Source organism: Pinus tabuliformis, chromosome 4_1 (genome assembly GCF_031772625.1).
Source record: "Pinus tabuliformis cultivar Carrire ecotype Pingquan chromosome 4_1, CPIR1, whole genome shotgun sequence".
Taxonomy (NCBI): domain Eukaryota; kingdom Viridiplantae; phylum Streptophyta; class Pinopsida; order Pinales; family Pinaceae; genus Pinus; species Pinus tabuliformis.
This window is the reverse complement of record NC_142303.1, coordinates 776,450,098-776,738,455: the sequence shown is the minus strand read 5'-3', so window position 1 is coordinate 776,738,455 and position 288,358 is coordinate 776,450,098. Positions and strand designations below refer to the sequence as shown.

The 288,358-nt window shown below is 35.5% G+C and overlaps 1 pseudogene; it reads left to right on the top strand.

The window, feature by feature from the left end:
- Positions 1-136,869: 136,869 nt before the first annotated feature.
- LOC149178434 (protein DMR6-LIKE OXYGENASE 1 pseudogene) lies at positions 136,870-138,030 on the top strand (annotated as a pseudogene).
- The last annotated feature ends 150,328 nt before the right edge of the window (positions 138,031-288,358 follow it).

Genomic DNA, 288,358 nt, shown 5'->3' with positions numbered 1-288,358 from the left:
TTCTCAAAATATAGATCACATTTCCCTCATGATGGACTCACTAGGTTATTCCAAAACGTTGGTTTCTAAAAATTGATCACAGGTTTTTCCACAAATACGAAAATCTCTACCAACCTGTGTGGACTCTCTCTTTAACAACATGATGAGAGCCATACATAATTATCGTCATAGCTATTGTCATAAACATATATATAACCATATATAACCAGTATAGTACTCATAGAATGATGAGGGGAAATAAGCTCATATTGATGATGCAAAATCCAAACCCAGGATGGGACTTCCACGTTCCACCTGACCATAGCATGGCTGAGCCAAATCTCTCTTCAACCATTCACCCCCATGCAATATTCTAGGCATGAATGTGGGATCTCATAGAACACATCAATCAAAAACCATCTAGGGCTTCCAGAGGCCATCCACCACAACCCATTAAACAATGATTCCACCTCATGGTCAGATATCACAGAACCATCATTAGATTGGTCTCTATTCAAGCCTTCTAGGTCTTCCAGAGTATTTTTCCAGCCAAGGGTTCCAGGATTAGTAACTCAACCCACAACTTTTACTGGGCTTCCAAAGTGTTTGTCCAACCAGGGCTTCTAGAACTAGTAACTCAACCCACCAAGGGATTCCAGAGCATTTTTCCAACCAAGGCTTCTAGGACTAGTAAACGAACCTAAGTTGTTACAAGGCTTCCAAAGAATGTTTCCAACTAGGGCTTTCGGGACTAATAATTCAACCCAAGATAAGGGAACATGAGAACCAACCAAAACAAAACAAGGAAAATAAATAGACAATCACCATGCCTATCCAAGAAATGGAAAGGCTAGGAAATCCACTGCCAATCCTAGCAACCACAAACCACATCACCACCATGCCAATCCATGGCAATGATAGATCACAACCAACAAACCACATGCATACCCCATCCATGCTAAAACTAGAGAGGGAAACATACATGAAACTCAATAACTACAAGAAAAATATATTGTAGTTTTTGGTCCCCATGTCCTTCTACACTTTCCTGTTCTTCCTTTGCCTTCTTGCTCCAAAAATCCAAGTATGCCACACCCTCCAAGAGTGCTCCAATGAAACTCTTAGTATCCAAGAGTATGAGAGACAACAAATAAAGAGAGAGTTCCAAAAATGAACTAACAAAAGGCTCCCAACTGATCCTCAGAAACCTTTTTATGCATGAGGCATCTATTTTATTCATTTTCCATTATTTTCCTTCATTTTCCTACTCACATGCAACTTGTGACCTTTCACCTCCCTTTTCTCCTAATTACCATTATTTTCATAAATAAATGTGCCAACAATGCCATTTTTCCTTTCCAAAGCCTTAGTCATTTCCTTTTCCAATTTCCTTAGCCATTAATAACCAAATTAAGACCACACTAGGATGTGTTATCAAACATTCAACTTGGAGTAAGTGTCCCATGAACCACGGGTATTATTTTCTCCTTTTTAAAATTTTATTAAATGGAATTTTCACCAACGTTGTTACAGTCCTCTTGTACCATAGACCACACTCGGTTATGCCTCTGTGGTATCTAAAAACATGCTTTTCTTCCTTTTAATACAACTTGGTAGGCTTCACCATATCTTGAATCAACTAGTTAACTACATATCATATGTCGGGCCTTATGTTTAACATATACATCAAGGATTCCACAAGCTGTCTATAGATAGTAGCATCTACTGCCTCTCCTGAAGAAGCACTCTCCTTCCTCTAGTTTGTAGATAGAGTTATGTCCATAGGATTGCAGTTCTCCATGTGAAATCTTTGAAGTACTTCAGAGGTATACTTCCCTTGACTCACAAACAAATCACCATCGCCATGCCATACTTCCATCCCAAGGAAGTAATGCGTCAATCCCATCTATTTCATCTCAATTTCTCTTGTAAGGTCCTCCTCTTAAGAGTGGATAAATTGCTCATCCCCTGCAAGTATGAAGCCATCAAAATACAATAAGAAGATAAGAAACTTGCCATCTATGACAATGTGATAAAGATTGGCATATGCTTCAGTTTTGGTGAAGCCCAATCCATTGAGATATGTGTTAATTTGAGTGTACCATGCTTGGGGTCCTGTTTGAGACCATAACTAGCTCTCTTGAGAGTACACACGTGTCTCCCTATCATATGTCTCAAATGGCTTTGGATTTTCTATATAAGTTTCTTCGTCAACAAGACCATTAAGAAATGTGGTATTCACATCCATCTAGTGGATCTTCCACCCATCTACTCAACTAATGCTAGAATGGTTATGATGGAGGAATATATTCCCACTTGGGAAACTGTTTCCTCATAGTCCACTCCCTCTACATGAGAGAAGCCTTTGGCCACAAATTTTTCGTTGTACTTCTTAATGCTCCCATAAGGTTTATGCTTCACTTTGTAAATATATATAGAACCAACAATTTACTTGTTCTCTAGTTTCAACTCCACCTCCCATACATTGTTCTTCATGATGAGGTCGTACTCCTCTGACATGGCATCAACCCACACTAGTTGAGAAATTGATTCCTCAAATGAAGAAGGCTCTGTATCAATGATTTTTTTCATGAGAACCATATACATGGTCTAATTTTCTAGTGACCTCATCTTCATGTGTTGAGATGTAGGAGCTCCCACATCCTCCCGTCTATTCTGTACCAATCTCTGAGCTTCTCGAGTTCTCTTCCTCCCCTCTCTAGATGATTCAGGTTGAGTGGGTGCCTCCACTCAGCTTCTTGTCTACTCCTCTACATGTGGCTACTACATATCATTCTGAGGCTCTATCTAAGGCTCCTCCTTAGGAACTAAAAGCTCCTCATTTGGTGGGATACTCAACTCACACTATAGAGAGCATCTCATAACCTTCTCCTCAAAAAATATAACATCTCTCCTCACTATTGTCACCCTGAGTGAGGTAAAATGCACCATATAGTTATGTGGTGTCTCTATTTATCCTACAAATACTCTCATCTCAGCTGTAGGCTCAAGTTTCTTCCTGTAATCCTTGGAAATATGATAGTACACAGTAACTCCAAAAATTATGAAATGAGATACATCTCACTTCCTCCAAGAGAAATATTCTTCGGGTGTGATCATGCCAACTACTCTATGAGGGCTCTTGTTCTACAAATAAACAATGTTGTTGCATTATTTTTCCCATAGATGTAATGGCATCCCCTAAGCACACAACATGATTGTTACTTCCCCCACTATTCTTTTATTCTTCCTTACAACCACCCCATTTTGTTGTGGGTTATGGGGTTCTATCATTTCTCTTCTAATAGACTCTTTGGCACAAAAGTCCTTGAATTTGCTAGAAACATATTATCCTCCATTATCACTTCTCAAGGTTTCCAATTTATGACCAGTCTCCTTTTCAACCAATGCATTGAATTAAAAAAAATAGAGAAAACTTGATCTTTCTTCCCCATGAACAAGATCCAACATTTTATTGAAAATTCATGAAGAAAAATTACATAATACCTATGATTTGTTGTAGAGGTTGTATAAAATCATCCACATACATCAAAGTGAACTCACTCCAATATTGGTCAAGCTTTGTTATCTCAGCCCAAGAAGGTTGATTTGACATATTTCCCCAATGTGCATCCCTTGTAGACATCATTCTGGTCAAGGGTGCATTTCGAGAGACCAGTGATGATTTGTTGCATGATTTTTAAGCCTCCATGGTGTAAATGTCCCATGGGCATGTGCCAGAGTTCTCCAACATCCCGACTCTGCACTTCTCCTGCCTGGATACTTAGTGAAGTGAAATATTCTACCTCAGTTTTGTGAATATTCTTAACTCGAACTTCAATTAGTTTCACCTGCCCGATAGCTAAATTTCTCAGAAAGGATTTCCCCTGCTAAAAAAAACATCATAGCCATGATCCTCCAATATATCTACAGAGATCAAGTTCTTATTCAACCCAAGTACATACATGACATCTTTCAAATGAAGATGGGATCCTAACTCCCTCTTAAAGGTTATGGTACCAATTCCGTTGGTACTATACATACCGTCATCCCCAAGTTCTATGTGCATCTGGAGATCCTTACCCTCTAGGCTACTGAAGAATTATTTGCATCCTATCATATGAAATGAGGCCCCTCAATCTCGATACCACACACTCCCCATCACAATGTTGACCATGCATGCAACTAAGGTGAAATCTAATTCAAATTTTGAGGAAAATGCTTCACATACTACTCCCCATGAAGGATTCTTGTTAGATTTCTTGTGGGGACACTTTGTTGCATGCTTCCAAAATTCATGGTAGTGAAATCATTTTATCTTTATTAGGTTCATCTTCTTGCCATTGTTTTGGTTTCTCTCCAGTTTGATCTAGGTCTTCTTTTCTTTCCCTTGTTTCCCTTCCAAACCAAGGAAAAATTATCTTCCTCTTCAAATTTGGATGTTACTCCATCTCTAGTATTCCTCTATATTTATTCTTGCATGAGATCACACCACAATCTCTCCCTGTTTGGTAGTTTATCCCTTCCATTTAGAGAGCCTTGATAGTTATAAGAGGATTTTCGAAGCCCTAGGAGATCTACGCTCACTAGTTTTGAAGAGGGAATATTTTCTCCAACTCCTCTAACATCATCTTAACACTGAGTGAAAGTTGAGAGGTAATGTGAATGGTTTCTCCTTTTTGCATGGAGATGTTTCTAATCTTGTCCGTCAATGCCAATTTCCTAACATCACTACCATTTTCAAATAGTTTAGTGAGGGTATTCCACATAGCAAATGGAGTCTCCTTGCCATGTAAACTAGATATTATGTAAGCTCTCACACCCTCTAGGATGATCCTCTTGGGTTTTTCGGTATCCTTATTCCACTAGGCTATTTGTTGTGCATCTGATACTACTAGCTTTGGGTCAATTTTGGTGTACTCTACCACACCATTATCATCGAGAATTTCTTCCATCCTATCCTTCCAATATATGAAATTATATCTTACCTCAAGGGCATACTCCAATGCCAACCCGTTGAAAGACATTTTTTCGCATGGAAGAAAAATGCTTCACTTAATCTCTAAATCAAAATTTCTAAATGAGAAGATCTATTGACTTGTTTTTAGTTTAATTTCTACTCTAATACTATGTGGAAATTGCAAGAAATTTTCTGTTACTAATGAAAAATTAAAGAGATTACAAATTTCCTCTACTATTCTATGGAATGGAAATCACAATCTAGAAACACATGAAATGACATGCAACCACTAAAACACCACAAGTGTTGAAAATGAAACAAGATGATGGAGCTTAGTGGAAAGGAGTCGCCTTCACTAAGTGGCCTGTTGGGTCCCTATAATACTAGTGATTACCCAATTACTATTGTAGTTGTACCCCTTATTAATATTTTTGTGCCCCTATTATCCCCATATTGTTATTACCATGCCCCATAGAATCCCTCTATTGTTATTTTTGTGGCTTTATATTATTATTGTTAGGTCAGCTGGGTTATATTGTGATGCCTTAGACTCCTATATATAGAAAGGAGGTTTTGTCAATTGAATCATCCTAGAAATGGTCATTTATGTAATGTAAAGGAGGTTTCCCCCTTGAAGAGGCTGAATTCTAAGGTGTGGATCTCTCTTTTATATCTTTTTGTGAGTTGGTTTCATAACATTTGGTATCAGAGCTTTGGATTCTAGGGTTTCGCTACTCCAAACAAGTCATCATGGCATTTTCACTAGAACTTTTTTTCTATGATGTTTCAGAAGCTAAAAATAAACCCATTTGAGAAGACGTCATGCTGAATCTCAGGTCGAAGTTTCAAAGCTTTTTGTGCTATATTTGTGGAGATATGATCTGAGGAAGTTGGTCTTTTTGCAGACTCCTGAATTACATTCCAAACAGGTGACCTGGCGAAAATCTTCATAACCTTCTCTCTGAGCATCAGATTGAAATTTCGTAAAAAGCTACAGAAAGAGGACGGACTGTAGTTTCTTTTATATCTTTTTCAGAGCCAAAGGTCGAAATAGGGACACGTGGCACGTCGTACAAGATTGCTCTACTGAACTAGTCTATAATCATGTCACTGTGGGAGATTTGACATAACTCTTCCTTGGAGAATCCAATTGGGATCAGATTGGTGGCATTGGAAAGAGGACATGGAGGGATGCTACAAATCGTAATTTCAGAATTCGATGGTCCAAAATTACAAAGATATATCAGAGGCAATATCGAGCTCCTACAAAGTGAAAAAAGGTGTGCAGATTTTTTTAAAGTTTTGCTTAAGCTTGGTTTGAAAAATTATTTTGAAGGAATTCAAAGGGCATAGTAGAGCATTGTTATCGGTAAATGATGAATAGAGGAAAGAAAATGCAAACACCTAGTAAGCAACCTGAAAGCAGTAGCATGACTCATGAAGAAGAGGAATAAATGCTACATGATATATCAAAATTACAAGACCAAGTGCAACAAATGTCAGTCTGACAAAAGCTAACAGAACCTAAGATAAATGGCATGGAATCTAAGATAAAGGGTGTGGAAGCTAAGATGAAAGGCATGGAAGCTAATATGGATGATTGGAAGACAGAATTGAAGATAGACATGGAAGAATTGAAGATAAATATGAATAAGTTGCTACAAGAAATGGTCACTAATGGTGAATGGGTAGTAAAGGAAACTCATGATGAGAACAAAAGAAATGTTAATCATGATTACATAGACCCTAATGTTGAATCAAAGACCCACCATATTCCAAAAATCGATATGAGGAAGTTTGATGGCAAGGATCCTGCAACATGGATATTACAAATGGAGCAATTTTTCGATCTCAATAATGTGCAAAACACACAAAAGGTACATATTGAAACTTTACATTTGGAACCAAATCAGTTTGTATGGTATCAATGGCTTTGCTCTCATAAACAAATTATCACTTGGGTAATTTTTATGGAAGAATTGACAGCACATTATGAGGATACAAAAAGCAACACTTTTTTTAGCCAATTGATAAGTCTCAAACAAAAGGGTTCAATAATGGAGCACATTGAGGTGTTCCAAAAATTGAACATAAGGGTAAAAAATATTCCAGAGGAGCATAGGATTGATGTGTTCATAGGGACTTTAAAGGATAATATCCAACATGATGTTCGCCTTTGGGAACTTGATTCATTAGAGAAGGCATTCAGGTTAGCAAGAAAAATGGAAAGAAAAATTATGGCAACCAGGAAGCATACCACTCACAACTATAAAGATGGAAGTGTTGTTGCCCCTAGTCTTCCACAATCTATAAGGTTGACGCCACAACAATTGGAAGAAAAAAGAGAAAAAGGGCTTTGTTACAGTTGTGATAGAAAATACACTAAAGGTCATAAGTGTGCTGAGAAGAAATTATTCTACATAGATTGTGAAGAGGAAGAATAAAAGGAGCAAGAAAGGTCAAAAGAAGAGGATATACTCCAGGAACAAAGCCTAGATAAAGAAGAAATGAATCCGACCATATCTTGTAATGCATTGGCGGGAATTACCACTCCTCAAACCATCAAGATAGAAGGACAAATCAGGAAGAAAAAGGTAATAGTGTTGATTGATTCAGGAAGTACCCACAATTTTATTCATTGTAAGGTAGCAAAAGAATTGAATTGCTTCTTATATCTAGCACCAGAGTGTCAAGTGATGATTGCAAATGGAGGAACAATAAATTTCTCAGGAAAGTGCCATAATATCAAGCTATCCATGGGAGAATATGTATTGACTAGCCCAATGCTTTCCATTCCAATGGGAGGTGCTGATGTTGTACTAGGAGTCCAATGGCTACAATCTTTGGGTACAATAGCTTTTAATTTTCAAGAAATTTTCATGAAATTTTCTATGGAAGGAAAGGAAGTTGAATTAAGGGGTATTGCAGGGAAACCGGGAAAGATAATCAGCTCTAACAGTATGACAAAGCTTCTAAAAAGGGAAAAAAGAGGTGTAATTTCACAATTATGTTCGCTAGATGTTTCCAAATTGGAATCATATATTTCTCCATATCTCCAAAAAGTCTTGGACAATCATTCCAAGGTATTTGAGACTCCCAAAGGTCTCCCACCTATTCGTGATCATGATCATGCTATGCATCTGATTCCAGGAAGTGTTCCTCCAAACATCAGGCCGTACAGATATCCCTATGCCCAAAAGAGTGAAATTGAACGTATGGTTGCAGAAATGCTAGAGTCTGGTATAATTCAACCGATTCAAAGTTCTTTCTCTGCTCCAGTAGTATTGGTGCACAAGAAGGATGGATCATGGCACATGTGTCCAGATTATAGGGAGCTCAACAAGCTCACTATTAAAGATAAGTTTCCCATTCCTACCATTGATGAATTACTGGATGAATTGCATGGATCAATTTACTTCACCAAGTTGGATCTCCGTTAAGGATATCATCAGATCAGAATGAAGACTAAAGACATTCCGAAAACAACATTTAGAACTCATGAGGGTCATTATGAATTTTTGGTCATGCCTTTTGGCCTTACCAATGCACCTTCAACATTTCAAGGTTTGATGAATTCAATTTTCAAACCATTCCTTAGAAAATGTGTGTTAGTATTTTTTGATGATATACTAATCTACAGCAAGTCTTGGAAGGATCATGTTGAACATGTTGATAGGGTGCTACAACTATTGGAGGAGAAACAATTATATGCAAAAAGATCCAAATGTTTCTTTGGAGTACGAGAGGTGGAATATCTGGGTCATATTGTATCTCATGAAGGAGTTAAGGTAGACCCTAGCAAAATTAAAGCCATTAAGGAATGGAAAATTCCCACATCCATAAAGCATCTGCGAGGATTTCTTGCGTTGCAGGGTATTATCGCAAGTTTGTTAAGAATTATGGGAGAATAGCAGCACCTCTAACAACATTATTGAAGAAAGATGCATTTTCATGGACTCCAGAAGCAACAAAGGCATTTGAACATCTTAAAGAGGCAATGTGCCAAGCACCGGTCTTAGCTACACTGGACTTCACAAAAACCTTTATTGTGGAATGTAATGCTTCAGGAAATTGAATTGGTGTTGTTTTAATGCAAGATGAAAGACCCATTGCTCTCAAAAGACGTCCAATGAAGGGAAAGTTTTTACACAAAGCTATTTATGAGAAGGAAATGGTGGTAATACTCCATGCACTTAATAAATGGCGACCCTACCTAATGGGAAGACACTTCAAGGTAAAAACGGATCATGATAGCCTTAAATACTTTTTAGAACAAAGATTATCCTCTGAAGAGAAACAAAAGTGCGTCACAAAGATGTTGGGTTATGACTTTGAAATCATCTACAAAAAAGGGAAACAAAATGTAGTGGTAGATGCACTCTCAAGAAAGGATGAGGATGTGGAAGCATTGTTGTGCACCATTTCTATTATCCAACTAGATTGGATAAATGAAGCAAGGGAGGAATGGAAGAATGACGAAGAACTATGGGCACTTATTCGAAAGTTACAACAAGATTCTAGTATGTCTAATACATTTAGCTAGCAAAATGATTCGTTATGGTACAAAGATCGCTTATACCTCTGTAAGAATTCCCAGCTAAAACAAAATATTCTTATGGAATTGCACACTTCTCCCTTAGGAGGGCACTCAAGATTTTTAAAAACTTACCACATGGTTAAGAAGGAAATTTTTTGGGATGGCCTTAAATCAGATATTCAAAATTTTTTGGCAGAATGTTTGGTTTGCCAACAAAATAAAGTTGAAACAATTAAGACACCGAGTCTATTACAACCTTTATCCATTCCAAGCCAATGTTGGGAGGAGGTTTCAATGGATTTTATCACAGGTTTACCCAAGTCTAAGGGAAAGAGTGTCATCATGGTGGTAGTTGAAAGACTTACCAAGTATTCACACTTTTGTGCATTATCACATCCATTTAAAGCCAGTACAGTTTCTACTACATTTATGGAAACAATTCAAAAGCTACATGGAAACCCAAAGATTATTGTAAGTGACAGAGATCCCATTTTCACTGGAAATTTTTGGACAGAATTATTTTCTTGTCTTGGTACTCAGTTAGCTCATAGCTCATCTTGTCATCCTCAATCTGATGGGCAAACTGAGATAGTAAACAAATGTTTGGAAGGATATCTTCATTGCTTTGTATCTAATAGACAGACACAATGGGTCAAATGGTTGCCTTTGGCTGAATGGTGGTATAACACTTCCTTCCATACAACAACAAAAATGACCCCATTTATGGCACTTTATGGGTATCAGCCACCATCCATCACATCATATTTAAGAGAAAATTATAAGGTTCAAGCAGTGGAACATCACATCGAACATCAACAACAAGTCCTCCAACTCTTAAAGGATAACCTCCTGTTGGCACAGAATAGAATGAAACAATAGGCAGATCAACATCATAGCGAAAGAAGTTTTGATGTAGGTGATTGGGTATTCCTACGGCTACAACCATATAAGAAAATGTCCCTCAAGCAAGCTAAGAAGGATAATAAATTACCACCAAAGTATTATGGTCCATACAAGGTGTTGCAAAAGATTAGTACTATGGCATACAAATTGGAGCTTCCTGCAGCTTCTCGATTGCACCCAGTTTTCCATGTTTCATGTTTAAAGAAGGTTATAGGCGACAAGCTCCCAGTTCAAACAATATTGTCAGAACTTGATGAGGAAGGAGAAATTATATTGGAACCAGAAGCAGTCACAGAAACAAGAACGTGACAGCTACGAAATCGATCAATTTCGGAGTATCTTATCAAGTGGAAGAACTTATCCGCTGAAGATTCCACATGGGATGATGAGAATTTTATACAGAAGCATCTAGAACTTCTCAAGCGTTGAGGACAACACTTTTTTGAAGGAGAGGAGCATGTTGGGTCCCTATAATACTAGTGATTACCCCATTATTATTGTAGTTGTACCCCTTATTAATATTGTTGTGCCCCTATTATCCCCATATTGTTATTACTGTGCCCCATAGAATCCCTCTATTGTTATTTTTGTGGCTTTATATTATTATTGTTAGGTCGGCTGGGTTATATTGTGACCCCTTAGACTCCTATATATAGAAAGGAGGATTTGTCATTTGAATCATCCAAGAATTGCTCATTTATGTAATGTAAAGGAGGTTTCCCCCTCAAAGAGGCTGAATTCTAAGGCATGGATCTCTCTTTTCTATCTCTTTTTTATCTTTTTGATCTCTCACACCCTCTAGGATGATCCTCTTGGGTTTTTCGGTATCCTTATTGCACTAGGCTAATTGTTGTGCATCTGATACTACTAGCTTTGGGTCAATTTTGGTGTACTCTACCACACCATTATCATCGATAATTTCTTCCATCCTATCCTTCCAATCTATGAAATTATATCTTACCTCAAGGGCATACTCCAATGTCAACCCGTTGAAAGACATTTTTTCGCATGGAAGAAAAATGCTTCACTTAATCTCTAAATCAAAATTTCTAAAGGAGAAGATCTATTGACTTTTTTTTAGTTTAATTTCTACTCTAATACTATGTGGAAATTGCAAGAAATTTTCTATTACTGATGAAAAACTAAAGAGATTACAAATTTCCTCTACTATTCTACGGAATGGAAATCACAATTTAGAAACACATGAAATGACATGCAACCATTAAAACACCACAAGTGTTGAAAATGCAACAAGATGATGGATCTTAGTGGAAAGGAGTTGCCTTCACTAAGTGGGCCACATGCTATTTTTGGCGCAAAGTCTATTTTTAGACTATGTCTATTTTTAGACATATGGATCATGGTCTATGAGTTGCAGGATTCTTTTTATGGATGATTGGTCATGTTGGGAAAAATAGATGGAATTCTATTTTTGGTTCAGAATGGAGTGATCAAGTCTATTTTTAGACTGCCAGGCTAAAAATAGAAACAGTCAAATATTATTAGCCCTTACTAATATTTGGACTCTAAACATTATCTTATTCTCTTGGAGCACTTCAGTTTGAGCTACAGATGTGGCACATGCAACTGTCAGAAGGAAATATGCTTTCTTTGTGTGTTAGTTGAGCTATTGCATGGAGGACTTCAGTTAGAACTCATGCATGTGAGTTCTGTGGAGTTGGATGTGGAGTTGATGGAGTTGTATTCAGTTTGACTTAGTTGAACTAGTTGTATTTAGTCTAACTAAAGAACACACTAGTGATGAGTTGTGTGAATTGATTTTTAATTAATTCACTAATTATTAACTCATAAAGAAACTAAAGAATACCTCAGTTAACTCAGTGCATGGACAATTCAATAGAGGCAGGTGTTAGAGGTAAGTGAAAGGGTGAGTTGTGACTATCAGTTGTGCATGAGATTTTGCACATGCATGGATTGAGTTATGCCAATGAGGACTGCGCAGTGTGGGCCAATATCAAGGTAATTGTAGCTTGTGCTCACGTGATTTTCGCTTTGGATTGTGCACTGGAGGCAGGCAAAGAAGCGGAGGAGATTTGAACCTGTGACTTGTTCGAATCTGAGCTAGTTTTGTGTGTAACAGTTGGAGATAGTACTGAGTACTTGTGAGGAATATTGTACTATGTATTGTTACATGTTCTCAATCATTATAATATACAGATAGTGTGGGGTTTTCAGCTGTATTCTTTCCGCGGGTTACATACTGTGTTAATGTGCATATGCGATTGATGTTTCATTGTTTTTAATGCTGCTAAATTGATGATCAACGTAGAGGAGGTTATGTATTATGCATGTATTCCGCAATAGTGTATAATCAGGATAATCTCCGTGAATGAGTGTCTATTATTCAAAATTTCTACATGGTATTAGAGCTGGTTGATTTGTAGAAAAAGTTCTACAGGATATCAAAGCGGGATTGATCATCAAATCTATTATTCAGAAAGGGTTTACATTTTATTTCTTCAGGCAGAGTCTGTAATCGGGCCAGGTAGCCTCTAGATTCATCCTTATTTTGGAAGGTGAGATATCGGGTGAATGCCCATAAAGTCGATCTCTGTACGAGAAATACTTTGTTCTCACGAATTTTAGACTAGAAGCGGTTGAGTTTTGAGATGGTGGAATGGTGCTCAAGGATAAACTCACAAACATCTAAGTGTGAGAATGGAGATAGTATGCCCCAATATCTGACGAAGTTCACCTAATGCCTGGATGAGCTCGGAAGTGTGGGGGTGACTGTCGATGATGAGGACTTGGTGAGATTGGCTCTCCTTGGTCTTTTGAAGAGTTGGCATTCCTATCAGGACTCTGTCAATGGTTGGGAGAAATTGCCAAGATGGGAGAGACTTTGGTTGGATCTTGTGCAAGGAGGAGATCAAACGGAGCACCAGAGACAGTTCTTCATCTATGCATGATGAGGAGAACTGTGCCTTAGCGAGTAAGGTGAAGAAGGGGAAGGAGAAGGGTTCACTTTCTGAATCCAGTTCTTCCAATAATGGGAAGAAGGTTGACAAGTCAAAGGTGAGATGCTTTCGTTGTCATGAGTTGGGCCATTATGCTACTAATTTCCCAAAGAAGAAATCCAAGAAGGGATCTGGGGAAGGATCTGAAGGTGAGGCACTTGCTTCGTAGTTTGAGTTGGATTTCACACTCTTCGCATGCATGGTTTCATCCATGGTGGCAAGTGGTTGGTTTCCTGACGGTGGAGCTTCTTTCCACATGACTGGTGACAAGAGTTTGTTCAGTACTTTGGAGGAGAAAGATATCCAGATACACATAGAGATGGGAAATGATGAGAATTATAGTGTCTTAGGTGTAGGCACGATTATTTTTTAGAGGGAGCATGGAGCTCGCCTTACCTTGACCGATGTCAAGTATGTACCAGGACTGAAGAGAAACTTGGTGTCAATCGTGATGCTGGAAGACAGAGGCTATGATGTAGTCTTCAATAAGGGAAAGGTTTTCCTTGGACACATCATCACTAGACAGGTGAAGCAGATTGGGTCACAGGTCAAGAACCTGTATGCTCTTGAGGTTCAAGAAGCATGCAAAGCCTTGAGCAGTGAGGCAACTGATGGAGACTTGGTGGTTGAGAGGGAGGGTATATTACCTCTCAGCATGCAGAGCCAGAAGAAGTCTCAGACAATTGTGGAGGAGCCACGATTGGTGCAGCAGCTTCAAGAGGTTGTGGAGCAGCCACAACAAGGGAAGCTGAGAGGAGATCGAGTAGAGACATCTACTCATGCAGAGACCTCTAGTAGGGGGGAACTTCAAGCCAGGTGGGTTGAGGGATCACATGCTACCATACCTCCAGGTAGGAGGTGGGGTGATGTTGATTGATCGTCCCAAGGAGGAGGGGTAGGATCCTTGAGGTACCCAACCTCTTGGATGAGACCTTGCTACGGGAGCCCTGATGTGGAGTAGCAGGAACTAATTGATTGGGTAGAGACAGATGCGGATGGAGCAGCAGAGAGAGCGACAGTGTAGGGAATCCCAAGACATCGCATAGCTAGCAGGACAACAATGCGAGAGGCACAAGTGTTTTGCATGGTGCTAGGTAGCACAAAGAGGTGTGAAATGGTGTGAGATGCATGGAGATGTTGCAGTAGCGCAGATGTCAGAGAGGGAGCACTTGTCAGCAGCAGGTAGAGCTTCAGCATCAGAATATGTTCCTAGCCCAACAGAGTGGTCAGTTGGGAGTGTTTTTGTTCCAAGTGTTGTTGGAGCAAGTGGACCGGGCAAATGTGTGCATGCAGAATATTCCAGAGTTGTAGGATAGGGGTTGCAGATAATCCATATCTTGTTGAGAGGGAGTGTTGAAAATGCAACAAGATGATTTAGCTTAGTGGAAAGGAGTCGCCTTCACTAAGTGGGCCCACAGGCTATTTTTGGCGCAAAGTCTACTTTTAGACTATGTCTATTTTTAGACATATGGATCATGGTCTATGAGTTCAGGATGTTGTTTATGATGATTGGTCATGTTGGGAAAAAGTATATGGACTTCTATTTTTGGTTCACGGCGGAGTGATTAGAGTCTATTTTTAGACTGCCAGGCTAAAAATGGAAACAGTCAAATATTATTAGCCCTTACTAATATTTAGACTCTAAACATTATCTTATTCTCTTGGAGCACTTCAGTTTGAGCTACAGATGTGGCACATGCAGCTATCAGAAGGAAATATGCTTTCTTTATGTGTTAGTTGAGCTATTGCATAGAGGACTTCAGTTAGAACTCATGCACGAGAGTTCTATCGAGTTGGATGTGGAGTTGATGGCGTTGTGTTCAGTTTGACTTAGTTGAACTAGTTGTATTTAGTCTAACTAAAGAATACAATAGTGATGAGTTGTGTGAATTGATTGTTAATTAATTCACTAATTATTAACTCATAAAGCAACTAAAGAATACATCAGTTAACTCAGTGCATGGACAGTTCAACGGAGACAGGTGTTAGAGGTAAGTGAAAGGGTGAGTTGTGACTATCAGTTGTGCATGAGATTTTGCACATGCATGGATTGAGTTATGCCAATGAGGACTGCGCAGTGTGGGCCAATATCAAGGAAATTGTAGCATGTGCTCACGTGATTTTCACTTTGGATTTTGCAGTGGAGGCAGGCAAAGCAGTGGAAGAGATTTGAACCTGTGACTTGTTCGGATCTGAGGTAGTTTTGTGTGTAACAGGTGGAGATAGTACTGAGTACTTGTGAGGAGTATTGTACTATGTATTGTTACATGTTCTCAATCATTATAATATACAGATAGTGTGGGGTTTTCAGCTGTATGCTTTCCCTGGGTTACATACTGTGTTAATGTGCGCATGCGATTGATGTTTCACTGTTTTTAATGCTGCTAAATTGATGATCAACTTAGAGGAGGTTATGTATTATGCAAGTATTCTGCAATAGTGTATAATAGGGATAATCTCTGTGAATAAGTGTTTATTATTCAAAATTTCTACAACAATAACACAATGATTTGTAGGGAAAGCCAACTAGGAAAAACCCCTCCACTGATTTTCATTAATTAGATGAAAAAGAGAAACTATTACAATGTATTCCTTCAATCCTGAAGCACAACCCACACTGGAAACTTGTTGGAAAATACTGAGAGTGGGGGGGGGGGGGGTGAATTGGTATTCCTTAGCAATTAGCATTTTTAAATCTTTTCAGAGCATTAGTTAATCTTCAATTATCATTAACGTTTATGCAGTAACAATAGTGAATAAAATAACACAGGAGGCATTTCAAATCATTGATTAATCTTCAATTATCATTAATGTTTATGCAGTAACAATAGTGAATAAAGGAACACAGGAGGCACAAAAATTTTAGGTGGAAAACCACTTCCAAGTCAAAAACCACCGAACGCTTTTCTAATAATTCTTTAATATTAAAGTCGAATGAAAAGAAACCTCCAACTTCCTAGAATCTATAAAAGCATTCTTCTCCAGCTCACACTAGATGGACATGCCAAGGCCTGAGATTCTTCAGTAGTCAACTGAATGGATGCCCCAACATCCAATGAGCTACAATTCACCCTAGTACCACCCTACCACCCTAAAGCTTTCACAAGCTTGAACTTGTTGGTGAATTCATGCACCAGCCTAGCACCAACCTAGCACCCTATAGAAGAATAAAAGAAGAATGGAATCCCGTACTAGGGAAAATGGTCAACTTTACAATGATATAGAATGATGTAGAAGAAGAAGTCACACTAGACCATAACCCCAACTATGACAAAACCAACTAATGATGATCCTAGACCTCCCAACACTGCCTCTTCAACTCTTGGAAGATAGACACTTGTACAACATCTAAAATGATGCTTTTACAATGACTCTATACAATGATTGTATGTAGTGCTTCCCACTTGAAGACTTCATATGGTGAACTTCTTGCTGTTGTTCTACACCTTTACTGCTGCTCTTGTCATGCTACCCTTTCTCACTCTTCACAAAATTATATTATGCATTGAGTCTTCTCTTGATGAATATATAATACCTGAAAAAAGTCTTCAAGGAAATACCCATGACATGATAATAGCAAAACCTACCTCATCTTGTAGAGCATATGTCAGTGCTAAACAAAACCAACAAATTAGAATACAAAGAACCTAATGCAATTAATAAATGAGCATGCATATACACAAGATACTTGTAGCTTACATCCACTACATGATTTTGTTGCACCTCACTCTTTGCTGGCCTAGAAAGTCTGGTCCTTTCCACCCCTTGAGAACACTTGGTCTAGTTTTTCTTGCCTTCTTGGATCACGATATTTAATCTGATGTATCTCTGTGATTTATGATCCCCAATATGTGATATTTGGTCCTATGGTATCCTCTGAGTCTTCTTTCCAATTCCACAGGTCTGACCCGATTTGGACTCTTCAAGACAAAGTTATGCCCAATCTCTCGAAATGACCTAATTATGGACTAGTTCACTAGAGAAAACTTGTACGGTGTGCCATGTGTCACTTTTTCCTCCTTCAACTCTGAAATTGATATACCAAAAACTATATTCTGTTCACTATCTGCCACTTTTTACAGAATTCCAATGTTTTTCTCAGAGAGAGAGTTATGATGATTTTCGAAAGGTCACTTCTTTGAGATAAAATTCGGGAGCCTGCAAAAACCCTAACTTCCATAGATCATATCTCCGAAAATATAGCGAACCAAGATCTGAAATTAGGTCACAACATTCATCAGGATTATGAATCAAATGGGTTCTAATTTTAGAATCTAAGACTTCACAGAAATTAAGTTATAGCGAAAATGCCACAATCACTTGATTTGGAGGATATATGACATTTCTTTTTATAAAGTTGAGAGGCGCTTCTATAGAGAATTTTGGAGGGATTTTAGAAGCTTAAAAAAATTATTCATTAATGACTGTTCAATGAAAAAAACCAATTATGAGTGCCATGCCGCAACCCCATACGGTTTTAGCCCACTAAATGGGGTTACTAACTTCAAACATGAATATCTCTCAAACCATGAAGAATTACTTGGCGTGCCATATATCAACAGAAACATCTCGACAAGTAGAATCCATCTAGGAGATCCTTGACTCAAAATAAAGTAAATTTTCAAGTCAAAATTCCCTTGGAAGATCAGGGTAACCCCTAGTGCTCCTTGGGTTGACATCAATGACAACCTCAGATCATCCTTAGACCAACAATCTCCCCCTTTGGCAATGGCAACACAAGTACTCCCCCTGTGATCAAGGAACCTTTTCCTACTACCTTTTCTCACCCTTTGACATCAACGTCAAAGGGTAACTCCCCTTCACACACAACCATCCCGCGGACCTGTACACACTTCCACTAAACCTTTATTTTTTGAATAAGGAAAATCTAACGAGAACTTGGGAGAATCCCAAGCTTATGGCAAAGATATTCAAATGTTTCACGAGGTAAAGTTATAGTGAAGATATGAGCGATTTTTTTCTTTTGTACCAACATATTCAAGCTTGATAGTGTTTTTAGAAACCTGCTCTTTAACGAAATTATATTTAATTAGAATGTGCTTCATTTTGGAATGCATCATAGGGTTCTTGGAGGTACTGATGGCACTGGTGTTATCACAAAATATGGGAATAGGTTCATCAAACTTGACCTGAATATCTTGGAAATTTTTCTTCATCTAGAGAACTTGAGTACAACAAACTGTTGTCATGATATATTCTACTTCTAATATGGATAACGAGATTGAGGTTTGCTCTTTGTTCAACCATGATACGAGACAACCACCTAGATAGAATGCTACTCCACTGGTACTCTTACGATCATCAACACATCCTACCTAATCTACATCTGTAAAGGCTTGAATAATGAGATTATTTCCTTTGGGATACCAGAAGCCATATTTTTTTTGTGCCCTTTAGATATCGAAGAATTATTTTGACGACAATAAGATGTGATTCTTTTGGTGCTGCTTGGAATCTTTCTACTTGTCCAACTGCTTGCATAAAATCTGGCTAGGAGGTTGTTACATGTAGAAGATTACCAATCATAGATCTATACAACCTCTAATCCACATCCTTAGATGCATCGTCTATGCTTAATTTGTAACCTGTTACCATCGGAGTAAAGATGGGTTTGAAATCTTCCATTTTGAATTTCTTAAGCATTTCCTTGATGTACTTGGCTTGACATATAAATATTCCTTTCTCTTGCTAAGATATTTTAAGCTCTAAGAAGTATGTCAACTCACCAAGTAAGACATCTCGAACTCACTTGGCATCTTTGTAGCAAAGTTCTTACATAGTCGATGATCATTGCTACCAAATATTATATCATCCACATATACCTCAATGATTGTTAAATTATCTTTACCTATTTGTACGTAAAGATTTCTATCAACAGTACCTTTCTTGAACCCTTGTTGACGTAGATATCCATCAAGATGAGCATACCATGCTCTGGGAGCCTTCTTGAGACCATACATGGCCTTCTTTAACCTGCAAACATAGTATTTTTTTCTGATAGTAGAAAACCTTCAGGTTGTTCGATGTAAACTTCTTCTTCTAATTCTCCATTAAGAAATGATGACTTAAAATCCATTTGGTAGACTTTTATTTTTCTTGAACATGCATAGGCAAGAAACATCAGGATGGCTTCCATTTTGGCAACTGGTGCAAATGTTTCATTGAAATCAATTCCTTCCACTTGTGCATATCCTTTGGAGACTAATCTTGTCTTGTTCCTGGTAACCTGTAATCCTTCAATTGTTTTGCTCCCCCTAAACCTTTAATGAAACTACCATCTTGTTCCAACTACCTTCCTGTCAATCATATACTTGTGCCATATACTATTGCATAGACTCCTCTTGTACAAAAATTAAGGAGTTGACTAGCCCAATTGTTCAAAATAGTGAGTCACCTAATGGCCCATCTTGACTTGAGTCAGTATCTGAAGTAACTGATAATTCCTCATGACCATTTTCTTTTACAAATCCTGAAAGAATAACTACTAAAACCTTGTTATTTACTTTGTCTTCCTATACCTATTTCCTTTTCCAGACCTTCTTATTCCTGCAATCTCAAGCCATGTGCCCATATTTATGAAACTTGAAGCATTCAATGTTGTCCATAGGTGATTCCATCTGATATATGTAACCACGAGCGCCATGGCCATAGTTATGGCATTTGAAACATTCAATATTTGGCCCATCTAGCATGTATTCTCCTCTGACAAAATCATTGTGGAACCTGTCTCATGATCCTACAAACTTGCTTCTACAGTTTTGCAGATAATGATCATACCTGTTGAAGACTTCATAATCCCTAGCCATATGTCCATAGTTATCACATAAAAAGCAATAACCATTAAATAAATGAACATACCTGGAAAATTTTTCATTATTCTTTGGAGGCGATGTTGTAGTTTCTTGTGGTTCTTTGTTCTTGATTTATTTGGTCTTGTTCTTTAGAGTTGAAACATTCTTCTTTGGCTTTTCACTTTGATTGACTTCCTTCTTAGAATCATCCTGCGAAGTTGTGGAGCTTGTACCTTCATCAACTGGAACTTTACCATCTTTAATTGCCTTCATTTTCACTTCTTCATCTGTCTTATCCTGTAAGTATTCTTTTTGCGATCCCTTCAGTTTGTTGATTTCATCACGAGTTGCATCAAGTTCTTCTTTCTTTTGAGCAAGATCTTCCTGAAACCATCTTTTCAAGATATTCCTTCTTTTTTCTACCTCCTCAACCTGTAGCTCGAGAAGAGTGATCTTCTCTACTTCTCTATTGAGAACCTATATCTGTTCCTTTTGTTTCGCATTTTCAATCCTGTGCCTCTTTATTTCTATTGAAGATGTTTGTAATTCCTTTTTCTTTTGGTCAATGGCAGAGATGTATATTTGATCAGATTCATTCCTTTCAATTTCCACTTCCTGCATCTATTGAGTGATCATGCTAATCTATGTAAATGTTGTGTCAAGTTCTTGTTGCTTCTGTTGGACTTCTCTCTTGAGGTCTTGTGTCGTCGTATTATTGATTTCTTCCAAATTCTTTTGAAGTGACTCTTCAACACATCTATGTTCTTCAACTTCAATTTTGAGACCTTAAACTTGTTCTTCAAGAGTATTGGAACGGATCTTCTTAGCCTTGAGCTTTTTTATAAACTTGATTTCCTCCTTAGAAAATTATTCTATGGTCAACCATCCGAGTTTTCAATAACATCTTGATCTGATTTATTTGTTGAATAAAGATTATGAAGCTTTTCCAAAAGAGCTTTAGCTGTTGAACATTGACCAACTTTTGTTCTCATAGAATTTTGTAAAACATTCAAAATTACATTCATGGCCTTTGAATTGTATCTTTTAGCATCGTCGGTAGATGTGTCTCCAAAAAGAATTGATTCACATACTCCATGTGCCTACAAAGATACTTCCATCCTAGATTCCCATACCCAGTAATTATTTGCATCAAAATCAAGGGTTGGTACACAATACTCACTTTCTTGAGATTTTGTTGTACTTGTACCTTCCTTTGAAATCCTTGTAACATGATTCTTTGACTTTCCCATCTCTATTCTCTGAAAAATGACTTCCAGTAGTTAAGCTGTTACTGAAGGAACCAAGCTCTGATACCAATTGTTGGAAAATACTGAGAGGCGGGGGGGTGAATTAGTATTCCTTAGCAATTAGCACTTTTAAATATTTTCATAGCATAAGTGAATCTTCAATTATCATTAATGTTTATACAGTAACAACAGTGAATAAAAGAACACAGGAGGCACAAACATTTTAGGTGGAAAACCCCCTCTGGGTAAAAAACCACCAAACACTTTGCTAATAATTTTTTAATCTTCAACTCAATTGAAAAGAAAGCTAAAACTTCTTAGAATCTAGAAAAGCATTCTACTCCAATGACCAAGATTATTCAATAGTCAACTGAACAAATTCCCCAACACCCAATGAGCTACAACTCACCCTAGCACCATCCTACCGCCCTGAAGTTTTCATAGGCTTGAACCTATTGGTGACTTCATGCACCAGCCTAGCACCACCCTACCACCCTGTAGAAGAATAAAAGAAGAATGGACTCCCATACCAGGGAAAATGGTCCACTTTACAATGATATGGAATGATGTAGAATAAGAAGACACACTATGTAGAAATTTTCATTGTAGATCAGCAAATTATGCAATATACTAAAAAAAATACAAGTTCTACTTCTAAAAAAAACTTGCGAAAGCTTAATTGAATATGAGCAAGATCAAATAGAACATAAGAGAGAATGAGAAATCAATCACACATGAACATAGAAGAATAACCCGGGGAAAGCCTCAGCCTAATACCCCAATCTCTGTATTATCATACATGTAGAAATATGTTCAGATTTCAAAAAGAATCAGCTCATAAGCTATCCTTCTCTATCTACAATCCAACTGCTTCTCATAGACAGTCAAATGCTTCTTAGAAACCTTCTCCTCTGCCCTCCAAGCCTCATATTTCCTTGTGCAGTTTTCCTTGGGGCCTAGTGCTGCCACCCATGTGAATTGGCCTCTTCACAGACTCACTAACATCTAATCTAACTGCACAATCGTGAAGGAGATAATTCCTTCTACATGGATGAGTTTCCTATATAGGAAAAATCCTCCAACTAATAGTACACCATCCCTTCCTCTGATCTCAACTGGGTCTCTGACTGAACTGACATGCATGAGTTATTTGTGAGAGAACATTCAGTTATCTGAAGTGCAGCAGTTACATGCATGCAAGAATTAACTAACTGAACTCACAATTAATTCCACAAATTGTTGGAACTAATATAACTGGACTTAACTCAGATAACTAAGCTAACTAATTACAACTCAATATTACAACTCATCCTTATCTCTTTAACTAATGGATAAATTCCTCAATCAATGGAGAAGCTGTTGCATGTCCCCACATAGACTTCATGTTTGATTTTCTACAACTAATTAACTCAAGATGAATTAATTAATTATTTTACAAACAACTGTTAAGATCAAATTCAAATTTTAGTTCAGGGACTAACTAAAATTGGAATCTATCCCGAAATTATATTTATAGCAATGTTATTTTTAGCACTTCCATTTTTCATTCTTCATTGTTATGTCCAACACTAGTATCAGAACTGCTATTTATAGCAGTGCTATTTTTAGCACTTCTATTTTTAGCATTTCTTATTGTCATTTTCAACACTCCCTCTCAACAAGAAAGGCATTCAAATTGAACCCAATCCAAAACCTTTGGAATGTTCTGCATGCAACACTTCTTCCAAGTGTTGTTACTCCAGCAACTCTAGAAACAAAAAAATCTCCCAACTAACCTCTCTGTTGGGCTAGAAACATCCTCTGATGCTGAAGATCCATATGCCACTGACCAGTGCTCCCTCTATGACCTCTAATCTGCTACAACATTCCATGCATCTCGCACCATTACACACCTCTCTGTGCCATCCTACACTTGTGCAACACTCCTGTGCCTTTCACATTGTAGATCTCTTTGCCGCTCCATCCACATCCATCTCTACCCACTTAGCTAGTCTTGCTACTCCTCATTAGGGCTCCTGTAGCAAGGTCTAATCAAAGAGGGTGGGTACCTCAATGATCCTACCCCTATTCCAGCCTTCTTGGGACTATTACTCCACATCACCCCACCTCTGACCTAGAGGTATGGATGCATGTAATCCCTCTACCCAATTGGCTTGAAATTTCCCCCTACTAGAGGTATTTGCATGAGTGGATGTCTCTACTCGATCTCCTATCAGCTTCTCTAGTTGTGGCTGCTCCACAACCTCCTGAAGCTACTTCATCAATTGTGGCTCCTCCACAATTGTCTGAGACTTCTTTTGGCGCTGCATGTTGAGAGGTAATGTACTCTCCCTCTCAACAACCAAGTCTCCATCAGCTACCTTGCTCAAGCATTTGCATGCATCTTGAACCTCAAGAACATACAGGTTCTTGACTCGTGAACCAATCTACTTCACCTGTCTAGTGGTGACGTGTCTAAGGAAAACCTTTCCCTTACTAAAGACTACGTCATGGCCTTTCTCTTCCAACATTGCGATCGAAAACAAATTTTTCTTTAGTACTGGTACATACTTGACATCGGTCAAGGTAATGCGAGCTCCATGCTCCCTCTAAAAAATAACCGTCTCTACACCTGAGACACTATACTTTTCATCATTACCCATCGCTATGAGTATCTGGAAATATTCCTCCTCCAAGGTACTGAATAAACTCTTGTCGCCGGTCATGAGGAAAGAATCTCCACTGTCAAGAAACCAACCACATCCCACAATGGATGAAACCATGCATGTGAAGAGGGTGAAATCCAACTCAAACTGTGAGGCCAATGCCTTACCTCAGATCCTTCCTTAGATCCCATCTTGGATTTCTTCAGTGGACAATTTGTAGCAAAATGACCCATTTCATGACAATGAAAGCTTCACACTTTCGATTTGTCAAACTTCTTCCCACCATGGAAAGAACTGGATTTGGAATGGGATGCCTTCCCTTTCCCCTTCCTCACCTTACTCACTAAGGCTAGATTTTCCTCATCATCTTGCTTTGATGAGGATCCATATCTGGTGCTTCTTCTTATCTCCTCTTGCATCAGATCTGACCAAAGTTGTTCCCAATCTGGTAGTTTTTATCTTCCATTAACCAAACTGATCCGGATTTGAGCAGGAACGCAATAGATTACAGATATAACCATAAATACAGAGATGCGATAACCATAAAAACAGAGATGCAGTGGAAATAATACTTCATTTCATTAATGGAGAATACTAAAATATGCTTACAAATAGAAATAACCCAGCTAGGGCGATGGTAGCTTATCTCTGAGAAGAGATGTGTCGGCTACATGCCTCTGAACTATTTCCAACTGTGTTATAATGAGGCTCGAGGGCCTATTTATTATTGAGAAACAATGGAAAACCCTTCACATTCCAAAACCTAACCCTAGAAGATGAAACGCCAAATTGTGGGCCCCGTTTTTGGGTAAGTTGGTACATCAACTTCCCAGGGTCGCGAATTGGTCGTACTATCTCCGTTTGACGTGCATGATAGCCCGTTGGAAAGATCTCTCCGAGGACTATGACAGAAAAGACGATTTTTAGTTAGAAAAATCGCTGGCGGTGGATTTCCCAAAAAACGTCGTTTAGGGCCTCAAAACGGCTCCCAAAGTTTAGGACCCCAAAAACTGCTAAAAATAGTAAACTATGCTATAATTAAGGAAACAGAAAAACTGAAAAAGACAGTTGTGGGGGTCCAAATGGGATAGGTGGGTGGCCACCAACATCCACCTGGATTAAGGAAACAGAAAAACTGAAAGAGACAGTTGTGGGGGTCCAAATGGGATAGGTGGGTGGCCACCAACATCCACCTGGATCATTCCTCCCCCCTTAGGAAGCAATGGTCCCCATTGCGTTGAGTTCCTCCCTGAGATGAGGAAGCTTCTGCTGAGCTAGGTCTCTGGTGAGTTGTTGTGTGGTACCCCTCCAGGTAAGGAGAAGTTGTTCCTGTGTTCTGTCCAAATGGGATAGGTTGGTGGCCACCAACATCCACCTGGATCACAAGTCTTGGTAGCTATTCTAACTCTTAGGAAGACCGAGGAGTGCATGAATCACCATGTCATCATCAGCTGTCATGATCCCTACACTTCCAGGCTCATCCCTGCAAATGGTGAGCTTGTTCAGATATGTAGAGATCGTGTCATCCTTTTCACACTTGATTTTCCGAAGCTTGTCTTTCAGCACAAGCTTCCTTTGATCGTTGATGTTCTGATATAAATCTTTCAATGTTTTCCACATTGAAAACAATGTCTCCTTCGCATGGAGGCTCGGGACAATTTGGTCTCAAACTCCCCCTAAGAGGATTTTTCTTGCTCTAGCCACACATTTCTTCCATTCCACCAATTTTGTAGCATCAGTCAGCTTGGGATCTTCTTGATCAATGAAGTCCTTTAGACCATTATCCTCTAATACTACATCCATGTGATCCTTCCAGGCTATATAATTCGAGCTGTCATCAAGGGCATACTCGAGCCTTAAACCATTGAACGTCATTGGTGAAACTGAGATGTGATAAGAACTCGATTTCTATATTCAGGAACCTCAAACTTTGAACTTCTCCCTTTTTGTATATTGTTCTTTGCTTTAATACCATGTAGAAATTCTCACTGTAGATCAACAGATTATGCAATATACTAAAGCAAAATACAAGATCTACTTGTACAACAAACTTGCGGAAGCTTAATCGAATATGAGCAAGATCAAATAGAACACATAAAATAGAGAATGAGAAAGCAATCACACATGAACACAGAAGAATAATCCGGGGAAAGCCTGAGCCTAAAGCCCTAGTCTCTGTATTATGATACAAGTGGAAATATGTTTAGATTACAAAAAGAATTAGCTCACAAGCTATCCTACTCTCTCTGCAATCCAACCGCTGCTCATAGACAGTCAAAGGCTTCTCAGAAACCTTCTCCTCTACCCTCCAAGCCTCATATTTCCTTGCGCAGTTTTCCTTGGGGTCCAGTGCTGCCACCTATGTGAATTGGCCTCTTCACACACCCTCTAACCTCTAATCTAACTACGCCATCATGAAGGAGAAAATTCCTTCTGCATGGATGAGTTTCCTATATAAGAAAAATCCTTCAACTGATAATACATTATCCCTTCCTCTAATATCGACTGGGTCTCTGACTGAACTGACATGCATGAGTTATTTATGATAGAATATTTAGTTATCTAAAGTGCAACAGTTACATCCATGCAAGCATTAACTAACTGAACTCCCAATTAATTCCACAAACTGTTGGAACTAATGTAACTGGACTTAACTCAGATAACTGAGCTAACTAATTACAACTCAATATTTCAACTCCTCCTTATCTCTTTAATTGATGGATAAATTCCTCAATCAATGGAGAAATTGTTGCACGTCCCCACATAGACTTCATGTCTGATTTTCTACAACGAATTAACTCAAGATGAATTAATTAATTATTTTACAAATAGCTACTAAGATCAAATTCGAATTTTAGTTTAGGGACTAACTAAAATTTGAATCTATCTGGAAATGCTATTTTTAGCACTTCCATTTTTCATTCCTCGTTGCTATGTCCAACACTAGTATCTAAATTTCTATTTATAGTAGTGCCATTTTTAGCATTTCTATTTTTAGCATTTCTTGTTTCCATTTTCAACACACTAGACCATAACCCCAACTATGACACAACCACCTAATGATGATCCTAGACCTCCCAACATTGCCTTTTCAACTCTTGGCAGATATACAATTGTACAACATTTACAATGATGCTTTTACAATGACTCTATACAATGATACTTTTACAATGATTAATGCAGTGCTTCACACTTGAAGACTTCATATGGTGAACTTCTTGTTGTTGTTCTACACCTGGATTGCTGCTCTTATCGTGCTACCTTTTCTCACTCTTTAGCACATTAGATTATGCATTGTCTCTTCTCTTTATTAATATATAATACCTGCAAAAGTTCTTCAAGGAAATACCCATGACATGATAATAAAAAAACTTACCTCATCCTACAGAGCATATGTCAGTGCTAAAAAATAAATAAATTAGAATACAAAGAACCTAATGCAATTAAGAAATGAACATGCATATACAGAAGATAATTACCTATAGCTTACCTCTACTGCATCATTTTGTTGCACCTTTCTCTTTTCTACCCTAGAAAGTCTGGTCCTTTGCACCCCTTGACAACACTTAACCTAGTCTTTCTCACCTTCCAGGAGCATGATATTTAATATGATGTATCTCTATGATTTAAGATCCCCAATGTGTGATCTTCAGTCCTGTAGTATCCCTCTAAGTCTTCTTTCCAATGCCATAGGTCTGACCCAATTTGGACTCTTCAAGACAAAGTTATGCCCAATCTCTCACAATGACCTAATTATGGACTACTTCAGTAGATCGAAGATGTACGGCATGCCACGTGTCACTGTTTCCTCCTTTGGATCTGAAATTGATACACAAAAAACTAAATTCTGTGCACTATCTACCAAATGTTATAGAATTTCAATCCTCTTCTGAGAGAGAAAGTTATGACTATTTTCCAGAGGTCACTTCTTTGAGATGAAATTCGAGAGCCTGCAAAAACCGTAACTTCCACAGATCATATCTTCGAAAACATAGAAAAACAAGATCTGAAATTCGGTCACGACATTGATCAGGATTGTGAATAAAATGGATTTTCATTTCAAAATCTAATACTTTGCAGAAATAAAGTTATAGCAAAAATGCCACGATCACTTCATTTAGAGGATTTATGAGATTTATTTTTATATAGTTGAGAGGGCCTTCTATAGAGAATGTTGGAGGGATTTTAGGAGCTTAAAAAATTATTAATTAATGACTACAATGACCGAAACCTATTATGAGTGCCATGCCACAACCTAATAGGGTCCCATTAACTGGGGTTACTATCTTCAAACATGAATATCTCTCAAATCATGAATAATTACTTGGCATGTCATATATCAATAGAAACATCTCGATGAGTAGGATCCATCTAGAAGATCCCTAACTCAAAATAGAGTAATTTGTCAAGTAAAAATTCCCTTGCAAGACCAGGATAGCCCCTAGTGCTGCTTCGGTTGACATCAATGACAACCTCATATCATATTTAGATCAAAAAAACTTGTTCTCCTGCTGACTGTCTTGCTCTATGGAACACTTAGCCAATTCAAGGATCCATCTTCCTCCTATTTCCTTGTATAATATTGAAGGAAATTAGCTCCTAAAAGATAGGAATTTTCTCCTGATTTATTGTGCGAATTACAAAGGAATGATTCACCTGCTTAACTGCCAAGCCTATATACTCAAATAGTATACTAAGAAATTTGAATTCCATGCTTGCCTGGGTTATTTTTAGCTAGTTGACTAGTTTAACTGACATCATTGAGTTAACAACAATTCTACTAATCAACCAAACTTCAACTAACTCAAATAGTTACTTGAGCTCAGTTAACTGAGTCAAACTGAAAATAACTAAACTATATTGCTAAATTTTAACAATCACTACATGCAAAACTCTACTTCTAGCCTATCACTCGAATTTTCTATGTAAACTAGTATACAAAGACATGCCATGTAATTTAATTACAATCCAAGTCATCGTTCTGATGTGAAAAATCAAATTACTAAATTTGACTAAGGCACAACTCAAATTTATCCTTTATTTCTACAATTTTTAACATATTTAATGTTGATCACATAGAGGAAGCACAAAATTGTTTTCTTTGCTCAACTAAAATTAGAGTTTTGAGCCTTGACCTAGTGGGAAAGCCACATGGAGACCTTGAGCTCAAGGAGATCCTTGAGTAATTGTGTGTGGGATTTCAAAACCCTCACAAATTCACATTTAACCTATAAAGTATGTATAGGACTAGTGGACCTAGTGTCATTAGTTAAGCTAAAGGTAGGGATATACTCTATAGAAGTACACTACAGAGTTAAAAAACATGGCCATAATTTAGTGTTTCTTGCCAAAGTACCCTAATGTACTGCTCTAGATATCCATTTGTGGAAGGAAGTGATGTTTTTCAAACCTATATCGATGAGCGAGGCTTGTGTACATGTACATTACCTAGAAAATATAGGCTGTAAGAACGAGAAATCAAAAGGCCTAAAGAAAAATGAGGACTAGGATGCTTATAAGAAGGGGAAGAAGAAGTGAGAGGAAAAGATTAAAATATTGCAGAAACAACACATTAGTGCAAAGATCCATGAAACCACTACAATCAGCGTAGCATTGATAGTAATATAGAGGAGACTTCTTGGAAGTTACATCTGTTAGGGTCCTATAATTTATAGGATCAATGATCGTTGAGTTTTTTCTTTCAGTATTTTATATTGTAAATAATAAAGCTTTCTGCATATGATTTCCAAAATAAAAGATAGAAAATGAAAAAAATAAATGAAAAGAGGGTATAAATACAAAAGTAAAAGAAAAGAGAAGGAATAGAAATGATAAATGAACCCCATAAAAAATTGAATAAAACTAAAAGTGATGCTAGTTCAAGTGCCACTACTAGCCTTCTAGATTTGTAAAAGAATAAGTAGATGAAATTGTGTGCAACTTATTCAAAATTCCACAATCCCTTTTTGCTTGAGACATATAGTTTAATCATGATCAAGTTGTTTTCAATTTATGCCAATCAGGTTAGAGTGAATAACTTAACCAAGCAGTTTAATCTTGGTTAAGATTAGATAGGTAGAAGTAGGTGAATAAGGTTAATCCAACTATTTAATCTATATTAATTTAGCTAATTAGATTAGTCTAATTTTTGAAACAAATAAACTTTATCTCTTAGGATTAAAAATTGAAGTGGTTTTCAAGCTCAAATGCACCCACATTTTCTTTTAAAATAGCATTAGAATAGGGAAAGGAACATTTCTTTATGAAATATGTCTCAAGTAGTCCTTATATGAAGTTTTCACTTTCGGTTATGTATTATGCGCCAAAATATTTGGCCGGACCTCATGTGCTAAATCCGCTTGCAATTCACCAACACTCGATTACTCCTTGCCTACATCCGACAACCAACTACATTCTTTCGACCCCCCTGAACAACACATTTTAATGATGCAGGGGGTGCTTCCGAATAGTGATTTACTGCCTTCCAACGTGGCATCATCAGGTGTGATTGGACCCCCCCTCCATAAACGCGATACCACCATACCCCCCCCTCCATAAACTCGATATCATTGTGCCCCCCCTCTGAAAGAAATATTTCTTTCCTGCCTAACACACATTCCCACCAAGGGTAGCCTCCACATCCTATCACAGCCGACAATCCCATCGCACCACCTCTCCCTATGTCCCATCACTCCCACTAATGGTATCACTCCACATATCCACCAATCCCCATCTGCCACGTCTAAGACCATTTAAACCTCCATTAATCACCTATTTATTTTCATGTGTTATTACTGGGAGTTTAATGCCCCAAACAGGATGTTAATATAATGGTTAAGGCCAATCGCGACAGATAAATATGACATTCAACACCACAATTACACCTTTCTTTTCATAGTCATTCAATAGCTTTCCCGTCATCTGTGATGTTACCTTTCCGTAACATTACTACTTCCTATCATTCATCAATTGATAAAGGATTGCTACTCTAAATTCCTGTTATTATCTGACACATAGTGACTTCCCCTTGCTACAGTCTTCAATTTCCTAGACCGTGATCACCATGGCACCAACAAATACTGTTGTGATCAAGCAATGTTTAATCCCCCTATTGATTTATACCATATCCCACTTGGAGACAGATTATAAAATCATCGAAACACAGTGTGAATTCAACTTGTTTGAATTGCGTTGTTGGTTCCAAGATAAATTCCATGACCATTCTAATGAGATACATCTCTTGCAATCTCGAATCCGTCTATTTTCTATTCCCCAATCCTATCATTTTCATAAATGTTTCCTGAGATTGAAAGCCTCATACCTTCCAAGCAAGAGGGAAATTGTCTCCCAAAATGGTGAAATTATTTTCATCATCACTGCTAACAACATTAATCAAATGCTACAGGTTCCCCACTATGATTCCTTTCCCCTTTACCCATTGAAGCTCTCAGAGAAATCTACCAGAAGTTAACTTTCCCCATAGAGCAGCCATCCGTGAGATCCTCCTCCCTGAAGACTCCCAACTCCCTAAGAAAAACCACCCGTAGCCCTCTTTTATGTTCCCTCGAAGAACACAAAAAATTATTTATGTTTTGTCTACCATTATGGGTTACTACTCAGATGAGTGGGTAGATGATCCTATTATAGGATTTATATCCACCCTTTCCTCAGAATAAGGACCATCAGTCACCTTTGATTATGGTCACTTCTTATCAAATATAATTCATGAACAATTCCTTCAATTTGTAACTGAAGGAATGTTCAAATATTTATCCACTTTGATGTATATGTTTCTATTTTTTGAAGTAGATAAGTTTCCATTCTCAATGACGAAATTAGATCAACAAGGAAAGCCCAAATTAGTTTTTTGTATAGACTTCCTTAGTCAGAAAAAAATAACAGGAGTACATATTTTGAGAGTTTATAGATCAGTTTGTATATCCATTCACTTGTGTATTAAGTGGCCATCGGGTTCGAAGGATCAGTGAAGAAATTTAGAAGGTTATGCAGCTCAGTGAGCAGGTTAAAACAGGGGATTGGTATCTTTACCAATCACTTACAAAGATTACAATGTATGGTTTAGAGATGCCACCACAAACTTACCAAATATGTGCCAATGAGGATATTTTCCTTGGAATATATCAGACAGATAATTCATTCTCATAATATTCATTTTGTGGCAGCTAGAAAGAAATCCTAGTTGAGGATAAAGACACAAGTTGGACCTTTTATTTTTAATACTAGAGAATCAGGAGAGGAAGGAGATCTCCTGCTGAAACAAATGAACTTTCCTCTCAGCTTCACTTGGTCTTATGACCCCTTTGGGGTAATTTCAAAATTGAGAGTAAAACAAAAAACTACACCATATGTACACACACAGAGGCCTGAAACTGAAATGTATATGAACCAACACACTTGGGTGGAAAACACGTTGTAGGAGGCTGAGGAGTAACTGCTTTCAAGGATAGCTTTAGAGACTCCAATACCCAAATATAAGATAGATAAGAGAGCAAGAGAGGATGATTCTCCATTCACCGAATTCTCAGCCAAGGAACTTAAAATATATGCTAAGAGACTCAAATCAGGCTCTGCTTCTAAAATAAAATTTCCATCACTAAAGGATACATAAGGCACTATTGTGCTCTCAGTATTGAATAATTTCAAGCTAAGCAATGGAACTACAGAATCTCCATCATCTTCCTTAGATACAAAGGATATTCCAACTACTGTCCCTCAAGCACCAGAAACTTCTACAGAGCATAGATAGTTGGACATTTACAGAGATACATGGAAGTCAAGCAAAGGAATGCGGCCATTCATGAAAACATATCAGCTTAGTTCAGAAAGAAATCCTGCTCCATACAACATAGACTCATTTCAACATATGATATAGAGAAGGGAAGAATGCATATGGCATTCTTGCAGGCGCAGGTCCCTGAACAAAAGTCAACAAAAAACTTCAAACATGGCACTTTTGAATTTTAGTCAAAGGATTTCCATCCTTTGGATCAAATAGATATGCACAGGAAGGTAGGTGATATGGTATATTCAAAATTCACACAAACTCCTATCACTACCTCAAAACTACAACTCACTCTAAATAATGCGCAGTCTTAACTCAAATTGGAGAAAGTCTCCTCATTGGCCAAAGTTTCTAGAATCAAATACTTGGAGGAAATGGTAGCAAAAATTGTAGAAGAAATAATGAGAAATAAGAATGTTGATATTGTAGCATTAAAAAATAAATTCAAGCTTCCAGCAACAGAAGACCCCCAGTCTAAAGAAATTGGAGAGAGAGAGTTGCAAAAGGAAGAGATGCGAAATTTTCCTATGGAGCAATGTGCCCAGATTAAAATAATGGAAGCTGAAATGGAAAAGCTTATAAAGGAAAAGTAACAGAATGCACATCTTGCAATTGTTCCTCTTGATAAAATTATAATTGCATCTCTGCTACAAACAGGTGTCCCTACAACAACTACTACAACCGAAACATCATCCTCAATAGTGCTTCCCACTGCAATGGTGGATGACTCAGTTAAGTTTGCTCAATCTATGGAAAATATGACTATACAGGGAGAAGAGCTGAAGAAATTGAAGTAGGAGATAAAAAATTTGTAGGAGCAGAGTACAAGGTATGAAAATGCCTACTCGACAAAAACACAAAAAACTCATACCTTGTCCCAAACATCCAAATCATTTTTGAATAGAAGGAACTTTTTGAAAGGTCAACTGAAGCCATTGAGTAGGCTAGAAAGCAGGTAGGAGATAAACCAAATGAAGCCACTGAGATGATTAAATATCAAAATTCCAAGAATAGTCAAGAGTTAGAATAATTAGAGATTGAAGACATAACCGAAACCATTTTGGAAGTCAAAAAGTTGCTACCTAAATGGAACCTTATGAGATAGCTTGAAGAGAAAGGGAAAAACATGAACATAGGCATACAAAGATTCTTTGCCAAGCTGGAGCCTCTCTACAAGAAGGGATTTCGAAACCTATTAGTTATTATTGAAAAACTCAATACATGGCTATATTACAGTGCACAGATTATGAATAAGGCGAGAGACATATCAAAGGTTACATCTAGAAGACTCAGCGTGATAGGAAGGGTGTTTTTGGAAGCACTATTATTTGATATTAACATCCAACATGCAATTTCAATTTTTTCATCATCTGGCTAATGTTTTCCAAGCATGGCGAAGTTGATGAAGTGTACAAAAAATTAATGAAGATGAATATCCCAAGCGAACATTGCTAGGATAAACTTTGCGAATTTTCAGACTAAATGGTAAATTTAGAAGCACAACTCAACGTTATAACACATTCAATTTTTCAGCACCAGACAACCAGTTGTTCCTTTATTTCAGAGCAACCACTATAGACAGTTCAATTTTCCTCATTTTATTGTAATAAGTTAGCTTAATGAAGTCCTATGATTTTGTAGATACATCCTCATTATCTTGAAAAGATATTATTTGTAATTTAGTTCAAAATACTTCAATTGTTGAAGTAGTTCGGGTTGGCTTTTGTACGAAGAAACACTATTGTATACCTTTTGCTGAAACATTATTTGATTTTCCAAATTAATACAAAGGCCCTTTCACAGGATTCATGTGTCAAATTGGTGAGGAAGTACATCTATCTGTCATATGTGTTTATATCTCTCTATTTCTAGCACATGATTGTTTTCTAAAACTCTTAATTATTCAATAGATAAATAAAGGGAAAAATTTGTTTAAATATACACTCTGCAACCAACTACGAATAATTTCAATGTTTTCTTCTTATCTTTAAATATATAATTCAAGTAAAAATGCTCTATATTTTAAAGTGAACATTATTTTGTTCTTCTTCTCCATTTCATAGACTTTAAATAATCTTGTCGGTATGGTTAGCTGGCCTTGTGAGATCTATCTATAGATAATCTAGTTAATTAATACTTCATTTATTAGACTCCATTTCCCAATCGAAATCTAAGTTATCAACAAATCATTCAAATACAAACAAACCCTGAACTTCATATCTAACCTAACATTTTATCCAACAAATTTAAATCTTACATAGAGAGCCCTCTTTGAAGTTAGTAGGATAGATCCCAACTTCAAAATTTGGTTTGTGGTTACCTTGGTTATTTTCTTTTGCAACCTCATAAAATTGATGAGTGCTAACATTTTGGTGACAATACTGGGGAACTTAAAATAATCCTCTATTCTATCATAATAATATTGTTTCCCTAGTTTCTATATCCTTATTTTAATAAATTTAATGATTAACTCATTGGAAGTAAAGGATTAGAGGTTGTTTTACTCCTAAAAACAAAATAATAAAAAATTGGCTCCAAAAATAGTTCATACTCGAGCCAATCCTAATCCAGACCCACTTGAAATTCTAGACAATCTTGAAAGAATACTCAAAAGGAGAAGTTTGGTTGAAAGCCAGGGAAGCAATAGCCCCCTTTCAAGAGCCAATTCTCTTTTGGAGAACCTTGATACTATTCATGATATTCAGTTTGAACTACCTTTCGAGCATAATCTTTTGAGGACTAAGCCTGAATATTTTGTTGATTAGACAATGGTTGATGAAGCCATTCTTCAACCATAAAAACAAATAAGACCATATGTTGAACCTCATTCAGATCAACAATCCCTTTTGGAGTTTGACAAGATGAAATATCTTGCTTTAGCCCTTGATTAGGCTATACAACAAGCTTACATAAAATAGTTTGTTGAGCTCTCTGCCCTTACTATTGTTGCACCTACTTCATTTTCACAATCGGTTCATGCAACATCAGTTGGCCCTTCCTCTTCAATAATTTCAACTACTTATGGAGTAGTATCTCAAGTAGTCACCCAATTAATTCCCACAAATCCTATATCTGCCTCTCGCTTAATACCAAATATCATGGTTGCTTGTTATGCACCTCTGGTTCTACTTGCACAATTGTATAATATTCCCAAGGCTATCAGACTAGGATACCCCAGTTTGATGGTACTATGTATGTGACTGCACAATAACACATTGACAAGATGAATGACTTCTTTGATCTTCACAAAGTAGATGAGAATGATGTAAAACTGGGGATTTTTGCCCAGATCTTAGGTGGAGAAGTCAGAAAGTGGTTCAAAGACCTAGGAGCTCATAGTATAACTGACCTTGCTACTTTTCACAAATCTTTCCTAACTGGGTGGGAAATAAAAAACAGTCCTCTGTAGATCCTTAATGATTATAAAAACCTTAACGGAGGTCCTAATGAAACTGTAGAGGAGTACTGTGACAGATTCAATCAAGTTTATAATGCAATTCCCATTTCCATTAAACCACCCCCGGGCTTGGCCGTGATACATTTCCTAGGAGGGTACGATGTTAATATGGCCTATCAACTCAGAGAAACAGATCCCTCCACCTTAGAGGAGATGAAAGCAAAAAAAATTAAAGTAGAGGCTAATTTATTAGCCAAGAAATCTAAGTTAAAGGCTGAAAAAAGAGTAACGATAAAAGAGGAACCTTCATCTTCTGTTTCTGTTAATTATAAATTAGACAGTGTACTGAGAGTAGTAGAGAAAATGATGGACATAATCAATATAGCTGAGAGGAATCCTCAAAGATAAAATAAAACTAGGCAAATAAGGAATCCAAACTATTGAAGAAATAAACCCGTGAATAAATAAGGAGACCAAAACGGTCCAGACTAGAAGGTAACACCTCCTTTCTAGGAAAATTATACCTATGAGGAGGCTAAAGCAGCTCATGATACAAAGAATACTCAAATAAATCTATCAGGAGTAAAGGATAAAAACTATATTTTTCTTACTAAGGAAGGTCAAGACTTTTTCATGTTAGCACATAATGTAATAGAACCTAAAGAAACATAGGATTACAAGAAAGTCTTTGAGAATACTATTATGGAAGTTCAAAAATAATACAACCTCAGGACTTGAAAAGTACCTGATAATCCTCTTTAGAAACCAACTGAAACACCTACCAAAAAGAATGTTGAGATCCTTACTCGAAACAATCTTGATGTTATAATCATGAAAAGACCTGACACAGCCTCAAAAATAATTCAAACAAATGATCCCTCTACCAGCCAACCAAGAGATATAACCCAAAGGGATGTAGCTGATAAACTAGAAGTTTTCAATTCAAATAAAACACAAACATCATTTAATATAGAAAACGAATTGGAAAAACTCAATATCCATATTGCTTTGACATAATTGATGAGTAAAACTCCTTACAAATCCCAGGAAATGAAAGCATTGAGCATAGGTGAAGGCATTCATACAACTATTGTATTAGATGATCAACCCGTATTATTATTTGGCCCTGAAGTTGATGGAAAACTTCAAGAGGGATATGTTCCTCCCTTTTATGTTAGTCTAACTATTCATGACAAAATCTTACACAATGCTACGCTTGACTCAGGGGCTTCCCACAACCTTATGCTGAAATTAATTACGAAAAAGCTGGGGTTAGATATTACCAGAAGGTATAAAGACTTGTATTCATTTGATTTTAGTCAAGTTAAGTGCCTTGAACTTATAAAATTTTGTGTGTAAATTTAGTCCAAATCCCTACCAAAAGTGTACTTATGGATATAGTTGTTTCCCATATTCCACCCAAATATGGATTGTTGATTTCCCATTCATGGGGAGCCATACTCCAATGAAATTTATATATGGTAATGTCTTATGCAACAATCCCCTGTCTTTGGTCAGAACAGATGACTCTATAGAGAGAAACTCCTGAAATTGATGGTCACAACTCATGATAGGCCTAACAATCATCCTATATATTCTATTCATTCTGATTTGGACTCATTTATTATTTACAAAGATGTAAGCACACAGGAACAAATTCAAAGCCATAGTAATGATTTTTGTCTCAATGTTGATGGTCAAACATTAATCCCTGACCAAGATAATTAAGATGAAGTTTTGTGGAATTTTGGTTTTGATGGATCTAAGAGTAAATAAGGAGTTGGTGCTGGTGTATAAGTTTCTAATTCATATACTCATCACTCAGAAGGCCACTCTTACAAATTAAATTTTTTGTGTTCCAATAATGTTGTAGAGTACGAAACCTTTCTCTTAGTATTACAACTCTTGAAGAAACTTGGTGCTAAATGAATTTCCATTCATGGAGATTCTGAGTTAGTGATAAAACAAATCAAAGGAGAATACTATAAAAAACATTCTATGATGAGAGCCTGCAAAAACACTATGTTAGACTTTCTTGATTCTTTCATTGAATATAGTTTGTCTACAGTTTCAAGAGATCAAAATATACTGCCTCATGGTTTTTCTACTTTGGAAAGTACTTGTAAATTACAATTTCGTCCTACTCGTCCATATACAGTTGAAGTGAAAAATAGACCTACTCTACCTCATAACATTAGATACTGGCATGTTTTTGGAGACTATACTCAGATTGAAAAAAAATTGCAGTCTAAAGATGAATTTTAAGATACTAATATAGATGTAGAATTTGATATAGAAGATATTGTACATACTAGTGTAAATAAATTAGAATTACATGAAATAAATGAAGAACAACAAGAAATATATATTTTACAACTGAAAGACAACATCCTGCCTAGAGGGCTTGTTCCTTTAGAATATCTATTTTATTTCAATGATGTAGCTATGAAGCCCAAAATTGAACCCAGTGGAGTTGGGGTTGAGGAACATAACATTGGGACTAAACATCAACCCAAAATGATCAAACTCTCTAAATCCTTACCTCCCGCTGAAAAGTTGAACTACATTAAATTGTTTAAAGAATACATTGATGTTTTTTCTTGGAGTTATGAGGACTTGAAATCCTATGAGACCAGTATCATACAACATAGTATCCCATTGAAAGAGGATCATAAACACCTTAAAAAGTATTTAAGGAGGATTAATCCAATGCTTATGCCTCTAGTTGAAAAAGTGGTAAAGAGAATTATGATGCAAAAAGAGTAGTACCTTTGAGATATTCCAAATGGGTGTCCAATTTGGTTCCCACTCGGAAAAAGACTAGTGAAATTAGACTCTGCATTGATTTCCAGAATTTAAATAAAGCCTCTTTAAAAGACAACTATCCTCTTCCTAAGATGGACCACATCCTATAGAAGGTAGTTGGATCTAGCAGGACTTCTTTGTTGGATGGCTTTTCTGGGTATAACCATGTCTTAGTACACCTAGATGATCAAGAGAAAACAATATTTACTACACCTTGGGCACTTTCATGTATGTGAAAATGTCATTCGGTCTAATAAATGTTGCAACAACGTTTCAGAGAGACATTGATTTCACTTTTGTTGATGAAATGGGTCATTTCATAGTTATTTATGTGGATGACATCACTGTTTTTCGAAAACAGATGAGAAACACTTAATTCACCTGAGACGAGTTTTTGAAAAATGTAGAATATTTGGCATTTCCCTCAATCCTAAGAAAACAATATTCAGTTTGGAAGAAGGAAAACTATTGGGACACATTATTTCGAAAGAAAAGATCAAGATAGATCCCAATAGAATAGAAGCTATACTAAAAATTAATCCCCGTGGGAATTTAAAAGAAGTTCAACCTTTTATTTCACAGATAATTTTTTTAAGGAGATTCATTCTAAATTTAGTTGAACTCTTAAAGAATATTACCAATATGCTAAAAAGGGATAATGACATGAAATGGAACATGGATGCTAGAGAATAATTAATAGTGTAAAGAAAGATTTAACTCAGGCACCTGTGTTAATTAGTGCATATTTTACTAAAGATTTTCTATCTTTTCCATTTTCTTCAGAACACACCATTGTTGCATTTTTTGTATAAAAGAATGATGAGGGACATGAACAACCCATTCCTTTCTTCAACAAAGCTTTGAGAGATGCAACGTTGAAATATGACATTATGGTAAAGCAAGCTTTTGCCCTGGTAAATGCCATAAAATACTTTAGTGTACATATTCTCCATTCACACATCATTGCTTTTGTTCCAAGTGCAATAGTTAAAGATATGTTGACTCAAAATGATCCATATGGGAAAAGGGGTAAGTGGATTGTTGTTATACTAGAATATGATATTGAAATCCGACCCACTAAATTCATCAAAGGTCAAGGGTTAGCAAAATTAATGGCATAATATAACTTACATGTTTTAAATATATTTTTTCTGGAAATATTTAATGAACTAGATGAGTTGGTGACTCCAAGGGTAGCAAAAGCTTTTGCTACCTCTCCCTGGTATGCAGACACTATTTATGTGCTACATAATTTACAAGCTCCTCCTTTTTTAACTAAAACAAAGGCTATATTATTAAACTTAAAGTTTTTAAGTTTTACTAAATTGTTTATTGGAAAATGGAGCAGGTAAAGTCATGCAAGAGTTCCATGAAGGAGACTGTGGTGGACACCTATATTGGAAAACTACTACAAATAAGATTCTACGGGCAGGTTTTTACTGGTCGACCCTATTTTTTGATATCTAAAATAAGGTTACTTCATGCCACAAGTTTCAAATCTTCAAAGGAAAAAAGAAGTTGTTTCCTTTACCCTTGAGGCCTATATCTGTTGAAACTCCTTTCAAACAATGGGGTCTTGACTCTATAGGAGAAATCCACCGTCCCTCATGTGTCCAACATAAGTGGATTTTGACATCCACTGATTACATTACAAAATGGATAGAAGCCATACCTACCAGATAAGCTTTAGATGCAATCATAATAAAGTTCCTAGAAAACAATATCCTTGCTAGATTTGGTTTCAGTAGGAAGATTATTATTGCCAATGTTGCAGCTTTCAGGTCAAAAAAGATGATAGATTTCTGCAATAAATATCAGATAAAATTGGGACATTCTACAGCCTATTACCCTCATGGAAATGGACTGGCATAATCTTGCAATAAAATATTGGTTAACATCATCAAAAAGTTGTTGTAGGACAATAAAAAATCATGGCACATAAAGTTGGTTAATGCATTATGGTCAGACAAGCTTACTACCAAAAAATCAATATGCATGTCTCCATATCAGCTAGTGTATGGGATAGATGCTATTTTTTCAACCTCGTTAAGAATTCTTGTTTTAAAGATGATTCAATATTTGGAGCTGGAACCAAATTATTTACAGAGGAGAATAAACCAGACCATCCATTTGCATCAAACCAGACAAGTAATTCATAACATAAATTAGGTGGTCGAAGATAGCATCAAGAAAACATTTGACCGAAGGACAAAAGCTAATGATTTTCATATTGGTAATTATGTTCTAAAATGGGATTCCATAAGGGAAGAAAAATGAAAGCATGGTAAGTTTGAAAACTTGTGGATGGGACCTTACATTATTGATCCTTACTGAGGTAACAATGCCTTTTTTTCTGAAGAACACAAATTAGACAGAAATACCTAGAGGACTTGTCAATGGCAGGATGCTCAAACATTATGCTTGTTAGGACTAACAAAGTCTTTTATCAAAATAATTGTTGATACCATTTACTTTTGTAGTGTCATGAGTGGGTATCTTATATCTCAAATTTGAATCATGTGGAGAAGGCCCTAAGCTTTGAGACATTTTTCCACCATAACTACAGAAAATAGAAAAAATCAGATGCAGTAAATATTGAAGAGAAGGCCTCAAGGCTACTCGTCTACAGTGTTCTTGACACTTCACCATGAGGTTCCATCCCCAACTGGAGCCACTGTTAGGGTCCTATAATCTATAGGATCAATGATCATTGAGTTTTTGCTTTGAGTATTTTAGATTGTAGATAATATAGCTTTCTGCAAATGATTTATAAAAAAAATGATAGAAAGATGAGAATAAAAAATGAAAAGAGTGTATAAATACAAAAATAAAATTAAAGAAAAAGAAAAGAAATGATAAATGAACCCCATAAAAAATGAATAGTTCAAGTGCCACCACTAGCATTTTTTCTTTGTAAAAGAATAAATAGATGAAATTGTGTGCATCTTGTTCAAAATGCCACAATCCCTTTCTGCTTCAGACATACAATTTAATCATGTTCAAGATGCTTTCAATTTATGTCAATCAGGTTAGAGTGAATAACTTAACCAAACAGTTTAATCTTGGTTAAGATTGTATAAGTAGAAATACGTGAATAAGGTTAATCCAAGTGTTTAATATGGTTTAATTTAGCTGATTAGATTAGTACAGTGTTTGAAACAGACAACCTTTATCTCTTAGAATAAAAATTGAAGGGATTTGCAAGCTCAATGCACCCACATTTCCTTTCAAAATAGCATTAGAATAGGGAAAGGAACATTTTTTATGCAATATGTCTCAAGTAGTCCTTATCCAAAATTTTCACTTTGTGTTATGTATTATGTGCTGAAATATTTGGCAGGCCCTCGCGTCTTAAATCCCCCTACAATTCACCACCACCCAATTACTCCTCGACTACATCCAATGACCCACTACATTTTTCAGACCCCCCTGAAGCAACAAGGTTTAATGATGAGGGGTGTGGTCTGAAAAGCAGCGTACTGCCCCTCGACGTAGTGCCCTTAGGTGAGTTCAGACCCCCCCTCCATAAACCCTATACCACAGTACCCCCCCTCGAAAAATGGTATTTCCTTCCCACCTAACACGTATTCCCACCTAATGTGCATTCTCACCAATGGTAGCCTTCACATCCTATCACAACCGCCACTCCCATCACACCACCTCACCCTATATCCCATCACTCTCGCCAATGATCCCACTCAACATATCCGACAATCCCCAGCAACCACATCTAAGACTGTTTAAACCTCCATTAATCACCTATCTATTTTCCCACACTATTACAGGGAGTTTAATGCCCCAAACATACTGTTAATGTAACAGTTAAGGCCCAATCACAACAAATAAATAGGACATTCAACACCCCAATTACACCTTTCTTTCCCTATTCATTCAATATTTTTCCCGTCCTCTATGTTGTTACCTTTTTACGGCATTCCTACTGCCTATCATTGATTAATTGACAAAGGCCTGCTACTCTGAATTTCAGTTATTATCTGACACATAATGACTTCCCCTTACTACAGTCTTCAATTTCCCAGCTTGTGATCACCATGGCACCAAAAAATATTGTTGTGATCAATCCAATGCTTACTCGCCCTATTGATTTAGACCATATCCCACTTGTAGACGAAGATTATAAAAACACTTAAATAGAATACAAATTCGACTTGTTTAAATTGTGTTGTTGGCTCTGAGATAACTTCCATGACCGATTCGATGAGATACATCTATGGAAATCTAGACTCCCTCTATTTTCTGTTCCTCAATCCTATCATTTTCTTGAATTTTTCCTGAGATGCCAAGCCTCTTACCTTCCAAGAAAAAGAACAATTATCTCCCCAAATGGTGAAATTATTTTCATCATCACAACTGACAAAATTAATCAAATTCTGCAAGTTCCCCACTATTATTCCCTTTCCCCTTTCTCCATTAAAGCTCTTAGATAAATCTACCAGAAGTTAACTTTTCCCTAGAGAGCAACCATCTTTGAGATCTTCCTCCCTGAAGACTCTAAGCTCCATAAGAAAAACCCCTTGTATCATTCTCTTATTTTCCATCAAAGAATAAAACAAATTATTTATGTTTTGTCTTCCATTCTTGGTTACTACTCAGATGAATGGGTAGATGAGCCTATTCTAGGCTTTCTATCCACCCTTTCTTCAGAATAAGGACCATGAGTCACCTTTAACTATTGTCACTTCTATTTTTCCAAGCAGATAAGTTTCCATCCTCAGTACAAAAATTAGATCCATGAGGAGAGCTCCTGTTAGTTGTTTTCTAGACTTCCTTAGTCATAAAACAATCACAGGATTACATCTTTTCAAAGTTTATAGATCAGTTTGTATATCTAGCCACTTGTGTGTTAAGTGGCCAACAGGTTCCAAGGATCAATGAAGAAATTCAGAAGGTTTTGCAGCTCACTGAATAGGTTAAAATAGGGGATTGGTATCTTTTCCAATCATTTACAGAGGTTAGAGTGTATGGTTTAGTGATGCCACCATACAAACTGCCCAAACATGTGCCCATGAGGATATTTGTTTTGAATATATCAAACAGATAATTCATTCTAATAATATTCATTTTGTGGCAGCCAAAAGGAAATCCCAGTTCAGGATCAAGACACAAGTTTTACCTTTTATTTGTAATAGTAGAGCATCCGTAGAGGAAGAAAACCTCCTCCTGATACAAGTGAACTTTCCTCTCAGCTTTGCTTGGTCTTATGACCCCTTTGTGGTAGTTTCTATTTTGAGAGTAGAATAAGAAACTACACCAAATGTGCACACATAAAGGCTTCACATTGAAAAGTATATGAACCAACAAACTTGGGTGGAAAACACATTGTAGGAGGCCGAGGAGCAGATACTTTCAAGGAAAGCTTCAGAGACTCCAATACCCAAAGAGAAAATAGATAAGAGAGCAAGAGAGGATGATTCTCTAGTCACTAAAGTCTCAGCAAAGGAATTTAGAATATACGCTAAGAAGCTCAAAACAGGTTCCGGTTCTAAAATAGAATTTCCATCACTGGAGGATACATAAGGCACTATTGTGCTCTCAATATTGAACACTTTCTAGCTAGACAGTGGAACTAAAAAATCTCCATCATCTTCCTCAGTTACAAAGGATATTCTAGCTATTATCCCTCAAACACCTGAAACTTCTACAGAGCAAAGAGAGTTGCACATTTTTCAAAGACACAAGGAAATCAAGAAAAGGAATGAGGCCATTCATGACAAGATATTAGCTCAATTCAGAAAGAAATCCTTCTCCATCCAGCACCGACTCATTTCAACATATGATACAGAGAAGGGAAGAATGCATATGGAATTCTTGGAGGCCTAGGTCCCTCAACCAAATACAGCAACAAAATTCAAACATACCACTTTTGAATTTGAGTCAAAGGATGTGCATCCATTAGATCAAATAGATATGCACAGACAAGCAAGGGAGATGGTATATTCGAATTTCATGCAAACTGCTATCACTGCCTCAAAACTACAACTCACTCTAAACAATGTGTAGTCTCAACACAAATTGGAGAAAGTCTACTCATTGACCAAAGATACTAGAATCAAATACTTGGAGGATATGGTAGTCAAATCAGGCCTTGATCCAGAAAATGCAAAAGCTACGGAAGAAAAAATCAAAAATAAGAATGTTGATATTGTAGCATTAGAAAAGAAATTGAAGCTGCCAATGATAGAAGACCCCCAATCTAAATAACTTGGAGAGATAGAGTCACAAAAGGAATAAATGCTAAAGTTTCCTATGGAGCAAAGTGACCAAATCAAAATAAAGGAAGCTGAAATGGACAAGCATATAAAGGAAAAGGAACATAATGCACAGCGTATTGTTGTTCCTCTTGATGTAGTTCCATTTGCATCTCTATTATAGGCAGGCGTCCCTACAATAAATACTACAGCTAGATAATCATCCTCAATAGTGATTTCCACTTATGTGGTGGATGAATCAGTTAAATGGGCTCAATCTATGGAAAATATGACTATAATGGGAGAAGTGCTGAAGAAACTGAAGTAGGAGATAAAAGTTTTGCAGGAGAAGAGTACAAGGTATGAAAATTCCTACTTGATAGAAACATAGAAAACTCAGACCTTGTCCCAAAGATTGTAGAAAATGGAAGAAGGTTGTGCCATGGGAAAAACATTGGCACAGGTGAAAGAAAATATCTAGAAAAAAATTAATGAAGACATGGGAGAAATTTGGCCTTCCATCCAAATCATTTTTGAACAAAAGGAACCTTTTGGAAGGTTGACTGAAGCCATTGAGCAAGCTAGAAAGCAGCTAGGAGATAAACCAAATGAAGCCACTGAGATGATTAAATTTTTGAACTCTAAGAAAAATAAATAGTTAGAAGAATTAGATATTGAAGATAAAATTGAAACCATTTTGGAAGTTAGAAAGGTGTTGACTAAAAGGAACCTGATGAGACATCTTGAAGAGAAAGGGAAAAACATAAACATATGCATACAAAAATTATTTGCCAAGTTGGAGCCTCTCTAAAATAAGGGGCTTCTAAACCTACTAGTTATTAATGGAAAACTAAGTACATGGTCATATTACAATGCACAAATTATGAATAAGGTGAGAGACAACTTGAAAGTTACAACTGAAAGACTCAGCATGATAGGAAGAGAGTTTCTAGAAGCACTATCGTTTTATGTTGACATCCAGTATGCAATTCCAAATTTGTTCATCCCTCGGTCAACATTTTCCAGCTATGTATAAGTTGATGAAGTGTACAAACAAGTAATGAAGATGAATATCCCAAGTGAACAACGCTGGGATAAACTCTGTGAATTTTTAGACTAAATGGTAAATTCAGCAACACAGCTCAACATTACAACACATCCAATTTTTCAGCACCAAACAACCAGCTGTTCCTTTATTGCAGTGCCACCACTTTATACAATCCAATTTTCCTCATTTTATTGTAATAAGTTAGCTTAATGCAGTCGTATGATTTTGTAGATACATCCTCATCATCGTGAAAGGATATTTTTTGTAATTTACTTATAAATACTTCAATTGTTGAAGTAGTATGAGTTGGTTTTTGTACGAAGAAACACTATTGTATACCTTTTGCTGAAACATCAGCTGATTTTCCAAAGTAATACAAAGGCTCTTTCACAGGATTCATGTGTCAAATTTGTGGGGAAGTACATCTATCTATTATGTGTGTTTATATGTTTTTGTTTCTAGCATATTATTATTTTCTAAAAATCTAAATTATTCAATAGGTAAATAAAGGGCAAAATTTGTTTGAATCTACACTTTACACCCAGCTACGGATAACTTCAATGTTTTCTTCTGATCTTTAAATATATAATTCAGGTAACAATGCTCTATGTTTTAAAGTGAACCTTATTTTGTTCTTCTTCTCCATTTCGCAAAATTTAAAGGATCCAGTCGTTTTGGCTACCTTTCCTTGTGAGATCTATCTGTAGATACTCTAGTTAATCAGTATTTTATGTATCAAAATCCATTACCCAATGGAAATCTAAGTTATCAACCAACCATTCAAATACAAACAAACCCCGAACTTCATAGCTAGCCTAATATTCGATCCAACAAAGTTAAATCTTACAAAGAGAGCCCTCTCTGAAGCTGGCAAGGCTAGATCCCAGATTCCAAAGTTGGTTTGTGGTTACCTTGGTGATTTTTTTTCCAACCTTGGAAAATTGTTGACTGCTATCAACATCCAAAAATTATCTTGAAGAACAAAAGGAAAGATAATAAGAAGAACAATGTCATGGAAACTCATTTTAGCAACCAAGTTGAAAGTAGATTGAATATGGATGATAATATTATATGGAAATCAATGTAGAAAGTGGTGAATCTAAGTAGATTTCAATAATAGGAGGATAAAGAAATTAATTAACCCTTCCATCTAAAGATATAGGTCAAGCATATAAATATTGATGCTCTATTCACCTCACGATCACTCACGAATCTCATTGCATTAGAGAAAGTAAGAAAAATTCAATTAGAAGTTTGTTATCATATAAGCCCATATACATTAGGATGGGTAATTAAGGATGAAAATATAATGGTAACCAAATAGTGCAAAACTAGATTTGCCACGAGTGATGATTTTATTGATAAAGTAGAATTAGACGTTAGAGAAATTTTGAGGTAAAAAATGGACCTAAAAAAATTGTACAACAAAAATAAACTTTATAGAAACAAATAGGATTTAATATGATAATGTCAAACATAGGGGGTGATTCAACATTTCAGAGTAAAAAAAAAAAAAAAAAAAAACTACCTTTTGAACTTGTCTTTTCAACTTATCTCCCTACAATTTCACTCAAATTTCAAGTGGGAGCACTCACTGGATGAAAAATTTAATTTATCATCTGAGGAGTACCCATGTTGCATACTTTAGATGCACCCTACTACATGAAAAAGGTGAAATACACGAACGGGATTTCCATAACACATTTTCATGTATTTCACATTTTTCTTGTTGTAGGGTCCATCGAGAGTATCCAAGATGGGTATTACTTGGATGAAAATTTCAATTCCACATCCAATGAGTGTTCCCACTCAAAATTTTAGTAAAATCATAAGGAGATAAGTTGAAAATATGCGTTGAAAAAACATTTTTTCTTGTTTTCCCTTCAAAACTTGATGAGGTAATCTAATCATATTTTATTATTTCCACTGTTATTTTATCATATTCCTTATGAGAACTATTTTAGACCTCAAAATTTCTCTAATGTCTAGTTCCTTTTGATGTATGTGGATTCGTGATTGGAAGTCCCTACATGTACATATAAGACTCAATCTTCATTCAAATAGCCAACCAGTACTACCTCATTAAGGAAATCCTTCACCATCAATGTGCCAAAGTGCGAGTCTGAAATTTCGTTAGTAAGCTCCAACCAAGACAGCAGACCAATCAGTTCTAGAAATAAGTATTTTCTACTCCTTTTAAGAGAAAATTAATATATAAAAGATTTGATAAGAGCAAAGGAATCCTTGGAGGGGCGTACTAGGAAACAATTATATTAATTATAAGAGTTTCTTCTAGCATACATGGATGTTTTGTAGGAACCTAAAGGGATACCACCTAAGAGGTAAGTGGAGCATGAGATTCGACTATTGTCAGACTCCCCATTTCCAAACATTATGTCATATAGGAAATCTATTATAGAAGCGAGCTGAAGCAACTATTACTATAGCTACTAGACCATGGTGTCATTTGAAGGAGTACATCACCATGTGGGACACCCATTATCATTGTGCCAAAGAAGGATGGGAATTGGAATATGTGTATAGATTATAAGTTGTTACAAAAATTACTCAGAAGAAGAGGTCCCCCACCGCTAGGGTAGATGATCTGTTGGATACATTGCAACAAGAAAAATTCTTCACCAAGCTTGACACAAAGTCTAGATATCACTAGTATTGATTCTAAGAAGATGATACCTAGAAGACCACCTTTAAAATCATTGAAGGTTTGTATGAGTGGCGAATAATATTGTTTGTCCTATTCAATGCACTGACTATATTTATGACGCTAATGAATGATATAATAAATTATTTTATAGATACATTTGTTATTGTCTATTTAAATGATATACTGGTGTACACATCTACCTAGGAGGAGCACATATTACATTTTAAATATGTTTTATATACATTAGAGAAACACAAACTACTCGAAAATCTATCAAAAATGTTAAGTTTTGCATAGAATTAGTTGATGTATCTAGGATATGTGATAAGTGGAGGATAGCTTAAGATAGATCCTACCAAGATGTAGGCCATCATGAAGTGGGAATTTCCTACACTAGCTTCTAAGGTCGAGAGTTCTATTGGGGTAACACAATACATGAGGAAATTTATTTCATCATTTTAAATACAAGAACCACTCCACGCATTAAAAATGTGTTGCAAGAGTTTCTAGTGGGGAAAGGATCAGCTGAGGGTCTGTGAAGAGATAAAGAAAATGATTAGTTAAGAACCAATTTTTTCATTATTATACTTGTAACAAGCATTCGAAGTGGTGACATATGTGATTTGGTATGCTATGTGAGTTGTCTTGATGCAAGGAGGAACAATTGTGTTCTACCATTCTAAAGTATTTCATTTGGAGGTTCTTAACTACCCTACCTACAAAAAGAAATTATATCTCCTAGTGAAATATTTGAAGAAGAAGAAAAAAGTATATGATGGGAAAGGAGATAATAATCCACACAGATCACCAACCACTACAGTACCTATAGTCCCAATGTAAGTTATGGTAGACAAAGCATTACAGGCAGATGGGGTTTATATAGTATTTCCATTTAGTGATAAAATATAAGAAGGGTATCAAAAGAAAGTTACTCGATATGATTTCAAATCCACCCACATCATAGACCGTGACTTTGGGATATCTAAGGCACATGGAGCGATTCACCCATGATGCATATGGAGAAGCATATTTAAAGGATGAATAGTCCAAGGAGGTGTTTCAATAGTTACAAAGCCAAATTCATGTGCACGGTGATCAGAACATAGTTGACTTCCATCTCTAGGAAGGGGTACTCTATAGGCTAAATAAGTTATGTGTTCGTAAAGGTGAGCAACTACAACTAATTAAAGAGCTTGACAACTAAAGGGTCACATGGAACTTTGATGTAGAAAAGATAGTGGCCAACTTGGAATGGTATGTGTATTGGCTAAAGTTGTCAAAACATGTAGCTAGATTTACAGGTGGATGCATGCTTTATTGTTCTAGAAAGCCTAGTAATCGGAAATAGTATCTTTACCATACCTTACCTATATCAAATAATTCTTGGGAAATAACTTCCATGGAATTTGTGGGAGGATTACTAATAACTATAAAGGGACATTGCTAATTGTTTATTGTAGTCGGTATGTTCAATAAGATGTATGTTATGATGCTCTATAAAAATATTATTAGTGAGCACGATGTAACAAACTTATTATTTGTGCATGTTTGGTGCACTTTTGAATACCAAGAAGCATCTTTTCAGACATGGAAACTCTATTTCTCAATGCATTTTGGAATACTTTATGGGATATTATGGACACAAAGTTAAAGTTATATAAAGAATTCCATCCATAGATATATGTGAGAACACAGGTAGTCAATATGACATTGGTGCAACTTATGAGGGGTTATAATCAAAAGCACTCAAATACTTGCAATGAAAATATGGCTATATATGACACTCTTATAACAAATCAGTCCACAGTTATATTGGTATGTACCCATTATAAATATGCTTTGGTTATCTATTTAGGATATCACATATGGATAGCAAGGAGGACTGAGAGAGGATCTTATAGGTGATGCCTAAAACGAAATAAAAATTGTTGTGAAGATCAGGTAAATCTATATTTAGTTACATGAGAGCCTAAAGCAAACATGGGAAAATATCAGGCCAAGAATGATTAACATAGAATGAAGAATTCAGTCAAGGTGGAAGATGGAGTATGGTTACATTTGAACAATGAGAGGTCACATTGTCCTAGAATAAAAATAAATTCTCTACGATATTATGCTTTTGAGATGCTAAAAAAGGTGGGAGTTAACACCTATATACTAATTCTACCCCCATACATGCACATTTATGTAGTCGTGAATGTAGAGAATCTCAAACATTATGAGTCTTCCATGTTATACCAAGAAGAGGAACAAGTGCTCCCTTATTGAAAGGATTGGGCACCATATGCTGAGGCATAGTTGTCAAGGCATACAATTCTATGGAAGAGGTCCAAAAATACAAGAACGAGATAGCATGACATTTGTGAGAATGAGCTTGATGGATTGGTTCAAGAAAATTCTAAATGGTACACTCGAGAAAAGGTTCATAAAAAATATCCTAACCTTGTTTAGTAGAATATTTTTGGGACAAAAAGTCTCAAAAAATGGGGAGCTGTGATTTAGATATGATCATTATATACTTTTGATCCATCTCAATGCTTTTAGTCTGGAAAGAGTTGAGGAATCAACTCATAAGGCCATTTTTATTTGTGAGACGAAGTTTGGAAAACTCGGCTCTGAAACCTTCCAAGAGCCACTTGATGCAATACATGACATTTATTGGGGGTAAAACCTATTTTCTTAAGAAATGTACTCCTTTTTATTATTCTACATACAAAGATATTTTCAATAACCTAATAATCACTTCAATTAGAATCTGTATGCATAGGTTATGCCACTCAAAACTTCATCTTGTTGTTTTGACCACCATAATTCAAGAAGATGTCATGTAAACCATTATTATTCATGGAAAAGGGGATAGCCACATGATAATGATGAATAACAATATATAAATGTCCATATTGTAACTATAGTTAAGAATTCAAAGAGTCAAATCTAAGCACTAGCTGGCTATCAGGTTTTGTTATAATGAGGCCACTATGAGGAAAAGGTGTTTCATTCTATTTGAGTGCATGTTGTTCCAGAGATGACAAAAGTATTTGAGAGTTGATAAGGGGGGAGAAAGCATAAAGGATTTTTGCATTGTAGCAACTTGTGAGCCACAAGCCTCATTTATTTTTACTTGCATCCATTTTCCATTCAAAGGAAGAGAACAAAGCAACCTCATCTTCCAACTGATTTTTTCTCCCCAAAGGATTTTCTATGGTATATCTTATGTTCTTGTCTTGTTGGATGATTGTATTTTTTTCTATTTTCTATTTTCCACAATTTACATATTGCATGCATGAAATTGTAACTTAATCGATATAAAAGTATAAGTAAAAATAATCCACATAGTATATATTTTGGATTTTTAAGTATATTTGTATGAGATTTGTTGTGATGAACTATCTAGTAGAATATCCATGGAACTTTTCTTATCACTTTATAAACAAGATCAACTTCACCATTGTAGGGAAAAATGGTGGTAGAAATTGATTTGTTCTTCTCTTAAATGAGCTAGTTCACTTGTATGGGAGCTAGGCAATAGCATCCGGCCATCACCAACCTACTTTTCATCAAAAATAAGCCAATATCGAAAAATTAGAATATGATGAAAACAACATGATACTAGTCTGAGAGTATCCAAAGGAACAATCAAACTTAGGGAAAATTTCAAGAACCACCCTAGATTTATATGTATAATAAATGGGCTATTCCCCATGACACATAAGAAAAATTGGAGGTGATTTTATCAATAATATAATATGTATATATAATTTTTTTGGCGAATCTCTCACCAGATTATATTATATTGTACAATGATGGAGAATCTTTCACTGAATTATAAAATCTTGTAAGATCTTAGCAAATCTTTTACTGAATAATAAAACATTGTGAAGTCTTGGTGAATGTTTTGTTAAAGTATGAAACCATATATGATAATAAGAAAACATATTCATTAAACTGTAATATACTAACATACATGTTTGGAAAAAGAAACACAATTTTCTCTTCGTACAAACAATGTTTCATGTTTCAGTGGTCATGTTTTTCAAGGTTCTTACAATACACTCTCTCATATCCTTCTATTAGTTTTGATAATATTCCACAACAAAGTTCTTGTAGGTGTTGATATTGACAACGATTTCTGTCAAGGTAGGAGAGATTAATCTTTTCTCTACAACTTTTCTCAAGCTACCACTTTTTTCAAGTTATCGAATTTCTTTCTTATTCCATAGACTCCAACTGCAAGATAAAAAAACACATCAAATTTGTTCACCCCAACACACCAACAAGTAGCAAGCCCCAACTATATTATATAAGAAAGTATTAGGTATCCCAAGGGCTTGAAGGGATCTAATTGAAAGAAGTGACCATTGTGAGAATCCTTCCAATCAATATATGAATATATAAATGTAGATTTATTTTTATTTTAATTGGAAATCTTCAATTAAATAATAAAATTTAACTACGCCTCTCCCAATCTAAATTTATTATTAGCATAATTCACTACCCTCATAGGTCTCACATTTTTTAACAACGTTGTAACATGTAGATTAATTTCCTTTTTGGTGAACAATCTCCACCTTTTAGGAAAATATGGTTTAGTGGCTCCAACCCCTACAGATCATTTGGACAAACTAAGAATAACACAGAAGATGAAAGGTTATACAAACCAACTTATTTTTCAAACAAGTAATCCAACATCAGTACCTAAAATTTTTCATGAAGATATCATATTGAGAATGTTTGAAAAATGGTGAGAAATCTCCTGCAAGGGTGATGCGGAAAGAGTGATAAGGTTTCATTGTTTTGAATTTTTTTTTGTTAAATTTGTCCCTCTGAGCACTTTGTAGACCCAGAATTAAGATGGATCTAAGATGATAGAATTTCCCCCTTAAATATTCTATGCTCACATGAATAACATGGCATTACCATGGGTCAATACCATAGGTTATCATAAACCGGGAGCTTAAAAATTACTATTAGTAATTTATAAAAATTAATAAAATTAATAATTGATTTTTATTTTATTTTTTATTTTAACCAAGTTAAAATGTTTAACATACATTAAATTACAACATCCATTTTTACTCTTGATCCACCAAGCCCCGAGAGGGATGATATTTGATACCTCTCAGGGCTTAGTATATCCAAAGTAAAGATGGATCTATGCTAGTCTAATTCCCACATTTAAATAGGCTACATTCCAGGTGAATACCATGCATCAATACCATGTGCCATTTTTATTTTTATTAACACTAATATTAGGGTTAATAATTTTTTTTTCATGGTATCAATAATAATCTAGCCCATGGTATTTGGCCCATAGTATTTTGCCCATATGTTTCACCTAAATATAATGCATTTTTTGAGTGTTCGTAAATATAAGGTGACTTATCCCCAGATGCGGGTGGCACTACAGCTCTTAATGCTCACCATGCAGCATATTAAAGCCTGGTACTACCAGCTGCAGAGCAGTGTGGCTTCCCAAGACTTCACCTTGCGCGAGCGGGAGGGAGGTTTTAAGGCTGGATCTGGTAGGAGATTTACATTAATGGCTCTTGTTGTTCAATGCAACATTCTCTCTGTTATAATCATGTCGATCCTTGGTGTCTTCCTCACACCTTGCACTCAGTCTCATGGCAACGGAACCTGGTTAGCGGGGGTAGATGGTGACGGGCTGATTCTTGCTCACAGACGTGAGCTCCAGTCTAACTTTTTCAAGGGTAAGCTCTCCTCTGTTCTGGACTTAACCATTGGTTGTATCGTGCCTTCGTCTTGGGTGTTTTCTGTGCATTCAGTTTGGTATCTCTGTCGTTTCAACCAACCCTGTTTTGTAGTCTCTAGTTTCTATAATCTCTCTGCGCCCTACCCTTCGTCAGTCATAATGGTTCGTTCGTGTAAAAGACATCGCTCTGGGGGGCATCGTGACAGTGGCTTACATTCATCTGCTGGTCACTCTGTGAAACCTGAGCAAGCGCCCATCAATCCTCCCCCCACCCATGAGGTTGTGCCACCTTTGAGCTCTGGGTGCAAGCCAGTTCCGAACAGTGCTTTCCAAACCACGCACTTTAAATTTCAAAGCAATTTGAACATGCCTCTTATTACTGCTCACATCACCATTATCCTCTCGGAAGAGGAAAATCAAGTCTCCCCTCTGGATTGCATTTCTCCTGATCCTTCCCAAAGTAGTGAGCATTCCATGGATAAAGATAGCCCGGAGAATTGGAAAAGTGAGAAGTCTGGTCAGGAGGAATTTCTTAAAAGTATTGCGCCCCTTGAAGACATAGGCCCTACTATTGAGGAAGGGAATCATGGTGAAGCAAGTCACTCCATGGAAATCCCTGTCAGCGAAATGGATGGAAATGAGAGTCTGAGGAGCGGCAATGCGTGTCTGGTTGAAGAAAAGAATCATGGCAAGGTTAAGGAAGGGTAGCGCCACTTGGGACCGCTTTTTCCTTTCTGTTTTGGCTACTGCTCAGATAACCACCTACAGGCATCCTCGCTCACAGTCAGGATTCAGCACTCATGACCTATTGTTTTCGACTTCCCGCTGGGGAATTAGTGATACACTTACTGCTGGTTTGCACTGATTTCACGCTTCTGTTGCCAATGTCTCCTTCTCAGCTAAACATGTCACTCTCTATGTTCTATATCTGGTTTTTTGCTATATGTAACTGGTCTCCCCAACTTCTTTTTGTAAGGGGGCATTTCTACTGTGTTGAGTGTCCTCAAGCTATGATTTCTGAGGCCTCAACTCTATGTAAAATTATTCTTCTTTTCAATTAATAGAATTTAGTATTTGCAGAGAAAAAAATATATATAAGGTGACTTATGGAGTAAATATAAAAAAAAAAATTATTTGTTTACCATATCTGTCGTTTATTTATATTTCTATTAATTTACCATACCTCTTTTAAAAATATGGTATTTGGCCCATAGGATTCACTTAAATAAAACCTCTTTTTTAACCCTTCATAAATAGAAAGAGGGTTATGGACTAAATATAAAAAGAGGTTGTATTTATTTACCATACGTCTAGTTTATTTATATTTTTATTTATTTACCATACCTTTTGAGTAAGTATAAAAGGAGGTTTTATTTATTTACCATACCTCCACTTTATTTATATTTTTATTTGTTTACACCCTTTCATCATGGAAAATTTTAGGGGCGAATGTTTGCCCTTTGGCAAAATTAAGGGGTTTTAAATTTTTAGTGGTCGAATATTTTGTATCATAGTACATTTTTACAAATCACGTCAAATAGCCCACCTTATTTTAAGGGAGAGGGTAAAAAAGGTAAATTTAGCCCTTGAAATTAGGAGTTACAACCTTCCATTCACCCTAATTTTCAATAATAGGTTTTATTTAAGTGAATCCTATGGGCCAAATATCATATTTATAAAAGTGGTATGGTAAATTAATAAAAATATAAGTAAATGAAAGGTATGGTAAATAATAAAACATTTTTTTATATTTACTCCATAAGTCACCTTATATACATGCAAGCCTAGAGTTGTTGTCTCAAAAGAGAAATAATAAACTCCACAAAAATTTCATTTTATGAGTGTTTAAAACTTTATGAAGATATCAATTTGCATAAACTTCTATAATAATTTTCTTGTAAAAGTTAAGCTATTACCTTAGGACAACATCTAAACATGACCTCTCAAATTATGAACAAATTTCTAAGTTTTCTTTTTATGTAAACCATCCTTTTAATATGATACACAATAGCTCATTATCAAAATATTGACCGAAAATATTATAAAAAAAAAAAAAAACTTTCATCAAAACATGTAAACTACATATAAATACAGTTTCTTAATCATAAACAAGGGAAGCTACGAGGGAGCAAGTCCCTGCATTGAGTGGGGTAGTTATGGACTCGGAGCGAGCAGTTTAATGCCCAATGAGAGAGCAAGGTTGTGTTTGAGATAGATACCTGAAAACTAACCTACATGTTTTCAACAGATCCATGTAAAATTGAAAATTGAAATTGACTACAGGTGAATGTTTTAACGAATATGTTTGTTGTAAGTTGAATTGTTGATGTTTCCAACAGATCCATGTAAAACTGAAAATTGAAATTGACTACAGGTGAATGTTTCAGTGAATATGTTTGTTGTAAGTCGAATTATTGTTGGATACCAAGAAAAGAAGGAAAAGTTGGGTGGTACTTTAACTAATTGCTAATAAATTCCTCTTCAGTCCTTGATGAACTACCCTCCCTTGTCAAAATGGGAGGTTGAGATGAGTCGCATTGAGTTCTTGAGTTTGGATGACATGCCAATCATCACAATCCTGGTTGTACTGCTCCCCTGTTCCTACCGAAAGGGGTGATATGTCCGGCTGTAGAAAAGAATGTTGGTTGGGATGCAACTGTTGAGAATCAGGTGAGGGCCTTACTTGATCTGACTCCTTATTACATTTATTACACATCTTAATGACTTTATTACATGAGCCTTATTGCCCAGTTATCTGATCAATAAGTTAACAATGGTCATTACTATCTATTAGGACGAAATCCCATTGGAGATTCTTGGACACTCTAGTTGCAGTTTTGATAGTTTGTTTATGAGGACGATATCACAAATGAATTCTTAATATACAGCTGTGGATATTTACATTATCTTTTGTTGTCGTTGTTGCTTTGCAGAATGATTCGAAAGAGCAGAAGCGTTGTGCACAGGTCCATCCTTCACAAATCATTTTCATTTCCCACAAGAGTTCAAATAGCTCCAGTGGGGGAGTTTTGATGTAAGTTAACATCTTTTGATTACAATGAAAATATGTTTTGATATTCTTAACATGCTTCTCATCCCTTTGTTAGCTGGTTTCTGAACATACTCATGTTATAATTGCATGGCTTCCTTTGGATGAAGGCCTTTGGATCTATGTGATGATACCCCATCAAATTCAGAGATAGTTACCAATCCTTATCAGTTACATTCTCCACATGCTAGTGGCCTAGCAATGGCCAACATTCTAGGAGCATCTTCAGGGATACAGCCTATGTCAGTTGGACTTACTCTGTTGCAGTGGACGAACTGTGTGCAGTTGGGTTGTGGTTTGGTAGCTTCATCAGTAGGTTCTAACATTGAAGCCACTGCAAGGTAATGTATCATTATGTGCCTAATATGGCTAGATTTAATTGCTTTCATACATTCTGGATGCACACTTTTTTTTGCTTTGTTTTGTGGTAGGGATGTGTAGAGATTTGCTTCATGAATGTCCCTCTCTGTCTTCATTGATGAGCAACAACAACAGTTGCAACATTATAATTGACTAGTGGCAGGAAGAAGCCTACAGCCATCTGCTCTCACTGTTTCTGCTGGTTTTCCAATTATTCGGTTACCTAATTGAAATGATTGTGCAGTGCCAACCACAAGAAATGGCACTGGAATGATGTGTGGACTTGGTAGAGGAATGGCATTGCCAAGGCCAGGATTTATAACTACAATTTCTGGTGGGCGCAATGTTTTTACCATTTAGCAATAACTTAAGCAGATAATACCTTTAAGGCTAAAGTGGAATCTGTAAGTGCCGCTCTCTTTGATATCTCTAGAACTTGCCTTCCATTTATGTAGGTTGAAGTTTAATATTGTAGGCAGACTTGTGATAATTCACAATTGTTTTTGTGTATGCTTGGGTTTACGGACCAGTAAAGAGCAGCGGAAAATGCTTATGCAAGAGCTTCCACTTCAGGCCAGCCAGAATAATGGTCAGACAGCCTCTTCATTCAATGGCGTGAACACTGCCTACTCTAATCAGATGGTTTCTTCAACAAATCAGAGTTTTTCTGGTCAACATCATCTTCAGAAGCCTCAGCAGCAGCAAGGGCATAGTAACCAGCAGTATCCTCAACCTCAAAATCAAAACCAAAGTCAAACCTATGTGCATATAGTTCGCCAACTACATCAACAGCACCACCAATAGCATCAATAGCAACAACAGCAACAGAACAGGTATCTTCAATCACAACAGCAATTTCCTGCAAGCAGTTCTCAGTTATCTCCATTGACACAGTCACAGCCATATCCTCTTTCAACTATGTATAAAGCATTGCTCCTCGAATATTTATCATGTTACAGATTATAATTTATGCCCCATCTTGCATATGTGAAGCTATCTGAAATGCATTTCTATTTGTTGCATGTATATGAATGGATCCCATACCTAAAGTACTGCAATCGACTGTAGTGTAGGGAATAGGCCACAAAGCCAAAATCAATATCTATCTACTACTACATAAACAACCTCTTGTACTCCAGTCAATGTTTTGGCATTGACAACGAAGGCATGTACAAATTTATATAAACAAAGTCAAGGATTCACTGAATATCTTAGACATATTATAAGACTAGACCAAGGCACGAGATATATTTGCCAAAATTAATTCAGTGTGGAAGACAAGGATTCTATGGGTATTGATTAGCCGATAATAGAAGAGAAGCTAAATTAGACCAAATCTTGGCTGCTAGTAATTTCCAAACAACTCAAAAGAGAAATATTTGTTTGATACCATAGAACTGCAGGCTTGAGATTAAAAAAATTCAAAAATTTATGTGTTTGACACAAGTCAGGCTATGATTATGTGGTGAAACATAACTGATTTGACCCAACTTCTACAAAATTCAGTAGCCATATTTTATCAACGAGTTACTGAAATGCATAATTTCATCAATGGTCCAATCTTTGTATTTAATGGGAATTAGGTTCCTATGTGGGTGTTGAAAAAACACAGATGAAAATTATCTAAACTCTGACATCATTTTGAAAACCATTCCAATCAAAATGCAGAATGCTACAACTAGAAGTTACCCTTCTAAGTCCAACAAAAGTTGGCAAATGTTTTCTTGCAAACAAAATATTAAACTGCAATGTAAAGAGAAGTGTAAAGTTTAAACATTCTGCGATCCTTATTCAAAACCATTATTTTATTTTTGCGAATTCATTCCCAAAAGGAGATTCAATTTCAAACAAATCAACAAATTCTGAGATGGATCAAAAATTGGTAATTATAGTTCTAGCAAGAAACTCAAACAAGGTTTCTGTTTAGGCTGTGGCGTAGTGCCAAGTTGGAGTGTACCAAGGTTCAAAACTACATGTGCACATGTGCTAGCCATTTTCATAGAGAATAAAACAATATGATATTTGAACTAACACCAGATGCAAGTCCCACTACATCGACAGCCCATGGGTGCAGTGTAATCAATGGACAAAAACCATATAAATGTCATGGGTGATTTTGATAAATCAGATACCCATATCATCTATTTCATAAAAACATAAAGTCTAAAAGAAAGTATATTTATCTATCTAAATGTGAAGTTAATTTTCCTTTATTACCAAGACACAGTGTCATTACAATTTACAACAATAGATATTTACCCTTAAGCATGAAGAACAACCTAGCTTAGCCTGTATATAGCCAGCTGCAAGAACAGTGTTACTCAGTAGCATGCACAAGGACCTAGATTATCTTATATATGGCCAGCAGGAAGAATGTTGCTGTCATTATTGAGGATGGAGCTCTAGAATTGTGTTATGCAAATTCTCCACTTTATTAGACCACAAGCTCATGCCTCCATCTATCTACAAAAGAATACTAGTCTACGGAAATTCTCCACTTTATTAGAACACTAAAACATGTAAGAATATAAATTTTCACTTCAACAGTGTGGTGCTTCACTTGTAAATCCACCTTTGCAAAGTCCTCCACAGCAGCAACTAAACCTTGCTTAGGCACCTAGAAAAATTTTACAGGTTGCTGGCCAGTCAAAGTCATAGCCCCAAGGTCAGATACAAAAACAGCAACAGCAACAGGTCTGAAAGCTTGGGGAGGGATGGCATCCTATCACAGAACACATCTCCACAACCTGCTCAAGCTGATGGCCTTAGTTCAGTGCCTGGAAATGCTCTCCCGATACAACTGCAAGCACAACAGGTAATGCATCCTGTTTTTGGACCAAGGACATTGTCTGGGTCAAGTTTTCGTTAGTTGGGAAAGCAAATGCCACAATCGGCAGCAAAATAAGGTCAGTTGCACAGTAAGGGATTTTCATAGCAATCATTGTCAAAGTAGCAAACTTCTCAAGTGGTTCCTTAGCAACAAATACATTCTGTGTCAGGAACAAACCATCAAGTTCTAATATCTTCTACGTCCTCTCTCCAGCAGTAGCAGTTGCCAACATCTAAAGAGCAAACATCATCTGGGTCCACATTGTTAGCTTCATCATCACATCTACAACAGAGGTTAGTTCAACCTCAACAGACTGCTCAATGAAGACTACTGCAATGACAAACATGGTCTAATGTAGGATTACAGGTTTCCTCACACCTTGGTAAAGAATCTATGCAACAACAAAGTCTGGCACGACTATATGTATATTTGATTTCTACCTGAAATATCAATCTAGGTACCTCCATTACATAAAATTAAAAGAAAATACGTATATATAGTTTCACAAGTGAGTGGTGGTCTGTAATGTGCTTTAAAAAAATAAAAATAAAAAGACGTCCATGGACCATATGGGCCCTCCCATGAGCGCCACATGCAACACCCCCTCCATAACGTAGCATGCAGGGCTTAAACCATTCCCAAGGGAAAAATAAATATCACTTGGCACCCATGGCGACCATTTAGAGGACCCACGTGCACCCAACTACTATGGACCCACCTGCATGTACTACAAGCATTGATGTAACAATCAGAATGAAGAAGCCGGGCAAGTTGAGGAAGGGGCAGGAATTAAAATCATTACGCTCGGGGGGAAAAACAACAAGCCACCATGAATTTGTTGAACAAAGGAGCCACCATGAATAAGCCATTTTCGTGCACATTGATACGCTTTGTTAAAGTTGTGCGTGCGCTAAGGGTTTTGATAGTGTGCAGTTGGGTTCTGCTTTGGTAGCTTCATCGGTAGGTCTGAACGTTGGAGCCATTGCAAGGTAATGTATCATTATGTGCCTAATATGGCTAGATTCAATTGCTTTCATACATTCTGGATGCACACTTATTTTTTCTTTGTTTTGTGGCAAGGATGTGCAAAGATTTGCTTCAGTAAGGTCCCTCTCTGTCTCCATTGATGAGCAACAATAATGGTTGCAACATTATAATCGACTGGTGGCAAGAAGAAGCCTACAACCATCTGTCGTCACTATTTCTGCTGGTTTTCCAATTATTAGCTTACCTAATTTAAATGATTGTGCAGTGCCAACCGTAGCAAATGGCACTGGAATGATGTGTGGACTTGGCAGAGGAATGGCATTGCCAAGGCCAGGATTTCCAGGATTACGATCAACAGGAATTCCTGGGATGCTTTCTTCAGGAATTAGTAACATGATTTCTTCTAATGGTCTTGGGTTGCCTATCAGTGGTCCAGCTCCTTCTGGAACCATGCATGTTTCAGGAAGTATGATTCCGAGGCCAAGATATGTGCAGATGTTGTAGGTAACCTCCTATATTTCACCAGTCTTTCCTTGAAAAAAAAATCTCTATAATGTTTTCTCAGCCTTGTAACATATTGTTTGCCATCATGAGCATGCTGGAGGATAATGCTATTGTAATTTTAATGGAGACTGGGTACTTGAGTTCCTTGCATGTGGAGCTTTTCATTTGGATTGTTCCCGAGAAGGCAAACAAGTGCCCCACTATTCTTTTCATTCGGATTGTTCCCGAGAAGGCAAACAAGTGCCTCACTATTATTGACAGTAGAATAGGCATGACCAAAGCTGGTGAGTTCTCGAGTCATTCGATTCTCATGATTTGAATGAAATATACTCAATCTTACTAGATTTAAGGGCATGACATTTAGAGAGTTGTTCATCTCTTTTTGAATGTGGTTTGACAGTGAAATACTTTCTCGCCAGAGTGGCTTAACGAACAACCTATAAGGCAAGGAAGGCCAAGGATAAGCAGTTAGTATTGGTATAGTGTTTGATTCAGAGATTTCAATTATTAGTTCACAAAATAAAGTGCTCTACTGGTTTATTATTGCAGATGGTGTTTTTATTATTGCAGATGGTGTTTTCTCTGAGTACCTTGCATATCGGTTGAAGGCATAGCTATGCCTGCAGCAACTGCTCTACTCGCTTGGGGATTTAGGAATGGAAATAGCAATTTTGCAAGGTTGGAAGAGAAAGAACCTGAATTCTATCTTGCCTCTGCCACGCTTAAAGAACTGTCTACAGTTTCACATGCACATGGCCGATTTTTTGGTTCCTCTGGTTCCTCCTGCAAGTTGATTTTTTGATTTTTTTGGTTCCTCTGGCTCCTCCTGCAACAATTTGTCTAGTTCCTCTGGTTCCTCCTTGTTCCTCCTTTAAGTTGTATTGTTGTTCCAGTAAATTGTCCTTCAAATCTTGTTAATGCAGAGCATGGCATCTAGATCGCAAGCTGTGGTAGGCGTACAAGATAGAGCATTCAGCCTACGGACATGTAGAAAGCTATCGCCACCACACCAGTCCATGCATGCACAAAGCCATGTGGTGTGCCATGTGTACTGACGAAAGAGAAGTGTGCCATGAAGTGTGCCATGAAGTGTGCCATGTCTATTGACCATAGACAATGTTTTACGAAGCATAATACGAACCAAATATTATGGAAATATCATTTAATGTTTGTTAACTAATGCTAGCATTAACAGGATGTTTTAAACTGCTCTAACACATTTGCTCTAACACTGATTGGGAAAAAATAAATATAACCTATGTTTTTGCCTCCCGCCTCGGGAAGAGGCCAAATAACATAGTGATTTACTATGTACCAAAAAACTTTCAGTATACTCCCTCAACCGACACTAAGAAGCAAGTCACAAACAGGTCAACTAATGTTAACATCATGGTTTCAAGATGTTTTAAACTGCTATAACACATTTTCTCTAACACTGATTGGGAAAAAATAAATATAACCTATGTTTTTGCCTCCCGCCTCCAGAAGAGGCCAAATAACATAGTGATTTACTATGTACCAAAAAACTTTTGGTATACTTCCTCAACCGGCACTAAGAAGCAGGTCACAAACAGATCAACTAATGTTAACATCGGGGTTTCCAATTACTATAGTCCATGGCCATTGCGAGATAGCACGGACTAATAAGGCTTTAATTGATGTAGACCTTTAAATACAATACATACACATTGGGAAATTCACAAACATAAGAATACCACACATGAAATCTGCATGTTAGAATGACACCATAAATGATCCCTTTTCATTACCAAGAACTTACTATAGGCTAATAACCTAGTCACCTACCGAATAGAATGACAAAGGGAAGACATAAAAACAAAAGCGAATCCCACTGTCACCCTGTAAAGTTTTCACTAAGAATGGATTCAACGCACCAACCCTAAGCCATCCACCCTCAAAATCGATCCCTAGCTTTATGGCGAGGAGACGATAATGCTTCTGCGAGCGAGGGTCCACAGGATATCTCTCTTCCAAAAGCGTTGAGCAGGCCACTCTGTCTCACCCTTTTAAAATAGCTAGGAAAAGCAAGTTAGATACGGAGGGAAAGGACATGAGCACCTCGAAATCTCGAATATCCAACGATTCGCCTTTATGATGCAGGAGAACATTATATAAAAGTTCGAAAAAGGTGATTTGCAATTACTTGACCTATCATTCCAAGATTTATAAGAAAGTTATACCATTCTAGGATAGACAGGAGCGAATATAAGATCGATAAGATTCAGTGCTGTGGTTTTCAGTGTGCTGACACAGTTTTAGAATATGATTTGATGAATGTCGGCAATGTCAAATTAATTGTCCTCCCTTATTACTTCTTTATTCCATGAACCGTCGTAATCCCAAAAGTCAAATGTATTGTTCTTAATTCATGCTAATCTGTTCATGAGTGCGTAGACTCTCTATATAAATCTTGAGACCTTCTCTAACGACTGTGTATCGAAAGAAGCTTTGTCTTCTTTGCTGGTATTAGAATATGATTTGATGAATGTCGGCAATGTCAAATTAGTTGTCATCCCTTATTACATCTTTATTCCATGAACCGTCGTAATCCCAAAAGTCAAATGTATTGTTCTTAATTCATCCTAATCTGTTCATGAGTGCGTAGACTCTCTATATAAATCTTGAGACCACCTCTAACGACTGTGTCGAAAGAAGCTTTTGTCTTCTTTGTTGGTATTAGCGTCGGCGGGGATCATGACAGGACGATATATTTGGCAAAACCCTACAAGGGATGATAAAGAGTTGGATTCTTTGTCAGAGACAAACAAAGTTGTATTGTTTATTATTATATATAACCTTGTCTTCTCATGCGCTATTTTGTTAAAATTTTCTTTCGCAGGGAGCAGGTTGCAAAATTATTTTTCATTGCCTTACAATGTTATAGCATAGTATTGCCAGACTAACTCTGTTGGTATATGATTCTTTACTGCTTTTTCTTGTGTTGCGCCCATAGATGTTTTGGCTCCTAATTGTTATAGTCTCTTATGGTATTTGGCTTCTCATGTTGAAGTTGCGTTCTGTTTCTCAGTATAGAAAGGAGGAGGTTACGGGGAGCTTTCTTCATTCCAACTGAAGGCCGTGTGGGGATGATTCAACTGCTGGTTCATGGAGTCTTTTATCTTGTAATTTTTGAGGGTGTATCCGTGGCAAGATAATGGTGTGCATGACACGGGAGTCGTATTGCCCCTACGCTGTCTTTACTTGGAAAGAAGAGAGCTCTCAGAAGGCCTACTGCCTCTTTACAGTTCATGAAATTATATTTCGTTATAGCGTATATTGAATTATTCAAGGTAGTTTTTATCTGGAAACAGATTTAGTCATCTCATTTCACATATCTTCTCTGAATACTTATAAAGCGTTATGTTTGGCAACTGCCAATAACACTATAAAACAATTGTATCCATCCATCCCGAAGCATTGTAAGATTTTTGTTTTCTCGTAAGATTTATTACACTACGTTATACTAACGACTTTGCAGGTGAAGCTAGCAAGTTCGCGCCGGTGTCTCAAGAAGCCAAGTGATTCCACGAAATTGCTTAAATTTTACACACCATTCCAAGACATTGATGCTTTGAATATACCAGAATGGATATGATCATGAATGGCCAGTCATCGACGCCAATTAGAGTTAAGACAAATTAAGGACGTACTGCTTTGGTCTGATTTGAAACGAGGCAAATTGTTTCATGGGTACAGCATTAACGAGGCAAATTGTATGATGGGTCCAATGCTATGGAACAAAAGTTGTCTATCAAACGCAATATAGCTTGTTCTATATTGCAACAGCTTGCGCATGTAAATTATTTTTATAAATTTAACTGTGGCTTGTAAATTCAGTTTTTGGTTGAAGGATTTCGTTCCTCTCCCAGTCACAACTGGTGATTTCAATTTTGGATTTTTGGATTTCTTAATTTTTGCAGAAAATGGAGTTAACTCTTAGTTCAATTAATTTAAAAATAATTTTCAAAAGAATCTGTTCAGCTATGCATATGCTGTTTTTTTACTAAAGAGTTTTTTTTCAATGTTAAGCTAAACTTATTCGAGTTCAATCTCAATGTTAATGGAAAAACGATCTTCATACCATTAAAATGCTATCAACAAAGCTATCACCAAAATTATATGAAACTTAATAAACTAAAAATTATAGAACGGTCAATCTCAATGTTATGGAAAAACGATCTCCCTACCATTAAAATGCTATCACCAAAGCTATCACCAAAATTATATGAATCTTAATAAAGTAAAAATTATAAAACTTCCAGACCCGCAACCAAGGTATAAGATAAAACACGATCTTCAAGGCGGGGGGGTCTTATCGCTTCTTTGTGCCCGATCGAATGCTCTTCGTTTGGTGACCTGGATATCGTACAGGATCTGTGCCCCTCTTTAGCCGTCCATTTCCACTTCGCAGTTGACGACTACTACAGCATCGGTGATGCCCTTCTCCGTGAACACACGAGAAACACGGACTCAGGCACCATGAAATCTTCTAGCTGGAAGCTGCGCCTCTCGCAACCCTCCGCCTGCTTGTAAGGGGAATCATGTAGTGTTTCTTTCCCTCTGGAAATACGACCCCTTCGAACGTCGTCTCACATGACCCTTGGCATGCTGCCCTTTACATTGAAAACCACAAATTCATTCCCCTCAAAAGCCACATAAACAAGGCCATCGTTCAAGTATGCGGTATTAAAGGCAGTCCAGCGGCTGTTAACATTCATCGACTCACTGACCCCATCATACTAGTGATAGAATATGCCATGGAACAATCAAACTTAGAAGAGCACATTTACAGATTTAATGGCTTCATGCCTTCCTTCCCTTTAATTTTTTTTTTTATGGTTTTCAGCAGGGTGACCAAGTTTGAATTAAAATTAGAATGGAAAACAAATTGGACTATATTTCTAAAATATTTAATATTTTACATTTTAGAAATTTTTTAATAAAAGATAATTATATTTAAAAGTATATATTTTTATTGTTGGTATTATTTTTTTTTTTATAAAAAATTAGTATCACATATACATATATAGTCCAGTCATATAGCAATTATTAACTATTTTTATATAAAATTAAATCAATGCAGAACATTACCATATAAGCATGGGTATATTATATTAGTGATAGAACATGCAATGAAATAATAAAAAAGATCGTAAGTTTACATATTTGATGGCCTTACTTTTTCTTTTTCCTTATATTTTCATAGTTTTGAGTATAGGGATTATGTTTGAATGAAAATTAAAATTGAAATTTTACTAATTATAGTCTTTTTTTTTAATATATCTTTTACTCATACTGTATTTTATAAAATGTAAGATTTTTTAATAAAATTAATTATAAAATTTAATATTTTCTTTTAATGAAATAAATTTTAAAGTTATATCCTTTAATAATTTTTATTAAATTTTTCTATAATACTCTGTTATATATGTTAATTAATTTTTAAAAAATGAGTGGCATATGTATTCTTTTGTACATGGTGTGTGTGTTTTTTTTAAGTTTTAAAAATGAAGATAGAGATTGATTTATTATTTTTTTAAGAGACACTATATATATAGACAAAGCGAGATTATTTTTAAGAATATATATATATATATATACACATAAAGAGAGATTATTTTTAGAGGAGCCAGGTAAATAGGAGGCAAGTAAATAGACATGCAATTATCACTAATCTACTTTGAATCAACAATAAGACAATCTAAATTAACTAAATTATGATTAGAGCTAGACCATATAATAATAAAATATGCAATGGAGCAATTCAACTCTTTTAAAAGAAATGCACATCTACATTTTTTATTTTTATTTTTATGGCTACATGCCTACCCCTTCTGTTTTTACGGTTTTGAGCATAATTCAAAATCAAATTCCATTAGATATAAGGAAAAAAATATAAAGTATGCCTATTAAATATACTAAAAATATGTACTTCTAAAATTTTAAATTTTCTATGCAGGTAATTGTATCTAAACTTATATGATTTAATTTTATTAAATTTTCTTAATAATTTCTATTATGTTACATATTTTGATTTAATTTCAAAAATGGAGTTAGTGAATATACATTTATTTATAGGCTAAATTCATTTATCATTACTATTTGAGAGGAGGGTAAAATTTGGTTTATTCTTCTCTTAATAAGGCCAATCAATATATAAAGATAGAGTACTTGTATGGGAGTTGGGCTTGTTCACATGCATCCATCACCAACTTATTTTTGGTTAAAAATATCCAAAGCAAATCAACTAGAATATGATTAAATTTACATGATAATAAGGATAAAATATGCCAAAGAAAAATACATATTTACACATTTCATGGCTTCATGCCTTCCTTTCCATTCAATTTGTATGGTTTTATACATAATTACCAAGTTTAAATTAGAATTCAAATTCAAATTCCTTTACATATGCAAGAAAAATTGAAATATGTCACTTGTCCATATTAAAATATGTATTTTTTTGTTTGTTTGTTTTTAAAATATATTTTATGGTAGTTAATTGTATATTCTAACAATTTTAATAAATTTTGATATATTTTCCATAATGTTATGTATACTTATTTAATTTAAAAAAATAATGAAGATAGTAAACGAAATCAATTATAAAAGAACACATGGAGAGCTGATATGGGTAGGTGGAGATGCAACCATCACCAATGTTTTTTGCGTTAAAAATAAGGTTTAATGTGTTTCATCTATTACATTGATCTTTGACATCAAAATTATATTTGAAATGTTTTTTCATGCAATAAATTGAAAGAGAATGTGGGATTCACGTAGAAATATTTTTGATAGCATAAAAATTCCTTTGTGTTCATGTCTTACTTAGACAATCAATATTCCCTCACTACTACCATCTAATTAATGGATCCTTGAATATAATTTATTAAAGTCGAAATAACTTCAATTACTATCTTCCCTCAATTTCCAAAAGTTCCAAAAACCATGGTTGGGAGACATGCATGCTTATTACTTTGTTGGCTTGGTAGGGTAATAACAACTTCTCAACCCCACCCAATTTGGAACAAGGGATAAATAAAGTGGCTAAGCTTTGGGTAGGTTAAATAAGTTGAGAGATCTAAATAGTAAAACTCAATAATGTTACAAATATTTATACATCAAACTATGTCTCATGATACGAAAACGATCTTTGAATTATAGGAAAATAATCTTGGACTTGTAGGCAATTGGTTGAAGGAATATATCAACTATACTCCAATCTATGAGGATAACAAGTTGGATAGAATCTATCATCAATCTAGGCCTCAAAATCCTCTAAATTAATAGGAACAAAGTCCTTCTATGATTAATGAGGACACCAAAAATAAGTAGGAGTTGTATTCTCTAGCACTCTCCCTTAACGGCTAGTTGTCTTAATCTCAATAGGAACAATCTATATATGGTTCAGCCTACTATTTAGAACCATTATTAAAAGATGTTGATGGGCATATAAAGGAACAACCATACAGAGGAATACATATGTATGTAACTCCTATAGTACTTGGTTCAACAACATGTCATTCATGTACATGGTTCATTCAAGCATCATATTTGTAGCCTTGTAGCTTCAATTATCCCTGCATCATCATCATCTTGAGTTTCCTTGAATAGCCTGTAACCATGTCATGTTTTTTGTCGACTTACCCTCAACTATGCTCTAGATTTTTCAAGTTAACCCTTAACCATGCTTTGGGCTTTTTCATTCACCCTCAACCATGTTATGATAATCCCTCTCCACTTCCCTCTCACAAATGGTTTTTCTCTTAACACAATCCCACACAACGAAGTGTTTTTTGGCTTTCAAAAAACTTGCATTTACAAGGTAGTTTAAAGATTACCACAAACTTTATGGGGGTACGCATGCCTTATTAGGTTTATATCACAAATAAATCATGTACATACTATTAAAATAATTTAAAGGACTACCACAACACATCGTACACTTGTTTACAAATACAATGTGTGACACACACTACAATCTGATCATGGGTATGTTATTATTCAACACGAAACACACTCGTTTCGACCATCTCCACTGCTATCATCATTCTCGCCACATGAATTATTTTCTTTAAGTATTTTTCATGACTTTATAATATCATGTAGTCAAACTTGTCTATCATTGGAATGGCCAGTTTCAACACAGACTCAAATTCATGACAATATTTTGCTTGATTAAATATCACTAGATTATTTAAATCAAATTTACATCAATAATTGTATGTAGAATAGACTATGATAGGATGTATTGTTAAGGTACTTTGTGATGTAAATGTCACTAGTTTGAAACTCCACAGAAAGAAAATCGAGCCATGTTGAGGGCTGGTGTGGCACAGGCTAGGTGTGATGCCCATGTGATTTTGACAGATTAGATGCCCCTTGGTTGTGGTTATTGAATCCGAAGGTTAAGTGTGCAGTCATATCAGGATTCAAACACTTAGCAAACAAAGAAGAATACATAAATGACATGACAATTTTTAAAGGCTTCAATCTAATTGGAAATTTGAAGACACACTTATGTGCATTGAGATCAAATATTATTATTCTCATTGGTGTCAATTTTTCCCTCTCAGAAATCATTCTAACAGGCTCTTTGTACTCTTCATCATCTTCCCTGATCTAAGTTACCCATGATATCCCTCTTTGTGTTTCTAAAGAGAAAACAATATTTCACATTTAATGGGGTTTGAAGTGGATTTGATACTATCCAAAATAAAATTAAATAAATATATCTACATTTTATTTTAATGGCACTAACCTTTCCTCTCCATTCCAAAAATGTATCAAGTCCACTAAAAAAGAGCATGTATTCATAGCTGATGAGATCTGGAAATATGCAAGTGACTTGTAACCTTGCTAGTGTGCTGTTGGTATGTTGATTCAATGAGGCTTGATTAGATTTCCTGTGGAACAAGACCATATAACAGTAGAGGTCAATTTCTCCTTTCCCATCTAATTTTATAGAAGGAACGTGTAATGTGGCACCTAATATAGACAAAATATCTTTGGCTAGCTATTTCCAGCTTGCTCAAAATCGAGTGTTTCTACCAAACGAGTTGAAAAATAAATATGTTTGTATCCACGATGATTCTTTTATTTCTTTTCATTGCTTGGTTGACCTCCATTGGTATACAATTCTCCTTCTTTGACATTATTATTCTCCACAAGTCCCACAATAGAAAATATGGAAAATTCTCAGCCACAATTTTTCTTCCTAGTTCACTTTCTAGTTCTTAACACAATGGGAGTCCATCCATTCCTAGAATCTACAAATATTGATAAGTCTTATACATGTTGATAATGTAAAATGGATATTTTGTCCCTTCTTACAATAGTAAACAAAACAACTTCTCACATTAACTATCAGATGAACCTTCAAGGGAAGCGTTTCCATCAGCTGTGATCTTCCTCTAGCAACTGACCACTCATGTTGAGTGGATGCACCACACTGCTTCTCATAGCAATGAAAATCATGATCTTTACAAAATAATAACCGATAGCTCTTTTCATAGCAAAAACATGTTTCCTATAGTTTTGATGGCTAAACAAACTCACAACAAAAAAACACACTACACTACTCTCCTAGACATTGGACCCTCCTTTGAGGGACTAAACCCAAAGATGCTCTCATACCAAAATAAGTTGAGTGTACTCTACATTATCATCGATAATGTTACAAATATCAACACATCAAACTATGTCTTAAGATCGGAAAACTCTCCTAGACATGCAATTAATAGCTTGAGGAAATATCTCTACCAAACTCCAATCTGGAAGGCTAGCTAGTTGTAGAGAATATTTCAACCAATATGCCTCAACAAATTCAGAATTAATATGAGCAAGCTCCTTCTAGAATTAAAGCGAGCACCAAAAAAAAGTAGGTGTTTTATTCTCTAAAAAGTTTATGATAGTTAATCTTCACTAGAGGTAGTCTCATAGAGATATATAATATCTTCTTTCATGATATCCAATTAAAATTACATGGATTGAATTTTACAAATTGTATTTGCCAAGATATTTGGTCAAATCCAACTTATCATTGAATTTCAAAATTTTGTTTACGAAAATGACCAAACTTATTAACTATGGTTTGGCATTGTTATATGGAAAATGAAATAAAGAGATCCATAGAAATTTCATCTCATAAGTGTTCAAAAAATTACAAAGATAAAAATTCACTTATATCTGAATCTATAGATACATATACTTGACCAAACATTTTCAAGTAAAAATAAAAATTATTAACTAAAAACTACATCTAAATGTAGTCTCACAATTATAAATAAGTTTCTAAAATATATTTTCATATAAATCAAACTTTTAACATGACAAATAATAACTCATTATATATATAAACATAAACTCTTATATATATATATATATATATAAACAAACTCTCTTAATTATAAATTAAAAATAAGTTTTTGATTAATATAAACCTAATCCTAAATACAACACATAAACATTATGTTGGGAAATTCCAAAACATCATAATAGCACAAAGGGAACCCACATGCTAGAATGATGCAATAAAGGATTCCCTTTTGATTACCGAGAACCTACCATAAATTAATAAACTAGTCAAAATGCAAAGTAGAGAACTGCAAGGCCCCAGCAGTCACACTACCCATATGATAATGGAAACAATGTAGGAGAAAAAAATAAAAAAACGGTTATTCCTATAAAGTTCTCACTAAGAACGGATTCAACACACCAACCCTAAATCATCGACACTCAAAATCGATAACCAGCTTTAGGCGAAAAGAAGAGACAATAATGCCTTCTGGAGCTAGTGTCCAAAGGAGGCCTCTCTTCCAATAGTCTTAAGCAGACCATTCTCTCTTGGCGCGGAAACGAAACGTGGATACGGAGAGAAAGGACAAGAGCTCGTGGAAATCTCTAAAATCCAACCATCCCCCTTTACTTTGGAGGAGAACATTATACGAATGTTCGAAAAAGGTGATTTAAAAGAAAATTAAAATATAGAATTGATACACTTATGTAGAATGAGTAAAATTGAAGAGAATCGGATGTAAAAGTTCAAAAAGGTGAGTTGTAATTACTGGTCAGATTATTCTATAATCTATAAGAAAGTAATAATTGATAGACACTGGTAAAGTGATGTGTGGTTTAATGGTAAGACTATTTGTGTGAAGCTCAAGAGACCGAAGTTCAAATCTCATTGAGTACATGACGTGTTGTGGTGGTAGCTAAAGGAGCAGATTCCCCAATCCTGTCTGGGCAGCACGTGAGTCTAGCTCTAAAATCATATCCCGTCTCCCCAATCTCGTTTGGGCAGCACGTGAGTCTAGCTCCCCAATCCCGTCTGGGCACCGTCTGGGCAGCACGTGAGTCTAGCTCTAAAATCATATCCGTCTGGGCAGCACGTGAGTCTAGCTCTAAAATCATATCCCGTCTCCCCAATCCCGTCTGGGCAGCACGTGAGTCTAGCCTAAAATCATATCCCGTCTCCCCAATCCCGTCTGGGCAGCATGTGAGTGTAGCTCCCCAATCCCGTCTGGGCAGCACGTGAGTCTAGCTCAAAAATCATATCCCGTCTGGGCAGCACATGAGTCTAGCTCTAAAATCATAGGATATTAGTATATCCTACTAATACTCCTAGTGTAGCTCTAAAATCATAGGATATACTCCTGGTGTAGCTCTAAAGTCATAGGATATTAGTATATCCTGCTTGCAGGTAATTGGATGTACTCCTGGTGTTATAGAGACATTGGATGTATAATTCTTAGACTTCTCGAGAATGAGTAAAGTGTGAGTTGTAATTATTTGCCATATCAAATATAAGTTTAAGGAAAAAAATTATTGATTTATATTGTTTTTTAGTACGTTAAATTTTAGATTATTTTTTTAATTAAAAAGGTAAAGAAAAGAAATTATTAATTTGTGTTGTTTTTGTGTAGGTTAAATTTAAGATTTTTTTATTAAAGATAATATAAATATGTTTATGATTAAATTAAATATGAAATAAAATAAAATGCAGATTTATTGATATTTATTTAACACCACATTTATTTAAGTCATTTCAAAAAGGTTGGAGTGGAATTTATTTAAGTGTTTTCAAACAGTTTGGAGTATGTCACAAGTTTATAGTATCATTCTTTATAGCTTTTATTGTTTAGAAGTTAATGTTTATGTATGCATTTTGCTAATGTTGATGACATTTGTTTTGTAGGAATTTTTTCTATCCTAATTTTATTGTAGCAGAAAATATCTCATGAATAAGTGAACCCTCACACTTATTTGACATAGATCAATGATATATAGAAGACTAAATTATAACATATTCTCCACTAGATGTAATTTGTAAGTTCGATATATGCTAATAAGTGAGAAGAATAGGTCTTAACTTTAACCAATAATTTTTCTATTGTATCCAAGTTGATGCAAATACTATATTCGCTCTAAGATCCTAAAGCAAGCCACCTACATACACATCAACATATATCATTCTCAAATATACCTAGCATAAAATAACTCTAATCTATAAAAGATCTAATATACTTTCCTCATGCTAAATATAATCTTCTAATGCATAAAATAAAAGAGTATAGATCACACACATTAGAGGGGTAAAATACCATAGATTTATAGATTAAAAGAAAATAAAGTAAAAATTAGATTTTATCTTGAGACCATGTAGTAGCTTCCTAGATCCTAAATCCATAGTCTCCTCATTGGCCCTCTCTCACTTGTTGAAAATAATAATATTTACATCCACATCACAACGAAGACATGATGATCTATATTACTTGGAAATATACTCTCACACAAGAAAGCCATAAGGCTCTCACTCTATTTCACAATCATGGGGATTCTCAAACTCTACGTATTCCTTAACTCCTATTTGGCCCCTTCTTATAGGAATTTATAAGAGTTTGTGGATAGGATTCATGACACGTGAATTCATAGGATGTCAATGATAGATATGCTTAATGCATGTGAAAAAAAGAAATGACAAGTAATAGATAGGTTTCATGGCATTTGAAATCAGAAATTACAAGCCATAGACAAGTTCCATGCACACTCATGAGCGTTTTCCAACTTAGTATGAGCTTTCGTCTCAATTAAGTGTTTTTTTTATAAATTATGAAATCATTCTTATTTCATAATTAATTGTGAAAGATAATTATTTCCCTGTGACATAAATACGATATTTTAACTTAATAATATAACTGAAGCTTGGACATATAATAATAGACTTGCAATTCCTATGGTGGAAAATATGATTATAACATCAATAATTATAGATAAGAGCATGCAATTAACTACTATGCACTTATCTGGCAATTTTTTTGTTTTTTTGTTTATGTGAGGAGGATCCATCTCGCCTCATGGTTGTTATGACTTTTGTGAGTATGAGGGATACAATTTTACTCCAACTTGGGGACATTTATTTGCTAGACAGGAGTGTAAGAGAACCCCATAATCCTCGATGCCCCTATGCGAATGTACTCAAGAAAAGATCAAGAGTACAACTATATTGTGCGATGAATCCAAATATCATCCATACACTCCAATCTATATGTTTGCTCAACTTCTCTAACACCTTTCTATGTGGTAATCTTCATTATAGGAGAATATAGTCATGATGATGGTAGGGATCCCTGAAAATTATATGAAGTCAAGTTTTCATATGTTCTTTCACAAAATAGATAATATTTAACCATTATAAACAATATAAGCATTGGGACTATCATTTATTACACAAAATGTAATAAAAAATTATATCATACATTGCTTCTCATTTACCACATCTATTAGTTCACCAAATAACATTAAAATGTGACATAATCCTTCTTTTTCTCCCTCTAACAGAGAATTACAAGTTACTAACATTATCAAGACACGTTTGTGGTCAATAAGGACAACCATACTATATCATATTTTTAAACTATCACTTTTAAAATATTGTTGTATAATACATTATTAAAGTGAGTAATATTATCAATCTCAACAAAAACCTTTAACGTATAAGTGTAGTGTTAGAATTATGATTATACTAAGATGGCGAGAGGGGGGCCGACAATCAATATAATGGATAACTTAATGATTTAAAATGAATTTGTCTAGATAAACATTAGTTACAGAAGCACCACATAAAAACACCAAATGTGATGGTAATGTTAGAAATATGTTGTCATTGATAAGAAATACAAGATGATTGCAAAGGAACGGTTTATTGCAAACAAGATTAGCTTGAGTATGGAAAGGGAAATGATGGGTGCAGTGATATTGAAGCCATTTTCCATTTTAGAGGTAATCTCAAGTGTACATGGGACCCACTCAGATGGCTAGAGGTTGGAAGGAGATTTCCAACAATATATTGAAGTTTAAAAAAACCTCCTCAATTTAATGTTGTTGAAAGTCAAAGTTATGGTGTTAGAAAATCAAAGTTAGAAGCTCCACAACACTATTAGTGCACATATGAAAGTCACGTAGGCACGTGCATGACCCCATGGACCAATAAAATCTGAGGAGGAAAAGTGTTGGGAGGACATTTATAGTTAGAAAAGGAAGCGATTAGCGGAAGCGATTAGCGGAAGCTCAATAGTAGTGGACCCCAAGGGACAGCTCATCTTGGAAGGGAAGGACCTGTAACACCACACCCCGCATTTACGCGCCTTTACAATATCACCAGAGTAAGCATGACACGAGAGTTACTATGAATGACCCAACAACCAAGGTCTAGTTGTGGAACTGGGGTCTACCATTCTAAAACTTACTATAACCTCCAAGGGATACTTGATCACCTAGATATAAAACAACATCCACTCATGATCTTTCCTTAATAGGGAACTATCATTTTCCCAGGCATACAACACAATCACATGGATGGCAACTGGTCCATTCAGCCAGAAGGCTCTAGCCGCATGCACAAGCCTTCCTCCATGTGGCTATAGTAAAAATCCCCAGCTTTGTGCCTGCGACCATAGATTCATTGCCCCAATTTTAGCACTAGCCTACATGCCACTACCCAAAACATTCCAGAACCAATACTAAGATAATCACAAGAATGGATAACCTATACATCTTGCCCAAACATGCCCAATGCATGATAAATATTTATATAAACATATGGTAAACATAGTAGCTACAGAGCTTGAATGTGTATTTTTTCACTACCTCATTAATTTCATCATAGAATGATCAAGAAGGCTCATTACCCTATCAATCTCGTTGTAACAACACTTGTTAGCTCATACATTCATAAAAATTTCAATAACTTTTCAAATCATGAAAAATATCCATAAGAATAGCACATCATTTAATCATGCCTATAACCAACATTTAACTAGAATGAAGCCATGACAAACCATTCATAAAATCAACACAATAACCAATACATGTGCCCATTAATATGAATAATAAAAAATAAAATGTGCATAAAGCCAACCAAGTTAGGGTCTTCCACGTAGCAGCCAACCATAGGTTGGGTTGGAAAAAATGTTCCTTTCAGACAAACATCCACATTCCATATTCAAAGTATGAAATTGGGATCACATGGGATAAACCGAAGAAAAAAAAACCAAGTCTTCTAGAGGCTAAACTACCACAACCCTAAACCACAATTATTTCACCTAAATCAACACATAAAACACCAAAACTAAATAAGCTTGGATGCCTCATAGTTTCTTCACCATAATCAGAGGAATTTTCTTGTGTCCACCCACCTGTCAAGAGTTCTATGAGAAAACCATCTCTACCCTCAACCCATGGGAATTTTCTCGAGACCACATCAACCAATATCATAAATCTATTGGCGATCCAAAGCTTCACCAAAATAGGGAACCCACCACATCATTGCTATCCAGGAACTAGAAAAGGCAAGGTTGTACACCAATGTCATTCCAAGAAAATCCCATGATAATGACATCAAACATAAATAATAAACCAATGCATAGATCATGCATCAAATCACAACATGAAAAATCCCACATGTGTATTTTTACCTACAAATCCACATCTGCTATCTACCCTTGCTTGTTGTTGTCCAAACTTCTCTTATGTTATCTCACTTATTCCTTGGTTGCTTTCTTGTGTCCCTATTGTGTCCAAGTGCTTGTTCTCTCTATCATTCTCTTCTCTTCACTAAGTGAATGTTAGAATGTCCGAGAGTGTGTGTGAATGTTCTATTTTTTTTTAGCTTTAATTTTCTTTTATTTTCCATTGCATGCATATGTGTATCCCTTCATTTGCCTTTTCTCTTATTTTCCATTATTTCTTTTATTATATTTCCATTTATTCCCTTTTTCCTTTTCCAATGCCAAAGCCAATTTCCATAACAAATAATAAACCATAATTGATTTTTCAATGTAATATTTTTCCCTCGTTTCATCTTGGAATACATGCCCCATGACCTTGGTCTTATTGTTTTTACATACAGACTTAAGTCAGGGTTGTTAGAAACCTCTCCCTCTTAGGGAAACATAGTACTCAATGTTCTATGACAATTATGGCCAACAAACTACTGAAAGCAAAACATACCTCTTATTGGAGATTTATAACACAACTCATTGTAATATTTACAATGAAGAACTATTGAAACATGACAAAAATATATATATATACAAAAAGCTCATTTACTTCAACTATCGAAAAAAGAAGGATATAATTCCTGCATCTAAACAACCATCTCCTATGTAACTTCATCAGGCCCAAAGTTCTCCCACTACACTTTAACTTGTTGTATTGCTCAGTTCCATAACATGAGTTGTTTCTACTACAATATGAATTATGGATGTGGCTGGAACTCCCCCTCTAGTTCTACCTCTAATATAAACAACTCAATCATATGATTAGCATCCTGCACATATCTCTTAAGAAATGCGACAAGAAAAGCATCAAGGAATTTCACTAATGAAATTAAAGAAAGTCTATAGGCCGCTTGTCCAAACATATCGAGGATCCTCAAAGGCCCATAATACCAAGGTGCTAGTTTGGAAAATGACCCAATTCTCAAGGATCTCTTCTTTCCCTTGATACACAACTAAACATGCTCCCCAACATGAATGTCCTTAATGGTCTATGTTGAGTTGCATAACCCTTCTGCATGTCCTGCACTAGCTTATAATTCTTTATTATAACCTACATCTTCTAGTCCATCTTAGCCAATATATCTAGTCCAATCAAAACCCTATTCATTTGATCACTCTAGTTGATAGGAATATTACAACTCCTCCTGTAGAGACCCTCAAACAAATTCATCTCCAAGGATCCTTGATACCCATTATTATAAGCAAACTCTAACATTGGAGGATACTCCCCTTAATTCCTTTGTTGATGCATGATGTTCATTGTCAACATGTCCTCAAGAATCCTATTAGTGCTCTCTATTTTTTCATATATCTATGGATGATAAGTTGTACTAAAGGATAACTATGCCACTAAGCCTGTGAACAACTCCTTCCAAAACCTAGAACTAAGGTTGGAATATTTATCTGATATAATCCTCTTGGGAACTACATGCAACCTCATTATCTCCTTAATGAATACTTGAGCCACTTCAATAGCTGAATTAGTAGACTTCACTACAATAAAGTGTGCTACCTTGCTCAACCTACCAACCACAATCTTGATGGAGTCATGCTAACTTTATGCCATATGAAAACCTGTAATAAAATCCATGGAAATGACTTCCAATTTCCATTTTGAAATTAGAATAGGCTACAACAAACTAGCTAGATGCTTGAACTCAACTTTCACATACTGGAAATCCAATAACCTTGCAATGAGCTCAACCATCTCTTTCTTCAAATCCGACCAATAGTAGAACTTCTTAATAGTTGTCAAAGTCTTTTGGTATCCTCGGTGGCCTAAATAAAACTTGAAATGAAACTCCCTCAAGATAATATTCTTCAATTCACCACTATTAAACACATAGATTATGCTCTTAAATATAACTAGGTCATCTCCCATGAAGTGATACTCCTCATCCCTATCACCTTCAACTTGATGCTATAAAATCTACTGCAGTTGTTGGTACTTCTCATCATGCTTTCCTACATGTAATATATGCTCACGTAAATATGTCCCATAAGAACTTGCAACCGAAATATTATTCACGTGCACTCTCCTATTAAGAGCATCCACAACCCGGTTCTCTTTGCCTTTGATGTAGCTAATCTCAAAATCAAAGTCACTCATAGTAGCCAACCATCTAGCTTGCTTTGCATTCAAATTAGGCTCCTCAAGAAAGTACCTTAGTCCAATATGATCACTCATCAAAATGAACCTCCTTCCAAGGAGATAATGTCTCCACATTTAAGTGCATGAAAGACAACTGCGAACTCAATATCATGATTTGCATAATTGTGCTCATTGATCATTCAACTTTCATGATTCAAATCAGACCATCTTCCCTTCCTACATCAAGACTCCACCAAGTCCTTCCTTACAAGAATATATACAAACGACAAACTCCTTATCTAGATTTCCAATCTTCAAAACCAACAAATTGTTAAGAAAATGCTTCAACTGATCAAAACTAGCTACACACTCAACAATCCATTCGAACTTCTTCCCTTTCTAGTGATGTGTAAGATAGCCAATATGAGATAATTTCTTGATCAACCTTCTATAATAACCTTCTAGTCCCATGAATTATCTAACCTCATCCACATTCATTGAAGATGGTAAACCCATGGCAACCTTAATCTTTCCAGGTTCACTATTATCCCCTCCTCGGAAACAACATGTCCCAAGGAATGAATCTGACTCTGAAAGAACATACATTTGCATACAACTTATTCTCTCTCAACAATCCCAATATAACTACTAGGTACTATACATGCTCCTTCTCATTCTTTGAATATACCAGTTGTTGACAATACTAGAAAGCGACATCAAGCATAGGATGTTTCCCTAATATGAAGTCCTAATTAGATGCCACACCATTTTGAGTAGGAGCGCCAGCCAAAATATGTTTGGTTTCCAAGGTGGTGGTGTCAAAGATATGCCTTAGTTGTGATAAGCACAAAAGGTGATATATTCATAGCTTTGGTAATATCAAGTGTATGAACTTTGTGAGATATCAAGTTGAATGCATGAAAGGTTCCATGACATCAAAGGTAAATAAGTGAGCCCCTTAGAAGAAAGTAATAGTACTATCCTAGAAGAGCCACACAAGTAGTACAAAATAATCAATAGCTAACCTACAAAATAGTTCACAAGATAACAAAGATCGTGACAACATAAACCACATGCATTCAACAAGATACCTACTCAAGAAAAAAATTAGTTCATTATGATTAATCTAAATGAAACAACATACACCATAAATATATAAATAAAAGTCTTACTTCACCCACAACATATGTATGAAGGCATGCCAACACTGAAATATTCTTATTATAGAGTGAAAGTTCCAAAACATACAATTACAGTGATAAGGCACTAGCCCAAATAATGGAGAGAGAGAGATAGAGAACTATGGGGGAGTGAGGAAAGTAAGCATGAAACAATCCCCAATGTGCTTTGGGTAAAAAATAAGTCAATATTACATCAACTAAATGATGATTAGAGCCACATCAATAAAACACAGACACACACACACACACATTTATTTACTTATCACCCCACCCAAAACATGGGAGAAAAGGAAAGAAACTTGACTATCCAATGGGTCTACAAGAGGAATCACACAAGTCCTCCAACAACATTAGCTCAACTCTGCTAAGATACACTCAAGGTCTCATATTTTCATAGAATGTTAGAAAGATTATTGCTGGAAAGTTCTTTAGTTTCGATGAGGTTCATGCATTATGTTAATTCTTTACCCACAACATAAATTTGAAATGATTTTGCATGCAATATAATTGGAAGAGAAAGCATCATTGGCTTAAACTATTATATGGATAACATAAAAAGTCCTTCATGTAAAGGTTATACATGGTTTACCTATGTGATATGAATGTGTTGTGTTTCATCAACTTGAAGTATATAATTCATTGCAAATTATAACTACTTCATATATATAGAAACAATTATGGTTAAGAACATCAATCTTCCCTGATCACTACCACCAAGTCAATGGCTCCTCGAATAAAGTTCTTAAAGACAAAAAAACTTTAGTTACTGTCTTCCCTCCTTTCTTTGAAGTTATAAAAACCATATTTGAGAGGCATGCTTGCTTATTTCCTTGGTTAAGTACGGTAATAACAACTTATGATAGTGACTCCTCATTCGAGGTAGTCTCAAAGAGATACAAAATATCTTATTTCCTCATATCTAATTCAAATTACAATGATTGAATTTCATGGATTGAATTTGGCTAGAATTTTTTCTAAATCCAATCAACCATTAAACTTCTAAATTTTGTTTACCTATAATTATGGCTCAGAGTTGAGGTATAAAAAAGGAAATAAGCTCCACAAAAATTTCATTTCATGGGTGTTCAAAACATTATGAAATTATCAATTTGCATAAATTCGATAACAATTTTCTAATAAAAAACATATAGTGACATATAATAAAAGGCAAGCTATTAGCTAAAGACATCATCTAAACACAACCTCTCAAATTATGAAAAAGTTTCTAGATTTTCCTTTTATGTAAAACCAATTTTGTAATACGGTAGACAATAGCTCATTAAGAAACTATTTACCTAACATTAACAAAAACCATGAAGAAATCACTAAAACTCCATTTAAATACAAATTCTTAATTATAAATAAGGTTTTCATTGACGTAAGCCTTTGTATAGAAAATACTAAAACTACATTTAAATACAAATTCTTAATTATAGATAACGTTTTCATTGATGTAGACCTTTAAATATAATACATACATTTTATTGCATTGGGAAATTCCCAAACACAATAATACCACACACGAAATCTGCATCTTAGAATGAGACAATAAATGGCCCCCTTTTTGATTACCAAGAACTTACTAGAGACTAATAAGCTAGTCACCTACCCACTAAGACAATAGAATGACGATGGGAAGAGATGTAAACAAAAGAGTATCCCATTGTCACCCTGTACAGTTCTCACTAAGAATGGATTCAACGCACCAACCGTAAGCCATCCACCTTCAAAATCGATCACTACCTTTATGCCAAAAGACGAGACGATAATGCTTCCTCGAGCGAGGGTGCACAGGATGTCTCTCTTCCAATAGCATTAAGCAGACCTCTCTCTCACCCTTTCAAAATAGTTGGCGATAGCAAGTTATATACGGAGGGAAAGGACATGAGCTCCGCGAAATTTCGAAAATCCAGGATTGACCTTTATGATGCAGGAGAACATCATATAAAAGTTCCAAAAATGTGATTTGCAATTACAAAGTAATACCATTCTATGATCGACATGAGCGAACATAAGATCGATAAGATTCAGTGCCGTGGTTTTCATTGTGCTGACAAAGCTTTAGAATATGATTTTATGAATGTCGGCAACGTCAAATTAGTTGTCACCCCTTATTACAGCTTTATTCCATGAACCTTCTCATGTTGAAGTTATGTTCTGTTTCTCAGTATAGAAGGGAGGAGGTTACGGGGAGCTTCTTCATTCCAACGGAAGGCCGGGTTGGGATGATTCAAGTGCTGGTTCATGGACTCTTTTATCTTGTAATTTTCGAGGGTGTATTCGTTGCAAGATAATGGTGTGCATGACACGGGAGTGGTATTGGCCCTACGCTGTTTTTACTTGGAATGAAGAGCTCGCAGAAGGTCTACTGCCTCTTTACAGTTCATGAAATTATATTTGGTTATAGCGTATAGCGTTATATTTGGTTATAGCGTATAGCGTGTATACAGATTTAGTCATGTCATTTCACATATCTTCTCCGAATAGTTATAAATCGTTATGTTTGGCAACTGCGAATAACACAATAAAAGAATTGTATCGATCCATCCCGAAGCTTTCTAAGATTTTTGTTTTCTCCATACTAACCACTTTGCAGGTAAAGCTAGCAAGTTCGCGCCGGTCGCTCAAGAAGCCATGTGATTCCACAAAATTGCTTAAATTTTACACAACACTCAAACACATTGATGCTTTGAATATACCAGAATGGATATGATCATGAATGGCCAGTCATCATCGCCAATTAGAGTTAAGCCAAGTTAAGGACGTACTGCTTTGGTGTGATTTGAAACGAGGCAAATTGTATGATGGGTCCAATGCTATGGAACAAAAGTTGTCTATTAAACGCAATATAGCCTGTTCTATATTGCAACAGCTTACGCGTGTAAATTATTTTTATAAATTTAACTGTGGCTTTTAAATTCATTTTTTTGTTTAAGGATTTTCTTTCTCTCTGGGTCGCAACTAGTGATTTAAATCTTCGATTTCTGAATTTTGCAGATAATGGAGCTAAGTCTTATTTTAATCTGTTGGTATTATTAATTGAATTTTTTTAGAAAGAATTTGTTCAACTATACATATATATGATGTTTCTTCACTAAATTTTTTGTTTTTAATGTTAGGCTAAGCCTATACGACATCAATCTTAACGTTGAATAAAAAACCAATCTTCTCACCATTTAAATGCTATCACCACAATTTATCGGTGATGCCCTCCTCCGTGAAGACGCGTGTTACACGGACTCAGGCACAATGAAATCTTCTTTCCCTCTGGAAACACGACACCTTCGAACGTCGTCTCACACGACCCTTGGCATGCTGCCTTTGCATGAAAAACCACAAATTCATTGCCCTCAAAAGCCACATAAACAAGGCCATCGCTCAAGCATGCGGTATTAAGTGCAGTACAGCGGCTGTTAACATTGATTGGCTCCTCATACTAGTGATAGAATAGTAAACATTTACAGATTTGATGGCTTCATGCCTTCCTTCCCTTTTAATTTTTTTATGGTTTTGAGCAGGGTGATCAAGTTTGAATTAAAATTTGAATGGAAAACAATTGGACTATATTTCTAAACTATTTAATCTTCTAAACTTTACATTTTTTAAAATAAAAATAATTATATTTAAAATTATATATTTTTATTAATGGTTTTAATTTTTTAAATAAAAGTTTGTATTTTATATATATTTATAGTCTAGTCATGTAGCAATTATTAACTATTTTTATATAAAAATTAAGTCAATGCATATTATTACAATATAACAGGGCTATATTATATTATATTAGTGATAGAATTTGCCATGCAACAATAAAAAGGATTGTAAGTTTACATATTCTATAGCCTTATTTTTTCTTTTTCTTTATATTTTCATAGTTTTGAGTATAGTGATTATGATTGAATTAAAATTAAAATTAAAATTTTATTAATTATAAAAAAAAATTAGTGATGGAATATGTAACGAAATAATAAAAAAGATTGTAAATTTACATATTCGATGAACCTCTTTTTCTTATATTTTCATGGTTTTGAGCACAGGGATTATGTTTTCTTATATTTTCATGGTCTTGAGCATAGGGATTATGTTTGAATTAAAATTAAAATTAAAAAAACATTATTTTTTTTTCCCAATAAAAAATCTATGTATTTTATAAAATTAAGATTTTTTTAATAAAATTAATTATAAAATTTAAGATTTTTCTTTAATGAAATAAATTTTAAAATTTTAATTTTTTAATAAGTTTATTAAATTTTTCTATGATTTTTACTATGTTAGTTAATTTTAAAAAATGTTAGATGGTATAGGTATTTTTAAGTGGATTCTTTGTTTCATTAAAATTTCAAAAATGATGATAAAAATTGATTTATTATTTTCTTTAGAAAGAGTATATATATATATATAAAGAAAGATCATCTTTAGAGGAATCAGGAAGTAAACATGCAATTATCACCCATCTAATTTGAGTGAACAATAAACCAATCTAAATCAACTAAATTATGAATAGAGCTAGATCATATAATAATAAAATATCCAATGGAAAATCAAACTCCTTTAAAAGAAATGCACATCTACATTTGTTTTTATCGTTACTTGCCATCCCTTTCTATTTTTATTGTTTTGAGCATAATTCAAAATCAAATTCCATTTGATATAAGGAAAAATATAAAGCATGCCTATCAAACATACTAAAATATGTATTTTTTAAAATTTTAAATTTTTGGCAAGGTAATTGTATCTCAACTTATATGCTTTAATTATATTAAATTTTTTTAATAATTTCCATTATGTTACATATTTTGATTTAATATCAGAAAAAAGTTAGTGAATATACATTTATTTATAGGGTAAATTCATTTCTCATTACGATTTCAGAAAATATGGTATACATTTATTTATAGGGTAAATTCATTTCTCATTACGATTTCAGAAAATATGGTAGAAATTGGTTTGTTCTTCTCTTAATGAGGTCAATCAATATATAAAGAGAGAGTACTTGTATGAGAGTTCGGGCTTCTTCAGAGGCATCCATCACCAACCTATTTTTGGCTAAAAATTATCCAAATCAAATCACCTAGAATATGATTATAGTCACATCATAATAAGGATAAAATATGCAAAAGAAAAATACATATTTACACATTTCATGGCTTCATGCCTTCCATTCTACTCAATGTTTATGGTTTTCACCATAATTAACAAGTTTATAATAAGTTTCAAATTCAAATTTCTTTACATATGTAACAAAATTTTAAATATACCTCTTGCGCATATAAAAATACGTATTTTTTATTTTTTTAAATATATTTTATGGTAATTAATTATATATTTTAACAATTTTAGTAACTTTTGGTATATTTTGCATAATGTTATGGATACTTATTTAATTTAAAAAGACAATTAGGATAGTAAACAAATTCCATTATAAGAGAACACATAGAGAGTGGATATGGGTAGGTGGAGATGCAACCATCACCAATGTGTTTTGAGTCAAAAGTAAGGTTTCATATTTTCCAAATAGGTTAAAAGGATTCTCCATGTAAAACTATTCACTTTTACTGTGTTTGATCTATTACATTGATGTTTGACATCAAAATTATATTTGAAATATTTTTGCATGCAATAAAATTGAAAGAGAATGTGGTATTAATTTAGCCTTTTTTTCATAGAATAAAAAGTCCTATGTGTTTAGGTCCTACTTAGAAAATCAATATTCCCTGGCTACTACCATCTAACTAATGGACCCTTGAATAAAATTTATTAAATTTATCATCCCTCAATATCCAAAAGTTACAAAAACCATAGTTGGGAGGCATGTATGCTTATTACTTTCTTGGCTAGCTAGGGTAATAACAACTTCTCAATCCTGCCCAATTTGGAACAAGAGATTAATATAGTGACTAATATTTGGGTAGGTTAAATAAGTTTAAAGAACTAAATATTAAAATTCAATAATGTTAAAAATATTTATACATCAAACTATGAATCATGAGAGGAAAACAATCTTGGACTTATAGGAAAATAATGTTGGACTTGTAGACAATTGATTGAGGGAATATCTCAACTATACTCCAATCTATGAGGCTAACTAGTCAAATAGAATCTCTCAACAAACTACTCCTCAAAATCCTCTTAACTAATAGGAACAAAGTCCTTCTAGAATTAATGAGGGCACCAAATACAAGTAGGAATTATATTCTCTAGCACTCTCCCTTAATGACTAGTTGTCTTAATCTCAATAGGAAAAGTATATATATGGTTCAACCTACTATTTACAATGATTATTAATATATGTTGATGTCCATATAAAGGAACAACCATACAAAGGAATGCATATGTATGTAACTCCTAGAGTAGTTGGTTCAACAACTTGTCATTCATGTACATGGTTCGTTAAAGAACCATATATGCATCCTTGTATCTTCAATTATCCCTACACCATCATCATCTTGAGTTTCCTTGAATAACCTGTAACAATGTCATGCTTTTTGTCGACTTACCCTCAACTATGCTATCGCTTTTTCAGGTTAACCCTCAACCATGCTCTGAGTTTTTTCATTTGACCCTCAACCATGTTATGATAATCCCTTTCCACTTCCCTCTCACAAATGGCTTTTGTCTTAACACAATCCTACATAACAAAGTGCTTTTTGGCTTTCAAAAAACTTGGACTTACAAGGTGGTTGAAATATTACCACAAACCTTATGAGGCTACATATGCCTTATTAGGTTTATATCACAACTAACTCAGGCACATACTATTAAAATACTTTAAAGGACTACCACAATACATCGTACACATGCTTAGAAACACAATGTGTGACACACACTACAATCTAATCATAAGTATGTTATTATTCAACACACTACACACTCTTTTCCACCATCTCTATTGCTATCATAATTCTTGCCACATGAATTATTTTCTTTAAGTCTTTTTCATGCCTTTATATATCAGGTATTCAAACTTGTCTATCGTTAGAATGGCCAGTTTCAACACAGACTCAAACTCATCACAATATTTTACTCGATTAAATATCACTAGATTAATTAAACCAAATTTACATCAATAATTGTATGTGGAGTAGATGGTGATGGGATGTACTGTTAAGGAACTTCATGATGTAAATGTCACTAGTTTGAAACTCCACAAAAAAAATCCATCCATGTTAAGGGTCAGTATGGAAAAGGCTAGGTGTGATCCCCGTGTGATTTTGACAAATTAGATGCCCTTGGGTTGTGGGTTCTGAATCCAAAGGTTAAATGTGCAGTCATCTCACGATTCACACACTTAGAAAACAAAACAATTACATAGATGACATGACGATTTTTAAAGGCTTCAATCTAATTGGAAATTTGAAGACACACTTATTTTCATTCACATCAAACATTATTATTCTCATTGGTGTCAATTTTTCCCTCATAGACATCATTCTAACAAGATCTTTGTACTCATCATCATCCTCCCTGCTCTAAGTTACAAATGATTTCCCTCTTTGTGTTTCTAAAGCAAAAAGAATATTTGACATTCTACATGGTTTGAAGTGGATTTGATACTATCCAGAATAAAATGAAATAAATATATCTAAATTTTATTTTTAATGGCACTAACCTTTCTTCTCCATTCCAAAAATGTATCGAGTCCACTAAAAAAGAGTATGTATTGATAGATGATGAGATCTGGAAATATGCAAGTGACCTGCAACCTTGCTAGTGTGTTGTTGATATGTTGATTTAGTGAGGCTTGATTAGATTGCCTATGGAACGAGACCACATAAAATAAGGGTTTCATTTGTCCTTTCCCATCTAAACTTATAAAAGTGACATGCAATGTAGAACCTCATACATACAAAATATCCTTGGCTAGCTATTTCCACTCTCATCAAAATCTAGCATTTCTACCAAATGTGTTTAAAAAATAAATAGGTTTGAATCCAAGATGGTTTTTTTTTTTATAGCCTGGTTGACCTCCATTGGTATCCAATTCTCCTTATTTGACATTATTATTCTCCACAAGTCCCACAATATAAATTATAGGAAATTCTCAACCATAATCTTTCATCCTAGTTCACTTTCTAGTTTTCAACACAATGGGAGTTCATCCATGCCTGGAATCTGAAAATGTTGATAAGTCCTACACATGTTGATAATGTACAATGGATAGCTCGTCCATTCTTACAACAGTAAAAAAAAAAAACTTCTCACACTAATTATTAGATAAACCTTCAAGGGCAGTGGCTCCATCAATTGTCATCTTCCTCTAGCAACTGACCCTTCATGTTGAGTGGATGCACCGCATTGCTTCACATAGCAATGAAAATCATGACCTTTACAAAAGAATAATCGAAAATTGCTTTCATAGAAACAACATTTTCCTATAGATTTGATGACTAAACAAACTCACAATAAGAAAACACACTACACTACGCTCCTTGACCTTGGACCCTCCTTTGAGGGAGTAGGCCCAAAGCAGCTCTCATACCAAAAAAAAATTGACTGTACTCTACATTAACATCGATAATGTTACAAATATTAACATATCAAAATATGTCTTGAGATCAAAAATCTCTCCTAGACATGCAATTAACTGCTTGAGGAAATATCTCTACCAAACTCCAATCTAGAAGGCTAGCTAGTTGGAGAGAATATCTCAACCAAATATGCCTCAACAAATTCTTAATTAATATGAACAAGCTCCTTCTAGAATTAATGAGTGCATCAAAGAAAAGTAGGATTTATATTCTCTAACAAGGTTATGATAGTTAATCTTCTCTAGAACTAGTTTAATAGAGATATATAATATCTTCCTTCATGATATCCAATTAAAATTACATGGATTGAATTTCACAAATTTTATTTGCCAAGGTATTTGGTCAAATCCAACATATCATTGAATTTTGGAATTTTGTTTACCTATATGACCAAGCTTATTAACTATGGTTTGGAGTTGTTGTGGAAAAGGAAATAAAGAGCTCCCTAGAAATTTCATTCAATGGGTGTTCAAAACATTATAAAGATAGATATTTACTTATATCTGAATTTTTTAAATTTTGTTTACGTATATGACCAAACTTATTAACAATGATTTGGAGTTGTTGTATAGAAAAGGAAATAAAGAGCTCCATAGAAATTTCATTTCATGGGTGTTAAAAACATTATAAAGATAGAAATTTACTTATATCTGAATCTATAGATGCATGAACTTGAACAACAATTTTTAAATAGAAATAAAAATTGTTAACTAAAAATTACATCTAAATGCAGTCTAATTATTAACAAGTTTTTAAAATATTTTTCATGTAAATCAAACGTTTCACATGATAAATAATAATTCATTATAAATATAATAACATACATATATATATGAAACAAAAGTAACTTATATCCAAAAACAAACTCTCTTAATTATGAATTAGGAATAAGTTTTTCATTAATATAAACCTAATTTTAAATACAAAACAGAACCATTATGTTGGGAAATTCCAAAACATCACAATAACACAAAGGGAACCCACATGTTAGAATGAGGCCATAAAGGATTCCCCTTTGATTACCAAGAACCTACCATAAATTAATAAACTAGTCACAATGCAAAGAACAGAACTGCAAGGCCCCACCACTCACATTACCCAGTAAGATAATGGAAGCAATGTGGAGAAAAAATAAACCATGGTTATTCCTATAAAGTTCTCGCTCAAAACGGATTCAACGCACCAACCCTAAATCATCGACGCTCAAAATAGATAACTAGCTTTAGGCCAAAAGAAGAGACAATAGTGCCTTCTCGAGCGAGGGTCCAAACGGTGACTTCCAATAGTCTTTATGAGACCATTCTCTCTTAGCCCGGAAAAGAAGCGTGGATACGGAGAGAAAGGACAAGGCCTCGTGGAAATATCTAAAATCCAGCCATCCCCACTCTAAAATCCAACAATCCCCTTGACGATGAAGGAGAACATTATATGAAAGTTCGAAAAAGGTGATTTGGAATTACCTGTCATATCATTCCAAGAAGGTAATATCATTCTAAGATCGATAAGGGTGAATACAACGTAAAAGAAAAATAAAAATAAAGAATTGATATACTTCTGTAGAATGAGTAAAATGGAAGAGAATCAGATGTAAAAGTTCAGAAAGGTGAGTTGCAATTATTTGTCCGATCATTCGACAATCTATAAGAAACTAATAATGGAAAGACTTCTCTCGAAGGAGTAAAATGGATTGGAGTTGTAATTATTTGGCATATTATTCCATATGTATAATAAGGTAATAAATAATTTATAGAATTCGCTGGAATGAGTGGAATGAGTAAAATGGAGGAGAATAAAGTGTTAGGAAAAAATAATAAATAATTGATAAAATTCAGTATAACGGAAGAGAATAAGTTGTTGAAAAAAATAAAAAAAAGTGTTGTATTTATTTGATAAATAATAAAAATGTAAATTTGCCCTAATATCAATTAAAAAAGGAATATTAGTGAAATAATATAGAAATATAAGTTTAAGAAAATAAATTATTGATTTATATTGTTTTTAGGTATGTTAAATTTTATTTTATTTTTTATTAAAAAGGAATATGAGTGAAATAATAGAGAAATATAAGTTAAACAAAGAAATTATTGTTTTATATTGTTTTTGGGTACGTTAAATTTTAGAATTTTATTAAAGATAGTATAAATATGTTTATGATTAAATTAAAAATAAAATAAAATAAAATGTAGATTTATTGATATTTATTTAATATTAGATTTATTTAAGTGGTTTCAAAAAGGTTGGGGTGGAATGTATTTAAGTGTTTCCAAAATGTTTAGAGTATATCATAAGATTTATAGTATCATTTCTTATAGCTCTTATTGTTTATAATTTAATGTTGATGTATGCATTTTGCTAATGTTGATGACATTTGTTTTGTAGGAAATTTTTCTATCCTAGTTTTATTGTAGAGGAAAATATCTCATGAATAAGTGAACCCTCACACTTATTTGACATATATTAATGATATATTGAAGACTAAACTACAACATATTCTCCACTAGATGTAATTTGCAAGTTCGAGCTATGCTAATAAGCGAGGAGGATAAGTCTTACTTTTAACCAATAATTTTTCTATTGTATCAAAGTTGATGTAAATACTATATTCACTCTAAAATCCTAAAACAAGTCAACTACACACATCAACATATATCATTCTCAAATATACCTAGCATATAATAACTCTACTCTATAAAATATCTGATCTAGTTTCCTTATTCTAAATATAGTCTTCTAACACATAAAATAAAACCATAAATTTGTAGATTAAAAAAAATAAAGTAAAAAAAAAATATTTTGAGACTATGTAGCAGCTTCCTAGATCTACATCCATAGTCTCATCATTAGCCCTCCCTCACTTGTTGAAAATAATAATATTTACATTCACATCACGAAGACATGATGACCTATATTACTTGGAAATATACTCTCACGCAAGATAGAAGGAGAACATTATATGAAAGTTCGAAAAAGGTGATTTGGAATTACCTGTCATATCATTCCGAGAAGGTAATATGATTCTAAGATCGATAAGGGCGAATACAACGTAAAAGAAAAATAAAAATAAACAATTGATATACCTCTGTAGAATGAGTAAAATCGAAGAGAATCGGATGTAAAAGTTCAAAAAGGTGAGTTGTAATTATTTGTCAGATCATTCTACAATCTATAAGAAACTAATAATTTATAGACTTCTCTCGAATGAGTAAAATGGAGGGAATTGTACTAATTTGGCCTATCATTTTATATGTATTACAAGGTAATAAATAATTTATAGAATTTACTTCAATGAGTAAAATGGAGGAGAATAAGGTGTTGGAAAAAAGTACTAAATAATTGATAGAATTCGCAAGAATGAGTATAAGGGAGGAGAATAAGGTGTTGAAAAAAAAAAAAAAGTTGTTGTATTTATTTGAAAAATAATAAAAATGTAATGTCCTTGTAATATCAATTAAAAAAGAAGTAAGTATCACTGAAATAATATAGAAATATAAGTCTAAGAAAATAAATTATTGATTTATATTGTTTTTGAGGTCGTTAAATTTTAGAATTTTTATTAAAAATAATATAAATATGTTTATGATTAAATTAAACATAAAATAAAATTTAGATTTATTGATATTTATTTAATATTAGATTTATTTAAGTGGTTTCAAAAAGGTTGGAATGGAATTTATTTTAGTGTTTCCAAGAAGTTTAGAGTATATCATAAGGTTTATAGTATCATTTTTTATAACTATTATTGTTTAGAATTTAATGTTTATGTATGTTTTTTACTAATGTTGATGACATTTGATTTGTAGGAAATTTTTCTATCCTAGTTTTATTGTAGAGGAAAATATCTCATGAATAAGTGAACCCTCACACTTATTTGACATAGACTAATGATATATTGAAGACTAAACTACAACATATTCTCCACTAATGTAATTTGTAATAGGTCTTAGGTTTAACCAATCATTTTTCTATGGTATCCAAGTTAATGCAAATACTATATTCAGTCTAAGATCCTAAAGCAAACTAACTACACACATCAACATATATCATTCTCAAATATACCTACCATATAATAAATCTAATCTATAAAATATCGAATCCAATTTTCTCATTTTAAATATAATCTTTTAATACATGAAATAAAAGAATATACAAAATCTTTTAATGTATAAAATAAAAGAATATACATCACACACATTAAGGAGGTAAAATACTATAAACGTGTAGATTAAAAATAAATAAAGTAAAAAAAAAAATTACATTAAAACCATGTAGTAACTTCCTAGATCCTACATCCATAGTCTCCTCAGTGACCCTCCACTTGTTGAAAATAATAATATTTACATGCACATCGCAACGAAGACATGATGACGTATATTGCTTGGAAATATGCTCTCACGCATGATACAAGGAGAACATTATATGAAAGTTCGAAAAAGGTGATTGGTAATTACCTGTCATATCATTCCAAGAAGGTAATATCATTCTAAGATCGATAAGGGCGAATACAAAGTAAGAGAAAAATAAAAATATTGAATTGATATACTTCTATAGAATGAGTAGAATGGAAGAGAATAGGATGTAAAAGTTCAAAAAGGTGAGTAGTGATTATTTGTTAGATCATTCTACAACGCATAAGAAACTGATAATTGATAAACCTCTCTCGAAAGAGTAGAATGGAGGGGAGTTGCAATTATTTGGCATATCATTCTATATGTATAAGAAGGTAATAAATATTTTAGAGAATTTTCTGGAATGAGTAAAATGGAGGAGAATAAGGTGTTGGAAAAAAAGTAATAAATAACGGATAGAATTTGTAAGAACAAGTATAATGGAGGAAAATAAGGTGTTGAAAAAAAAAAGAGTTGTATTTATTTGACAAATAATAAAAATGTAATGTCTTTGTAATATTAATTAAAAAGGGAATATTAGTGAAAGAATACAGAAATATAAGTTTAAGAAAACAAAGTATTGATTTTTATTGTTTATGAATATGTTAAATTTTAGAATTTTTTTATTAAACAGGAATATAAGTGAAATAATAGAGAAATATAAGTTAAACAAAAGAAATTATTGATTTATATTGTTTTTGGGTACATTAAATTTTAGAATTTTTATTAAAGATAGTATAAATATGTTTATAATTAAATTAAACATAAAATAAAATAAAATATAGATTTATTGATATTTAATTAATATTAGATTTATTTAAGTGGTTTCAAAAAGGTTGGAGTGGAATTTATTTAAGTGTTTCCAAAAAGTTTAGAGTATATCATAGGGTTTATAGTATCATTTTTTATAGCTTTTATTGTTTAGAATTTAATGTTTATGTATGCATTTTTGCTAATGTTTATGACATTTATTTCATAGGAAATATTTCTATCCTATTTTTATTGTAGAGGAAAATATCTCATGAATAAGTGAACCCTCACACTTATTTGACATAGATTAATGATATATTGAAGACTAAACTACAACATATTCTCCACTAGCTGTAATTTGTAAGTTCGAGCTATGCTAATAACGGAGGAAAATAGGTCTTAACTTTAACCAATAATTTTTCTATTGTATCCAAGTTGATGCAAATACTATATTCATTCTAAGATCCTAAAGCAAGCTAACTACAAACACATCAACATATATCATTCTCAAATATACCTAGCATATGATAACTCTAATCTATAAAATATCTAATATAGTTTCTTCATTCTAAATATAATCTTCTAATGCATAAAATAAAAGAGTATAGATCACACACATTAGAGGGGTAAAATACAATATATTTGTAGATTAAAAGTAAATAAAGTAAAAAATAAATATTTTACCTTGAGACCATGTAGTAGCTTCGTAGATCCTACACCGATAGTCTCCTCATTGGCCCTCTCTCACTTGTTGAAAATAATAATATTTACATGCAGATCACAACAAAGACATGATGACCTATATTACTTGGAAATATACTCTCAGGCAAGATAGCAATAAGGCTCTCACTCTATTTCACAGTCATGAGGATTCTCAAACTCTAGGTATTCCCTAACTTCTATTTGGCCCCTTCTTGTAGGAATTTATAAGAGTTTGTAGATAGGATTCATGACACCTGAATTTAGTGGATGTCAATGATAGGTATGCTTAAGGCATGCAAAAAAAGATATGACAAGTAATAGATATGTTTCTTGGCATTTGAAATCAGAAATTACAAGCCATAGACAAGTTCCATGCATGCTTATGAGCTTTTTCTAGCTTAATATAAACTTTCTTCTCAATTAAGAGTTTTTTTCTAAATTATGAAATCATTCTTATTTCATAATTAATTGTGAAATCGTGAAAAATAATTATTTCCTTGTGATATAAATATAATATTTGAACTTAATAATATAACTTAAGCTTTAGCCATATAATAACCGTCTTGCAATTCCTATGGTGGAAAACATGAGTATAACATCAATAATTATAGATAAGAGCATGCAATTAACTACTATGCACTTCTCTTGCAATTTTTAATTTTTTTGTTTATGAGAGGAGGATCCATCTCCCCTCATGTTTGTTATGACTTTTATGGGTATGATAGATACAATTTTACTCCAACTTGGGGACATGTATTCATGGGGTAGGAGTGTAAGAGAACCTCATAATACTTAATGCACCTATGAGAATGTACTCAAGAAAAGATCAAGAGTACAACTATATCGTGCGATGTATCCAAATATCATTCATAAATTCCAATCTATATGTTTGTTCAACTTCTCTATCATCTTTCTATCTAGAAATTTTTATTATAGGAGAATATAGTCATGACGATGGTAGAGACCCCTCAAAATTATATGAAGTCATGTTTCCATATGTGATTTCGTAAAATAGATAATATTTAACCATTATAAACCATATAATTAAGCATTGTGACTATCATTTATTACACAAAATGCAATAAAAAACTATATCATCCATTGCTTTTCATTTATCACATCTGTTAGTTCACTAAATAACAATAAAATGGGACATAATCCTTCTTTTCCTCCCTCTAAAAGAGAATTACTAGTTACTAATGTTATGAAGACACATTTGTGCTCAATAAGGACTATCATACTATATCATATTTTTAAACTATCACTTCTCAAATATTTTTGTATAATACATTATTAGAGTTAGTACTATTATCAATCTCAACTAAAAACTTTAACGTATAACTGTAGTGTTAGAATTATGATTATACTAAGATGGCGAGGGCTGGGGGGAGTCAATATAATGGATAACTTAATGATTTAAAATGATTTTTTCTAGATAAACATCAATTACAGAAGCACCACATAAAACACCAAATGTGCATGGTAATGTTAGAAATATGTTGTCATTGATGGCAAATAGAAGATTATAGCAAAGGAACAAGCTCTTGCAAACAAGATTAGATCAAGTATGGAAAGGGAGATGATGGGTGAAGTGATATTGAAGCCATTTTCCATTTTTGAGATAAGCTCAAGTGTACTTGGGACCCACTCAGATTTATAGAGTTTGGAAAGAGATTTCCATCAATATATTGAAGTTCAAGAAAAAAAACCTCCTTGATTAAAATTTGTTGTAAGCCAAAGTTACGATGTTAAAGGATCAAAGTTATAGGCTCCACAACACTATTAGTGCAGATATGGAACTCAAGTAGGCACGACTGTGGACTATGTGGACCAACAAAATCTCGGGAGTGAACATGTCGGGAGGACATTAGCAAGTAGAAAAGGAAACAATTAGTGGAATCTCTACAGTAGCAGACCCCAAGGGACAACTCACCTTGGAAGGTAAGGACCTGTAACACCCCACCCCACATTTACGTGCCTTTACAAGATCACCAGAGTAAACATGACATGATAGTTACTATCAATGACACAAAAACTAAGTTATAGTTATGGAACTGGGGTCTACCATTCTAAAACTTACTAAAACCTCCCAGTGATACTTGATCACCTAGATATAAAACAACATCCACTCATGATCTTTATTTAAGCTGGAACTATCCTTTTCCCAAGCTTACAACCTAGTCAAACGGATGCCAAGTGATCCATTCAGCTAAAAGGCTCTAGCCGCATGCACAAGCCTTCCTCCATGTGGCTATAGTAAAAAAAATCCCCAGTTCTGTGCCTACAACCATAGATTCTTGCCACAATTTTAGCGCTAGCCTACGTGCCACTACCTAAAACCTTCTAGAATAAATTCGAAGATAATCACAAGTATGCATAACCTATTAATAGGCTTATATATTTCCCAAACATGTCAAATTCATGATAAATATTTATAAAAACACATGGTAGACATAGTAGCTACATGAATTAAATGTGTATATGTTTGCTATCTCATTAATTTCATGAGAGAATCATCAAGAAGGCTCACTACCCTATCAAGCTAGTTGCAACAACACTTGTTAGCTCATACATTCATATAAGCTTGCAATAACTTATCAAATCATGAAAAATATCCATAAGAATAGCACATCATTTATCAATTCCTATAACCACTATTTAAATAGAATGAAGCCATGACAAACCATTCGTAAAATCAACACAATAACCAATACACGTGCCATTAATCTGAATAAGAATAAAAAATATTAAAATATGCATAATGTCAACCAGGTTAGGGTCTTCTACGTACCACCCAACCATAGATTAGGTTGGACCACGGGGGCTTTACTGGTGGAGCAATACCATACCACGTGGGTTCATATTGGGGGATATATAATAAGGAAAATTTGACATAATATATTGGGGGATATATAGTGGGTAACGGGTTTTTATATTAGCAAGTATAAAAAAATGGAGCTCAAAGTTAATGAAAAAATATAGAGTATAAAAAATGTTAATTAAAAAATGGATACCTACAATATCTAGTGAAAGTAGGGGTTCTTTAAATTGGGGAGGTGTATTGGGTTCATATTGGTAGGGGGTTAAATAATGTGATTTTTATAGGTATTTTCCAATATGTAGTCCAATTAGGGGTATTGTTTAGTATGCCATGAACACACACGATATGCTAGAGGTTCATTGACTGAAGGCCTAGTGGGTTGGACAAAATATCTCTTTCTTACAATCACCCACATGTCATATTCCAAGTATGAAACTGGGATGACATGGGATAAACCAAAACAAAACCAACCAAGGATTCTAGAGGACAAACTACATCAACCCTAAACCACAGTTATTTCACCTAAATCTATATAGAAAATACCTAAACCAAATAATCTTGGATGCGTCATAATTTCTTCACCATAACCAAATGAATTTTCCTATCTCCACCCACCTGTCAAGAGTTTTATGAGAAAACCATCTCCACCCTGAAACCATGGGAATTTTCCCGAGACCACCTCAACCAATATCATAAATCTGTTGGTGATCCAAAGCTTAATCAAAATAAGGAACCCACTACACCATTGATATCCAGGAACTAGCAAAGGCAAGGTTGTACACTAGTGTCATTCCAAGCGAATGCCATGATAATTACATCAAACGTAAGCAATAAACCTATGTATAGATCATGCATCAAATCCCAACATGACAAATCACACATGCATATTATTACCTGCAAATCTACATCTATTAACTACCCTTGCTTGTTGTTTTCCAAACATCTCTTATGTTATCTTGCTTATTCATTGCTTGCTTTCTTGTGTCCCTATTGTGTCCAAGTGCTTGTTCTCCCTATCTTTCTCTTCTCTTATCTAAGTGAATGCTAGAATGTCCAAGAGTGTGTGCGAATCTTCTATTTTCTTTTTCTTTTCTTTTTCCTTTTCTTTTCTTTTATTTTGCATTGCATACATATGTGTATCCCTTCATCTTCTTTTTCTCTTATTTTCCTTTATTTCTTTTATTAGATTGCCATTTATTGCCTTTTTCCTTTTCCAATGCCAAAGCCAATTTCCATAACAAATAATAAACCAATTGATTCCCAATGTAATATTTTTCCCTCCTTTCATCTTGGAATACATTCCCTGTGACCTTGGTCTTATTGTTTTCACATAGAGACTTAACCCAGGGATATTAGAAACCTCTCCCTCTTAGGGAAACATAGTACTCAATGTTCTATGACAATTATGACAAAAAAACTACTGAGAACAAAACATACCTCTTATTGGACAATTATACACAACTCATTATAATATTTACAATGAAAAACTAGTGAAACATGACAAACACACACACACACACACATATATATATATATATATATATATATATATATATATATATATATATATATATGTATATATATATATATGTATATATATATATATATATATATATATATATATATATATATATATATATATATATATATATATATATATATATATATATATATATATATATATATATACCAAAAACTCATTTTCTTCAACTATCGAAAAAATAAGGATATAATTCTTGCATCTAAACAACCATCTCCTATGTAACTTCATGAGGCCCAAAGTTCTCACACTACACACTAACTTGCGCTATTGCTCAGTTCCATAACATAAGTTGTTTCTACTACAGTATGAATTATGGATGTAGCTAGAACCCTCCCTCTAGTTCTACCTATAATATAGACCAATCAATAACATGAAAGCATCAATGACTTTGGCTAATGGCAGAAAAGAAAGTCTATAGGCCACTTGTCCAAATCTCTCGAGGATCCTCAAAGGCCCATAATACTAAGTTTCGAGCTTGGCAGATGACCAAATTATCAAGGAACTCTTCCTACACTTGATACATAGGTAAACATGCTTCCGAACCCGAAAGAACTTGATGCTCTATGTTGATCTACATAACCCTTCTGCATGTCCTGCGCTACCTTAGAATTCTTTATGATAGCCTGCATCTTCTAGTCCATCTCAGCCAACATATCTAGTCCAGTGAAAACACTATTCAGTTCATCACTCTAGTTGATAGGAGTATTACAACTCCTCTCATAGAGAGCGTCAAACAAACTCACCTCCAAGGATTCTTGATACCTGTTATTATAAGAAAAATCTAACATTGGAGCATACTCCCCCTACTTCCTTTGTTGATGCATGATATTCATCCTCAAGATGTCCTCAAGAATCCTATTAGCCCTCTATGTTCTTCGATATATCTATGGATGATAAATTGTACTAAAGAATAATTATGCCCCCAAGCCCGCGAACAACCCCTTCCAAAACCTAGAACTGAGGTTGAAATATTTATCCGATATAATCCTCTTGGGAACTCCATGCAACCTAATGAATAGTTGAGCCACTTCACCAGCTAAATTAATATACTTCACTACAATGAAGTGTGCTACCTAGCTCAACCTACCAACCACAACCATGATGGAGTCATGCTGACTTTATGTCCTACAAAAACTTGTAATAAAACCCATGGAAATGACTTCCAATTTCCATTCTCAAATTAGAATAGCATGCAACAAACTAGCTAGATGCGTGAACTCGGCTTTCACCCACTGGAAATCCTGTCACCTTGCAATGAGCTCAACCCTCTCTTTCTTCAGATATGGAAAATAGTAGAACTTCTTAATAGTTTTCAAAGTATTTTGGTGTCCTTGGTGGCATAAATACGACTTGAAATGAAACTCCCTCAAGATAAGATTCTTCAATTCACCACTATTAAGCACATAGATTATGTTCTTAAATATAACTAGGTCATCTCCCATGAAGTGATACTCCTCATCCCTATCACCTTCGGGTTGATGCTACAAAATCTACTTCAGTTGTTGGTACTTCTCATCATGTTTTCCTACATGTAGTATATGCTCATGTAAATATGTCCTACTCAGAGCATCCACAACCCGGTTCTCTTTTCCTTTCATGTACCTAATATTAAAATCAAAGTCATTAAGAGTAGCCAACCATCTAACTTGCTTTGCATTCAAATTAGGTTTATAAAAAAAGTACCTTAGTCCAATGAGATAATGTCTCCACATCTTCACTGATGAAAGACAACTGCCAGCTCAATATCATGATTTGCATAATTATGCTCATTATCATTCAACTTTTGTGATTAAAAGAAAACCACCTTCCCTTCCAACCTGAAGACTCCACCAAGTCCTTCCAAACAAGAATCTATACAAACCACAAAATCCTTATCAAGATTTGCAATCTTCAAAACCAACACATTGGTAAGAAACTGCTTCAACTGATCAAAGTTAGCTACACACTCAACAATCCATTCAAACATCTTCCCTTTCATGTGATGTGTAAGAAATACAATATGAGATAATTTCTTGATTAACCTTCTATAATAACCTTTTAGTTCCGTGAATTATCTGACCTCATCCACATTTGTTGAAGATGGTCAAACCATGACAACCTTAATCTTTTCCAGGTCCACTGTTATCCCATCCTGAGAAACAAAATGCCCCTAGGAATGAATCTGACTCTAAAAGAAGCTACATTTGCATAAACTTATTCTCTCTCAACAATCCTAATAACATTACTAGGTACTGTACATGCTCCTTCTCATTCTTTGATTATACCAGTTGTTAATAGTACTGGATGGTAACAACAAGCATAGGAGGTTTCACCGATGTGAAGTCCCAATTATACCTTGCACCAATTGGAGTAGCATTGCCAACCGGAATATGGTTGGTTTTCAAAGTGGTGGTCTCAAAGATATGCCTTAGCTGTGATAAGCACATAAATGATATATTCATAGCTTTGGTAATATCAAGTGTATGAACTTCGTGAGATATCAAATTTAATGCATGAAAGGTTCCATCACATTAAAGGTAAATAAGTGAGCTGCTTAGAAGAAACTAATAATACTATCTTAGAAGAGCCACAGGAGCAGTACAAAATAATCAATAGTTAACCTGCAAAATAGTTCACAAGATAACAACGATCGTGACAACATAAACAACATGCATTCAACAAGATACCTAATAAAGAAAACAAATTAGTTCATTATCATTAATGTAAATCAAACAACATACATCACAAAGATATAAATAATAGTCTTACTTCACCCACAACATATGTATGAAGGCATGCCAACTTTGAAATATTCTTATTATAGAGTGAAATTTCCAAACATAGAATTACATTGTTAAGGAACTAGCCCCAATAATGGGGAGAGAGAGATAGAGAACAATGAGGGAGCGAGGAAGGTAAACATGAAACCATCCCCAATGTGCTTTGGGTCAAAAATAAGTCAATATCACATCAACTAAATAATTATTAGAACCACATCAATAAAACACGCACACACATTTATTTACTTATCACCCCACCCAAAACAATGTGAGGGAAAAGGAAAGAGACTTGACTATCCACATGGTCTACAAGAGGAATCACACAAGTCCTTCAACAAGATTAGCTCAACTATGCTAAGCTAGACTCAAGGTCTCATATTTTCATAAAATGTTAAAAATACTCTTGATGGAAAGTTCTTTAGTTTCTATGTGGTTCATGCATTACGTTTATTCTTTACCTGGAACATAAATTTGAAATGATTTTGCATACAATATGATTGGAAGAGAAAGTGTCATTGGTTTAAACTATTATATGGATAACATAAAAATTCCTTCATGTAAAGGTTATACATGCTTTACCTATGTGATATGAATGTGTTGTGTTTCATCAACTTGAACTATATAATTCATTGCAAATTATAACTACTTTATATATATAGAAAGAATGATGTATAAGAACATCAATCTTCCCTGATCAATACCATCGACTCAATGCCTCGTCGAATAAAAGTTCTTAAAGACAAAAGAACTTTAGTTACTATCTTCCGTACATTCTTTGAAGTTATAAAAACCATAGTTGAGATGCATGCTTGCTTATTTCATTGGTTAGGTAGGGTAATAAAAACTTATGATAGTGAGTCCTCATTAGAGGTAGTCTCAAAGAGATATATAATCTCTTATTTCCTCATATCTAATTGAAATTATAATGATTGAATTTCATCAATTGAATTTGGCAAGAATTTTTTCTAAATCCAATCAATCATTAAACTTCTAAATTTTCTTTACCTATAACTATGGCTCAGAGTTATGTATCAAAAAGGAAATAATAAGCTCCACAAAAATTTCATTTCATGTGTGTTCAAAACAATATGAAGATATCAATTTGCATGAACTTCAATAACAATTTTCTAGTAGAAGACATATAGTGAAAGACAAGCTATAAAACATCATATAAACACAACCTCTCGAATTATGAACAAGTTTCTAGATTTTCCTTCTATGTAAACCAATAAAAATGCTAAAACTACATTTAAATAGCAATTCTTAAAAACTACATTTAAATACAAATTCTTAATTATAAATAAGGTTTTCATTCATGTAAACCTTTGTATAGAAATTACTAAAACTACATTTAAATACAAATCCTTAATTATAAATAACGTTTTCATTGATGTAGAACTTTAAATATAATACATACATTTTATTGCATTGGGAAATTCCCGAACACAAGAATACCACACACGAAATCTGCATGTTAGGATGAGACAATAAAGGACACCCTTTTGATTACCAAGAACGTTCTATAGACAAATAAGCTAAGTCACCTACCCACTAAGACAATAGAATGACGATGGGAAGAGATATAAACAAAAGACAATCCCATTGTCACCTTGTACAGTTTTCACCGGGCCAAGCCCACTACCTTTTGTGCAGTGATGTGTGGTTTAACGGTAAGTCAAACGGGCGAAGCTCGGGAGACCAAAGTTCAAATCTCATGGAGTACAGTGACCTGCTGTGGTGGCGGCTAGAGGGGCGGACCCCCCCTGACCGCTGGGTCTGCTCTTGCTAAAATCATAGGATCTTAGCATACCCGACTTGCAGGTGGTTGGTTATGCTCTTGGTGTTATAGTGGCAGCAATGAGGTTTGATCCTGGGTCTCCCGTGGATTAAACTTGATAGTTACCGATTCACCATGTGGTTAAAAAAAAAAAAAAAAAATGGATTCAACGCACCAACCCTAACCACCAACCCTAAACCATCCACCGTACAAATCCATCACTACCTTTATGCCAAAAGAGGAGACGATAATGCTTCCTCGAGCGAGGGTCCACAGGATGTTTATCTTCCAATAGAATTAAGCAGACCACTCTCTCTCACCCTTTCAAAATCGCTGGGGAAAGCAAGTTAGATACGGAGCGAAAGGACATGAGCTCCTGGAAATCTCGAAAATCCAGGATTGCCCTTTATGATGCAGGAGAACATCATATAAAAGTTCCAAAAAGGTGATTTGCAATTACTTGACATATCATTCCAAGAGTTTTAAGAAAGTAATACCATTCTATTATCGACAGGAGCGAATACAAGATCGATAAGATTCAGTGCTGTGGTTTTCATTGTGCTGACAAAGCTTTAGAATATGATTTTATGAATGTCCGCAATGTCAAATTAGTTGTCATCCCTTATTACAGCTTCATTCCATGAAGCGTCGTAATCCCAAAAGTCAAATGTATTATTCTTAATTCATGCGAATCTGTTCATGAGTGCGTAGACTCTCTCTATATAAATCTCGAGAACTTCTCTAACGACTGTGTATCGAAAGAAGCTTTGTCTTCTTTGCTGGTATTAGCGTCGGCGGGGATCATGACAGACGATATATTTGGCAAAACCCTAGAAGAGATGATAAAGAGTTGAATTATTCGTCAGAAACAAACAAAGTTGTATTGTTTATTATTATATATACTCTTGTCTTCTCATGCGCTAGTTTGTTAAAATTTTCTTTTGCAGGGAACAGGTTGCAAAATTATTTTTCATTGCCTTACAATGTTATAGCATAGTATTCTCATGTAGGTTCTCTGTCGCTATATGTTTTTGCTTCAGGTTTTTGTACCGTCCAGAGTAACTCTGTTGGTATATGATTCTTTACTGCTTTTTCTCGTGTTGCCCCCATAGATGTTTTGGCTCTTAATTGTTATAGTCTCGTATGGTATTTGGCTTCTCATGTTGAAGTTACGTTCTGTTTCTCAGTATATAAGGGAGGACCTTACGGGGAGCTCTCTTGATTCCAACGAAAGGCCGTGTGGGGATGATTCAACTGCTGGTTCATGGACTCTTATGTTGTAATTTTCGAGGGTATATCCATGGCAAGGTAATGGTGTGCATGACACGGGAGTCGTATTGCCCCTACGCTGTTTTTACTTGGAAAGAAGAGAGCTCTCAGAAGGTCTACTGCCTCTTTACCGTTCATGAAATTATATTTCGTTAGAGCGTATATTGAATTATTCAAGGTAGTTTTCATCTGGAAACAGATTTACTCATGTCATTTCACATATCTTCACTTAATAGTTATAGATCCTTATGTTTGGCAACTGCCAATAACATTATAAAAGAATTGTATCGATCCATCGCGAAGCTTTGTAATGTTTTTGTTTTCTCGTATGATTTATTACACTACGTTATACTAACGACTTTGCAGGTAAAGCTAGCAAGTTCGGCCCGATCGCTCAAGAAGCCAAGTGATTCCACGAAATTGCTTAAATTTTACACACCATTCCAACACATTGATGCTTTGAATATACCAGTGGATATTATCATCAATGGCCAGTCATCGACGCCAATTAGAGTTAAGACTTCTTACTTTAATCCATTAATATGGTTAATTTTTTTACGGTTAATTAAAAAAAAAAAAATTACTAAAGATTAATGTTAGGCTAGGCCTATTCTAAGTTAGCTTTAATGTTAAATAGAAAAACTATCTTTCCATTATTAAAATGCTATAACCAAAATTATATGAAACTTCATAAAAGAAAAATTATAAAACTTCGAGAACCGCATTAGGGAACTTTTAGACCTTTTTTAAACACAAAAGAAATCTTTTGTTCCAAAAACTAAGTTTTTATTCTAGTTATTTTACATTAAAATTAATATCAATTGATTTGTCTTAAATATAAACTTTAAGACAAAAATAAGTTGAGATAAAAATATTTTAAGATAAATATAGTTTAACACAAAAATATTTTAAGACAAAAGTAGTTTGAGACAAAAATATTTTAAGACAAAACTTTATATTTAAGACAAAATAATCTAAGATGAAAATATTTTGAGACAAAATTTATATTTAAGACAAAAGTAGTTTGAGACAAAAATTTAAAGACAAAACTTTATATTTAAGACAAAAAGAGTTTAAAACAAAATTATTTTAAGACAAAAACAATTTAAGAAAAAATTATTTTAAGACAAAACTTTATATTTAAGACAAGCATTTTGAGACAAAAATATTTTAAAACAAAACTTTATATTTAATACAATGACCACTTTAGATCAAACCTATGTTTAATATGATATCTCACTTCGAATGAAAACGGAGGGTAGCGCTGAGTTTCAGGGTGATCTGTGCCCGCGTTCTGAACTGGAGCTCCCATGTCCTTGCTTCCTCAGCTCCTGTGGCCCTCCACAGGCCCCCTGCCTAGCAGCCCCTGCTGCTGGGCTCTCAATCCTTCCCGACATCCCCGCAATTGGGCTCTGCCTCCCTCCTGTGGCTAGTGTTGCTGCTGGCACAGCATCTGCCTCTGGGTTTTGCGATCGCAGAGGAGCGTAGCGTCCGCCATGAGTGAGCTTGGGGGTGGGGAGCCTTCTCCCACCGCACCAATCTCTTCAGAAGAAGCATTCAAAAGATTTCTCTCGCAAAAAGGAAAGAAACGTTTGATTCCAGAAGTCCTGAAGTTCATCAAAAAGCTGGAGGAAATTCTTGAGATCGCCCTGCGAGAAGACCAACCGATAAAAATCGCCCTAGCCCTGGCTAACAAAGGGTTGGTAGGACAATTTATGGGACACTGGCTCTCTACAAAAGCAATAGATGACTGGATCCAACGCAACTGGAGGCCCCAACTGGAAAACAATGTGATTTGCTATGTTGTCGGAAGAGGCTATTTCATTTTCCAGTTCACCTCCAAAGAAGATCGAGATTTGGTTTTCAAAAATGGTCCGTATTTTATGGGAAATCAAGGTCTGTATCTTAATAAGTGGACCCCCGACTTCGATCCCTCAATCGATACCCCTAAAGAGGTCTCAGTCTGGGTCTAGCTTCCCAATCTTCTAATCCATTGCTGGAGCTATCACACCTTGCAGAAGATTGGAAATGGCCTAGGCCGTTTCATTGACAAAGCTGATAACAAGGGCCAATATACATGTGTAAGAATCTGTGTGGAAGTCAATCTAGAAGCTGGACTGCTCGAAGCGGTAAAAATTACAGTTGGAGAATGGCATCACTATCAAAATATGGATTACGAGCAACTGCCTTTCAAATACAGAACCTGTCATGAACATGGACACTTCCAACGAAATTTCCCAAAAGCTCCAACCAGGGACAAAGTGGACGAAGAAGGATGGAAAGAAATCAAAAAGGTTAAGGTAGTCCCAAAACCAACTGAGAAGAAAAATTCAAGGCCATTGGTGAAGCCTTGGCCCAAACCAAAAGCCAAAGAAGTTCCAAAAGAGGGTTCTTCCTCTGGGGTAAAGACATATGCCATTGGAACCCAAGAGGAACCAGAAGACCCGTCGAAGAAAGTGAAAGAAGCAGAGGCAAAGTCAACTCTTCCTCCATCAGAGGATGAACAAAGGGAAAAACAAGAAAACGAGGAGCGCATCAGTCTTGGCTCCGATTTTGAGGGAGATTCAGAAGATGGAGTCTCAGATTCAGACAGCTCGAAAGTCACTCCTATCAAGTCGGTCAGGGGCGAAAGTCTAAGAAGAAACAGAGAGAGGAACAAACTTATCTGGATGTTCTCCAAGGGTCTCAGAAAACTCTCAAAGGAATGATGAATACCAGATTTAGGCACAAGCATGGTCATGCTCTAAAAGGAGCCACAAGCTTCCAAGCCAGTAAATAATGAAATACATCTCCTGGAATTACAGAGGGTTAGGCAACAGGTTGAAAGAAGAAGCTCTGAAAACATTGTAAGGATGTACTTGCCTAAAATCCTTCTCATCCAAGAGACAAAATTGGAGGACCTTCTACTCCTCCAAGCAAGAAAAGCATTCTGGCATAAAGACCAAGGGAGAGCAGTCAGTGCCAAAGGCACCTTTGGAGGGATTGCCTCCTTTTGGGACAGCTCCAAATATGACCTGATTCACGAAGAATGTTGCCCCCATTGGCTTCTCACTAAGCTCCTCCATAAAGAATCTGGCCACCAAGTAAGTGTGTTCAATCTTTATGCTCCGGTCTTACCATTTGAGAAAAAAATTTGTTGGGACTCACTCTAGTCCTATCTTTTCTTGCACAACCCAGAAAATATTATTATTGCAGGTGATCAGAATGTTATGCTAGCTGTAGAAGAGAAAAAGGGGGGCTTGCTGGTAAGGGACCCAGGTAGAGAATGGGTTCAAGACCTCATTTTAGATTGGGAATTGGAGGATATCAAGTCCACATCTGGGAAATTCACCTAGTCAAACAAAAGGATAGGCCCCAGCCACGTTGTTGCTCATTTGGACAGATTTCTAGTCCAATCCTCCTTCTTAACATGTGGTCTAATGGCCACCTCTAAAATTCTGCCGAACTACACCTCTAACCATAAACCCATTATGCTTGAGCTTTCCTTGGATGGAAATCTTGGCCCCATTCCCTTTAGATTCAGTTCTCTATGGATTCATCAAGAAATACTCTAGGAGGTGGTCTCCGAGGCCTGTAACCAGCAAGTTCAAGGATCCCCTTTCTTTGTGTGGGAAGAAAAAATGTGGAGAGTTAAAAAGGAGCTCAAGGAGTGGGCTAAAAGGTTGAAAATGCCCACTGCCAAAAGAAAGGAGATGCATGATAGTTTAACAGGCCATCAATTAACAATGGATAATTTCAATGTAACTCAAATATTTCTTCAGAAAGAAGTAGAGCTGCAAAAATATCTCCATAGAGAAATTATGGATGAAGAAGAGTTTCGAAGACAGAAGTCCAGAAATCTTTGGTTACAGGCCGAAGACAAAAATACAAGCTACTTCCATAAGCAAGTTGAAGCACGCAAGCACTTCAAAATAGTAAATGAAATTCACTATCAAACACTGTGGTTAAAGATTCTGAAGGCATAAAGTGAGCAGCCCATTCTTTCAAAGATCTTTAATCTACCCCAGAAGACCCTCCTATCGATTCTCAAGCCTATCCAATTGATCTTATTCCTCACTGTGTTCAAGATTCTGATAATATTATGCTGACTGCTCGGATCAGCATGAATGAGATTAAAGAAGCTTTGGATTGCATGGATCCAGATAAAGCCCCAGGCCTTGATGGGTTCACTGCAAGGTTCTACCTGACTAGCTGGCCTACAATTAAAAAGGACCTTCTAAGAATGATCCATAAATCTTAGACCTGCACCAAGATTGAAGGTAGTACCAACTCAGCCTTCCTTGCCTTAATTCCAAAAGACAAAGGTGCCACTGATTTTAGCAGATTCAGGCCCATCTCTTTGTGTAATACACGTTATAAGCTGATTACAAAAATAATAGCCAACCGTATTAAGAAAATTCTGCCGATCATCATTCCTGAAAACCAAGGAGGATTCATAAAAGGGAGAAAGATTCTTGACAATATTGTGCTGGTGCAAGAAGCAATTCATTCAAGATGTCATCGAAAAGAGAAAGGCATGGTGATTAAGCTAGATTTAACAAATGCCTTTGACAGGGTGAGACATGATTTCCTATTTTCTGTGATAAAGAAATTTGGCTTCTCAAAAGTTCTCATAACTTGGGTGAAAACCTGCATTTCCTCCCCTTGGATAACGCCTCTGGTTAATGGTCGTTCAATGGAATTTTTCTAGGCCTCGAGGGGGCTAAGACAAGGTTTCCCTTTGTCCCCTCTTCTTTATGCCATTCAAGCTTCGGTGCTCAACTTCCAGCTAGACTACTCTCAACAGATCCAAACTCTGCCAGGCCTGAGAATGACTCACAATGTTAAAGACATAAATCATGCCCAGTTTGCTGATGATACATTATCGCTTGGAGGAGCTAGCATAAATTCTGCTAGAACCTTGAAGAAGGAGCTGGACATTTATAGGGAGGTTTCGAGTGGCAAGATTAACTATCTAAAAAGCACAATCTATGGCTGGAATTGCTCGATCAAAGATTTGATAGACATAGAAAGGCTATTAGAAATGGAAAGAACCCTGACCTGGGATTCATTTAAGTATCTTGGGATCCTAATCTTCAAATCAAATCCTAAGGTAGCTCACTCGATGCCCCTACTAGACAAGCTAAAAATTAGAATACAAGCTTTGGGAGCCTCATGGTTGAATAATGCTGGGAAGGTAATCCTTATGAAATCTATTCTCATAAGTCTCCCAGTTTATTAGAACTCCATTCTACGAGCCCCTAAAACATTTATTAGTAAAGTGGATGGTCTCCTAAGAATATTTTTGTGGGAGGGAGAGAAAATAAATGAAAGAAGGCTCCATTTAGTTAATTGGAACACTATTAAGAAGCCATTCTTGGAAGGAGGTCTCCAAATGTGCGATTTGGCAGCCCAAAATCTTGCTCTGGGCTCCAAGCTCCTTTGGAACATTGTTTCTGGGAATCCTAGTTGGTGCAAGAGAGTTTTGTGGAAAAAATATTTTCATGGGTAGCGTTTGAGGTGCTTGGTCCAGCCTCCTAGAATTTCCAAAGGATCACCAGTTTTTAAACTTTGTCTCACAGCTTTGAAATTTTTTAGTCATAAGCTTTATTGGATCCCAGGTAATGGGAAAAAAATAAAAATTTGGGAAGATTCGATTCTTGGAGATCAGCCCTTGAATTAGATGGTAGAACTAGAAAATATCAGAGCTTGGCTTCAGGCCAGCAATCTGGAAACCCTTTGGGACATCTTCAGTTGGAAAAATGATGCAAAAAGTGTATGGGATGGTTGGAATTTGGGTTAGGTCCCTCATTGGATGGATGGTGAAGCCAATTTATTGTTGGATTTGCTCCAAGGAAAATCTCCCTTGAAGGCCTCTTCTAAGGACAAAATAGGGTGGGGTTCTCTTTCAGGTTCTTACTCAGCAACAGAAGGTTACAAAAGTATGATGGTTGTCCCTAGCATCCCCCCAGAGCCAACTCAATGGAAATTTATTTGGTCTTTTCCTGCTCTCCCCAAAATTGACTTCTTTTGCTAGACTCTGGCACATAAATGTATCCTCACTAGAGATAACTTGAGGAAGCGTGGAATGGAAGGTCCCTCCAGGTGCCCTCTTTGTGCATCGGATGAAGAAACGACTAACCACCTATTCTTATTGTTCCCCTTTACTCAAGAAGTTTGGAAGGGTGTCCGATGTCAAGACCTGACAAAATAGAGCTTCCAGGAAATATTCAGGACCTACTAAGAAACTGGGCCAAGTTATCCCCCTTCTGTCTCTCAAAAAAAATCCTTCTCAAGATTGGCTAGATGTGGATCCCCAAATCCACATGCTCGAAACTATGGTTGGAGAGGAACAACAAAATATTTAGGGAGGAGAGTTGTAACCTGGTCAGAATTATCACTAAGATCAAAGCTCTATTGGGGGAGGCCTTTGAAACCAAACCCACCATAGGAAATGGCATGATTCTGGAAGGCGAGGAAGATCAATGGTTAAAATAGCTTGTTCCAAATCATCAGAATAGATCCATTCCTCGTGCTAAGGCCCCTTCTCATTGGGAAATTCATCTGGAAGAACAAGAATTCATCAAATGGCGATCTGCTTTGGATGATCACTGCCTATTCTTCGATGGGGCCTCTAAAGGTAACCCAGGAAAGTCAGGTGGCAGGGGAGTTATCTTAAGCCCAAGTGGCTCAACTGAGTTGCGCTTTGCCTCGGGTCTGGGGCATGAAACAAACAACAAGGAAGAGGCTCTTACTCTGTGGCAGGGTCTAAATCTAGCTATCAAGAGGAATCTCCTCTCCATCTCAGTCTTTGGAGACTCCAGACTAATTATACAGGCTATGAACTCTCAAAAGATCCCTTCTCAGGTGCAGTTAGCCCCCATCCTCAAAAAAATCAGACTACTATTGCCCAAGTTCCACAAAATCTCCTTCTATCATGTTCTAAGGAAGTTAAACTCACAGGCGGACTTGGCAGCCAACCTAGGCTCTCTCAGGAGCAGGAGATATCTGTTAGTAAATGATGTTGAATCGGACTGCAACATTCCTTAATTTTGGAGTTGTCTGGGCCTCTGTTCCTTTGAGCATTTCACTGATTCAGATTCTCCAGACTTCAGGACCGAACCATTTTGAGCTGGTTGCTGTTAGGAAATGCAGACTCATCCAGAAGGGAAAATTCAGAACGCAACCATGGCATTTTCGATCTCTGTTCGTCGTTGGAACTCACTGCTGCATCTCGGTAGGTGCTGGAGAGTTCACGAGGGCCTCTTCAACACCAATTTACAGCTCTTGGCATTCTTGAACACTATATAACACTGCGCCAGACATTTCAAAAAGAAAACATAGTGATTCCTGGGATGATACGGCACTCTAGCACATTGGATCTCCTCTCTGCAAGCTAGGAAGCAAAGCTATGTCACGGAAAGCAAAAGAAGCAGAATTTCAAGGCACGATTCTGAAACCAAATCATGTTCTTTTTCAAGCCTCTATCTGCATTCATAGTGTAACTCATTCAGCGGACTATTCTAAAGCAAAATCTTCTTTCCCCGCTGACTGTAACAAGGAAATATAGGGTTTCAGTGTTAAAGTCCTTGGTAGCTGATTTGCTGAATTTTAAATAAAAGCTAACCGTTTATGTCAAAAAAAAGAAAATGGAGAGTCGAGCACTTAGGGTTTGACGCTGCTCTGCAACTGGTAGATCTTCACAGACTGCGCCGTTCTACCATTAACCTTAAGCCATAAGGAAACTAAATCACAATAAGGAACAACTATCACGCAATGGAATCACCTCTGGGGGAGGACATGATGCCTCCCCTGTTGATATGGAAAACGGCTTGCGACAGAATGAAAATGTCATGATGGACCATCCAGAAGATACAATAATAGAGAATGAAAATACGCCAATGAATAACAACACAAATGAAGAACCACGAGTGACGTCAAACACCTGCAAGCTGGTAGCAGTTGACAGACCCAAAATTGAGATCCCAAGTCAGCGCATCAACACTCAGATCCAGTTTATGAGGGATCATGCTTTAATAGGAAAGTTCATAGGCCTTTGGCCAATGGAGAAAGCTTTGCACGGTTGGATCGCAGCCAAATGGAAGCCAAAAAGGGCACATAACACTACAGTTAGGGCCTAAGGGCTTCTTTACTGCCATTTTCAATTGTCTGGAGGGCCGAAACAGGGTATTGGATGGAGGATAATATTTCTTCAACACAACAGGGCTATACCTAAGAGGATGGATCGAGCTTTTTAACCCAGACAAAGAAGATCTGAGCTGGGCCCTGGTGTGGTTGCGCCTTTATTCTCTCCCTCTAGAGTATTGGGATGAAGACTCTTTGTGAGACATTGGGAATGGTTTAGGTGAATTCATCAAAGTGGCAAAGGCGACAAAGCTGAAGCGATACACCTCCTATGTGCAGATCTGTGTATACATGCACCTCAACAAAGCTCTCCCGGACATGGTAAGCATCTACCATGATGATTATGAATGGTTGAAAACAATAGATTACGAGCATGTACCATTCCGCTATTGAAAATGCCACGCCCTGGGCCATTTATTTCGATACTGTCCCTCCAATATGAAATCCACGACCACCCCTTCAATGGACAAATCCGACTCGGATGGGTTCACAAAAGTTCCCAATCGCAAAAAGACCCATAAAATCCCTCTACCTTAGTAAAAAAACCTGTCACCAACACCTCCTTGCCTTCAACAAGCGACAACATTGAAATCCTGCTCCAGCCATAGGTTCATATTTTAGATAATCATAAACAACCTAAAGCCATTCCTAAGACTTCCGCCCTTTCTGCTCCATCAAGCTCAAAGAAAGCCCTCACTTCTAAGAAACCCGCGAACACCAAAATGCCCTCTCCCAGTAACATGCAGAAAAGGACTGCTCAAGGTATGGAGGTAGATAGCACTCAGATGCAGCTCACGATTGTAGATGATACAGAGACAGAGCAGGAAACAGTAGAGAACATGGAAGAGGATTCGGAGAGCTCCGACATCGGAGATCTAGATATACTGGGACTTGAATAGGCTTGTAAGAAAAAGGAATATGATAAAATTCCTCAGCGACAGCTAGAGAACTTAGAAGTAATTCTCTCAAGAGCACATAAGCAAAGATCATTAGGCGTCCAAACTGGTAGTCAGTGGGATGGAAGAAATATCTTCAAAGACAACAAGAAACGAGGATGGAAAACAAATCTTTAGAGAACCATCCGCATAGGGGAGATGCTGGTGGAATCTGGAAGATACTCCAAGCTCACCAAATACTATAATCCCCTTCCCAATCGTGAATCATGAAGCTCATCTCATGGAACATCAGAGGGCTCAACAGCCCGGGGAAGGGACAATTAATAAAGAACATGCTACAATAGGAAAAGCCTTAAATTCTCTTCTTGCAGGAGACCAAGTGTAATTCCACAACGTTGGATTAGATCCTTCCCAAAGCGTGGCCAGGAATCAAAGAAGTGGTAGTGGAAGCCATGGGAGCCTCAGGAGGGCTAGTCATCGTTTGGGATGATAGAGCTATAACACTTAGCAACATACATGCCAGTAAGCACTTTATTCATGCCAAGTTTCATTTAACAGGGACTAATGTTCATGGACACTTAACTAATGTCTACTTCCTGCAGGAGGCAACAAACAAACTAGACACATTGAACACCCTAACTCAAATAAACTCAGAAATGTCCCACCCACTTTGGATCACAGGAGGGGACTTCAACATGATTACAAGATCGGAGGAAAAAAGAGGAGGACGGATCAAGCTAGACTGTGAAAGCGCACACATCAAAAACTACATTCATAACAATAGGCTTATAAATATGGAATTCAACAATGGCATTTATACTTGGAACAACAAGCGTGCATATGCCCACCAAATTGTATCTTGGTTAGATAGATTCCTAATCTCTGATAATGCAATACATCTTGGCGGGGATGTCTAGAAGATGAAGAGTATTACCACTTGTTTATTTAAGCTACTGAGGTTATGACCAACATGATCTTACGACTAACCAAGCATGATGCAAGGAATCCTAACTGGGATGAAAGATGTTTGATGATATGTATGTAGTTAGTACACTCCTCTGCATTACTCCTTTGCATTAATCCTTGCTTTATATCTTGCATGTACCCTCACCGCTTGTCAGATTTGGCTACCTGTTGTCAATAGTCTCTTAGCTCTTTCCTGACAAAGCAGGTGAAGGAATTTCCTTCAACCTAATTTCTTCAAGGTTCTTCATAGAAACTATAGAGCTAAGAGAAGGAGATGTGGAATCTCACTATCAAACTCTTGAAAATACTTTGCATGTTCGAATATATCCAAACAATTAAGCTACCACTCAACAACATTGTCAATCTTGGAAGACTCAATAATGATCACATCTCTAGATATTATAAATTTCTTATTCACTTCATCATAGAGATGGTATGCTTTGGAGGTATGAGTACCCAAAGAAGATACATTTGTGACTCGTTGCACTGAGTTTTTTTATCTGTTCCTTAGGTATGAAGGCATAATATGAGGAACCAAAAACCCTGAGATGCCTCACCGAAGGAATGTGGCCATACCACATTTCATAGGGAGTCTTGTTTCTAATAGCAAGAGTTGGACACCTATTATTTATATACACAACACATAGAACGACATCAGCCCAAAACCTTATGAAGTTAACATGTGAACTATGCCAAGTTCATAGTGAAAGTAATACATTCTAATGAACTATGTGTTGAAAAATGCAACAAGAAATTCTCAATTTGATTTTTCCTTGATTAAATTGAAAAAATTCAAATTTCCACATCAACAGACAACTTGGATGATGTTAAGTTGTGTGACATGGCTTGTGTCACCTAGTTTACTCAATAAATTTGAGGTTGAGGAGTTATAGTTCAATTTTTCATATGTGATTGCTAACTTGTGGCAATAAAGGTCAATTATCTTAGGTTGTTGTCAGTTAAACTACTTCTAACTTTTGGAGGAACTAGTGGAAGGTCATTTAAGCAGTGGGACTACAGTCAAACTCAGTGATCATCTAGTTAAATGATCAATCAACCCAAAATAGTTGGGGCATGAAGAGAAGTCAAGTCCCCTAAAGTTGGTGGAGATTCGAAGGTAGTTTTAATTTCTTGTAGCTCACACAGTTACAAGAACTTGCTATAACCATAGTGCAGGAGGTAGCTTGATTAGCAGCTTCTTGTGAAATTATAGAGTGAATGATTGTTGGTAGTATTAATAGCCTACCAACAATTTGTTTTGCACCACACTTCAATGTTTTGGGCATGGTTTTTGAGGGTGGATATTTTTCTTTTAATGCTTTTTGGTCATGCATGTCCTCACTAAGTATCTTGGGAGGTCTGTAATAGTTCCTTGCATGCACATCCTCACTAAATATCTTTTGCGATGTTTGTACTAGGTCCTTGTAAATTTCTATTTGCCAAGGCTTAACTACTTATGATCTTAGGTGCTCACAACAATTCAATAGTTTATGGCACTTTCCAAATCACCATTTCTGAAAGGATCCAACAAAACGACTTCAGAGGAAGATCAGAAGGGAAAACTCTTATTGGAACTAGCCTAGAACTAGTGGAATTGATTGGTCCCAATGGTTTTAGAGTTGTACTAGTCTAGTTTGGTGGTTCAGATTGGCTAAGGTCGGTCTTGTATTGAACTGACCTTAAAACACCAAATTCACTAGTTCTCTAATAAACTGACCAATTCTGAAGAATGTAGTGCAACATAGCTAATGACCACCAAATAATATTTTTTTAATAAAAAATATTGAAAAGGAAAAAAAAAATTATTAACTCAAGGGCCCTATAAAACCTAACCCTAGTAATTAATGGTAATATTTAATTTTTAAAGTTAAAGTAAAATTTGACATTCTCCTTACCTTCCCTTTTTGAAAAGGAAAGATAAGGATATTGTCAGCTTTTACTTAAATTTTTAATATTAACATTAATTGTTTCGAGTTGTTTTAGAGTGGTTCCAACTTCATTCAATTTTGAGAAATTCAAATTTTAGATCCCATTCAAAACTTAGTGGTTATTGTTTGAACCGCTTCTTTGTAATCAGTCCTAGACTTTGACTTCCAATTCTTTAGGTGCAATTATTCCATAATCATATTCCTCGTGAGACTTTGCAGTGGAAGTTGATCTTTAATCCATTGCAAGCACTTGACCTAGCATAAGGAACCATCAGCTACCCCTCCCAAGTTGCACCTCAACATTGAAATTTTCATTTTCAGTAGACATTCATTTTATCCATTAGATCATTTCTTCCACTGTGACAGTCCAACAACACCCCTGCCAGCATATGCTTGACAATCCATCTCATCTTTACTGCAACCTTATAAACACTCTTAAATCTTGTGTCTCCAATATAAAAGAGGAAGAACCAGAAAGGGCCTTCTTGGCCCTATTCACAACCCACAATATGTTTAGCTTCTCTCTTGTGCTTACACTCTAGTCTTCTCACAGCTTCAGAATGGTGAATCTTAAACACAATCTCATGATGTCCATTCAGGGAAGCATAATTCACCCTTTGTTTGAATCAAATTACCCCCCTAGCATTCCCGTTACCTTTAAATGCAGGCATATATTTTCATTCTGGATGATTGTTAAGCTTCCCATCTCTATTTCGCCTCCCTCTCCTACCCTCATGAACCTGATAAGTTGAATTTAACCAATCTCAATGTATCTGAGATAAACAATCCATCCAACTAGGTAGATTGAGTTGAGACCCTTTTAGAAACTAAATCCATCCCTCCACAATGATATATCCCTCCCCAACAACATCATCATGCTCTGTTCAAGCTCTATCATTCCCATGATCACTATAAATTTCTGAGTCCTTCACTTACATATTTGGTAACATCATCATTCAAATCACGTATACTTTGTTGTGTTGTTTCTTGTGTTATGATTTCCTTTAATGGAAATATCTCCCTAGTAGGCACGATTAACTAAATTCAAGTTCTTATTGAACTCTTGCGTTAACATAATTTTCATTTTGACCTATTCGGTTTCAAATTCTTGTGTGGTTGGTTTACTGGTTGACAATTAGCATTCACCAAGTGGTTATTGATGATCATAGTTAGTCTAGAGTGAACATTGGACTTTGCCTTGAAAACCAAGCCCCAAGAATAAGCACTTATCATGGAACATTTCAGAGCCCATACTAGTGGAAGGGCAATCTTGCAGTGGGACTTTAGTCAAACTCAGTGATCATCCAATTAATTGATCAATCAACCCAAAATGTCTAGTGCATGGAGAATTCGAGTTACCCAAATATGTTGGAGATCCAAGGCAATGTAACATCAATTGTATACTAGCCTTGAGTGTACGTGTGTTAGATACTTTCCCCATTTTCTTGCTTATTCATTCATTGCCAAACACTATACCACTAGTTCTAAGAATCTTGTGGATACTATCACCACAATAAATGTATATTTTATTTTATACGAGAGAAGAATTGTATATTTACCTTTGGGACACTCCAAAAATATTTTGATGCACCTTTGTGACCTTTATGACTTTATGACCTTAATTCCCATTCCATGTTCATCCATGTGGACGCACTTTATGATGTTCTACGAGAACCTAATGTCGTTGTCAACTTCCTCTCATCTTCCTTGTCATGTTTTCAAGACTTGTGTATCTAACAAGAAATTTTGGAGATGAATGCCATCAAGGTAGAAAATCAAGGGGGTTTCAAGTCATTTATTTCAGGTTCCCACTAGCATAGTCCCACCATATGATCCACCCAATCCCTAAATTGGGGTCTACTGCTATTTCAATTAATTATTAGATGATCATGGTGGGCCATAATTCCAAGTTAAATATTATGACTCTTCATATGATATTATTGGAGATACTTGAGGAGACATCTTTTTGGCTAAAGGGTTAAGGGAGGATTTTGACTTCAATATCGACCCATCAACCATATCGTCAATATATCTAACCAACAATCAAGAAGACAACTGGGGTGAAGCATGGGCATCCTCTCTCGCCCACGTTGTTTAGCATATATACCAATCTATGAATGCCTCTACACTCCACCAACTGTGCATCAATAAAATTTTGGGTTTCCCCGCTGTCCTCCAAGATGGATACATGTTGTCCCTGCATTGTGCCTTTGATTGCAGAGTGGATAATAATCATAGTTTATTGTGGATGATTGTGATCGTACGTAACATCCATGGTCCAATTCATTTGTTTGGTGCCCAATGTTGGTGAATCATTGTATTGCATCATGGTAGCATATATTGCCTTTTTTAAAGCAAAAATATATTGAAAATAAATTAAGTTATGTCTCATGCAAATGTTCAATAGTATTATGTTGTGAGAGCTTTTCATATTATATGTATCATATATCTATAATCACTTATTTCAAGCCTACTTTAAGAAATAAAGGAAGAGGTGCAAGCTGTTGCCATAAGGACTCCCACCAACTCCTCTTCTTGTAGAAAATTTTCAAACGTTAGCCCATAAATCAAACACATGCCCTTGTTTCTCTAGTTTGGAAACCCTTGGATGTTTTTGACAATGAACTCCTCCCAACCACTACCTTAACCATCTATTGAATTCCTTTGATTGTTGTGTGTAAATTATTTTGATTGATTCCAGAACTGGTGTGAAATCTAATTTTGCATGACATGATACAAACACCAAATTTAACCCATGGTAGCCAAAATTTTAGCCTTACAACTCTCTCATTCAATATTAGATACTTCACTAATTATTCAATGGGTAATCTACTTAACAATATATTAAATATTAGAAGCATTCATATTAATATGAAAAATAAGAATAGTATTTAATATTAAGTTATAATGCAGGTAACTGCCAAGTTGACATCTTCTCTGCCTTGGAAAGTGAATAGTCAGCTTGACTTAATGTTCAATCTTAGTTTTAAAACAATTAAGATAAAATTGTTTAAGAGAACTCACATAGATATATAACTGTTGAGATGATAAATATGATGCAAAAATTTACTCAAAAGTTCATATTGTAAAAGAGCTTTTCACTTATAGTAATATGACCCCATTCCTCCCTTGATAGATCCAAGGTTAGTATATTTGTCCCAATATAATAAATGTGTTTCTCTTTTATATTATTAAATTAGGTTGCTTCAATAATCATGTCCTTATTGTTAAGGGGAGATTGTCTTAAAGTAAGTGTTGTCATAAGTAGTGTGATAGAAGTAACAATGGGAAACTATATCTATATATTTTTTTATACATGTGAAAAAGTAATCCCTAATTTACTTATGTCCATGTTAGTGAAAATCTATTTTTTATAGTGGTAGCTCCATTATTTGTCATGTCAGTATTAGTAGTGGTACCTTATGGTCATTGTATTATGTTTAGTAGATATAGTAATAAATAGTGTAATTTAAAATTTTTAATTTAGACTACATTTACATCACAGTGTGATACTCTATAGTTGTATCAAAACTTAGCAATGAGGACATGACAAGTAACTAGATGTAATCAACAAAATTTTAATGCTTATCATTGTGTCTTTGAATAATACTTATAGTGCTAGCTAAATTGGGTAGTATTGACTTACTTTTACGATTCACATAGATATCATCATAACTCGTTGGTTTTGATACTTGATTATTTGAGAATAAATGCTAGTTAAATTAGGTAGTATTGACTTAGATTTCCACTGCTAGTTAAATTATTAACTCGGCTAATGCTATCTTAGAGAACATGTGTACATAGCCAAATTGTAGGATTTTAGTGGCTCGCAGCAATGGATAAATTTGTTTGAGTGAAAATGGAAGTTGAAGCACAACATGAGAACTCTGCTGCTCTGTGCGAGGCCTTATGCCTTGAACCATCTCTCAGCGTGTGGCTTTGAATGTGGAATATCTCTCTGCATTTGATTTATAGCTACGAGCCATGTCTTTGTGTGTGGCATTCCCTATATCCAGCTATTCTACGCGTGTCTTTTGTTTTTCAGGTAAGATGTCTTCATGATTCATAACATCATTTTGGTCTTATTCTACCATTAATGTTTCCTGTCTAGACGAGTGGATCTCAGTTTTTATCCTTGTAGCTGCACGTGGCCATCTTTAGTCTAGCGTATGGCCTTTCCTTTTATAGTTTTCCTGGTGCGTGGTATGATTCTAAATTGGTTAGATCTTTTTTGGCGCCTCACATACTAGTTATGGCCTGACAATTGTAGGAACATAGAGGGTTTCAAGGAACATAGAGGGTTTCTGCAAGGAAGAGAGGAACGAAAAAGATAGAGGGTTTTAAGGAACAGAGAGGGTTTCTGCAAGTAACAAAGGAGCGAAAAAGATAGAGGGTTTCAAGGAACATAGAGGGTTTTTGCAAGAAATGGAGAGGGTTTCTGCAAGGAATAGAGGAACAAAAAATCACTTTGTTTCTATTATGCTAAGAGATGGCTGGAGAATCACCTCGATTTGTTCCAAAGCAATTCTCCAGACAGCACGAGAAATTGGGCTTTAGGGAGGAATTGATGGAACGGAATCCAGCGGTGGGCCTGGCGGAACTACTCCATTCCCTGCCTGATTCCTGCCATGACTTTCCATTATGAATCCACTGGAAAATGGTGCTGCATTTTCATCAACCAAACCTTCCTCCACACTGCAATGAACCAAAACCATTTCTTCTACAACCAAACCTTCCTCCTCGTCATCAACCAAACCTTCCTCCTTGTTTTCCCCATTGCAATGGAGGGTTTGTCGAGAAAATGGAGAGACAAACAAACACCAATGTTTGAGAGCCACGAGACTAGGGTTTTTGTGATGTGCATGAAAGGCATGAGGCCCAATGACAATAGAGTACATACTCATTTATTCGTGGGTGCCAGGAGATAGATATTAAGACCTTCATTCTTATGAAAAGTGGGATACATGGGCGGGAATCAGTAGGAAACAGCGGGCCAGGCCATCTTAAAATGGAAACAAGACATTTGAAACCACTGAAACTTTTTTGGTGTAGAGGCCGAAAACCTTTTTGGTGCTAAATTGTTTTAGTTTTTATATGCTGGGGCTTTCACTATTATTTTGCAAAGGAACTCGAACCTGAGCTAGAAGTTTCAAGGAAGACAACAAAGGGTTTATGTTCCACAGGTATTTTCCTTTTAATTTGATGTATTTCCCTTGCAAAGATGTTGGCATTGGTATTATTTTCCTTGCGTAGTTGTATTCATTGGTATAGCTGTATGAATTGGGATTATTTTCATGGTATAGATGTAGGCATTGGGGATTATTATCAACAATTTCCTAAGCCGTGCCTGGTTCGGTTTCTTTATAATTACATGAACAACTTAATTTCTGCTTTGAAGTATTGCTCTCTATTTGTGTGTAGACATGAATCCAATCAACCTTCTAATGAGATGACTCACCTGCATGCTGGGAAACACTAGGCATTGGCTCATACATACTAGAGACACTGTCCACTTTCGAACCATACAATTCATCAAGGCCATAAAACTATTTGTCATTGTCTGGACTCTGAATATTGAAATTTGTCTTCATGAACTTCATCCTCAATAGCTGAGTTATGAGGTTGCAGACCAACATCTAAAACTCAAATATTCTCATATGCTTATTGAGGTTCATCATATAATGAATGAATCAGTTGATGATCTACAAATTTCAAAGAAACTACATTAGACAACATAGGACAACCATCATTTTGGCTACTGTTATAGTTCTTATGTGATTTTCGTTCTTCATCATCGTGAGTTTCACTTTTGTAAACCTGTTTAATTTGCTCTTCATTTTCAACTACATGATCTTGATATCTTTCAATTGCATATGAATTCTTAAGCCCATACTCGTGAGTTTCATTATTAACAAGTGAGATGGGATTTTCCTGAATAGAAGTAGCTGAAATGTACTGTATCGTGCATTCTTCACCATCTCGAACTTCATTGGATGATGCCTCCTTTCTAAATAACAATTCTTTCTTGTCAATGAAAATCTGTCTCCTTTCTAATTAAGACAAGGAAAGGAATTTTCTTTATGTATACCATGGAGTATAACCTTTTATATGCAATTGTGTCTTATAACATGATAGTGTTGCACCCTAACCCAACATACAACATTGTAACAATCCTAGTTCCTTTGTGTGTGTTTTGAGAAATGAGGTCATCCTTTTATGAAAATGCATGCCCCATTGGTTCATTGTTATATATTTCAACTTCTGTGTAATAAATGGCCACATTGAGTCACTTGATATTCACCATTCTAGGAGATGCACTGGGATGATATTTTCTTGGATATGTGATCATGTATTTGGCACTAGACTCTAATTCGTTAGCATGAAATAAGTTCTAGAGGGGTGTAATGGAAATATGATTGATTCTCCTCTGAACATCTCAAATCTCCACAAATCTGTGCATAGGTATAATACCAAGCCATGATATTTGTAGCTTGGGTCTTTGAGAAGTATGAGGCATGAAATTGGCATTATTTAGTTTAATCCCACACCAACATTTACTCATGAATTGATGAAACTAGAGCTCATGGGCATTCACTGCATTGCCATTCATTTGAATTCACTTATTCCATGTGTGGTTAAATATATTGGACGGTTAAACATAATTCTGAGTTTTTATACCCTCTTTGCCACCAGTGTTCTACATTATTTTATTTCTTTTCATTTTCCAAGCATATTTCAAGGTTCTTTATTGCATATTGGTGCTCTTCTGAGGCAGCACACCATATTGCTTCATCTACCATAATACTTCTTTAGACTCCGATTAGTAGTTTCCATGCATGCTTAATATGCTTCATATGCATTGCTTTTCAAATGTTGATTTCACAGTTTAATATAAACTGGTGATAATTTATTTAAATATTTTATATACAAAATGATGCTCATTTGTTAGGAACATTGTTTATTTTTTTAGCACCACATATTGAACCTTGTTCGTTTCAATCCATAATTGCAGAGAGTCAACCAACCAGACTTTCATTTAATTTTCTAAAATCTCTCACTTTAATCCAACTTCTGAATGTTGTTATATAAATGATCGAATAGACACTAACCGTGGCAGCAAACTATCTTGAGGAATTATCTGGGCAACAAATCATCCCTAAGGCATTATCTGAGGCATTGGCCTATCTCTAAGGCATTATCTATAGTAGCACATTAAATTTGAGGCTTCACTGTGGCAGAAATATGTCTATGAAGAAATTCTGAGATAGAAAGATACATCTAAGGCACTGTTGATGACAACAGATCATCCCTAATGTATCAATTGTGGCAACAAACCACCTATAAGGGATTGTTTGTGTCAACGACTCACCCCTAAGGTTTTTATGTGGCGGCAAATCATCTTGAGGTATGGTTTGGGGTTTTGAGGCAAGCAAGGTCTGGTTTGGAGTTGATTGTGGCTGCAATGAGATAGTGAAGTAATGTTTATAGGCAGCAAGGAGATATTCTATAGGGATTACTTTGCATTATGTGACAAATATTTAAGACAATGCATTACCCTTTGTAATATAATCCAGAGAACTCCTCAATGAAATTAGTCTTACATGCATAGAAGTTTAAACCAACATATATTAGAGTAATTTTATGGTTTTACACGTTGTCATATATTTCAACATTTATTTATGTAATGATCCTAAATAGTGTCCACACAATTTTCTTCGTAGATTTCTACTACATTATTCTATACAAAATGGCAGACCAAGTATTTCTGTTGCTTTTGGTATTTGTATTATTTATGTTGTTGATTTAGTTAGAGGTTGGATTTGTTTTTAGAAATAACTTTAAAATGATACTTCAAAGGTTTGTTTGTGACTAGTTAAATGCTTCTTGGAACACTCTGATAAGCTTGCCTCAAAGTCTTGGACAGATCTTCAATGCTCACTCAACACATATTTGGTGTTACCGATTCTATTTTCTTATCGGTTTTTTGATCAAGGTTTTCTTATTTTTCTGTTATTATGTGTTTTTTTAAGAATGTACCCATGGGTGTTACCAATGCTACTATGGGGGATTCAATGATATTCACTACTTTTATGGAAATGTTAACAAATGCATGAGGGCAAGGCGCTGCTATAATGATGCATGAGGTAAGATTGAATATTGTCTTTTATATGTTCAATTATCTTATATTCCTTATTATATTATGCTAATTTGTGTTGTGGAATGCAGGAAATCGCTAAAGTCATTCCAACCCCTATAACACCTTATAAAACATTTAAGGTAATGACAGTGGTAAAACTTGATCAATATTTTTGTGCATTTAGTTAACTTGTTTCACTATATATATTTATTAATATTTGTGTTTTTACTAAGCGTGCATTTTGTTGGCAAGCAGGATTCATTTATGCCCCTCAATACAACCAATGTTGGCATGCAGGGATCATTAATGGCCCCATATACATCTAATGTTATGAAAGATGTAAGATTCAACCATTTATTTATGTGAGTTTGATTATGTTAATTGTTGAGAAATCTAGGGCATATATTTAATAAAGTTTTTTCACAATGACTCCATGATTTATGAGGTGTTATGAAGAGCTACATCATGCCTTCAAATGGATCACCCCATCCATTTTTTTTCTTCTTGTACATACAATACTATTTTAACAAGTAACCCAAGCAATATATTATTCCAAAACATGATGTCAAGCTACCTTTTTAGGGTTTTTAAGTAATCAAGAGGCTTTTTTAGGGTTTCTTAAATTCAAACTTTAGATCATACTCTTTTCCCTTTATGTCATTCTAAAGTTTATCCCATGCCCTAGAAATCAAACCATAGGGAACAAATACCTTAAGATTAAGCTTTCTAAATACTAGGGTCTTTCTTAAAATATAAACCCATAAATTCAACCCTACTACATCTTATGATGGACCCTTTAAAAGAAAATTATTATACATACCTCATGGACACCTATCTGTACTGATTAGTATTTTGGTTTCCATGATTATTTGCAACTTTACTATACATTTCATTGATCATTTGCCACCTTCATGACCTTCTTTTAATGAGTCTCCTGAGATATTGTCATTCTATAATGGGACTTGCTTCTTCATGTGTTCATGAAACCATGCCTCAGTCATAACAAAAATAATCTTCCTTTTCCTTTTTTTACATAAATTACATAGAATTGTGATTATATATGTCATTATGAAGACCGAACCTAGTTACATATTTCACATTATTCATCTGTTATTCCATCTTATTATTTATATTTGTGCCTTGCAGGATGTTTCTAGGGTGACTCCAACAAGTATACAATCTGTTGGTATAGAGGGTCATGTTATGCCATCTACACCTAGACCAGAACCCCATAACATGCCCTCTACATCAAATGTGGGTCTAGTCAACATTCTCCCACCAGGACTAGAACAATTTTCTTTGAGGAGTCTTATAGACTCACAAACAAGAATGTTAAGGCTCCTACTAGATATTCCTACAAATGTTCAAATCAGACAAGAAATAATTGAACAAATTTAGTTATGGGAAATGTCATTATTGGAGAGTGTAGCTCCTGTAAGAGATCAACAGGTAAAATTATTTTATTTTTTTTTATAATTTCATTTGTTATGTGTAGGATCATTATTTTAGAAATGAAAAATAGTTTCATATTTTGGTTGGGTTCTTAATAGTTCCGCAATTTCATTGTAAATGCAGGAAGTAAGTGACACAGTGCCTAATGTATCTATAAGGGAACCTTCCTCAATCCCCAAGGCTACAACAATATCATCGGTGACCACAAAAGGAATGCAAGAAGTTACAATCTTGCTCACTTCAGAAGGAAATGTCTTGAAGGATGAAACAGGGCTGAGATTTTATCACTTTATTTTTCGTTGTGCGGAACAATTATTTGGAAATACCATCCAAATGGATTGGAAGAAACAAGCCAATGCCAAAAAAGAGGAACTATTTGAAGATGTAGTGATAGCATTTGCTAATCTTGGATTTGATAAGGAACTTATTTTACAGATTGCAAGTAAATACATGCACTCAAAGAGGTCCAATTTAAGCACAAAGTTGACAAAAAATCTTGATGTATCCATGTCCAGCTTGGATCGCAAACCAAGTGACATGGGATGAACTTATGAAAGATGCCAAGTTGAAGAGGAAAGTCCTCAGAAATTCAAACTACATGTCATTTGCACAAGGAGGAGCTAAGAGACACCTACGAGATACAAGAAAAGCAACCCAAGCTAGGGTGTCAAAAATTGGATCTCACAAATTAGGCTCGGGTGGATATTTCCATCTATTATATTTTCTATTTTAGGCAAAGTAACCATGGTCACGTTAAGTTAATTGTATCTTATTAGTGATTTTACCTTATAGATATGATTATCTTTGTTAATGTAGGTTCACCAGTTTCAAAGGGAAGCTTCAGAGGAAGACCTAAAATATGCTTTATTACATGGTTCCCAAGGTCTTCGCCAACACATAATAAATCAAGGGGAAAAATTAATTACTAGTTATGGATTCAAGGTTAGTTGTTTATAATATTATATGAATAATGCAATAAATCAATTGGGGTTTTTAATGTTCTTATAACAAGTTAAATTGTGTTATGTATAGGAATCAGGTGAAACATCTGGGAGTGAGCATGGGGAGGAGATACAGGCACATGATGACTTGCTTGTTTCACAAAATCATCCAATAGTCATTCTTGAACCTTGGAAGGAAACAATTGTTGAATTTCAGCGAATGGGAGACAAAAATAATGAAGAGGGTGTTCAATGTGAGAGCATTCCACACCCACAATTAATGTAGCGCCTCCCAAAAGGAGGACAAAAAGGATTGATATGTGTTTTATTTTAATAACTTGAACGTGCATCGCTCTAGCTTCTAAGGAGCGCAGTAGGTTGTGAGGGTCCAAACATAAACTAATTATGTGTGCAGCAAAACAAACTTTGAAGATAATTTGTTTTTTTGATGAGTACTTACATATTATGGGCATCACTAAGACTATTGCAGGTCCTAACTTGTATTATTTGTTTGATTATTATCAATTTGATATGCTTATATTTGTGTTGTACGTAGATGACCTAGTCCTAAAAGTTAGTTAACAAAACTCTATCCCATGGTGCAAGAAGAAACTGGCAAGTGAAGTTAACATGAAGGACATACACCTCATGTGTTATTTCTTGGTCTTGGAGGTTTGACAGAGTTGAGGTGACGTGGTCCTCGAATAGGGGTAAGTGAGCAATTGAGATTCTGAAGAAGTTTCAAATAATGGACAATAAACCACAGGCTACTTTTATGATACATATTTTGAAGTTATCAGTAGATTAAGATTCAAATTTTGTTGATTCGTCAGCATACAAAAAGTATATAGGTTCCCTAACATATCTGGTAGAATTTAGCAGTCAAATTGTTGTTTGCATGAGATCCCTTGTCTCACAAACAAGGGTGGCTCAGACACCAATTTAGTGTCCAGCTTGGCTGCTAATATATGGTTGAGCTGAGGTTTCTGCAAATATGCTCCATGGTCTGAGGTATGCGAGGTACTTAAAGGGCACACTGGCACAGTGCTTTGAGCTACTGCATGCTTTAGTGGATTTTGATAGGGCCAAAGATGTAGGTGACAACAAGAGTGATTCATGGTTTTGTTTCAGCTAGGGTTAAAATATAATATCTTTGTTAGGATGGGATACACATGTGTGCAAGTTGAAGAAGTCCCTTTCTGGGCTAAAGTAGCCTCCTGTGCTTGGTACTCATGGATTTATGAGTACTTACAGATTATGGGCATCACTAAGGCCACTGCAGGTCCTAAATTTTATTATTTGTTTTATTATGATAAATTTTATATGCTTATATTTGTGTTGTATGTAGATTACCTGGTCCTAACAATTAGTTTAAAAAATTCTATCCCATGGTGCAATAAGAAACTGGCACCTCTGGTTTCATAGAATGAATATTTACATATAAATTTGTTATGGATCTTCTATGAATGCATGCATTTACATTTGATTAGGTAATGACAGACCCAGATGCTCCTAGTCCAAGCGAACCCAACATGCAGGAATGGGTTCACTGGTATAATAAATTCCTTCCCTTCTCCTTTCTTCAATTTATACAAACATGCAGGAATGGCTTCACTGGTATAACAAATTCCTACCCTTCTGCTCTCTTCAATTTATACAGACAATACACTAAAAAAACAATACATTGCAAAAAATTGAAAGAGAGACACTCTAATGGTAATAATATTTGGCTAATATTACTAGGTCTAATATGCACATCGAGGTTGCAGAGTTCATATCTCCAGTTTTAGTATCCTAATATGCATGCTTGAGCTTCACAGCCTCTGCAATATTATCAATGTTTCTAGTGGATATTAGACTAGATAGGTCTAATTTTATTTGGTAGTGCTGACATTCAATTATAACTTGATGGTGTCTAAACAATGGCTCCGGTTTAGATCGTGTTGTGCCATTGTCCATATTCAATGAACTCACTTCCTTTGTCCATATTCAATGTACTCAGTGCTGCCACAAAATGGCACATACATAGAAGCCGAGTCATTCCCATCCTCACATAGAGTTGCCAACACTTCCTCTTCCTCCTTTTAAATTTGTACTATCACCACTTCATTGTATATTTGCCACACCATACTATTTAGTATTTTTATATGGGCCAATACACTGTCGTAGTCATCCTAGGTGTATAATGCACAATTGTACCGTCGTAGTACTAACATAGGCACCAGAAGCTACGCTACTAGAAATTATTAAAAGTAAAGTAGGATGTTATGACCTTAATGTCTTTGCATGTCAAACACTATGTAATAAATATTCAGGTTTGCGCATGGAGTTCATAGGTTCAAGGGTAAAACATTGAGATCTGTGGCCAGCCCTAATAGATTCAAGGTTGTTTGCGTCTGGACTGTAACACTATCTAAGAAACATTTTGTTTGCTCATTGAGTCTGTTGATTCAAAGTTAAAATCAATATTATCTAATAAAGAGTTTCTTTTTAGCAAGAGCTAATAGATTCAAGGTTAAAACATTAAGGTCTGCAACTAGAGTTAATAACTTAATAGATCCATCTTCAAGGTTAAGACATCTTTTTTTTTGGCCTGGGAAACACTATCTAATAAATATTCAGTTCAAAATAATAGTATTTGGACAATCAAGTATTATTTAATAAATATTTTGATTATTTTCAAAAACCTAGCGATCATATATTCACTTTTAAAACATTAAAATAATAGTTTTTGTCTTGTCAAAATACCATATAATTGGTACTAGAGAATAATAGATTCAAATTTTTGAATATGAGGTTCGCACACAGTTATTATTTTATTCTGGTTAACCAAAATAGATCTAGTGAAAATGGATCTATTATTTATGGTAGTTCTATAAATTTGGTATCTCAATGAACTTTGCACCCAGCTTAAAAATATATTGATAAAGATGCATATAACGTTGGTTGGTATTGGTAATGGGAGTTTATTCATAGTTTTTCTTATAATTTGGTATCTCTTTGAGGTTTGTAGCTGGTTGATGGATAGATCGTAGTTCACTTGGATCTACTCTAATTTTCATCTGGTTCTAATACATCATGGATGGCTTTAATACATCATGGATTTTTGTGGACTTTAATGGTTAAGAAAATTCTATCATAGTGTATTAGGTTAAGATGGTTTATTTATTTATTTTCTCTTGTCTTTTGCTTAAGTTGATATATTCTTTGCGATTAAGATGCTTTTTTAATAGTTTTGATGAAGATTAATGTATTCTAGTTTACTACGTTAATATTTTTTTGTTTTAGTAATTTTTTTGTTCTCATCATCTTAAAGATAACATGAAGTTAAGATGAATCATTTTAGGTCTAAACTTTTTTGGTTTTATGTTTAGTTAAGATTAGTCTCTTCTAGCTTGTGAGGTTAATTTGTTTTGTTTTACTTTTTTACTTTTTTTAATTGTTTTACTTTTTTAGTTGTTTTTACCTAAGGTTATAAACTCTTGAACCGAGATTTTTCTGTTAGTTTTTTTAAATACTGACTTTTAAGCATTGAGGTGTGATATTTTCGAGGTTGAGATAGATTTATACTATCTTTAGGTTAGATTAAATGGAACTGATATTCTTACGGATTGGATAGATTTGTACATTCTTATGTTAGATTAAATGGAACTATGTTGGATTCTACTAGGTTATTTACAGTTGTTTTAAGATAATGGTCAATAAGTTGAATAAATAATAAATTTTGTTTTTGTATTGGTGATCTCAATCAGGATAGTGACTAATATTGCTAGAGCCACAGATGCAGCTCAAGGCTAGCTAGCCTTTTCACTTGGTGGACTGTGTGGATTACATAGTACTTGGCCTTCGCTCCTTCTATTTTTAACAGTTCAAAATGTTGTTTAATTTCATTATTTTATCTGAGTGGTTGAGTTTACAAGTTTTTGCAGGGCATGAAATAGATATGCTGTGATTTGTGACATGATGTACTTTCCCATTAACTATTTTGGTCATCTTTTTTTTCGCATGCTTTGTAATACTAAGTACTTTTCTTGTCTATCAACGGAAATCATGAAGTTCGATGCATGCAAAGGAGTATGCTTCTGGATACCCTTGCAAAAGAATTGGATCCAGGAACGATCAGATTCAATGCTAAAGTTGTTTCCATTCAACAGTATACAGATTCTTCTTTAACTATAGTAAAAATGGGAGATGGAATGCTTATCAAAGCTAAGGTACCATCTTAAATCCAAACTTCTGACTCCCATTTGAAGTAGTAAAACATGGGCGTAATTCTGACCAATTACCTGGCAGTTACGCTACAATAAGCCTTCTGAAGCTGAAGCAGAATAATTACATATCCTTGGAATGTAACAATGTAATAGAGTGCTGAGCCCCTCTAGAGACATCTTTCTATAGACTTTGATTCTCAAATGATATTTGAGGCATACCTGTTCTCCTATGTTTTTTACCTGTTTTCTATGGAATGGGGATGAGAATAGGAATGCCACAAATATCATTTGATGCATCTCCATTTTTGTGGGAACGGCTCATTGGATGTCGCTAGGACATCCCCTACATGAAGGGACCATTCTTAGGATATTCCCACAAAGAAAGGCACTAGTCTACCATTCCTTAAATTTGGTTCTATGTTGGAGCCATTGGCGAAATTCATTTGCTTGCCAATTCTTGCTGGAAGATAGAGTCATTAACCTTTGGCCCATTACAATGTCAACCTCCAAAGACAATTAAAGCATTGGACAAAGATGCACCCTTTATACTACAACAAACCTTTCATAGGTTGTTTGAGACAAATAAAATGCAATCTGAGTTGAGTTCACTGTTATATATCCATAAATAGAAGTTCCTCTTCAACTGTACATTGTATATTATAACCATTGAAATAATGATGGCATGATCTGGTGAGAAGCCTTCATTAACTGACTTACATTCTGTTATATGGAATTTTCTTGATTTACTATCGTGTACTCACATGTTTTTTTAAGGTTAAAAAAATAGTAAACTGCATTCAAATGCATGCTAGTCACATTATTTTCTGCTGGACAATTATGTTGCAGATAAGTAGGCATTGTGCTGCTAGACAATTGTTCAACTTATGAATAATTACAGGTAACCATAAAATTTGGTTTCTCTGGTAGAGAACTATTTAGTATAAAATGAAAATAGATTGCTAGTCTTTGCTTTCAGCTAGGACTAATATCCTTTGGGTTTTCTTCGATGTACAAGAAAAAATATTTCCACTGTTAAAACTTAAATAGATATAAGGTAGAGGGTAGGCAATATTTAGCTGGCCAGAGGCCAAGACTACTTTATGTAACCCAAAGTATAATTGTGAACAACTATAGCTTGTATTGAAACATTTGCATATAGGCAATGAAGCACATAAAGTTCCATTGTAAGTTGCACATGTACATAATCAAAATGTTTGCTATTAAATAATTTAAGAATCAATACACATTTTAGGCTAGGAGACCATGACCATATAAAACGATGACAATAGAAAAATTATTTCCCAACTTAATATTCAACCTCAGTTTGATTTTCTTGTTTATAATCCAGGAAACCATGGTAAGAAGGCCTGTAGATCCGAAGGAGGAGCTCAGAATGATGGCTCAAGAAATCTATGGTTAAGTGGAAGCTGTTCTGAATAGTCTTGCTGCAAATGTTCCCAAAGTAAGACATTTATGTGGATGAGCACACAATACAACCATATAGAATCTCAGTGTTTATTTAGTCCATGATACTTGAATTGATGATTTGATGATTTGCAGGTTGTGGTGCTTTGTCAAGTTGAGAAAGCTAAGGATGAAATTCTGACCCAACTTGATAGCTTAGTTAGGTAAGGTTTAAAGACAAAATGTGGTTAAGGTACGTCAATAATTAGTTTGATTATTTTCCCATTTCTGTATTTTGCCAGACTGATTTTGATTTTCACTTGAAATCAGGTCTCTTGGGACTTTACGAAAGTAGTGTTTTTTGTCATCCTCTGCAGGTGTAGTACACAACTGTTGATTGGAGCACTGTACATTTGAGCTTTTGGGGTGCCTTTTCAACTTTTTGTTTAAAAACGTCCTACATGGATTTAAACTTGGATCGATCCCAAGAGAACTTTTACTTATCAATTCTATTTTCCCGTGTTGATATGTATGTAGTGTGGGCCAGTAGCAACACCTTTTAACCTCAATATTAATGACAATGGAGCAACTATGAGCCCTTTTTTGGTTGCTTTTTATCAACACTCTATTTTACTCGTTTATGTCTCTTTATTTTGAATTTTAATTTAATTTAATTTTGAATTAATAGACAGACTGTGTTATTAGTTGTTTTGATCAATACGGGTTAGCTTTTACTGCTTTTGTTGTCATTTTCCTCATTGAATTAGCGAGGGTTCTAAGTTTTTCCACTTATATTTATTTGAATTTTATTTTTTTTTAATTTTGAATTTATAGACAGACTCTGTTATCGGTTGTTTTGATCAACACTGGTTTGCTTTTCCTATTTCTGTTGGCATTTTCTTGATTGAATTGGCGAGGGTTCCATGTTTTTCCACTTCTATTTATTTATTTCCTTCTTATTTACTAATTGGGATTTTTTTTGTTGCAGTATTCATGGGCAATGTGAAGTTATCATGTTTGATGTTATTGCACGATTGACTTACAAGAATGTCCCAACGTGGCACAAAGATCTTTGCAGGTATCCATTTTGTAGAGGGGTTAGATCTCTAGGTAGAAATGAAGGTTCCTTAATTGTGTGGTGGCACAACTGCCTGAGCAGATTAGCTAAATATCTTTGTGAATTTCAAGGTGTGTGAGAACATTCCTATTGTTCTTTGTGGAAACAAGGTTGATGTGAATAATAGGCAAGTGAAAGATAAGCAAGCTACTTTTCATAGCAGAAGAATCTTTAGTACTATGAGATATCTGCAAAAAGTAACTACAACTTTGAGAAGCCATTCCTGTACTTGGCACGGAAGCTCTCAGGGTGAGCCTTTAATCTAGTTTCTCATGCTCCCTAATATGAATGTTATATTAAAAAATTTGCATTGATTCTATAATGGGTTATTTTTATAGGGATCCAAACCTTCATTTTGTGGAGTCACCTACTCTTGCTCCTCCTGAGGTTCAGATAGACCTTGTAACCCAACAGCAGTAAGTAGAATGTTATTTTCTTATTATTTTTTGTTAAATTTTATTGAAATAATTTGTTCCATTTCTAAAAGATTGAAACTTTGGCTTACAATATTTTATGTTGTCGGGTACGAGGAAGAACTTTTAGCAGCTGTGGCCCAACCCCTTCCAGATGATGATGATGATGCTTTTGAATAGCTTTGTTAAGATTCTTTTTCATATTTAGGGATTGGTGGATTCAATTAGTTTTGTATCATTGGAGTTTGCTCTTGAGTTGCGACATTTAATTCTGATTTGTATTTGGGGCTTAGAATAGCATTATCACATCTCCCTATATGTGATTTAGGTACTGTGTAGATGTTTTCAGCGGTGGAGTTGGCTAAGCTATCTTAGTTCAAATCCATTACAGAGCTATTTTTATATGCTAAGACAATTTTTTCCATTATACACTCTTGCACATTTTGCATAGAACTTTTTGTACTCTTCAAATATTTCAAGAATGCTCAAGTTCCTTTCGTTGTGTACTGTTGGGGGAAATGCTAGTTGCGATGATTGTTGCTTGTAATATATTATGGCTTGTTAAAACTTTCTCTGAAAATTCTATCTATGTCTAAGGATTTATTTTAACTCTGAAATTGGTTTACATAAAGCTTGTACAATGAAAAATTTACCTGCTAGACTATCAGAATAAATGATATTATAAAGTAAGTATTTACACCTTGTATACGGGCCAAATCCCCCCTTTGCAATATTGTTTTCATCCGGGACACTTTCTGTTGCAACTGTCAATGTTTCCATGGTAAAAACTATTGGTTGACCCTATGTATAGCCTCTGTTTCCATTCGGGGCTCTATAGATTGCAATTTCTACAATGCGAACTTGCAATTTCTAACTTCGATTAGAAGTCGTGCAACATCCGTATCGAAAAAAGATTGAATTCTCAATAGCAACAAGAGGAAAGAAGGATGCATGTCCTCTAGAATGGATCTTCACACTGAGACCAATGCAAATGGTGTTGAGAAACTACTGCGCAATGGAATAAACAATGTTAAGGTGCAGAACAAATATATTTTGCCTCCTCAAGAGCAACCCAACATATGTCAGGTATCTTTCTGCGAGAACATTCCAGTGGTGGATCTGAAACACCTAGGTGGCGCTAGCAGAACCACTGTCATAGAACAAATCCAACGTGCATGTCAGGAGGATGGCTTTTTCCAGGTACAACCTTCAATCTCCAATGTCCCAAGTTATGATTTTTTTTGCGGAAGGGATTGGATTCATGAGGCTTTGAATTTTGAATCTCATGATATTGTGATATAAACTATTTTGAAGATTTGAATTTTGAATTTTAAGATTTGAATTTTGAATCTCATAATATCTCTCAATAAACTTCCAAACTCTCAATTATGAACATTAATTCTTAAAAAGATTTATGTTCAAATTTAGTATTAATATGGTTGAAGCTGCATGATATGATCAGATAGTGAACCATGGGGTACCAGAGAGGGTGATGAAAAACATGATGGGAATCGCCAAATAATTCTTCGAAATGCTGATGGAAGATGGTGCATGCCTCTATTCATAGGATCCAAAGCAACTGGCTCAGCTTGCTACAAGCTTCAATATTCACAAAGATGAAGTCCTTAACTAGAGGGACTATCTGAGACACCCTTGTTTTCCATTACACGAAGTCATCGACTCTTGGCCTAAAAAACCTGCAGCCTATAGGTAGCCATTAAACCTTATGTCAACCATTAAAGCAGCAATCATAACTCGTTTGGCTTAATATAATATTGAAGCTTTTGTTAGAGGGAAATTGTAGGCAAGTACGCTGTGGAGGTGAGGGCACTGTGTTTAAGGCTGTTGGCTGCAATTTCTGAAGCTCTAGGACTCCATTCTGATTACTTGAATAATATTTTTGGGGAACACAGACAACTGTTACTTGTAAATTACTATCCACCATGCCCAAACCCAGATGTTACCCTTGCTTTAAGAAGCCATTCAGATGCAGGTGGCATCATTGTTCTAATGCAAGGCGATGTCAGCGGTTTGCAAGTACTTAGAAAAGGGAAGTGGGTTGTTGTAGAACCCATTGCTAATGCCTTTGTTATCAAATGTAATAAGCGAGTCTTCCTCGACTAAAATCAAAATAATTCACGAGCTACATAAGAAACCTCACAAGCTTTTGATAAGTGATCAGTTAAAGAATATTTGTGATGAGTCTGTTCAGAGTATTAATTTTCAACAATGATCAAAAATATTTTGAAAAAGAAGTTAAAATAACTGGGCAGGCATAGAAATGTTCCATTACAGACCGTTCAAGAAAAAGAATACTCACTCTATGATATTGTGTAATCCAGTTCTAGATATCATACTCACTCTATAATACTGCGTAATCCAGTTGAGCGATGAAGCTATATTTTTGATAACATGATTGAAGGATAAAACTAACCCATAACTGCCACCAACGAAATTCCTACAATCTTGTACAATTGATAACTGTGGCTATCAAGCCTGCCTGGGTATTCTTGTGGGTATGTTGTCTGTCGAGCACATAAAGGTATTGCCATTTCAATAATTGGGCTCTCGATTGATTTCCGCATAAAGATTGGCATTGTCTAAATCTAAAGTCGTTTCCATTCAATAGTCTACATATTCTTCTTTAACTATAGTAAAACTGGGAGATGGAACGCTTATCAAAGCTAAGGTAGCATCTTAAATCCAAACTTCTGACTCCCATTTGAAGTAGTAAAACTTGGGCATAAATTTAGTCATGAGTTGAATCCCCTCTTCCTAAGAAAAGGTAATATTAATAACCCATATATGCTGGTTTCTATCAGACAGGAATTTCTGTGGTGGTTTCTCTCATACACGAGTACTATTTGTGAACTTTGAATGTGAAACTACTTTGAAAGAACATTCAAAATGATTTTATTTATTTATTTTTAAATAATTTTTTATATTGTCTGTAGAGAGACAATAGTTTGAATTATGGACATATAGTCTCTATAGAGACAATATGTTTTTAATCTCAGTTATTGTCTCTAGAAAGACAAAAATGTAATTGTCTCTAAAGAGACACAAATGAAGTTGTCTCTAAAAAGACAAATGAAATTCTCTCTAGAGAGACAAATCAAATTGTCTCCTAATAGACAATAATTCTTGTCTTTATAGAGACAATAGAGACAATAATAATATATGTTCTATATTGTCTTTATAGAGACAAATTTTTGAGACATTATATTTTGAGACACCCGCTTAGAGACAATATTTAAGACAATACACAAGTTTCTTTTTGTCTTAAGTTAACACAATTGACTCAAATATTGTCTTAAAACCCCCCTACATGTAGTAGTTCCGCAACCAAGGTATACAGTAAAACACGATCTGCAAGGGCACAGCTTTATTGCTTCTTTGTACCCAATCGAATGCTCTTCGTTTGGTGACCCTCTTTAGCCGTCCATTTCCACTTCGAAGTTGACAACGACTACAACATCGGTGATGCCCTCCATGAACACACGAGAAACAGGGACTCAGGCACAATGAAATCTGTGCCTCTCGCAACCATCCGCCTGATTGTAAGGGGAATCATGTAGTGTTTCTATATTTTTGGAAATACGACTCATTGGATTGTCGACTCACATGACTCTAGGTGTCACAGTCTTATTTTGGTGGCAGTCCTTCAACCACTCATAGGCAAGCGTCCACCACCACCCAATTTATTTTCAACAATACTTTCAAGTGTAGACTACGCCTAACATTCCATAGTTTATTTTTCACATTCTAAGTATTAACATTCACAACACAATGGAAACATTCAATATTTAAACTTCTTTCATCATCATCATTTTACACATATGCACAGTAGATACAATATTTAAAGGGAGGGGCAACTCCATTAATATGAGTCTATCTGACAATATACACAACTTCAACCTGTACCGTGCAGCCTACCAGAACCTCCGTTCAGGAGCGCCCACCCTTACCTGGTCGGATTTCCTAACTCACCAAGCAGAGGTGCCCACCCCCCCAGTCCACCCTCTGCACTACTCGTCATGCTAATTGGTCCAACCACTTATCATTCAACAAACTTGCATGTTCGTTCTGACCTGCCCATAGCATGTCGCCCGCCTGGTGCTCACCCGCAGCTCACCCAACATTTAGCACTTCACTTGCACTTCGTGTGCCTTCACCCAGATGTAGCTCATATTCATGCAACTCTAACTATAGACCACCCATCTCTACCGTAGCACTCACCTGCACCGTCATGTGCCTACCTGAGTGCAGATTGCCGTCCCGTAGCTCTAACTGCAGACTGCCCATTGGCCTGTCACAACCGCACTGCAGACCCTCCTCATTCAACCCAACTCATCAGCTTGCAGCATGCCCTCCGCGAGTTACCCACCCTTTGCCCTACTCGCTGGTTCGCCCATCATGCAGTGCGCCCTTTGCAAGCCGCCTGTCCGACCTGCAACTCGCTGAAACCTGAACTCTGTGTTTTTGTCACCCGACTTGGTGCTTCGGTCATAGTGTCGCCTGCACCTCGCCTTGCCTTATGTGCCCAACTCTTAGCTTGCCCTTCACCCTTGAGCTCGCACTTGTTGAACTTATGATGATCGAACCTGATACCTTCTCCCATCCAAGCATCTGCCTATATATATGATCCACCATGGATAGTTCATGGCTTGGCCTGCCCAAACTGACCTATCAATTTGACGAACTCGCCCACATATCGTGTTGGCTAGCCCACCCTTCACATCAGTTCGCCCACACCGTCGCCCCACCAGGCCCACATGTTCAACTTCGCATGATATAAGTCCACCTCCACAAAGTTGCGATACTTAGCCAAATTCTTGACTTTCAGTTTTTCAACTCCTCCACTGGCTTGTCGTGCTTGTGTCCCAAGTCCTTTTAACTGACCGCCCTAGCTCGTTCCTCTCCTCCAACTCATCCCATCGTCGCAACGAAATGTCGCAACCAACGTGCCCACTTGCTGACTCGTCACTCACTCGGCTCGTTGCTTGACACTTGTCATGTTGTCCTTTGAATGAAAAACCCCGAATTCATTGCCCTCAAAAGCTACATAAACAAGGCCATCATTCAAGCATGCGGTATTAAAGGCAGTTCAACGGCTATTAACATTCATTGACTCACTAACCCCATGATACTAATGATAGACTATGCCATGGAACAGTCAAACTTAGAAGTGCACATTTACAAATTTGATGGCTTCATGACTTCCTTCCCTTTTAATTTTTTTATGGTTTTGAGGGTAACCAAGTTTGAATTAAAATTAAAATGGAAAACAAATTGGACTATATTTCTAAAATATTAAATCTTTTTAATTTTAGAATTTTTTTAATAGAAAGTAATTATATTTAAAACTATATATTTCTATTAATGGTCTTAATTTTTCAAACAAAGATCGTAATCTTTCATTAATATTTGAAAAATTACATATAGTAGATGCTAGTAGCATATGCAGTATTGGCTTGTAGCCATGTTTGTGTAATAAATACATCCTTTTGTCACCATGACTATACAAAAAATGGTGCTAAGTGTTGGTCTCATACCACGCAGGGTAGTAGCATAATATAGTCTATATAAAAACATAACTGAAATAATTACAATGACATTCACCACGCAGGGCGATAGCAAAATAAAAGTCTGTAGATAGTAGCTGCAATGATATATACAATGGAAAAGATCAAAAAACTGTATGAACAAAAACCAAAAAGACTAGGGCATGTCTGCCCTATAATATGCCTGATCTATGTACGGTCGGTGATAATACTGGTACTATTCAGCTCCATTCTGCTCCTGTATCAACCACTGTCCTCTGGGTAGTAGCGAGGCCTCCTTGGAAAGCCTATCAGTGCTTTGGTTATATTCCCTATAAATGTGATGACATGAGATTCTGTTAAATTGAGATTTGAGTAAAATCACTTCACCTAGTATATGTCTAAGAGTGTGTGCATGGCAGGCGGAGACATTATTAAACCAGTTTATAATGATTTTCGAGTCGCCAAATATCTGCAGATTGATGCAATCATGTCCCAGGGAAAAATGCAATAGATGACGAAGGGTGATAAGTTCAGCAAAATTGTTAGTTCCACCTCCAAGTCCCAACTTGACATTGTAATAATGTTGGTCATTTAGGTGCAGAATAAAACCACCCCCACAGTCATGCTCTTGTGCAGCCCCATCAAAAAAATCCCAAGGGATGGTTTTGTCAATAGGAGTGGGGGCAAGAGGTCGGCGAGGTGTGGGAGATTTGATATCAGGTAATTCATGATAGGCTGATAATATCTTGGCAGCCATGACAGGCCCAATTGCAGCCCCTTCATCAAAAATAATTTTGTTCCTCGTCAGCCAAATGGACCAGCAAAAGAGCAGGGGGAGGCTGAGCAGTTTGGAGCCATGATGAACAATACACCAATTTTTCTAGGCGCTATTAACATTGTCCGCGTCCCATCTACCAGATTGTAATGAATTTGAGATGGATTCCCAGAGACTTTTGGAGAAATCACATTTTAAAAAGAGGTGATCTGTGGATTCAGAGGCCTATTTACAGAGGACACACTAGCTTGGGCTGTGGAAAGCATGATGAGATAATTGGTCCCCAGTAGGAACTTTGTAACTGAGCACACACCAGAAAAAAAAGTCTGGTCCTCGGGGGAGCATTTAATTTCCAAATCATTCGCCACCAAGCAAGTGTGATTGCTGGCTGCCTGTGAACGCTGATAGCAAGGTAACCAGCTTTTGGCGAATAAATACCATTATCAGCAATGCACCAGATAAGTTCATCAGGACCCTCCATGATTCTGATATGGGATTCTGTCAGAGCATCTATGTAATCTTGCCAGGTATGGTGCCATTGTGGGGGAATATCAAGAGAGTGTGCAGACTTCCATCCTTGGGAGAAGATGGATGTGTTATCATGATCAGCAATGTGTGTAATGACAGATATGTCCCTCTGATTTAAATGATGAATAAGTTCTCTCAGAAGAATATAGTGGGCTCCCCCTCCTGACCAGGGATCCATTCCAATGCGAGCTTTTGATCCATCATTTATCCGCCAGGCCAGATGATTGCGAATGATAGGTAGGGAATGTAGCAGTGCTTTCCAAACAGAGGAGATGCCTGATTTGTTCCATTGAGGTAGACGCACCCAATCCATGATCTGCATAGGCCAGATGTATTTGTGGTAAGAGACAGTGGTCCAGAGATTCTGTCTCGTGAGGAGAGTCCACCCCATTTTGGCAGCCAAGGCCTGGGAAAAATGGCTAAGGTCTTTTAAACCCCAACCACCCCATTTTTTTGGCAATGCGATCTTTTTCCAGCTCACCCATGCAAATATCTTCTTATCTTGATGCCCATTCCATAGGTATCTGCTGCAGATTTGTTGAAGACAGGCAAGTATGTTCCTGGGAATCCAAGCCAGAGACATCCAGATATAGGCATGGCCTCCAGCACAGATTTGATGAGGACCAATCTACCTACTCGAGATAAAAAATGGTGGCTCCAATGAGTCAACCTTTTCTCCAGCTTGATGACCAACCAAATCCAATCAGCTATTTTTTGACTCAACGGTTTGATCCAGAAACCCAGGTATTTGAAGCCCTGATCAAGTGGAAGGATGTTATAAGGAAAGTGATGTTGGGCAAAATGAGACTCTTGAATGGAAGTTAAAGCTAGGGTGATAGTGGATTTCCCCTGATTAGCCAACATACCCATAGCCCTAGAGAAAAGAGAGAGAGCATTTGCAAAAGATGTTGAGTCTCTGATGCTACCATCGAGGAAAATGAGGACATCATCCACAAATAGAAGATGAGTGAGGTAACAATGATCATTTACTTTTAGCCCAAAAAGTCTACCATTCCTTTTCTCCTAGATAAGGAGTCTACTGAGACCTTCCATGACGATAAGGAAGAGGAGGGGAGATAGAGGACATCCTTGTCTAAGACCCCTCTCTGCATGGAAAAAATGTGATGTTGATCCATTAATAAGAACACTGAAAGAAGCCGATGTGATGCAGGACATGATCCAGATGATAAAACTGTGAGGGAAACCCAGATGCATAAGAAGCATTTTGATGTATAACCAGCTGACACGATCAAATGCTTTGGCCAAATCAATCTTTAATATGATGCCCTTAAGCTTTCTCGACCGAATTGAGTGAATAGCTTCCTGGGCCGTGCCAATGGCTTCATGGATCTGACGATTCTCCAGGAAAGAAAATTTCTCAGGGGAAATATGCTGAGAGAGGATGGGTCAGATCCTATTAGCGATAATTTTTGCAATGATCTTGTATAGACAGTTGCAGAGAGAGATGGGCCGAAAATCGTTAAAGGATGAGGGAGTATCCATCTTAGGGATAAGAGCAATGAAAGTAGAGTTTATGGCATCATATAATTTTCCAGTAGTTCTGCATTCCTCAATCACTTGAAGTAGGTCATTTCCCAATAATTCATAAAATGCTAGATAAAATTCAACCGTCCATCCGTCCGGCCCAGGGCTTTTGTCCTTCTTGAACCACTTCAGGGTCCCCTCTAGTTCAACAGACGAAATAGGTGAGGTGAGCTCAGCCTCCATATCTTCATCCACAAAACGTGGAAAATGGCCGACAACTTGGATAATATCAGCTAAGTTAGTCCCAGGAGGGGATTTATAAAGGTTTTGAAAGTGAGAGGTGCCCAGCTGAGATAATTTGCTGTAAGAATCTGCCACACCTCCATCAGGTAAGGGAAGGTTCCAAATAGTATTTGAGACCTTTCTGCCCTTGGCATAGTTCTGAAATAACTTTGTGTTGTCATCCCCAGCACGTAGCCACAGGGCTCTGCTCTTTAGTCTCCAGGTTTCCTCTCTCTCCTTTAGAATCTTTTCCTTCGATTTCTCAAGCTCAATGAGGTGCAGTTTGTCATGCAAAGATGTAAAACCCCTGTTACTATCATCCAATAGACATTTCAATTCAGATTCAATCTGAGAGAGAATATGATCCTCCCTCTGTGATTTTTCTTTGGCCCAAACAATAGTTAACCTCTTCAGCTGGGAGAGATTGTGGCAGAAACCCTTGGCCAAGGATCGATGGCCCGAAATAGGATTAGCTTTCCAGAAATCAGTGACAAGCTTGATGAAACCAGGGTCTTGAAGCCAAATGTGATTGAATTTAAAGGGAGGTTTTGGCTTTGGATGGGGACCAAGTATCTCCATATATATAGGAGAGTGATCTGAGATGCCCCCAACACCCACCCATTGTCTATATCTGTGCAGGATCTACAACAAGGGAATCTTGATCATGAAACGGTCAAGCCTCCTGGCCAATGCTGCCTCCCCAATCCTTCTGTTCCTCCATGTGGGTAGGGGTTTGTTCATAGGAATGTCAGATAGGTTGTGAAGTTCCAATAAGTTCATCATGAAATCTGACAGAGGATCCACTTGTGCTTGTGAGCCCCACGATTCTCCAAACCCCAGAGAGAAATTGAGATCCCCCCCAATAATAATATGATTGGCAGAAACAATGGCAAGGTTAAGGAACCTAAGCCAAAAATCCTCTCGTCTATGGCAAGGCCCATAAATGTTAATAATGCGGAGCTCCAAACCCAATTCTGCAGAAAAAATGTCCAGCCCAATAAACCCAAGACCACCCCAGGCTGAGAGAGCTTTGATGGTTCGGGGATTATACCCAATGGCAAGACCACCAGATCGTCCTGAGGCATCGAGAGAATGAAAATGCCAGCCAGGTTTAAGGGATACCAGGGAACTGGAAATGATATTGGCCTCCCCTAGGGTTTCTTGTAGCATGATGATGTCGACAGGCTCAGACTCGAAGAGTCTCCTAAGGGCTAGTTTTTTGGAGGCACTAGCCATACCCCTGCAGTTAAAAGAAAGACACTTCATGTGGGGAACTGTCCCTGGGTATTCAAAGCTCTAAGTACCTGATCAATGGAGGATTGTCTTCCTGATACTACTTCAGCCTCAGCCTTTTGGATGGCTTTGGAGAGATAAGATTTACGACCACAAGAAGATTTGGTGAAAGGACCAGGTAAAGAGAGACCTAGCCTAGATATGGATAGAGATGAGTCGTCCTGGAGAGAGCACGAGCGAAGATTGTATGAGTGTGAGGGTTCAGACCCATCCTTAGAGGATGTGGAGGGGTGGGGGAGAGGCAGATGGGAATGATGGAGTGGTTGTAGAGAAAAAAGGCGGAGGGAATGAGAGGGAACATGGAATGGAGGGGATGAAATGCAGAGGAGATGATGAAACATGTGAAGCAATACTTGAAACAAAAACAGAGGAGATAGGGTAAGAGGAGGTACCCACTTTCCTCGCGGTCTCAGCAGCTACCCTGGATCGCGTCATGGGAGGTGACAGTGTTCTACGCGAGCATGTTGCAGCCTAAGGGGAGACCGCACGAACAGAAGCCCTGGTAGTCGGAATGGGAGGACATTCCGAGTGAGGAGCAGATTGTCCCTTAGTGCCTTCAGCTACGATTGGAGATTCCAGAGACTTTTTGACCAGAGGGCATTCCTTGAAAATGTGACCAACCTTGTGACACCTCCTACAGCGGAACGAGACTCCCTCATAGTCCAGGATCTGTACCCGAGTGACATTTCTCCACTGCAGTGTAATTTTCTCCTCCAAACCCTCCTGAGTGTCCAAATGGACAAGAATGCGAGCAAGGGTTCGATTCTTTGTCTGGATGTAAGATCTATCATAGTCGAGATAGGTACCAAGCATGTTCCTGATCTGCACGAAGACATCCTCCGACCAGTACTGTAGAGGGAGCCCCGACAGACAAACCGAGAGAATTCCAGCACGTAACTGTTCCCGTTCTGGATCAAACATCAGGCTCCAACGCTTGAGAAGGATTGGGGCCATCTCAATATGCCAGTAGCGGGCGAGTACCAAATTTGTGAATTCTTCCTTTGTAAAATGCAATGCAAACCATCCACAGGGAAGGATTTTCACCTTTGACAGCACTTTCGAAGTGCTTCCATATATTTCTTAGACCTGGAGAGTTAAATGCACCATCGAGTAAGCCCTTCCCTAGACATGACTGACCAGGACAGTGCCCGACTTATCCGCAATCTCTCCCATTGATAAACCCTTGCCAAAATTAATCGTGAAATCCTTTGATGTGGCTTTAATGCACTTTACCTTTCTTTTGCAGGTCCGTGGCGCAGTGGGATGATCCTGCAAGGGGTCCAAGGTAGAAATCCCTTCCTGTTGGGTCTGAGCGACCGACTTAACCCTGATCATTGGGGTTTCAAAACAACCAAACAATGAATTGGTAGCCGAAGAGGACGGGATGAAACCTTGAAGAGAAGGCCCCACAGTAGGGTTTTCAGTAGCCCTAGATGTAGCTTGTTCCCGGAGCGGAGGGGAGGTATGTCGTTGATAAGTGTCATCCCGAGGGTCTAGCTCGAAGGATGGGAGGGCAAAGAGACTACAAAGAGTAGATGGAGGGTTCCTGGAGAAAGCGGTGGCCAATCTAATGTAGGGGAATCAATGGAAAGGGTGCCAAAGTGAAGGGAGGAAGCAAAGAGACTTGGGAGAGTGACCACCGGTGCGGAGCAGGATGGAGCGGATACGGAAGGCACAGGAGTGACTGAAAATGACTGGCTAGGGTTAGGGCTACCAAATATGGGTTGGCCAGGAAACGGATCCGGCGAGTAGTCCACTGCCTTGAGATCCATGTCAACATCCATCCCAAAACAGAAATGAAACGACACTGAAAGACAACCGGGGACACAAGGCAACTGCAATGGAGGCTGAAGCGGATGGATAGACAGTCAGAAGACTGTAGGGTAAAAACAGTGGAGACTGCAGTAAAACTACAAAAATTACCCTAACCCTAAATGGTGCGGCACGAATGGGAGCTCCATCTACAACCCTCGTTTGAGCAACCCTCTACTATCCCTGTTATATATATAGTCCAATCATGTAGCAATTATTACCTATTTTTTGTATAGAAAATAATAAGTCAATGTAGATCATTGCAATATAATTATGGCTATGTTATATTAGTGATAGAATATGCAATCAAATAATAATAATAAAATTATAAGTTTACATATTTGATGACTTTATTCTTTCTTTTTCCTTCTATTTCTTTTTTTAGTATAGAGATTATGTTTGAATTATAATTAAAATTTATTAGTTATAGATTTTTTTATTGATAAAATATGCAATGAAATAATAAAACAAATTGTATGTTTACATATTTGATGGGCGTATTTTTTCTTTTTCCTTATATTTTCTAAGTTTTGAGTATACAGATTAGGTTTGAATTAAAATTTTATTAATTACAGGTTTCTTTTAATATATTTTTTTCTTATACTATCTATTTTATAAAATGTAAGATTTTTTTAATAAAATTAATTATAAAATTTAAGAATTTTTTTTAATGAAATAAATTCTAAAATTATAGCTTTTAATAATTTAATTAATTTTTTCTATAATTTTCACTATGTTATGTATGTTAATTAATTTCAAAAAAATGTTAAAGTGGTATATGCATTTTTTTGGTAAGTGGGATTTTCTTTTTTATTAAAATTTTAAAAATGATTAATGTAATTGATTTATTATTTCATTAAGAGACATAATATATATACAAAAAATAGACATGCAATTATCACCAATATACTTTGAGTGAACAATAAACCAATTGAAATCAATTAAATTATGAATAGAACTATATCATATAATAATAAAATATGCAATGGAACAATCAAACTGTTTTAAAAGAAATACACATCATTTTGAAATGCACATCTACATTTTTTGTTTTTGTTTTTTTTTTTGATATGGCTACTTAACTTCCAATCTATTTCTATGGTTTTGAGCATAATTCAAAATCAAATTCTATTAGATATAAGGAAAAAAATAAAGCATGCCTATCAACATATTAAAATATGTATTTTTTAAAATTTTAAATTTTTGTTGGAGGTAATTGTATCTGAACTTATATGGTTTATTTTTATTAATTTTTCTTAATAATCTCCATTAAGTTACATATTTTGATTTAATTTCATAAAAGAATTTAGTGAATATACATTTATTTATAGGGTAAATTCATTTCTCATTACTATCTCAGAACAAATGGTAGAAATTGGCTTGTTCTTCTCTTAATGAGGCCAATCAATATATAAAGAGAGAGTACTTGCATGAGAGTGGGGCTTGTTCACACGAATCCATCACCATCCTATTTTTGGTTAAAAATTATCCAAACCAAATCAACTAAAATATCATTAAAGTAACATCATAATAAGGATAAAATATGCAAAAGAAAAATACATATTTACACATTTCATGGCTTCGTGCCTTTCTTTCTATTCAATTTTTATGGTTTTCAACATAATTACCAAGCTTAAATTAGGATTCAAATTCAAATTCCTTTACATATGCAACAAAATTTGAAATACACCTCTTGCCGGTATTAAAATATGTATTTTGTATTTGCTTTTAAAATATATTTTATAGTAATTAATTGTATATTTTAACAATCTTAGTAACTTTTGATATATTTTCCAGAATGTTATGCATACTTATTTAATTTAAAAAAACAATTAGGATAGTAAACAAATTCCATTATAAGAGAACACATAGAGAGAGGATATGGGTAGGTGGATATACAGTCATCACTAATGTGTTTTTGGTCAAAAATAAGGTTTCATATTTTCCAAATAGGTTAAAAGGATTCCCCACCTAAAATTATTCACTTTTAATGTGTTTCATCTATTACATCGATGTTTGACATCAAAATTATATTTGAAATGTTTTTGCATGCAATAAAATGGAAGGAGAATGTGGGATTAAATTAGGCTATTTTTTATAGCATAAAAAGTCCTTCGTGTTTAGGTCCTACTTAGACAATCACTATTCCCTCACTAATACCATCTAATTAATGGATCCTTGAATATAATTTATTGTAGTCAAAATAACTACAGTTAATATCTTCCCTCAATATCCAAAAGTTACAACAACCATAGTTGGGAGACATGCATTTTGATTAATTTGTTGGCTAGCTACGGTAATAACAACTTCTCAATCCCACCCAATTTGGAACAAGGGATAAATAAAGGGACTAGTCTTTGGATATGTTAAATAAGTTGAGAAAACTAAATATTAAAATTCAATATTGTTGCAAATATTTATATATCAAACTATGTCTCGTGATAGGAAAACAATCTTGGACTTATATGAAAATAATATTGGACTTGTAGATGATTGGTTGAGGGAATATCTCATCTATACTCCAATCTATGAGGCTAATTAGTGAGGTAGAATCTCTCAACAAACTATTCCTCAAAATCCTCTTAACTTATAGGAACAATGTCCTTCTAGGATTAGTGAGGACACCAAATACAAGTAGGAGTTATATTCTCTAGCATTCTCCCTTAACAACTAGTTGTCTTAATCTCAATAGAAAGAGCCTATATATGGTTCAACCTACTGTTTACAACCATTATTAAAAGATGTTGATTTCCATATAAAGGAACAACCATACAGAGGAATGCATATGTATGTAACTCCTAGAGTAGTTGTTTCAACAAATTGTCATTCATGTGCATGGTTCACTCAAGAATCATATATGAATCATTGTATCTTCAATTACCCCTGCACCATCATCATATTGAGTTTCTTTGAATAACCTATAACCATGTCATAATTTTTTCAGCTTACCGTCAACTATGCTCTAGGTTTTCTAGGTAAACCCTTAGCCATGCGTTTTTTCATTTGACCCTCAACCATGTTATGGTAATCCCACTCCACTTCCCTCTCACAAATTTTTTTTGCCTTAACACAAACCTAGACAACAAAATGCTTTTTGGCTTTCGAAAAACATGGACATACAAGGTGATTTAAAGATTACCACAAACCTTATAAGGATAAAAATGCCTTATTAAGTTTATATCACAACTAACTCAAGTATATACTTTTAAAATACTTTAAATGTCTACGACAAGACATTGTACACTTGCTTACAAATACAATGTGTGACACACACTACAAGATGATCATGGGCATGCTATTATTCAACACACCGCACACTCTTTTCCACCATCTCCACTTCTATCATCATTCTCACCACATGAATTATTTTATTTAAGTCTTTTTCATGCCTTTATAATATCAAGTAGTCAAACTTGGCTATCGTTAGAATGGCTAGTTTCAACACAGACTTAAACTCATGACAATATTTTACTCGATTAAATATCACTAGATTATTTAAACCAAATTTACATCAATAATTGTATGTAGAATAGATGGTGATGGGATGTACTATTAAGGCACTCTGTGATGTAAGTTTCACTAGTTCGAAACTAAATGGGAAAAAATCCATCCATGTTAAGGGCTGGTGTGGAACAAGTTAGGTGTGATCCCCATGTGATTTTGGTAGATTATATTCCCCTCGGTTGTGGTTTTTGAAGCCAAAGGTTAAGTGTGTAGCCATCTCAACATTCACACACTTAGCAAAAAAAAAAAACAATTACATAAATGTCATGACAATTTTTAAAGGCTTAAATCTAATTGGAAATTTGAAGACACACTTATTTACATTCACATCAAAGATTATTCTTCTCATTGGTGTCAAATTTTCCCTCTTAGAACTCTTTGTACTCATCATCATCCTCCCTTCTCTAAGTTACCCATGATTTCCCTCTTTGTGTTTCTAAAGAAAAATTAATATTTTACATACTACAAGGTTCGAAATGTATTTGGTACTATCCAAAATAAATTAAATAAATATATCTACATTTTTTTTTAATGGCACTAACATTTCTTCTCCATTCTGAAAATGTACCGAGTCCACTAAAAAAGAGCATGTATTCATAGCTAATAAGATCTGGAAATATGCAAGTCACCTGCAACCTTTCTAGTGTGTTGTTGGTATGTTGATTTAGTGAGACTTGATTTTATTTCCTATGGAACAAGACCACATAAAAATAGTGTTTGATTTGTCCTTTTCCATCTAAATTTATAGAAGGAACATGCAATTTGGCACCTAATACACACAAAAGATCCTTGGCTAGCTATTTCCACCTTGCTCAAAATTGAGTGTTTCTACCAAACGAGTTAAAAAAAATAAATACGTTTTAATGCACGATGGTTCCTTTCTTTGTTTACATAGCTTGTTTGACCTACATTGGTATCTAATTCTCCTTCTTTGACATTATTATTCTCCACAACTCCCACAATAGAAACTATAGCAAATTCTCAGCCACAATTTTTCTTCCTAGTTTGCTTTCTAGTTCTCAACACAGTGGGAGTCCATCCATTCATGGAATCTGCAAATATTGATAAGTCCTATACATGTTGATAATGTACTATGGATAGTTTGTCCCTTCTTACAATAGTAAAAAAAAAAAATCTTGTCACACTAACTATTAGAGAAACCTTCAATGGCAGTGGATCCATCAATTGAGATCTTCCTCTAGTAACTAAGCCTTCATGTTGAGTGGATGCACCACACTACTTCTCACAGCAATGAAAATCATGACCTTTACAAAAGAATAATCGAAAATTATTTTCATAGCAAAACCATGTTTCTTATATATTTGATGGCTAAACAAACTCACAATAAAAAAACACACTACAGTACTCTCAATGACCTTGGACCCTCCGTTGAGGGAGTAGGCCCAAAGCAGCTCTCATACCAAAATAAGTTGAGTGTACTCTACATTAACATGAATAGTGTTACAAATATTAACACATCAAACTATGTCTCAAGATAGGAAAACTCTCCTCGACATGCAATTAATTGGTTGAAGAAATATCTCTAACAAACTCCAATCTAGAATGCTAGCTAGTTGGAGAGAATCTGTCAATCAAATATGCTTCAACAAATTCCTAATTGATATGAACAAACTCCTTCTAGAATTAATGAATGCACCAAAGAAAAGTAGGAGTCATATTCTCTAACAAGGTTATGATAGATAGAGATATAGATTATCTTCTTTCATGATATCCAATTAAAATTACATCGATTGAATTTCACAAATTTTATTTGGCAAGATATTTTTCCAAGTCCAACATATCATTGAATTTCGAAATTTTGTTTACCTATATGACCATACTTATTAACTATGGTTTGGAGTCATTGTATGTAAAAGGAAATAAAGAGATCCATAGAAATCTCATTTCATGGGTGTTCAAGACATTATAAAGATAGAAATTTACTTATATTTGAATCTATACATACATGAAATTGAACAATAATTTCCAAATACAATTAAAAGTTGTTAGCTAAAAACTACATCTAAATGCAGCAATTATGAACAAGTTTCTGCTTTTTTTAATGTAAATCAAACTTTTAACATGATACATAACAACTCATTATAAAAATATTAACATAGGTATATATATATGAAATGGAAAAAAAAAAAAAAAACTACATCTAAATACAAACTCTTAATTATAAATTAAAAATATTTTTTCAATAAAATAAACCTAATTTTAAATACAACACGTAACCGTTATGTTTGGAAATTCCAAAACATCACAATAGCACAAGGGAACCCCATATGTTAGAATGAGGCAATGAAGGATTCCGTGTTGATTACCAACAACCTACGATAAATTAATAAACTAGTCACAATGCAAAGATGAGAACTGCAAGGCCCCACCACTCACATTACCCACTAAGATAATGGAAACAATGTAGAGAAAAAAAAACATGGTTATTCCTATAAAGTTCTCACTAAGAACGTATTAACGCACCAACCCTAAATCATCCACCCTCAAAATCGATAACTAGCTTTAGGCCAAAAGAAGAGACAATAATGCCTTCTCGAGCTAGGGTCCAAACGATGCCTCTCTTCCAATAGTCTTAATCAGACCATTCTCACTTATCCCGGAAAAGAAGCATGGATACGGAGAGAAAGGACAAGAGTTCGTGGAAATCTCTAAAATCCAACAGTTTACGATGGAGGAGAACATTATATGAAAGTTCGAAAAAGGTGATTTGGAATTACCTGTCATATCATTCCAAGACATATAAGAAGGTAATATCATTCTAATATCGATAAGGGCGAATACAAGGTAAAATAAAATAAAAAATAAAAATAAAGAATTGATACATTTCTCTAGAATGAGTAAAATGGAAGAGAATCATATGTAAATTTCAAAAAGGTGAGCTGTAATTATTTGTCAGATCATTCCACAATCTATAAGAAGGTAATAATTTACAGAGAAGTAATAATGGTTAGAATTCTCTAGAACAAGTAAAATGGAGGTGAGTTGTAATTATTTGGCATATCATTTTACATCTACTGGAAAGTAATAAATCATGGATTAAATTAGCTAGAATAAGTAAAAGGGAGGAGAATATGGTGTTTAAGAAAGTAATAAATAATGGATAGAATTCACAAGAATGAATATAATGGAAGAGAATGAGGTCCTGAAAAAAAAATATAAAAACATGTTTATTTATTTATTAAAAATGAATATAAGTGAAAGAAAATAGAAATATAAGTTTAAGAAAACAAATTATTGATCTATATGGTTTTTTATTACATTAAATTTTAGATTATTTTTATTAAAACGGAATATAAGTGAAATAATAGAGAAATATAAGTTAACGAAAAGAAATTATTGATTTATATTGTTTTTTAGTATATTAAAGTTTATATTTTGATTAAAATTAATATAAATATGTTTATGATTAAAATAAACATAAAATAAAATGAAAATTTATTGATATTTATTTAATATTAGATTAATTTAAGTGCTTTTAAAAGGGTATGAGTAGAATTTATTTAAGCGTTTTCAAAAAGTTGAGAGTATATCACAAGGTTTATAGTATCATTTTTTATCGTTTAGAATTTATTGTTTATGTATGTATTTTGTTATTGTTCATGACATTTGTTTGATAGGAAATTTCTCTATCCTAGTTTTATTGTACAGGAAAATATCGCATGAATAAGTGAACTCTCATACTTATTTGACATAGATCAATAATATACTGAAGACTAACCTACAACATATTCTCCACTAGATGTAATTTGTAAGTTCGATCTATGCTAATAAGTGACGAGAATACATCTTACCTTTAACCAATAATTTTTCTATTGTATCCAAGTTGATGCAAATAATATATGCACTCTAAGATCCTAAAGAAAACCACCTACACACACATCAACATATATCATTCTCAAACATACCTAGCATAAAATAACTCTAATCTATAAAAGATCTACTCTAGTTTCTTCATGCTAAATATAATCTTATAATGCACAAAATAAAAGAGTATAGATCACACACATTAGAGGGGTAAAATACCATAGATTTATACATTAAAAGTAAATAAGGTAAAAAAAAAAAAAAATTACCTATAGACCATGTAGTAGCTTCCTAGATCCTACATCCATAGTCTCATATTTGGCCCTCTCTGACTTGTTGAAAATAATAATATTTACATCCACATAACGATGAATACATGATGACCTATATTACTTGGAAATATACTATCACGCAAGATAGAAATAAGGCTCTCGCTCTATTTCACAATCAATAGGATTATCAAACTCTAGGTATTCCTTAACTCCTATTTGGCCCCTTCTTATAGGAAGTTATAAGAGTTTGTAGATAGGATTCATTACATGTGAATTCAGTGGATGTCAATGATAGATATGATTAAGGCATGTGAAAAATGAAATGACAAGTAATAGATAGGTTTCATGGCATTTGAAATCAGAAATTACAAGACATAGACAAGTTCCATGCACGCTTATGAGATTTTTCCAACCTAGTATGAACTTTCTTCTCAATTAAGTGTTTTTTTTCTAAATTATGAAATCATTCTTATTTCATAATTAATTGTGAAATATAATTATTACCTTCTAACATAAATATAATATTTTAACTTAATAATATAACTGAATCTTTTGACATATAATAACAACGTTGCAATTCCTATGGTGGAAAATATGAGTATAACATCAATAATTATATACAAGATCATGCAAGTAACTACTATGCACTTCTCTTTTTTTATTTTTTTTATGTGAGGAGGATCCATCTCCCCTCATGGTTGTTATGACTTTTGTGAGTATGAGGGATACAATTTTACTCCAACTTGGGGACATGTATTCGCAGGATAGGACTGTAAGAGAACACCATAATCCTTAGTGCCCCTATGAGAATGTACTCAAGAAAAGATCAGGAGTGCAACTATATCGTGCGATGTATCCAAATATCATCCATAAAATCCAATCTTTATGTTTCTTCAACTTCTCTAACACCTTTCTATGTGGTAATCTTTATTATAGGAGAATATAGTCATGACGATGGTAAAGACCCCTCAAAATTATATGAAGTCAAGTTTGCATATGTGCTTTCACAAAATAGATAATATTTAACCATTACAAAACATATAATTAAGCATTAGGACTATCATTTATTACACAAAATGCAGTTAAAAATTATATCATCCATTACTTCTCATTTACCACATCTGTTAGTTCACCAAATAACATTAAAATGTGACATAATCCTTATTTTTCTCCCTCTAAAAGAGAATTACTAGTTACTAATGTTATCAAGACATGTTTGTGCTCAATAAGGACAACCATACTATATCATCTTTTTAAACTATCACTTTTGAAATATTGTTGTATAATACATTATTAAAGTCAGTAATACTATCAATCTCAATAAACAACTTTAACCTATAAGTTTAGTGTTAGAATTATGATTATACTAAGATGGTGGGGCAGAGGCGGGGGGCAATCAATATAATGAATAACTTAACCATTTAAAATGTTTTTTTCTAGATAAACATCAGTTACATTAGCACCACATAAAAAAACAATTGTGCATGGTAATGTTAGATATATGTTTTCATTTATGGAAAATACAAGATTATTGCAGAGGAACGCATTCTTGCAAACAAGATTAGCTCAAGTATGGAAAGGGAAATGATGGGTGCAGTGATATTGAAGCCATTTTCCATTTTGGAGATAAGTTCAAGTGTACTTGGTACCCACTCAGATGGGTAGAGGTTGGAAAGAGATTTCCAACAATATATTGAAGTTCGAAAAAAATCTCCTCGATTGAATGTTGTTGAAAGTCAAAGTTATGATGTTAAAAAGTCAAAGCTCGAGGCTCCACAACACTATTAGTTCATATATGGAAGTCATGTAGGCATGTGTGTGGACTCTGTGGAACACTAAAATCTCAGGAGGGAAAGTTTCAGGGGGACATTAGAAGGTAGAAAAGGAAGCGATTAACAGAAGCTCTGTAGTAGCGGACCCTAAGCGATAACTCACCTTGGAAGGTAAGGACCTGTAACACTGCACCCCATATTTACGTGCCTTTACAAGATCACTAGAATAAACATTACACGAGAGTTACTATGAATGACCCAACAACCAAGTTCTAGTTATGGAACTGGGGTCTACCATTCTAAAACTTACTACAACCTCCCAAGGATACTTGATCACCTAGATATAAAACACATCCACCCATGATCTTTCCTTAAGATGGAACCCAAGCTTACAAGCCAATTGCATGGATGCCAAGTGGTCCATTTGACAATAAGGCTCTATCCGCATGCATTGGCCTTTCTCCATGTGGAAATAGTAAAAAATCCCCAGTTTTGTGCCTGCGACAATAAATTCATTGCCACAATTTTAGCGCTAGCGTACATGCCACTACCCAAAACTTTCGAGAACCAATTCTAAGATATTCACAAGTATGGATAACCTATACATATGCTTAGATCTCGCCCAAACTTTCCAAGTCAGTAATAAATATTTATATAAACATATGGTAAAAATAGTAGCTACAAGAATTAACCTTGCCTATAACCAACATTTAACTCTAAGAAGGAAGCCATAACAAACCATTCATAAAATCAACACAATAACCAATACATGTGCCAATTAATCTGAATAAGAATAACAAATAATAAAATAGGCATAAATCCAACCAAGTTATGGTCTTCCATGTATCACCCAACCATAGATTGTGTTGGACAAAACATCCCTTTCGGACAATCACCCACATGCCATATTCCAAGTATGAAGCTGGGATCACATGGGATGAACAAAAACAAAACTGACCAAGGCTTCTAAAGACCAAACTACCTCAACCCTAATCCATAGTGATTTCACCTAAATTAGCATAGAAAACACAAAAAACAAATAAGATTTGATGCCTCATACTTGCTTCACTATAACGAGAGGAATTTTCCTGTCTACACCGGTCTGTCAAGAGTTCTATGAGAAAACTATCTCCACCCTCAACCCTTGGGAATTTTCCCGAGACCACCTCAATCAATATCATAAATCTATTGGCGATCCAAAGCTTAACCATAATATGGAACCCACTACATCATTGCTATGTAGCAACTAGAAAAGTCAAGGTTGTACACCAGTGTCATTCCAAGAAAATCCCATGATAATGACATCAAATGTAAACAATAACCAAATGCATAGACCATGCATCAAATCTCAAGATGACAAATCACACATGTGTATTGTGACCTGCAAATCCACATCTATTAACTACCCTTCCTTGCTATTGTCCAAAATTATCTTATGTTATCTGGCTTACTCCTTGCTTGCTTTCTTGTGTTCCTATTGTGTCCAAGTGTTTTTTCTCTGTATTTGTCTCTTCTCTTCTCTAAGTGAATGATAGAATGTCCAAGGGTGTGTGTTAGTGTTCTATTTTATTTTTCTTTTATTTTTCCTTTACTTTTCTTTTATTTTCCATTGCATGCATATGTTTATCCCTTCGTCTTCCATTTCTCTAATTTTCCTTTATTTCTTTTATTATATTTCCATTTATTTCCTTTTTCCTTTTCCAATGACAATGCCAATTTCCATAACAAATAATAAATGATATTTGATTCCCAATGAAATATTTTTCCCTCCTTTCATCTTGGAATATGTGCCCGATGACCTTGGTATTATTTTCTTTACATAGAAACTTAACCCAAGGTTGTCAGAAACCTCTCCCCCTTAGGGAAACATAGTACTCAATGTTCTATGACAATTATGACCAACAAACTGCTGAAAACAAAACATACCTCTTATTGGAGATTTATAATACATCTCATTGTAATATTCACAATAAAAAGCTATTGAAATATGACAAGCAGATATATATATATATATATATATATATATATATATATATATATATATATATATATATATATATATATATATATATATATATATATATATATATATATATAGATAGATGTAGATAGATAGATAGATAGATATAGATATATACCAAAAACTGACTTTCTTCATCTATCGAAAAAATAAGGATATAATTCCTACGTCTAAACAACCATTTCTTATGTAACTTCATCACGCCCAAAGTTCTCCCACTACACTTTCACTTTCTCTATTTCTCAGTTCCATAACATGAGTTGTTTCTACTGTAGTATGAATTATGGATGTGGCTGGAACTCTCCCTCTGGTTCTACTTGTAATATAGACCAATCAATCACATGATTAACATCCTACACATATCTCTTAAGAAATGGGACACGGAAAGCATCAAGAACTTTCATTGATGGCAGAAAAGAAAGTCTGTAGGCCACTTGGCCAAACCTTTTGAGGATCCTCAAGGGCCCATAATACCAAGGCACCAGCTTGGCAGATGACCCAATCCTCAAGGAGATCTTCTTGCCCTTGATACACAAGTAAACATGCTCCTTAACCTAAAAGATATTGATGCTCTATGTTGATCTGCATAACCCTTCTGCATGTCGTACGCTACCTTAGAATTTTTTATGATAACCTGCATCTTCTAGTCCATCTCAACCAACATATCTAGTCCAATCAAAACCATATTCAGTTGATCACACTATTTGATAAGAGTATTACAACTCCTCCCATAGAGAGCCTCAAACAAACTCATCTCCAAGGATTCTTGATAACCATTATTCTCAGAAAACTCTAACATTGGAGGATATGCCCCCTACTTCCTTTGTTCATGCATGATATTCAAGAATCCTATTAGCCTTCTCTATTTTTCCATATATCTATGGATGATAAGTTGTACTAAAGGATAACTATGCCCCCAAGCCTACAGACAACTCCTTCCAAAACCTAGAATTGAGGTTGGAATATTTATCTGATATAGTCCTCTTGGGAACTCAATGCAACCTCATTATCTCCTTAATGAATACTTGAGCCACTTGACTAGATGAATTAGTAGACTTCACTACGATGAAGTGTGCTACCTTTCTCATCCTACCAACCACAACCATGATTGAGTCATGCTAACTTTATTTCCTATGTAAACCTACAATAAAATCCATGGAAATGACTTCCAATTTACATTCTGAGATTATAATAGGTTGCAACAAAATAGCTAGATGCTTGAACACAACTTTCACCTACTCGAAATCCAATAACCTTGCAATGAGCTCAACTATCTCTTTCATCAAATTCGTCCAATAGTATAACTTCTTAATAGTTCTCAAAGTCTTTTGGTATCTTGGGTGGCCTAAATATGACTTGACATGAAACTCCCTCAAGATAAGATTATTCAATTCACCACCTTTAAGCACATAGATTATGCTCTTAAATATAACTAGGCAATCTCCCATGAAGTGATACTCCTCATCCTAACACCTACAGCTTGATGCTACAACTTCTACTTCAGTTGTTGGTACTTCTCATCATGTTTTCCTACATGTAGTACATGCTCATGTAAATATCTCCCATAAGGACATGCACCTGAAATATTATTCACCTGCACTCTCCTACTAAGAGCATCCACAACCTGGTTGTCCTTTCCTTTGATGTACCTAATCTCAAAATCAAAGTCACTGAGAGTAACTAACCATCTAGCTTGTTTTGCATTCAAATTAGGTCCATCAACAAAGTACCTTAGTCCAATATGATCACTCATCGAAATGAACCTCCTTCTAAGGAGATAATGTCTCCACATCTTCAGTGCATGAAAGACAGTTGCCAACTCAATATCATGATTTGCATAATTATGCTCATGATCATTCAGCTTTCATGATTCAAAGCAAACCACCTTCCCTTCCTACCTCAAGACTCCACCAAGTCCTTTCTTACAAGAATATATACAAACCACAAACTCCTTATCTAGATTTGCAATCCTTAAAACCAACACATTGGTAAGAAACTGCTTCAACTAATCAAAACTAGCTACACACTCAACAATCCATTCAAACTTCTTCCATTTCATGTGATCTGTAAGATATCCAATATGCGATAATTTCTTTATTAACCTTCTATAATAACATTCTAGTCAGATGAATTATCTAACCTCATCCACATTCGTTGAAGATGGTCAACCCATGACAACCTTAATCTTTTCCAAGTCAACTGTTATCCCCTCCTTGGAAGAAATATGTCCTAAGGAATGAATCTGACTCTGAAAGAAGCTACATTTGCTTACAACTTATTTTGTCTCAACAATCCCAATAACACTACTAGGTACTATACATGCTCCTTCTCATTCTTTGAATATACTAGTTGTTGATAGTATTGGGAGACAACAACAAGCATAGGAGGTTTCCCCAATGTGAAGTCCAAATTAGACCCCATACCATTTGGAGTAGGAGTGCCAACCAGAATGAGGTTGGTTTCCAATTTGTGGTCTCAAAGATATGCCTTAGTTGTGATAAGCACATAAGGTGATATATTCATAGCTTTGTTAATATCAAGTGTATGAACTTTGTGAGATATCAAATCTAATGCATGAAAGGTTCCATCACATCAAAGGTAGATAAGTCAGCCCCTTCGAAGAAATTAATAGTATTATCTTAGAACAACCACACGAGCAGTACAAAATAATTGATAGTTAAAGTGCAAAATAGTTCACATAACAACGATCGTGACAACATAAACAAAATGCATTCAACAATATACCTACTCAAGAAAACAAATTAGTTCATTATCAATAATGTAAATGAAACAACTTACATCACAAATATATAAAGAATAGTCTTACCTCACCCACAACATATGTATGAAGGCGTGCCGACTCTGAAATATTCTTATTGTAGAGTGAAAGTTCCAAACATACAATTACATTGATCAGGCACTAGCCCCAATAATGGAGAGAGAAAGAGATAGAGAACTATGGGGGAGCGAGGAAGGTAAGCATGAAACCATCCCCAATGTGCTTTGGGTAAAGAATAAGTCAATTTTACATCAACTAAACGATGATTAGAGCCACATCAATAAAACAAACACACACATTTATTTTCCTATCAACCCACCCAAAACAATGTGAGAGAAAAGGACAGAGACTTGACCATCCGCATCGTCTACAAGAGGAATGACACAAGTCCTTCAACAACATTAGCTCAACTCGACTAAGCTAGACTCAAGGTCTCATATTTTTGTAGAATGTTAAAAACGTTCTTCGTAGAAAGTTCTTTAGTTTTGATGTGGTTCATGCATTACTTTGATTGTTTACCTACAACATAAATTTGAAATTATTTTTCATGCAATATGATTGGATGAGAAAGCATCATTAGATCAAACTATTATATTGATAACATAACAAGCCCTTCGTGTAAAGGTTATACATGCTTTACCTATGTGATATGAATGCGTTGTGTTTCATCAACTTGAAGTATATACTTCATTGCAAATTATGACTACTTTATATATATAGAAAGAATGATGGATAAGAACATCAATCTTCCTTGATCACTACCACCGAGTCAATGGCTCCTTGAATAAAAGTTCTTAAAGACAAAAGAACTTTAGTTATTGTCTTCCTTCCTTTCTTTTAAGTTATAAAAACCATCGTTGAGAGGCATACTTGCTTATTTCCTTAGTTAGGTAGGGTAATAACAACTTATGATAGTGTGTCCTCAGTAGAGGTAGTCTCAAGGAGATATAGAATCTCTTATTTCCTCATATCTAATTAAAATTACAATGATTGAATTTCATGAATTGAATTTGGCTAAATTTTTTCTAAATCCAAACAATAATTAAACTTCCAAATTTTGTTTACTTATAACTATGGCTTGGAGTTGATGTATCAAAAAGGAAATAATAAGCTCCACAAAAATTTCATTTCATGTGTGTTCAAAACGTTATGAAGATAACAATTTGCATGAACTTCAGTAACAATTTTCGAGTAGAAGACATATAATAAGACATCATCTAAACACAAACTCTCCAATTATGAACAAGTTTCTAAATTTTCCTTTTATGTAAACCAAACATCATCTAAAGACAACCTCTACAATTATGAACAAGTTCCTAGAATTTTCTTTTTATGTAAACCAAATTTTTAATGCGGAAGAGAATAACTCATTAAGAAAATATTGACCTAACATTAAAAAAGACCATGAAGAAAACGCGCAAACTACATTTAAATACAAATTCTTAAAAACTAAATTTAAATACAAATTCTTAATTATAAATAAGCTTTCCATTGATTTTAACCTTTGTATAGAAAATACTAAAACTACATTTAAATACAAATCCTTAATTATAAATAACGTTTTCATTGATGTATAACTTTAAATATAATACTTACATTTTATTGCATTGGGAAATTCCCGAACACAAGAAGACCACACACGAAATCTGCATGTTAGAATGAGACAATAAAGGACACCCTTTTGATTACCAAGAACGTACTATAGACTAATAAGCTAGTCACCTACCCACTAAGACAATAGAACGACGATGGGAAGAGATATAAACAAAAGACAATCCCATTGTCACCCTGTACAGTTTTCACTAAGAATGGATTCAACGCACCAACCCTAAGACATCCACCGTCAAAATCGATCACTATGATGTTTCTCTTCCAATAGCATTGAGCAGACCACTCTCTTTCACCCTTTGAAAATAGCTGGGGAAAGCAAGTTAGATACGGAGGGAAAGGACATGAGCTCCTGGAAATCTCGAAAATCCAGGATTGACCTTTATGATGGAGGAGAACGTCATATAAAAGTTCCAAAAAGGTGATTTGCAATTACTTGACATATCATTCCAAGATTTTTAAGAAAGTAATACCCTTCTATGATCGACAGGAGTGAATATAAGATCGATAAGATTCAGTGCTGTGGTTTTCATTGTGCTGACAAAGCTTTAGAATATGATTTTATGAATGTCGGCAATGTCAAATTAGTTGTCATCCCTTATTACAGCTTTATTCCATGAAGCGTCGTAATCCCAAAAGTCAAATGTATTGTTCTTAATTCATGCGAATCCGTTCATGAGTGCGTAGACTCTCTATATAAATCTCGAGACCTTCTTTAACGACTGTGTATCGAAAGAAGCTTTTGTCTTCTTTGCTTGTATTAGCGCAGGCGAGGATCATGACAGGACGATATATTTGGCAAAACCCTACCAGAGATGATAAAGAGTTGGATTCTTTGTCAGAAACAAAGAAAGTTGTATTGTTTATTATTATATATAATCTCTCTTCTCATGCGCTATTTTGTTAAAATTTTCTTTTGCAGGGAACAGGTTGCAAAATTATTTTTCATTGCCTTACAATGTTATAGCATAGTATTGTCATGTAGCTTCTCTGCCGCTATATGTTTTTGCTTCAGGTTTTTGTACCGTCCAGACTAACACTGTTGGTATATGATTCTTTAATGCTTTTTCTTGTGTTGCCCCCATAGATGTTTTGGCTCCTAATTGTTATAGTCTCTTATGGTATTTGTCTTCTCATGTTGAAGTTACGTTCTGTTTCTCAGTATAGAAGGGAGGAGGTTACCGGCAGCTTTCTTCATTCCAACTGAAAGCCGTGTGGGGATGATTCTTTTATCTTGTAATTTTCCAGGGTGTATCCATGGCAAGATAATGGTGTGCATGCCACGGGAGTCGTATTGCCCCTACGCTGTCTTTACTTGGAAAGAAGAGAGCTCTCAGAAGGTCTACTGCCTCTTTACAGTTCATGAAATTATATTCCGTTATAGCGTATATTGAATTATTCAAGGTAGTTTTTATCTGGAAACAGATTTATTCATGTCATTTCACATATCTTCTCTGAATAGTTATAAATCGTTACGTTACGCAACTGCCAATAACACAATAAAAGAATTGTATCGATCCATCCCGAAGCTTTCTAAGATTTTTGTTTTCTCGTAAGATTTCTTACACTACGTTATAATAACGACTTTGCAGGTAAAGCTAGCAAGTGCGCGCCGGTGTCTCAAGAAGCCGAGTGATTCCACGAAATTTCTTAAATTTTACACACTATTCCAAGACATTGATGCGTTGAATATACGAGAATGGATATGATGATGAATGGCCAGTCATCGACGCCAATTAGAGTTAAGACAAATTAAGGACGTACTGCTTTGGTGTGATTTGAAACGAGGCAAATTGTACCATGGGTACATCATTAACGCTGCAAATTGTCTATTAAACGCAATATAGCTTGTTCTATATTGCAACAGCTTACGCATGTAAATTATTTTTATAAATTTAACTGTGGCTTCTAAATTCATATTTTGGTTTAAGGATTTTCTTCTGGTTGATTAGAATTGAATTTTGGATAGAAAAATGATCTTTCCACTGTTAAAATACTATCACCAAAATCATATGAAACTTAATAAACGAAAAATTATAAAACTTCGAGACCCGCAACAAAGGTATATATGGAACTTAATAAACGAAAAATTATAAAACTGCAAGACCCGCAACAAAGGTATACGGTAAAACACGATCTGCAAGGGCGCAGCGTTATCGCTTCTTTGTGCCCGATCGAATGTTCTTCCTGTGGGGACCTACCTTACAGGATCTGTGCAATAGTGGTTTTCTTGGTTTTTTAGGATGTCAAAATTATATTGTTAATATAAATATAAAATCTTAAATCAGACTAAATAATTAGTTTGTTTAGTTTTCAAAAACCAAAATTTAATCCAAGAGACATTAATCACCACCATCATCATATATATAATAAATGTAATCCAAACATGTAACCGTTATTAATTATATTTATATAATTTTAAATCGATGTAGATCATTATTTATATATATCTATATATAAATATATACAGTTCACGCAGTAATCACTATTAATTATTTTTATGTAAAAATTAAGTCAATGTAAATCATTACTATCATATTAGTGATAGAATATGCAATGAAATAATAATAAAAGATTGTAAGTTTACATATTTCACGGCCTTATTCTTTCTTTTTCCTTATATTTTCGTACTTTTGAATATAGGTTTTATATTTGAATTAAAATTAAAATTAAAATTTTATTAATTAATGCTTTTTTAATATATTTTTAGTTTTATTATTTATTTGATAAAATATTTTTTTTAATAAAATTAATTATAAATTTAAATTTTTTTCAATGATATAAAATTTAAAATTATATCTTTTACTACTTTTATTAAATTTCTACCTACTATATATATGTTAATTTAATATAAAAAATATTAATTTAATTTAAAAAATGTTAAAGTGGTATAGGCATTATGCTAATTTAATTTAAATAAATGTTAAAGTGGCACAACGATTACTTTTGTAGGTGGAATGCTCTTTTCTATTAAAGTCTTAAAAACCAAAATAGAAATTGATTTATTATTTCTTTTAAGAGAGACCGTATACATAGACAAAGAGATCATTTTTAGGGGCGCCACGTAAATCGATATGCAATTATCACCAACTTATTTTGAGTGAAGAATAAACCGATCTCATATAAATTAGGATTACAACTAGATTATATAATAATAAAATATGCAATCGAACAACCAATTTTTTTTTAAAAGAGATGCACATCATTTTAAAATGCACATCTACATTTTTTATGGCTCCTTGCATACCCTTCTGTTTTTTTGAGTATAATTCAAAATTAGGATTACAACTAGATTATATAATAATAAAATATGCAATCGAACAACCAATTTTTTTTAAAAGAGATGCACATCATTTTAAAATGCACATCTACATTTTTTATGGCTCCTTGCATACCCTTCTGTTTTTTTGAGTATAATTCAAAATAAAATTCCATTAGATATAGGAAAAGTATACCTCTTAAACATATGTATTTTTTAAAAATTTTATGGAGTTAATTGTGTCTCAATTTATATATTTCAATTTTGTTAAATTTTAGGAAATAAGTTAGTGAATATATATTTATTTATAGGCCAAACTCATTTCTCGTTACAATTTCAGAAATATGATAGAAATTGGTTTAATCTTCTCTTAATGAAGCATATATATATATATAAACTCGTATAAAAGTTTTGTGGGGTAAGATGCAATCATTACCAATTTACTTTTGGTTAAAAATGATATAAACCAAATCATTTAGAATATGATCAAATTCATATAATAAAGATAAAATATGCAAAATAAAAATACATATTTACACATTTCATGGCTTAGTTTTCAGCATAATTACTAAATTTAACTTAGAATTCAAATTCCTTTACATATGGAGGAAAATTTGAAATATACCTCTTTTCCATATTAAAATATGTATTTTTATTTATTTTTAAATATATTTTATGATAATGAATTATATGTTTTAACAATTTTAGTAACTTTTTCCTATATTTTCCATAATGTTATGTGCAACCATCACCAATGTGATTTGGGTCCAAAATAGGGTTTCATATTTTCCAAATAGGTTAAAAGGATTCCCCATGTAAAATTCTTCACTTTTAGTGTGTTTCATCTATTACATTGATGCTTTACATCAAAATTATATTTGAAATGTTTTTCATGTAATAAAATTGGAAGAGAATGTGGGATTAGCTTAGCCTATTGTTTTGATAGCATAAAAAGTTCTTCTTCTTGGGGTTTTACTTAGACAATCAATATTTCCTCACTACTACCATCTAATTAATGGATTCTTGAATATAATTTATTAAATCCAAAATAACTTCAGTTACTATCTTCCCTGAATTTCGAAAAGTTACAAAAACCATAGTTGGGAGACATGCATGCTTATTATTTGGTTAGCTAGCTAGGGTAATAACAACTTCTTAAGCCTGTGCAATTTGGAACAAGGGATAAATAAAGTGACCGAGCTCTGGGTAGGTTAAATAAGTTGAGAAAACTAAACATTAAATTTCAATAATGTTACAAATATTTATACATGAAACTATGTATCATGATAGGAAAACAATCTTGGAGTTGGAGACGACTGGATGAGGGAATATCTCAACCATAGTCCAATATATGAGGCTAAGTAGTTGGATATAATCTTTGAACAAACTAGGCCTCAAAATCCTCTTAACTAATCGGAACAAATTCCTTCTAGGGTTAATGAGGAAACCAAAGACTAGTAGGAGCTATATTCTCTAACACTTCCCCTTAACAATTAGTTGTCTTAATATGAATAGGAAAATTCTATCAATGGTTCAACCCACTATTTACAACCATTATTAAAAGATGTCGATGTCAATATAAAGGAAAAACCATCCAGATGAATGCATGGGTATGTAACTCCTACAATAGTTGGTCTAATAGCATGTCACTCATGTACATGGTTCATTCAAGCATCATATCTGCATCCCTATATCTTCAATTGCCCCTACACCTTCATCGTCTCGGGTTCCCTCGAATAACCTCTAACCATCTCGTGTTTTTTCATCTTACCATCAACTATGCTATAGATTTTTGAGGTTAACCCTCAACCATGATTTGGGTTCATTCATTTGACCCTCAACCATGTTATGATAATCCCTCTCCACTTCGCTCTCACAAATGGTTTTTGTCTTAACACAATCCTACACTATGAAGTTGTTTGTTGCTTACAAAAAACTTGCACTTAAAAGGTGGTTTAAATATTACCACAAACTTTATGATAGTACACATTCCTTATTAAGCCTACACTGCAACTAACTCAAGTACATACTATTAAAAAATTTAAAGGACTACTACGAGATATCATACACTTACTTACAAATATGATGTTTGACTCACACCTCAATTTGATCATGGGTATGTTATTATTTAACACACCACACACTCTTTTCCACCATATCTACTTCTATCATCATTCTCGCCACATGAATTACTTTCTTTAAGTATTTTTCATGCCTTTATATTATTTGGTAGTCAATAATTCCTACAAATAAAACTTGTCCATCGTTGGAATGACTAGATTCAACATAGAATCGAACACATGACAATACTTCTCCTGATTAACTGTCACTGTATTATTTAAACCAAATTTCCATCAATAATGGGGTGTAGAATAGATGGCGATGGGATGTAATGTTAAGGCACATTGTGATGTAAATGTCACCAGTTTGTAACTCCACGGGAAAAATCCAGCCATTTTAAGGGCTGGTGTGGCACAGGCTAGGTGTGATCCCCATGTGATTTAGATAGATTAGATGCCCTTGGGTTGTAGTTTTTGAAGCCAAAGGTTAAGTGTGTAGTTATCTCAGGATTCACACACTTAGCAAACAATTTTTTTTACATAAATAACATAACAATTTCCGAATGCTTGAATCTAATTGACAATTTGAAGACACACTTAATTTCATTCACATAGAATATTAGTATTCTCATTAGTGTCAGTTGTTCCCTCTCAGACATCAATCTGACAAATTCTATGTACTCACCATCATCCTCCTTGCTCTAAGTTTCCCATGATTTCCCTCTGTGTTTCTAAAGAAAAATAATATTTTACATTTATAGGGTTTGAAGTGGATTTGATGCTATGGAAAATACAATTAAATAAATATTTCTACATTTTATTTTAATGACATTAACCTTTCCTCTCCAATCCAAAAATTTATGAAGTCCACCAGAAAGGAGCATGTATTCATAGCAGATGAGATCTAACATATGCAAGTGACCTACAACCTTGCTAGTGTGTTTTTGATATGTTCATTTAGTGAGGCTTGATTGGATTGCAAATGGAAAAAAAGACATAAAAATAGCATTCAATTTGTCCTTGTCCATCTAAATTTCTAGAAGGAAAATCCAATGTGGCACTTGATACTCACATAAGATCCTTGGCTAGCTATTTCCACCCTGCTCACAATTGATTGTTTCTACAAAATGAGCTAAGAAAACAAATAGGTTTAAATCCACAATGGTTCTTTTATTTGTTTTCATAGGTTGTTCGACCTCCATTGATATCCAATTCTCTTTCTTTGACATTATTATTCTCCACAAGTCCCACAATAGAAACTCTACCAAATTCTCAGCAACAATTTTTCTTCCTAGTTCACTTTCTAGTTCTCAACACGATGGGAGTCCACCCATTCCTAGAATATTTAATTCTTACTAGGTCCTATGCATGTTGATAATGTAAAATGTATAGTTCATCTCTTCCTACAATAGTAAACGAAAAAACTTCTTGCACTAACTATCAGATAAACATTCAAGGACAGTGACTCCATCAATTGTGATCTTCCTATAGCAACTTGTTGAGCCCTGAAACTACATCTCTCCTACACATTTTCCTAGACTTTTTCCCCTCACTAGTACCTCATAAGCTATCAAATATCATTGCATATTGATTCTAAAAGAGCATTTAAGTGGTTTTCTAACTATGTTTTTGTGTTTTCTATTTGAATTAGATTTTGATAATTAGCTAGAATACAACCACTTTTCGCAGCTGATTCGACTTTCCACAGTTTTTTTTGTTGATCTCTATATTACAGGTGTCATCAAACAAAACGAGGCACGTGGGATGTTCAGGAATGATTTGGACATGGATCAGGTCCTATTGGTTCAACCAAATTTGCAAAGGAATACCTTGATCAAACGGTGGTCAAATGAAGAGTTCTACGGCAAACACGTCTTTGTTTTCAAACACGTGAAGGGTCCGAGACCATTCCTAGATCAATGGGTTCATTTTGACAGTTGTAGACTGCCTCCACAATGCAAATACAACAACCATCTTTTAGTAGATTGAATGATCTTGGCAACCACCATGCTAAGCTCGCGGATGCTGTCTTTTACTTGTCTTCTACTAAAGTAGTTTCATAAGAAAACAATTATGTAATTTCCCTTATAAATAATTCATTTGCAAAATCATGTAGAGTTAGTTTTTGATGTCATTTTGTTGTTAGTCATTGTACTGTGCCATGAACTGGTCGTGCTATTGTAACGAGAGGAGTCTCCCTTTGTTTTGCAATACAATAAAACTTTGTTTTATATGATTGTGTGAGCATAATTCCAGACTGATAGCATGTTTACCAAGGCCATGTAGAGGGCCCTTGCTGGCTGAGGTTTTGTTTTCTTTATTTCTATAAAGGTTTTACATGTTGTTTCCTTATTTCCATCGCACATATTTCATAATTTGTTCACCTGTGTATATTTCATAAGTTAGTTCTGATGTTAATGTTACATTCTTGTACATGATTTTTCAAGCATTATATATTGTTGCTAACACTGATCAGTGTGCGTTTCAAGATAGGCTAGGCCCAGGCATTTTCATACAATTTTTATAATAACTAGTGACATGAGATTAGTCTCTCTGCTGACTTTGCTTTTCTTAGCTTTGTAATTGCAGTTATTCTTTGATTCCAGTTTTATTCATTTTCTTTGTTAGTTAGTTTAGACATCAAATTCATCATATCATTGACGTTATCTCTAGAGCCATAGCTTAACCCCGAAAAGACTACTTGGTGAGTTATCGGACTATGAATGATGTGATTTGATTTTAGCTTTATTTTTCTGCAATTAGATATCAAATTCCTCATATCATTGACATTATCTCCAGAGCCATAGCTTAACCCTGAAAAGACTACTTGGCGAGCTATCGGACTATGAATGATGTGATTTGATTTTAGTTTTATTTTTTTGGAATTAGATATCAATTCCTCATATTATTGGCGTTATCTCCAGAGCCATAGCTTAACCCCAAAAAGACTACTTGGCAAGCTATCGGACTATGAATGATGTGATGTGATTTTAGTTTTATTTTTCTGCAATTAGATATCAATTCCTCATATTATTAACGTTATCTATAGAGCCATAGCTTAACCCCGAAAAGACTACTTGGTGAGCTATCGGACTATAAATGAAGTGAATTGATTTTACTTTTATTAGTTTGCAATTTTTTATTTGTTTGAGTGCAATAGCTTAACTTTTATTTCTGTATTTAGATGAGCAGCAGAGATAGAGACTTCATGATCAGTAATTCATCATTTGCTTGATTCAAGTGGCTGCACATTTACATTCTTGTTTAGCTACACGTTTACATTCTTGTTTAGCTGCACATTTACATTCCTGGTCAAGTATTAATTTCATCACTAGATTGTTTTGAGATCCTTTGAAGTGTTAAGCTCTGGAAGTCATCATAAAGGGCATAATTGCCTTAAAATCTATACCCAAACTTACCTTCTAAAGTATTCTTAAAACTTAGGAATAGGATTTCCACTTGCATTAGGAGACAAACCAAGATAAAACCCCCGAAAACAAGATAAAATTGAAAATAATAAAAACTAAGAAAGAGGTTGCCTTGCACATATAGTGTGCCACACTTCATTAGTTTACGACTCCCGGATTGATAATTAATGTAGCAATTTATGACATACTAAATTGACTAAACACAACTGACCCTTCACATTGAGTGGTTGCACCACACTGTTGCTCACAGAAATGAAAATCATGACCTTTACAAAAGAATAATCAACAACTCTTTTCATAACAACAACATGTTTCCTATAGATTTGATCGCTAAACAAACTCATAATAAAAAAAGCACTACACTACTCTCCTTGATCTTGGACCCTCCTTTGAGGCAGTAGGCCCAAACCAAGTCTCATGACAAAATAAGTTAAGTGTAATCTACATTAACATGAATAATGTTACAAATATTAACACATCGAACTATGTCTCAAGATAGGAAAACACTCCTAGACATGCAATTAATTGGTTGAGGAAATATGTCTACCAAACTCCAATCTAAAAGGCTAGCTAGTTGGAGAGAATCTATCAACCAAATATGTCTCAACAAATTCCTAATTGATATGAGAAAACTCCTTGTAGAATTAATGAATTCTTGAAACAAAAGTAGGAGTCATACTCTCTAACAAGGTTATGATAGTTAATCTTCACTTGAGGTAGACTCGTAGAGATATAGAATATATTCTTTCATGATATCCAATCAAAATTACGGATTGAACTTCGCAATTTTATTTGGTAAGATATTTGGCCAAATCCAACATATCATTGAATTTCGAAATTTTGTTTACCTATATGACCAAACTTATTAACTATGGACTGGAGTCGTTGTATGGAAACGAAATAAAGAGCTCGATAGAAATTTCATTTCATGGGTTTTCAAGAAATTATAAAGATAGAAATTTACATATATCTGAATCTATGGATACATGAAATTGAACAATAATTTTCAAATAGAAATAAAAGTTGTTAACTAAAGACTACATCTAAATACAATAATTATGAACGAGTTTCTAATTTTTGTTTTGATGTAAATCAAACTTTTAATATGATGCATAATAACCCATTATAAAAATATTAAGATGTATCTATATATATATATATATGAAAGGAAAAAAACCCTACATCTAAATGCAAACTCTTAATTATGAATTAAAAATAAAATATATATATATATATATATATATATATATATATATATATAATGAAATGGAAAAAAACTACATCTAAATACAAACTCTTAATTATAAATTAAAATTAATTTTTTCAATAAGTAAACATCATTTTTACTTATTTTAAATGAACACGTAGCCATTATGTTGGGAAATTCCAAAGCATCACAATAGCACAAAGGGAACCCACATGTTAGAATTAGGCAATAAAGGATTCCCTTTTGATTACCAAGAACCTAACCTAAATTAATAAACTAGTCACAATCAAAAGAAGGGAACTACAAGGCCCCACTACTCACATTAACCACTAAGATAATGGAAATAATGTGGAGAAAAAAAACAATAGTTTTTTTTTAATCTAGGATAATTGGTAACTGGTGAGAGTTATCCTGAACAAACCGAGGATCAAATCCAACTGGATGCCACTATAAACCTGGGCTAGGTGCAACAGCCTGCAAGCCGCACAATAGTTATTAACTTATGCCTCAACAAGAGCTGAGACATCTGCTCTGGGGTCGCCTACTCTTCTAGCCAAGACACAACAAGTCATATATATACTCAATGAGATTTGAACCTTCATCTCGAGGGTTTCACCCTGCGAAACTTACCACTAAACCCCATTACTCCTATAAAGTTCTTACTAAGAACGGATTCAACACCCCAACCCTAAATCATCCACCCTCAAAATTAATAACTAGATTTAGGCCAAAAGAAGGGACAATAATGCCTTCTTGAATGAGGGTCCAAAGGATGCCTCTCTTCCAATAGTCTTAAGCAGAACATTCTCTCTTAGCCCGGAAAAGAAACGTGGATACAGAGAGAAAGGACAAGAGTTCGTGGAAATCTCTAAAATCCAACCATCACCCTTTACGATGGAGGAGAACATTATATGAAAGTTCGAAAAGCATGATTTGGAATTACCTGTCATATCATGGCAAGACATATATGAAGCTAATATCATTCTAAGATCGATAAGAACGAATTGATACACTTCTATAGAATGAGTAAAATGGAATATAATCGGATGTAAAAGTTCAAAAAGGTGAGTTGTAATTATTTGTCCAATCATTGTACAATCTATAAGAAAGTAATAATTGATAGATAAGTAATAATTCGTAGACTTCTCTAGAATGAGTAAAATGGAGGTAAAATGGAGGTGAGTTGTAACCATTTGGTATATCATTCTATATTTATAGGAAAGTAATAAATTATTGATGGAATTCCCTAGAATGAGTAAAATGGAGGAGAATAAGGTGTTGAAAAAAGTAATACATAATTGATAGAATTCGCAGGAATGAGTATAATTGAGGAGAATAAGGTGTTGGAAAAAAGAAAAATAAAAATATGTTGTATTTATTTGACAAATAATCAAAATGTAATTTCATTGTAATATCAATTAAAAAAGGAATATTAGTGAAAAAATGCATAAATATAAGTTTAAGAAAAGAAATTTGTGTAGATAAACATAAATTATAGAAGCACCACATAAAAACACCAAATGTGCATGGTAATTGTTGATTTGAGGCTTCTGCGATTTGTATTTTGTGTGGTATCATCTTCTATAGTCATCACATTCTTAGTTTCTGAGTCGATGTTTCGAACCATCCTCTATGGTTCATCATCATGGACCGATCCTAATGATGAACCACAAAGGATGGTTTGAAACGTCGACTCCAAAAATAAGAGTGCATGGTAATGTTAGAAATATGTTGTCATTGATGGAAAATACAAGATGATTCCAAAGGAACAGGTTACTGCAAATAAGATTAGCTCAAATATGGAAAGGAAAATGATGGGTGAAGTGATACTGAAGCCATTTTCCATTTTTTGTGATAAGCTCAAGTGTACTTGGGATTCACTTAGATGGATAGAGGTTGGAAAGAGATTTCAAACAATATATTTGAGTTAAAAAAAAACCTCCTCGATTGAAAGTTCTTGAAAGTCAAAGCTATGATGTTAAAAAGTCAAAGTTAGAGACTCCACAACACTATTAGTGCACAGATGGAAGTCACGTAGGCACGTGCGTGGACCCCATGGACTAATAAAATCTCAGGAGCGAAAGTGTGGGAGGACATTAGCAGGTAGAATAGAAAGAGATTAGTGGAAGCTCCGTGGTAGTAGACCCCAAGGTGTAACTCAACTTGGAAGGTAAGGACCTTTAACACCCCACCCCACATTTACGTGCCTTTACAACACACCAGAGTAAACATGACACGATAGTTACTATGAATGATCCAAAAAACACATTCTAGTTAATGAACTGGGGTGTACCATTCTAAAACTTACTACAACCTTTGAGGGATACTTCATCACCTAGATATAAAACAACATCCACTCATGATCTTTCCTTAAGCTAGAATTATAATTTTCCTAAGCTTACAACCTAGTCGCACGGATGCCATGTAGTCAATTCGACCAGAAGGCTCTAGCCACATGCACAATCCTTCCGCCATATGGCTACAGTAAAAAACCACAGTTTTGTGCTTGCGATCATAGATTCATTGCCGCAATTTTAGCGTTAGCCTACATGCCACTACCTGAAAATTCTAGAATCAATTATAAGATAATCACAAGTATGTGTGACCTATGCTTAGGCTTAGATATTGCCCAAACATGCCAAATGCATGATAAATGTCTATATAAACATATGGTAAACATAGTAGCTACAGGACTTGAATGTGTATTTGTTCACTATCTCGTTAATTTCATCAGAGAATCATCAAGAAGGGTCACTGCCATATCAAGCTAGCTGCACAAATACTTGTTAGCTCATACATTAATATAACCTTTCAATAACTTATCAAATTATGAAAAATATCCATAAGAATAGCACATCATTTAACCATGCCTATAACCAACATTTAACTAGAATGAAGCCATGACAAACAATTCATAAAATCAACACAATAACCAATACATGTGCCCATTAATCTGAATACGAATAACAAAAAATAAAATATGTAGAAATCCAACCAAGTTATGGTCTTCCACATACCACCCAACCATAGATTGGGTTGGGCAAAATATCCCTTTCATAAAATCACCCACATGCCATATTCCAAGTATGAAACTCAGATCACATGGGATAAACCAAAACAAAACCAACCAAGGCTTCTAGAGGCCAAACAACTTCAACCCTAAACCACAGTGATTTCACCTAAATCAGTAGTGAAAACACCAAAACCAAATAAGCTTGGATTCCTCAAACTTTCTTCACCATAACCAGAGGAATTTTCCTGTCTCCACGCACCTGTCAAGAGTTCTATGAGAAAACCATCTCAACCCTCAACCCCTGGGAATTTTCCCCAGACCACTTCGACCAATATCATAAATCTATTGGTGATCCAAAGCTTAATAAAAATAGGGAACCCACAACATCATTGCCATCTAGGAACTAGCATATGCAAGGTTGTACACCAGTGTCATTCCAAGCAAATCGCATGATAAGGACATCAAACGTAAACAATAAACCAATGCATATATAATGAATAAAATCTCAACATGACAAATCATACATGCTTATTTTTACCTTCAAATCCACATTTACTATCTACCCTTGCTTGCTGTTGTCGAAACTTCTCTTATGTTATCTTACTTATTCCTTGCTTTCTTTCTTGTGTCCCTATTGTGTCCAAATGCTTGTTCTCTCTCTCTTTCTCTTCTCTTCTCTAAGTGAATGCTCGAATGTCCAAGAGTGTGTGTAAATGTTCTATTGTCTTTTTCTTTTATTTTTCTTTTACTTTTCTTTTGTTTTCCATTGCATGCATATGTGTATCCCTTCATCTTATTTTTCTCCTAGTTTCCTTTATTTCTTTTATTATATTTTCCTTTATTTCCTTTTTCCTTTTATAATTCCAATGCCAATTTCCATAACAAATAATAAACCATAATTGATTCTCAATGTAATATTTTTCCCTCCTTTCGTCTTGGAATAAGTGCCCCATGACCCTGGTCTTATTGTTTTTACATAGAGACTTAACCCATGGTTGTTAGAAACCTCCCCCTCTTAGGGAATCATAATACTCAATGTTCTATGACAATTATGACCAACAAACTACTAAAAACAAAGCATACCTCTTATTGGAGATTTATAACACAACCCATTGTAATTTTTACAATGAAAAATTATTGAAACGTGACAAACATATATATATATACCCAAAACTCATTTTCTTCAACTATCGAAAAAAGGAGGATATAATTCCTGCATCTAAACAACCAATTCCTACGTAACTTCATCAGGTCCAAAGTTCTCCCGCTGCACTTTAACTTTCTCTATTGTTGAGTTCCATAACATGAGTTGTTTCTACTACAGGATAAATTATGGATGTGGATGGAACTATCCCTCTGGTTCTACATGTAATATATACCAATCAATCACATAATTAGCATCCTGCAAATATCTCTTAAGAAATGAGACACGGAAAGCGTCCAGGACTTTGGCCACTTGTCCAAATCTCTCAAGGATCCTCAAAGGCCCATAATATCAAGGTGCTAGCTTGGCAGATGACCCAATTCTCAAGGAGCTCTTCTTGCACTTGATACGCAAGTAAGCATGCTCCCCAACCTTAAAGTCCTTGATGTTCTATGTCGACCTACATAGTGCTTCTGCATGTCCTACGCTATGTTAGAATTATTTATGATAACCACCATCTTCTAGTCCATCTCAGCCAACATATCTAGTCCAATAAAAACCCTATTTAGTTGATCACTCTAGTTGATAGGAGTATTACAACTCCCATAGAGGGCCTCAAACAAACTCATCTCCAAGGATTCTTGATACCTATTATTATAAGCAAACTCTAACATTGGAGGGTACTCCCCCTACTTCCTTTGTTGATGCATGATATTCATCCTCAACATGTCCTCGGGAATCCTATTATCCCTCTCTGTTTTTCCATATATCTATGGATGATAAGTTGTACTAAAGGATAATTATGTCCTCAAGCCTGCGAAAAACTCTTTCCAAAACCTCGAACTAAGGTTGGAATATTTATTTGATATAATCCGCTTGGGATCTCCATGAAACCTCATATTCTCCTTATTGAATACTTGAGCCACTTCACTAGCTAAATTAGTATACTTCACTACAATGAAATGTGCTACCTTTCTCAACCTACCAACCACAACCATGATGGATTCATGCTGATTTTATGTCCTATGAAAACTATAATCAAATCCATGGAAATGACTTCCAATTTCCATTCTGAAATTAGAATAGGTTGCAAAAAACTAGCTAGATGCTTGAACTTAGCTTTCAACTAGTAGAAATCCAATCACCCATCAATGAGCTCAACCATCTCTTTCTTCAATTCCAGCCAATAGTAGAACTTCTTACTAGTCGTCAAAGTCTTTTGGTATCCTAGGTGGCCTAAATACGACTTGACATGAAACTCCCTCAAGATAAGATTCTTCAATTCACCACTATTAAGCACATAGATTATGCTGTTAAATATAACTAGGTCATCTCCCATGAAGTGGTACTCCTCATCCCTATCAGCTTCAGCTTGATGCTACAAAATCTACTTTAGTTGTTGGTACTTCTCATCATGTTTTCCTACATGTAATACATGGTCATGTAAATATGTCCCATAAGAACTTGAAACTAAAATATTATTCACCTGCACTCTCCTACTGAGAGCATCCACCACCCTGTTCTCTTTGCCTTTGATGTACCTAATATCAAAATCAAAGTCACTGAGAGTAGCCAACCATCTAGCTTGCTTTGCATTGAAATTAAGTTCATCAAAAAATTTCCTTAGTCCAATATGATCACTCATCAAAATGAACCTCCTTCCAAGGATATAATGTCTCCACATCTTCAGTGCATGAGAGACATCTACCAACTCAATATCATGATTTGCATAATTATGCTCATGATCATTCAACTTTCGTGATTCAAAGCAAACCACCTTCCCTTCCTACATCAAGACTCCACCAAGTGCTTCCATACAAGAATCTATACAAACCAAAAACTCCTTATCAAGATTTTCAATCTTCCAAATCAACACATTGGTAAGCAACTGCTTCAACTCAACAAAACTAGCTACACACTCAAGAGTCCATTCGAACTTCTTCCCTTTCCTCTGATTTGTAAGATAGCCAATATGAGATAATTTCTTGATTAACCTTCTATAATAACCTTATAGCCCCATGAACTATCTGACCTCATCCACATTCATTGAGGATGGCCAACCCATGACAACCTTAATCTTTTCTAGGTCCACTCTTATCCCCTCCTTGGAAACAACATGTCCCTAGGGATTAATCTGACTCTTGAAAGAAGCTACATTTGCATAAAACTTATTCTCTCTCAGTAATCCCAATAACACTACTATGTACTATACATGTTCTTGTTCATTCTTTGAATATACCAGTTGTTGACAGTATTGGATGGCGACAACAAGCATAAGAGGTTTCCCCAATGTTAAGTCCTAATTAGACCCCACATCATTTGGAGTAGGAGTGCCAACTAGGATATGGTTGGTTTCCAAAGTGGTGGTCTCAAAGATATGCCTTAGCTGTGATAAGCACATAAGATGATATATTCATAGCTTTGGTAATATCAAGTGTATGAACTTTGTGAGATATCAATTTTAATGCATGAAAGGCTCCATCACATTAAAGGTAAATAAATTAACCCCTTAGAAGAAAGTAATAGTACTATCTTTGAAGAGCCACACAAGCAGTAAAAAATAATCAATAGTTAACCTGAAGAATAGTTCACAAGATAATAGCGATCATGACAATATAAACAACGTGCATTCAACAAGATACCTACTAAAGGAAACAAATTAGTTCATTATCATTAATGTAAATGAAACAACATACATCACAAATATATAAAGAATAGTCTTACTTCACCCACAACATATGTATGAAAGTGTGCCAACTCTGAAATATTCTTATTATAGAGTGAAAGTTCGAAACATACAATTACATTGATAAGGCACTAGCCCCAATAATGGAGAAAAAGAGAGATAGAGAACAATGAGGGAGCGAGGAAGGTAATCATGAAACCATCCCCAATGTGCTTTGGGTAAAAAATAATTTAATATTACATCAACTAAACGATGATTAGAACCACATCAATAAAACAAACACACACACACATTTATTTACTTATCACCCTAGCAAAAACAACGTGAGAGAAAAAGAACGAACTTGACTATCCACAGGGTTACAAGAGGAATCACACAAGTCCTTCATAAACATTACCTCAATTCTGCTACACTAGACTCAAGGTCTGATATTTTGGTAAAATGTTAAAAAGATTCTTGATGGAAAGGTCTTTGGTTTCGATGTGGTACATGCATTAGGTTGATTCTTTACCCGCAACATAAATTTGAAATGAATTTGCATGTAATATGATTGAAAGAGAAGGCATCATTGGCTTAAACTATTATATGGATAACATAAAAATTCCTTCATGTAAAGGTCGTACATGCTTTACCTATGTGATATGAACATGTTGTGTTTCATCAACTTGAAGTATATACTTCATTGCAAATTATAACTACTTTATATATATAGAAAGAATGATGGATAAGAAAATCAATCTTCCCTGATCACTACCATCGAGTCAATGGCTCCTCGAATAAAAGTTCTTAAAGACAAAATAACTTTAGTCACTGTCTTCCCTCCTTTCTCTGAGGTTATAAAAACCATATTTGAGAGGAATGATTTCTTATTTCCTTGGTTAGGTAGGGTAATAGAAACTTATGATAGTGAGTCCTCATTAGACGTAATCTCAAAGAGACATAGGATCTCTTATTTCCTCATATCTAATTGAAATTACAATGAATGAATTTCATCAATTGAATTTGGCTAGAAATATTTCTAAATCCATTCACTCATTGAACTTCCAAATTTTGTTTACCTATAAGTATGGCTCATAGTTGATGTATCGAAAAGGAAATAATAAGCTCTACAAAAATTTCATTTCATGCGTGATGAAGATATCAATTTGCATGAACTTCGATAATAATTTTCTAATAGAATACATATAGTGACATATAGTAGAAGACAATCTATTAGCTGAAGACATCATCTAAACACAACCTCTCAAATTATGAACAAGTTTCTAGATTTTCCTTTCATGGAAACCAAATTTTTAATACACTAGACAATAGCTCATTAAGAAAATATTAACCTAACATTAAAAAAAACCATCCAAAAAACACTAAAACTACATTTAAATACAAATTCTTAAAAACTACAATTAAATACAAATTCTTAATTATAAATAAGGTTTTCATTGAGGTAAACCTTCATATAGAAAATACTAAAACTACAATTAAATAAAAATTCTTAATTATAAACAACGTTTTCAATGATGTAGAACTTTAAATATAATACATACATTTTATTGCAGTGGGAAATTCACAAACACAACAATACCACAGACGAAATCTGCATGTTAGAATGAGACAATAAAAGACTCCCTTTTGATTACCAAGAACCTAATATAGACTAATAAGCTAGTCTCCTACCCACTAAGACAATAGAATGACGAAGGGAAGAGATATATACAAAACAGAATCCTATTGTCACCCTGTAGAGTTTTCACTAAGAATGGATTGAACACACCAACCCTAAGGCATCCACCGTCAAAATCGATCACTAGCCTTGTGCCAAAAAGGAGACGATAATGCTTCCTTGAGCGAGGGTCCATAGGATGTCTCTCTTCCAATTGCATTAAGCAGACCACTCCCTCTCACACTTTCAAAATAGCTGGGGAAAGAAAGTTCGATACCGAGGGAAAGAACATGAGCTCCTGGAAATCTCGAAAATCCAGGATTGACCTTTATGATGCAGGAGAACATCATATAAAAGTTCCATAAAGGTGATTTGCAATTACTTGACATATCACTCCAAGATTTATAAGAAAGTAATGCCATTACAGGACCAAATATAAGATCGATAAGATTCAGTGCTATGGTTTTCATTGCCCTGACACAGTTTTAGAATAGATTTTATGAATGTCGGCAAAGTCAAATTAGTTGTCATCCCTTATTACAGCTTTATTCCATGAACCGTCTTAATCCCAAAAGTCAAATGTATTGTTCTTAATTCATGCGAATCTGTTCATGAGTGCGTAGACTCTCTATATAAATGTCGAGACCTTCTCTAACGACTGTGTATCGAAATAAGCTTTTGTCTTCTTTGCTGGTATTAGCGTCGGCGCGGATGATAAAGATGATAAAGATTTGATTCTTCATCAGAAACAAACAAAGTTGTATTGTTTATTATTATATATAGTCGTGTCTTCTCATGCAGTAGTTTCTCAAAATTTTCTTTTACAGGGAACAGGCTGCAAAATTATTTTTCGTTGACTTACAATGTTATAGCATAGTATTCTCATATAGCTTCTCCACCGCTATATTTTTTTGCTTCAGGTTTTTGTACCGTCGAGACTAACTCTGTTGGTATATCATTCTTTACTGCTTTCTCTTGTGTTGCCCCCATAGATGCTTTGTCTCCTAATTGTTTTAGTCTCTTATGGTATCTGGCTTCTCATGTTGAAGTTACATTCTGTTTCTCAGTATAGAAGGGAGGAGATTACGAGGAGCTTTCTTCATTCCAACAGAAGGCCGTGTGGGGATGATTCAACTGCTGGTTCATGGACTCTTTTATATTGTAATTTTCGAGGGTGTATCCATGGCAAGATAGTGGTGTGCATGACACGGGAGTCGTATTGCTCCTATGCTGTTTTTACTTGGAAAGAAGAGAGCTCTAAGAAGATTTACTGCCTCTTTACAGTTCATGAAATTATATTTTGTTATAGGGTATATTGAATTATTCAAGGTAGTTTTTATCTGGAAACATATTTAGTCATGTCATTCACATATCTTTTCTGAATAGCTATAAATCGTTATGTTTGGAAACTGTGTTAAAAATATTTAAGAAATTTAATTTTTCACGGAGAGGCATACATCTTTTACTTTCACGAAGCTACTTTGAGGAAGCTTGCTTACCACACCATGGAGCTGATTTCGTGCAGCTATCTTCGCGCACTGCAGAGCTGATTTCACGTAGCTATCTTCGCTACTATTTCACAAATTTGGATTGACTTGGATTTCCCCCACTGCAAAGTTATTTCAGAGACTTATGAATAATGTTCACTCATGGCAAAAGTCACAAAGTAGGTTTAGAGAAACACACTAGAACTTAGTATTAAATTCTAAAACATGAAAATACATTCACATGAGGCTGTGGCTCATTCACTAATTAAAAACTAAAATTCCGCCTGGAATAACACAGAGTAAAATACTGTAACTGTTCTTTTCACGGCCCCACCAAAATTTTCTCCACCATTTTCTCCCCACAGACTTGGGCTCTCTTTTTCTCTAACCTCTTACTCTCTAACCTATCAAAATGACTTTTACATTCATATATAACTCAACATACAATTTTACATTTAATTCATGACAGACCGAAACTAATATCATGTTGTTGTTGAGTGTGATCAGAATCACACAAGTGTTTGTGGAGTGTGGTCAATGGTTGCTAAATGAATTCTTGCCCATATCTATTTACCAAAGTACATTATATGTTTTAAATTCCTTGCTATGTTTCAGGATAGTTCATGTCTAGCTTGAGTCCTTCCATCTTCAAACAAAAACGCAACCTGCAAAAATACATCTGACAAGTATGGCTGTTGGTTATTGTGGTGGTTGGAATTATAATTTCCAACACCCCCCTAATCACAATTGCCGCCACTGACAATTCCCAAATAGTTTCTGAGATAAAAAAAAAACTTTCACATGCCAATGGCTTTGTGAAAATGTCAGCAAATTATTCCTGTGACGTGTAGTGTTGCAACACAATTTCATCATTGTTAATCAACTCTCTAATAAAGTGATATTTAGAATCAATATGCTTGTTCCCCTTATGGAAGACAGAAGTCTTTGACAATGCAATTGCTGAGGTGTTGTTGCAAAAAATAGTTGTCACTCCCTCTTGGTCATGATGAAGATCCCTCAGCGTCCTTCTCATCCAAACTACCTCACACACTACTATTGTTGCTGCGACATATTCAACTTTTGTTATTGACAGTAACAAGATTAGTTGTTTTTTGGAGGCCCATGAAATGGCTCTAGAACCCAAATGAAAAACATATCCTAACGTGCTCTTTCTGTCATCAACACTCCTTGCCCATTCACTGTTAGTGTAACCAACCAGCCTGAAATCACTTGTTGCTGTGTACAAAATGCCATACTATTTTATCCCATTGACATACCTCATAATCCTTTTTGATTCTTCCCAATGTGTCTCCTTGGGTGTCTCCATGAACTTTCACACCAAACGTACTGCATACATTATATCTGAGCTAGTGGCGGTTAAATACATCACGCTACCTATCATGCTTTTATATAATGTCTGATTGACATTGCTGTTGCAATCTTCTTTGCTCAACTTCAACCCTATGACAATTGGAGTTGGTGCAGACCTGTTGTTCTGCATCTTAAACCTCTCCAAAATTTCTGCCACATACTTTGCTTGAGAGATAAAAGTGCCATTTTCTATTTTCTTCACTTCTATGCCCAAAAAATATCTTAACAATCTCAAGTCAGTCATTTCATATTCCCTCTTCATGACCTGTTTGAACTTAGCGATGAGGAAATCATCACTGCCGATAAAAATCAAATCATCTACATATAAAATGACAAAGAAAATCTTACCTTTGCTCTCTTTGATGTAGAGAGTAGGCTCACAGTCACATTTGTCGAAACCATTGTCCAACAACTAAGCATCTATCCTGTTGTACCATGCATACGGTGCTTGCTTCAACACATAAAAGAGCTCTCTTCAACCGATATAATTTGTCTTCTTGGCCTTCAATCTCATAACCAAGTGGTTGCGCGACATACACTTCCTCTTTCAGCACTCCATTCAAGAACGCTGATTTTACATCCATTTGATGCACTCTCCATCTGTGCTGCACGACAATCACCACAACTATGCTTACTGTCTCTATCCACGTGACTGGCGCGAACGTCTCCGCATAATCTCTTCCATGCTGCTGTCTGTATCTTTTTATAGCTAGACTTGCTTTGTCTCTTTCAATATTTCCCTCAATGTTGCTTTTGGTCCTATAGACCCACTTAACTCTAATAACATGTTTTCCTTTCGGAAGGCTCACTAACTCCCATCTGTCATTCCTTTCTATCACTTTTATTTCTTTCTCCATTTCCGCAACTCATTTTTCTTCTTTGATTTCATCTTCAAAGTGGATTGGGTCATCTACATGACAAAATAATACAAATAAAGAATTCAGACCTGTGCCACTATCAACTTCATCTTGCTCATAAATTTCATTTAAATTTCCGAACTTTGGTCTTCTTGTGCTTGCTGAAGATGGGCTTGACATGTCACTTGGTGTCGCACTTCACAGTGTGCTTGGAGAAGCACTTACTTGGCTACGCGAAACTGTCCTATTATTTGTTGATGGGATTTCTTATTGCCTACTTTGCTACGCTTGAATATGAGTAGAGGGAGTCACAACTCAGGAATTACTTGCTGCTGTTAATTATTCTTTGTCCTCATGTGGTATTCATGCTTTGACATTGAATTTCTTTTCTAAACTTCTATCCCATGCTTCCTCTTCTATGAACAGCACATCTCTGCTCATTATGACCTTCTTGGTTAATGGATTGTAGAGCTTGTATGCCTTGAATTCATCACTATATCCAAAAAATATACATTTCTCCCCCTTTCTGTCCACCTTTTTCTTTAACTCATCAGGGGCATGTGCAAACACGACACATCCAAAAACTCTCATGTGAGTGACATTTTGTTTTCCTCCACTCCATGCCTCTTCAGGAACAATGTTTTGGACGCTTTTGGTTGAACATCTATTCAAGATATACGTTTCACAAGTGACAGCTTCAGCACAATAATCATTTGGCAAATGATTTGCCTTCAACATACTCCTTGCCATTTCCATAATGGTCATATTCTTTCTTTCTGCCACACCATTTTGTTGCAGTGTATATCTTGTTGTAAATTTCTTGTGAATTCCATGCTTCCCGCAAAATCGAAGGAAGTCATTTGAGATGTATTCTCCACCTTTGTTAGTTCTAAGATCTTTGATGTAATGTCCACTTTGCGTCTCAACAAGAGCCTTGTATTGTAGAAAGCGTTCAAGCACTTCACTTTTCTATTTTAGGAGAAACACCCATGTCTTCCTTGTGTAGTCATCTATGAAGGTCAATACATAGTGGCTACCACCAATTGATGGTGTATGCATTGGTCCTCATTAATCTGAGTGGAAAATCTCCAAAGGTTCCTTTGCCCTTACTGACTTTCCTACTAGAAATGTCTCCCTATGTTGCTTGCCCAAGATGCATCCTTCACATAGGTTGTCCGGTTTTTCTATGAGTGGTAATCCCTTCACCATGCCTTTCCTATGCAACAAATTCAAACCTCCAAAGTTGAGATGTCCAAATCTCAAACGCCATAACCAGGTTTCATCTTTGACCTCTGCTTGATAGTTCAACTGTGTGACAACTACCTCTTTTCTTCCATCCTCTTATGAGTTCATAGATAGTTGTGCTTGTGCACCTTCTTTTTGCAAGTCTGATATTATTTTTAGGGGAAACATTCTATTGTTTGTTATCTTAACCTTTTCAATCAGCGGTCTGCTTGGAGGCCTATCCATAATTGTGCACACGTCATTTTTGAAGAAGACATTGTAGCCTTTCTGCATGAGTTGTCCAATGCTCATGAGATTATGTTTTAGACCGAGGGAAAAGTAAACATCTGAGATGTATTTCTTCTCCCCCTTCTTTGTTAGGATATTAACTCTTTCTTTTCGCATGACAGAGACTCTACTGTTAGTCCTTAATGTCACTTTAGATTTCACACTTTCATCTAGACCAAAAAACATTTCAATGTTTCGTGACATGTGCTTGCTACACCTTGAATCTAGATACCATACATCACTCTGTTTTTCTTGTGCTACATTACAAGCTAAAAACATGCTATCATGGTTCTGATTTTCTCTTGTAAAATTTACACTTGGTTTGTTACTAATGTTGAATATTGCTTCTTTCTACATTCATTTGCATAATGACCATACTACTTACAGTAATGACATTGAACTTGAGATTTATCATACCTCTGACCTTGTGCTTGATTTTGGCTTGGGCCTTGACTTGGATTTTGATTTCCGCCTCTTCCATTTGAGCACGAAGAGCTGCTTCTTCCACCTCTATGTGGGCTTCTTCCTTGCCCTCTCACATATGATCTTCCCCTACCTCGACCTTGACCAAATGATACTTGTGTCTTGAATGCATGCTCCAATGAGGAGCTTGTTTCTCTATTCTGTCTATGTTCATGAGAAATCAGTGATGCATTAAGCTCATCTACTGAGAACTATGAGAGATCCTTTGTCTCTTCTATGGCCACAACAATGGCCTCAAACATTTCTGGCAAACTTCTCAAAAAAATTTCAACTATTCTTATTTTCTCAAGTGTCTCGCCCATTGACATGTGTAAAAAATAAGTTTATATTCTCATACTCTTTCATACAAATTGTTTCAAAATCTCTCCTCAACATTTGAAGCTTTGTTCTTTTGACTTTTTTCATGACTTGGTAGGCTGTCTGTAGGGTGTCCAATGCTTTCTTGGACTTCGTTGCTACTACAACCCTTGGGAAAATACTTTTATGAAGTGCTTGCAAAATATAAAACAAGGCTTTTGAATCCTTTTTCCTGTTGTCCCTTAGCAAATATTTTTCTTTTTGAGATAAGGCATTGTATGCTGCTGCATCTGCTGTTTCTTGAAAACCATTCTCCACCAAATCCCAAATGTCTTGAGAATAAAAAGAGCCTTCATTGTAATAGCCCAATAATCATAATTTTTGTCATTACACTGATGTATTTGAGGATTATTCAAGCTTGTGCTTGATGTTGCCGTTTTTGAGCATAAAAAAAAAATTCTACTTGCTGGTAAATATGCTAAAAAACACTCTGCACTCAAAACAATTTTCAGTGTTAGTAAAAACACTTGTTCTTACACTAACAAAGTTTAACCCGCTCCGATACCATGTTAGAAATATTGAAGAAATTTATTTTTTAGGGGAGGGGCAAAGGTCTTTGACTTTAGTGAAGCTAATTTTGCGTAGCTAGTTTCGGACGCTGCCCAGCGGATTTTGCGCAGCTACCTTCGCACACCGCGGAGCTAATTTCGCATAACTACCTTCGTGCACCCAAAGCTATTTCACAAACTTGGATTTCGCACACCCTAGAGCTAGTTTAGAAACTTATGAATAATATTCACTCACCGCAAAAATGACATGGTAGGTTTGGAGCAACAAAATAAAACTTAGTATTAAATTCTAAAACATGAAAATACAATCACATGAGGTTGCAGCTCATTCACTAAGTAAAAACCAAAATTTGACGTGCAATAACACACAATAAAATACTATAACTGTTGTTTTCAGGCACCCACCAAAATTTGCTCCACCATTTTCTCCCCAGAGACTTCGCTATCTTTTTCTCTAACTTCTTACTCTATAACCTATCAAAATGACTTTTACATTCATATATAACTCAACATACAATTTTACATTTAATTCATGACACAACGAAAATAATATGATGTTGGTGTTAAGTGTGATGAGAATCTCGCAAGTGTTTGTGGAGTGTGGGCAATGGTTGTTGAATAAATTTTTGCCCATATCTATTTACCAAAGTATATTAGATGCTTAAAATTCCTTCCTGCATTTCAGAATGGACATCTGGCTTCAGTCCTTCCATCTTTAAACAGAGATGCAATCTGCAAAAATACATCTGACAAATATGGTCAGGCTATTTATTGTGGTGGTTTATTTCCAACCAACTACGCATAACACAATAAAAGAATTGTATCAATCCATCCCGAAGCTTTCTAAGATCTTTTTTTCCTCGTAAGATTTATTACACTACGTTATACTTACGACTTTGCAAGTAAAGCTAGCAAGTTCGCGCCGGTCGCTCAAGCAGCCAAGCGATTCCACGAAATTGCTTAAATTTTACACACCATTCCAACACATTGATGCTTTGAATAGAAATGGTCTATAACGCGACTTTTTGAAAGCCTTTCCGGCGGATTTTTCCGGTCGAAATCCGGCACAAATTTATTGGAATCGCAAGTTTGATAGCTAGTTTCTGCATAATGAAAGCGTCCCAGGGGTTTTTCAGGGTGCTGAATCCAAATATGCAGTTAAAAAACCATTTTAACTGCAAGGAATCAAGATTTGACCTCAATTTCTTCCGCCGGATTCCGTCACCGGAATCTTCAAAAAGTCGCATTATAGACAACTCCCTTTGAATATACAAGAATGGAAATGACCATGAATGGCCAGTCATCGACACCAATTAGAGTTTAGACAAATTAAGGACCTACCGCTTTGCTGTGATTTGCAACGAGGCAAATTGTATTATGGGTCCAATGTTGTAGAACAAAAGTTGTCTATTAAACGAAATATAGCTTGTTCTATAGTGCAATAGCTTACGCATGTAAATTATTTTTATAAATCTAAATCATTTTTTGGTTTAATGATTTTCTTTGTCCGTCACAGCGGCTGATTTGAACTTTTGAGCTAAGTCTATGTGAAATCAGCTTTAATGTTGAATGGAAAAACGATGCTCTCACCATTAAAATACTATCACCAAATTTATATGAAAATTAATAAATAAAAAAAAATACAAAACACGATCTAAAAGGGGGCAGCCTTATCGCTTCTTTCTCCCCAATCGAAAGTTATTCGTTTGGGGACCTTGATATCTTACAGGATCTGTGCCCCTTGTTTGGTGACCATCTTTAGCCATCCATTTCAACTTCGCAGTTCACAACGGCTACATCATCGGTGATGCCCAGCCTCGTGAACACACGAGAAACATAGACTGAGGCACAATGAAATCTTCTAGCTGGAAGTTGTACCTCTCGCAACCCTCCGCCTGCTTGTAAGGGGAATCATGTAGTGTTTCTTTCCCTCTGGAAATACAACCCCTTCAAATATCGTCTCACATGACCCTTGCCATGCTGCCCTTTGCATGAAAAACCACAAATTCAATGCCCGCAAAAGCCACATAAACAAGGACATCGTTCAAGCATGCGGTATTAAAGGCAGTCCAACGGCTGTTGACATTCATGTTAGAACTCTGGACACCACATATCTCCACAATGGTATGATATTGTCCACTTTGGGCCTAAGCCCTCATGGATTTGCTTTTGGACTTACCCCAAAAGGCCTCAGACCAATGGAAATATTTGTCCATCCTTATATACCCATGATCCTCCCCACTTCTAGTCAATGTGGGACTATTTGGTCGTATACCCAACAATCCTCCCCTCGAACAAAGGACCATCGAGCCTCCCCTCAAACGATTATCCATCCGTCCACTCTCTACCAACCAGGATTCTCTGCTCCAATGCGTTGGAAGCACACGCCTTACATGGAGCACCACCTACCTCGAGAGCTTGCTCTATCCCAGGTCAACTCCTCTTCACCGTGTTGGGGCCAGGACACGTCCATGAAGAATCCGGAGCACACCGCCTGTCTAACTGAGCTCATCCACGAATCCCATCGTGATATTACCGGGGCCCACCACCTTCGTTCAACATTCCGAGGATTCATCCACTTGGCTAACTTCGGGGCATGGCTCTGATACCACTTGTTAGAACTCTGGACACCACATATCTCCACAATGGTATGATATTGTCCAGTTTGGGCCTAAGCCCTCATGGATTTGCTTTTGGACTTACCCCAAAAGGCCTCATACCAATGGAGATATTTGTCCATCCTTATATACCCATGATCCTCCCCACTTCTAGTCAATGTGGGACTATTTGGTCGTATACCCAACAATTCATTGACTCACTGACCCCATAGTACTAGTTCTGAATATGCCATGAGACAATCAAACTTAGAAGTGCACATTTAATGATTTGATGGCTTCATGCCTTCCTTCCCTTTTTATTTTTTTACGGTTTTGAGAAGGAAGACCAAGTTTGAATTAAACTTAGAAGTGCACATTTACGGATTTGATGGATTCATGCCTTCCTTCCATTTTTTTATTTTTTATGGTTTTGAGCAAGGTGACCAAGTTTGAATTAAAATTAGAATGGAAAACAAATTGGACTATATTTCTAAAATATTTAATCTTTTAAATTTTAGAAAATTTTTAATAGAAAGTAATTATATATTTAAATAAAAAATTTGATATATATATATATATATATATTCTTATTAATGGTATTGATTTTTTAAATAAAAAGTTTGTATTATATATATAGATATAGAGTCCAGTCATCTAGCAATTATTAACTATTTTTATATAAAATATTAAAGTCAATGCAGATCATTACCATATAATTATTGTTATATATTATTAGTGATAGAATATGCAATGAAATAATTAAGAAAAGGTAAGTTTACATGTTCGATCGCCTTATTCTTTCCTTTTCCTTATACTTTCATAGTTTTAAGTATAGGGATTGTGTTTGAATTAAAATTAAAATTAAGATTTTATTAATTATAGACTTTTTAGTGGTAGAAGATGTAATGAAATAATAAAAAAGATTGTAGGTTTACGTATTTGATGACCTTATTCATTATTTTTCTTTATATTTCCATAGTTTTTAGTAGAGCGATTATGTTCCAATTAAAATTAAAATTAAAATTTTATTACTTAGAGATTTTCTTTAACATATCTTTTATTTATATTATGTATTTTATAAAATGTAAGATTTTTTTAATAAAATTAATTATAAGATTTAAGATTTTTCTTTAATGAAATAAATTCTAAAATTATAAATTTTTAATAATTTTATTAAAAATTTGTGTAAATTTTATATGTTGATTAATTTAAAAAAAATGTTAGAGTGGTATAGGCATTTTTTTTGTATGTCAGATTTTTTTTTTAATTAAAATTTTAAAAATGATGATAGAAATTAATTTATTATTTTTTTAAGAGAGACAATATATATAGACAAAGAAAGATAATCTTTAGAGGAGCCATGTAAGTAGACATGCAATTATCACCAATCTACTTTGAGTGAACAATAAACCAATCTAAATCAACTAAATTATGATTAGAGCTAAATGATATAATAATATAATATGCAATAGAACAATCAAACTCTTTTAAAAGAAATGCACATCATTTTAAAATGCACATATACATTTTTTTTTATGGTACTTGCCTTCCCCTTCTATTTTTATGGTTTTGAGGTTAATTTAAAATCAAATTCCATTAGATATAAGGAAAAATATAAAGAATGGCTATTAAACATACTAAAATATGTGCATTTTTAAATTTTAAATTTTTTATGGAGGTAATTGTATTTAAACTTATATGCTGTAATTTTATTACATATTTAGATTTAATTTCAGAAAATAAGTTAGTGAATATACATTTATTTATAGGCTAAATTCATTTCTCATTACTATTTGAGAAAATATGGTAGAAATTGGTTTGTTATTCTCTTAATGAAGCCAATCAATATATAAAGAGAGAGTATTGTATGAGAGTTGGGCTTGTTCACACGCATCTATCACCAACTTATTGTTGGTTAAAAATAATCCAAACCAAATCGATTAGAATATGATTAAAGTCACATCATAATAAGGATAAAATATGCAAAAAAAAAAATACATATTTACACATTTTATGGCTTCATACCTTCCTTTCTATTCCATTTTTATGGTTTTCCACATAATTTCCAAGTTTAAATTAGAATTCAAATTAAAATTCCTTTACATATGCAACAAAGTTTGAATATATATATATATATATATATATATATATATATATATATATATATATTTGTTTTTAAAATATATTTTATAGTAATTAATTGTGTATTTTAACAATTATAGTAAATTTTGATATATTTTCCATAATGTTATGTATACTTAATTAATTTAGAAAAAAAATTAAGATAGTAAACAAATTCCATTGTAAGAGAACACATAGAGAGAGGATATGGGTAGGTGGAGATCCAACCATCACCAATGTGTTTTGGGTCAAAAAAAAGGTTTCATATTTTCCAAATAGGTTAAAATGATTCCCAGTGTAAAATTATTCACCTTTAATGTGTGTCATCTATTACATTGATGTTTTTGACATCAAAATTATATTTGAAATGTTTTTGCATGCAATTTAAAGAGAATTTGGGATTAACTTAGCATATTTTTTTTAAAGCATAAAAGGTCTTTTGTGTTCAGTTCCTACATAGACAATCAATATTCCCTCGCTACTACCATCTAGATCCTTGAATATAATTTATTAAATTCAAAATGACTTCAATTAGCATCTTCCCTCACTCTCCAAAAGTTACAAAAACCATAGTTGCGACACACGCATGCTTATTACTTTGTTGGCTAGCTAGGGTAATAACAACTTCTCAACCCCACCCAATTTGGAACAAGGGATAAATAAAGTGACTATTCTTCGGGTAGGTTAAATAAGTTGAGAGAACTAAATATTAAAATTCTATAATGTTACAAATATTTATACATCAAAATGTCTCATTATAGGAAAACAATCTTGGACTTGTAGATAATTGGTTGAGGCAATATCTCAACTATACTCCAATATATGAGTTTAACTAGTCGGATAGAATCTCACAACAAATTGGTCCTCAAAATCCTCTTAACTAATGGGAACAAAGTCCTTCTAGGATTAATGAGGACACTAAAGGCAAGTAGGAGTTATATTCTCTAGCACTGTCCCTTAACTACTAGTTGTCTTAATCTCAATACGAAAAGTCTATATATGGTTCAACCTACTATTTACAACCATTTTTAAACAATATTGATGTCCATATAAAGGAACAACCATACAGAGGGGTGCATATGTATGCAACTCCTACAATAGTTGGTACAATAACATGTCATTCATGTACATGGTTGCTTCAAGGATCATATATACATCCTTGTACCTTCAATTACCCCTGCACCATCATCATCTTTAGTTTACTTGAATAACCTGTAACCATGTCTTGTTTCTTGTGGGATTACCCTCAACTATGCTTTAGATTTTTCATGTTAACCCTAAACCATGCTCTAGTTTTTTTCATTTGACCCAAAACCATGTTATGATAATCCCTCTCCACTTCCCCCTCACAAATGGTTTTTGGCTTAACATAATCCTACACAACAAAGTGTTTTTTGGATTTCAAAAAGCTTGCACTTACAAGGTAGTTTAAATATTACCACAAACTTTATGAGGCTACACATGCCTTATTAGGTTTATATCACAACTAACTGAGGTACATACTATTAAAATAGTTTAAAGTACTACCACAACACATCGTACGCTTGCTTACAAATACAATGTGTGACACACACTACAATTTGATCATGGGTATGTTATTACTCAACACACCACACTCTTTTCCACCATCTCTACTACTATTATCATTCTCGCCACATGAATTATTTTCTTTTTGTCTTTTTCATGCCTTTATAATATTAGGTAGTCAAACTTGTCTATTATTGGAATGTCGATTTTCAGCACAAACTCAAACTCATCACAATAATTTTCTCGATTAAATATCACTAGATTATTTAAACCAAATTTACATCAATAATTGTATGTAGAATAGATGGTGATGGGATGTACTATTAAGGCATTCTGTGATGTAAATGTCACTAGTTTGAAGCTCTGTGGAAAAAAATCCAGCCATGTTAAGGGCTGGTGTGGCACAGGCCAGGTGTGATCCCGATGTGATTTTAACACATTAGATGCCCTTGGGTTGTGGTTTTTGAATCCAAAGGTTAAGTGCGCAGTCATCTCACGATTTACAGACTTAGCAAACAATTTTTTTTTACATAAATGACATGACAATTTTTAAAGGCTTGTATCTAATTGAAAATTGGAAGACACACTTTTTATTTTTGGCTGTGGTTCACGGACACCTTGGTCAATGGGCAGTCGCTACATCCATGGAAAAATCTGGGCTAATTGACCCCAAAGGGAATCTAGCTCTATGGCCCACTAGCAAGGCCTAACTCCAAGGGCTTCGTGTAGAATGGACCCTGTGACCTCCTAAACAGCGAGGCACTGATTTTGACCAACTGAGCTAACCCTTGTGGCTAATTGGAAGACATACTTATTTGCATTCACATCAAATATTATTATTCTCATTGGTGTCAATTTTTCCCTCTTAGACATCATTCTAACAAGCTATTTGTACTCATCATCCTCCTCCCTACTCTAAGTTACCCATGATTTCCCTCTTTGTGTTTCTAAAGAAGAAACCATATTTCACATTCTATAGGGTTTGAAGTGGATTTGATATTATCCAAAATAAAATTAAATAAATATATCTGCATTTTATTTTAATGGCTAACCTTTATTCTCCATTCCAAAAATGTATCGAGTCCACTAAAAAAGAATATGTATTCATAGTTGATGAGATCTGGAAATATGCTAGTGACCTGCGACCTTGCTAGTTTGTTGCTAGTGTGTTGTTAGTATGCTGATTCAGTGAGGCTTGATTATATTTCCTATGGAACAACACCACATAAAAATAGGGTTTGATTTGTCCTTTTCCATCTAAATTTCTAGAAGGAACATGCAATGTGGCACCTAATACATACAAAAGATCGTTGACTAGCTATTTCCACACTGCTCAAAATCGAGTGTTTCTACCAAACAAGGTAAAAAAATAAATAGGTTTTAATCCATGATGGTTGTTTTCTTTGTTTTCATAGCTTGGTTGACCTCCATTCGTATCTAATTCTCCTTCTTTGACATTATTATTCTCCACGAGTCCCACAATAGAAGCTATATCAAATTCTCAGCACAAATTTTCTTCCTAGTTCGCTTTGTAGTTATCAACACAATGGAGTCCATCCATTCCTGGAATCTGCAAATCTTGATAAGTCATATACATGTTGATAATGTACAATGGATATTTCATCCCTTCTTACAATGGTAAACAAGAAAAATTCTTGCACTAACTATTAGATAAACCTACAAGGGAAGTGGCTCCATCAATTGTGATCTTCCTCTAGCGATTGACCCTTCATGTTGAGTGGATGCACCACACTACTTCTCATAGCAATGAAAATCATTACCATTATAATAATCGAAAATTATTTTCATAGCAAAAACATGTTTCCTATAGATTTGATGGCTAAATAAACTCACAATAAAAAAACACACTACACTACTCTCCTTGACCTTGGACCCTCCTTTGAGGGAGTAGTCCCGAAGAAACTCTCATACCAAAATAAGTTGCGTATACTCTACATTAACATGAATAATGCTACAAATATTAACACATTAAACTATGTCAAAAGATAGGAAAACTCTCCCAGAGATGCAATTAATTGGTTGAGGAAATATCTCTACCAAACTCCAATCTAGAAGGCTAGCTAGTTGGATAGAATCTCTCAACCAAATATGCCTCAACAAATTCCTAATTGAGATGAAATTTTTTTTTCTAGAATTAATGAATGCACCAACGAAAAGCAGGAGTCATATTCTCTAACAAGGTTATGATAGTTAATCTTCACTCGACGTAGACTCATAGAGATATAGAATATCTTCTTTCATGATATCCAAATAAAATTACATGGATTGAATTTCACAAATTTTGTTTACCTATATGACCAAACTTGTTAACTATGGTTTGGAGTCGTTGTCTAGAAAAGGAAATAGAGAGCTCCATAGAAATCCCATTTCATGGTTGTTCAAAACATTATAAAGATAGAAATTTACTTATATCTGAATCTATAGATACATGAAATTGAACAATAATTTTCAAATAGAAATAAAAGTTGTTAACTAAAACATACATCTAAATGCAGCGATTTTGAACAAATTTCTGAATTTTTTTAATGTAAATCAAACTTTTAACATAATAACTCATTATAAATATATTAAATTAAATAAATTTATATGTATATATGGATGGAAAAGAAAGCCACATCTAAATACAAACTCTTAATTATAAATATTAAAAATAAATTTTTCACTAAGTAAACATAATTTTAGATACAGCACGTAACCATTATGTTGGGAAATTCCAAAACATCACAATAGCACAAAGGGAACCCACATGTTAGAATTAGGCAATAAAGGATTCCCTTTTGATTACCAAGAACCTAACATAAATTAATAAACTAGTCACAATGAAAAGAAGAGCACTGCAAGGCCCCACCACTCACATTACCCACTAACATAATCGAAACAATGTGGAGAAAAAAAAATCATGGTTATTCCTATAAAGTTCCCTTTTGATTACCAAGAACCTAACATAAATTAATAAAATAGTCACAATGAAAAGAAGAGAACTGCAAGGCCCCACCACTCACATTACCCACTAACATAACCCACTAACATAATCTAAACAATGTGGAGAAAAAGAAACCATGGTTATTCCTATAAAGTTCTCAGTAAGAACGGATTCAACGCACCTAACCCTAAATCATCCACCCTCAAAATCGATAACTAGCAACTAGCTTTCGGCCAAAAGAAGAGACAATAATTCCTTCTCCAATAGTCTTAATCAGACCATTCTCTCTTAGCCCGGAAAAGAAACGTGGATACCGAGAGAAAGGACAGGAGCTAGTGGAAATCTCTAGAGTCCAACAATCCCCCTTTACGATGGAGGAGAACATTATATCAAAGTTCGAAAACGGTGATTTGGAATTACCAGACATAGAAGAAGGTAATATTATTTTAAGATCGAATCAGTAAAATGGAAGAGAATCGGATGTAAAAGTTCAAAAAGGTGAGTTGTAATTATTTGTCCGATCATTCTACAATCTATAGGAAAGTAATATTTGATAGACAGATAATAATTCTTAGACTTCTTTAGAATGAGTAAAATGGAGGTGAGTTGTAATTATTTGCATATTATTTTATATTTTTAAGAAAGTAATAAACCATTCATAAAATTGGCTAGAATGAGTAAAGTGGAGGAGAATAAAGTGGAGGAGAATAAGGTGTTCAAAAAAGTAATAAATAAGTAATAAATAATTGATAGAGTTTACAAGAATAAGTATAATGGAGGAGAATAAGGTGTTGAAAAAAAAAGTGTTATATTTATTTGACAAATAATAAAAAACTAATGTCATTGTAATATCAATTAAAAAAGGAATATTAGTGAAAGAATACAGAAATATAAGTTTAATAAAAGAAATTATTGATTTATATTGTTTTTTAGTACGTTCAATTTTACTTTTTATAATTAAAAAGGAATATAAGTGAAACAATAGAGAAATATAAGTTAAAGAAAATAAATTATTGATTTATATTGTTTTTGGGTTAGCTTTTTTTTTTAATTAAAGATAATATAGATATGTTTATGATTAAATTAAACATAAAATAAAATAAAATGCAGATTTATTGATATTTATTTAACAGTAAGTTTATTTAAGTGGTTTCAAAAAGGTTGGAGTGGAATTTATTTAAGTGTTTCCAAAAAGTTATAGTATATTACAAGGTTTATAGTCTCATTGTAAATAGTTTTTATTTTTTATAATTTAATGTTAATGTATGCATTTTGCTATTGATGATGACATTTGTTTTGTAGGAAATCTTTCTATCCTAGTTTTATTGTACAGGAAAATATCTCATGAATAAGTAAACCCTAACACTTATTTGACATAGATAAATGATATATTGAATAGTAAACTACACCATATTCTTAGACTTCTTTAGAATAAGTAAAATGAAGGTGACTTGTAATTATTTGGCATATCATTCTATATTTCTAGGAAAGTAATAAACCATTAATAGAATTCTATAAAAAATAATAATTGATAGATAAATAATAATTCTTAGACTTCTCTAGAATGAGTAAAATGGAGGTGAGTTGTGATTATTTGGCATATCATTTTATATCTCTAGGAAAGTAATAAACCATTGATAGAATTCGCTAGAATGAGTAAAATGGAGGAGAATAAGGTGTTGAAAAAAGTAATAAATAATTGATAGAATTCACAAGAGGAGGAGAATAGCGTGTTGAAAAAAAATAAAAATAAAAAGTGTTATAGTTATTTGACAAATAATAAAAATGTAATGTCGTTGTAACATCAATTAAAAAAAAAAATTAGCGAAAGAATACAGAAATATAAGTTTAAGAAAATAAATTATTGATTTATATTGTTTTTTAGTACGTTAAATTTTAAGTTTTTTTAATAAAAAGGCATATAAGTGAAATAATAGAGAAATATAAGTTAAAGAAAATAAATTATTGATTTATATTATTTTTGGGTAGATTAAATCTTAGATTTTTTTTATTAAAGATAATATAAATATGTTTATGATTAAATTAAACATAAAATAAAATAAGATAAAATGTAGATTTATTGATATTTATTTAACACTAGATTTATTTAAGTGGTTTCAAAAAGGTTGGAGTGGAATTTATTTAAGTGTTTCCAAAAAGTTTAGAGTATATTACAAGGTTTAGAATTTAATTTTTATGTATGCATTTTGCTATTGTTGATGACATTTGTTTTGTAGGAAAATTTTCTATTCTAGTTTTATTGTAGAGGAAAATATTTCATGAATGAGTGAACGCTAACACTTATTTGACATAGATCAATGATACATTGAATACTAAACTACAACATATTCTCCACTAGAAGTAATTTGTAAGTTTGAGCTATGCTAATAAGTGAGGAGAATAGGTCTTACCTTTAACCAATAATTTTTCAATTGTATCAAAGTTGATGCAAATACTATATTCACTCTAAGATTCTAGAGCAAGCCACCTCACAGACATCAACATATATCATTCTCAAACATACCCAGCATAAAATAACTCTAATCTATAAAAGATCTAATCTTGTTTCCACATGCTAAATATAATCTTCTACTGCATAAAATAAAAGAGTATAGATCACACACATTAGAGGGGTAAATACCATAGATTTATAGATTAAAAGCAAATAACGTAAAAAAAATGATTTTACCTTCAGACCGTGCAGTAGCTTCCTAGATCCTACATCCATAGTCTCCTCATTGGCCCTCTCTCACTTGTTGAAAATAATAATATTTACATCCACATCACAACAAAGACATGATGACCTATATTACTTGGAAATATACTCTCACGCAAGAGAGCAATAAGGCTCTCGCTCTATTTCACAATCATGAGGATTCTCAAACTCTATGTATTCCTTAACTCCTATTCGGCCCCTTCTTATAGGAATTTATAAGAGTTTGTAGATAGGATTCATGACACGTGAATTCAGTGGATGTCAATGATAGATATGCTTAAGGCATGTTAGAAAATATATGAGAAGTAATAGATAGGTTTCATGGAACACTTATGAGATTTTCCCAACATAGTATGAACTTTCTTCTCAATTAAGATTTTTTTTCTAAATTATGAAATCATTCTTATTTCATAATTAATTGTGAAATTGTGAAATATAATTATTTCCTTATGACATAAATATCATATTTTAACTTAATAATATAACTAAAGCTTTGTACATATAATAATAGCCTTTCAATTCCTATGGTGGAAAATATGAGTATAACATCATTAATTATATACAAGAGCATGCAATTAACTACTATGCACTTCTCTTTTTTTTTCTTTTTTTCTTTTTTTAATTATGGGAGGAGGATCCATCTCCCCTCGTGGTTGTGATGACTTTTGTGAGTATGAGGGATACAATTTTAATCCAACTTGGAGACATGTATTTGCAGGACAAGAATGTAAGAGAACCCCATAATCCTTAATGCGCCTATGAGAATGTACTCAAGAAAAGATCAAGAGTACACCTATATGTGCGATGTATCCAAATATCATCCATAAACTCCAATCTATATGTTTGTTCAACCTCTCTAACACCTTTCTATGTGGAATTTTTTATTATAGGAGAATATAGTCATGAAGCTGGTAGAGACCTCTCAAAATTATATGAAGTCAAGTTTGCATATGTGGTTTCACAAAATAGATAACATTTAACCATTATAAACCATATAATTAAGCATTGGGACTATCATTTATTACACAAAATGTAACAAAAAAATATATCATGAATTTCTTCTCATTTACCACATCTGTTAGTTCACCAAATAATAATAAAATGTGACATAATTCTTCTTTTCCTCCCTCTAAAAGAGAATTACTAGTTACTAGTGTTATGAAGACACATTTTTGCTCAATAAGGACTACCATACTATATCATCTTTTCAAACCATCACTTTTGAAATATTGTTGTATAATATATTATTAAAGTCAGTAATATTATCAATCTCAACAAAAACCTTTAACATATAAGTGTAGTGTTAGAATTATGATTATACTAAGATGGTGGGGGGCGGGTGGGGGAGGGGGGGTGTGGGGGGCAGAATCTATATAATGTATAACTTAACCATTTAAAACGAATTTGTCTTCATAAACATCAATTATAGAAGCACCACATAAAAATACCAAATGTGCATCGTATTGTTAGAAATATTTTTTCATTGATGGAAAATACAAGATGATTGCAAAGTAACAGGTTCTTGCAAACAAGATTAGCTCAAGGATGGAAAGGGAAATGATGGGTGCAGTGATATTGAAGCCATTTTCCATTTTGGAGATAAGATCAAGTGTAGTTGGGAACCACTCATATGGGTAGAGGTTGGAAAGAGATTTCCAACAGTATATTGAAGTTCAAAAAAAACTCCTCGATTGAAAGTTGTTGAAAGTCAAAGTTATGATGTTAAAAATTAAAAGTTAGAGGCTCCAAAACACTATTACTGCACATATAGAAGTAACATAGGCACATGAGTGGACCCCATGAACCAATAAAATCTCAGGAGGGAAAGTGTCGGGAGGACATTAGAAGGTAGAAAAGGAAGTGACTAGCGGAATCACTGCAGTAGTAGACTCCAAGAGACAACTCACCTTGGAAGGTAAGAACTTGTAACACTCCACCCCACATTTACGTGCCTTTACAATATCACCAGAGTAAACATGACACGAGAGTTACTATGAATGACCCAACAACCAAGTTCTAGTTATGGAACTAAGGTCTACCATTCTAAAACTTATTAAAACCTCTCAGGGATACTTAATCAAATAGATATAAAACAAAATCCACTCATGATCTTTACTTAATATGGAACTATCATTTCCCCAAGCTTACAATCCAATCGCACAGATACCAAGTGGTTCGTTCGATAAGAAGGCTCTAGCCACATGCACAATCCTTTTGCCATGTGGCTATAGTAAAAAATCCCCAGTTATGTGCCTACGACCAGAGATTCATTGCCAAAATTTTAGCGCCAGCCTACATGACACTACACAAAATTTTCCATAATCAATTCTAATATAATCACAAGTATGAATTACCTATACATAGGCTTAGATCTTGCCCAAACATGCCAAATGCATGATAAATATTTATATAAACATATGGTAAACATAGTTGCTACAAGACTTGAATGTGTGTTTGTTCACTATCTCATTAAGTTCATCAGAGAATCATTAAGAAGGCTCACTTCCCTATCAAGCTAGATGCAACAACACTTGTTAGCTCATACATTCATATAACCTTTCAATAATTTATCAAATCATGAAAAATATCCATAGGAATAGCACATCATTTAACCATGCCTATAACCAACATTTAACTAGAATGAAGCCATGACAAACCATTCATAAAACCAACACAATAACCAATAAATGTGCCCATTAATCTAAATAAGAATAACAAATAATAAAATATGCATAAAGCAAACCAAATTATAGTCTTCCATGTACCACCCAACAATAGATTGGGTTGGAAAAAATATCCCTTTCATACAATCACCCACATGCCATATTCCAAGTATGAAACTAGGATCACATGTGATAAACCAAAGCGAAACCAACCAAGGCTTCTAGAGGCCAAACTATCTCAACTCTAAACCATAGTGATTTCGCTTAAATAAGTACAGAAAACACCAAAACCAAATAAGCTTGGATGCCTGATACTTTCTTCACCATAACCAGAGGAATTTTCTTGTCTCCACCCACCTGTCAAGAGTTCTATGGCAAAACCATCTCCACCCTCAACCCTTGGGAATTTTCCCGAGACCACCACACTAAATATCATAAATATATTGCCGATCCAAATCTTAACCAAAATAGGGAACCCACTACATCCTTGTTATCTAGGAACTAGCAAAGGCAAGGTTGTATACCAGTGTCATTCCAAGAAAATCCCTTGATAATGACATCAAACGTAAACAATAAACCAATGCATAGATCATGCATCAAATACCAACATGAAAAATCACACATGCGTATTGACATGCAAATCCACATATATTATCTACCCTTCCTTTCCATTGTCCAGACTTCTCTTATGTTATCTCGCTTATTCCTTGCTTTATTTTTTGTGTCCCTATTGTATCCAAGCATTTGTTCTCTCTATCTTTCTCTTCTCTTCTCTAAGTGAATTGTAGAATGTCCGAGAATATGTATGAATGTTCTATTTTATTTTTCTTTTATTTCTCCTTTACTTTTCTTTTATTATATTTCCATATATTTCCTTTTTCCTTTTCCAATGCCAATTCCAATTTCCATAACAAATAATAAACCATAATTGATTTCCAATGTAATATTTTTCCCTCCTTTCATTTTGGAATACGTGCCTGATGACCTTGGTCTTTCTGTTTTTACATAGAGACTTAACCAAGGGTTGTTGGAAACCTCTACCTCTTAGGGAAACATAGTACTCAATGTTATATGACAATTATGACCCAAAAACTGTTGAAAACAAAACATACCTGTTATTGGATTTTTATAACACAACTCATTGTAATATTTACAATGAAAAGCTATTGAAACATGATAGACATATATCTATATCTATATATATATATATATATATATATATATATATATATATATATATATATATATATATATATATATATATATATATATATATATATACACACACACACACACACACCCAAAACTCATTTTCTTCAATTATAAAAAAAAAAGGATAAAATTCATACATCTAAACAACCATCTCCTATGTAACTTCATCAGGCCCAAAGTTCTCCCACTGCATTTTAACTTCCTCTATTGCTCAGTTCCATAACATGAGTTGTTTCTACTACAGTATGAATTATGGATGTGGATCTAACTCTCCCTCTCATTCTACTTGTAATATAGATCAATCAATCACATAATTAGCATCCTATGCATATATCATAAGAAATGAGACACAGAAAGCATCAAGGACTGTGACCAATGGCATAAAAGCAAGTCTATAGGCCACTTTTCCAAACCTCTTGAGGATCCTCAAATGCCCATAACACCAAGGTGCTAGCTTGGCCGATGGAGAAAGTGTGGTGGTACGCATAGCAGCAGAAGGATACAGTGCGAATCTGCATAGTTCAGGCACAGAAAGGCTGCAGATATCCACAGGTTTATATCGGGTGAAGTTACGGACCTGTCTTAAAACATTTGTTGACTGTCTTTTATCTATTGCTACAGAGTTCTGGGTTTAGATTTCTGGTATTACTTTTCTGTTTACAGCATTATGAGAAGTTGGGTGATTCATTGGTTGATTGTATAAGGAGATTGGGTGATTTGCATGTACTTGATGATTATTTGATCTTCTTGGATCCAGTCTGAGAATTAATGAAACGTGGTCCTTGAAGAAGTAGAAGAACAAAGGGGGTTGTAGCTCCCTTCCCGGAGAGACTAGAAAACGAGAGAGAGTTGTAGCGCTCTACAGGTTGTAGCCTGCGTACTGGTAAAGGATTGCACCAGTACAAAATCCTTGTAAAAGAAGTTTCTAATTGAAAGAAGATAGAGACATATTGCAGTAGGTGGTTTTCACCCACATTGGGTTTCCACCTTATATCTGGTGTTCTTTGGTGTGCTTATCTATTTTTCTTACTCTTGTTCATCATTATATGGCACTGACATACAAATTAATGATCAATATCTGAAGAATAAATTAAAGTATGAATCTGGAAGGTATATTGAAAAGAATTTGATAATACTGATTCACCCCCCCTCTCAGTATTATTTTCAATAATTGGTATCAGAGCAGGTTCTTCAAAAGAAGCTTGATCGCTTGAAGAAAGATCTTTCATCATGAGCAACTACGAGAGGGAAGCATCAATCAGGCCACCAATTTTTGATGGGACAAACTTCATTTATTGGAAGGTAAGAGTTACTGCCTATCTTCAATCTCTTGGTACAGAAATCTGGAATATCATAGATACAGGGTATACTTTTCCATCAGAAACTCCTACAGATCCGACTGAGAAGAAGAAATATGAAACAAATGCAAAGGCAGTCAATACTTTATTAGGATGTCTATCTCAATCAGAATTTGTCAAGGTAATGCAGTTTAAATCTACAAAAGAGATATGGGACAAGATTGTTCTGAGCTATGAAGGGGATGATCAGGTAAAATGAGCAAAACTTCAAACCCTCAGGATTCAGTATGAAAATCTCAGGATGTATAATGATGAAAGTGTGGCTAACTATTTTCTTCGTGTAGATGAGATTGTTAATTGTATGAAAAATTTGGGTGAAGAAATAAAAGAGGCTGTTGTGGTTGAAAAAGTTCTAAGATCTTTGTCCCCTAGGTTTCAATCTAAAGTTTCTGCTATAGAAGAAAAGGAGAATCTACAAAGCCTTAAAATGTCACAGCTGCACGGAATTCTAGCTGCTTATGAAATGAGGAAAGGAGGTCCATCAGATAGGAGAGAAGCTACCTTCAAAGCTTCAGGCAAAGGCGAGTACTACGAGTCTGGACACGTGTCAGAAGAAGAAGAAGAATCAAATTTTGTCAGAAATCTTCAATGGGGTATTGGACAGTTCTGAGGTAAGTTACCTTTCAAATGCTTTGCTTGTGGAAAAGTCGGTCACTATGCTGCCAAATGTCCTCACAAGGATAAGATTGACAAAGGGAAGGAACCTGTTAGATGGAACAAGAAACAGAATGCAACTAAGAAAAGTTACTACACTCATGAAGACAGTGATGGCCTATCAAATAGTGACGAAGATGAACGAGGTAATGATTATAAACTTTTAATTGCTTTTGAAGATGATGATTACATGGATGCTATAGATGTGGATGAATTTTATGAAGAGATTTCTAGACTCAAGACATGTTTAGAAGAAAAGAATGTGATCATTGACACTCTGCAATTTCAACTTGATGAAAAAGAAAAATCTCTTGAGAAGTTAGAATGTGAAATTGTTGGCCTTAGAAAAGAAATTGAGAAAACAAAGGTTCTTAATCTTAAGTTTGTTAAAGGATCTGAAACTCTGGATGAGATTATCAATGTACAACATTCTCCACTAATTAAGACAGGTCTGGGTTATAATGGAGAAACATCTCAAGCATCCACCTCAAAGAGTTATCTTGATGCAGCAAGGAGGAATGAGCAAAAGCCCAATGGAGATCATCAGGTAAAGTAGGGATGAATTACATCAAGAACAAACAGAGACTACCAGGTAAACTAGGGGCAATCCATCTTAAGGGTGAACAAAAGCTACAACCAGCCACAGGTAAAAACTTCTCAATTTGCTTCAAGAATGGATGACAATAGAAATTACAATCATTTGGCTGGTAGATTTGATAATCGCAGAAGTTTCTTCAATGGTCAATGTTTCTCTTGCCATAACTTTGGTCACAAAGCAGCTCAATGTGTTGCCTATAAGACAATCATGACTAGAGAAGCTCAAAAACAAAGAAGTATGATCAGGATTACGAAAAGGACCTATAACAACTTTTCAGCCCTTGAAAATGAATTGAATGTTCTATTTGTAATAACTTCGGTCATGAAGATTCTGAATGCAGGAGCAGGTTTCGGCAAACAAAGGAACAAGCCTCAAGCACTCGAACATGGAGAGTAAAGGAACCGCAACCAGAAAGATGAGGGATAGCCTTTTATGCAGAAGGACAGGAAAATCTATGGTACATCGACAGTGGATGTTTGAAGCATATGATAGGTGATAAAGAAAAACTTGAATCATATACTGCTTTAGAAAAGGGTAAGAAAGTTTCTTTTGGAAATGATACCCCTGTAGCCATAAAAGGAAAAGGCACTACTCATTTGAAAGAAAAGGTCAAAGCTGGAAATGTTTTGTATGTTGATGGCTTGAAGCATAATCTGCTAAGTGTCAGTTAGATGTGCGATCAAGGAACCGAGGTAATATTTCGATCAAATGGATGTAGCGTTCGTGATCTTGATACAGGAAAAACAGTGATCAAAGGCAGAAGAACTCCAAATAATCTATACATATTTGAAGAAGGACAACAACAATGCTATTTGAGTAAGGATGATGAACATTGGTTATGGCACCGGAGGTTGGGGCATCTAAGCTTTTCACAAATAAGGAAAGCATGAAAATACCAGACTGTTCGTGGTCTTCCAGATATCAAAATTCCAGACAACACCATATGTAAATCGTGTCAGTTTGGTAAGCAAACCAGAACTAAGTTCCTTGAGAAGGAAGGATCAGCCAGCATGCCTCTTGAACTAGTCCATACAGATATATGTGGTCCATTTAGGACAAGGTCACCTCGAGGAGAAGAATACTTTATATTATTCATTAATGACTTCTCCAGCATGGTATGGTTGGGAATTATGAAACACAAGGACGAAGCATTCAAAAAATTCAAATCTTTCAAAGAATTGGTTGAAAACGAATCAGATCACAAAATTAAGTGCCTCAGGTCCGACAGAGGTGGGGAGTTTACCTCAAATGAATTTTTTGATTTCTGTGAAGAACATGGAATAAGAAGGAAATTCTCTACAGCTAGGACTCCTTAGAAAAATGTAGTGGTAGAAAGGATGAACAGAACGGTCCAACAAATGGCTCGTGCTATGCTTGATGAGTCTGGGACTCCCGCAACCTTCTGGGGTGAAGCGACATTTGCTGCGGTTGTTATCCTCAGCAAAACAAATGTCCGAGTGAACAACACTCAAACTCCTCATAAGCTCTGGTATGGTGAGACTCCTTCGGTAAAGCATTTCAAAATTTTTGGGAGAAAATGCTATATCAAGAACACTGATGAACAGCTTGGAAAACTTGAACCTAGAGCAGATGAAGGCATTCTCCTTGGTTATTCTCCCCACAGCAAAGCATATAAGTGTTACAATAAAAGACTTGGAAGAATTGTTGACAACATTTATGTAGTGGTTGATGAAAAAGGATACATCCCTAGGCAAGTAAATCATGAAAATATCGAAGAGGATGAAGACTACTCTCCAAATCAGACAAATGATGAAGAAGAACCTCAAGAGGCACCTGAGGAGCAAATAAGGATAGAAGAGAAGACTCCATCTAGCTACGTTCAAAAGAATCATCCAGAATCTCAGATTTTGGGGCAGGAAGAAGTAGGTGTACAAACAAGAAGAACAATTGCAGAAGCCTCAAGCTATTTGGCATTGCTCTCCTCCACTGAACCACAAAATGTAAGAGAGGCATGCAAAGATGAATGTTGGGTCAAGGCAATGGATGAAGAACTTGAGCAGATTGAAAAGAAAAACACTTGGGAATTGGTTCCTAGACCAAAAGATAAGAATGTCATAGGGACAAAATGGATCTTCAAAAATAAGTTGAATGAAAATGGAGAAGTAATTAGAAGCAAGGCTAGGCTTGTGTGTAAAGGGTATGCTCAACAAGAAGGAATAGACTTAGAAGAAACTTTTGCTCCCGTTACTAGACTTGAGGCCATCTGAATGTTCCTTACTCTCTCAAGCTTTCAAAAGTTCAAAGTTTTTCAAATGGACGTGAAATCAACTTTTCTGAATGGGGACTTAGAAGAAGAAGTGTACATTTTGCAACCAAATGGGTTCATCCTTGGGAATGATCCAAATCTCGTATGCATACTAAAGAAGGCTCTCTATGGCCTTAAACAGGCTCCAAGGGCTTGGTACTACCGTTTGGACAAATATCTTCATCAACAAGGTTTTTCAAAGGGATCAACAGATAACAATCTTTACATAAAAATTGAAAATGACAAATTACTAATACTTGTTGTGTATGTAGATGATATTATCTTTGGCAGCAATGAAGAAGCTATGAGTCAAAGCGTTGCCTTGGTGATGCAGAAAGAATTCGAAATGTCTTTGCTTGGAGAACTGACATATTTTCTTGGATTGCAAATCCAACAAAATGAAGGCGGGATTTTCTTGTCTCAAACCACGTATCTCAAGTAGATTTTGAAGAAATATGGCATGGAAGATGCAAAACCAGTATGTACCCCCATGGTCATAGGATATAGCCTTAGTGCAAATGACGAATCAACAGCAGTGCACCCACCAACCTACAGATCTATGATTGGAAGTCTACTCTATTTAATAGGTACCCGACCAGACATCATGCATGCAGTGGGAATAGTTGGAAGATTTTAGGCAAATCCAAAGGAAACTCATCTTCAGGCAGTGAAGATAATTTTTAAGTACCTTCAAGGAACTCAAAACTATGGCTTATGGTATCCTAGAGATACAGATCTCACACTTCATGCTTATACAGATGCAGATTGGGCCGGAAGCGTGGATGACAGGAAGAGCACAAGTGGTGGTGCATTCTTTATGGGTTCCAGATTAGTATCTTGGTTCAGCAAGAAACAGAGTTCGATTGCTTTATCTACAGCTCAAGCGGAATATGTGGCTGCTACATCTAGTTGCACTCAACTCCTTTGGATGATGCAGACCTTGCAGGATTTTCAAATCACTTGTACTCCACCTATCTCCATCTTATGTGATAATACAAGTGCAATCAGCATTTCAAAGAACCCACTCATGCATTCAAAGACCAAGCACATACCGATCAAGTATCACTTTCTCAGGGAACAAGTGCTTGAGCAAAAGGTCAAGTTGGAGTATGTTCCTTCTAAGGAACAAGTTGTTGATATACTCACCAAACCATTGCCCAGGGAGACCTTTGAATACCTCAGGCAAAAGCTGGGGGTTGTTGATGTATCATCTTGTTGTTAATCATCTGTTTCAGAGATTGTTGGTTGTACGCAAGGTTCATATGGGGTATACGCGTACATTTTCTAGCTTATGGATTGGTCGAAGATCGAATGGCACAGGTTCAAGGGGAGCACATATAATGCATTGTTGGCATTATGGTAGCACAGAAGGAGATCATGGATGCTGATCTAAATATTGCTGCAATATGTCTCTATCTCTTTCTCTTATGTTGTATGGTGGATTATGGTTTGTAGATCTGGTTTACTGTCAGGGGGAGCATGATTAAAGAGTTAAGCATGGTCTCAGGGGGAGCATAACCCTTTGCCCTTGATGTCAAAGGGGGAGAATGACGATGAGGATCTTGAGGTTGCCATCAAGTCCAAAGGGGGAGATTGTTGGCATTATGATTCTGGTTTGGCTCTATGGTACAGGTGTTGTACTTGATGGCAACTCACTCAAGTGGCAAAACTCTATTCAGGCTCTTAAAATATTGGAAAATAAGAGGTTCGCAGTTGCATCGTTCAAAAGGTGCGGACCCGCAGGTTCGCCGTCCAGGGAGTGCGGACATACCCGCAGGTTCACCGTTCATAAGGTGCAGTCCCCCAGTTCACTCACTCCAATGCAGAGAAGCGCGCTCACGTGGGGTATCCTATGTTTGGCCCTTTGTATTTAGCCCATCTTTTATGATCCTATGGTTTTGGTCCGTGGTATAGGATCTAATTTATTAAACCCTGGTTTGGATCCCTTGTATTGATTTTTGATGGTTTTGTCCCATGGTGTGGATAAGGGTTGACTATAAAAAGGGGAAGGAGATCACTTGGCTAGACACTTGTGAAATTTGAATATCTTAAGATCTGAATGTTTGGGTGATTGCTTTTAAAAGCTAGATCTAAATCAAGGAGAAAATTTAAAGCGAATCTATTGATAAGTCGTGATCTCTCGAGCGCATGATCAGATGTGTGGATCTGACTGACTGTGGCACATTGGAGGACTGTTAATTTGGCCCTAATCAGAGGTTCATAGGCGATCCATGGTGTAACTACGGGGGTACGCAGTCCAGGAGAAGACATAGTGCGGGGGTACGCAACAAAACAGAAGGCGCAGTGCAAGGTATGCAGCACACAAGAAAACAAGGTGCGGAGATACGCAGAGGCACAGAAGGAACAGTGCGGAGGTACACAGTCAAACAGAGAGTATAGTGCGTATCTGAGTTGAGGTACATAGTTCAGCAGAAGGAGAAAGTGCGGTGGTACGCATAGCAGCAGAAGGATACTGTGCGGATCTACGCAGTTCAGGCACAGAAAGGCTGCAGATATCCGCAGGTTTATATCGGTGAAGTTGCGGACCTATCTTAAAACATTTGTTGACTGTCTTTTATCTATTACTACAGAGTTCTGGGTTTATATTTCTGGTATTACTTTTCTGTTTACAACATTCTGAGAAGTTGGGTGATTCATTGGTTGATTGTATAAGGAGATTGGGTGATTTGCATGTACTTGATGATTATTTGATCTTCTTGGATCCAATCTGAAAATTAATGAAACGTGGTCCTTGAAGAAGTAGAAGAGCAAAGGGTGATGTAGCTCCCTTCCAGGAGAGACTGGAAAATGAGAGAGAGTTGTAGCTCTCTGTAGGTTGTAGCCTACGTACTGGTAAAGGACTGCACCAGTACAAAATCCTTGTAAAAGAAGTTTCTAATTGAGAGAAGATAGAGACATATTGCAGCAGGTAGTTTTCACCCACATTGGGTTTCCACCTTATATATGGTGTTCTTTGGTGTGCTTATCTATTTTTATTGCTCTTGTTCATCATTATATGGCACTGACATACAAATTAATGATCAATATCTGAAGAATAAATTAAAGTATAAATCTGGAAGGCATATTGAAAAGAATTTGATAATGTTGATTCACCACCCCCCCTCTCAGTATTATTTTCAACATCCTATTAGCCCTCTCTGTTTTTCCTTATATCTGTGGATGATAAGTTGTACTAAAGGATAACTATGCCCCCAAGCTTGCGAATAATTCCTTCCAAAACATAGAACTGAGGTTGGAATATTTATTTGATATAATCCTCTTGGGAACTCCATGCAACCTCATTATCTCCTTAATGAGTACTTGATCCACTTCACTAGTTGAATTAGTAGACTTTACTACAATGAAGTGTGCTACCTTGCTCAACCTACCAACCACAACCATGACGAGTCATGATGAGTTTATGTCCTATGAAAACCTGTAATAAAATCCAAGGAAGTGACTTCCAATTTCCATTCTAAAATTAGAATAGGTTGGACAAACTAGCTAGATGCTTGAACTCAACTTTCACCTACTGGAAATCCAATCTCCTTGCAGTCAGCTCAAACATCTCTTTCTTCAAATCCAGCCAATAGTAGAACTTCTTAATAGTTTTTAAATAATGAATCCATACAGGTGAGGATAGTTTTAGATAGAGGAGGAATGACCTATTGTAGAGTTTTATGAACCCAACGTTTCGGACTACCAAGTGAGTCCATCATAAGGGGAGAATGTGTCAATATATATTCTTAAAATCATAATGATGTATCCAAGAGCTATAATTAGGGTATATATATAAGTTATTAAACAAAAGAAATAAGAAAATAGGTCGGCTCTTATCTTTTTATTTAATTAATTAATTAAATTATTTATTATTATCATTATTATTATTATTATTTTTTAATTAATTAATTAATTTATTCAAGGGGATAACTTAATCGAATAATTTTATTATCTATAGAATTAATTATTATGTTTATTAATTCTATTTTAAATAATTAGTTCAATTGATTCATTAATTTGGTTAAATAATAAATTAATTTGTTTGATTAATCAAATTAATTAATTTAATTATGTATTCTTTATTAATATGTTTATTCATTTATTTACCTTATTAATTTATTAATTTTATTAATTAATTCATTAATTAATTAAGTTTGATAAATTTATAAATTAATTAATTTTAATTTTATTAATTTATTTTTTTGATTAATTACTATGTTTTACTAATTAGTTAATTTTTATATTAATTAAACGAATAGATTATTAACAAATTTATATTTATTATATTATTATATTATATTATATATATATATATATATATATATATATATATATATATATATCTATTATTTTTTATTTTTTATTTTTTTAATAAGTTTATTAATTTTCTTAATAGTTTTCAAAGTCTTTTGGCATCATGGGTGGCCTAAATACGACTTGACATGAAACTCCCTCAAGATAAGATTCTTCAATTCGCCACTATTAAGCACATAGATTATGCTCTTAAATATAACTAGGCCATCTCCCATGAAGTGATACTCCTCATCCCTATCACATTTTGCTTGATGGTACAAAATCTACTTCAGTTGTTGGTACTTCTCATCATGTTTTCCTACATGTAATATATGCTGACATAAATATGTCCCATAAGGACTTGCAATTGAAGTATTATTCACCCACACTCCCCTATTGAGAGCATCCACAACCCAGTTCTCTTTGCCTTTGATGTACCTAATCTAAAAATCAAAGTCATTGAGAGTAGCGAAGCATTTAGCTTGATTTTCGTTCAAATTAGGTTCCTCAAAAAGGTACCTGAGTCCAATATGATCACTCATCAAAATGAATATCCTTCCAAGGAGATAATGTCTCCACATCTTCAGTGCATCAAAGACAATTGCCAACTCAATATCATGATTTGCATAACTATTCTCATGATCATTCAAATTTCGTGATTCAAAGAAAACCACCTTCCCTTCCTACATTAAGACTCCACCAAGTTCTTCCTTACAAGAATCTATACAAACCACAAACTCCTTATCTAGATTTGCAATCCTCAAAACCAACACATTGTTAAGCAACTGCTTCAACTAATCAAAACTAGTTACACACTCAACAATCCATTCGAACTTCTTCCCTTTCATGTGATGTGTAAGATACCCAACATGAGATAATTTCTTGATTAACCTTCTATAATAACCTTCTAGTCCCATGAATTATCTGACCTCATCCACATTCATTGAGGATGGCCAACCCATGACAACCTTAATCTTTTCCAGGTCCACTGGTATCCCCTCCTTGGAAACAACATGTCTCAAGGAATAAATCTGACTCTAAAAGGGGCTACATTTGCATACAACTTTTTCTCTCTCAACAATCCCAATAACACTACTAGGTACTATACATGCACCTTCTCATTCATTGAATATACTAGTTGTTGATAGTATTGGAAGGTGACAACAAGCATTAGAGGTTTCCCTGATGTGAAGTCCCAATTAAACCCCACACGATTTGGAGTAGGAGCACAAACCAAAATGTGGTTGGTTTCCAAATTGGAGGTCTCAAGGATATGCCTTAGTTGTGATAAGCACATAAAATGATATGTTCAAAGCTTTGGTAATATCAAGTGTATGAACTTTGTGAGATATCAAATTTAATGCATGAAACGTTCCATCACATCAAAGGTAATTAAGTGATGCCCTTAAAATAAAGTAATAGTACTATCTTAGAAGAGCCACACGAGCAGTACAAAATAATCGATAGTTAACTTGCAAAATAGTTGACAAGATAACAACGATCGTGAAAACATAAACAACATGCATTGAACAAGATACTTACTCAAGGAAACAAATTAGTTCATTATCATTAACGTAAATGAAGCAACATACATCACAAATATATAAAGAATAATCTTACTTCACCCACAACATATGTATGAAGGCGTGATGATTTTGAAATATTCTTATTATAGAGTGAAAGTTCCAAACATACAATTACATTGATAAGGCACTAGCCCTAATAATGGAAAGAGAGAGATAGAGAGCTATGAGGGAGCAAGGAAGGTAAGCATGAACCCATCCCCAATGTGCTTTGGGTAAAAAATAATTCAATTTTACATCAACTAAACGATGATTAGAGCCACGTCAATGAAACAAAAACATGCACACATTTATTTACTTATCACCCCACCCAAAACAACGTGAGAGAAAAGGAAAGTGACTTGACTATCCACAGGGTCTACAAGAGGAATCACACAAGTCCTTCATCAACGTTAGCTCAACTCGGCTAAGCTAGACTCAACGTCTCATTTTTTCATAGATTGTTAAAAAGATTCTTGATAGAAAGCTCTTTCCTTTCGATGTGATTCATGCATTACGTTAATTCTTTACCTGCAATATAAATTTGAAATGATTTTGAATGCAATATGATTGGACGAGAAAACATCATTGGCTTAAACTATTATATGGATAACATAAAAAGTCCTTCATGTAAAGGTTATACATGCTTTACGTATGTGATATGAATGTGTTGTGCTTCATCAACTTGAAGTATATAATTCATTTCAAATTATAACTACTTTAAATATATAGAAAGAATAATGGATAAGAACATCAATCTTCCTTGATCACTACCACTGAGTCAATGGCTCCTCGAATAAAAGTTCTTAAAGACACAGGAACATTAGTTACTGTCTTCCCTCCTTTCTCTGAAGTTATAAAAACCATAATTGAGAGGCATGCTTGCTTATTTCCTTAGTTGGGGAGGGTAATAACAACTTATGATAGTGAGTCCTCATTAGAGGTAGTCTCAAAGAGATATAGAATATCTTATTTCTTCATATCTAATTGAAATTACAGTGATTGAATTTCATGAATTGAATTTGGCTACAAAATTTTCTAAAGCCAATCAACCATTAAACTTCCAAATTTTGTTTACCTATAACTATGGCTCAGAGCTAATATATCAAAAAGGAAATAATAAGCTCCACAAAAATTTCATTTCATAAGTGTTCAAAACATTATGAAAATATCAATTTGCATGAACTTTGATAACAATTTTCCATAAGGTAGAAAATAACTCATTAGGAAAATATTTACCTAACATTAAAAAAAACCATCAAGAAAACACTAAAACTACATTTAAATACAAATTCTTAATTATAAATAACGTTTTCATTGATGTAGACCTTTAAATATAATGCATACATTTTATTGCATTGGGAAATTCCCAAACACAACCATACCACACAAGAAATCTGCATGTTAGAATGAGACATTAAAGGACCCTCTTTTGATTACCAAGAACTTACTATAGATTAATAAGCTAGTCACCTACCCACTAAGATAGTAGAATGACGATGGGAGAGATATAAACAAAAGAGAATCCCATTGTCATCCTATACAGTTTTCACTAACAATGGCTTCAACGCACCAACCCTAAGCCATCCACCGTCAAAATCGATCACTAGCTTTATGCCAAAAGAGGAAACGATAATGCATCCTCGAGCGAGGGTCCACAGGATGTCTCTCTTCCAATAGCATTAAGCAGACCACTCTCTCTCACCCTCTCAAAATAGCTGCGGAAAGCAAGTTAGATTCGGAGGGAAAGGACATGAGCTCCTGGAAATCTCGAAAATCCAGGACTGACCTTTATGATGCAGGAGAACATCATATAAAAGTTCCAAAAAGGTGATCTGCAATTACTTGACATATCATTCCAAGATTTATAGGAAACTAATACCATTCTAAGATCGACAGGAGCGAATATAAGATCGATAAGATTCAGTGCTGTGGTTTTCATTGTGCTGACAGTTTCAAAATATGATTTTATGGCTGTCGGCAATGTGAAATTAGTTGTCATCCCTTATTACAGATTTATTCCATTAACCGTCGTAATCCCAAAAGTCAAATGTATTGTTCTTAATTCATGCGAATCTGTTCATGAGTGCGTAGACTCTCTATATAAATGTCGAGACCTTCTCTAACGACTGTGTATCGAAAGAATCTTTTGTCTTCTTTGCTGGTATTAGCGTCGGCGGGGATCATGACAGGACGATATATTTGGCAAAACCCTACAAGAGATGATAAAGAGTTGGATTCTTTGTCAGAAACAAACAAAGATGTATTGTTTATTATTATATATACTCCTGTCTCCTCATGCGCTAGTTTGTTAAAATTTTCTTTTTTCATTGCATGACAATGTTATAGCATAGTATTCTCTGCCGCTATATGTTTTTGCTTCAGGGTTTCTACCGTCCAGACTAACTCTGTTGGAATATGATTCTTTACTGCTTTTTCTTGTGTTGGCCCCATAGATGTTTTGGCTCCTAATTGTTAGTCTCTTATGGTATTTGGTCTCTCATGTTGAAGTTACGTTCTGTTTCTCAGTATAGAAAGGAGGAGGTTACGGGGAGCTTTCTTCATTCCAACTGAAGGCCGTGTGAGGATGGTTCTTTTATCTTGTAATTTTCGAGGGTGTATCCATGGCAAGATAATGGTGTGCATGACACGGGAGTCGTATTGCCCCTACGTTGATTTTACTTGGAAAGAAGAGAGCTCTCAGAGTTAGTCATGACATTTCACATGTCTTCTCTGAATAGTTATAAATCGTTATGAAGAGAAAAATAATCTTCCCTCCATTAAAATGCTATGACCAAAATTATATGTAACGTCGAAACCCGAAACCAAAGTATACCGTAAAACACGATCTGCAAGGGCGCAGCCTTATCGCTTCTTTGTCCCCGATCGAATGCCGTTCGTTTCGTGACCCTCTTTAGCCGTCCATTTCCACCTCGCATTGACAACGGCTACATCATCGGTGATGCCCTCAACATCAACGGCTACATCATCGGTGATGCCCTCCCTTCGCAGTTAACAACGGCTACATCATCGGTGATGCCCTCCCTTCGCAGTTGAGAACGGCTACATCATCGGTGATGACTCAGGCACAATGAAATCTTCTAGCTGGAAGCTGCGCCTCCCGCAACCCTCCGTGTAAGGACCTGCGATCTTTAAACGCTCCGGCATGAAGTGCGACGAAGGAAACGTGAACAAACGGTTGAAGTGCGAGCTCTCTCTTGAGCGTGTGATGGTATTATGCGCATGATATAAGGAGTGGGCGAGCATATATATGCGTGGCAGACTTATGGAGGCCAACCTATGAACATGGGCAAAGCCGATTTGAAGTTTGGCAAGTTTGCGATTGAGTAGGGGCTTTGGGCGAGTCAGCTGGGCAACCAGACTTCGCCCTACACTTGGTATATATTGTGGAGCGTTGACTCTCATTTGGAAGCAACTCATTCACTCAAACATCTTTGCTCTATGAGGTAAAGGCGCAGGTCTAGGCGCAGTTCTAAGGAGGAGGCGCAGGTTTAGTAATGCGCCCATTCTTGGGCAGGGCTGCAGGGTGATAGCGCGGTTGTGGGTGAAGGTGCGGGCACGAGCGCCCGGCGGTTGAGTGAGGGCGTGCACGGGTGTGTGGCGCCCGACGGATGGTTGAGGCGTGCACGGGTGTGTGGCGCCCGATGGATGGTTGAGGCGTGCATGGGGTGTGGCGCCTGATTTGTGCGACGACTTGGCGCGGGTGTCTTGGCGACTCAGGTGAGCACCCGCCCGGTGTGCAAGTGTGCACGGTGATTTGGTGAAGTGTTGAGATTGTGAACGGAGGTGTGTCTCGGGCAGAGGTGCTCGTGTGTTGCAACTTGGAGGCACGCCCGATTTGGGCAAACAACACAATCGTGTGACAAGGTGAACGAAGCATTGGTGAATCGTGTGTGGAGGTGCTGACGAGCTAGGCAACCGAGTTTTTCCTTGGATTGTAAATTTGGCTAAGTATGAAACTTGGGGTTTCCAAGTATACTTGTAAAGCTTTGTAAATTGTTGTATAATATATTATTTAGGCAGACTCATTGTTTGTTAGAAGATTATATACTACGGAGCAATGGAACACATAAAATATTGCAGAAATATAAACACAGAAAATGCACAAAACAAGAGAGACACAGATATACGTGGTTCACCCAGTTTGGGCTACGTCCACCCCAAACAACCAGTCCTTTCTTTCTATTATCCAGCAAAATGAAGAGATACAACCTACAGCAAATCCGCTGTAATATCCTCTGTTTTCTCTCACAATCTCACCTCTCTGTTTCTCGCTCACAGTATACACATCTATCACATAGCCTCAAATACAATACACTCATACAAAGAGAGGGGTTGCCCTCTAGGGCAAAAAAACCCTAAACTAAACATAAGTTCTACCGTCAGATCATCCGCCTAATGAACGGCCCAAATTGACTAGAAATTACTATACTTTTACAAGGCAATTTTACAGCTGTTTTTAGCTTCGGGGGCGCTGCCCCCGAAACCCCCCGCCAGGGGGGGGATCCCAAAGGTCGCCCCCTGGACCCCCCCTGCAGCGAATATTTTACGAGCGGCGTTGCCACCCCCATTTCGAATTGGGGTCCTATGTGGCGAATTTCGAATTGGGGTCCTATGTGGCAATACCTTTGAATATAGAAGATAATCAGGCTCCACACCCAACATTGTTCAAGGAGTTGCCCCTCCCTTTATACTGTGCAATTGTGTTCTTCATTTATAATTGTTGTTGATATTGAATGTGTATGGGTGTTCATAGGTATAAAGGATAACGTAATAATACTAAGTAGGAGTAAGTGGTTAGGCGTAGTCCACGAACATAAGTAATTGTGAAAATAAAGTGTTCGGTGGTGCCGCACCTCACTAAGAGCGGTTGAAAGACTACCACCGGCTTGGGGGCATGACAGGTGGTATCAGAGCTCGGTTAGAGCTGGTGAGCAGGGTTGCTCATGACGAAGTGCAGGTGTGGATACACTTGGAAGCTCGTGACAGTGAAGCAGGTACTTGCAGGTGAAGGAAGTTGTTTCACACACAAGTGAAACAAGGGCTGGTTCAGGTTGCAGGCATTTTTGAGAAGTTGTTGGATGGTCGAAACTAGATTGCAAAAGAGAAAGAAGCTGTTAGCAATGGAAGCTGAATCTTAGGCTAGGTCTTGTCACGGTATGAAGGATGCTACTATGGCACTTATGGAAAAAGTGTTGGAGAAGATGGAGGATATGGAATCTTTCTGGAATAAGAAGATGGACTTGTTTGATATGGAGCAAGAGGCCAATTCGAAGATGAAGGAAGAGCTCGATGAACTCCTGACTCAACACGAGTACACTAATCTTATCTGTACACAACTTGAAGTAAGGGTCAAGGAGGTTGAAGAGGCAAGAGACCAAGGTCTTGCAGAGATTGTGGGCTTGCGAAAATCTCTTGACGAAGCTAGAGATGAGATCGCGGTGTTGAAGAAGGTTGTGAGGCATAACTCAGGTGGAGGAGTGCCTCATGTGAAAGCCAAGGAACTGGAATCTTATGATGGTACAAGGAGTGCAAAGACTCTTGGCAACTTTCTATGGGACATGGAGCAGTACTTGGAACAATTGGGTCTATCTAATGATGAGACGAAGGTCAAGGTCGCTGCTCAGTTCTTGACAAAAGATGCTAAGATGTGCTGGCGAAGGAAGATGGATCAGATTGCCAATGGCAGTGTTGGTGACATTACTTCTTGGGATAAGATGAAGAAAGCTTTGTAGACCCATTTCAGTCCTCAGGATGAAATGTGGGAAGCAAGGATGAAAATTAAGTTCATAAAGCAGACAGGGAACCTTCAGACATATCAGCGGGAGTTTGCAAGTGCAGTTCTGGAACTTCCTGACATTGCGGAGAGGGACAAGGTGTTCAATTTCATTGTTGGGTTGAAGCCTTGGGCATGCAATGAAGTGAAGAGGCAGAGGATTAGAACACTTGAGGAAGATTTTGCTGCTGTGGATAGGTTGGTGGAGCATTATGATGAGACTTCTGATGATAGATAGAAGAAGTCTGATAAGCCGAAAGAGAAGAAGAAGGATAATGCTTCAAAATCGGATGATAATTCGAAGACGAAGAAAGCCTTGAAGTGTTGGATATGTACTGGACCACATACGGTGAAGAGTTGTCCTTCAAGACCGAAAGTGGCTATGATTGCACAATCTAATACAAAGAATGAAGAAGCTTTTGTGGGCATGATGCAGATAATTGGTGCTGATGCCACAGAGGTGGTCTTTCGGAGGGATCCTAAGAGGAACAGTGTGGAGTATGCTCGGATGAAGGTTGGAGGTGTTGATATACTCACTATGGTGGATAGTGGGGATTCTCACAACTTCATGGGTGAAGATACTGCAAGAAGAATTGGGCTGAAATTTGTACAGGTGAAGGCACATATGAAGACAGTCAATTCTCCTCCTGATAATGTTCTTGGTGTAGCTGAAAAAGTGGACACAACACTAGGTGAGTGGACAGGGAAGGTCGACTTTACTATTGTGGGGATTGATGACTATGAGGATATGCTAGGTATGGAATTCATGAAACAATTTGATGTTATGATTGCTCCACATTTGAGGAAGCTGTACATTTATGATGGAAGGGAAGATGTATCCGTTGGTGTACCAACCATTGGAGTGACAAGGCCTGATTGTAAGTTAGCAGTGATGCAAATGGAGGACGAGAAGCGGATGGAGGATATGAGTAAGCAGTTGTCCTCGGTTGAGACAAAGCTTACCGAGCAGTCGTTGGTCATCAAGACTCTTTCAGATAATATCTTGGATTTGTCAAGAAGACTAGAAGTGGTCGAGGATGATGATGATGATGATGATGATGAGGCATATGTGAGGCTGAATGTCCGGGGGGAGGATCGAGTCACTTATCTAGAGAGGATGGAGATAGAAGATCCTGACAGATGGATTGAGATGATTAGTGAGGGTGAACCTTTAGGCTCTACTCCCTCCACATATTCTTAGATGACAAAGAAGATGGGGCTCATTGTTAGTTGCTCATGGCTGTGAGTCCTTAAAACAGGTTGAGCAGGTATGGTCGATGATGCAGGGATGGCTTGGCATCAAGCATCATGACATGTTGCAGATGGGATGGAGTTTCCATGGACCTAAACATGGTGGTGAGATTCTTGGTGAGTCCGAGATGTGGCAGAATCCGAGATAGACTGGTGAAGGCATAAGGATGTTCACTCTCATGGCTTGAGCATGACAGTTGGATTAGCTACCCAACTAGTTTAGACATGGGGTCCGGAAGTGCACAGAGAGATGTTGGCATCAGGAAGACAAGGACGACAGTTCACAGGATGAGGACGACACATGGTGGAGATAGAGTTCTACATATGTTGCAGGGATGTTTGCGGTATGTGGAGGAGATGACATCATGTGCCAAGGATGAGACAGACATGGATGATGATCTTGGTGGATGGCTACCAGGATGGCATGTTGTTGAGGACGACAATGACTTCAGGTGGAGGAGGATGTAAGGTGCTGCGATCCTTAAACGCTCGGCATGAAGTGCGATGAAGGAAACTTGAACAAATGGTTGAAGTGCGAGCTCCCTCTTAAGCATGCAATGGTATTATGCACATGATATAAGGAGTGGGCGAGCATATATATGCGTGGTAGACTTATGGAGGCCGACCTATGAACATGGGCAAAGCCGACTTGAAGTTTGGCAAGTTTGCGATGGAGTAGGGGCTTTGGGCGAGTCAGCTGGGCAGCCAGACTTCGCCCTACACTTGGTATATATTGTGGAGCGTTGACTCTCATTTGGAAGCAACTCATTCGCTCAAACATCTTCGCTCTATGAGGTAAAGCTGTAGGTCTAGGCGTAGTTCTAAGGAGGAGGCACAGGTTTAGTAATGCGCCCATTCTTGGGCAAGGCTGCACCGTGATAGCGCAGTTGTGGGTGAAGGTGCGGGCAGGAGCGCCCGGTGGTTGGGTGAGGGCATGCACGGGTGTGTGGTGCTTGATGGATGGTTGAGGAATGCACGGGTGTGTGGCGCCTGGTTTGTGTGACGACTTGGCATGGGTGTCTTAGCGACTCGGGTGAGCGCCCGCCCGACGTGCAAGTGTGCACGGTGACTTGGTGAAGCATTGAGATTGTGAACGGAGGTGTGTCTCGGGCAGAGGCACCCATGTGTGGCGACTTGGAGACGTGCCCGAGTTGGGAAAACAACACGATCGTGCGACAAGGTGAACGAAGCGTTGGTCAGTCGTGCAGCGACCGTGTGGAGGTGTCGACGAGCTAGGTAACCGAGTTTTGCCTTGGATTGTAAATTTGGCTAAGTATGAAACTTGGGGTTTCCAGGTATACTTGTAAAGCTTTGTAAATTGTTGTATAATATATTATTTGGGCAGACTCAGTGTTCAGGCAGTTGCCCCTCCCTTTATACTGTGCAATTGTGTTCTTCATTTATAATTGTTGTTAATAATGAATGTGTATGGGTGTTCATTGGTATAAAGGATAACATAATAATACTTGGTTGCAAAACACAAACTAAGTAGGAGTAAGGGGTTACGCGTAGTCCACGAACATAAGTATTGGTGAAAAGAAAGTGTTCGGTGGTGCCGCACCTCGCTAAGAGCGGTTGAAAGACTACTGCCGGCTTGGGGGCGTGACAGGTGGTATCACAGCTCGGTTGGAGCTGGTGAGCAGGGTTGCTTGTGACGAAGTGCAGGTGTGGATACACTTGGAAGTTGGTGACAGTGAAGCAGGTACTTGCAGGTGAAGGAAGTTGTTTCACACACAAGTGAAACAAGGGCTGGTTTAGGTTGCAGGCATCTTGGTGAAGCTATTGGATGGTCGAAACTAGATTGCAAAAGAGAAAGAAGCTGTTAGCAATGGTAGTTGAATCTCAGGCTGTGTCTAGTCACGGTACGAAGGATGCTACTATGGCACTTATGGAAAAAGTTTTGGAGAAGATGGAGGATATGGAAGCTTTCTGGAAATAAGAAGATGGACTTGTTCGATAAGGAGCAAGAGGCCAATTCGAAGATGAAGGAAGAGATCGATGAACTCCAGACTCAACATGAGTACATTGATCTTATGTGTACACAACTTGAAGTAAGGGTGAAGGAGGTTGAAGAGGCAAGAGACCAAGCTCTTGCAGAGATCGTGGGCTTGCGAAAATCTCTTGACGAAGCCAGAGATGAGATCGCGGTGTTGAAGAAGGTCGTGAGGCATAACTCAGGTGGAGGATTGCCTCACGTGAAAGCCAAGGAACCGAAATCTTACGATGGTACAAGGAGTGCAAAGACTCTTGGCAACTTTCTATGGGACATGGAGTAGTACTTGGAACGATTGGGTCTATCTGATGATGAGACGAAGGTCAAGGTAGCTGCTCAGTTCTTGACAAAGGATGCTAAGATGTGGTGGCGAAGGAGGATGGATCAGATTGCCAATGGCAGTGCTGGTGACATTACTTCGTGGGATAAGATGAAGAAAGCTTTGCAGACCCATTTCAGTCCTCAAGATGAAATGTGGGAAGTAAGGATGAAAATTAAGTTCATAAAGCAGACAAGGAACCTTCAGACATATCAGCGGGAGTTTACAATTGCAGTTCTGGAACTTCCTGACATGGCAGAGAGGGATAAGGTGTTTAATTTCATTATTGGGTTGAAGCCTTGGGCACACAATGAAGTGAACAGGCAGAGGATTAGAACACTTGAGGAAGCTTTTGCTGCTGTGGATAGGTTGGTGGAGCATTATGATGAGACTTCCGATGATAGAAAGAAGAATTCCGATAAGCCAGAAGAAGAACGATGATGCTTTGAAATCGGATGATAATTCAAAGATGAAGAAATCCTTGAAGTGTTGGATATGTGCTGGACCACATACAGTGAAGAGTTGTCCTTCTAGACCGAAAGTGGCTACAATTCCACAGTCTAATACAAAGAATGAAGAAGCTTTTGTGGGGATGATGCAGATACTTGGTATCCTGACAGGAACAGTTTGGAGTATGTTTGGATGAAAGTTGGAGGTGCTGATATACTCACTATGGTGGATAGTGGGGCTTCTCACAACTTCATGGGCGAAGATACTGCGAGAAGAATTGGGCTGAAATTTGTACTGGTGAAGGCACAGATAAAGACAGTCAATTCTCCTCCTGATAATGTTCTTGGTGTAGCTGAAAAAGTGGACACAACACTAGGTGAGTGGACAGGGAAGGTTGACTTCACTATAGTGTGGATCGATGACTATGATGCTATGATAGGAATGGAATTCATGAAACAATTTGATGCTATGATTGTTCCACATTTGAGGAAGCTGTACATTTACGATGGGAGGGAATATGTACTCATTGTTGTACCAACCATTGGAGTGACAAAGCCTGATTGTAAGTTGGCAGTGACACAAATGGAGGATGAGAAGCGGATGGAAGATATGAGTAAGCGGTTGTCCTCGGTTGAGACAAAGCTTACCGAGCAGTCGTTGGTCATCGAGACTCTTTCAGATAATATCTTGGATTTGTCATGAAGGCTAGAAGTGGTCGAGAATGATGATGATGATGATGATGATGAGGCATATGTGAGGCCAAATGTCCCGGGGGAGGATCGGGTCACTTATCTACAGAGGGTGGAGATAGAAGATCCTGACAGATGGATTTAGATGATTAGTGAGGGTGAGCCTTCAGGCTCTACTCCCTCCACATATTCTTAGATGACAAAGAAGTTGGGGCTCATTGTTAGCTGCTCATGGCAGTGAGTCCTTAAAATAGGTTGAGCAGGTATGGCAAATGATGCAGGGATGGCTTGGCATCAAGCATCATGACATGTTGCAGATGTGATGGAGTTTCCATGGACCTGAACATGGTTGTGAGATTCTTGGTGAGTCTGAGATGTGGCAGAATCCAAAATAGACTGGTGAAGGCATAACGATGTTCACTCTCATGGCTTGAACGTGATAATTGGATTAGCTACCCAACTAGTTCAGACATGGGGTCCGGAAGTGCACAGAGAGATGTTGGCATCAGGTAGACAAGAAGGACAATTCACAAGATGAGGACGACACATGGTGGAGATGGAGTTCTACATATGTTGCAGGGATGTTTGCCGTATGTGGAGGAGATGACATCATGGGCCAAGGATGAGACATACATGGATGATGATATTTGTGGATGGCTACCAGAATGGCATGTTGTTGAGGACAACAACGACTTCAGGTGGAGGAGGATGTAAGGACCTACGATCCTTAAACGCTCCGGCATGAAGTGTGACGAAGGAAACTTGAACAAATGGTTGAAGTGCGATCTCTCTCTTGAGCATGCGATGGTATTATGTGCATGATATAAGGATTCGACAAGCATATATATGCATTAGATACTTACGGAGGCCGACCTATGAACATGGGAAAAGCCGACTTGAAGTTTGGCAAGTTTGCGATGGAGTAGGGGCTTTGGGCAAGTCGGCTGGGCAGCCAGACTTCGCCCTACACTTGGTATATATTGTGGAGCGTTGACTGTAATTTTGAAGCAACTCATTCGATCAAGCATCTTCACTCTATGAGGTAAAGGCACGGGTCTAGGCGCAGTTCTAAGGAGGAGGCGCAGGTTTAGTAATGTGCCCATTCTTGGGCAGGGCTGCACAGTGATAGCACGGTTGTGGGTGAAGGTGCGGGCAGGAGCGCCCGACGGTTGTGTGAGGGTGTGCATGGGTGTGTGGCGCCCGACGGATGGTTGAGGCATGCACGAGTGTGTGGCACCCATTTTGTGTGACAACTTGGCGCGGGTGTCTTGGCGACTCGGGTGAGCACCCGCCCAGCGTCCAAGTGTGCACGGTGACTTGGTGAAGTGTTGAGATTGTGAACGGAGGTGTGTCTCGGGCAGAGGCGCCCATGTGTGGCGACTTGGAGGCGCGCCCAAGTTGGGCAAACAACACAATCATGCGACAAGGTGAATGAAGCGTTGGTGAGTCATGCAGCGACCGTGTGGAGGTGCCGACGAGCTAGGCAACCGAGTTTTGCCTTGGATTGTAAATTTGGCTAAGTATGAAACTTGGGATTTCCAAGTACACTTGTAAAGCTTTGTAAATTGTTGTATAATATATTATTTGGGCAGTCTCATTTTTCAGGGAGTTGCTCCTCCCTTTATACTGTGCAATTGTGTTCTTCATTTATAATTGTTGTTGATAATGAATGTGTATGGGTGTTCATTGGTATAAACGATAACATAATAATACTTGGTTGTGAAACACAAACTAAGTAGGAGTAAGTGGTTAGGCGTAGTCCACAAACATAAGTATTGGTGAAAAGAAAGTGTTCAGTGGTGCCGCACCTCGCTAAGAGCGGTTGAAAGACTACCGCCGGTTTGGGGGCGTGACACTCTGCCTCTTGTAAGGGGAATCATGTTGTGTTTCTTTCCATCTGGAAATACAACCGCTTCGAATGTCGTCTCACATGACCCTTGGCATGCTGCCCTTTGCGTCAAGAACCAAAAATTCACTACCCTCAAAAGCCACATAAACAAGGCCATCATTCAAGCATGCGGTATTAAAGGCAATCTAGTGGCTGTTAACATTCATTCTCACTGACCCCATCATACTAGTGATCGAATATGCCTTGGAACAATCAAACTTAAAAGTGCACATTTACAAATTTGATGGCTTCATGACTTCCTTCCCTTTAAATTTTTTTTTTAGAGTTTTGAGGGTGAGAAAGTTTGAATTAAAATTAGAATGGAAAACAGATTGAACTACATTTCTAAAATATTTAATCTTTTAAAATTTTGAAATTTTTTAATAAAAGGTGATTATAGTTAAAACTATATATTTTTGTTAATAGTATTAATTTTTCAAATAAAAAATTTTAAAATATATAATCCAGTCAATAGCAATTATATATATAGATATATATTTAAAACATATACTCTAGTCAGTAGCAATTATTAACTATTTTTGTATAAAAATCAAGTCAATGCAGATCATTACAATATAATTATGGCTATATTATATTAGTGACAAAATATGCAATCAAATAACAATAAAAATTGTAAGTTTACATATTTGATGGCTTTATTCCTTTTTTTATATATATTTTTATAATTTTGAGTATAAGGATTATATTTGAATTAAAATAAAATTTTTATTAATTATAGATTTTTTTAGTGACAGAATATGTATTGAAATAATAAAAGGGATGGTAAGTTTACATATTTGATGGCCTTACTTTTTCTTTTTCGTTATATTTTATGATCCTAAGTATAGGGGTTATGTTTGAACTAAAATTAAAATTAAAATTTTATTAATTATAGATTTTTTTAAAATATCTTTTATTTATACTATGTATTTTATAAAATGTTAGATTTTTTAAATAAAATTAATTATAAAATTAAAAAAAAAAATTTAATAAAATAAATACTAAAATTATAGCTTTTAATACTTTTATTAAAATTTTCTATAATTTTCATTAGGTTATATATGTTAATTAATTTTAAAAAAATGTTAAAGTGGCATATGCATTTTTTTGTAGGGGGATTCTCTTTTTTATTAAAATTTTAAAAATAATGATAGAAATTGATTTATTATTTTTTTGAGAGAGTGTATATATCTATATATATATACAAAGAAAGATCATCATATATATATATATACAAAGAAAGATCATCTTTAGAGTATCATTTTTGAGAGAGAGTATATATATATATAGAGAGAAAGAAAGATCATGTTTAGTAGACATGCAATTATCACCAATCTACTTTGAGTGAACAGTAAACCAATCTAAATCAACTAGATTATAAGCCCTCGATCATATAATAATATGCAATGGAACAATAAAACTCTTTTAAAAGAAATGCACATCATTTTAAAATGCACATCTACATTTTTTTTTATGGCTACTTGTCTTCCCCTTCTATTTTTATGGATTTGAACATAATTCAAAACCAACTTCCATTAGATATAAGGAAAAATATAAAGGCTGCCTATTAAACATAATAAATATGTATTTTTTTTAATTTTAAAATATTGATGGAGGTAATTGTATCTGAACTTATATGCTTTAATTTTATTAAATTTTCTTAATAATTTCCATCATGTTATATATTTTTATTTAATTTCAGAAAATAAGTTAATAAATATACATTTATTTATAGACTAAATTCATTTATCATTACTATTTCAGAAAATATGGTAAATGTTGGTTCGTTATTCTCTTCATGAGGCCCATCAATATATAAAGAGAGAGCACTTGTATGAGAGTTAGGCTTGTTCACATGCATCCATCACCAACCTATTTTTGGTTAAAAATAATCCAAACCAAATCAATTAGAATATGATTAAAGTCACATCATAATAAGGATAAAATATGAAAAAGCAAAATACATATTTACACATTTCATGGCTCCATGCCTTCCTTTATATTCCATTTGTATGGTTTTCAGCATAATTACCAAGTTTAAATTAGAATTCAAATTCAAATTCCTTTACATATGCAACAAAATTTGAAATATACCTCTTGCTAATATGTATTTTTTATTTATTTTTAAATATATTGTATGGTAATTAATTGCACTTTTAACAATTTTAGTAACTTTTGATACATTTTTCATAATGTTATGTATACTTGTTTAATTTAAAATTAGGATAGTAAATAAATTGCATTATAAGAGAACACATAGAGAGAGGATATGGGTAGGTGGAGATGCAACCATCACCAATGTGTTTTGGGTCAAAAATAAGGTTTCATATTTTCCAAATACAGTAAAAGGATTCCCCATGTAAAATTATTCACTTTTAATGTGTTTCATCTATTACATTGATGTTTGAAATCAAAATTACAGTTGAAATGTTTTTGCATGAAATAAAATTGAAAGAGAATATGAGATTAACTTAGCCTATTTTTTTAATAGCATAAAAAGTCCTTCATGTTCAGGTCCTACTTAGACAATCTATATTCCCTCTCTACTACCATCTAATTAATGGATCCTTGAATATAATTTATTAAATTTAAGATAATTGCAGTTACTATCTTCCCTCAATATCAAAAAATCACAAAAACCATAGTTGGGAGACATGCTTGCTTATTACTTTGCTGGCTAGCCAGGGTAATAACAACTTCTCAACCACGCCCAATTTGGAACAAGGGATAAATAAAGTGAATAATGTTTGGGTAGGTTAAATAAGTTGAGAGAACTAAATATTAAAATTCAATATTGTTAGAAATATTTATACATCGAACCATGTCTCATGATAGGAAAACAATCTTGGACTTATAGGAAAACAATCTTGGGCTTGTAGATGATTGGTTGAGGGAATATCTCAACTATACTCCAATATATGAGGTTAACTAGTCGGATATAATCTCTCAACAAACTAGTCCTCAAAATCCTCTTAAGTAATAGGAACAAAGTCCTTCTAGGATTAATAAGGACACCAAAGACAAGTAGGAGTTATGTTCTCTAGCACTCTCCCTTAACAACTAGTTGTCTTAATCTCAATAGGAAAATTTTATATATGGTTCAACCTACTATTTACAACCATTATTAAAAGATTTTGATGTCCATATAAAGGAATAACCATACAGAGGAATGCATATGTATGTAACTCCTACAATAGTTGGTCAAATATCATGTCATTCATGTACATGGTTTGTTCAGGAATAATATATGCATCCCTGTATCTTCAATTACCCCTGCACCATCATCATCTTGTGTTTCCTTGAATAACCTGTAACCATGTCGTGTTTTCTGTTGGCTTACCCTCAACTATGCTCTAGCTTTTTCAGGTTAACCCTCATCCATGCTATGGGTTTTTTCATTTGACCCTCAACCATGTTATGGTAATCCCTCTCCACTTCCCTCTTACAAATGTTTTTTTTCCTAACACAATCCTACACAACAAAGTTCTTTTTGGCTTTCAAAAAGCTTTCACTTACAAGTTGGCTTAAATATTATCACAAACTTTATGAGGCTACACATGCCTTATTAGGTTTATATCACAACTAACTCAGATACATACTATTAAAATAATTTAAAGGACTACAACAACACATTGTAACCTTGCTTACAAATACAACTGTGACACACACTACAATCTGATCATAGGTATGTTATTATTCGATCCACCACACACTCTTTTCCACCATCTCTACTCCTATCATCATTCTCGCCACATGAATTATTTTCTTTAGTCTTTTTAATTCCTTTATAGTATCAGGTAGTCAAACTTGTCTATTGTTGGAATGGGTAGTTTCAACACAGACTCAAACTCATGACAATATTTTTCTAGATTAGATATCACTAGATTATTTAAACCAAATTTACATCAATAATTGTATGTACAATAATGGTGATGGGATGTACTATTAAGGAACTCCATGAATTAAATGTCCCTAGTTCGAAAATTCATGGAAAAAAATCCATCCATGTTAAAGGCTGGTGTGTCACAGCCTAGGTGTGATCCCCATGTGGTTTTGATAGATTAGATGCCCATGGGTTGTGGTTTTTGAATCCAAAGGTTAAGTGTGCAGTCATCTCAGTATTCACACACTTAGCAAATAAAAAAAAATTACCTAAATGACACGACAATTTTTAAAGGATTGAATATAATTGGAAATTTGAAGACACACTTATTTGTATTCACATCAAATATTATTATTCTCATTGGTGTCAATTTTTCCCTCTTGTACATCATTCTAATAAGCTCTTTGTACTCATCATCATCCTTCATGCTCTAATTTACCCATGATTTTCCTCTTTGTGTTTCTAAAGAAAAACAATATTTGACATTCCACAAGGTTTGAAGTGGATTTGAAACTATCCAAAATAAGATTAAATAAATATATCTAAATTTTATTTTAATGGCTCTAACCTTTCTTCTCCATTCAAAAAATGTATTAACTCCACTAAAAAGGAGCATGCATTCATAACTGATGACATATGGAAATATGCAAGTGACCTACAACTTTGCTAGTGTGTTGTTGGTATGTTGATCCAGTGAGGATTGATTAGATTTCCTATGGAAAAAGACCACATACAAATAGGCTTCGATTTTTCCTTTTCCATCTAAATTTCTAGAAGGAACATGCAATGTGGCAACTAATACATACAAAATATCCTTGGCTAGCTATTTCCACCCTGCTCAAAATCTAGTGTTTCTACCAAATGAGTTAAAAAAATAAATAGGTTTTAATCCACAATGGTTCTTTTCTTTTTTTTCATAGCATGGTTGATGTCCATTGGTATCTAATTCTAATTCTTTGGCACTATTATTCTCCACAAGTCCCACATTAGAAATTATAGAAAATTCTTAGCAACATTTTTTCTTCATAGTTTTCTTTCTAGTTGTCAACACAATGGGAGTCCATCCATTCCTGGAATCTGCAAATCTTGATAAGTCCTATGCATGTTGATAATTTACAATGGATAGTTCATCCCTTCTTACAATAGTAAACAAAACAACTTCTCACACTAATTATTAGATAAACCTTCAAGGGTAGTGGTTCCATCAATTGCGATCTTCCTCTAGCAATGAAAATCATGACATTCAAAAAAGAATAATCGAAAACTTTTTTCATAGCAAAAACATGATTTCTATAGATTTCATGGCTAAATAAACTCACAATAAAAAACACACACTACACTACTCTCATTGACCTTGGACCCTCCTTTGAGGGAGTAGGCCCAAAGTAGCTCTCATACCAAAATAAGTTGAGCGTACTCTACATTAAAATGAATAATGTTACAAACATTAACACATCAAACTATGTCTCAAGATAGGAAAACTCTCCTAGACATGAAATTAATTGGTTGAGGAAATATCTCTACCAAACTCCAATCTAGAAGGCTAGCTAGTTGGAGAGAATCTCTCAACCAAATATGTCTCAACAATTTCCTAATTGATATGAGCAAACTCCTTCTAGAATTAATGAATGCACGAAACAAAAGTAGGAGTCATATTCTCTAACAAGGTTATGATAGTTAATATTCACTCGAGGTAGACTCATAGAGATATAGAATATTTCTTTCATGATATCCAATTAAAATTACAGATTGAACTTCACATATTTTATTTGGTAAGATATTTTGCCAAATCCAACATATCATTGAATTTTGAAATTTTTTTTACCTATATGACCAAACTTATTAACTATGGATTGGAGTCGTTGTATGGAAACGAAATAAAGAGCTCCATAGAAATCTCATTTAATGGGTGTTCAAAACATTATAAATATAGAAATTTACTTATATCTGAATCTATAGATACATGAAATTGAATAATAATTTTCAAATAGAAATAAAAGTTGTTAACTAAAGACTACATCTAAATGCAGCAATTATGAACAAGTTTCTAGTTGTTATTTTGATGTAAATCAAAATTTTAATATGATGCATAATAACCCATTATAAAAATATTAAGATAAATAAATGTAAATATATATATATGAAATGGAAAAAAACTCTACATCTAAATGCAAGCTCTTGATTATGAATTAAAAATAAATTTATATATATATATATATATATATATATATGAAAAAAAGCTGCATCTAAATACAAACTCTTAATTATAAATTAGAAATAATTTTTTCAATAAGTAAACCTAATTTTAAATAGAACATAATGGTTAATTTTAAATACAACACCTAACCATTATGTTGGGAAATTCCAAAACATCACAATAACACACAAGGAGCCCATATGTTAGAATTAGGCAATAAAGGATTCCCTTTTGATTACCAAGAACCTAAGTAAATTAATAAAATAGTCACAATGAAATGAAGAGAATGTTTGAGTTAATGCTTACATTCCATATATAAGAAGTTGGTTTGTGATTGTTGAGAAATTCTCTCAACCTCTCTATCTAATTTAGGAATAAGTTGGATCTCAGAAACACTATTTAAAAGAGTAATCTGAATGTAATCGTGTGTGAGTGTGTTTACACATACACCATTTGTGCTTAATATGATTGTGTTTCTGTAATTGTGTATGATTTAACAATTTCTATCTTGGTATCAAAGCTTGAAGTCTTCCATTTTACCCAGGCAATCCTGCGTGGGCGCCTTCTGTTCCCAAGTGATCAGTGGTTCTCGATATCTCACTCCGCTAAGGACTTGATAAGCCAGATGCTTGGAAAAGACGTCACCAAGAGATTCAGCGCACAGCAAGTCCTACAACATCGATGGATCTGTACTCATGCGTGAAACTAATCCTGCCTTTGATGACGGGTGTACATTGTGCCTCATCGTCATCTTCATCATTATCGTGACCGAGTATAGTAAGACTGGTTATTTTAGTTTGTATACATGTTTACATACTCAGACATTAATAATACAGTAGAGAAATATAAACATAGATTTTGACGGGCGCCGCCGGTTCTGAGTGTTATAATTTTAGATTCTGCCAGCCCAAGGAAATAGCAGTGAAGAAGTTGTCTGTAAGATCTGGACAGGGAAAATCGAGAGTTTATGAATGAAGTGAAGCTTGTAGCCAATGTTCAACACCAAATGCCCAATTATAATTGAACCAGATCGAAAGGCAATCAGCGATTATTGGTGTAAGAAATTGAGGTGAGGAACGCACAGTTTTTTCCCAAGCCTGTAAGATCATTTTTTGTTCCTCAAACAGGATTTTTCTCGCCATTTTAGAAAAGGTATTTTATTTTGTCTTCTCTTTTATCATGGAGTTTATGGTGTTAGACAAATTCAGTGGTTTGAATTTTCCCTCGTGGAAAGTAAAAATACAACTGCAATTAATGAATAAAAACTTGTGGGGAATAGTGAATGGTTCAGAAGCAGCACCTACAGATGCCAAAGAGTTACTTGAATGGAAAAATAGAGATGACAAAGCTAAGTCTATTATTGGACTTGCTCTTTCTGATTCGCAATTACATCATGTAGATCTTACTAAAACATCAAAGGAATTATGGGAAAATTTGGCTCAATTGTTTGGTGTAAAATCTACAAATGTAAAATTTTCCATAAAGCTGCAATTATTTAGTCTGAAAATGAATGAGGAGACATCTATGTCCAGTCATATAAATAATTTAATGTCTCTTTTAAGACAATTAAGTGAAGCTGGGACTAAGGTGGAGGATGAAGATGTTAAAGCTATATTATTAAATAGTCTTCCTTCAAGTTATAGTAATGTTGTTTTCACTTTGAGTCAAATGTCTACACAAACATTACAAGAGACAATTGCAGCACCTCTGGGGGAGGAAAAGCGACTGAAACCAGAGGATGCGGGAGAGAACTCTCATGTAGAAAATGCCTTGTGGAAAAAGTCAAGGATGAGAAAGAAAAATGCAAAGAAAGGTGACATTGAATGCTACTATTGCAGGAAAATTGGGCATACAGCGTGGAATTGCAGAAGTCATGCTAGTGATGTGTTAAAAGGGAAAGAATCAGCAAATATAACCACAGATGAATACCAATTGAATTCCGATGATGAATTCAATGAAGAGAGTGAACCTATTAAACTCTTTTAAAAATAACCAGCAATTCCACTATGCGTCTAATGCTAGTACTTAAAGATCAAGTAGCAGTAAGGCTCAATATGGATGGTTGTCCAGATAGTATGGCAGTTGCGGATCTAAGGAAGGATCCCTCATTAGTGGTAGATATGGAAGTGGTTTCCTAATGAGGTTATGCGACAGATTGAGATGTTGTCCAGTAATTGACTTCGGGAGGTCATTGATTCGGGAGTTGAGGAACGGAAGTCGGGAATCCAACTTGCCAACTACACCTTTCCGAGGGTTATGAGGCAACTTGATGGAGCATCTACTGATAAGCTTGATTATTTTGTTATTTTCATGTAATGTAATCATTAAGCGGCGATGTTGGAGTTAATGCTTACATTCCATATTTAAGAAGTTGGTTTGTGATGGTTGAGAAATTCTCTCAACCTCTCTATCTAATTTACGAATAAGTTGGATCTCAAAAACTCTATTTAAAAGAGTAATCTGAATGTAATCGTGTGTAAGTGTGTTTACACATACACCATTTGTGCTTAACATGATTGTGTTTCTGTAATTATGTATGATTTAATAATTTTTATCCGAGAACTACAAGGCCCCACCACTCACATTACCCACTAGGATAATGGAAACAATGTGGAGGAAAAAAACCATGGTTATTTCTATAAAGTTCTTACTAAGAACGGATTCAACACCCCAACCCTAAATCATCCACCCTCAAAATCGATAACTAGCTTTAGGCCAAAAGAAGAGACAATAATGCCTTCTCGAACGAGGATCCAAGGGATGCCTCTTTTCCAATTGTCTTGAGCAGACCATCCTCTCTTAGCCCGGAAAAGAAACGTGGATACAGAGAGAAAGGACAAGAGTTCGTGGAAATCTCTAAAATCCAACCGTCACCGTTTACGATGGAGGAGAATATTATATGAAAGTTCGAAAAAGGTGATTTGGAATTACCTGTCATATCATTTGAAGATCGATAAGGACGAATTGATACACTTCGGTAGGATGAATAAAATGGAAGAGAATCGGATGTAAAAGTTCAAAAAGGTGAGTTGTATTATTTGTCCGATCATTCTACAATCTATAAGAAAGTAATAATTGATAGACAAGTAATAATTCTTAGATTTCTCTAGAATGAGTAAGATGGAGGTTAGATGTAATTATTTGGCATATCTTTTTATATCTGTAGGAAAGTAATAAATCATTGATAGAATTCCCTAGAATGTGTAAAATAGAGGAGAATAAGGTGTTGAAAAAGAGTAATAAATAATTGATAGAATTCGCAAGTATGAGCATAATCGAGGGAGAATAAGGTGTTTGGAAAAAATTAAAAAAGGTGTCGTATTTATTTGACAAATAATAAAAATGTAATTTCCTTGTAATATCAATTACAAAAGGAATATTAGTGAATGAATGTAAAAATATAAGTTTAAGAAAAAAAATTATTGATTTATATTGTTTTGGAGTAAGTTAAATATTAGAATAAAGTGTTGAAAAAAATAAAAAAATTGTTGTATTTATTTGACAAATAAGAAAAATGTAATGTCATTGTAATATCAATTAAAAAAGGAATATTAGTGAGAGAATACAGAAATATAAGTTTAAGAAAAGAAATTATTGATTTATATTGTTTTTGAGTATATTAAATTTTAGATTTTGTTATTAAAAATGAATATAAGTGAAATAATAGAGTAATATAAGTTAAAGAAAACAAATGATTTATTTATAGATATTGTTATTAAAAAGGAATATAAGTGAAATAATAGAGAAATATAAGTTAAAGAAAACAAATTGTTGATTTATATTGCTTTTTGGGTACTTTAAATTTAAGATTTATTTTCTATCCTAGTTTTATTGTAGAGGAAAATATCTCATGAATAAGTGATCCCTCACACTTATTTGAAATAGATCAATGATATATTGAAGAATAAACTACAACATGTTCTCCACTAGATGTAATTTGTAAGCTCCAGCTATGCTAATAAGTGAGGAGAATAAGTCTTACCTTTAACCAATAATTTTTCTATTGTATCCAAGTTAATGCAAATACTATATTCACTCTAACATCCTAAAGCAAGCCACCTACACGCACATCAATGTTTATCATTCTCAAACATTCTTAGCATAAAATAACTCTAATCTATAAAAGACCTAATATAGTTTCCTCATGCTAAATATAATCTTCTAATGCATCAAATAAAATAGTAAAGACGATACATATTAGAGGGGTAAAATACCATAGATTTATAGATTAAATGTAAATAAAGTAAAAAATAATAAATAAAAAAATTACTTTGAGACAATGTAGTAGCTTCCTAGATCCTACATCCATATAATCCTCATTGGCCCTCTCTCACTTGTTGAAGATAATAATATTTACATCGAAATCACAGTGAAGACATGATGACCTATACTACTTGGAAATATACTCTCACGCAAGATAGAAATAAGGCTCTCACTCCATTTCACAGTCATGAGGATTCTAAAACTCTTGGTATTCCTTAACTCCTATTTGGCCACTTATTATAGGAATTTATAAGAGTTTGTAGATAGGATTCATGACACATGAATTCAGTGGATGTCAATGATAGATATGCTTAAGGCATGTGAAAAAATAAATGACAAGTAATCGATAGGATTCATGGCATTTGAAATCAGAAATCACAAGCCATAGACAAGTTCCATGCACACTTATGAGCTTTTTCCAACTTAATATGAAATTTATTCTCAATTAAGAGTTTTTTTCTAAATTAAGAAATCATTCTTATTTCATAATTAATTTCAAATTGTGAAATATAATTATTTCCTTGTGACATAAATATAATATTTTAAATTAATAATATTACTTAAGCTTTGGACATATAATAATAGCCTTGCAATTCCTATGGTGGAAAATATGAGTATCACATCAATAATTATAGATAAGAGCATGCAATTAACTACTGTGAACTTCTCATGCAATTTTCGTTTTTTTATATGAGAAGGATCCATCTACCTTTAAAGTTGTTATGACTTTTGTGAGTATGAGGGATACAATTTTACTCCGACTTGGGGACATGTATTCGTGGGACAAGAATGTAAGAGAACCCCATAATCCTTAATGCCCATATGAGAATGTAATCAAGAAAAGATCAAGAGTACAACTATATTGTGCGATGTATCCAAATATCATCCATAAACTCCAATCTATATGTTTGTTCAACTTCTCTAACACCTTTCTATGCGGAAATTTTTATTATAGGACAATATATTCACGACGATGGTAGAGAACCCTCAAAATTATATGAAGTCAAGTTTGCATATGTGCTTTCAGAAAATAGATAAAATTAAACCATTATAAAGCATATAATTAAGCATTGGGATTATCATTTATTACACAAAATGCAATAAAAAATTATATCATCCATTGCTTCCCATTTACCACATCTGTTAGTTCACGAAATAACATTAAAATGTGACATAATCCTTCTTTTCTCCCTCCAAAAGAGAATTACTAGTTACTAATGTTATGAGGAGACGTTTGTGCCTAAGTTTCATGAAACGGGGAAACGGGTACGAGTTTCTGAAATCGGCACGGGTATGAAACGCGAGCCCCCAAAATTTTGGAAGCAGGGAAACGGAGTGTATATATATATATATATATATATATATATATATATATATATATATGTATGTATGTATGTATGTATATATATATATATATGTATGTATGTATGTATGTATGTATGTATGTATATATATATGTATATGTATATGTATATGTATATATCTATATATATATATATATATATATATATATATATATATATATATATATATATATATATATATATATATTAGGACATTTTTGAAATATGTGAAATCATAAAGCATATATGATACATTCTAATTTATTACATTATGATTAAATTGTCAATTGTTAATGCATAAACTATAAGTCTCCAAATTTACATCACATTTACTCATGAATGATCACATAATGAAAATAGTAATATCCAAAATCAGCCACGAGAAATTTCGAATTTCTTGTCTTGTGCTTGATTGGGAGTCTCCTCGTACATAGTCGAACGACCTTAGTGCTCTTGATTAAATACAAGTTCCATACCCTAGTACATGACAAAATCCAATGGAAACATTGCAATCCCCCCAATCCTGAAATCCCAAAAAACAGATAAGTCGGTTGGATTTTGAGTGAGATCTAAAATTCTACTTTCTCCATATGAAATCTAATGAGGGCGAAACAACTCTCAAACATCCTGAGTCATTTCACGGTAATGTTAAAAATTTAAGTAAAAGGATGAAAATGAAAAATAAAGGAGAACATCACTTTTACTTTAAGAATTTAACATTACCATGAACTGCATATCAACAATAAGGCCATAGGCTTGAACATTAGGCTACCCCACTCAAAAAAATCCTATTTTTTGTAACTTGAGAGGCATCCAGAAAATATTTTAGTTTCCCAATAAAAAATTAGAAGCGAAGAAAAAAATACAAGAAAAATTCAAATTAGAAGAGGAAACTTCGTCGAACGGCCTAGAAATGCATTTCTGGCTGTACTGGTCACGTCTCCTCCTCGAGAAACAGGCCAGTACGGCTAGAAATGTGTTTCTAGACTGTATGGTATGAGATTTCTCATTTCTGTTTGGTTTCCGGCCGGAAACAGACCCTTCTCCAACATTTCCTGCAACTTCAGTTTATGCTCAATAAGGACTACCATACTATATCATCTTTTTAAACTATCACTTTTGAAATATTGTTCTATAATACATTATTAAAGTCAGTAATAATATCAATCTCAGCAAAAACCTTTAAAGCGTAAGTGTAGTGTTAGAATTATGATCATACTAAGATGGCAGGGGAGGGGAGGGATCAATATAATGGATAACTTAATGAATTAAAACGAATTTGTGTAGATAAACATAAATTACATAATCGCCACATAAAAACACCAAATGTGTATGGTAATTGTTGATTTGGGGCTTCTGTGATTTTTATTTTGTGTGGTGTCATCTTCTATAGTCATCGCATTCTTATTTTTACAGTCGATGTTTCAAACCATCCTCTATGGTTCATCATAAAAAAACCTCCTCGATTGAAAGTTGTTGAAATTCAAAGTTATGATGTTAAAGAGTCAAAGTTAGAGACTCCACAACACAATTAGTGCACATATGGAAGTCACGTAGGCACGTGCGTGGACCCCGTGGACCAATAAAATCTCAATAGGGAAAGTGTGGGAGGACATTAGCAGGTGGAAAAGAAAGTGATTAGCAGAAGCTCTGTAGTAACAGACCCCAAGGGATAACTCAACTTGGAAGGCAAGGACTTGTAACACCCCACCCCACATTTACGTTCCTTTACAAGATCACCAAAGTAAACATGACACGATAGTTACTATGAATGACCCAAAAACCACATTCTAGTTATGGAACTGGGATATAGAATTCTAAAACTTATTACAACCTATGAGGGATACTTCATCACCTAGATATAAAACAACATCCACTCATGATCTTCCCTTAAGTTGGAACTATCATTTTCCCAAGCTTACAATCTAGTCGCACGGATGCCAGTGGTCCATTCATCTAGAAGGCTCTAGCCACATGCACAAGCCTTCCTCCATGTGGCTATATGTGCCTGTGACCACAGATTCATTGCCACAATTTTAGTGCTAGCCTACATGCCACTACCCAAAACTTTATAGATTCAATTCTAAGATAATCACGAGTATGTGTAACGTATACATAGGCTTAGAAATTTCCCAAACATGCCAAATGCATGATAAATATTTATATAAACATATGGTAAACATAGTAGCTATCTCATTAATTTCATCAGAGAATCATCAAGAAGGCTCGCTGCCCTATCAAGCTACTTGCAACAATACTTGTTACCTCATACATTCATATAACCTTTCAATTACTTATCAAATCATGAAAAATATCAATAAGAATAGCACATTATTTAACCATGCTATAACCAAAATTTAACTAGAATGAAGCCATGACAAACAATTCATAAAATTAACACAATAACCAATCCATGTGCCCGTTAATCTGAATACGAATAAAAAATAATAAAATATGCATAAAGCCAACCAAGTTATGGTCTTCCACATACTACCCAACCATAGATTTGGTTGGACAAAATATCCCTTTCATAAAATAACCCACATTCCATATTCCAAGTATGAAACTCGGATCACATGGGATAAACCAAAACAAAACCAACGAAGGCTTCTAGAGGCCAAACTACCTCAACCCTAAACCACAATGATTTCACCTAATTAGTATAGAAAAAAGAAAACCAAATAAGCTCGGATGGCCCATACTTTCTTCACCATAACTGGAGGAATTTTCATGTCCCCACCCACGTGTCAAGAGTTATATGAGATAACCATCTCCACCCTCAACCCCTGAGAATTTTCCCCACACCACCTCAACCAATATCATAAATCTACTAGTGATCCAAAGCTTAATCAAAATAGGGAACCCACTACATCTTTGTTATCTAGTAACTAGCATAGGCAAGGTTGTACACCAGTGTCATTCTAAGCAAATCCCATGATAATGAAATCAAATGTAAACAATAAACCAATGCATAGATCATGCATCAAATCCCAACATGACAAATCATAGATGCACATTGTTACCTGCAAATACACATCTATTATCTACCCTTGCATGTTGTTGTCGAAACTTCCCTTATGTTATCTTACTTATTCCTTGCTTGCTTTCTTGTGTCCCTATTGTGTCCAAGTTCTTGTTCTCTCTATCTTTTTCTTCTCATCTCTAAGTGAATGCTCGAATGTCCAAGAGTGTGTGTGAATGTGTATTTTCATTTTCTTTTATTTTTCCTTTCCTTTTCTTTTATTTTCCATTGCATGCATATGTGTATCCCTTCATCTTCTTTTTCTCCCATTTTCCTTTATTTCTTTTATTATATTTTCCTTTATTTCCTTTTTCCTTTGATAATGCCAAAGCCAATTTCCATAACAAATAATAAACCATAATTGATTCCCAATGTAATATTTTTCCCTCCTTTCATCTTGGAATACATGCCCCATGACATTGGTCTTATTGTTTTTACATAGAGACTTAACCTGGGGTTGTTAGAAACCTTTCACTCTTAGGGAAACATAGTACTCAATGTTCTATGACAATTATCACCAACAAACTATTGAAAACAAAGCATACCTCTTATTGGAGATTTATAACACAACCCATTGTAATATTTACAATTAAAAACTATTGAAACGTGACAAAACACACACACACACACACATATATATACACCAAAAACTCATTTTCATCAACTATCAAAAAGATAAGGATATAATTCCTGCATCTAAACAACCACCTCCTATGTAACTTCATCAGGCCCAAACTTCTCCCACTGCACTTTAACTTTCTCTATTATTGAGTTCCATAACATGATTTGTTTCTACTACAGTATGAATTATGGATGTGGTTGGAACTGTTCCTCATGTTCTACCTATAATATAGACCAATCAATCACATGATTAACATCATGCACATATCTCTTAAGAAATGAGACATGGAAAGCATCCAAGATTTTGGCCACTTGTCCAAATCTCTCAAGGATCCTCAAAGGCCCATAATATGAAGGTGCTAGCTTAGTAGATGACCCAATTCTCAAGGAGCTCTTATTGCACTTGATATGGAAGTAAACATGCTCCCCAACCTGAAAGTGCTTGATGCTGTATGTTGACCTGCATAACGCTTCTTCATGTCCTATGCTATCTTATAATTCTTTATGATAACCTCCATCTTCTAGTACATCTCAGCCAACATATCTAGTCCAATCAAAACCCTATTTAGTTGATCACTCTAGTTGATAGGAGTATTACAACTCCTCCCATTGAGAGCCTCAAACAAATTCATCTCCAAGGATTCTTGATACCCATTATTATAAGGAAACTCTAACATTGGAGGATACTCCCCCTACTTCCTTTATTGATGCATGATATTCATCCTCAACATGTCCTCATGAATCCTATTATCCCTCTCTATTTTTCCATATATCTATGGATGATAAGTTGTACTAAAGGATAATTTTGCCCTCAATCCTGCGAACAACTCCTTCCAAAACCAGAACTGAGGTTGGAATATTTATCTGATATAATCCTCTTGGGATCTTGAGGCAACCCCATTTTCTCCTTAATGAATACTTGAGCCACTTCACTAGCTTAATTAGTATACTTCACTACAATGAAGTGTGCTATCTTGCTCAACCTACCAACCACAACCATGATGGAGTCATGCTAAATTTATGTCCTATGAAAATTGTAATCAAATCCATGGAAATGACTTCCAATTTCCATTCTGAAATTAGAATAGGCTGCAACAAACTAGCTATATGCTTAAACTCAACTTTCAACTACTAGAAATATAATCACCTTGCAATGAGCTCAACCATCTTTTTCTTCAATTCCATCCAATAGTATAACTTCTTAATAGTTGTCAAAGTCTTTTTGTATCCTGGGTGGCCTAAATATGACTTGACATGAAACTCTCTCAAGATAAGATTCTTCAATTGACCGCTATTAAGCACATAGATTATGCTCTTAAATATAACTAGGCCATATCCCATGAAGTGATACTCCTCTTCCCTATCACCTTCAGCTTGATGCTACAAAATATACTTCAGTTGTTGGTACTTCTCATCATGTTTTCCTACATGTAACATATGTTCATGTAAATATGTTCCATAAGAACTTGCAACTGAAATATTATTCACCTGCACTCTCCTACTGAGAGCATCCACAGCCCAGTTCTCTTTGCCTTTGATGTACCTAATATCAAAATCAATGTCATTGAGAGTAGCCAACCATCTAGCTTGCATTGCATTCAAATTAGTTTCATCAAAATAGTACTTTAGTCCAATATGATCAATCATCAAAATGCACCTCCTTCCAAGGATATAATGTCTCCACATCTTCAGTGCATGAAATAGAGCTGCCAACTCAATATCATAATTTGCATAATTATTCTCATGATCATTCAACTTTCGCGATTCAAAGCAAACCACCTTCCCTTCCTACATCAAGACTCCACCAAGTGCTTCAATACAAGAATCTATACAAACCACAAACTCCTTATCAAGATTTTCAATCTTCAAAACCAACACATTAGTAAGCAACTGCTTCAACTCATCAAAACTAGATACACACTCAAGAATCCATTCGAAATTCTTCCCTTTCCTGTGATGTGTAAGATAGCCGATATGGGACAATTTCATGATTAACCTTCTATAATAACCTTCTAGTCCCACAAATTATCTGACCTCATCCACATTCGTTGAATATGGTCAACCCATGACAACCATAATCTTTTCCAGGTCCACTGTTATCCACTCCTTGGAAACAACATGTCCCTACGAATGAATATTACTCTGAAAGAAGCTACATTTGCATACAACTTATTCTCTCTCAATAATCCCAATAACACTACTACGCACTATACATGCTTCTTCTCATTCTTTGAGTATACCAGTTGTTGACAGTACTGGATGGCGACAACAAGCATAGGAGGTTTCCCCAACATGAATTCCTAATTAGACCCCACACCATTTGGAGTAGGAGCACCAACTAGAATATGGTTGGTTTCCAAAGTGGTGGTCTCAAAGATATGCCTTAGCTGTGATAAGCACATAAGGTGATATATTCATAGCTTTGGTAATATCAAGTGTATGAACTTTGTGTGATATCAAATTTAATCCATGAAAGGTTCCATCACATTAAAGGTAAATAAGTGAGCCCCTTAGAAGATAGTAATAGTACTATCTTAGAAGAGCCACACAAGCAGTAAAAAGTAACCAATAGTTAACCTAAAAAATAGTTCACAAGATAACAATGATCATGACAACATAAACAACATGCATTCAACAAGATACCTACTAAAGAAAACAAATTAGTTTATTATCATTAGTGTAAATGAAACAACATACATAAATATATAAAGAATAGTCTTACTTCACCCACAACATATGTATGAAGGTGTGCTGACTCTGAAATTTATTCTTATTATAGAGTGAAAGCTCGAAACATACAATTACATTGATAAGGCACTAGCCCCAATAATGGAGACAGAGAGAGATAGAGAACTATGAGGGAGCGAGGAAGGTAACCATGAAACCATCCCCAATGTGCTTTGGGTAAAAAATATGTCGATATTACATCAACTAAACAATGATTAGGGACACATCAATAAAACACACACACACACATTTATTTACTTATCACCCCACCCATAACAACGTGAGGGAAAAGGAAAGAGACTTGACTATCCACAAGGTTACAAGAGGAATCACACAAGTCCTTCAAAAACATTAGCTCAACTCTGCTAAGCTAAAGTCAAGGTCTCATATTTTGGTAAAATGTTAAAAAGATTCTTGATGGAAAGGTCTTTAGTTTTGTTGTGGTTCACGTATTATGTTGATTCTTTACTTGCAACATAAATTTGAAATGATTTTGCATGTAATATGACTGGAAGAGAAGGCATCATTGGCTTAAACTATTATATGGATAACATAAAAAGTCCTTCATATAAAGGTCATACATGCTTTACCTATGTGATATGAACGTGTTGTGTTTCTTCAAGTTGAAGTATATACTTCATTTCAGATTATAACTACTTTATATATATAGAAAGAATGATGGAAAAGAACATCAATCTTCCCTGATCACTACCATTGAGTCAATGGCTCCTCGAATAAAAGTTCTTAAAGACAAAATAACTTTAGTTACTGTCTTCCCTCCTTTCATTAAAATTATAAAAACCATAGTTGAGAGGCATGCTTGCTTATTTCCTTGGTTAGGTAGGGTAATAACAACTTATGATAGTGATTCCTCATTAGAGGTAGTCTCAAAGAGATATCGAATCTCTTATTTCCTCATATCTAGTTGAAATTACCATGATTGAATTTCATGAATTGAATTTGGCTAGAAATTTTTCTAAATCCAATCAATCATTGAACTTCCAAATTTTGTTTACCTATAAGTATGGCTTAGAGTTGATGTATCAAAAAGGAAATATAAGCTCTACAAAAATTTCATTTCATGGGTGTTCAAAACATTATGAAGATATCAATTTGCATGAACTTCAATAACAATTTTCTAGTAGAAGACATATAGTGACATATAGTAAAAAACAAACTATTAGCTAAAGATATCATCTAAACACAACCTCTCAAATTATGAAGAAGTTTATAGATTTTCCTTTTATGGAAACCAAATTTTTAATATAGTGGACAATGGCTCATTAAGAAAATAGTAACCTAACATTAAAAAAACGATCCAGAAAACACTAAGACTACATTTAATTACAAATTCTTAAAAACTACATTGAAATACAAATTCTGAATTATAAATAAGGTTTTCATTGATGTAAACCTTTATATACAAAATACTAAAACTTCAATTAAATACAAATTCTTAATTATAAATAACGTTTTCATTAATGTAGACCTTTAAATATAATAAATATATTTTATTGCATTGGGAAATTCACAAACACAACAATACCACACACGAAATCTGCATGTTAGAATGAGACAATAAAGGCCCCCTTTTTATTACCAAGAACTTACTATAGACTAATAAGCTAGTCTCCTACCCACTAAGACAATAGAATGACGATGGGAAGAGATATAAACAAAAGAGAATCCCATTGTCACCCTGTATAGTTTTCACTAAGAATGGATTGAACGCGCCAACTCTAAGCCATCCACCATCAAATTCGATCACTAGCCTTACGCCAAAAAAGGAGACGATAATGCTTCCTTGAGCGAGGGTCCACAGGATCTCTTTTCCAATAGCGTTAAGCAGACCACTCTCTCTCACCCTTTCAAAATAGCTGGGGAAGGCAAGTTAGATACGGAGGGAAAGAACATGAGCTCCTGGAAATCTCGAAAGTCCAGGATTGACCTTTATGATGCAGGAGAACATCATATAGAAGTTCCAAAAAGGTGATTTGCAAGATTTATTAGAAAGTAATACCATTCTATGATCGACAGGAGCGAATATAAGATCGATAAGATTCAGTGTCGTGGTTTTCATTGCGCTGACATTGTTAGAATATGATTTTATGAATGTCGGCAAAGTCAAATTAGTTGTCATCCCTTATTACAGCTTTATTCCATGAACCGTCGTAATCCCAAAAGTCAAATGTATTGTTCTTAATTCATGCGAATCTGTTCATGAGTGCGTAGGCTCTCTATATAAATGTCGAGACCACCTCTAACGGCTGGGTATCGAAAGAAGCTTTTGTCTTCTTTGCTGGTATTAGCGTCGGTGGGGATGATGACAGGACAATATATTTGGCAAAACCCTAGAAGAGATGGTAACGAGTTGGATTCTTTGTCAGAAACAAACAAAGTTGTATTGTTTATTATTATATATACTCGTCTTCTCATGCACTGGTTTCTTAAAATTTTCTTTTTCAGGGAACAGGCTGCAAAATTATTTTTAATTGACATACAATGTTATAGCATAGTATTCTCCTGTAGGTTCTCTGCCGCTATATTTTTTTGCTTGAGGTTTTTGTACCGTCGATACTAACTCTGCTGGTATATGATTCCTTACTTCTTTTTCTTGTGTTGCCCCCATAGATGCTTTGTTTCCTAATTGTTATAGTCTCTTATGGTATTTGGCATCTAATGTTGAAGTTACGTTCTGTTTCTTAGTATATAAGGGAGGAGGTTACGGGGAGCTTTCTTCATTCCAACTGAAGGACGTGTGGGGATGATTCTTTTATCTTGTAATTTTCGAGGGTGTATCCATGGCAAGATAATGGTGTGCATGACACTCGAGTCGTATTGTCCCTACGCTGTTTTTACTTGGAAAGAAGAGAGCTCTCAGAAGGTTAGTGCCTCTTTACAGTTCATGAAATTATATTTCGTTATAGGGTATATTGAATTATTCAAAGGTAGTTTTTATCTGGAAACAGATTTAGTCAGGTCATTCACATATATTCTCTGAATAGTTATAAATCATTATGTTTGGAAATCGTGTTAGAAATGTTTAAGAAATTGGTATTTGACTTTCACGAAGCTACTTTCGTGCACCGAGCTATTTCACAAACTTATGAATAATATTTACTCATGGAAAAAATGACAAAGTAGGTTTGGAACAACAAAAGAAAATTTAGTATTAAATTTTAAAAATGAAAATACATTCACATGAGGCTGCTGATCATTCACTAAGTAGAAAACTAAAATTTCACGCGCAATAACACATAGTAAAACACTGTAACTGCCCACCAAAATTTGCTCCCCCATTTTCTTCCCAAAAACTTGCGCTCTCCTCTTCTCTAACTTCTTACTCTCTAACCTATCAAAATGACATTTACACTCATATATAACTGAACATACAATTTTACATTTAATTCATGACAAACGCAATTAATATGATGTTGTTGTTGAGTGTGATTAGAATCGCGCAGGTGTTTATGGAGTGTGGGCAATGGTTGCTGAATGAATTCTTGCCCACATCTATTTACCAAAGTACGTTAGATGCTTTAAATTCCTTGTTGCATTTTAAAATGGTTCACGTCTGGCTTCAGTCCTTCCATCTTCAAACAGAGACACAACCTGCAAAAATACATCTGACAAGTATTGCTGGTGTTAGGCTATTTATTGTGGTGGTTGAGATTATTATTTCCAACACTCCCCCTTAATCACAATTTCCGCCATTGACAATTCCCAAATAGTTTCTGAGATAAACAAAACTTTCACATGCCAATGGCTTTATGAAGATGTCAACAAATTGTTCATGTGACCTGCAGTGATGTAACACAATTTCATCATTGTTAATCAACTCTCTAATAAAGTGATATTTAGCATCAATATGCTTGGTCTTCTTATGGAACACAAAATTCTTTGACAATGCAATTGCTGAGGTGTTATTGCAGAAAATAGTTGTCGCGCCCTCTTGGTCATGACGAAAATCCCTTAGCATCCTTCTCATCCAAACGTTGTTGTGACATATTCAACTTTTGTTGTTGACAGTGACACTACTGGCTGCTTCTTGGAGGCACATGAAATGGCTCCAGAACCCAAATGAAAAACATATCCTGACGTGCTATATCTGTCATCGACGTTGCCTGCCAAATCACTATCAGTGTAACCAACCAGTCTGAAATCACTTGTTGCTATGTACAAAGTGCCATATTGTTTTGTCCCATTGACCTGAGAATCATTTTCGCGGCTTGCCAATGTCTCCTTGGGTGTTTCCATGAACCTTGACACCAAACTTACTGCATACATTATATCCGTCCTAGTGGCGGTCAAATACATCAAGCTACCTATCATGCTTTTGTATAATGTCGGATTGACATTGCTGCTGCAATCTTCTTTGCTCAATTTCAACCCTATGACAGTTGGAGTTGGTGTGGACTTGTTGTTATACATTTCAAACCTCTCCAAAATTTCTGCCACATACTTTTCTTGAAAGATAAAAATGCTATTTTCTATTTGCTTCACTTCTATGCCCAAAAGATATCTTAAGAATCCCAAGTCAGTCATTTCAAATTCACTCTTCATGACTTGTTTGAACTTAGATATGAGGAAATCATCACTACTTGTAAAAATAAAATCATCTACATATAAGATGACAATGGGAATTTTACCTTCACTCTTTTTGATGTAGAGAGTAGGCTCACCGTCATATTTGCCAAAACATTGTCCAACAAGTAAGAATATACCCTACTGTACCATGCACACAGTTCTTTCTTCAACCCATAAAGAGCTTTCTTCATCTGATATACTTTGTCTTCTTGGCCTTTAATCTCATAACCAGGCGGTTGTGCAACATACACTTCTTCTTTCAGCACTCCATTCAAGAACGTTGATTTTACATCCATTTGATAGACTCTCCATTTATGCTGTGCGGGAATCACCACAACTGTGCACGCTGTCTCCATCTTTGCGATTGGCGCGAACATCTCCACGTAATCTCTTCCATGATGCTGCTTGTATCCTTTGACAACTAGCCTTTCTTTGTGCCTTTCAATCTTTCCCTCATTGTTGCTTTTCGTCTTATAGACCCACTTCACTCCAATAACATTTTTTCCTTTCAGAAGGCTCACTAACTCAAATTTGTCATTCTTTTCTATTGCTTATATTACTTCCTCCATTGTCGCAACCCATTTTTCTTCTTTGATTGTATCTTCAAGGTGGATTGGGTCATCTACATGACAAAATAATGCAAATAAAGAATTTAGACCTGTGCAACTATCAACTTCATCTTGCTCATAAATTTCATTTAAATTTCTAAACTTTAGTCTTCTTGTGCTTCCTGAAGATGGGCTTGACATGTCACTTGGTATCGCACTTCGTAGTGTGCTTGGAGAAGCACTTGCTTGGCTGCGCGAAACTGTCCTATTATTTGTTGGTGGCATTTCTTGTTGCCTGCTTTGCTGCACTTGAATAGGAGTAGAGGGAGTCACAACTGAGGAATTACTTGCTGTTGTTAATTCCTATCTGTCCTCATGTGGTATGCATGCTTTGACATTGGCGCTCTTTTCGAAACTTCCATCCCATACTTCCTCTTCTATGAACTACACATTTCTGCTAATTATGATCTTCTTGGTTGATGGATTGTAGAGCTTGTATGCTTTGGATTCATCACTGTATCCAACCAATATACATTTCTCCCCCTTGTTGTCCAACTTCTTCCTTAACTCATCAGGGACATACGCATACGCCACACATCCAAAAACTCTCATGTGAGTGACATTTTGTTTTCTTCCACTCTATGCCTCTTCAGGAACAATGTTCTGGATGTTTTTGGTTAGACATCTATTCAAGATATATTCTTCGCAAATGACAACGTCAGCCCAAAACAATGTAAACTATGAAACAGGAACTGATACTGTTACCCGTTTCGTAGAGATAGCTAAAAAGTGACCTGATTTTGAAAATGGGTGATGCAGAACGCACATGTTTTTTCTAGAGCATAGTTTTTGGCACTTTAGTTTTTTTTATGTACATCACATTTTAGAATGGTAGTGATTTTCATGCTGATTTTAAAAAGTGAGCATTCTGCATCACACTCCTTTCTTAAAAGCCCTGTTTTTTGGCTTTAAATTTTTTAATGTATAAAATGTAAATAATTATTTAGTAAATTTGATAATTTTTTAAGTGGTCGTTTTCTTCACATTTCCTTGTTTTTTATTATAATTTTAAAATTTTTTTTCGTGAGGTTTTTACTGTTTTGCATTTTTAAATTAGAAGGTCGATATTTAGACTTTTCGATATTCTACATATTTATACATCCTTAATTAATTTTTCAATCGACATGAAATAATTGTTTCTAAAAAACAATATTTTTTAACAATGGACATAAAAATAACCATTTTTAACATAAATATAACTAAAAAACTACACGTTTTGATAATTTTTTGTTAGAATTGACATGTCAAAATCACAATTTTTATACGATAATTTTAACTAAAAATGGTTAAATAATAGTTTTTTCTATGAATTTCATGTCAAAAAAATAATAAAAATCACTTTTTTTTTCAAAAAATAATGATTAACTTAAAAATCAATGTAAAAATCACATATTACCAATATTGAACGTATAACAACCATAATTGAGTGTTTATTCTTCTCATAAAATGTCAAAGTCAAAACATTGCAAAGCTTGATTTACAAGCATAACTTAAATTTAATCAACAATGTCACGTAATCCAAACTCTTCGTCCTCTAGAGTTTCATCATTGTCCTCTTCCACAATATTTTCTGTTTCATTTTGCTCATTTTCCTCTTCTAATGGGTCTTTGATGTCTGCAAAACTCCCAATGTATGTCTTTCCAAACATTCCATGTAATGGTGGTTGGGGTTCCTTTGCCTTTTTTGCCACACGTGATTCACTAAAGTCCCCTTTCTTCAACCCAATTTCTTGCATTGCATCTGGAATAAATTGAAGAGCATTAATTCTTTGCTGAATGAAATTGCACTGTACTGGATCTTTTTCAATTGCAATGCAATTTCTTCCTTTTTGAAGGCAACATGCTAGTGTTGTACCTAATTTTCAAGCACAAAAGAAATAATGAACTAAATTAGTACAATGACATATTAATTAAAAAAATAACATATTGAAATTCAATTCCATATAATAAAACTTACCTGAGCCAAAAAATAAATCCAAAACCCAATCTCCTTCATTTGAACAAATGTCTATAAGATAGTTAATCAATAACTGTGGTTTTTGATAATGTTAACTATCTCTCCTTTTGCTTCTTTGTCTTCATATGTTAGTTTTCTCACAACAACATCATAACTCAGTATTTGGCTATGACTCTTTCTGTCTACCCGATTAAAAATCATAGACATATGGCTATCATCTTTTGCCCAACTATCAATATGAATGAACTCACAATCATTTATAAATTGTTGATCTTCATTGTGAAGAAGATTTGGCTTTTCCCTGTAACACGAAATAGTAAAAGTTAAATTAACTTGTACATAAATAAATTTTTCAACATTAATCAAATATACATTTTAAACGTCTTACCATGTAAGCTGCATCCTTGAATTTGTTTTCCCCTTGAAGCTTGACAATATCATTGCCAATTGTGTGTCTGAATGAAATGTCACAAATCTCCATAATGGTGATGACGTGACTTCTACAAATCCCGCAACCACTTTACTAAAAGCTTGATAAGTATAAGGGTCACTATCATAGTCAATGTTTGGAATATTGAAACCATGGGGAATATCTGCAATGACTAGGGCATAATCCCTTTTAGGTATGAGTTTAGCAATGTCTTCACAGTCGCCTTGTATTACTTGATATTGAATAGTGTCTAGCCCATTCCAAATGAAATGATTAAGAGTTGGATCAAGTTGAATATCCTTAATACGTTGCTTCCTCAGTCTTTCGATCTTTATCTTTTCGATAAAGGTTTTGAAACTATCTGGCACTCCATTATCATCCTTCCTCATCTTTTATAAAATAAACAAATATATGTGTAAGTTATAAATTAAAAATAGTACACAGGTGAATAAAAATGAATGTATAAATCAAGATACCTTTTTAAATGCAAGATAAAAATATTTTAATGTTGATGTAGAACTTGCATCTGGATAGTTGCGTACGACATCATCCCAACTATCTTCATTCAACAATCTAACCATTTGTTCTTGAATTTTCATGTAAACTTTGTGACTGCATAGATAAAGTAACAAAAAGTTAATATAATGATATGTATAACAAATACTACCAAGAACAGCATGTTTTATTTAAAATATAATTATAATCTAGAAATAAATAAGAATATTTCAAGAAACTTACTTTTGAAATTCTTCAGACATTTCCTCCATTGATAATTCCCCTGACCTCACACGAGATAATATTGTTTTGACAATTTTCTCATCTTTCACTCCTTGCATCGCCCTCCAAGGTGTGATAGTCATATCGTCTGGAAGATGCTTCATTTCAGGAGCTAATTTACTGTTGCCACATATGAATGGCTTAGACTTTTTGACCTTCTGGTTTTTAATGGCAATGTCTTCCCACATGCCAAAAATCTCATCAATCAACCTCCAAACATCTCCAGTTCTAAATGCCAATTGGAAAATGTTATCAACACCTCTGAATAAATCACTATGTTTGTTGCCCTTTCCACCTTTTGAATTGGTTTTCTCTTCAATTTGATATCCTATTTCCATACAACATTCCTTTCGGAACTCTGCAGTAACTTTTGTCCTATCCCCACCACATTTTTCTTCAAATTCACTATGAATAAATCTAACCCTTTGGATGAAAGTCATAGACATCCTATATTCATTATCTGAATTATGATCCCATGCCACTAACTTTGCTTCTGTATCAGATAAACCAGCGTAAATGATACATTTCATTGTTTCAAAACGTGGGTTATTAGGATATTCCTCCATCAATTGTCTTTGAGCTTCTACAGAATGGTTCCCCCCAAGCACATAATAATTGTATTCAAAACATTTTGACTTATCAAATGCTTCTTTGTTGGGAACTTGAAGTGGATCAACAAGAAGCACATAACTAACCACATGAGCATATGGATTGTACCTCATCAATGTCTTCAAGTTGTGAACATGCAGATGATGTGGCTTTCTAACTTGATATTGACATTGTCCTTCACTTGCTTTATAGGTTTGCCTGACATTAAGCTAAAATGTGCGACCACCATCAATTAAGTTTCTCTTTGTCAAATTCTCTCGAATGACATTTTGTTTTGTTTTGATAATGCCATCTTCTAAATCAGCTCCTGGTGTAATGATTTCTCTGCTTTCTTTTGAAGTTTCACTAGGTTCTTGACTGCTGGTAATGACTGCTGGTAATGACTGCTTCAAAATCATCAACTCTACTTTTCTTGGTCATAACATTCCCACCAGAGTTATTCTTGGGCATTGTTACTTTTGGATTTTTATGGCTCTTCTCAGTTCCAATGTCATCTTCAGTAATGACAACATATGTTTCATCGTCAATTTCAACTTCATCGTTCTCAAAAGTAACTTGTTTACCCTTGCTAGATTTATCCACCAGAGACCTTTTTTTCTGATTGTTTGGATGTAGTTTTGTAGCATTATCAATTACTTCATTTTTCCTCTTTTCCATATTTTCTTTTGACACTGAGTAAAAACTGCTGACAACTTTCATGATATCATTCTCAATGAAATGAATGCCTCCCAACCTAATTGAACAACTTTCAATGAAATTCTGCCAAACAAAATATCATATGTCAATAAAAAACAAAGTTAAAAAATATAGTGAGACACTTTAAAAAACGCAAAATACAAATATAAATAATAATACTTACGATGTTATCTGTCATCTCATTTACGATTTGACTACACAACTTTGTAGATACCTCGCTCGTGTCATACAATGAATATGATAGTTGGTATTTAACCCTTTCATGTGACTTGGGAGCTTTTGTAAGTACGTAAACAACTTCAGTGTTCGTTACCGAACACATATCTACGACTCTTCCCATCACCTCAAAAATTCCACTATCATTCGGTATATCGATATATAGATATATATTCACATTTGTGCTTTCTCTTTCTTTCACATACCACATTCTTGATGGAAATTTCACCTCTTTCAAATTCTTCCAGTCTGAAATCATCTTCTTATCACTTGAGGCACTTGATAGATTTGTAGTCATGAGCTGAGGTGGAGTTCGTTCACCAATGTTTCTTTTAGACGCACCTTTATGAGTCTTTGGTCCAGAAAGATTCACTGAAATTCTCTTTGATGCCATCTTCCTGAAAACTAGAAACACATAAATCAGTAAATAATAAAAACATATTGACTTAAAGTAACAACGAAAACTTATCATAAATTTTAATCAACAATCGCCCCCCGCCCGGCAACCTCACCCACCCACCCGCCTCACCCGAACCCCCCTCCGCCCGGGCTCCCTACCTCTTCCCACACCCGCCCACTCCGCACCACCTCACCCGCCCGCTCCAAACCTCCTGGCGCTCTCACCCCTTCGGGTGCCCTCGCCCGCCCGTCCGCCCGACGCCCTCACCCAACCACCCGCCTCAACCGAACCCCCCTCCGCCCGGGCTCCCTACCTCTCCCCCAACCCGCCCACCCCGCACCCCATCATGCACCCCTCACCCAACTGCTCAACCCCTCCCGGCGCCCTCGCCCGCCCCCCCGCCCGGCGCCCTCACCCACCTGCCTGCCTCACCCGAACCCCCCTCCGCCCGGGCTCCCTACCGCACCCCCTCACCCCGCACCCCTTCACCCGCACACCCCGCAGCCCCTCACCCGCCCGCTCCTGCCTGCCGGGCGCCCCGCCCTGCCTGCCGGGCGAGGGCGCGGGTAGCCCGGGTGGCGCCTGCACGAGGGCGCCCAACCCTCGTGCAGGCGCCACCCGGGCCGCCCGCGCCCTCGCCCGGCAGGCAGGGTCGCCCTGCCTGCCAGGCGAGGGCGCATGCGCCCCGGGTGGCGCCTACACGAGGGTGCCCCCCCTCGTGCAGGCGCCACCGGGCCGCCCGCGCCCTCGCCCGGCAGGCAGGGCGACCCTGCCTGCCGGGCGAGGGCGCGGACGGCCCGGTGGTGCCTGCACGAGGGCGCCCAACCCTCGTGCAGGCGGCACCCGGGCCGCCCGCGCCCTCGCCCGGCAGGCAGGGTCGCCCTGCCTGCCGGGCGAGGGCGCGAGCGGCTCGGGTGTCGCCTGCACGAGGGCGCCCCCCCTCGTGCAGGCGCCACCCGGGCCGCCCGCGCCCTCGCCCGGCAGGCAGGACGATTCCGGGAATCGCCCTGCCTGCCGGGCGAGGGCGCGGGCGGCCCGGGTGGCGCCTGCACGAGGGCGCCCAACCTCGTGCAGGCGCCACCCGGGCCACCCGCGCCCTCGCCCGGCGGGCAGGGCGATTCTGGGAATCGCCCTGCCTGCCGGGTGAGGGCGCGAGCGGCCCGGGTGGCGCCTGCACGAGGGCGCCCAACCTCGTGCAGGCGCCACCCGGGCCGCCCGCGCCCTCGCCCGGCAGGCAGGGCGATTCTCGGAATCGCCCTGCCTGCCGGGCGAGGGCGCGGGCGGCCCGGGTGGTGCCTGCACGAGGTTGGGCGCCCTCGTGCAGGCGCCACCCGGGCCGCCCGTGCCCTGCCTGCCGGGCGAGGGCGCGAGCCGCCCGGGTGGCGCCTGGACGAGGTTGGGCGCCCTCGTGCAGGCGCCACCCGGGCCGCCCGCGCCCTTGCCCGGCAGGCAGGGCGATTCCGGGAATCACCCTGCCTGCCGGGCGAGGGCGCGGGCGGCCCGGGTGGCGCCTGCACGAGGGGGGGCGCACGAGGATGTTTTACTATACAATTAATATGGGATAATTTGTTTTACAATATTATAAAGTGAATATTATTGATTTGTTTTACAACAGGTTGAATGTGGGATAATTTGTTTTAAAATATTTTAAAGTGAATATTGTAGTATTGGAAAGCGAATATTATATGGTTTAACTATTATAATAATTGTAGAAGTTGTAGTGTACAATTTTAATTATGATTTCATAAAAAAATTTAGTTTACATTTTCCAATAAATTGTAGAACAAAGTAATAAAGGTAAATAAATTTAACAGATTTTTTGGAGGGAAATATTTTCGCGAAACTTTTTGGAGGGAAATATTTTCGCGAAATTTTTTGGAGGGAAAATTTTTGGAGGGAAAATTCCATTCTTTAAGCTATATAATATCTTTAGGAGACTCTCCATTTGTATCATTCAACATCTTCTATTTGAAAGGGATGGATTGTTCTGATAGTGAAGTTTCGATTTATACACCATCAACTTCTGCATCGCGTAACAACTCTATTCATATTGATGAACATAGCGGGAATTCTTCCACTATGAATAGAAAGTCACTTCTTCCACTTAGTCCTGATTCTAAGGACTATGAGAGCAGCACTGATGAAAGAGGGGATGGAGAATTTCAAATAAATAAAGAGTCACATATTCCACTTAGTCCTACTTCTAAGGACTATGAAAGCCGTAGTGATGAAGAGCATGATGGTGAACTTCAAAAGAACAGAGTGTCACGATGTCCACTTAGTCCTAATTCTGAGGACTATGAGAGCAGCAGTTTTGAAGAGCATGATGGTGAAGTTCAAAAGAATGGAGGGTCACGGTGTCCACTTAGTCCTAATTCCGAGGACTATGAGAGCAACAGTTTTGAAGAGCATAATGGTGAAGTTCAAAAGAAGGGAGTGTCACGGTGTCCACTTAGTCCTAATTCCGAGGACTATGAGAGCAGCAGTTTTGAAGAGCATAATTGCGAAGTTCAAAAGAAGGGAGTGTCACGGTGTCCACTTAGTCCTAATTCTGAGGACTATGAGAGCAGCAGTTTTGAAAAGCATAATGGTGAAGTTCAAAAGAAGGGAGTGTCACGGTGTCCACTTAGTCCTAATTCTGAGGACTATGAGAGCAGCAGTTTTGAAGCGCATGATGGCAAATTTGAAAAGAATGGAGTGTCACGGTGTCCACTTAGTCCTAATTCTGAAGACTATGAGAGCAACAGTGATGAAAAGCATGATGTTGATTTTCAAAAGTATGGAGTGTCAAAGTGTCCACTTAGTCCTAATTCTAAGGACTATGAGAGCAGTAGTGATGAAAAGCATGATGTTGATTTTCAAAAGCATGGAGTGTCACGGTGTCCAGTTAGTCCAAATTCTAAGGACTATGAGAGCAGCAGTGATGAAGAGTGGGATGATGAAATTCAAAATATTGGAGTACCACAGTGTCCACTTAGTCCTAATTCTGCGGACTATGAGAGCAATAGTTATGAAGAGCGTGATGATGAATTTCAAAATAATAGAGTGTCACTGTGTCCTCTTAGTCCTAATTCTGCAGACTATGAGAGCAGCAGTGATGAAGGACAGGATGATGTACTTAGTCCTAATTCTAATGAGTATAAAGGTAGCAGTGACAAAGGACAGGATGTAGCATCTTCAATAAGTAAGTCACATTTTCAACGTAGTCCTAATTCTATGGACTATGAGAGTAGCACTGGCAATGCATATGAGGAAGAATATCCATTAAACATCGAGTCAGATTTTCTATTCAGTCCGAATTCTAAGGACTACGACAGTAGCACTGAAGAAGCAGAAGATGAAGAATATCCTCCAAGTCAATATTTGAAAAGCAAGGATGATCATAGTGTGGATAACATTCCTCTTAATGATGATGAAAATCCTTATACAAATGATGATCAAATGATGGAGATGTTGCCAAGAAACATTGTATCAAGGAGTAGGAGCAGGCCTTTTCGTATCAATGCAAGTTGTTCTAGTTATACAAGGGGTAGAGTAGAATATCTGACGAGAAGAAGTTCTATTAGTGCTCTCATTTCAAGTGAATGTTGCCAAAAAGATTGCTTGAAACATATGGATTTCAAATTTGCATTAGAAAGCAGGAAGAGATATTTGTCAATGAATAAAAGCATGCAAAATTCATATTTAGTTTGGTGCATGCAATCTACATTGTCAGGTTATGATTATCATATTGGGACTTTTTTTATCTGTAGAAAAGGTTTCAAAATGTTTCATTCGATTGGGAATTTTCGTCTCTCGAGAATTCAAGAAAATTTGGAAAAGGATCCCACATTTTATTCAGAAGTACGTCATAAAAAACACTTTGGTCCATTATCAAATATTGCAATGTCATGGATGAAAGATTTCTTTTCAAAGCATGGAGAGTGTATGCCAAATGGAGAGACAATACATATTCCAGATAATTTTTCAAGACGAGAAATCTACAACTTATACAAAGAATATGCAGAAGGTGCTGAGGGACATGGCCAGTTTATTACATATCAATATTTTGTGAAGGTATGGAAGAAAGAATTCAACAATGTCCATATTCCTAAGAAGACAAGGATGGGGATTTGCAGTACATGTGCTTCTCTTAAATCAAAAAGGGACAAAAGTGAAGGCTTAGAAAGAGGTAAGCGTTTATAACTTTAACTTTTAAAATTGTATAGTCATCAACTATGAAAACATATTTCTTAATGAATCTCTTTTATGTTGTGTAGATTTAATTGTCAAACAACTTCAGGAGCATCGTGAACAACAAACAAACGAAAGGAAGAAGTTGTACAAGCATCGAAAAAAGTGCTATGATAATCCGAATAAATATTTGGGTTTGATAATTGATGGTATGGACCAGAAGAAAACACTTTTACCACATTTTGTTCGCACACCCAAAAATTTACAGGAGGAAAACTTTATTCAATTTCACTTGGTCGGTTGTATGGTCTTCAATGGGAAAATGTTGCCAAGGGTGTACTTCACAGCTCCAAATATTCACAATGATGCAAATCTGACCATAACTATAATTTATGATGTGATTTCTCATTGGTCTGGTAATCTTCCTGAAGTTTTGTATCTACAATTGGACAACACTTGCCGTGAAAACAAAAATCAGGTTGTTTTTGGATATCTAAACATGCTTGTTGAATTGGGAATTTTTCAGAAGTTAAAGGTTGGTTTCCTTCTTGTTGGGCACACTCATGACCATATTGATCAGATGTTCAGCCATTTTTCAGTCACATTGAGGAGGAAGGAAGTTGGTAGCTTGCCATCACTAATTGAATGTATTAAGAAATCATACATGCTAGAGCCTACTTTTGATGTGTTGGAAGAAACTATTGACATGCGAAGGTTTATTCTGGGATCATATGGTGAGGGGAGATGCATTGAACAACTTAATGACATTAGCTTCCAACATCAATTTCGTATCAAAAAAATTGATGGGAACACACTAATATGGGGCAAGAAGTATTCAACTACTACAGAATGGGCACCGTCATCAGGATTGAAATTTTTGAAGTTCATTCCAGATCATCCAATATTTGCATCAAAAATATTGTTATTACAATCAGTTGGTGAAGTTCAGAATGCACGTAGACAGAACAGGGCTATAAATTATTCTGATTGCCTGGAAGAAATTAAAGAATGTATTAGATATACATATGAGTACTTTGACATTGCTGATTCTGTTTGGTGGGAGTCGTTTTTCAATAATCAAAGTGATATCATTTCGACAACAATAAATGAAGATATACCTTTGAAAAAACCATTTATTTGGCCACATAATGTGTCGAATGAACATGAGGAAGTAGACATTGTTGAACAGCAACAATCTCAAGGTATTATTAATTCTTCACAGGCAGAGGAAAGAGAGATGTAGATTGGTTCCAGAAGATCTCGTGCACAACGTGAAGCCATGGAAGACCTTTATAGGGGTTCAGTACAGGATATTAAGGAGGGTTGCATGATTGCAGTGCTAGCAGATGGAGATCCCAATGGCTATCCATTTTGGGTTGCTAAAGTTATAAAGGTCTTTACAGAAAATGAGGATGTTACAAGTGTTGAAGTACATTGGTATGCCACAAATACACACCCATTCAATGGTGTGTATAAGCCAGAGATGGTAGTTGACAAAAAAAATGGCGGAAAAAGAAAAAGAAAGGGTACAAATGTAAATCACCGCCGCACAGACATATTAAAATTGGAGGATGTAGACATACTTGTTTATGACTTCAATTTAACAAAGAGAGGAACTCTTCGCTTCAAGACGATAGAGATTCTGAAAAGGTTGTTACCAGAAGGAACAGTGTTGACATGGGAGTCACCTGAAACCAGTCGTAGATCTAGAAGAATTTTGAGACCTGAAATGTTGGGCATGCATGTGGACTCAGATGGGGAACTAGTTGATGAAAGAGAAGAATATGGAACATCTTCGTCAGCATCCAGTCACTCATCTGAAGATGTGAATTCTGATGGTGTGCCAGAAAACATGAGTGATTTTGAATAGTTGTTTAAGACAGTTTATATAACTGATGTATGCATCGTATCTTCAAATAAAATTAATGTTTTCCATATGGTGTTAAATGAGAAGTTATGAGGCATTTTTATGTTGTTGGATTATATGTCTTAGTTATGATAAATTTTATTGTTTAAAATATCTACAATGCAATATTAAATTAGAGATATAAAATATGTTTTATTCAATATACAAATAATGACTTTTGAATGCATTTAGTGATGTAATTTGTTCATAATGTCATGGTTTTTTTTTATTTTATAGTTGAAAAAATTTCAATTTTGTTTGTATCTAGCATGTTATGGTTGAAAACATGTTAAATTTATACTTAGGAAAGAAAAATGATATTCTACCAAAAACATTAGTGTGTTTTTTCCCGCATAAACAACTTTGTTTGACACATAGAAATTTGGTTTTATTAGCATTTTTTTTAAATACTGAAAATTGACCCTAAAAAAAAAATCATTGTTCCAGTGTCATCAGTTTCATTTTGAAGCTATATTTTGCACGAAAATTTCATAGTAAATTTTGTAGTCACTGCCAATTTTAAAACATGTTCAAAATTGAAGCCTAAAAAATAAAAACATCGTTCCAGTATACACACTTTTCGTTTTGAGCACTGTTTTTGATGTTTTTTTGGGGTTTTTTGGCCAGAGTTCCCATTTTGAGTTTATAGTTCCCGTTTCATAGTTTACATTGTTCCAATAATCATTTGGCAAATGCTTTGCCTTCAACATACTCTTTGTCATTTCCATAATGGTCCTATTCTTTCTTTCTACCACACCATTTTGTTGTGGTGTATATATTGCTGTAAATTGCTTGTGAATTCCATGCTCCCTACAAAATCGAAGGAAGTCATTCGAAATGTATTTTCCACCTCTCTCAGTTCTAAGGACTTTGATGTAATGTCCACTTTGCTTCTTAACAAGAGCCTTGTATTTTCGAAAGCACTTAAACACTTCACTTTTTTGTTTTAGGAGAAAGACCCATGTTTTCCTTGTGTGGTCATCTATGAAGGTCAATACATAGTGGCTGCCACCAATTGATGGTGTCTGCATTGGTTCACATAAATCCTAGTGGACAATCTCCAAAGGTTCCTTTGCCCTTACTAACTTTCCTGTTGGAAATGTCTCCCTATGTTGCTTTCCCAAGATGCATCCTTCACATAGGTTGTCCGATTTTTCTATGAATGGTAATCCCTTCACCATGCCTTTCCTATGTAGAAAATTCAAACCTCCAAAGTTGAGATGTCCAAATCTCAAATTCCATAACCATTTTTCATCTTTGACCTCTGCTTGATAGTTCACTTGTGTGACAGTGTCTTGTTTTCTTCCATTGTCTTGTGAGTTCATAGATAGTTGTGCTTGTGCACCTTCTTTCTGCAAGTCTAATATTATTTTTAGCGGAAACATTCTATTGTTTGTCATGTGAACCTTTGCAATCAGCTGTCTGCTTGGAGGTCTATCCAAAATTGTGCACACATCATTTTTTAGGAAGACATTGTAGCCTTTCTGCATGAGGTGCCAAACACTCATGAGATTATGTTTCAGATTGGGGACAAAGTAAACATCTGAGATGTATTTCTTTTCCCCCTTCTTTGTTAGGATATTAACTCTTCCTTTTCCCATGATAGAGACTTTGCTATCAGTGCCTAATGTCACTTTAGATTTCACACTTTCATCTAGATCAGAAAACATTTCTGTGTTTTCTGACATGTGGTTGCTACACCTAGAATCTAGATACCATATATCACTATGTTTTTCTTGTGCTACAAATATTACAAGCTAAAAACATGCTATCATGGTTTTGATTTTCTCTTGTGAGATTTACACTTGGTTTACATATTTCTTCTTTCTACATTTATTTGCATAATGACCATACTTCTTACAGTAATGACATTAAACTTGAGATTTATCATACCTCTGACCTTGTGCTTGATTTTGGCTTGGGCCTTGACTTGGATTTTGATTGCTGCCTCTTCCATTTGTGCTTGAAGGGTTGCTTCTTCTACCTCTATGTGGGCTTCTTCCTCTTCCTCTAGCATATGATCTTCTTCTGCCTGAACCTTGACCAAATGATACTTGTGTCTTGAAGGCATGCTCCAGTGAGGAGCTTGCTGCTCTAATCAGTCTATATTCATGAGAAATCAGTAATTCATTAAGCTCATCCACTGAGAACTGTGAGAGATCCTTTGTCTCTTCTAATGCCACAACATTGGCCTCAAACATTACTAGCAAACTTCTCAAAAATTTCTCAGCTATTCTTCTTTCCTCAAGTGTCTCACCATGAGACTTGATTTAAGTAACCATCCCACTGACATGTGTAAAAAATTAGTCTATATTCTCAGGCTCTTTCATACAAAGTGTTTCAAAATCTCTCCTCAACATTTGCAGCTTTGTCATTTCGACTTTTTCCATGCCTTGGTAGGCTGTCTGTAGGGTGTCCCATGCTTTCTTGGACTTCGTTGCTGCTACAACCCTTGGGAAAATACTTTCATGAACTGCTTGAAAAATATAAAACAGGGATTTTGGATCCTTCTTCCTATTGTCCCTTAACAAATCTTTTTCTTGTTGAGATAAGGCATTGTATGCTGCTGCATCTGCTGGTTCTTGAAAACCATTCTCCACCAAATCCCAAATGTCTTGAGAAGAAAACAAGGCCTTCATTGTAATAGCCCAATAATCATATTTTTTTCCATTAAACTAAGGTATTTGAGGATTAGTCAAGCTTTTGCTTGATGTTGCCATTTCTAGGCGTAAAAAAAACTTTCTACCTGCTAATAAATATGCTAAAAAACAATCTACGCCAAAAAGAATTTTCACTATTAGTAAAAGCACTTGTTTTTACACTAACAGAGTTTAAGTGGCCACAATACCATGTTAGAAAGAAATATTTAAGAAATTTATTTTTTCACGGAGGGAAAAAGGTCTTTGACTTTTGCACAACGAGCTTTGCGCACCATGGAGCTCATTTCGCGCAGCTACCTTTGCGCGAAGCTATTTCACAAACTTAGATTTCACACATCTACCTACACAAAGCTATTTAACAGACTTAGATTTCACACATCGAGGAGCTATTTCAGAGATTTATGACTAATATTCACTCACGGAAGAAATGACAAAGTAGGTTTGGAGCAACACAATAAAACTTAGTATTAAATTCTAAAACATGAAAATACATTCACATGAGACTGTGGCTCATTCACTAAGTAAAAACTAAAATTTCATGCGGAATAATACACACTAAAATACTGTAACTGTTGTTTTCACGCGGCCACAAAAATTTGCTCCACCATTTTCTCCCCAAAGACTTGCACTCTCTTTTTCTCTAACCTCTTACTCTCTAACACATCAAAATGACTTTTACATTCATATATAACTCAACATACAATTTTACATTTGGTTCATGATAGAGAGAAATTAATATGATGTTGTTGTTGAGTGTGATCAGAATCGCGCAGGTGTTTGTGGACTGTGGGCAATGGTTGTTGAATGAATTCTTGCCCATATCTATTTACCAAAGTACATTAGATGCTTTAAATTCCTTGTTGCGTTTCAGAATGGTTTATGTTCAGTCCTTCCATCTTTAAACAGAGAAGGAAACTGCAAAAATATATCTCACAAGAATGACTGTCTGCTGTCAGACTATTTGTGGTGGTGGTTAAGATTATTATTTCCAACAAACTACCTTGTTTGTGGTGGTGGTTAAGATTATTATTTCCAACAAACTACCCATAACACAATAAAATAATTGTATCGATCCATCTGAAGCTTTATAAGATTTTTTTTCTCGTAAGATTTTTTACAATATGTTATACTAACGACTTTTCTGGTAAAGCTAGCAAGTTCGCGCTGGTCGCTCAAGAAGCCAAGTGATTCCACGAAATTTCTTAAATTTTACACACCATTACAACACATTGATTCTTTGAATATACCAGAATGGATATGATCATGAATGGCCAGTCATCGATGCCAATTAGAGTTAAGACAAATTAAGGACCTACCGCTTTGCTGTGATTTGCAACGAGGCAAATTGTATTATGGGTCCAATGTTGTAGAACAAAAGTTTTCTATTAAACACAATATAGCTTGTTCTATATTGCAACAGCTTACGCATGTAAATTATTTTTATAGATCTAAATTTATTTTTTGGTTTAATGATTTTCTTTCTCTCTCAGTCACAACAGGTGATTTGAATTTTGGAGCATAAGTCTATGTGAAATCATCTTTAATGTTGAATGGACAAACGATGTTCTCATCATTAAAATACTATGACCAAAATTATATGAAGCTTAACCAAAGTATACGGTAAAACATGATTTGCAAGGGCGCAGCCTTATCGCTTCGTTGTCACCAATCGAATGTTGTTTGTTTGGGGACCTGGATATCTTACAGGATCTGTGCCCCTCGTTTGGTGACCATCTATACCCATCCATTTACACTTCGCAGTTCAAAATGGCTACATCATCGGTGATGCCCTCCCCCATGAACACCCGAGAAACAAGGACTCAGGCACAATGAAATCTTCTAGCTGGAAGTTGTGCCTCTCGCAACCTTCTGCCTGCTTGTAAGGGGAATCATGTAGTGTTTCTTTCCCTCTGGAAATACGACCCCTTCGAACATCGTCTCACATAACCCTTGCCATGCTGCCCTTTGCATAAAAAACCACAAATTCAATGCCCTCAAAAGCCACATAAAGAGGCCATCGCTCAAGCATGCGGTATTAAAGGAAGTCCAACGGCTGTTAGCATACATTGACTGAGTGACCCCATAATACTAGTTATAGAATATGCCATGAGACAATCAAACTTAGAAGTGCACATTTACAGATGTGATGGCTTCATGCCTTACTTCGTGATGCAGGAGCATCTGGCTGACAGGGCAAAGACAGAAGCAAAGTTGACATGGTTTCTGAAGAGGACAGAGAACACAGTTCGCTGGATGGATAGTATATCTGTCTTTATTTTATTTTACTTTTTTTTTTTAATTAAAGTTGCCTAAGAATAATGTAATGACTTTTAATTAGGAGCAGTAGTAATTAGTTAGAGTCGTTGTTTCCAGACAGTTACATTACTGTTGTAAAAGCATGAAAAGAAAGTGTGCTAGCCAACTATGAAAAAGTTCCACATAAGAAACAACTAATGTAACCAACAAAACAAACCAACAGCAGTTACAAAACCGTTTGTAAACAATGCTACTAAAGGAGGGAAATAGGCCCATTACAGGGTTCGACTGTGTATGAAAGGAAACAGAGAGAGTAATATAATTATTCTGTGCACACACAATCCTACAACGTCCTCAATGGTTGTGTAACTTTTGTTAATACTTTATTATATGAATACTGTCGATGTACTGCTACAGGTTCTGTACCAGGAGAAGAAGATAGACCAGTTGGACGACAAGTAACAGCACGAATCAATATAACCAGATAATTAAAAGACCTTGTAACAGGTATGTGAAATTACAAACGCAAGACCAATCTATTCCATTATTAAATTCATGTGGTTACAATAATACAGTCGCCCAAATTCATCATACATTTACATATTGTCCAAAGTAGAAGACTGAACTCAGTTCATAGTCGTGGCTAATCAACACTAAAAGCAAACAGAATCCAATTCCCGTAGGACCCAAAACCATAGCCAACGTCGTGCCCAACGACCAGAGAGTTAAGTACAGACAGAGAGCAGCCTAAGGCCAGCAAAGAAAGTTCAACCCAATAAAATCAAAACACCCATACAAGCAAGCTACCAGATGAATAGAGAAGCTACCCGTGTTTGCTCAAATAGCTGAGAGCTCAAACACCGAAACCCTCGAATGGTTCAACCTGCAAGAGAGCGAACAAGAGCGGTTAGGTTCCAAGTAACAATACCAACAAAGCGAAAAGGAACGGAAAAGAATGAGAAATGAACCACAATGTCATAGTACCTTTCCGGCGGACCATAGCCACAATTCTACCACGAAGTGACCCTCCTGCTCACGAAGGAGTCAAGACATCAGATACAGGTAAAAGAGGATTGCAAATATCTGGCATAGAATAGAGACTTACCAGACGAGTTGGCAGAGAACCCAACGGAGAGCGCTACTACTGGACTGCTGAAGTCTGTGGAGAAGCTAAACCAATACTGAAAGAAATTACCACCAAGAATTACACAGCTATCACATAACTTAAACCATCATAAGACATAGACAACGACGCATGGAGGCGGAGGCCCACTGAAGCAGAGCAACTGTAACCACTCACGAGACACAGACAGCAATGCACAGAGGTAGGAACCCATTAAAGTAAAACCCCAATTCACAGTAACAGCCAACATGCAAGCCGAAGAATAGAGTTATGCAAAACTTACCAGAGTCTTAATAAATTGCCGAAAGAACAGAAGCATTCCAGGCCGAGACCTAAACGACCGAGGTCGAGAAGGAAACCAGGAGCACATAACCAGCAAACCAGGCAGACAAGCCTCAGAAAACTACAACAAAAACCACAGAAGCTGCAGAGCTCGCAGAGCAAATGACCGGGAGAAACAACGAGAACCAAATGAGCGCGAAGGAGTAAAAACCCCAAACCAAGGTGGGTTCGTAGAATCCCGAGGAGGGACAGGTGTTCAACGGGCAAGCAATTAGGGTACAATCACCGTAACCCTAATCAATACAGCACAGATTACAAATCAAAAAACACATATATCCGAAAACTCTTTTATTATTATATTCATTGCTGGTACATAACATCATCAGCGCATTAACTATTAGTTGATGAATAGTGCGAGGTTGAATTTCACATTGGCAAATACCAAGACACGGTGGTCTGCGATATTATGCCAATGGACGTATGCCATATACTGCTAGGAAGACCGTGGCAGTATGATCGGAAGGTGACGCACGATGGGAAGACGAATTGTTATAAATTTGTGAAAGATGGGATCAAACATACACTTGTACCCATCAAAGAGGAGGATGTAGCAGAACCAAGTGGAACAAAAGCATTGTTAATAGGAGGAAAACAGTTTGTGAAGCAGATTGAGGAAAATGAGGTCAATTATGCGATTGTAAGGAGGACAAAAACGATGTTGCTGAACACAGAAAAGTTGGAATTGCCTGCAGAGATTCAGGAGCTGTTGAAAGAATTTAAAGACATCGTAGTTGATGATCTACCAGATAAATTGCCTCCCAAGAGGAGCATCAGCCATCATATCGATTTTATACCTGGAGCAAGCTTACCGAATAAGGCAATGTATAGAATGAGTTCGAAAGACAATGAAGAGATTTGCAAACAAGTGCAGGAGTTGCTGGATAAGGGACTGATTAGAGAAAGTTTGAGCCCTTGTGCGGTACCAACAATAATCGCACCTAAGAAGGGTGGAGAATGTCGAATGTGTACAAATTCGCGAGCTATTAATAAAATCACTATTCGGTACAGATTTCCCTTACCCAGAATGGATGACATGATAGATTGTCTTAACGGGGCGGCTTATTTCACGAAGATTGATCTGAAGAGTGGTTATCATCAGATCAGGATTAGAGAAGGAGATGAGTGGAAGATAGCTTTCAAGACCAATGAAGGGCTGTACGAATGGCTGGTCATGCCATTTGGATTAAGCAACGCTCCTAGTACTTTTATGAGATTGATGAATGAGATGTTAAAGGAATTTATTGGCAAGTTTGTGATAGTTTACCTTGATGATATCTTGATTTTCAGCAGAACGAAAGGAGAACATCTTCAACATGTTCGAAGGGTGTTAGAGAAGTTACAGCAGAACAAACTGCTGATAAACTTAAAGAAATGCACTTTCCTGCAGAAGGAGCTGGTCTATCTAGGGTTTGTAGTTGCAGAAAATGAATTGAAAATGGACCCAGAAAAGATTGCAGCAATCATAAATTGGCCGTCACCGAAGAGCTTATTTGAGGTACGTAGCTTTCACGGACTGGCAAGTTTTTATCGGAAATTTATTAGGAATTTCAGTGAAATCTGCGCGCCGATGCTAGAGACCATCAAAAAGGCCAGTCAGCCTTTTTGTTGGACCAGGGCGGCAGAAGACAGTTTTCAGCTCTTGAAGCGGAAGATTACGGAGAGGCCAATCTTGAGGCTGCTCGATTTTAATAAACTCTTTCAGGTTCAGTGTGACGCAAGTGGAACAACTATTGGCGTTGTGCTCAGTCAGGAAGACAGACCAGTGGCATTCTTTAGTGAAAAATTAAATGAGAGCCGGTAGAAATACTCCTCGTATGACAAGGAATTTTATGCCGTGGTCCAAGCTTTAAAACATTGGAGGCACTACCTGCTGGGCAATGAGTTCATATTATTTTCTGATAATTCGGCATTACAATATATAATGCAGCAGCACAAGTTAAACCATAAGCACGCCAAATGGGTAGAATACTTGCAGAGTTTCACTTTCGTGTTAAAACACATAAGTGGGCAAGCTAATAAAATGGTAGATGCCTCGAGCAAAAGAGCTTTGCTCTTACAGGAAAGTAGCATACAGGTGATGGGATTCGAACATCTGAAGGATTTGTACCAAACTGACACAAATTTCAAAGAGGCTTTTGAAGCCTGCCAAAATCCCATGTTGAGGAATGCAAGCCCATGGTTAGACTATAATTTGTAGGAAGGATTATTGTTCAGAGGTGGGCAGTTATGTATCCCGGACTGTTCGATGAGGGAAAATATTGTACGGGAGAAGCATAGTGGTGGACTAGCGGGACATTTTGGCATCAACAAAACTTTGGAGCAACTCGGACATTTTTATTATTGGCCCAAAATGAGCAGGGATGTACAAAGATATGTGAACAGGTGTAAAGTCTGCCAACTGGGGAAAGGACACAGTTAGAATACTGGACTTTACACACCACTACCTGTTCCAAACAGGCCATGGGAGTCAGTCAGCATTGACTTTGTCTTAGGACTACCTAGAACGCAGCGGGGATATGATTTAGTAATGGTGGTGGTAGATAGATTTTCGAAAATGGCTCATTTTATTCCTTGCCAGAAAACTAGTGATGCCACGTACATGGCTCACCTAATTTTCACGGAGGTTGTTAGACTACATGGCCTACCCAGATTTATCATTTCAGACAGGGATGTAAAATTCACAAGACACTTTTGGCGCACCCTGTGGAAAAAGTTGGGCACACAATTGAATTTCAGCTCTGCGTATCATCCGCAGACTGATGGACAAACGGAGGTGGTGAACAGGAGCTTGGGAAATTTATTACGGAGTCTAACTGGAGAAAATTCACGGTTATGGGATCGAGCTCTCGCTCAGGCAGAATTCGCTTATAACGATTCGCCCAATCGTAGCACCAGACACAGCCCATTCCAGATTTTGTATGGCATGCATCCTCGGGGAATACATGAACTGCGAGATTTGGGAAAGTTGGAACGGAGAAGCGCGGATGGGGAAGACTTTGCCGAAGCAATGAGCGAACTTCATGAAAGGGTCAAATTAAGATTGCAGGACAGCGTACAGAAGTATAAGCAACAAGCAGATTCAAAGCGAAGAGAAGTGCAATTTAATGTTGGAGATGAGGTTCTCGCGCACCTGCGCAAGGAACGGTTTCCTAAGGGCACGTATAACAAACTAAAATATAAGAAAATTGGTCCATGCAAGATCTTACGTAAATTTTTAGCCAACGCTTACGAGATTCAGCTGCCACCTGATATAGGCATATCACCTATTTTCAATGTGGCGGACCTGTTCCCATATAATGCCCAAGCAAAGGATGACAGTGTGGTACGGCCAGAACGGGACACCCAAATTGGAGACAGTTCTTGGAAGAAGCATTTGCCTTCGGCTCAATCCCATGAGATTGAAGGGATCCTCAGTACACAGGTAGCCAAGAAGACACGTAGGAAAGAATATCTACGATATCTCGTCAGGTGGAGAAACCGTCCAATGGGGGACAGCTCGTGGCTCGACACGGCGTAGATACAGAAGGCTGTCTATTCGGTGGAGGAACTCATGGAACGGAGCCATGATTTTCTTTTACCCCGGGAGCCTGATGCAGGAGCATCTGGCTAACAGGGCTAGACAGAAGCAAAGTTGACATGGTTTCTGAAGAGGACGGAGAACACAGTTCGCTAGATGGATAGTATATCTGTCTTTATTTTATTTTACTTTTTTTTTTATTTAAAGTTGCCTAAGAATAATGTAATGACTTTTAATTAGGAGAAGTAGTAATTAGTTAGAGTCGTTGTTCTGACAAAGTTACATTACTGTTGTAAAAGCATGAAAAGAAAGTGTGCTAGCCAACTATGAAAAAGTTCCACATAAGAAACAACTGATGTAACCAACAAAACAAACCAACAGAAGTTACAAAATCGTTCGAAAACAGTGCTACTAAAGGAGGGAAACAGGCCCATTACAGGGTTCGACTGTGTATGAAAAGAAACAGAGAGAGTAATATAATTATTCTGTGCACACACAATCCTACAGCGTCCTCAATGGTTGTGTAACTTTTGTTAATACTTTATTATATGAATACTGTCGATGTACTGCTACAGGTTCTGGACCAGGAGAAGAAGATAGACCAGTTGGACGACAAGTAACAACACGAATCAATATAACCAGATAATTAAAAGACCTCGTAACAGGTATGTGAAATTACAAACGCAAGACCAATCTATTCCATTATTAAATTCATGTGGTTACAATAATACAGTCGCCCAAATTCATCATACATTTACATACTGTCCAAAGTAGAAGACTGAACTCAGTTCACAGTCGTGGGTAATCAACACTAAAAGCAAACAGAAGCCAATTCCCGTAGGACCCAAAAACATAGCCAACGTTGTGCCCAACGACCAAAGAGTTAAGTAAAGACAGAGAGCAGCCTAAGGCCAACAAAGAAAGTTCAGCCCAATAAAATCGAAACACCCATACAAGCAAGCTACCAGACGAACAGAGAAGCTACCCGTGTTTGCCCAAATAGCTGAGAGCTCAAACACTGAAACCCTTGAACGGTTTCACCTGCAAGAGAGCGACCAAGAGTGGTTAGGTTCCAAGTAACAATACCAACAAAGTGAAAAGGAACGGAAAAGAACGAGAAACGAACCACAATGTCACAGTACCTGTTCGGCGGACCATAGCCACAATTCTACCACGAAGTGACCCTCCTGCTCACGAAGGAGCTGAGACATCAGATACAGGTAAAAGAGGATTGCAAATATCTGGCATAGAACAGAGACTTACCGGACGAGTTGGCAGAGAACCCAACGGAGAGCGCCGCAACCGGACTGTCAAAGTCTGTGGAGAAGTTGAACCAATACTGAAAGAAATACCACCAAGAATTACACAGCTATCACATAACTTAAACCCTCATAAGACACAGACAACGACGCATGGAGGCGGAGGTCCACTGAAGCAGAGCAACTGTAACCGCTCACGAGACACAGACAGCAACGCAGAGAGGCGGGAACCCATTGAAGTAAAACCCCAATTCACAGTAACAGAGAACATGCAAGCCGAAGAATAGAGATATGCAAAACTTACCAGAGTCTTAATAAATCGCTGAAAGAATAGAAGCATTCCAGGCCGAGACCTAAACGACCGAGGCTGAGAAGGCAACCAGGAGCACACAACCAGCAAACCAGGCAGACAAGCCTCAGAAAACTACAACAAAAACCACAGAAGCTGTAGAGCTCATAGAGCAAATGACCGGGAGAAACAACGAGAACCAAATGAGCGCGAAGGAGTAAAAACCCCAAACCAAGGCGGGTTCGTAGAATCCCGAGGAGGGACAGGTGTTCAACGGGCAAGCAATCAGGGTACAATCACCGTAACCCTAATCAATACAGCACAGATTACAAATCAACCAACACATATATCCGAAAACTCTTTTATTATTATATTCATTGCTGGTACATAACATCATGAGCGCATTGACAACGGGACCACGTGGGCTGGCCGCATCATTTCCATTTTAATTTTTTTTATGGTTCTGATAGGGTGACCAAGTTTGAATTAAAATTAGAATGGAAAACAAATTGGACTATATTTCTAAAATATTTAATGTTTTAAATTTTAGAAATTTTTTAATAGAAAGTAATTATATTTAAAACTATATATTCTTATTAATGGTATTGATTTTTATTCTTATTAATGGTATTGATTTTTTAAATAAAACGTTTATATATATATATATATATATTCTTATTAATGGTATTGATTTTTTAAATAAAAAGTTTGTATTTTATACCTATAGTCGAGTCATGTAGCAATTATTAACTATTTTTATATAAAATTAAGGTCAATGCAGATCATTACAATATAATTATGGCTATATTATATTAGTGATAGAATATGTAATGAAATAATAAAAAAATGGTATGTTTACATATTCGATCGCCTTATTCTTTCTTTTTCGTTATATTTTCATATTTGAGTATCGGGATTGTATTTGAATTAAAATTAATATTAAGATTTTATTAATTATAGACTGTTTAGTGATAGAAGATGTAATGAAATAAAAAAAAAATTGTGAGTTTACATGTTTCATGACCTCTTTCTTTATATTTTCATAGTTTTGAGTATAGGGATTAAGATTAAGGTTAAGGTTAAGGTTAAGGTTAAGGTTAAGGTTAAGGTTAAGGTTAAGGTTAATATTTTCATATTTGAGTATCGGGGTTAAGGTTAAGGTTAAGGTTAAGGTTAAGGTTAAGGTTAAGGTTAAGGTTAATATTTTCATATTTGAGTATCGGGATTGTATTTGAATTAAAATTAATATTAAGATTTTATTAATTATAGACTGTTTAGTGATAGAAGATGTAATGAAATAAAAAAAAAAATTGTGAGTTTACATGTTTCATGACCTCTTTCTTTATATTTTCATAGTTTTGAGTATAGGGATTAAGATTAAGGTTAAGGTTAAGGTTAAGGTTAAGGTTAAGGTTAAGGTTAAGGTTAAGGTTAAGGTTAAGATTAAGATTAAGATTAAGATTAAGATTAAGATTAAGATTAAGATTAAGATTAAGATTAAGATTAAGATTAAGTATTTTATAAAATGTATTTTCTTTTTAAATTAATTATAAGTTTTAATATTTTTATTTAATGGAAAAAATTCTAAAATTATAATTTTTTTGATAATTTTATTAGATTTTTCTATAAATTTCACCATGTTATATATGTTGATTACTTTTTAAAAAATGTTAGAGTGGCATAGGCATTTTTTTTTTGTATGTTTGATTCTCTTTTTTATTAAAATTTTTAAAATGATGATAGAAATTGATTTCTTATTTCTTTAAGAGAGACAATATATATATAGACTAAGAGAGATCATCTTTAGAGGAGCCATGTAAATAGACATGCAATTATCACCAATCTACTTTGAGTGAACAATAAACCAATCTCAATCAACTAAATTATGATTAGAGCTAGATCATATAATAATAAAATTAGAACAATAAAACTCTTTTAAAAGAAATGCACATCATTTTAAAATGCACATCTACATTTTTTTTTTATAGCTACTTGCCTTCCCCTTCTATTTTTATGGTTTTGAGGTTAATTTAAAATTAAATTCCATTAGATATAAGGAAAAATATAAAGCATGCCTATTAAACATACTAAAATATGTATTTTTTAAAATTTTAAATTTTTTCGGGAGGTAATTGTATTTAAACTTATATGCTTTAATTTTATTACATATTTTGATTTAATTTCAGAAAATAATTTAGTGAATATACATTTATTTATAGACTAAATTCATTTCTCATTACTATTAGAAAAAACATGGTAGAAATTGGTTTGGTATTCTCTTAATGAGGCCAATCAATATATAAAGAGAGAGTACTGTATGAGAGTTGGGCTTGTTCACATGCATCCATCACCAACCTATTTTTGGTTAAAAATAATCCAAACCAAAATCAATTAGAATATGATTAAAGTCACATCATAATAAGTATAAAATATGCAAAAGAAAAATACACATTTACACATTTTATGGCTTCATACCTTCCTTTCTGTTCCATTTTTATGGTTTTCAACATAATTGAAGTTTAAATTAGAATTCAAATTGAAATTCCTTTACATATGCAACAAAGTTTGATTTTGATATATATATCTACACACACACACACACACACACACACACACACACACACACACACACACACACACACACACACATATATATATATATAATGGTAATTAATTGTACATTTAACATTTTTATTAACTTTTGATATATTTTCCATAATGTTATGTATACTTCTTTAATTTAGAAAAAAAAATTAAGATAGTAAACAAATTCCATTGTAAGAGAACATATAGAGAGAGCATATGGGTAGGTGGAGATGCAACCATCACCAATGTGTTTTGGGTCAAAAATAAGGTTTCATATTTTCCAAATAGGTTAAAATGATTCCCCATGTAAAATTATTCACTTTTAATGTGTGTCATATATTACATTTATGTTTTTGACATCAAAATTATATTTGAAATGTTTTTGCATGCAATTAAAAAAAATGTGGGATTAACTTAGCATATAGCATAAAAATTCTTTCGTGTTCAGTTCCTACTTAGACAATCAATATTCCCTCGCTACTACCATCTAATTAATGTATCCTTGAATATAATTTATTAAATTCAAAATAACTTCAGTTACTATCTTCCCTCAATCTCCGAAATTTACAAAAACCATAGTTGGGATACACACATGCTTATTATTTTGTTGGCTAGCTAGGGTAATAACAACTTCTCAAACCCACCCAATTTGGAACAAGCGATAAATAAAGTGACTAATCTTTGGGTAGGTTAAATAAGTTGAGAGAACTAAATATTAAAATTCAATAATGTTATAATATTTATACATCAAAATGTCTCATGATAGGAAAACAATCTTGGACTTGTAGACGATTGGTTGAGGGAATATCTCAACTATACTCCAATATATGAGGTTAACTAGTCGGATAGAATCTCACAATAGATTGGTCCTCAAAATCCTCTTAAGTAATGGGAACAAAGCCCTTCTAGGATTAATGAGGACACCAAAGACAAGTAGGAGTTGTATTCTCTAGCACTCTCCCTTAACAACTAGATTCCCTAATCTCAATAGGAAAGGTTTATATATTGTTCAACCTACTATTTAAAACCATTCTTGAACGATGTTGATGTCCATATAAAGGAACAACCATACAGAGGGGTGCATATGTATGCAAATCCTACAATAGTTGGTCCAATAACATGTCATTCATGTACTGGTTGGTTCAAGAATCATATATGCATCCTTGTACCTTCAAGTACCCATGCACCATCATCATCTTTAGTTTCCATGAGTAACATGTAACCATGTCATGTTTTTTGTGGGATTACCCTTAACTATGCTTTAGCTTTTTCAAGTTAACCCTCAACCATGCTCTGGTTTTTTTCATTTGACCCAAAACCATGTTATGATAATCCCTCTCCACTTCCCCCTCACAAATGGTTTTTGGCTTAACACAATCGTACACAAAAAAGTGCATTTATGCTTTCAAAAAGTTTGCACTTACAAGGTGGTTTAAATATTACCACAAACTTTATGAGGCTACACATGCCTTATTAGGCTTATATCACAACTAGCTGAGGCACATACCATTAAAATACTTTAAAGGACTACCACAACACATTGTACACTTGCTTACAAATACAATGTGTGACACACACTACAATCTGATCATGGGTATGTTATTATTCAACACACCACACACTCTTTTCTACCATCTCTACTGCTATCATCATTCTCGCCACATGAATTATTTTTTCACGCCTTTATAATATGAGGTATTCAATCTTTTCTATCATTGGAGTGGCGATTTTCAACACAAACTCAAACTCATCACAATATTTTTCTCGATTAACTATCACTAGATTATTTAAACCAATTTACATCAATAATTGTATGTAGAATAGATGGTGATGGGATATACTATTAAGGCACAACGTGATGTAAATGTCACTTGTTTGAAACTCCATGGAAAAAAATCCAGCCATGTTAAGGGCTAGTGTGGCACAGGCTAGGTGTGATCCCCATATGATTTTGATAGATTAGGTGCTGTTGGGTTGTGGTTTTTGAATCCAAAGGTTAAGTGTGTAGTCATCTCACCATTCACACACTTAGCAAACAATTTTTTTTTACATAAATGACATGACATGTTTTAAAGGCTTGAATCTAATTGGAAATTGGAGGACACACTTATTTGCATTCACATAAAATATTATTATTCTCGTTGGTGTCAATTTTTCCCTCTCAGACATCATTCTAAGAAGCTCTTTGTACTCATCATCATCCTCCCTGCTCTAAGTTACCCATGATTTCCCTCTTTGTGTTTCTAAAGCAAAAATAATATTTCACATTCTACAGGATTAAAGTGGATCTGATACTATCCAAAATAAAATTAAATAAATATATCTGCATTTTATTTTAATGTCACTAACCTTTCTTCTCCATTCGAAAAATGTATCAAGTCCACTAAAAAAGGGTATGTATTCATAGCTGATGAGATCTAGAAACATGCAAGTGACCTGGTTTGTATTTTAGTGTGTTGTTGGTATGTTGATTGAGTGAGGCTTGATTATATCTCCTGTGGAAGAAGGCCACATAAAAATAGGGTTCGATTTGTCCTTTTCCATCTAATTTTCTAGAAGGAACATGCAATGTGCACCTAATACATACAAAATATCCTTGTCTAGCTATTTCCACTATACTCAAAATCGAGTGTTTCTACCAAACAAGTTAAAAAAATAAATAGGTTTTAATCCACAATGGTTATTTTCATTGTTTTCATAGCTTGGTTGACCTCCATTCGTATCCAATTCTTCTTCTTTGACATTATTATTTTGCACAAGTCCCACAATAGAAGCTATAACAAATTATTAGCCATAATTTTTCTTCCTAGTTCTCTTTCTCGTTCTCAACACAATGGGAGTCCATCCATTCCTGGAATCTACAAATATTGATAAGTCATATACATGTTGATAATGTAAAATGGATAGTTCATCCCTTCTTACAATAGTAAACGAAAAAAATTCTCACAGAAACTATCAGATAAACCTACAAGGGAAGTGGCTCCATCAATTGCGATCTTCCTCTAGCAACTGACCCTTAATGTTTAGTGGATGGACCACACCACTTCTCATAGCAACGAAAATCATGACCTTTACAAAAGAATAATTGAAAGTTGTTTTCATAGCGAAAACATGTTTCCTATAGATTTGATGGCTAAATAAACTCATAATAAAAAAACACACTACACTACTCTCCTTGACCTTGGACCCTCCTTTGAGGGAGTAGGCCCAAAGCAGCTCTCATACCAAAATAAGTTGATTGTAATCTACATTAACATGAATAATGTTACAACTATTAACACATCAAACTATGTCTCAAGATAGGAAAGCTCTCCTAGACATGCAATTAATTGGTTGAGGAAATATCTCTACCAAACTCCAATCTAGAAGGCTAGCTAGTTGGAGAGAATCTCTCAATCAAATATGCCTCAACAAATTGCTAATTGATATGAACAAACTCCTTCTAGAATTAATGAATGCAGCAAAGAAAAGTAGGAGTCATATTCTCTAACAAGGTTATCATAGTTAATCTTCACTCAAGGTAGACTCATAGAGATATAGAATATCTTATTTCATGATATCCAATTAAAATTACATGGATTGAATTTCACAAATTTTATTTGGAAAGATATTTGGCCAAGTCGAACATATCATTGAATTTCGAAATTTTGTTTATATATCATGGTTGTTCAAAACATTATAAAGATAGAAATTTATTTATCTCTAAATCTATAGATACATGAAATTGAACAATAATTTTAAAATAGAAATAAAAGTTGTTAACTAAAGCTTACATCTAAATGCAGCAATTATGAACAAGTTTCTGATTTTTTTTTTTATATAAATCAAACTTTTAACATGATACATAATAACTCATTATAAATATATTAACATAAATAAATAAATAAATATATATATGAAATGAAAAAAACCCACATCTAAATACAAACTCTTAATTATAAATTAAAAATAAATTTATATATATATAATGAAATGAAAAAAAATCTACACTACAAACTCTTAATTATAAATATTAAAAATAATTTTTCCAATAAGCAAACATAATTTCAAATACAACGCTGGGAAATTCCAATTATAAATATTAAAAATAATTTTTCCAATAAGCAAACATAATTTCAAATACAACGCTGGGAAATTCCAAAACATCACAATAGCACAAAGGGAACCCACATGTTAGAATTAGGTAATAAAGGATTCCCTTTTGATAACCAAGAACCTAACATAAATTAATAACCTAGTCACGATGAAAAGAAGAGAACTGCAAGGCCCCACCACTCACATTACCCACTAAGATAATGGAAACAATGTGGAGAGAAAAAAAACCATGGTTATCCCTATAAAGTTCTCAGTGAGAACGGATTCAACGCACCAACCCTAAATCATACCCCCTCAAAATCGATAACTAGCTTTCGGCCAAAAGAAGAGACAATAACGCCTTCTCCAATAGTCTTAATCAGATCATTCTCTTAGCCCGGAAAAGAAACGTGGATACCGAGAGAAAAGACCAGAGCGAGTGGAAATCTCTAGAATCCAACAATCCCCCTTTACACTGGAGGAGAACAATATATGAAAGTTCGAAAAAGGTGATTTGGAATTACCAGCCATATCATTCCAACACATATGAGAAGGTAATATCATTTTAAGATCGAATGAGTAAAATGGAAGAGAATCGGATGTAAAAGTTCAAAAAGGTGAGTTGCAATTATTTGTCCGATCATTCTACAATCTATAGGAAAGTAATATTTGATAGAAAAATAATAATTCTTAGACTTCTTTAGAATGAGTAAAATGGAGGTGAGTTGGAATTATTTGGCATATTATTTTATATCTCTAGGAAAGTAATAAACCATTGATAAAATTTGCTAAAATGCGTAAAATGAGGAGAATAAGGGGTTGAAAAAAGTAATAAATAATTGATAGAATTCAGAAGAATGAGTATAGTGGAGGAGAATAAGGTGTTGAAAAAAAAAGAAAAGTGTTATATTTATTTGACAAATAATAAAAATGTAATGTCATTGTAATATTAATTAAAAAAGGAATATTAGTGAAAGAATACAGAAATATAAGTTTAATAAAAGAAATTATTGATTTATATTGTTTTTTAGTACGTTAAATTTTACTTTTTATAATTAAAAAGGAATATAAGTTAAATAATAGAGAAATATAAGTTAAAGAAAATAAATTATTGATTTATATTGTTTTTGGGTTAGTTTTTTTTTATTCAAGATAATATAAATATGTTTATGATTAAATTAAACATAAAATAAAATAAAATGCAGATTTATTGATATTTATTTAACACTAGATTTATTCAAGTGGTTTCAAAAAGGTTGGAGTTGAATTTATTTAAGTGTTTCCAAAAAGTTATAATATATCACAAGGTTTATAGTCTCATTCTTTATAGTTTTTATTGTTTAGAATTTAATGTTTATGTATGCATTTTGCTATTGTTGATGACATTTGTTTTGTAGGAAATATTTCTATCCTAGTTTTATTGTATAGGAAAATATCTCATGAATAAGTGAACCCTAACACTTATTTGACATAGATCAATGATATATTGAATACTAGACTACACCATATTCTCCACTAGATGTAATTTGTAAGTTCGAACTATGCTAATAACTGAGGATAATAGGTCTTACCTTTAACCAATAATTTTTCAATTGTATCCAAGTTGATGCAAATACTATATTCACTCTAAGATCCTAAAGCAAGCCACCTCAAACGCATCAACATATATCATTCTCAAACATACCTAGCATAAAATAATTCTAATCGATAAAAGATCTAATCTGGTTTCGGCATGCTAAATATAATCTTCTAATGCATAAAATAAAAGAGTATAGATCACAAACATTAGAGGGGTAAAATACCATAGATTTATGGATTAAAAGCAAATAAAGTAAAAAAAATTATTTTACCTTGAGATTGTGTAGTAGCTTCCTAGATCCTACATCCATAGTCTCCTCATTGGCCCTCTATCACTTGTTGAAAATAATAATATTTACATCCACATCACAACGAAGGCATGATGACCTATATTACTTGGAAATATACTCTCAAACAAGATAGCAATAAGGCTCCCACTCTATTTCACAATCATGATGATTCTCAAACTCTAGGTATTCCTTAACTCCTATTTGGCCCCTTCTTATAGTAATTTATAAGAGTTTGTAGATAGGATTCATGACATGTGAATTCAGTGGATGTCAATGATAGATATGCTTAAGGCATGTGAAAAAAGAAATGACAAGTAATAGATAGGTTTCATGGCATTTGAAATCAAAAATTACAAGCCATAGACAAGTTCCATGCACACTTATGAGATTTTCCCTACATAGTATGAACTTTCTTCTCAATTAAGAGTTTTTTTCTAAGTTATGAAATCATTCTTATTTCATAATTAATTGTGAAATATAATTATTTCCTTGTGTCATAAATATAATATTTTAAATTAATAATATAACTGAAGCTTTGGACATATAATAACAGCCTTGCAATTCCTATGGTGGAAAATATGAGTATAACATCATTGATTATAGACAAGAGCATGCAATTAACTACTCTGCACTTCTCTTTTTTCTCTTTTTTTCTTTTTTCTTATGCGAGGAGGATCCATCTCCCCTCATGGTTGTTATGACTTTCGTTAGTATGAGGGATACAATTTTAATAAAACTTGGGGACATGTATTCACGGGACAAGAGTGTAAGAGAACCCCATAACCCTTAATGTCCCTATGAGAATGTACTCAAGAAAAGATCAAGAGTACAACTATATGTGTGATGTATCCAAATATCATCCATAAGCTCCAATCTATATGATTGTTCAACTTCTATAACACCTTTCTATGGGGAAATTTTTTATTATAGGAGAATATATTCATGAAGATGGTAGAGACCACTTAAAATTATATGAAGTCAACTTTGCATATGTGGTTTCACAAAATAGATAATATTTAACCATTATAAACCATATAATTAAGAATTGAGACTATCATTTATTACACAAAATGTAATAAAAAAATATACCATGCATTGCTTCTCATTTACCACATCTGTTAGTTCACCTAATAACATTATAATGTGACATAATCCTTCTTTTCCTCCCTCTAAAAGAGAATTACTAGTTACTAGTGTTATGAATACACTTTTGTGCTCAATAAGGACTACCATACTATATCATCTTTTTAAACCATTACTTTTGAAATATTGTTGTATAATAGATGATTAAAGTCATTAATATTATCAATCTCAACAAAAACCTTTAACGTATAAGTGTAATGTTAGAATTATGATTATATGAAGATGGTCGCGGGGGGAATCAATATAATGGATAACTTAACCATTTAAAATGAATTTGGCTACATAAGCATCAATTATAGAAGCACCACATAAAAACACCAAAAGTGCATGATAATGTTAGAAATATGTTGTCATTGATGGAAAATACAAGATGATTGCAAAGGAACGTGTTCATGCAAACAAGATTAGCTCAAGTATGGAAAGGGAAATGATGGGTGCAGTGATATTGAAGGCATTTTCCATTTGGAGATAAGCTCAAGTGCACTTGGGACCCACTCAGATGGATAGAGGTTGGAAATAGATTTCCAACAATATATTGAAGTTCAAAAAAAACCTCCTCGATTGAAAGTTGTTCAAAGTCAAAGTTATTATGTTAAAAATCAAAAGTTAGAGGGTCCACAACACTATTAGTTCACACATGGAAGTCACGTAGGCACGTCAGTGGACCCCTTGGACCAATAAAATCTCAGGAGGGAAGGTGTCAGGAGGACATTAGTAGGTAAAAAAGGAAGCAATTAGGGGAAGTCATTAGTCGAAGCTCTGCAGTAGCGGACTCCAAGAGACAACTCACCTTGGAAGGTAAGAACCTGTAACACCCCACCCCACATTTATGTGCATTTACAAGATCACCAGAGTAAACATGACGCGAGAGTTACTATGAATGACCCAACAACCAAGTTCTAGTTATGGAACTAAGGTCTACCATTCTAAAACTTACTACAACCTCCCACCTCCCAGGGATACATGATAACATAGATATAAGGGAACATCCACTCATGATATTTCCTTAAGATGGAACTATCATTTTCCCAAGCTTACAACCCAGTCGCATAGATGCCATGTGGTCCATTCGACAAGAAGGCTCTAGACCCATGCATAAGCGTTTCTCCATGTGGCTATAGTAAAAAATCCCCAGTTATGTGCCTATGACCATAGATTCATTGCCACAATTTTAGCACTAGCCTACATGCCACTACCCAAAACTTTCCAAAATCAATTCTAAGATAATCAAAAGTATGCATTACCTATACATAGGCTTAGATCTTTCCAAAACATGCCAAATGCATGATAAATATTTATATAAACATATCGTAAACATAGTAGCTACAAGACTTGAATGTGTATTTGTTCACTATCTCATTAACTTCATCAAAGAATCATCAAGAAGGCTAACTTCCCTATCAATTTAGTTGCGACAACAGTTGTTAGCTCATACATTCATATAACCTTTCAATAATTTATCAAATCATGAAAAATATTCATATGAATAGCACATCATTTAACCATGCCTATAACCAACATTTAACTAGAATGAAGCCATGATGAACCGTTCAGAAAATAAACAAAATAACCAATACATGTGCCCAATAATCTGAATAAGAATAACAAATAATAAAATATGCATAAAGCCAACCAAGTTACGGTCTTCCACGTAGAACCCAATCAAAGATTGGGTTGGACAAAATATCTCTTTCAGACAATCACCCACATGCCATATTCCAAGTATGAAACTGGGATCACATGGGATAAACCAAAACAAAACCAACCAAGGCTTCTAGAGGCAAAACTATCTCAACCGTAATCCATAGTGATTTCACATAAATAAGTACAGAAAACACCAAAACCAAATAAGCTTGGATATTTGATACTTTCTTCACCATAACCAGAGGAATTTTCCTCTCTCCACCCACATGTCATGAGTTCTATGAGAAAACCATCTCCACCCTCAACCCTTGGGAATTTTCCCAAGACCACCTCAATCAATATCATAAAGCTATTGCCGATCCAAATCTTAACCAAAATACAGAACCCACTACATCATTTCTATCTAGGAACTAGCAAAGGCAAGGTTGTACACCAGTGTCATTCCAAGAAAATCCCTTGATAATGACTTCAAACGTAAACAATAAACCAATGCATAGATCATGCATTGAATCCCAACATGAAAAATCACACATCCATATTGTTACATGAAAATCCACATATATTATCTACCCTTCCTTGCTGTTGTCCAAACTTCTCTTATGTTGTCTCTCTTATTCCTTGCTTTCTTTCTTGTGTCCCTATTGTGTCCAAGTGTTTGTTCTCTCTATCTTTCTCTTCTCTTCTCTAAGTGAATGCTAGAATGTCCAAGATTGCATGTGAATGTTCTATTTTCTTTTTCTTTTATTGTTCCTTTACTTTTCTTTTATTTTCCAGTGCATGCATATGTGTATCCCTTCGTCTTCCTTTCATCCTATTTTTTTTTATTTCTTTTATTATATTTCCATTTATTTCCTTTTTCTTTTTCCAATGCCAATGCCAATTTCCATAACAAATAATAAACCATAATTGATTCCCAATGTAATATTTTTCCCTCCTTTCATCTTGGAATACGTGCCCGATGACCTTGGTATTATTGTTTTTACATAGAGACTTAACCAGTGTTGTTAGAAACCTCTCCCTCTTAGGGAAACATAGTACTCGATGTTCTATGACAATTATGACCAACAAACTAATGAAAACAAAACATACCTCTTATTGCAAATTTATAACACAACTCATTATAATATTTACAATGAAAAGCTATTGAAACATGACAAACATATATATATATATATATATATATATATATATATATATATATATATATATATATATATATATATATATATATATACCCAAAACTCATTTTCTTCAACTATCGAAAATCAAAGAATATAATTCCTACATCTAAACAACCATCTCCTATGTAACTTCATTAGGCTCAAAGTTCTCCCACTACATTTTAACTTTCTCTATTGCTCAGTTCCATAACACGAGTTGTTTCTATTGTAGTATGAATTATGGATGTGGCTCAAACTCTCTCTCTGGTTCTACCTGTAATACATAACAATCAATCACATGATTAGCATCCTGCACATATCTCTTAAGAAATGAGGCATAGAAGGCATCAAGGACTTTGACCGATGGCAAAAAAGCAAGTCTATAGGCCACTTGTACAATTCTCTTGAGGATCCTCAAAGGCCCATAATACCAAGGTGTCAACTTGGCAGATGACCCAATTCTCAAGGATCTCTTCTTGACCTTGATACGCAAGTAATCATGCTACCCAACCTGAAAGTCATTGACGCTCTATGTTGATCTGCATAACCCTTTTGCATGTCCTACACTACCTTAGAATTCTTTATGATAACCTGCATCTTCTAGCCCTTCTCAGCCAACATATCTAGTCCACTCAAAATCATATTCAAAGTCCTCCATAACAGATCTCGTTACAAAGCTTTCCCTTCCAGTGACATGTATATCGCTCAAGGCTGCTTTATGGACACCCCACTAATTATTTGGCATGCAAGTCAACACTATAAAATCAATTCCGAGCATAAGCTATGTTGGGACTCAGAAATGTCATATTTTCATCCACCTTTTTCTTCACTATTCCTTACATTTCATCATCCCATTAACCTGTTATCATATCACTTTCATACATACATTTGGGTTTCACCTTCTTATTTTCCATTTTATTCATTTTTGTATTATAAGTGAATTTATGATTAATTATTAGAAAATGTACATATTTTTATATATATCTCAAGAATATGTGAGTTTTGTGATGTGTAGGAAATATGTGAAGAATTAATATCTCCTCCACCATATCAAGGAGATAATTATGCAAGCCTTTTTCTAAGGAGAAAATCATGGAGGCATATCTTTTTCTAAGGAGAAAATCATGGAGGCATATCTTTTTCTAAGGAGAAAATCATGGAGGCATATCTTATCCTAAGGAGAAAATCATGGACATATCCAATTCCCAAAGGAGATAATTAGGAGAAAAGCATGGAGGATTTGGTTGGCATATCTATCCAAGATATGTGAGAGATTTATGGGATCATGTTTGAGAGATTTGTGCGATGATATCTTGTAATAACGGGAAACTAGTTGAGAGTGCTTGAGAGAATATTGGATATGTAATTATGGAAAGGTTATCTTCTTCATGTATATAAGAGAGTGCTCTCTCTTCATTGGGATAAATAATGAATAATAGAGAATGGAGATTAACTTTGATTCATATTCTTCTTATGCTTTCATGATTTGTAATTTAGTTTTTGCAATTTGACATAGTTTTATTGTTGTGAGTTCATATCTGTTGTTTGCCATTCACTTCTTCACATGTTGTATTGCTTTTCTTTTATGCAACTTACTGCTTTCATAGTTAATGTTTCAATGCCTTCTTAGATCAATTTGATTTCAGTAATTTAGATTAGATTAGATTAGATTAGTTCCATTTCAGTCCTGCATATATAGTGCATGTGTCTCGTAAGTCTACGGACCTCGGATTGACAAATTAAATAGTTGGGTAAGTACTACAACGGAATTAAACGAACATAGTTTCACCCAACAAGCTATTAATTATAGTGGAGAGCTTTACCAAATCCAAATACGGGTGAGAGAGAGAGTCCAAACAAGTAAGGTGCTAACTTACTTGACCAGGGAAGGACGATTCCTGTGCGTGTCCCTATATGGTTGCTTGGATAGAGAACCTTACTTGACCTCTCGCTGATCCAGCCGCAGTCCCTGTTGCTATGCGTCCAGTTCCTATGGGCGGTGCCCCAAGAAAAGCTATTGATCCTAGGAGCTTTGCTCTAGCATTTGTTTGTGAGTGTTTCCTTTTCTATAGTCCACCAAGCAGTAAGAAAGTCAAAGGTAAGGAACGAAGTAGCTTGTCTGCATCGGGCAAGGTCCCGGCCGGTGCTTTTAAGAGAAGGGTAATGTGGCTTGGGCATAAGTCCATCCATGCTCCTAGGTTGAAGGTAATAAGTAAGTCAGGGGTAAAGTGATCCGGTTCTGAAAGGGAAAGTTGCCCTCCACACTAAGTGATTCATTACTCAAGTGGTCTAGGGCTAACATGCCTAGCAACATGCCTAGCTCTGAAGGTGAAGTTGTATAGTCAAAGTGAAGTATAAGGTAAGACCTGTCGTAGGGATAATAGTAAGAGTGCCCTCTTAATAGATTCATTCCTAAAGGCAAGTGATCAAAGAATCTCCTAGCAGTCAGAAGCTTATGCATCCAATGAGGTTGTTCTGATGTACCATAATCCCATCCCATCTGGCAGTTTCAATGATCTGAGTGAAAGGGACACTCGCCCTCTCGGGACCATCCCCGCCCGGAGGAGCATGTAACTAAAAGTCCTTGGCTAATGACACTATCCATTCAGCCGCCACCCTGCCTGCCATGTCATCAAGAGGGGGAGTAAAGTAAAGGAAAGGGATCGTAGCATTTCCCCGACTCATTT